The sequence below is a fragment of the Pseudorca crassidens genome, chromosome 2 (assembly GCF_039906515.1).
Source record: "Pseudorca crassidens isolate mPseCra1 chromosome 2, mPseCra1.hap1, whole genome shotgun sequence".
Classification (NCBI taxonomy): domain Eukaryota; kingdom Metazoa; phylum Chordata; class Mammalia; order Artiodactyla; family Delphinidae; genus Pseudorca; species Pseudorca crassidens.
In genome coordinates, this window is record NC_090297.1 from 107,606,255 (window position 1) to 107,839,602 (window position 233,348).

The 233,348-nt window shown below is 41.1% G+C and overlaps 8 protein-coding genes and 4 long non-coding RNA genes across 32 annotated transcripts; 6 read left to right on the forward strand and 6 right to left on the reverse strand.

The window, feature by feature from the left end:
* The first annotated feature begins 21,350 nt into the window (after nt 1–21,350).
* VPS45 (vacuolar protein sorting 45 homolog) lies at nt 21,351–88,790 on the forward strand. Of its 5 annotated transcripts, none has more exons than XM_067727613.1 (15): nt 21,351–22,146; nt 22,776–22,910; nt 31,100–31,160; nt 34,692–34,771; nt 35,841–35,909; nt 36,030–36,167; nt 36,607–36,714; nt 38,953–39,087; nt 39,529–39,642; nt 40,059–40,226; nt 49,084–49,242; nt 49,447–49,554; nt 50,356–50,477; nt 63,236–63,367; nt 65,224–73,349. In XM_067727613.1, the coding sequence occupies exons 1-15, from the start codon at nt 22,054–22,056 to the stop codon at nt 65,336–65,338; spliced, it is 1,737 nt and encodes a 578-aa protein (XP_067583714.1). In that variant the 5' UTR covers nt 21,351–22,053; the 3' UTR covers nt 65,339–73,349. The 5 variants fall into 5 exon arrangements, with proteins under 5 accessions (XP_067583714.1, XP_067583715.1, XP_067583713.1 ...); XM_067727614.1 differs by lacking the exon at nt 65,224–73,349 and adding an exon at nt 86,015–86,309 and having other exon boundaries at nt 21,354–22,146; nt 36,604–36,714; XM_067727612.1 differs by having other exon boundaries at nt 21,354–22,146; nt 36,604–36,714.
* LOC137219286 (uncharacterized) lies at nt 76,292–99,911 on the reverse strand. Its single transcript, XR_010941062.1, has 3 exons — nt 98,381–99,911; nt 95,461–95,524; nt 76,292–76,877 (listed from the first exon to the last, which is right to left on the reverse strand). It is a non-coding gene; the product is annotated as an uncharacterized lncRNA (long non-coding RNA).
* On the forward strand, nt 94,197–104,118 carry PLEKHO1 (pleckstrin homology domain containing O1). 2 transcript variants are annotated; one of them, XM_067727617.1, is made up of 6 exons: nt 94,197–94,535; nt 95,220–95,366; nt 99,907–100,089; nt 100,771–100,875; nt 101,258–101,359; nt 103,299–104,118. In XM_067727617.1, the coding sequence occupies exons 1-6, from the start codon at nt 94,506–94,508 to the stop codon at nt 104,001–104,003; spliced, it is 1,272 nt and encodes a 423-aa protein (XP_067583718.1). In that variant the 5' UTR covers nt 94,197–94,505; the 3' UTR covers nt 104,004–104,118. The 2 variants fall into 2 exon arrangements, with proteins under 2 accessions (XP_067583718.1, XP_067583720.1); XM_067727619.1 differs by having other exon boundaries at nt 94,202–94,535; nt 99,907–100,047.
* A 3,707-nt stretch (nt 104,119–107,825) lies between these two features.
* On the reverse strand, nt 107,826–149,139 carry LOC137219285 (uncharacterized). Of its 8 annotated transcripts, XR_010941056.1 has the most exons (7): nt 149,002–149,139; nt 148,438–148,474; nt 146,259–146,414; nt 139,390–139,452; nt 119,564–119,621; nt 113,997–115,204; nt 107,826–113,362 (listed from the first exon to the last, which is right to left on the reverse strand). It is a non-coding gene; the product is annotated as an uncharacterized lncRNA (long non-coding RNA). The 8 variants fall into 8 exon arrangements; XR_010941055.1 differs by lacking the exons at nt 119,564–119,621; nt 139,390–139,452 and having other exon boundaries at nt 113,997–114,100; nt 115,004–115,204; XR_010941057.1 differs by lacking the exon at nt 139,390–139,452.
* A 2,990-nt stretch (nt 149,140–152,129) lies between these two features.
* ANP32E (acidic nuclear phosphoprotein 32 family member E) lies at nt 152,130–166,916 on the reverse strand. 3 transcript variants are annotated; one of them, XM_067727620.1, is made up of 7 exons: nt 166,531–166,912; nt 163,540–163,689; nt 162,934–163,056; nt 161,652–161,817; nt 160,401–160,582; nt 155,219–155,273; nt 152,130–154,481 (listed from the first exon to the last, which is right to left on the reverse strand). In XM_067727620.1, exons 1-7 carry the CDS (start codon nt 166,582–166,584, stop codon nt 154,411–154,413), a joined length of 801 nt encoding a protein of 266 aa, XP_067583721.1. In that variant the 5' UTR covers nt 166,585–166,912; the 3' UTR covers nt 152,130–154,410. The 3 variants fall into 3 exon arrangements, with proteins under 3 accessions (XP_067583721.1, XP_067583722.1, XP_067583723.1); XM_067727621.1 differs by lacking the exon at nt 166,531–166,912 and adding an exon at nt 165,906–165,925; XM_067727622.1 differs by lacking the exon at nt 163,540–163,689 and having other exon boundaries at nt 166,531–166,916.
* Nucleotides 166,917–181,957: 15,041 nt separating this feature from the next.
* Nucleotides 181,958–188,932, forward strand: CA14 (carbonic anhydrase 14). Of its 2 annotated transcripts, none has more exons than XM_067727627.1 (12): nt 181,958–182,675; nt 182,836–182,939; nt 184,911–184,931; nt 185,896–186,075; nt 186,588–186,730; nt 186,957–187,052; nt 187,248–187,314; nt 187,512–187,669; nt 187,778–187,898; nt 188,118–188,138; nt 188,264–188,348; nt 188,471–188,932. In XM_067727627.1, the coding sequence occupies exons 2-12, from the start codon at nt 182,885–182,887 to the stop codon at nt 188,532–188,534; spliced, it is 1,011 nt and encodes a 336-aa protein (XP_067583728.1). In that variant the 5' UTR covers nt 181,958–182,675; nt 182,836–182,884; the 3' UTR covers nt 188,535–188,932. The 2 variants fall into 2 exon arrangements, with proteins under 2 accessions (XP_067583728.1, XP_067583729.1); XM_067727628.1 differs by having other exon boundaries at nt 182,878–182,939.
* A 333-nt stretch (nt 188,933–189,265) lies between these two features.
* Nucleotides 189,266–192,891, reverse strand: APH1A (aph-1 homolog A, gamma-secretase subunit). Of its 2 annotated transcripts, XM_067727625.1 has the most exons (7): nt 192,562–192,884; nt 191,832–192,002; nt 191,587–191,660; nt 191,228–191,350; nt 190,947–191,074; nt 190,402–190,525; nt 189,266–190,064 (listed from the first exon to the last, which is right to left on the reverse strand). In XM_067727625.1, the coding sequence occupies exons 1-7, from the start codon at nt 192,672–192,674 to the stop codon at nt 190,000–190,002; spliced, it is 798 nt and encodes a 265-aa protein (XP_067583726.1). In that variant the 5' UTR covers nt 192,675–192,884; the 3' UTR covers nt 189,266–189,999. The 2 variants fall into 2 exon arrangements, with proteins under 2 accessions (XP_067583726.1, XP_067583727.1); XM_067727626.1 differs by lacking the exon at nt 190,947–191,074 and having other exon boundaries at nt 192,562–192,891.
* Nucleotides 192,892–193,009: 118 nt separating this feature from the next.
* C2H1orf54 (chromosome 2 C1orf54 homolog) lies at nt 193,010–200,566 on the forward strand. Of its 3 annotated transcripts, XM_067727632.1 has the most exons (7): nt 193,010–193,119; nt 195,268–195,333; nt 196,526–196,609; nt 197,011–197,069; nt 197,487–197,597; nt 199,715–199,816; nt 200,488–200,566. In XM_067727632.1, the coding sequence occupies exons 2-6, from the start codon at nt 195,288–195,290 to the stop codon at nt 199,811–199,813; spliced, it is 399 nt and encodes a 132-aa protein (XP_067583733.1). In that variant the 5' UTR covers nt 193,010–193,119; nt 195,268–195,287; the 3' UTR covers nt 199,814–199,816; nt 200,488–200,566. The 3 variants fall into 3 exon arrangements, with proteins under 3 accessions (XP_067583733.1, XP_067583730.1, XP_067583731.1); XM_067727629.1 differs by lacking the exon at nt 193,010–193,119 and having other exon boundaries at nt 199,718–199,816; XM_067727630.1 differs by lacking the exons at nt 193,010–193,119; nt 199,715–199,816.
* A 10-nt stretch (nt 200,567–200,576) lies between these two features.
* CIART (circadian associated repressor of transcription) lies at nt 200,577–207,258 on the forward strand. Of its 2 annotated transcripts, none has more exons than XM_067727623.1 (6): nt 200,577–200,594; nt 203,295–203,711; nt 203,879–203,954; nt 204,182–204,260; nt 204,394–204,496; nt 206,599–207,258. In XM_067727623.1, the coding sequence occupies exons 1-6, from the start codon at nt 200,589–200,591 to the stop codon at nt 207,124–207,126; spliced, it is 1,209 nt and encodes a 402-aa protein (XP_067583724.1). In that variant the 5' UTR covers nt 200,577–200,588; the 3' UTR covers nt 207,127–207,258. The 2 variants fall into 2 exon arrangements, with proteins under 2 accessions (XP_067583724.1, XP_067583725.1); XM_067727624.1 differs by lacking the exon at nt 200,577–200,594 and adding an exon at nt 202,627–202,733.
* Nucleotides 201,015–202,433, reverse strand: LOC137219293 (uncharacterized). The gene is made up of 2 exons (XR_010941064.1): nt 202,068–202,433; nt 201,015–201,350 (listed from the first exon to the last, which is right to left on the reverse strand). It is a non-coding gene; the product is annotated as an uncharacterized lncRNA (long non-coding RNA).
* Nucleotides 207,259–210,725: 3,467 nt separating the features above from the next.
* On the reverse strand, nt 210,726–212,529 carry LOC137219295 (uncharacterized). Its single transcript, XR_010941065.1, has 2 exons — nt 212,403–212,529; nt 210,726–212,262 (listed from the first exon to the last, which is right to left on the reverse strand). It is a non-coding gene; the product is annotated as an uncharacterized lncRNA (long non-coding RNA).
* Nucleotides 212,530–212,599: 70 nt separating this feature from the next.
* On the forward strand, nt 212,600–225,530 carry MRPS21 (mitochondrial ribosomal protein S21). Of its 2 annotated transcripts, none has more exons than XM_067727633.1 (3): nt 212,600–212,725; nt 213,160–213,274; nt 224,950–225,530. In XM_067727633.1, exons 2-3 carry the CDS (start codon nt 213,192–213,194, stop codon nt 225,128–225,130), a joined length of 264 nt encoding a protein of 87 aa, XP_067583734.1. In that variant the 5' UTR covers nt 212,600–212,725; nt 213,160–213,191; the 3' UTR covers nt 225,131–225,530. The 2 variants fall into 2 exon arrangements, with proteins under 2 accessions (XP_067583734.1, XP_067583735.1); XM_067727634.1 differs by lacking the exon at nt 212,600–212,725 and adding an exon at nt 212,732–212,943.
* The last annotated feature ends 7,818 nt before the right edge of the window (nt 225,531–233,348 follow it).

A 233,348-nucleotide genomic window follows, 5' to 3' on the forward strand; every position in this document is an offset into this window, starting at 1 on the left:
CCAAAAGGAGCACACGCTTAGGCAATAAATGTGCACATTTAATAAAATATTGTGCTTTTTCTGATTATAAGATACATATTTTTTAACATCTTTATTGGAGTATAATTGCTTTACAATGGTGTGTTAGTTTCTGCTGTATAACAAAGTGAATCAGCTATACATATACATATATCCCCATATCTCTTCCCTCTTGCGTCTCCCTCCCACCCTCCCTACCCCACCCCTCTAGGTGGTCACAAATCACAGAGCTGATCTCCCTGTGCTATACGGCTGCTTCCCACTATCTATTTTACATTTGGTAGTGTATATATGTCCACGCCACTCTCTCACTTCGTCCCAGCTTACCCTTCCCCCTCCCCGTGTCCTCAAGTCCATTCTCTACGTCTACGTCTTTATTCCTGTCCTGCCCCTAGATTCATCAGAATCATTTTATTTTTTTTTAGATTCCATAAATATGTGTTAGCATACAGTATTTGTTTTTCTCTTCCTGACTTACTTCACTCTGTATGACAGTCTCTAGGTCCATCCACCTCACTACAAATAACTCAATTTCATTTCTTTTTATGGCTGAGTAATATTCCATTGTATATATGTGCCACATCTTCTTTATCCATTCATCTGTCGATGGACACTTAGGTTGCTTCCGTGTCCCAGCTATTGTAAATAGAGCTGCAATGAACATTGTGGTACATGACTCTTTTTGAATTATGGTTTTCTCAGTGTATATGCCCAGTAGTGGGATTGCTGGGTCATATGGTAGTTCTATTTTTAGTTTTTTAAGGAACCTCCATACTCTTCTCCATAGTGGCTGTGTCAATTTACATTCCCACCAACAGTGCAAGAGGGTTCCTTTTCTCCACACCTTCTCCAGCATTTATTGTTTGCAGATTTTTTGATGATGGCCATTCTGACTGGTGTGAGGTGATACCTCATAGTAGTTTGGATTTGCATTTCTCTAATGTAAAATACATATTTTTTATGGAAGACATTTTAACTACCAAAAAACGTAAAGAAAATAAAACCCACACAAAAAACCTCAGAGAAGAAATTATAACTTTTTTGTGTTAGTATAGCATAGTAGCTAAGAGCCCAGACTCTACTGCCTTAGCTTGAATCCCACCTCTACTACTTTCTAGCTGTGTGACCTTGAACAGGTTACTTAACCTCTCTGTGCTTCAGCTTTATCATCTATAAAATAGGGGTAGTGATAGAATCTATTTTTGCCCTGAGGATTAAATGAGTTAACATGTATAAGGTGCTCAAAACAATCCGAGGCAAATAGTAAGTTCTATGTAAGTGTTTGTTATTGTTGTTTTGGCAAATATTCTTCCAGATAGATAAGACCAACCAACAGACAGGAAAAGGGTAGGTCTATAAAAACATGTTTTTTAAAAAATATTGGAATCATCCTTTACTATACCACTTTTCTTATTTGCTTTTGTCACTTAAAAATATACCATGCATTGAAATAATGCCATTTGCAGCAACATGGATGAACCTAGAGATTATCATACTAAGTGAAGTAAGTCAGAAAGAGAAAGACAGGACTTCCCTGGAGGTCCAGTGGTTAAGACTCAGCGCTTCCACTACAGGGGGCGCGGGTTCAGTCCCTGGTCAGGGAACTAGGGTCCTGCAAGCCGCATGGTGCAGCCAAAAACAAAAAAGAAAGAGAGAGAAAGACAAATACCATATGATACCACTTTATGTGGAATCTAAAATATGGCACAAATGAACTTATCTAGGTAACAGAAACAGACTCACAGATGTAGAGAAGAGACTTGTGGTTGCCAAGGGAGAGGTGGGTTTGGGAGGGATGGATGGGGTATTTGGGATTAACAAATGCAAACTATTATATATAGAAGGGATAAACAGCAAGGTCCTACTGTATAGCACAGGGAATTATATTCAGTATCCTGTGATAAACCATGATAGAAAAGAATATGAAAAAGAATGTATGTTTATGTATAACTGAATCACTTTGCTGTACAGCAGAAATTAACATGACATTGTAAATCAACCATACTTCAATAAAGTAAAAAAATTTTTAAGTATGCCATGAATATTTTCCCACATTTTAATATTCTTCAACAGTAGGTGTCTCAAGCTGGTAAACCTATGGGCAGAATTCAGACTTCACCCTTTCTTGGCCAAAAAGTGTTGTTTTATAATTTGAATTTTAATGCCTTAGAGTGGTGCACGAACTCTCCAGTTTATCATTGTTCTCACCACTTGCTAGAGTCTCATACTCAGATGATTCACACATTTAGTTTACTGGCTAAGCTTTTTATACCCAATGTGATTTTTAGTAGTTACATATTCTTTCATTCTATGACTAGGCCATACTTTACATAGGCTGTTTCTATCGTTAAGCTTTTAACTTGTTTCCAACTCACTATTGTAAATAATGCTGTGAAGAACATCTATAAACACATATCTTTTTATACATCCTTGTCTCTTTTCCTTAAAAAAGTTTCCTAAAGAATAGAAATGCTGGGTTAAAGATCTTTAATACATATTGCTGAATTGCCTGACCAAAATATTGTATCGCTTTACCTTTCCACTGGCTCATTTCCTTGAACAGCTATTGATACTGCCCAGAAAAGGTCTACTAAACAATAATAAGCATCTTTTAAATATGGTCTTTTGAGGACAAAATATTTTTTCCTCCAGCTGGCCAACCCCATTCTTTTCCTTGCTGTCCAGACAACTAAGTGAAATGGTCAGAAGAAAATAAGAATCTTAGCTATGTCCTTAACTGATATCAACATTACCCAGATGTCTCTATGCCTCAAAGAACTTGCCAGTGGTAAATAATAGGAGTAAGATATGGAATATCTTCAGTCCCTCCTAACCTCTATCATTAAGGTATGAAATTACCATCAGTGTAATTATTATTGTAATCGTTAATAACAGCAGCTATCATCTACTGCACACTTTATTATGTTAAGGGGCTGTAATATAATTTCAGTAATCCTCACAGTAGCCCAGGAGATAAGTATTATAACAGATAAAACTGAGGGTCACACGGGTTAAAGAAACTCGTTTCAAGTTACATGATCATCGGTGGCAAAGCCAGAATTCAAGCCTTGCTAGTCTAACTCCAAAACCACTATACTAAAATGTCTCTAAGAATATTGTTATCAAAAATAAATCTCTTTCATTAAATGCTTTTAATTTCTCAAAAGGATTTCACATATATAATTTGGTGCTGATGATAATAAGTCTGTGGAACATAATGAAGAGACCACATGACCGGTTCACAGATTAGGTAACTGCACCCGTCTGTTGCAGGATAACAAGAAACACAACATCTCACATGGTCATTGCTCTCCATTAAGGTCATAACCAGTTCTATACTTGCGTTAGAACTTAAAAATTACTCACATCAGCACTCTGAGTTAGATGTAGATGACAGCCTTATAGATCTCCCACACAATTAGGTTTCTCCTAGCGGCAGCAGGAATGCCAATTACAGAATTATGACAGGAGTTCTAGCCTACTCCAAACCATCCTCATTCAGCAAGTTTGTTCTTTTTCTGTTCTCCAGCTGACAGAGCTACTTTAAAAAAAGAAATCATTTCTGCAAACATTTGAAGCAGCTCAGCCCTCTGGCTTTTAGCATAATAGGACTCTGTCAGAATAATATAGAAATCTGTTTTCCAATGCTTCTATAAAAGTTCCTAAGTTTTTTACTATAAATTTTTGGGGGCTGTTATGGCATTAGATTAGGCCAAAAATATAAATATATATGCAAGCTTTGACTTGTACAAACCCGCATATTTTATTTTTAAAATTTATTTAGGGGCCTTTAAAAAATGTCAATATGACTTAGAGTAATAACAAGGTTCATTGCATATAATTTTAGCAGCTTTCTTCATAAGATCAACACACAAAATGTCATATTAAACTTCTGTTTCAGTGCTCTCAATCTTTTTGGTCTCAGGAACACTATACGCTAAAAAATTATTGAGGACTTCAAAGAGTTTTTTTATTATGTGGGTTATAGCTACTGATATTTACCATATTAAAAATTAAAACTGAGATATTTCAAAACTACTTACTTTTTTACTTTTTAAAATCAATTAATTTATTTATGTATTTATTTTAACATCTTTATTGGAGTATAACTGCTTTTCAATGGTGTGTTAGTTTCTGCTGTATAACAAAGTGAATCAGCTACACATATACGTTTATCCCCATAACCCCTCCCTCTGGCGTCTCTCTCCCACCCTCCCTATCCTACCCCTCTAGGTGGTTACAAATCAATGAGCTGATCTCCCTGTGCTATGCAGCTGCTTTCCACTAACTATCAATTTTACATTTGATAGTGTATATATGTCCACGCCACTCTTTCACTTCATCCCAGCTTACCCTTCTCACTTCCCACGTCCTCAAGTCCATTCTCTACGTCTGCATCTTTATTCCTGTCCTGCCCCTAGGTTCATCAGAACTTTTTTTTTTTTTTAGATTCCATATATATGTGTTAGCATACGGTATTTGTTTTTCTCTTTCTAACTTACTTCACTCTGTATGACAGTCTCTAGGTCCATCCACCTCACTACAAATAACTCAATTTCATTTCTTTTTATGGCTGAGTAATATTCCATTGTATATATGTGTCACATCTTCTTTATCCATTCATCTGTCGATGGACACTTAGATTTTTTCCATGTCCTGACTATTATAAATAGAGCTGCAGTGAACATTGTGGTACATGTCTCTCTTTTTTTTTTTGCGATACATGGGCCTCTCACTGTTGTGGCCTCTCCTGTTGCGGAACACAGGCTCCGGACGCGCAGGCTCAGCAGTCATGGCTCACGGGCCCAGCCGCTCCGCTGCATGTGGGATCTTCCCGGACCGGGGCGCGAACCCGTGTCCCCTGCATCGGCAGGCGGACTCTCAACCACTGCGCCACCAGGGAAGTCCAGTCTGGTGGGTTTTTACCTTGCTCCTTCATCTGTTGTGTATTTCTCTGTCTTCTCATTTTGCTTAACTCCCTGTGTTTGGGGTCTCCTTTTCACAGGTTACAGGTTCATAGTCCCCGTTGTTTTTGGTGTCTGCCCCCAGCGGGTAAGGTTGGTTCAGTGGGTTGTGTAGGCTTCCTGGTGAAGGGGACTGGTGCCTCTGTTCTGGTGGATGAGGCTGGATCTTGTCTTTCTGGTGGGCAGGATCGCATCCGGTGGTGTGTTTTGGGGTGTCTGTGAATTTGTTATGATTTTAAGCAGCCTTTCTGCTAAAGGGTGGGCTTGTGTTCCTGTCTTGCGTTGTTTGGCATGGGGTGTCCAGCATTGTAGCTTGCTGGTCATTGAGTGGAGCTGGGTCTTAGCATTGAAATGGAGACCTCTGGGAGAGCTTTCTCTGTTTGATATTACCTGGGGCCGGGACGTCTCTGGTGGAGCAATGTCCTGAACTCGGCTTTCCCACCTCAGAGGCTCAGGCCTGATACCCGGCCGGAGCACCAAGACCCTGTCAACCACACAGTTGAAACACCATCTGTAGGCAGCCTCTTCTTCTCCAACTTGCAGGATGAGTGGCAGGAGAGATTCATGAGCTGAGATGCTTTGTTAACTGGAGGTCACACTGCCAGTACAAGTGGAAATTCTGTATCCGCCAAACCTTTAAAATAACTTGTAATAAGTTTTGAGCTCTATAAATGTTTGCCTATTTAGCAAATGCTGGAAAAAACATCAGAAACTTCGAGGATGAGGCCAACTCTCTGTGTTATTTCTGTTCCATGTGATCATAGATTTTAGCAACCTCAGTATACGATTTTTTTTTCTCTTCTTATTAAGTTGAGAACTTTCACTTTTCATTTAAAGGAAGCACTTTACAGCTTCTCTTTGGCATATCTGAATTGCCAGCATCGCTACTCTTGCAGTTTGGGGCCATTTTTAAGTCAAATAAGAGTTTCCTGAACACAGTGCTGCCATAGTGATACCTCAACAGTCCATCTGGTCAAAACTACTTATTAATTCATTTTAAAATAAACCCATTATATGTTAACATAGACAACGTTTTAAGAAAAATAACTATATTTTTCAAAATAAAAAAATAGAAGAGGATGGCATTGTTTTACATTTTTGCAAATCTCTTTAATATATGGTTTAATACAAGACATCTGGGTTCTCTCTCATATCTCTTTTCCATTCAATTTGTTGGGATATGTTTTGTTTTGTTTTGTTTTGTTTTTGCGGTACGCGGGCCTCTCACTGCTGTGGCCTCTCCCGTTGCGGAGCACAGGCTCCGGACGTGCAGGCTCAGCGGCCATGGCTCACGGGCCTAGCCGCTCCGTGGCATGTGGGATCTTCCCGGACTGGGGCACGAACCCGTGTCCCCTGCATCGGCAGGCGGACTCTCAACCACTGCGCCACCAGGGAAGCTCCGGGATATGTTATTTTAAAAGGTTAAAATAGTTGAAGAAGATCCAGCCTCACACAGATGTATAGTTATAAAAAGGAGGAATATTTCAAGGGTTTCTTCAAATAATTGTGGATATTTTTCTTTGATACTACACCAAAACTCAACAAGTAGTAGTCTCTAAAAGGCTAGTTGCAATATGAAATCTGAAAGCATATCAATGAATTTTTTTTTATTTTTTTATTTTTTGCAGTACGCGGGCCTCTCACTGCTGTGGCCTCTCCCGTTGCAGAGCACAGGCTCCAGATGCGCAGGCCCAGTGGCCATGGCTCACGGGCCCAGCCGCTCCGTGGCATGTGGGATCCTCCTGGACCGGGGCACGAACCCGTGTCCCCTGCATCAGCAGGTGGACTCCCGACCACTGTGCCACCAGGGAAGGCCCATATCAATGAATTTTTCACACTCTGTTACATTAAAACCCATTACTGTATCTTGCACTTATTTTGTACTGGTCATTTGAAAAATACTGAGCCACTGAATTATGCAGATCTTCCAAATGTTAACACACTTCATTGTATAATATCAATATATTACATTTATGAATATAATCTCATTAGAAAATCTTTAAGTGTGGGAAGCTGTCAAGTTTACAATGGCAGATACAACTTTCCCAAAATTCCTGTGTTTGTTTGAAAGCCCAGATTTTATCATTGGCAACAAATTTGGTCAGTTGTTTCCCTTGAAGTGATGGGCTCACTTTGCTCATTTTTGAGAAAATACCTGCCATATACCCATGTCTCAATATCCATAGACTGTCAGACATTCTTTCAAGTAAAATGGTGTTCCATGACCAAAAAGCTGGTTAGTTCAACTCACAATTCAAACAATTGCACAAATGCTTTTCCAAAAAACAACCTTCATACCATGGTATATAGCAGGAGTGCTTATGTTCACCTATTTCATCACCCAGCATATCAAAAACACATGTACTCAGTGGTCGAAGTTTAATAAAATAAAATTTCCTGCTTCATCAGCAGTCTTAAGTGAAACCGGCATTTCTTGCTTTCTCTTGCTTTCTCTCTTCCTTCTTTCCTCTTTCTTTTTTCTTCTTTCTTTCCTTCCTTCTTCTTCCTTCCTTCCTTCCTTTCTTCCTTTCTTTCTTTCCCACCCTCCCTTCCTTGCTCCTTCTCTCCTCTTCTCCCCTCGCCCCTCTTTATTTCTGCAATTGCCTGGCAGTGAAGAATATAATGACTACAAATAGTATAGTTTGGTACCATTGCTTAATTTGTGTTAAGGGACTCACAGTTTTATCCACAATTGCTTTTGCACCATCAATGTAATATCAACAGAGGGGGAAAAAGGTACATCATGTCTAAAAATTTTTTGAAAATAGTTTAACCTTGCAACTCCTATAGTCATCAATATACTATACTACTTACTATAGCAGTCACCAGCTACTATTGTCAGCGATACTCTTGCTAACTAGGGTCTACTGATTAGCAACCTTAATTCCATCTGCAACCTTAATGCCCCTTTGCCATCTAACATGACATATTCACAAGTTCCAAGTATCCTAATGCTAATAAGAAAATCTTTCAGGAGGAGGGCATTATTCAGCTTACTATAGTAAGCTCCACCCTTGAGTTACCATCCCAAAGAGAAGCAGGCGCCATAGCCCAATGCCACTATTACAAGACCTTCACGTGCTTTGTAATTTCCCAGTGTTTGCTCTTTGTGACTCCCCAAAGTGGTTTGTAATAAAAAATTTTTAGATGAAAAAGGCCTGGGAGGAATGATAAATACAGTCTTCCAATCCAGAGCTAAGCTTGGAAGAGATTGAGCCCAATGGTGTTGCATTGGGGAAGAAAAAGGCAGCCTGAGTCCCTGAGGCCAAAGTCTCAGAGAGAGGAACACAGGGTGCAGGTGTTTGTGGCATGGGTGCCCTCACTTACAAAATACAGTGACATTTAGAACATCTAATGTCCTCTTACACAGAACTGTCAACTGCCTGGGTTCCAGTTTCTAGAAAAGCAACATGCCAACTATATCCCTAGCACTGGGGTTACCACATTTGTATGTTTCTACTATCTCCCTTAGGTTTAAGTCTTTTTTATGGTTGCAATAGTAGTAGGTGCTCAAATAATGTTATCACTGTGTGGCAAGGGCAGTGCTAGGTAGGGGTTTAATTCTCATCTTCACAATAAACTTGCAGAGTAGCTAACAATATCCCATTGGATAGATGGGGACACAGGTCCAGGGAGCCAAGCACACAAGTTGTGAGGGAGTTAAGCTGAGACTGAGACCTTGGTTGCTTTGGGTTCAAAGTCAGTGTCTTTTCATGACATCACACTGCCTCCCGCATGAAATATCTTTGCCTGCCACTTGCTCACACATTGTTCTCTTGTGAGAATTTACCATGTAAGTGTGTTCTTCATCATAACTTTTATGACTGCTCAGTATTCCAAGGAGGACAGCCATCATTATGTAATCAATCATTTTTCCACTGCTGAAATTTTTATGATCATAAATAAAGCTATGGTGAATATAAGAAAAATCATTTCAATGGAATAATCCACAAGGGAATGAATCCAGAAAAATATTGTGAAATTAAAATATGCTTTAGGGTGATTTTCATATTGATTGAAATAACTCATCTTACTTAACAAATATTTGCCCCACAAGAATTTAACAATAGACATAAAACTGAATCATTTGAGCTCATGTATGTCTTTAATTCATTCCTAGAATTGAATTATTCATCAGGTAGATTTATACTAAAGCAACATAAATACTGTGTGGTCCAGGCCTTTAAAAAGTAATGGTAGCTTCCCTGGTCGCGCAGTGGTTGAGAGTCCGCCTGCCGATGCAGGGGACACGGGTTCGTGCCCCGGTCCGGGAAGATCCCACATGCCGCAGAGCGGCTGGGCCCGTGAACCATGGCCGCTGAGCCTGCGTGTCCGGAGCCTGTGCTCCGCAACGGGAGAGGCCACAACAGTGAGAGGCCCGCGTACCGCAAAAAAAAAAAGTAATGGTAAACTGCTTTTCCACTGCTCGTATTCATCCTATAGACACAAAATATAACAGTTAATTTTTACATTAGGTATTTTCTTTAGTTATGCATATTTTCAAGCATATATGAGAAAATAAGAGCTAGCAAAAATTAGGTCAGATATGGTCCAGTCAACTCAGAATTTTATCTAATGAAAGTGATACTGAAGATCCATTTCTAAGAACATATGCTAGCTGTCCTTGGTAGAATAGATCTCAAAATGTTCAACAAGTAGCACAAAATACTACCATCCCCCTTTTAAAATAAAATCTTTTTTATCTTATTGCTCGTTTTTTAATCTGAAGAAAAAGACTATAGACAGTGGATTCAAGTGTTTACCTTGTGTAAACCCCACTAAAATGGCAATAAAAACATAATGCGTTCTGGAACAAATAGAATGAGAGACAAGATGACAGCAACAAAATCTTGAAAGTTGGATAAGTATCTACTTTAACAGACTTCACATCTTATTTCACAGATTTCAGGCCTTATCATATATCTTCCTATTTTTAGTTTAAAAATTACATGAATATTTGCTAATTATAAAAAGTCAATACTCTGGGTGTAATCTGGACAGTATAGAGGTTTTTTTGTGTTTTTTCTAATTTATTTATTTTTGGCTGCATTGGGTCTTCGCTGCTGCACGCAGGCTTTTCTCTAGTTGCAGCGAGCAGGGCCCACTCTTCGTTAGGGTGCGCGGGCTTCTCTTGTTGGAGAATACCAGCTCTAGGTGCGCAGGCTTCAGTAGCTGTGGCACGCAGGCTCAGTAGTTGTGGCTCGCAGGCTCTAGAGTGCAGGCTGAGTAGTTGTGGCACCCGGGCTTAGTTGCTCCGCAGCATGTGGGATCTTCCTGGACCAGGGATCGAACCTGTGTCCCCTGACTTGGCAGGAGGATTCTTAACCACTGCGCCACCAGGGAAGCCCTCTAAGTGCATTTCTAAAGCTATGTATTTTCTTTTTAATACTACTTTCTGTATGCTATAGGTTTTGCTATGTAATGTTCTCAGTATTGTCTTCAACTTCAATTTTGCTTTTTTTCAACCCAAAAGTTATTTACAAGAGTTCATCTTACCTTACAAGCAGATAGTTATTTTTTAGCTACTTGTTGGCAGTATATATTTTTTTCCTCCCACCCCTCCCCTCCCATATATCTGCCCAGAGAACCAGCACCCATTTCAGGGAAGACTGCCCCCAAGACTGGCACCATCAATTTAGCTAAAGATCACCAAGTTTTGTCCAGCCTGTGGTCCCCAACGTTCATTTCACCCTGTTCTGCCTTCTAAGGGTCATTTTTACACATTCATCTTTCTCACCAGCTGAGGCCTTTTGGTAAGGAATTCAGAGATCTCTTAGTACTACATTTTGAAACAATATTTCTCAAAAGGAGGCCCAGAGACCTCACCCGTCAGAATCACCAGGCAGTACTAATTAAAAGCAGAGCTTCTACAGCCCCATCTCAGATCTATTAAGTCAGAATCTCTGGGGAATATGGTCCAGGAATCTACATTTTTTTAAAATAAATAAATTTATTTATTTTGGCTGCATTGGGTCTTCGTTGCTGTGTGCGGGCTTTCTCTAGTTGCAGCAAGCGGGGGCTACTCTTCCTTGGGGTGCATGGTCTTCTCATTGCGGTGGCCTCTCTTGTTGCGGAGCACCGGCCCTAGGTGCACGGGCTTCAGTAGTTGTGGCACACGGGCTCAGTAGTTGCAGCTTTCAGGCTCTAGAGCACAGGCTCAGTAGTTGTGGTGCACAGGCTTGTTGCTCCGCAGCATGTGGGATCTTCCCGGACCAGGGCTCGAACCTGTGTCCCCTGCATTAGCAGGCGGATTCTTAACCAATGCACCACCAGGGAAGGCCTGGAATCTACATTTTTAACAAGCACCCCATATGAGTCTATTTTAGCGCACTGAAATTTAACAACTATTGCTTTACATGAAACCCTGATAAGCTTCAGTAAGTTCAGAGCAAGTCAACCAGGTAGGAAGGTCTTAGGAACCATGTCACATAAAGAATTTTGAAGAAACCTAGGATGTTTAAAGCTAGAAAACAACTTGATAGGAAGAACAAAAGAGATGGCACTCATATGAAAGATACTTTAAATTTATGCTATATCATTTTTAGAGGGTAAGTCCAAAGGGCAAAAATTAGAGGTAGACAGATTTCTAACAATTTGAACTCTTCAAAAATGGAATAGCCTTCTTGTGAATTAGTGAGTTCACTTCTATTTGGACATATTCAAGCAGATCACAGATGATTTTGTGCCAGAGATGTTGAAGAGAGACTTTACCTCAGGCCAGATGATTTCTACATTCCCTTCCAACTCCTAGGATTCTTAAGATTCTCTAATTTTAGGTTCATGATCTCAGTAAGAGTTATAATCATTATAACACTTCCAGACGATACTGGAAGCCTATTTCTCCATAATCAAGCATTCAAATACATTTGGTGGTTTACTACAATGTATACAAAAACTGGTCTGAGTAAATAAAATCTCACACAATTATATTTTGTTCAAATTTAAGAGTTGTTAAAGGTTTAGTTTAGATCATATTTCTGCGTATATATATGTGATGGCTAATCCCAACCTAAGAGCTAAAAATACAAAACTCTTATCAAAATCAGGTGTGCAATGGACAAATAAACTCATTCACTGCTTACATGAAAGTCAAGGAAATATGGCAAAGAAAACTATATATAACAAGCCAATATTACAATCTACCTACACAATAACTCATCTACTCCTTGCATCTTTATAAGGTGAAAAATGAGTTTAAAATTTAAAGCAGAAACAAGATGTATTAATCTGTGAAAATGGTTCTTCAATTGTGCGCCTTTAATAGAAAAAAGAGACAGTATTAAAATAGATAAATTATATATCACTATGTTTATGTAGTAGTTGTAGCCAAGGTCCCTAAACAGAATATTGTCCAGCGGTGCCAAGGGAATCGTAATAGTATCAAGAAGTGTTAGATTCAGATTTCAAGTTTTAGTTGAAAAAAAGATAACATTTTATTTGTTTTTAAACTAAGCTAAGCTCTTAAACTAAGCTCTTAAAATCAGAAATATTCCTCAACAGTCATCCTCCAGAGTAGAGGGAAGTTTTTGGAAAAAGGAGACAAAAAAGCATTGAGAAAGATAACATTTTCTAGAGAACTCTGCTAATATCAGAATTAAATGTTTTAATTAGATAGTAATTTACTTGCTCTCTTGTACGTTATGCCATCTTCACTAGTTTGTGTTGTTACAGTTCTGCATGTGAAATAACAAAAACATATCATATAACATAACAAAAACTCATCATATTTTACATGATCAGTATGTTACAACATTAAGATCAGACTAATAATACAAATCCACTCCACTGCCAACTTTTAAACTCCCTGCAATATTACAGCAAGTCCTCAAGAATATTAAAATGTGAACAACAGGCTTTATATTTATCTTACAGAAGGTATAAACATCAATTATAAAGAAGAGATGCAAGCCTTTTTTAGTTAGAACATAATTAACATGATTATAAACCATCTCTAATAAACCAGAGGCAATAATTATATTGCTTGTAGTTCTATTCAGCGTTCATTGAACAATTAAAAACTTCAAAAACAAATACAAAGGCAAATCCTTATTAGATAAACAAAATAAATGCATTAGCTATTGACCCAGCATTTGCTTTTCCCCAATCTAAACAAACTAATCTTAATTCCTATGGCATACAGGGTGGATTGGAAAAGGAAGAAGCTAAAAATCTGTTGTTGCAGAGTTCCTGGTGTGTAGCATGTGAATGATGTAGTAACAGTGAAATTGAAGAGGGAAGGGCAGTCTTCCCTCACAAAACCTCTTTTCCTGCAGTCTTCGCCATCTCAGTTCACGGCAGCTTCATCCTGCTAGTTGTTCAGGCTAAAAAAAAAACCTATTATCTTGAGGGGACTCCTCTCTGTCTCACATATCCTTCATCCAAACCACCAGTTAATTCTGTCAGTCTCCAGAATCCATCCACTTCCTCACCATCTCCATCTCCCTGGTTCAGACCTACCTCTCACCTGGATTATTGTAAATGCTGCTAACTAGTCTCCCTGCTTGTTGCCTTTGCTCTGCAGTTTACTCTCAACGCAGCAGCTGGATTGATCCACTCCTTAAAGCTCTCCAGTGACTTCTCATCTCATTCAAAATAAAAGTCAACGCTCTCACAACAGGGTCCTACACAAACTGTTTCCCATTATCTATCTTTCCCCCTCCCGGCCTCAATTCCAGCTACACTGGCCACTTTGCTCTTTTATGAACAGGTGACTCTCACCTCAGGGGTTTTGCAATTGTTATTCCTTTTACCTGGAAGTTTCTTTTCTTTCTTTCTTTCTTTTCTTTTTTTTTAGAATTCTATACCCAGTGACAATATCTTAAAAAAATTTTTTTTATTGGAGTATGGTTGATTGATACCTGGAAGTTTCTTTATTTAGATAACACATGGCTTTACTCCTCTCACCTCCTTGAGGTTTTTGTTCAATGTCCACTTCTCAGTGAATGATTCCCTGACCACCCTATCTATAACTGCGAACTTTATAAAAAAGAGACACTTAGTATTAAAATAGATAAATTATAGATTTATCTATAATTTATAATTTATAGATTTATCTATAATTTATCTATAATCTATAAATACTCCATCTCCCTTCTTTAAACCTGGTTTGTTTTTCTCTATAGAATTTATTACCATCTAATTACCATAAATTTTACCTATTTTCTTTGTCTGAATGTCCTCACTAGATTGTAAACTCCATGAGATTAGGAATTTTTGTCTGTTTTGTTTAATGCTTATTTCTTTTTTGGCTGAGCCGCATGGCTTGCAGGATCTTAGTTCCCTGACCAGGGATTGAACCCCAGTCCACGGCAGTGAAAGTGCTGAGTCCTAACCACTGGACCACCAGGGAATTCCTGCAATGCTTATTTCCACAGCTAGCACATAGTAGGTATTAAATAAATGCTTTTTGAAAGAATGAATACACTCTACAAATCCTCTAGTAACCAGAGTTGAGAACTAGATGCTTATATAGGTGACCCAGACAATTTTCTCTAAGAACCACACAGAAAAATGACTTTGGGGAAGTTAAGTGTCGTTCAATTTAGATGTTTTAACTCAATTAAAAATAGCAGCATTAAAAAAAAAAAAAAAAAAAAGCAGCATTAAATAGTCACATAAAAATTAGACCACCATTCCCTTTACCTCTTTCCTATCTTAAGTCTGGATGCCATTACTTTACTTCCAGAAAGGAATAGTTCCTAAATATTCTGCAGGAGAAAGCAAAAGAATATTAATAGAGATACTCTGCCCTCACATTTACACAGTCTTTTCTCAAAAAGTTGATAAAATCCACACCTCCCTCCAGGAGTTTAAGAAGGGAGATACATCCTTCTTCTTCCCACACTTAAGGAAATGCTTTAACCAACATTTAAGAAAGCAAGAAAAAGCTATCCCCAGGAACCTATGCAAAGAAAGAAAATGACAGCATGTCCTAAGAAATGTCAAAGACAAATGACTGTATTTCCATGGCTAGTACATAGTAGGTGTTCAATGCTTGTTGATAGAATAAATACCCTCCACAAATCCTCTAGTAATCAGTGCTGAGAACTAGGTGCCTATGTAGAACTATTCTGGGGGCTCCACACCAGTGCTAAAGCAGGCATGACACTGTTAGATTTCTATTAATATACTGCTCCCAGAAATTGAAAACGATGTACAATATGAAGATATAAAACAATTTCCATATGCAAAATATAAAACTCAAAGATCTATGACCTGAGGTTTTCTAGTCCATTTCCTTCATTTGAAAGACAGAGGTCTAGTGAGCTTGAATCATCTCTGAAACTCATCTAAATATTAGTAGTGAAACATACTATAAATCAGATTACTTGGCTCCCAATTCATTACTCTTTTCATTCTATCATGGTACTCTCTAAACTTGAGTGTTCCTTGACCAGGAGTTCTATAGCACCTGAGTTTAAATTACTACATCACCAGGAAATTAAAAGCCTAACTTCCCAATATTATGCCTAAATTAAGTTGTGGTGAGCCTGGATGTTGCTGTAGTCTTTCAACAATAACTGGAAAAAAACCAATTTCACAATTAATTGCATATTTCCTGCCATGAACAGAGGAAACTGTCATTTGCAGTATAGTTTTCTGGTATAAACATGAATTCTGGTGTTCACACCTCCCAGGTTCATATCCCAGTTCTGTCACTTTTTAGCAGAAATCTTCTTAATCTCTCTAAGCTTCAATCTTCTCATTTTAAAAAAGAAGTTAATTGCCAGGAATTCCCTGGCAATCCAGTGGGTAGGACTCTGCACTTTCACTGCCGAGTCCCCAGGTTCAATCCCTGGCTGGGGAACTAAGATCCTGCAAGCCACGTGGCAAAAAAAAAAAAAAGGATCACATGCTGTATTTAGTTGCATGGAAAGTACTCAGCACATGGCCTAAAACATACATATTCATGTTGACAGATCTACTGTCAATTGCAGTCAGACATGAATAGAAGTTATAATCAGATTCCCAGCCTTCAAATTTTAGACTTCATATTTATTAAAATAATCTCCCAAACTGAATGCCTGTTGATTTGAACTTGGTAGCTATTAGTTTTATCTAGTTCCTCAAGAAATGAAAAAATTATAAAGCAGTCAATTCATGTAACAGTTCAATAAGATTTAAAACCAAAACAGATTAACCACAACATTAAAGCATTTTGTGATCTATTTTGGCCAAAAAATGCATTTTTCCCTCATTCGTGTAACCATTACCATTACTCGGTGAACCAGCACCCAATGTTACAAAGATCTTGTAAGTTTGTGTGTGTGTGTGTGTGTGTGTGAGATACTCAACACTTTATTATAAAATTGGCTTTGTGATCGATAATTTTGCCCCACTGTAGGCTAATGAAAGTGTTCTGAGTACATTTAAAGTAGGCTAGGCTAAGTTATGCAGTTTGGTAAGTTAGGTATAGTCAATGCATTTTCAACTTACGATATTTTCAACTTACAATGGGGTTTATTGCGATGTAACCCCATTGTAAGTGGAAGAAGAAAAGAGCCTGTAAATTATTGATACCTTCTTAGTGGTCCAAGGGCGCCCTCTGTCTGGGTGCAGAAAAAGTTCAATGCTAAATTACTTTTTTTAAAGCTGATGCTTTTCAAGTAAATTCTTAACAAGTCTATGAAATTAATCTTCTCTTTAATCACTGCTAACATATTGTCAGAAAAGACAATGTCATTGTTACAAGAGTACCAGAATGGTTTGGTCTTACATCCCTATAATTTATCTGGGAATTGGAAAGAAAACCCATGCTATTTTCCCCAGAATTTATTCCACATCATTCAATAAAATTGTTGGTATAGATCACCTAGATAAGTATATTGATCTCTTTGTTTGTTCTGTCCATGTAAAACTCTATACTTTATTTAACATGCCATTGTAGCCGTTTGCCCAGTAATGAGTATCACCAATGTTAAATATTTATTGGGCATCTCTGTGTACAGGACACTGTACTTGGTGAAAAGGATGGGGAAAAAATTCTCTATCCTCAAAGAAATGGCAATCTACTTTTTTAATAAGGATGTGAACAAAGAAATATAGGGTAAGATGTCCACTGAAAAAGATATGCTTCTCTCAGTGCTGCTTTCTGTTACCTCAGGAAAGTTATTCAACTTCTCTGAACCTCAGTTTATCTGTAATATGGAGATAATACTCACCTCAAAGGAAAGTTGCACAAATTAACTGAGATATTTGCAAGGACTCAGCATATAGTAAAAGCTCAGTAAAAGGTGGTTGTTTTTATTTATTAATATTAAGAGAAATCTTAAATAACAGCATCCTACATTCAATTTCACTTGCTTCAAATGGAAAGATGCGTAAACAAAATATTTTGTATCTCATTTTTTCAACATTATTCTTTCTAGCGAAGAAAAATAAGTGATCCTGATCAAATGCTTGATTAAATCAATAACTAGGTATTTCTAAAGGAATTATTTCAGTATAAAAAACATAGTTAAGACTCCTTTACCACTACCGAAATTTAGGATTCATAAGAACATGAATTTTCTGGTACTTATTTCATATGCCTTGCCTATTCTCTTGAAATATCTAAAATGTTGAAAATAATTTCATTGTGTTTCATGATCAGCTACATTTCTAACATAAAAGCAGCCCCAAAACAGAATCATGATCATAAAAGGGATCTTAGCAATTTCTAGTTCAATCTTTTTTTTTCTTTTTAGAAATAAGAATTTATGCATCTCCTTAACATTACAAAGCACTTTAAAATTTATTTTGTGAATTTTAATAATTTCTCAGGGGGGCAAGCACATAACAAAATATTTTTTATTCTGTTTGTAGGTGGGGAAACATAAATAGCAAAACTAAGCACAGTACAAAATATTCACTAAGAAAAAATAGTTAAAGCTAGGCTAAAGACTACATGTATTATCTCAATTCTCATGTTAACCTGATATAGGTGCTATTTTCTCCATTTACAAATGGGGAAACTGAGTCACTAATCGCTTATGTAACTTACCAATGTCCTGCAACTAGTACACAGCAGAATCAAATCCAGGCTGCCTGATTCCAGAGTCTGCACTCTCAACCTCTATCTATACCTTTCTATTATTTAAAAGTGACAATTTTCTTAAATATCCATGAGTCTGACATAAACGATTGTATAAATAAATGGGGGAAAAGGATCACTTTTTTACAGAAGAATTCCAAATAATAACTATAGAAGGAATGAGGAAAATAATTACCATTCAGTAAACACCAACTGTTGCAAGGAAGAACCATCAACGGATTCCAGTTAAAATTACCAGGTGTATGATGAGAATAGGATATTTGCAACTCACCAAGGCATCTCTCCATATGATATTTATTAATTATAAGGAGAAAAATAGTAAATTTACAGTGGAGAAACCCAGCAGACACAACCTAAATAAAGTGATCAAAGTTAACATCACCACCAGAAAGGTGGAATCACTGTAATTACTGAATGTACAGACAGAACCCTCCATGCAAATAATTTTTACTTAATGATTTAAAGCTCTTCAGCGTTTTTGCTACCATAAAGTTTGGTACTAAACTACCAACTGTGACAAAAACTTAACAAATTCTGTTTGAGTTGAGGCTGGGTAGGCACTAAGTCTCTGAAATCACTTGAAGCATTTTTCCTAAGTTTTGTCTTCGCGAAAACCGTATGCTTTAAAGAAATTATGATGGAGCAGGCCAAATATTCCCATTAATATTTCTATTATCATATAGTAATGCAAGATACAGTTATTATGGAAATTATATTTGGAAGATAGTTTACAAATTCTGAAATCCATTCTCTTTTTAAATATCACTGACAAAGGAAATGAATTATGCCATATGTAAAAAAATAAAAGTTATGGGTACCTTTTGATTTCAAATAATTAAAACTGATATTTATTGAGCCTTTACTATGTACCAGGCACATTTTTTTCTTGCACATTATTTCATTAAATTCTCACAATTTCATAAGGTAGATTATATTACCACCACTTCTCAGATGAGTAAATGGCTAGAAAGGTTAAAAACACTGCATAAGGATGGGTTGTCTGACACAAACAATGCTGTCATTCTTTTTCTAAATATTTTTCCAATTGCTAACAAGCAGAAAATCTAATTAATTTGAGTTTCATTGACTTTCATCTTCACTTCCCTCCTGTGTAGGGCTATGTTAACACATAGCAACAAGGAGAATGGTAAATAATTAATAATCTAAGATAATTAAGAGTTGGCCATATTGTTATTACAATTATACTAACCTTATTTACATATCCTTTGTTTTATATCAAACTTTGAGTTCTTATGGAGGAGAAACATGATTTTGATTAAATATAAAATGGACAGTTAAACTTCTAAATAGTACACACTTTGTAAGAAGCTGAAGCACATGTCATTATTCAGGTAATCATTCTTCATTACTTCATTTACACACATCTTTACAAGTCTAAACAAAATGTACAGATATAAACACCATAATTTTTAACTTCCTGTTTTTCACCCTTAAAGCACTGATTCCTTGAACCTAGTAAAAAAAATTTTCAAGTAACTGCATTAGGAAGTTTATAATTAATGTAATCATTTATATTTAAAGTATTTTTTAAATTTGAAGTTTCTATTATTAAAAATATTTCTTATTATTACAGTTTATTTACACCCTTGATTTTTAAAAAAATAAGCAATGTGCTTCATATTGGCTTCTGGATTTGCTGTCTTGCCTACAACAAAACAAGTCACTGGGTTTAAACTGGATGAGTCACAAAGCAAAAGTTTGGACTTGATCATTGGTTTCAGTCCTATTTTTAGAGGTATGGGAATACAAAAGAAGTTCTTAATCTGGAGACATTTAAAATGGCTTTTTTAGTTTTCTTCAGAAAGGAAATGGGCTGCCAAACTTCAGGACCATCATAGAATCCACTAAATATATAATAAATATTTTGTACAAAATGTTTACATTCTATTAAACATTGTATCTTACCTACGTGTAAAATAACACTGCCACTGACATCAGTGGAATTTCATGGGCAAAGGAATGAGTCAGTAAGTCTTGTCAAAATAGGCATTTTTCTTACTCCTCTAAAATGTTATAATTGTCCAAATATAAATACTTAAAAGGATGCAGTTTCCATGTATTACTTACAGATTGACAATTGTCTAAAAAAGCACAAAGTTCATAGACAAGCCTCTCTCTCCTTGTTCTTTCTAAAAAATGCATAAAATGGAAAACAACCTTATACTATACTGAAATCCAAATTATAGGTAAGAAAAAACAAAAACCAAATGACACAAGAGTGGAAATTAATTTTCAAATATTGGTAACTTACAGGATTTGCAGTTACTTTTTCATTAGCATTGGTTTGCTGTTTTCTATGTTTTAAATTGTAATATACTTTGAAGAAAATATTCAATGTATTTAAAATTTTTAAAAACATTTTAAATGAATAAGAACAGAATTTTCAGATAACATTAGATTTTTCTCATTTGTATCCATTTAAAGATTCATTTTCATATAACTGTTCTTGCAAAATGTATCTCAAAAATAGAAAAAAATGTCCAAAGGAAAGTTTTATTTATGTGGTAGAAAAATTGAAAAGGAAAGAAAATAAACACATCTTCACAATTTCAGAGGTAACAAAAACCTATGGTATTTCAAGTGGTTTCTGATCTCCCTTAAAGGATTTGAAAACTGTATACAAAGTTTTATAAAGTAATCTTAACAGCCAGATTCCTGTTGACGTGCTCTAGGTCTCGTTTTAACGGTAAACTTCATACAATGTAATGAAAGAAAATTGATTTGGTAATGCTGAACCTATTGATTAAACTGTGAACACAACAAACACTGGTCATTTTTTGGGTAGAAATATTTACAAGAAATTAAAGTCACTGATTTCTTGCAGTTGTTTCCTGTTGTCTTCCTGATTTTACAATTACCCAACGCAAAGGTGCAGAAAACTAACATTTACCATCCTTTTCGAGAAATGGCATAATGGAGAGAAGACCTGCGGGGTATAAACACAGATGTAGACATGTGGAAGTTGATGGCTTTAAGATTCATTTTGTTGCTAAGTTTTTGTCGTTTCTTAAATTAAAATTTTGACTTTTTCCTTAAAATCCCCGCGCTACTTTGCTTTAGCCCCACCGAATACATGTCCCCTACCCATTTTTGACCCTGTTAACTCTTCTCCTGCCGCTGTTTCAGCATCGCAAGTCCCCAGCAACCTGGGAGAGTTGAAACCCACGGAGTCCAAACGCCCAGGGAGCCGAAAACTGGGTGGTTCCGGGCTCCGCTGGACCCGCGGCCTGCGAGTTCCGGCGGCAGACCCCACCTCCAGGCCCTCCTGGGAGATCCGAGGCCTCTCCCAGAACATTCCTAAAGGGCGTTCCCTATTTATTCGTTCAATAAGTATTTGTTCAATTTCCGATACCCCTCAGTCTTCGGAAAAGCAATTAGGGCCTCACTTTGCCCGAACTGTGTCCTCGCCTTGTTAATGACACAAATAAGGCGGGGAAGACGAATCTCGGCCACTATTTAGCAAATACCGCGTGAGATTTACCAAATGCCGTCCCTCCGAGTCCCTAGCATCTGCCGGGAACACAAGGCCATCTCCCTTCCCTCCATCCTTCACTGCCACCCAAGAAAGCGTTAATGGCAAATAGCGACCACGGCCAAGCTCTGCTGTTCTTGCCTCCGAGCCAGCATTATGCCAAGTTCCTCCACACCGCGAGGCGCCACCCTCTCCCCAAGCCAGCAGGAGGGGCGTCAGGCCGCGGCCCGGACCCCGGGCCAAGGGCCGGGAGAGATCTGAGCGTCCGGGCCTCAAACACCTCCGGGCTAGAGGTGGGTCGAGAATCAAGTCCGGGCGTGGCATCCTAGGGTGTCTCAGCCGAATTCTTCCAAGTAGCCGGGAGGCTGGTTGTCCGAACCGCGTAGCGAAACTACAACTCCCAGGACCACAGCTGACCGGACTTCCGGAAGCCAAAGCCTGGCGGGGAGGAGGCTGCTGAGATCCGGATAAGAGGCCGGGGGTTAATTTAGCAAGAAAAACGGGGGGCGGGAAGAGCTATAGTGCTAACCTGTCAATTCGCCACCATGAACGTGGTTTTTGCTGTGAAGCAGTACATTTCCAAAATGATAGAGGACAGCGGACCGGGCATGAAAGTACTTCTTATGGATAAAGAGACGGTGAGTTTGCTTTTGCTCAGTGTTTGTGAGGGAACCCTCCTCCCTTGCAATAGCTGGTCCCATTCCACTGTAGGATATAGTATGTAATTAAAGATTTATAAGTGAGGGTCAGTTCAGTGTGGAACTGAAAGGTTGTGTATGTAAAGCTTGCCTAGAAGGTTTGCAGTCTGAATGGCTCTAACCACTGCCGGAGGTTCTTGTACCCAGAACAGTTTATTGAAATCAGAAATCGTTTTTTAAATGCCTCTGCCAAGAAATAATATATAAGACAGCGCACTCGGAGGACTTTGGGATGGTCCTGTTATTTCCACTCAGCGTTATGTTTTTAAAGGAAAGCTGTCAGGGCTCAAACTGAGGTGACAGGTTATTATTTATTGGTCACAAAATTTAAAAAAAGAACTCTTTAAGGTGATGGGAAATTTATGGGTTGTTCGTGTTCAGAGAGAACGTTTCATTTCGGTACATTACTTATTATTTTAGATGCTCAGTAAATGTTATTACATATGTTAGTATTTAAGTTATCCAACTAAGTAGTGTTAATGAAAAAAAAGATTTTAAGGCTTAGGTATGGCTGCTTGTTTTTATTATTCTGGACTAGCATAATATTAGTTAATTCTTTTTCTTTACAGACCGGCATAGTGAGTATGGTATACACACAATCGGAAATTCTCCAGAAGGAAGTGTACCTTTTTGAACGCATTGATTCTCAAAATCGAGAGATCATGAAACACCTGAAAGCAATTTGTTTTCTTCGACCTACAAAGGTACTACATAAACAGCTGCTGTCTGCTTAGGCAAATACAGCACACTATGATCTGGAAGTATTATTAAGGCAAAATAAATTTATATTATCATCATTTGTGGCATCATAATTATCCTGGTTTATCAGAGTTATAACCATGACTCTCCTCCTTTCCACATCTCAGTCACTGCTTACAGCCAGTTTTTCCTTCAAGGTGTCTTTAAGGTTCTCAGCTACTTCCAAAGCCACTAACTATCCCAGCAGAGACCCACATCACTTTATTCCTGGATTAACCTCCATACCTATCACACTGAACACCATTGCCATTTATTTATTTATTTATTTTTAAATTTTTGAATTTTATTTTTTTATACAGCAGGTTCTTATTAGTCATCAGTTTTATACACATCAGTGTATACATGTCAATCCCAATCGCCCAATTCATCACACCCCCACCCCCACCCCCCACGGCTTTCCCCCCTTGGTGTCCATACATTTGTTCTCTACATCTGTGTCTCTATTTTTGCCCTGCAAACTGGTTCATCTGTACCATTTTTCTAGGCTCCACATATATGCATTAATATACGCTATTTGTTTTTCTCTTTCTGACTTACTTCACCCTGCATGACAGTCTCTAGATCCATCCACATCTCTACAAATGACCCAATTTCATTCCTTTTCATGGCTGAGTAATATTCCATTGTATATATGTACCACATCTTCTTTATCCATTCGTCTGTCGATGGGCATTTAGATTGCTTCTGTGACCTGGCTATTGTAAATAGTGCTGCAATGAACATTGGGGTGCATGTGTCTCTTTGAATTATGGTTTTCTCTGGGTATATGCCCAGTAGTGGGATTGCTGGATCATATGGTAATTCTATTTTTAGTTTTTTAAGGAACCTCCATACTGTTCTCCATAGTGGCTGTATCAGTTTACATTCCCACCAACAGCGCAAGAGGGTTCCCTTTTCTCCACACCCTCTCCAGCATCTGTTGTTTGTAGATTTTCTGATGATGCCCATTCTAACTGGTGTGAGGTGATACCTCATTGTACTTTTGATTTGCATTTCTCTAATGATTAGTGATGTTGAGCAGCTTTTCATGTGCTTCTTGGCCATCTGTATGTCTTCTTTGGAGAAATGTCTATTTAGGTCTTTTGCCCCAGTTCCAATGTTGTCCCAGTTCCAATGTTCCTTGGATTGGGTTGTTTGTTTTTTTAATATTGAGCTGCATGAGCTGTTAATATATTTTGGATATTAATCCTTTGTCCATTGATTCGTTTGCAAATATTTTCTCCCATTCTGAAGGTTGTCTTTTCGTCTTCTTTATGGTTTCCTTTGCTGTGCAAAAGCTTTGAAGTTTCATTAGGTCCCATTTGTTTATTTTTGTTTTTATTTCCATTACTCTAGGAGGTGGATCAAAAAAGATCTTGCTGTGATTTATGTCAAAGAGTGTTCTTCCTGTGTTTTCCTCTAAGAGTTTTATAGTGTCCAGTCTTACATTTAGGTCTCTAATCCATTTTGAGTTTATTTTTGTGTATGGTGTTAGGGAGTGTTCTAATTTCATTCTTTTACATGTAGCTGTCCAGTTTTCCCAGTACCACTTATTGAAGAGACTGTCTTTTCTCCATTGTATATCCTTGCCTCCTTTGTCATAGATTTGTTGACCATATGTGCGTGGGTTTATCTCTGGGCTTTCTATCTTGTTCCATTGATATATGTTTCTGTTTTTGTGCCAGTACCATATTGTCTTGATTACTGTAGCTTTGTAGTATATTCTGAAGTCAGGGAGTCTGATTCCTCCAGCTCCGTTTTTTTCCCTCAAGACTGCTTTGGCTATTTGGGGTCTTTTGTGTCTCCATACAAATTTTAAGATTTTTTGTTCTAGTTCCATAAAAAATGCCATTGGTAATTTGATAGGGATTGAATCTGTAGATTGCTTTGGGTAGTATAGTAATTTTCACAGTACTTATTCTTCCAATCCAAGAACATGGTATATCTCTCCATCTGTTGGTATCATGTTTAATTTCTTTCATCAGTGTCTTATAGTTTTCTGCATACAGGTCTTTTGTCTCCCTAGGTAGGTTTATTCATAGGTATTTTATTCTTTTTGTTGCAGTGGTAAATGGGAGTGTTTCCTTAATTTCTCTTTCAGATTTTGCATCATCAGTGTATAGGAATGCAAGAGATTTCTGTGCATTAATTTTGTATCCTGCAACTTTACCAAATTCATTGATTAGCTCTACTAGTTTTCTGGTGGCATCTTTAGGATTCTCTATGTATAGTATCATGTCATCTGGAAACAGTGACAGTTTTACTTCTTCTTTTCCAATTTGTATTCCTTTTATTTCTTTTTCTTCTCTGATTGCCATGGCTAGGACTTCCAAAACTATGTTGAATGATAGTGGTGAGAGTGGACATCCTTGTCTTCTTCCTGATTTTAGAGGAAATGCTTTCAGTGTTTGACCATTGAGAATGATGTTTGCTGTGGGTTTATCATATATGGCCTTTATTATGTTGAGTTAGGTTCCCTCTATACCCACTTTCTGGAGAGTTTTTAACATAAATGGGTGTTGAATTTTGTCAAAAGCTTTTTCTGCCTCTATTGAGATGATCATATGGTTTTTATTCTTCAATTTGTTAATATGGTGTATCACATTGATTGATTTGCATATATTGAAGAATCCTTGCATCCCTGGGATAAATCCCACTTGATCATGGTATATGATCCTTTCAATGTGTTGTTGGACTCTGTTTGCTAGTATTTTGTTGAGGATTTTTGTATCTATATTCATCAGTGATATTGATCTGTAATTTTCTTTTTTTGTAGTATCTTTGTCTGGTTTTGGTATCAGGGTGATGGTGACCTCACAGAATGAGTTTGGGAGTGTTCCTTCCTCTGCAATTTTTTGGAAGAGTTTGAGAAGGATGGTTGTTAGCTCGTCTCTAAATGTTTGATAGAATTCACCTGTGAAGCCATCTGGTCCTGGACTTTTGTTTGTTGGAAGATTTTTAATCACAGTTTCAATTTCACTACTTGTGATTAATCTGTTCATATTTTCTATTTCTTCCTGGTTCAGTCTTGGAAGGTTATACCTTTCTAAGAATTTGTCCATTTTTTCCAGGTTGTCCATTTTATTGGCATAGAGTTGCTTGTAGTAGTCTCTTAGGATGCTTTGTATTTCTGTGGTGTCTGTTGTAACTTCTCCTTTTTCATTTCTAAGTTTATTGATTTGAGTCCTCTCCCTCTTTTTCTTGATGAGTCTGGCTAATGGTTTATCAATTTTGTTTATCTTCTCAAAGAACCAGCTTTTAGTTTTATTGATCTTTGCTATTGTTTTCTTTGTTTCTATTTCATTTATTTCTGCTCTGATCTTTATGATTTCTTTCCTTCTGCTAACTTTGGGTTTTGTTTGTTCTTCTTTCTCTAGTTCCTTTAGATGTAAGGTTAGATTGTTTATTTGAGATTTTTCCTGTTTCTTGAGGTAGGCTTGTATAGCTATAAACTTTCCTCTTAGAACTGCTTTTGCTGCATCGCATACATTTTGGATCATCGTGTTTTCATTGTCATTTGTCTCTAGGTATTTTTTGATTTCCTCTTTGATTTCTTCAGTGATCTCTTGGTTATTTAGTAACGTATTGTTTAACCTCCATGTGTTTGTGTTTTTTTACTTTTTTTTCCCTGTAATTCATTTCTAATCTCATAGCATTGGGGTCAGAAAAGATACTTGATATGATTTCAGTTTACTTAAGTTTACTGAGGCTTGATTTGTGACCCAAGATGTGATGTATCCTGGAGATGTTCTGTGCGCACTTGAGAAGAAAGTGTTATCTGCTGTTTTTGGATGGAATGTCCTATAAATATCAATTAAATCTATCTGGTCTATTGTGTCATTTAAAGCTTGTGTTTCCTTATTTATTTTCATTTTGGATGATCTGTCCATTGGTGTAAGTGAGGTGTTAAAGTCCCCCACTATTATTGTGTTACTGTTGATTTCCTCTTTTAGAGCTGTTAGCAGTTGCCTTATGTATTGAGGTGCTCCTATGTTGGGTGCATATATATTTATAATTGGTATATCTTGTTCTTGGATTGATCCCTTGATCATTATGTAGTGTCCTTTCTTGTCTCTTGTAACATTCTTTATTTTAAAGTCTATTTTATCTGGTATGAGTATTGCTACTCCAGCTTTCTTTTGATTTCCATTTGCATGGAATATCTTTTTTCATCCCCTCACTTTCAATCTGTATGTGTCCCTAGGTCTGAAGTGGGTCTATTGTAGACAGCATATATATGGGTCTTGTTTTTGTATCCATTCAGCAAGCCTGTGTCTTTTGGTTGGAGCGTTTAATCCATTCACTTTTAAGGTAATTATTGATATGTATGTTCCTATGACCATTTTCTTAATTGTTTTGGGTTTGTTTTCGTAGGTCCTTTTCTTCTCTTGTGTTTCCCACTTAGAGAATTTCCTTTTGCATATGTTGTAGAGCTGGTTTGGTGGTGCTGAATTCTCTTAGCTTTTGCTTGTCTGTAAAGCTTTTGATTTCTCCATCGAATCTGAATTAGATCCTTGCTGGGTAGAGTAATCTTGGTTGTAGGTTCTTCCCTTTCATCACTATAAGTATATAATGCCACTCCCTTCTGGCTTGTAGAGTTTCTGCTGAGAAATCAGCTGTTAACCTTATGGGAGTTTCCTTGTATGTTATTTGTAGTTTTTCCCTTGCTGCTTTCAATAATTTTTCTTTGTCTTTAATTTTTGCCAATTTGTTTACTATGTGTCTCGGCGTGTTTCTCCTTGGGTTTATCCTGTACGGGACTCGCTGCACTTCCTGGACTTGGGTGGTTATTTCCTTTCCCATGTTAGGGAAGTTTTCAACAATAATCTCTTCAAATATTTTCTTGGGCCCTTTCTCTCTCTCTTCTCCTTCTGGAACCCCTATAATGCGAATGTTGTTGTGTTTAATGTTGTCCCAGAGATCTCTTAGGCTGTCTTTATTTCTTTTCATTCTTTTTTCTTTATTCTGTTCTGTAGCAGTGAATTCCACCATTCTGTCTTCCAGGTCACTTACCCGTTCTTCTGCCTCAATTATTCTGGTATTGATTCCTTCTAGTATAGTTTTCATTTCAGTTATTGTATTGTTCATCTCTGTTTGTTTGTTCTTTAATTCTTCTAGGTCTTTTTTAAACATTTCTTGCATCTTCTTGATCTTTGCCTCCATTCTTTTCCGAGGTCCTGGATCATCTTCACAATCATTATTCTGAATTCTTTTTCTGGAAGGTTGCCTGTCTCCCCTTCATTTAGTTGTTTTTCTGGGCTTTTATCTTGTTCCTTCATTTGGTACATAGCCCTCTACCTTTTCATCTTGTCTTTCTTTCTGTGAATGTGGTTTTTGTTCCACAGGCTGCAGGACTGTAGTTCTTCTTGCTTCTGCTGTCTGCCCTCTGGTGGATGAGGCTGTCTAAGAGGCTTGTGCAAGTTTCCTGATGGGAGGGACTGGTGGTGGGTAGAGGTGACTGTTGCTCTGGTGGGCAGAGCTCAGTAAAACTTTAATCTGCTTGACTGCTGATGGGTGGGGCTGGGTTCCCTCCCTGTTGGTTGTTTGGCCTGAGACAACCCAACACTGGAGCCTACCTGGGCTCTTTGGTGGGGCTAATGACAGACTCTGGGAGGGCTCACGCTAAGGAGTACTTCCCAGAACTTCTGCTGCCAGTGTCCTTGCCCCCATGGTGAGCCACAGCCACCCTCTGCCTCTGCAGGAGACCCTCCCACACTAGCAGGTAGGTCTGATTCAGTCTCCCCTGGGGTCACTGCTCCTTCCCCTGGGTCCTGATGCTCACACTACTTTGTGTGTGCCCTCCAAGAGTGGAGTCTCTGTTTCCCCCAGTCCTGTCAAAGTCCTGCAATCAAATCCCACTAGGCTTCAAAGTCTGATTCTCTAGGAATTCCTCCTCCTGTTGCCAGACCCCCAGGTTGGGAAGCCTGATGTGGGGCTTAGAACCTTCATTCCAGTGGGTGGACATCTATGGTATAAGTGTTCTCCAGTCTGTGAGTCACCCACCCAGCAGTTATGGGATTTGATTTTACTGTGATTGTGCTCCTCCTACCATCTCATTGTGGCTTCTCCTTTGTCTTTACATGTGGGGTATCTTTTTTGGTGAGTTCCAGTGTCTTCCTGTCGATGATTGTCCAGCAGCTAGTTGTGATTTTGGTGTTCTCGCAAGAGGGAGTGAGAGCACGTCCTTCTACTCCACCATCTTGGTTCAGGGCCACCAATACATACTTATATCAGTGTTTTCAGTCTTTATCATTTTATTCACATCTATGCTCAGGAACCTTTAATGACTCAATTTTACTTCCATCATTAAGTTTATATTTAGTAGCCCTCAGAGCCCTCCTTTAGCTGGTCTGGTCTGCCCTTATGTATTCAACCTCCTATGTCCTACCTCTGCTCCTCCACTGCAGCCAGATTGGCCTTTTTATGATCCCTTTACATACTCATTCCTGTCCTCTGTTCTCTTCCCCTGATTAAAGATTCTTTAGCCTTCTGTCAGTTTTCAGCCATCATCTTCTAAATCTAACTTGAGTCCTCCTTTAAAATTCCTTTACTATTTCAATCTTATTTTGTATGTTCTCTTGTTTTATATTCATGTTCTTAACTCCAGTGCTTGTACATTATCTACTTTCCAATATACAAATCTGACCATGTCACCACGCTTGAAATCCTTGAACGTTTGCTCATTGCTTTTATGATAAAGACAAAACTCCATTAAGTGTGGCCTGCAAGGCCCTGTATGGTCTAGTTCCTACTATTTCTATAGCCTCATTTCAAACCATTCCCCTTTTGCTCTTAGCCACACTAACCTTTCAGTCCACTGTATTCCGTCATGCCGCAGGACCTTTGCACAGGTTCTTCTCTTTGCCTGGAATGTTTTCACTCCCTCAAGCAAATCTTTCCTGGCTTTGCTGACCAGTTCAAACTCCCCTCTCATAAACACTTATAGCACCATCTTCCTCTTCCTATTACTTGTCATGGTTGAAGTCTCGTATGGTTTGTGTGATTAATTAATATGTCTCACCTACCAGCAGTAAGCTCCAGGAGAGCATATTTTCACACTGTTCTGTCCCCATTGCCTGCCACATAATGGATACTCAATAAATAGTTCCTGAATTAATTAATACATCAATTAATTCTTTGATACAGTAGTTTCCAATTGTTTCATATTAGTCATGAAATTTTGGCTCTGGGAGGGATCTTAGAGATTATCAGTCTATCATTTCCTAACATTTTTTATTGGAGAAGCTCTTTCAGTGCCATATGTATGTTCCCTCAAACTCAAAATGTGTTGTCAAAAACAATTTTTCCTTAAGATTACATTATAAAGTTAATTTTTAATGTGTTTTTTAAATTTAAATTACAGTTTTTAAAGTCTTTTTCCCATTTAACAAGCAATATGTATTGCTTACATTACTTTTAATTCTATAAGGAAATGTATGGTTTTTTAACATTCAAAAATGATATTTTATATCATGTATAATTTGGGGATCAACTTTATACTGAAATTTAACCATATGTTATAGTATCAAAAGTAGATAAGATCTGCATTATGATCGTATGTAATTGGAATTATTATGTTTTGACCATTTGAAAATCAACTTTTAGTTCTAAATTTCATGTTTTATTTTTAAATAATGTAATTATACAAAAGGTCTTAGCCTACTGTTTGCAAATACTTCACAAATATTGCAGTTCTGCAGCCTCTGGTCCCAATTAGTTAAAAGTCCAAGTGAATATATTTAACTATATTTTCTCTTGAATGTTGGTTTTTAAAGGACTAGACACATTTTGATGTTCCACATAAGAATTTTGATCAGATGAATAAAATTTATAAACAAACAGCTTGAGGCAAATTTGCAGAATTATTATCTATTTTATGTTGTATTTCAACATCTATGTCCTTTATATTTTTTAATCTTAATTTGGCCAAGGCAATGCAGCTAGTTAATGTTACATGATTCCTGATCATTGTATTCAATGTGGCTCTTTTTTATCCCCAGCCCTCACCCCTCCCAACATACACACACTTAATCTAGACCTCAGCACACAGTAGGCACTCAGTAAATACTTAAATAAATCAGTGGATGATACGTATTTATTACTTTTTCACTTAAGCAGTTCTCGTATTTTATTTGTTTGTTCTTTTCTTTTCTAGGAGAATGTGGATTATCTGATTCAGGAGCTCCGAAGACCCAAATACAGTATATATTTTATTTGTAAGTATGTTATTTCACCTGTTCAATCATGTAACTAAATCCTAGCTAATATGTTCTATTGGGTACTTCATATCATCAGTAAGTTAATTGAATCCATCACTGAAAGAGTCTGGTGAGTTTTTTTGTCATTTCAAAGTATTAAAAGTGTTAAAAGTGTTGGACCAACATTCTGTTTCTGAGAGCTAAATGTGATTTCCACTCATCATAGACTGCTTAGGTTAAAAACAAATTTTTTGTTAAGTTTTACTTTGCCCTTCAAGTTTCTTTATAAGTCAAAAGTTGTAAGTAGTCAACTTTCACATTCTACCTTTGCCAAAAACGTATGTATATTTATTTCTATTTTACACTTTTATGAACGGAGGCATAGAAGCTGATTTATTTATTTGGAGGGAGGATATACTTGAGTTTGTTGGAAAAGCAGAGATTTACTTTACATACCAGATGAAAACAGTCTACTTCTCTTTGCAACTTTATGTAATACTTGAAAGTACAAGTCATCAGGTAGATATCTCCTATTTGCATAACTTTTGGGGAGGGGAAAGGGGGTGGAGGCCTGGAAATAAACTGGGTTTGTGGTTACTATACAATTTATATGGATTTTTTTAATGTAATACATTCTGCTTTGGAAGTTACATCTTTTCTCCTCTAGATGTCCTTATTGATCTTCATAGCATTTGTATTGTTTACTTGAAGGCTTTGGAGTTTTAGGGTTTAAACTATATTCTAAGATATATACTTTCTTCTGCATATACTACAATTTAATAATGGTACAAAAAATTAACATTTGTGATAAGACACTGTAGTTTATAAGAACTCTCTCATATTTTATTCAGCCCTTAAAACAACCCCAGGAGGTAAAAACAGGCAATTTTATTCTTTTCTGTCATCCTACTTTTGTTTTTGTTATTGTTTTATTTTTGGCTAATAATCACGGGTTTTCTTTTTCAATTAAGCTTTTTTTTCCTTTTTTTCTTTTCTTTTCTTTTTTTAAATTTATTTGATTTTATCTGTGGCTGCATTGGGTCTTTGTTGCTGCGCACGGGCTTTCTCTAGTTGCTGCAAGCAGGGGCTACTCTTCATTGCCGTGCTCAGGCTTCATTGCGGTGGCTTCTCTTGTTGCAGAGCATGGGCTCTAGGTGCGTGGGCTTAAGTAGTTGTGGCATGCAGGCTCAGTAGTTGTGGCTCACGGGCTCTACAGCACAGACTCAGTAGTTGTGGTGCACAGGCTTAGTTGCTCCGCGGCATGTGGGATCTTCCCGGACCAGGGCTCGAACCTGTGTCCCCTGCATTGGCAGTCAGATTCTTAACCACTGTGCCACCAGGGAAGTCCTCATTTTTATTTATTTATTTATTTATTTAATTACTGAGTAGTATTCCATGGTATGGACGTACCACAATTTGTTTAACTGTTCACCTGTTGAAGGACATCTCAGTTGTTTCTAGTTCGGGCTAATACAAATAAAGTTGTTATAAATATTTGTGTATAGGTTTTTGTGTGAACGTAAGTCTTTATTTCTCTGTAATAAATAATACCCAGGGAGCAATTGCTGGGTCATATCGTAGTTGCATGTTTAGTGTTTTAAGAAACTGCTAAATGTTTTCTGGCATGACTATGCCATTTTACATTTCCATTAGCAGTGTACAGGTGATCTAATTTCTTTGTATCCTCACAAGCATTTAGTGTTGTCCCTGTTTTTCATTTTAGCCATTCTGATAGGTGTGCAGTCATTCCAGTATTTTTTAAGTCAGATTACAAGCTAGGTACTGAGGATAGGAAAGTATAAAAACTTTTGTATTCAATGACACACATAGACACACATACACACACACATATATTTATATATAGAGAGAGACTGATTCCCCATACTGTCAAATTTATCTGGACATCTAACAGAATTACTGTTTTGCTGAGTCTCTTAGCTAAAAATTGAATAGATCATGAGATGAAAGACTCCCTTTTCCTCTGAAAAGTTATTTGATGCAGTGGTTGGGATTAATAACCAAAAATAAGTCTAATATTTACTCTTCTGGTTGTAAAGTTTGTTTGATTTGGGCTGTAAATCTATGAAGTCAAAAAAAATTATATATGTTAAAGTAGTTAGCACTAAAACCTAGGAAAAATGGACTGTTGAAATGTCTTGGGTGGAGCAATCAATTTCACAATTTTATTTGATTGAAATAAACTAAAATGAGTTTATATATAGTGATTTTATTCTTTACAGACTTTTAGCACAATTTATATTAATTAGCACAAAACTGGCCTTCTGCTCATGTCATTTTTTAATAATTTTATTTTTGTATATTCTTATGTCTACTAAACATCTTGTATAACAGGCTCCTCCCTTCCTTTATTTAAAAAAAAACTTTTTTATTATGGAAGTTTTCAAATATGTAAAAAGTAGACAGAATAGTCTAATAAATCCCAATGTACCCATCACCCAGTTTCTACAGTTATTGTACCATGGCCAATCTTGTTTTAGCTATACTGCTGTCTACTCCCCCATCAATATCATATTGAAGATAACCTAAGACATCACATGATTTCATCCATAAATATTTCCATGTACATCTCTAAATGATAAGGACTTGTTTTAAAGAGTACCATTATTATATCCAAATAATGAAGAAAATTCCTATTTATTCAAATATTCATTCAGTGTTCAAATTTCAAATTCTTTCATGCCTTTTTTTTTCACCACTGTTTGTTTGACTCAGGATCATAGTAAGGTCCACACATTGCTATTGGTTGATACGTTGTTTAAGTTTCTTTGATCTTCTATAAGTCCTCTCTCTACCCCAACCGCCATGCGGTCTATTTATTGAAGAAACTACATTGTTCTGTTAAAGTTTCCCACAGCCTGGATCTTGCTGATTGCGTCTGCATGGGGTACTTTAACATGTTCTTTGCAATTTAAAATGTTCCCTCTGTCCTCTAGTTCTTGTAAATTGGTACTTGGATACAGAGGCTTAATTAGATTCAGATTTGATTTCTTTTTGACGAGAATATTTCATAGATAGTGTTGTGTGCTTCCACTGATTGTCTCTTACTGTGATACTAGCAGAGGTTAATGCCCAATGCCTAGTTCCATCCATTGATTCATTTGGGGTTTGAAAAAAATGATGGTGTTTTAATTCTATCCTTATCATTCCTTTGCTTTTTAGCTGGAAAATTTCTTTAAAGAGGAGTTTCCCCTCATCTACCGTTTGGTTATCTGGTGGTACAGTTTGCATATAAAAGGATAAAAGCTTACTTCTTTCCCAGTATTTGCTATTTTCAATATAATGATTTGGTTCCCTAGCATCCTCCAATGCCTACAATGGTGGTTCCCTTTTTTTTTTTTTTAAGTATTATGAATTTACAGATTTAAACATATTTGTGCTGTTCATTCCAATGTGAAGGTGTTTGACATATACCACAATGTATACTAAATTTCACTTAGTCATTAGACTTTAACTGTCAGGCCCATTTATGTCTAATTGCAGCAGAGGTGATCTCCTCTGAGTCAACCACAACCTATATGTCTGTTTCAGATTTCAGTAATGTGATCAGCAAGAGTGATGTGAAGTCATTAGCTGAAGCTGATGAACAGGAAGTGGTGGCTGAGGTTCAGGTAAACATATTGGTCCTCTAATACATATCTTATATTGGCCCTTTCTAAAGATTTGAGTCTAAAAATATGGAAGGTGTTGTCTCATAAGAAAGGAAGCTATTGATCAGACACAATAAATGTGCATTGCACCAGACTATACTCATATTTAGAAAATTTGGAAGAGGTATCAAATTGAGTGGGAATAGAATTAAAGTAGGCAGTGGGAATGAGGAGATTGGAAAGGTACTGGATTGGTAGGGACGGTTTCACAGGGTTGGGGGCAGAGCCAGATATGTCTTATGCTAGTTTTATGAGCTATACTGTAAGAATATTCATCTACACAGTTATAGTTTATATCTGATTGGGAGACAATAGGAAGTAAAGGATGTGAATGAGGTTTATTAAAGTTCTGTTTGTGATTATCTTGCTTTGGGAAGTAGTAAGCAGATTTGTCATTAGGTTAAAACGTGCAACTCCTAAATGTTTATTCTGCATTCTATGTAATACTTCACATTAGAACATTTCATGTTACCTTTTCCTTCTTAAACCCTTTAGTGTTCTTGAATACATTATCACAGATGTTTGAATACATTTATCACCTAAGTGAAGAATATCGTCCTCAGGGAAGCAAATAAACAAGTTTTGGATTTTCAGGAGGATGCGCTAGGTGATAAATGAATGAAAAAAGAATGACCTATTTTAAATCATATTCTCCCTCATAAGAATACACTGGACAGCAAAGTTCTTATTCATCTAACTGAGTGTAACATTGTGTATCTTTAGCAGTGTTTTATTTTTACTAATTGATAAGTCTTCTTAAGTATGATATGTATATTTATACAACTTTGTTTTTTGGGTTTTTTTTGTTAAAGATTTATTATTATTGCTACTATTTTATGATTATCTTATTAATTCCCTCACATTGACTATTGTTACTCAATTGTTAATTGATCAATTTTTCTCTTTTATACCTGCATTTCCTCAAATTTGATTGTATCACATAGTATTATATCACATATGAAAAATATTATTGCATGATACAGTTAGTTGTTTATGGAATGACTGACTAATCTTGGTGCTTTGTTTGCAGGAATTTTATGGTGATTACATTGCTGTGAATCCACATTTGTTTTCCCTCAATATTCTGGGTTGCTGCCAGGTATGGAAAGAAAGGATTTTTTTTAAAGTTTATTTATCAGGTAGGAGTTAATTCAGTAAGTAATTGGACTTGTAAGATAAAATTCAAATATTTTCTCTGAATATATGTTTTAACAAAAAGGGTCGAAATTGGGATCCAGTCCAACTATCCAGAGCAACTCAAGGACTGACAGCTCTCCTTTTATCTCTGAAGAAATGTCCCATGATTCGTTACCAGCTTTCATCAGAGACAGCAAAGAGACTTGCAGAATGTGTTAAGGTATGGCATTCTCTATCTCCAGTTCCAAAACATCAAGACCATTCATTTCTTTTTCATATTTCAGAAATTAAAGGAATATTTTATCTAAAACTAAGGAGATGATGTGTTAGGTTTACTGGCAAAGAAGTAGGCATTTGTAATTCAAGACCAAAAGCAACAAATTAGAGCTAAGATTCTTAGGTTTAACCCAAGAAACATTTGCAAGCTACTTAACTTCTTTTGATCCTATTAAACCGCTTGTAAAATAGTTTCAAATCCTAACCCCTTAAACAGAATGCTACTAAACTTTGTCAAGCTTTTGAATCCTTTTATGGAAGGCATATGAAAGTGCAAGAAACTATTGTTAAATGTGGTTTTTGTGTATTAATTTTCTATTTATATCATCTCTATCTGCTACTAATTGGTTCACCAAACCGTCTTTCTCTCTTACCCACAGCAGGTGATAACTAAAGAATATGAACTGTTTGAATTCCGGCGGACTGAGGTTCCTCCATTGCTACTTATTTTAGATCGCTGCGATGATGCCATCACCCCATTGCTAAACCAGGTGCAGAGCCCTTTGTTAGCATAAAGAAAAGATGATTTCAAGTGGTATTCATCAAAATGCAGATGTGGAAATGAACAATGGTCCATTTATTTGCCTTCTTATTTTCAGCTATTCTTGTTTTTGCCTTGTGTTTCCTAGCATTCTGGTATCAGTGTTCTTCCAGCCACAGTCATCTTCAGATCTTTCTTCTGCCTCATCCTTCCTGTCCCTTTCTGCCACCATCCCTAATTAAGGCAACTTCTGGGTCTGTAGATTCTACTTTTCCAGTGTCTCCTCTTTTCCATTCATATTGCCATTATCTTGGTGTATCTAATCTCTTATAGGAATCCTCAAATAGTCATCTTCTTGATTCCCCACTTTTAATTTCTCTCCACTCTAATGTATCTCAAGGATACAATGTTGTTAAATTACTTTTACTAAAGTAAGTTCTGATCCTATTACTCCTGGCTTAAAAATCTTAATTGTTTCCCATTTGCCTACTGGATGAAATACAGACTCCTGAACTTGGCATCCATGAGCCTTCACAATGTAGGCTCAACGTTATAGAAAACCTGCAGCCCACTACTGTGTAGATATACCTCATGATTTCCTGCCATCATTTTATTCATGTTGTGACCTCTCTTTGAACTCTGGCATGTTTGGAATACATTCTCTTCCCATCTTCACCTCTCAAAATTCTTATCCTTTAAAACCACTTGAAACATCTTTTAAGTGTTTTTGAAACATCTTATGTCTCATGCTGCACTTTCTATGTTGTACCTTTGATTGTTTTCACAGTCTCCTAGGTTATACATTCCTCCAAGGCAGACTGTGTCTTACTAATGTTTGTTCTTCTGTGAATACAAGCACAGTGCCTTACACTTTGTAGATACTTTATTAATAGTGACTTTAAATTTATAGGAAGAGGCACAGTCTATATTTCAGTTCCATCCCAGCTTATAATAATAATGTTAATACTAGGGGAAATCTGTGCTGTGGAATGCAACTTCTCTATGATATGATAGATAGCTTATATTCCTAAAATTCAAAGTAATATAACTTTATATATTCTATATATTACATATTATGTGTTACATATTTTGTATACATTTTAATAATATAACTAAAGAAATTTTGAGGATATAAAAAAGTAGAAAGAAAAATAATTGCTTATAATTTAGTTTCCCAAAGAAAAGCAATCATTCATTCAACAGATTTCACTGAGGACCTATTATGTGCCAGGTACTGTATTAAGTACTAGAGATAAAAGGTTAAAAGATACAGTCTCTGCTCTCAAAGAATTCATGATCCAATGAGGAGAAAGTAAACATCATTTTAATTATGAAGTATGTGCTAATGGCGAAAGCATGCACAGGATGCTGTCTATGGAAGCATAAAGCATTTTGTTGTACTTATTTTAAATGCTGTAATGAAACTTGCTTTTTCAAGGACTCATTGGCAAATATTTTAGGAAATAAAGCACCTACTTTTATAACCTCTGAAGTTATTTTAACAAATCTAGTATTTAGACTCTAGATTTAGAGGGTAATTTGCTGGAAAATACTTAGTTTTCTCTAATGGGCCTGTGACTAAAAGTAACCTGTTCTCCATAAAAGGTGAGAAGGCAAATTTGGGGGTTTCTCCTTTCCAGTTTTACAAAATAAGTAAGACTGGAAACCGGTCCTTCTTCATAATGCATATTAAGTAAAAATATAAAGTAAAATGGATTCAGAGGCAAGCTTCTGAATATGTGTGTTTTGATCAACTCACAAGGTTTTTTTCTGGTAATATTAGTGTTCCCAGGATAAATATAGCACCACTCAGATCTGCAAGAACACACTTCTCATGCTGCAGAAAACCACAGAAGTGTACAGGAAATGGTACAGCTTGTAACTGCAGTACCAATATAGCCCTATCTATGAAGCCAAAAATATACTCTTAATTCACAGGCAAAAATTGGAGCTAATGATAGATCTAATTTGTTTTCTTTCTATCAGGAATATTAATCTGGCTGCCCTTCTTCCAAAAGTGTGAGATCTAAAAGCGTTTTGACTGTCGGATGTTTAACCAATTAAAATGACATTCTTAATGCTTAGTATAGCACACAGTATTAATAAAATTTGAGCTAATTAGAGAACCTCCATGTAAACAAGACTAGTTACTAAGAATATTATCAGTTTTTATTTGTTTTCCTGAACGTGTACTATTTCCATGTTTTGTCAGGTACCAATTTTTTTTTTCTCATAATTCTTTATTTAGTGGACATATCAGGCCATGGTCCATGAACTACTGGGCATAAACAACAATCGGATTGATCTTTCCAGAGTGCCAGGGATCAGTAAAGACTTGAGAGAGGTGGTCCTATCTGCCGAAAATGATGAATTCTATGCTAACGTAAGTGGTTTAAAATTCTTTTAAATTTTTTTAGTTGTTTTTATGTAAGAAGGTTAATATTGATTTGTTAGAATGAGAGCAGGTTGGGGATTTCATGTCGAAGGATGATAGAGGCATCCTGTAGATAAACTGCATCTCAAGGGAAGGCAGACTTTTTTCTGACCCTTTAACAATATTTTTTTTCACAGTAATCACATACTTAGTTTTGTACTTTTAAAATTAGAACCCAATTTATTTACTTCCCTCCTGTCCTTAGCCCTTTGTGAAAATGGTAATGGTATTCATCACCAGTGTCCTGGCCAATATCCAGATTTGGTAATGATAATGAAATTTTCTTGCCCTTCAGTTCTCACTGTATTCAGTGTTCTTTTTTACTTCTTTTAAATTGTCTGAAAGTCAGACTTGTTGATAGAACTGTGTTTCCAACTTCCTTTTTCACAGAATATGTACCTGAACTTTGCTGAGATTGGTAGCAACATAAAGAATCTCATGGAAGACTTTCAGAAGAAGAAACCAAAAGAACAGCAAAAACTAGAATCAATAGCAGACATGAAGGTAAATTGAACATGTACATGGATGATTAACATACAAGACTTTGGAACTATTCATGTAAGCAGCATTTCTGGAATATTCTGGGTCTGATTTCTGCCTTGATTCCTTTTGTTTGGTTTGAGATTATTTTCTGTAATACTTCTCTTTAGGAAAAAATATAGTGAAAACTTCATAATAAGCCATGTACTTCTTTCCATTCATCAGTCATATTTGGTCTATTTAAAGACTCAGTCTACTGACATATACTAGTTCTTCTCTTCTTAAGCATAACAAAATGCCATGTGATTGAAAGTATTAGATGCCTTAGTCTGGGCAGAAGAATAATCCCTTCCTTTTTTTTTTTTTTTTCTCCTTCTTCATATATGCCTATCCTCATCAAGAAATAACAGAACCCCTAATTGATGTTTTTCCCATGGCAGGCCTTTGTTGAGAATTACCCACAATTCAAGAAGATGTCTGGGACTGTATCAAAGCACGTGACAGTGGTTGGAGAGCTGTCTCGGTTGGTCAGTGAGCGGAATCTGCTGGAGGTTTCGGAGGTTGAGCAAGAACTGGCCTGTCAAAATGACCATTCTAGTGCTCTCCAGGTATCTATTCAATCCAATTTGATGAGCACCTACTATGTGTAAGGCACTGTGCCAGGCAGAGCAAGAGATACAAAGGCAAGTAATCCTTTTTAACCAACATGGAATTTACAGTGTAACAGGCAGTTGAGACAAGAACACAAATTAGTATTATTTAAGATAGATGTATGATAAGAGGGACAGTAGAAGAAAAATGTGCAATCTCAAAGGGTTCAGGCAATTAATTGAGTGTTTAGGAGGGCAGCCTAGTCAACTAGAAAGAATGCTAGACTAAAATCAGAAGATCTGAATTTCAGTGTTTGATTTGCCACTGCTGGCTTTGTGACCTGGAGCCGTTGGCTTAATCTGAGCCATTTTCCTCATTTGTTAAATAAGTATAATGATATTTATCTCACAGGTTGTTAGGAAGATTTTAAAGGTATAATATATTAAAATGCATTTTCTAGGTTTTTATTATTGAACATCTGCTGTTTATTCTACAAACATGTGAATGCCTGCTCCATGTTCATGGTGCTGTGAGGATCTAGCGGTACAAAAATGAATAAGATACCATCCTTTTCCTCAAAAAGTTCACATTTTAGTAGGGGAGAAAGAAATTTAAACCAGGAATTATAATATATGCAATAAGTGCTATACGAGAGGTATTACAAAGGGATATGGGAATACAAAGGAAGGACAACTGTTTTCCCTAAGGATGAATCTTCTTAGAGCTTCTTAGAGACAATGACATTAGGTCTGGTTCTGGACAAGTAATTAAGTAGAAGTGCACCAACCAGAGAAAAGGAAGGAAATTCTCAGCAGAGGGAATGCAGGCATGGAGATGCGAAAAAAAAATATTTTTTTTTTAAGGGAACAGAGACTAATTCAATGTAGCCAGTGCTGAATATAAGATGAGGAGTGGTCTTAGATAAGCCAGAAGGACAGATTGAGGCCTGGTTATGGCCATTGAAAGGAGGTTGGGCTTTAATCTTAAAATGATGAGAGCTATCAGAAGATTTTAGAAAAAAGTGACATAATCAAACCCTAGCCTCATGAAATTTACAGTATAAGTTGAAGAGACAAAACTAAAGCATGAGTAACAATTAGTCAGTGTTTCAAGTTAATATTTAATTAAGTCAAAATTGTGGTACTGACTATAATTAAAGATTTGAGGTTATTAGGGACAGTTTCTTAGAGAAGGTGATATTAAGATGGACCATAAATAATGAATAGAATCTGGAGGAGGATTTCAGCAAAGAAAAGATGCAGAACTATGCAGAAAATAATAAACAGCATGACCTGTTGAGAGTGGGTGTGCAAGAGACATAGGAGATAAAATTGAATTGGTAAACAGGAACTAGTTTATGAAAACACTTGTAAGGGGGATTTGTACTTGCTGAGATAGGCAAAGAGATCCAGTGTAGAGTCTTACTTAAAAGTTGATATGATGAAAGCAGTATTTAAGGAAATTTAATCTAGTAAGGATGCTTTGGAGATGAAAAAAATTCAAGTCAGAGAGGCTAGAAGACTCATAGTGGTAGTAGTAAAAATGTACAGAAGGGCAAATATGAAAGACATTTCAAAGGGAGAAAATAACTATTTAGTGACAGATTAGATATAAGGATAACAAGGCAGAACAAATCAGAGATAATTCCAAAATTCCTGAGAAGTGGCAAAACGTGGTATCACTGAGAGTAAGTAACTTGGGAATGAGAGTCCTTTGGGAAATAGCTGTTTCTAAGCCACTTATTATAAGAAGCACATTTCCTTATTAATAGGACCCTATATTCTAAAACTTAGTCTCTTTCTGTCCCTGCTGCAATTTTGCTTTATAAAATAAAGCCAGCATGATATAATGGAAACAACACAGACTATCCTGGCTTATGTCCTATCTCTATGTATCAAAGCTTCTCTGGGAAAATTACTTATTTTGCCCAAGCCTCAGGTATAATGATTTCAAACTTTTAGGTTGTTATCAGAATTTAATGAGATATAAAATGCTTCGCATATGGTAGGTACTTTGTAAAGGTTAGTTTCCTTCCTCTAAGTACAATTTTTTAAAGATACGGTACAATCAAAAGAAAGAAATTCACCCACCTGTGGTTGCTCTAGTTATACCAAAGTCTTCACTGTGATTTATGTTGATAGTTGTTGGGTTTTAATTTTTAAAAATGTTTATTGGGCTTCCCTGGTGGCGCAGTGGTTGAGAGTCTTCCTGCCGATGCAGGAGACACGGGTTCGTGCCCCGGTCCGGGAAGATCCCACATGCCGTGGAGCAGCTGGGCCCGTGAGCCATGGCCGCTGAGCCTGCGCGTCCGGAGTCTGTGCTCCGCAACGGGAGAGGCCATGACAGTGAGAGGCCCGCGTACCGCAAAAAAGAAAAAGAAAAATTAAAAAAAAAAAAGTTTATCAAGAGTTCCTCTGAAAACACCATCATTTTGAAAATCATAAAGATGCTATTGGCTTTATATTTATGAAATGTACTTCTGTCAACACTTAATTTTATCTCTGTGTTCTTAAATCTTCACAAAGAACTTTTAGGCTGACTTTATATTTTTAGTTGTATTAAATATGAATTTTTTTAATCTATTTTTTTATTGAAGTATAGTTGATTTACACTGTTGTATTAATTTCTGCTGTACAGCAAAGTGATTCAGTTATACATATATCAACATTGTTTTATATTCTTTATATCATTGTTATGATATACCATTATGGTTTATCATAAATTCTAATTCTTAAATAGACAATATAAGTACTTGATGAAAGAGATACATAGTAAAAACTGAGTCTGTTAGTTTCACTTGCATTCTTACAGTTATTCAGTGTGTGTGCAAGCCTCTATGAGTGTGTATATTTCCTTCTCTCTCTTTTTAAAATTCAGATGATACCATACTGTACACATAGCTCTGCATTTTGCTTTTTCACTTAACTGTGTATCTCAGAGATTGTTCCAGACCAGAACCTAAACACTCATTCTGTTAAATCACTAAATAGTATTCCTTTGTAAAGATACATCACAATCTACTTAACTTGGCCAACTTACTTTAAACAACACTATTAATAAGAGTTTATAGTTGGTTTGTGGGCCTAATAGAAGCATTCCTATGAAAACTTTTTATTTTTCTCAATAAAGTGATTTTTTCTCTCTTATTAAGTAAAAACAGAATTGTGTCCTGTAACTAAATTTAAATTTCCTTATGTTTCTTTATCATTTTATTTTTCCCTTTAAAACAATAGAACCAAACTTAATCACTAGCCAATTTTAGTATCTTTATTTGTATCTCACCATATGGAAAGCAGTTAGAAAAGGCTACTGTAATTCCTTGCCTGAAATCTTATTTTTTGTTCATTTTAAAAGAAAAACAGATACTTTAAAATATGAATTCCATTTGTGATCCACTTTATATTTTTAAAAATGATCTTTTGAAGGTTTTCTTGCCCAGGGTATTAGGGTTTTACAGTGAGCAGTTGATTTGGACTCCCCCATCATAAAGGATTTCTTTGACAACATGATAGAAATAGTCAATAAAGAGAACTTTTAATAATGAGTAGGTGCCATGGCCCTGACCCCTAGATGGGTTACAGCATTCCTTGGCTTGACCTTAGGTGATAATAAGCGATGAATTGACTTTTGAGTAAAGATGAGGTTTGCTTTATTGAATAGTAGCTGTATCATGGTGAGGCAAAAAAAGCTCATACATTGCTAAAATTTAACCTATAAATTGCTGCCACTTCTAACCAGTTACCCTACAGGGTAACAAAAAATTTGATTCAGAAGAATTTCACTAGAACCAAACTGCAGTGTACTATCATTGAGACATATGCATAGCCTTGGAAAAGACTCCTTTGATTAGTAAGGAAGATTTTTTTTCATACCATAAAGAGAAAAATCTTCAGAAAGTAAATAATTTCTCCCCCTTTTTTTGTCATATTACAGCTTTTCATTTGGAAGGAGGATCTAGTCTTTTTATATCCTTCTTTCCTGACCTTGAGTAAAAGATCTCAAATCATCCCATTAATAACACGTAGTAAGGACAACAAATATTCATTAGAGAAATGAAGATAAAGAGTTCTGTTTGAAGCAGTATAGAATAGTGGCTGATAGCTTGAATCTTTGATGGCTTGGGTTTGAAAATGATGCTTAACCACTCCAAGTCTTAGTCTCTTTGTCTGTAAAATAGGGGGAAATATCAGTACTTACTTCAAAGATTTTTGTGAGGGTGTAATGAGCTAATACATGTAAAACACTTAATACAGTACCTGCTACTTACAACATTCAATGAATATTAACTATCGCTATTTTCAGTATTATTGTTTGATGGTACATTCTCTTTTCTTTATGGCATCCGAGACATGTTTTTTAATTCACTCATGATCTTGGAACTCTCCCTGATTTTAGAAGGGTTTTTTTGCTTCTCGTTAAAATTGTAAGAAAATTGTTTTGGACACATTGAGCTGACAATTTTACTTTTACCAACTAAGAGTAAAAATGATCCTTTTCTCTCTCAAAACTATCATTTGACTAGTATTTCAGAAACAGTGGTGACCAGCAGAAGACCTACACTAAAGCTAAATTTGACCAGTCATTAAGTAAAAGAATACTGACTCATGTATTTACCAGTTAGTGGAATTGGGTCCTGCCTACTTTCTATCATTTTTCCTAGATAAGCTCTTTATAGTCCCATAACACTGTTCTCTCAAACGGTTAGATTAGACTCATTATTTAATCATATCAGCATGTGAAGACTTCTACCAATTTCATCTTACTGTTCTAATCTGTTGGCTTATAATGCTATTCATTGAGTGTTTTACTACATTACTGTGATAGTTGATAACAAGGTACAGATCCTGTTCTTTAGGTTAAATTAAAGCAAAAAAAATGGGGACTATCTTTAATTGCAGACTTCAACTGTAATTTGTACAATGGTTTAAAGTATAGGCATGTCATTACGAAAGTTTTTTCTTGTACTGCTATATCATAGTTTTGGTAGAAGAAAACAGAAAAGTATAAAAGTAGTCAGCCCAAAATAATGGAAGAATCTCTAAATATCAGAAGAGAAGAATGTTTTTTAATCAATGTCTTTTGAATGAACATTAGCTCCTTTTTGACACTTGACCTTCAAAGATAGTGTTTTTGCATTTCTTCTCTTATTCCTTCATTGGGCCTACACTAATGTTAGAATTCAGTGGAAGATTTTTGAATCCCATCTTCTTCTTCTTCTTTTTTTTTTTTTTTTTTTTGCAGTACGCGGGCCTCTCACTGTTGTGGCCTCTCCCACTGCGGAGCGCAGGCTCCGGACGTGCAGGTTCAGCGGCGATGGCTCACAGGCCCAGCCGCTTTGCGGCATGTGGGATCCTCCTGGACCGGGGCACAAACCCGCGTCCCCTGCATCGGCAGGTGGGCTGTCAACCACTGCGCCACCAGGGAAGCCCAAATCCCATCTTCTTAAGTGGACAATAGTTTTCTGTTTCACTCTTTATTCAGCCATTGTTATTATGTAGCAGTATACTTTTCTCCCTTGATTATCTCAAGGTTTATGGGAAATTTAATAAGAAAAGAGATACCAAAAAGTTCATTATATAATTCAGTCATATTTCCAACATATAAATACCACTGTGTAACACATACCTCCTATGTAATTAAAGTCTTTCAGATTCTTTTTCTCCTCTTCTCTGGTTAGTACCCTGGAATCTCAATATAATGTATGTCACTGTCAGTCAAGTTGATGAGTCAAGTAGCCATGAGGGAAATAGTTCAAAATTAAGTCAAAGGATAACATGGGATCCAGGCAGACAAAAAGGCCCTGCTTCTTCAAGGACTTATATAGCTGAAAAAGAAGAAAGAATTCAGCTTGTATCTACAGGTTTCTTTTCATGAGGGAATAGATAAGTCTAACTGGAACACTGACCTGAGCCATGGGTTGGGTCCTAAGGGCTCAAAAGTAAGCAAAGTACTCTACTCAGCGTAGTCTTTGGCCAGATCTGGGCTATTGGATCAGAAGGCCTCCCATTGAGGGAGAGCTAAGAGTCAAGCCGGGGACTCTAAATACCAGTACCAAATCTCAAGGATTAGAAGTGGATTTTTTAAATGGGAAATAGAGCCAAGAGTCAAGATTCAAGGAAAGGTAATTAGAAAGGAGCAAATAGGAAGGGTATAAACTGATTACTGCAAATAGTCTTTGACTGTCCCCATACCAGTTTTTGTGGGTTTACAGTTACTTGAGTATCTCAGATTTGCTTAGAAGTACAGGGACAGGTCAGTCAGAAATTGAGTAGATTTGAGGTAAAAAGAGAGTGACTACAAGGGCAGAAAATGAAATATTGTGCCTATAAGAAAAGCGACAACAGAGATCCCAGATGGATGTTTTAAACTTATGCCAGGTTGACTGAGATACATATGAAATTGTGTATTTTTACTTGATAATTAATTTGTATCCTGAACTTTCTCCATATTATAGTAGAAATTAGTGGAACATTTAAACAAATATTCTAAATAGTCTGTATTTAGTCACTGCTGTGTGGAAACGTTACCACAAAAGGCAAAAGAGGTAAGGAAAATTTTATGACTGCAGGGTTTAAATCTGTAGAAGAGAAATTTATTCCTTTTTGATCCTGTAAGGATGATGGTAATGAAATGTTCACCTAAAAAGCAACAATAAGAATCCTACCCAGAGAACTTTGTACTTGAAAACTACCTGGGAGGTTCCCCATTTCATCATAGTCCCTCTTTAGTGTGAAGAAAAGAGTTCTTAGTCATGAGACCTGGTTGTTGTGAAGTACTAAAAAGACAATGTATGTAAATGCATCTTGTAAGTTGCAGAGTACTATACAGATGTTAGTTGTTATGTCCTCAGAATCAAGTGCCTGAAGGCTCTTACTAGTCTGTCAGCCCAACTCATTTCTTTCTCTGATTTCCATATTCCTATTAATAGCATCTCTTTCAGTCTCTCAAACTAATTCCAAAATTTAGTTTTTAAGACCTTTTATAATTGATCCCTCAGTAACCAGATGAGCTTCTCTTCACTTTGTGTCCCCTGTCCCCCATTGCACTGATTTTCAGTTTTTGGTTTTTGCATGCATATGTTTCTGTTATAATACCACATATGTGTTCCTGAAAAAGCTTCACATTCTGCAAAATCATGCACTAAAAATAAACAAAGGTTATGGGAAAATAGGGTTATAAGCAGATCACTTAAAATTTATATAACTAAAAAAGAGAAAGAAAAATCTATATAACTTTGTAATCAGAGCCGTGATAAAATAATAATCCTAATTAAAATGCTAACACAGTTAAATTTCGCTGGCATTTGCCCCTAGAAATGCACTCAGACCATCCTTTGTGGTTACTCCTAGGGCTCATGTTTTATTCTTCGACATATAAGGTCTCAAAAATATTTGCTTCTCATAGAGACTTGTGTCATCAAAATTAAAAATACGATATGGGAATATCAGTCAGTTCGGGGTTGTTTTGTTTTGCTTTTTAACACAGAAATATCTTTGCATCCTTTTCATTTGCACTTGCCCTTTCCCCACATAGCTTAACATTGTGGAAAGCACAGCAGTTCTTAAAGCTACAAAATCAGTTACTTCTAAAAAAAACACTTCTGTAGGATTTTCATCTTTTTTCCTTAACATATTGGTAAAGCTTCCTCTTTAAAGAGGAAACTTGTGCCTGATCTTTTCTAAATATTAACTTGCTGAAAAATTTACATGTAAACCAATATGCCTTCTGTGTTATTCCCATAGTTACCAATCTCGTAGAGCTAAGTGCATTAAGAAACATACTTTATAGCAGAATGGAACATACTTGTTTTATCCCCCTTTACCCCATTGTCTATGAACTCACTGAGGACAGAAACTGTCTCCAACTCATCTCTTTGTCCCCTCCAGTGCCTGGCATAGTGCCTTTTGCTTATAGAGTGATCAAAATGTATTTGGGGCTTCCCTGGTGGCGCAGTGGTTGAGAGTCCGCCTGCCGATGCAGGGAACACGGTTCGTGCCCTGGTCCGGGAGGATCCCATGTGCCGCGGGGCGGCTGGGCCCGTGAGCCATGGCCGCTAAGCCTGCGCGTCCGGAGCCTGTGCTCCGCAACGGGAGAGGCCACAGCGGTGAGAGGCCCACGTACCGCAAAAAAAAAAAAAAAAGTATTTGTTGGCTCTAATTAATTTGTTCTGCATAATAAATATAAATCTATAGTATAGGGAAGTCCCTTAATGTGAGGACTGATACAACCTAAACATGATTTTGTCTAGCTTCCTTTGCTATCAGCACCTGCCCTCTTAAGATCTTACGTATTCAGTTTAGAGATTATATGCTGTTACATAGTCATATCTCTGTAAGCCATGTTGAGACATATTGTTATATATGATGCTTCTTGGAGATTAAGCCCAGTCCTCCTATGTAAAATTCTCCCAAATTGTCTCCGTTTCACTGGTCGGTCACTGACACTAAAAAAGGCAGTAGAGTTTTACAAGTCAACTGGTCAGTTCTCTTCTGTGCTGTATTGATTGAAGTGGTAGAAATAGTGGTGGAAATAGTATGTGTTCCTTATTTCAGTGAGGAAATTGCAAGCTTTCCTACATGAGACCCTGGACCATCTCAATCAAAGGAAAGAAAAGGGGAAATAACCATAGTTTGTCTTAAAGCAATTACAGTGAGAATTTATGTCCTTATTTAATTCTTATCTTAGGCAAAAGGCATTTAATTTTCTGTAGTTGAAACAGTTGCTAAACCTATGACTTGTACATTGCCATAGTAGTGATCTTAGTCACATGTATTTTAGTCAGATGTATCACTACCATTCCATAATTATTAGAACTAAGATATTATACATCACCCAAGTGAAGGGAGGATAAATATTAGTTCTCTCTTTTTTCAGAATGTAAAGAGGCTCCTGCAGAACCCCAAAGTGACGGAGTTTGATGCTGCGCGCCTGGTGATGCTTTATGCTCTACATTATGAGCGACACAGCAGCAATAGCCTACCAGGATTAATGATGGACCTTAGGAATAAAGGTGTTTCTGAGAAGTATCGCAAGGTAACCAGATTTATATTAATCCCATCAAACAGGAACCAAATTCTAGTATTATAGCCTTAACTCTGACAAATGATGTCATACTGTTTTTATTCACAGAAATGTATAATTCTGTCCTCTCATGTTTTCATTTCCTTAATAAAGTTATTTTCTTCCTGTTCCACAAGCAATAAGAGGTTGTTTCTCTTTTTTTTTTTTTAAAAAAAGCTTGTGTCTACAGTTGTTGAATATGGTGGTAAACGGATCAGAGGAAGTGACCTCTTCAGCCCCAAAGATGCTGTGGCTATTACCAAACAGTTCCTCAAAGGATTGAAGGTATGATATCTCTATGCTTTCCTAAATGAGAAACAGTTGAAGTCCCTGAAGCTGAGAGTGAATGAATATGATCTTCAAAGTAACTTCAGGATTGCTGCTGATCCAGTACTATGTCAGTTAAATGAAATTAAAGCAGACATCCTCTTGAAAGCTTTTTCTTTAAATACTTTCTGTATTGGAACGCATCATCATTGGCCCAAATAGCTGAGAAGGGAATAATGAGATATTTCCAGGAAATACCCAAGAGTAAAAAGGCAGACAGTTCTGTTAGTCATAGCTATTTTACTCCATTTGTTTAAGATTTGTTAGGTTGTTTTTCTCTGATGGAAATTAAAGATGAAGCAAACAATTGTAGATCTTTTAAAAATACTAACCTATTTTCTTAAAATGGTCAAAAATGAGTTTTAATCTGCTAGCCTTTCTTATGTTTCCTGAAATTTTTCCATTTTCCTGAGTGTTTCTAGTCTCCTTTGCTACATAGTCCTTTTATTTGCTCTACATATCATATAATATTTCCACAAAAGGAAGGGTGTCAGTGAAGAGATAATAAAGGATTTAAGCAACTGCATTTTAAAAATTCCTTTATAATAGCTAACCTTAAATTACAGAGTTTTTTCATAAGATTAGAACATTTCTAATTGATGAAAATAATTAACTATAAAATTCTCCTAAAATTCCTGCTTGACTCTTGTCCCGTGAAATCTCTATTGAGTACATGTCCTTTTCTGATATGAGTATCATTAACTGTCATATTGCAATTTCCAAAAAAAATGACATAAGAACCATTTCCCCCTGTCTTAGGGAGTAGAAAATGTATATACTCAGCATCAGCCTTTCTTACATGAGACCCTGGACCATCTCATCAAAGGAAAGCTCAAGGAAAACCTGTATCCTTATCTAGGCCCCAGCACACTCAGAGACAGGTAAGATAACAAAGATATTAATAGTAAAAACCAGAGACACTAAGAAAATAGGAAATTTAGGGTAATGTAAAAGACTACGACAAAGGTTATATCATTCTAATCTTCCTTCCCCAGTTGTTTCAGTTCTAAGATTCTTTTGGTTTTACGTGTGTCAAAGTTAGATTTCAATTCCCCTACTAAGCCTGAAACATTGTTTCTTTTAGAATAAAGAAACAGATGTTTTGGAGAGCCCCAAATACTGTGTCCTGTCCTTTAGTCTCAGACCAGTTTACCTGTGCCGTTTAAGGTTCAGTTCCATGGCATCTAGCATTTGGAGTTTCAAACATTAAGGCTGAAAATAGATTTGCTGCTTGATTACCATCCAGAGCAGGTTGTTACTATTTTTGGTGAGGACTGGACTTTGCCAAATGTGGCCAGTATATAAACTGAGACCTAAGTGACAAAGGCCTTTTGTCACACAGGAGAAAAGGATGGCTTTCTTTTTGGGTATTAACTGAAGGAAGCAATTAATTGTCATTTTAATCCAGTGGTTTGTTAGTTTTAATAAAAACAAAAGTTGTCCAGAACAACTTACATAGGCCAACGTGAAATTTTAAATATACACAAATTCTACCTAGTTATAAATTATATTCTTGTGTATTTTTTATTGGGACCACATATTATAAAGGGCCTAATATATGTAGCTGAACCCTATTGGATAGATTAATGTGAGAATTTTTACTGTTGGTATAATTCTTATATTATTTTAGCTAATCATAATCTAAGGCTTTGGAAGAATAGTGTTTTATAAATGTAATGAATTTCTGAAAGGAGAAAAATATTTTGAGGTACATAAATAACTCTTGTATGATAAAATATATTTTTTCACGTTTTTCCTTTAAAAAAAAAAAAAACTCTGTAATTTGGTAACAGAACAGAAAGAAAAAAAGAAAAGAAATCTTTTTAAAAATCCAAGGTTGAGAAGCAGAACATCTGGGGTTAAATTCAGAGAGTATACTCATTTGGCATCAAAATTTAGAAATGTCAGCTAAGTGGTAAGAATGAAAACCAGCCCAAAGCTATTCACCTATCTGAGAGGCTTTTTGAAAAACAGTATAACTCTCTTAAATAGCCTTCTAATTAACATGATAAAAGTAAAAATATTAATTTTCTTATGAATTTCATATAAGAATTATTGAATAAGAAATTAGCCACTTATTGCTAAAGGGACATAATAGACCACCAGAAGAATATTGTGGATGATTAGTTATGAGAGCAAACCTTTCTAATTTGGGGAATTCATTTCCAAACAAAGTTCAAAATGAGGCTCTTCCAACAAAACACATTCATCAGTTGTCAGCATCTGTGGGCATTTGTCACTATTACCTAAATATATATATAGTTAATTATTCAGTTACTTCATCCTTTTATATAACAAATATTTGAATGCCTTCAGTATGTCAAGAACTGCTGGGGAAATAGAAGTGACAGGAAAGACAAGGTACCTGCCTTCAAGGAACTTACATGAAGGAGACAGACAGTAAACTAGTAAAGAAATTTGAATATAATTTGAATGAGGTAAGTGCTATTGAGGAAATAAATAGGGTAATAACCTACAAAGTAACTTTGTAGAGGTGGGGAAGGCTACTTTAGATGGAGAGAACCTCTCTGAAGAAGTGATACTTAGGATGAGCTTTGAATTACAAGAAAGAACCAATCTCATAATGATTAGGAGGAAAAGCAACACAAATAGAGGGAACACCAGAACAAAGTCCTTGAAGAAAGAGAACTTGGCAAGTTCATGGAACAGAAAGAAGTCCAGTGTGGTTGGACCATAACAAGTAAGAAAATAAGAAGTTGAGAAGATAAGTAGGGCTGGATCACATAGGGTCTTACAGGCTCTGGTAAAGAGGTTTTTAACATTTTTAAATGTCATAGGAACCCACTGAAGAGCTTTAAGCATTCAAGTGACATAAACTGAATTATGTATTAAGAGATCACCTTGTGGGGAGAATGGATTATTGAAGACAAAGTTAGAAGCAGAAAGACTACTTAGGAGGTGGCTGCAATAGTCCAGGTAAGAAATGAAAGTGCTTTGGATAAGGAACCTAGGAGAGAAGGTAGAATCAATAGACTTATTTAATGGAGTAATGGGACAAGGGTAAGGGAGAAACCAGGAATAACTCTCAGGTTGTGGGGGGAAATCAAGGGTTTTGTTGTTAAATTGCAGATGCCTGGTAGATAATCAAATGGAAATGTTCGATGCTAAATTGGGAGTCAATAAGATTTTGGTGATTTAAAGCCATGGGACTAGACTAGATCACTTAGGGGAAAAGAAGAGGACGCAGGACTAAGCACTGAATAGAAAATTGGAGTCAGCAATGGAGACTGAAGAAGAGACAGAAAGATAGGAGGAAAACCAGAAAAACTTGGTGTCATAAATATCAAGGAGTGAGTGGTTACCTGAGACCAGTCTTCTGAGACATAAAAAAGGTGAGGACAGGGCTTCCCTGGTGGCGCAGTGGTTGAGAGTCCGCCTGCCGATGCAGGGGACACGGGTTCGTGCCCCGGTCCGGGAAGATCCCACATGCCGCGGGGCGGCTGGGCCCGTGAGCCATGGCCTCTGAGCCTGCGCGTCCGGAGCCCGCCTACCACAAAAAAAAAAAAAAAAAAAAAAGGTCAGGACAGTGAAAAATCCATCAGACTATTCCCCAGGTTCAGTGAGTTTGGAAGCCAAATTAGAGAGGGTTACAAGAGATAAGACAAAATGGAGATAACAAACAGTATGTAACACTTTTTAAGAAGTTTTGCTTGAAGGGGTTAGAGAATGGGATTGTAGCTAGAAGAGATTGTAGGCTCAGGGGGATGAGAGATTCTAAAGCATACTTATAACTTGATGAGAATTATCCTAAAGAAGGAGAAATAGGTAACGCAGAAGAGAAAGGGCAAGACTTGCAGAAGTGAAGTCTTTAGGAGATCTAGAACACAAGCAGAGAAGATTTTGATAGGAGCAGAGGTACTTCTTTCACTGTAACAGCTTTTTTTTCTTTTAATTAATTTATTTATTTTTGGCTGCATTGGGTCTTCACTACTGTGCGTGGGCTTTCTCTAGTTGCGGCGAGCAGGGGCTACTCTTTGTTGTGGTGCACAGGCTTCTCAATTGCGGTGGCTTCTCTTGTTGCAGAGCACAGGCTCTAGGCGCATGGGCTTCAGTAGTTGTGGCATATGGGCTCAGTAGTTGTAGCTCATGGGCTCTAGAGCACAGGCTTGGTAGTTGTGGCGCACGAGCTTAGTTGCTCCGCAGCATGTGAGATCTTCCTGGACCAGGGTTCGAACCCATGTCCCCTGCATTGGCAGGCGGATGCTTAACCACTGCGCCACCAGGGAAGTCCCCACTGTAACAGCTTTGATGTTGAGAACGTGGGGCCATCTTGTTTGATTACTTCTATTTTCTCAGTAAAATATGACGTCAAGTTATCAGGTAAAATACAGGATAAAAAGAGAAAACATTGTGAAATTGATATCTTGTAGGCTTGTAATCAGATTTACTAGGGAAATGTAGTAGGACTTCTAGGCACGACTGAGTGCCCACTGGAGTTCTGTGGTCATTAATTTAAAATACAGCCCATGAACCTAGTTGTGTGGTTTTCTCTAGCAGCTTTTAGCTGCACTAGATTAAATGAGGAGAAGGCTGATAGCTGGGTCCAACCAGGATTTTAGGAAACAAAAAAAGAAGGAGGGTATTGGATAGTGAAAAAAATATTGTTGAATGAATTGGAGGTATCGATGAGGTCAAAGAAATATTACAGTAGCAGCATTAGCATAAGTGAATTAAAAGTTGAGGGAGTGGTTATTAGAGAAAGAGGTCTTCAATTCAAGATTTCATATTGTGGATACTTGTAATGCAAAAGTTTATGTTATAATCATGGATATTGGTGGCTGTGAGGGATGAAAGAACGAATCAGTGTGGGTGAGGAGACCAGGATGTGAGATGAGTAATCCATGTTGGTGTTAAAGTCACTGAAAATCTTGAAAGGAGCAGGAACGAAAAGGAGGACAGTAAACCAGAGCTGAAGTCTTCAGGGAATAAGAAAGTGACCAGGAACGGAGGACAGGAGAAAACAGTGCAACTATATCATAAGCTTCTAAGATAGTGGAAATTTTGAAGAAGGCAGAGAAATGGTTATGAAACCATAGTAGGGGGCACAGGGGATACCTATGCCACCTCCTGGCCCTGTTTAACAGAAAGAAGAAAGAAATTGTTAATAATGGTTACCTCTGGATACTGAGACAGTGGTTAGTTGTATACATATCTATCCTTCCCACTAGGTATTGTATTAAGTATTGTAATCTTGAAGTAAGAACTATGTTTTATTAATATTTGGGTTTTTCACAATATTTAACACAGCGCTTTGCATATAGATGTTCAATAGATATTGTCAGGTTTCTTATGTAGGCATCTGTAGTAGTTGATACGACAAGATTTACAGTTGGGAAATGTAAACTAGAGAGTAAATTTGGTTGATGTTACCAGACAATTTCGACTTTCGCAGTTTGCCCGTACAGTATTTTGGCTCTGTATTCACTTAGACCCACCCTCAGCTCTAGGCACCGTCTTCACACTGGGTTATCACATTTAAAAGAGTCATTGATTTTAGTCATCTTTATGGCTAACTTAAGTCTCATCATGATAGAACTTCTTCGTTTTTTTGTTATTGTCATATTAGAAGATAGCAAAGGAGATCTGGCAAGAACACAACTTTGCAAAACCAGGAACAGTTGTAGGGATGTTTTAGCCCTTAGCTTTAAGTTAGTGGTTAACCTGTTTGGCAGTATAGCTATATCCACAAATTGGGTTTGCTCTTTCTCGGCAGATGGGACTCCCACATATCCTATTTATCAGGCTAGAGTTTTTTTTTTCTTGCTCCAGAATTGCTTCTTACCCCTGATAAAAACAAGCAACTTAAACATTTGGTGAGAAAAGGGAGCTATCTGGTCATGCATTCCAGAATTAGTCAATTCAAAAAGGAAGTACTCTTTCACATTTATACAAATTTAGTAGAATCTTGTTGTTTTTGTTTCTATGAAAGCAGCAGTCCTTTCTCATTGGCCTTTTTTCCTACAGTCAATGCTCATATGATCTTTACTACCTGTAAGTACTAGCTTCAAAAATTTGAATTTTAGCCATAAGTGTAACAGTCCACAAAGTAGATAAAATACTGCCTCTTAAAAGTTTGTTTTTCTGCTTAACTGAATGATTAACGATTAAAGTAATGATTTCCAGAAACACTGTGTGTGAAAATTTTTTTATTTTTCTAATACAATAGGATATAAATTGGTTGGGTTCTCAAGGTGTCCTTGTATGTATATGTGTGTGTGTGTGTGTGTATATATATATATATATATATATATACACATAACAGCATGAACAGACTGGTGTTTTCTAATGTTTGCTATCTGCATTAATTAATGCTTTTGGTTGCTATGGTGAATTACAGAGCACAGGAAGATGTGTACAAAGAATTGAACTTGTGTATTCCACTTAGCTTCAACCATCATATAAAAATGATTTACTGTATGTTTTACTGTTGGCCTCATCAGAACATCTACTTTTAAAATTCACCAGGGGAACGAATTAAAAGGAAAAATGTCAGGGATGTTTTTTTAATTTTTTTTTTCACCAGTGTTCCTCCTTAAGCCAGCCTGACTAAGTAGTAGGAGGCTCAGGAAAACATTTATTAATGTTTTCATAACCAAATGTGACATAGTCATCTTTGTTAGGTACACAACTGAGTCAAGCTCTAAGAGCCTATCCCTACATGTAAGTTTTGTCGTTACACTGATATAACCTACACCCACAGTTACCACCCGTGGCATCTTCTTCCCTCTCCATCAATATGAAAATACTCTGGCACCCTGAAATTATCAGACTAAAGAATAGTGTTCTCTGGCTATGTTAGAAACCTGCTTGAATTTATTCCTTCCCAGTTCTTGCCTTTCTTTTCCATAAGAAAGATATATACTCTAGAGACAGGTGATAGGCAGAGGGCAGCTATGGAAAAGCGACATCATTTTCCAGGGTGATCCTTATTACTCCACCCAGCTGCTTTTCTTTTTTTTTTAAGATTTATTTATTATTTATTTTATTTTATTTATTTTTGGCTGCGTTGGGTCTTAGTTGCGGCACGTGGGCTCTCTCGTTGAGGCGTGCAAGCTCAGTAGTTGTGGCGCATGGGCTTAGTTGCCCTGTGGCATGCGGGGTCTTAGTTCCCTGACCAGGGGTCAAACCCGCGTCCCCTGCATTGGAAGGCGGATTCTTTACCACTGGACCAGAGAGAAGTCCCTTAGCTGCTTTTTAAATTGACTTACCAGATCAAGAGCTCAAAACAAAAGTGTTACTGTCTAATTCTTCTCATCAGTCACTGTACCCCTGTAAGGGAGAAACCTGCTTCCCTTCTTCTTAATGGAGTATTCTGTGTAATTCATGAGTATTTACTCAAGATAAGCTGCATAAAGGGTCTCAAGCTAGATTTGTCCCTCAACATCAAGAGCACTGCTTATGGAACGTTACTGTAAAAAAATACTCATTTTCTGGCAAAAAAAAAACTCATTTCAGGTTTGAGGATTTTATTGTTTCTGAATACTGTAACAGCCTTTTTTTTTTCCTCCTGTTTTCCACCTAGGCTGACCCTAGATAGTTACAACACAGACCAAACTGTTGGTAGAGTCCTCAGTCTCCTTGATGGCACGTTCTTATAACACTGGAATTTTTTTTCCCAAAGAACTCATTCTTTAATGACTATTAAACCAGTTGGGACTGCACTTCAGAAGCCATTATTATCTCAGATCATTGGTACCTCTAGAACCAATATAGTGGGAAGATTTAAAAATATATATCCTTAGAAATTTAGTGTATATTCTTGAGGGTAATACTATGGTAAAAGTTACAGGAACTCATACCAGTTTTTAAAATTACAACCAATTGTAGTTTATTTGATCTCTTTCTTATGAAATATACCCCTAAAGATCCTGACAAGAGCTGAACTTGAGTTTTAGATGTTCATATTCCCCTTCCCCTTCTGTAGAAATATTAGTAAGAATTGAAACAACACATACCAGATGTAGAAAAAGACAAGAACCTGTATTTTGCCTGAATATTCAGTCCCCAAATAATTGAGAGTTTATCATACTTGGTAGAAAACTATTGCTATCACAATTATACAACTCGTCCTAAGCAAATGACCTTTTTCAGCAAGAAAAAGCTGGCCAGTAACTGGAGGCAAATACTTGAAGGAAAAAAACCTTGATAGTATAGAAAATTTTAGTCATTCGTGAACAGTGGTAATGCTTTCCTATAAGTTTATAAAGAACCTCTTTCCCTGCAGCCTAAAGCACCAGATTAATATTGGATTAATAATTTAGGCTTAAGGCTCATAACTCTTTTCTGTGCTATTAGAGGAAATCATACAAATTATAGATTAGGGCCACTACAAATTCACTGTTTCTCACTTCACTTGGGCCTTCAGGGATACTCAGTCAAACTTAGTAGTTCTCTCTTTGTCTCATTCACTACATCAGTTTAGAATGTTTTCCATAATGTCTAAGTCACCTGACCCACACCAGTGTTTCCTACTTCACAGTGGAAAAAATTGAGTCTGTCAGACATTAGCTCCCTCAGTGTCTAGCCCCCATGTTTATAAACTTAGTTACATATATCTACCTAATCTCCTTCCTTCATTCTAAAGGAAATACATCCTCTTTTCCAATTCAGAACTAACCTCTCTGCCAACACTCATTTTAGACTCCTACCATCATTGAAGGAAGCCTTTCTCTGTAATTACTTGCACTTTCTGTAATTATTTCCACTTTCTCTCCTCTCTCTCTTTCTCTCCCCCTTCTTCTCCCTCTCCCTCCTTCCTTCTTCTGTATTTTCAGCTTGTCTTCCTCTAATTACTTTTCCACAGACTACACGCATACTGAAGTTTCTCCTGTTAAGTAATGTATTTAAAGCCCTTGAGCCTGGATTCTCCTCTAACCTGTCTTCTCTTCAGTCAAGCTTCTTGGATAAAGTCGCTATCTTCACTCCTCACCTCTTCAATCCATGTACCCTGGCTTCTTGCTCCACTCTAATACACTGAAACTCTTCTTGCGAAATCACATTGCAGGAATGTGCACAGTGGTCTCTTCCAATCCTCACTTATTTACCTCACTACTGCATTTAACACTTAACCATCTGTTCTTCAAACTCACTTGTCCCTTGGCCTCTCCCTCTGGTTCTCCTCCTACCTTTCTGACAGTTTCCTTCTCAATTGCCTTTGCTAGCTACTGTTCTTGCTTATCCTGTAGATGTTAAAGAATCCTCCCAAACTCTGTCTTTTGGTTCTCTTCTCATTCTACATGATCCCCCTAGGTAGAACTCATCTATTCCCACGGCTTCAGCTGCCACCTGTATTCAGGGACATCATCAGGTCTCAATGTCCAGATGTCTGGTGGACATCTCCATTGGGATGTTCCACAGGTATCTCAAAAACAGCATGTTTTTGTCTTAATTCAGTCAGTCTTGCTTTCTTTGTTCTCAAACTTAAACCACTATACCTAGTCACCAAAACCAGAATACTTGAAGTTATCACAGATTCTTCCTTTATCCTCATCCTTCACATTTAATCATTGACCAACTACTGAATGAAGAGTCTACATTTTTTGTGTCTTCTATATCCAGTCCTTCCCCTCCACTTCTGGTATTTCTTTAGTTCCAACTTTTATCACATCTTCCCAAAAGTCTTACAGTAGACTTTTGTTCTCCAGGTTTTCCCACCAGCAGCTCCCAATTCATTCTCACATAGCTGCCAAAATTTTCCTTCAGAAAAGCAAGTTTGATCATGGTCACCTGTTAAAACCCTTCGGTGATCCCCCCATGGCCTGTAAGATTCAAGATTCTCCCTCTCTTCCTCTCGCTATATCTGCAGCCATAAAGGAGAAGTTAGGATGGCTCCAAAGTTTTGTCCTAAGCAAGTGAAAAGATAGGTTGGCCATCCACTAAGATGGGGAGAGCTATATGTGGAACAAGCCTGGGGGAGAGGATTAGGGATTTGGACATGCCGAATTCAGAAATAAACTAAACAGCCAAGTAGAAATGTCGATTAGACAGATGCTTAAGTCTAGCATTTAGAAGAGCAGTCTGGGCTGGAGATAGAGATTTATCAGCAGATAAATGTATTTAAAAACCACAAAACTGGTTGAGATCATCTAGGGAAGTGCAGTTCAATAGAACTTTCTACAATGATGGAAATGTACTATATCCATGCTATCTAATAAGGTAGCTACTAGCTACATGTGACTATTGAGCACTTAAAATATGGCTAGTTCCACTGAGGAACTGAATTTTTTATTTTATTTTAATTAATTTAAATTTAAATAGCCATATGTGGCTAGTAGCTACTACATTACACAGATATAGGGAGTAAGTGTAGATCAAGAAGAAAGGAGGACCGGTGAATGGGTTCTGGACACTCTACCATTAAGAGGTTCAGTGAGGGACTTCTCTGGTAGTCCAGTGGTAAAGAATCTGCCTTCCAATGCAGTGGACGTGGGTTTGATCCCTGGTCAGGGAACTAAGATCCCACACGCCCTGGGGCAACTAAGCCCACATGCCACAACTACTGAGCTCACGCGCCACAAACTACAGATCCCACGCTCTGGAGCCCTCGCACCACAACTAGGGAGAGAAAACCCGCATGCCACAACTAGAGAGAATCCCATGCGCTGCAACTAGAGAGAAGCCTGCACACCACAACAAAGGGCCAGCGTGCCACAACGAAAGATCCTGTGTGCCGCAACTAAGACCCCACACAGCCAAAAAAAAAAAAAGAAAAGAAATAAAGAGATCAGGGAGATGAGATGAGACCATGAAGAGACACTGAAAAATGTCAACTAATGAAGTAAGAAGAAAACCAAAAGAATGTGATGTCCTGGAAACCAAGTGAAGAAAGTATTGAGGAGGAGCAAGTGATCAACTTAGTTTAAAAGGACCAAAAGCCTTGATAATACACAGTACTGACAGGATGTGGAAAAATAGGCACTTTCCTGAATTGCTCATAGAATGACATCTGTAGAACACCTTGGAGATACCTACCAAAATTTAAAATGCACAGTATGTCCACACAACTATATATAAAATGCAGTTTATAGACTGTATATAAAATATATATTAAATATATACATACATATGCATGTATCTTATAATATGAATATGTAAATTTGTAAATATATGTATATACACATAGATAGTCTCTCTGAAAGGATATTCATAAGAGATGAGTAATAGTGTTTGCCTCTAGAGAGAAACTGGGGTGCAAGAGGACTGAGGTGAGAAGGAAACTTACTTTTTTTTACAATATGCCCTTTTTTTATATTCTACCATGTGCAAACATTTATCTAGTCAAAAACAGATATTTTACTTTATAATTTTTTTTTTTTTTTTTTTTTTTTTTTGGCCATGCCGCGTGGCTTTCAAGATCTTAGTTCTGTGACCAGGGATGGAACCAGGGCCCCCTGCAGTGGAGGCACAGAGTCCCACCCCCCAGACTGCCAGGGAATTCCCCAAAACAGTATATTTTAAAGTAACAAAAAATGATTGTAGAAAATATAACACTATGGAACACTTAAAGCGTCATGATGCTAAATACATTGTTTCAGGTGGGTAGATTCAAATGAAGCTTACCTTGTCTTAAAATGTAGCATTTCAAAGGCATGATTTTAAGTCCCAAGTTCACATAGAAATGTCATAATTGACTCTGCTAGATCAATTGCAAAATAATCACCCCTTCATTATTGGGAGCCTTTGTTGGGTATCTCTGCAATTCAGAGATTATCTGAACATTCTTACATTTATTTTTTTAAGTTTTTTTTTTGTTGAAGTATAGTTGATTTTCAATGTTGTGTTAATTTCTGCTGTACAGCAAAGTGATTCAGTTATACAAATATATACATTCTTTTCCATTATGGTTTATCACAGGATACTGAACATAGTTCCTTGTGCACCTGGTTGTTTATCCATTCTATATGTAATAGTTTGCATCTACTAATCCCAACTTCCCAGTCCATCCCTCCCCCATCCCCCATCCCCCCCTTGGCAACCACAAGTCTGTTCTCTGTGTCTGTGAGTCTGTTTCTATTTCATAGATAAGTTCATTTGTGTCGTATTTTAGATTCCACATATAAGTGATATCATATGGTATTTGTCTTTCTCTTTCTGACTTACTTCACTTAGTAAGTGATAATCTCTAGGTCCATCCATGTTGCTGCAAGTGGCATTAGTTCATTCATTTTTATGGCTGAATAGTATTCCATTGTATACATGTACCACATCTTCTTTATCCATTCATCTGTCAGTGGACATTTAGGTTGTTTCCATGTCTTGGCTATTGTGAATAATGCTGCCATGAACATAGGGGTGCATGTATCTTTTTGAATTATAGTTTTGTCTGGATATATGCCCAGGAGTGGGGTTGCTGTATCATATGGCAACTCTATTTTTAGTTTTTTGAGGAACCTCCATTCTGTTTTCCATAGTGGCTGCACCAGAACATTTTTAAATAGCCACAACATCTGATTCTGTTTTCATGAAGTCCCACAAGAACAAATACTCTCTCAGTTAGTGATTCCTTCAAGGTGTTTTAGAAGGAGACAGAGAGACAAGCAGAAAGGAAATGTAGGGTTGGTTGTTGGGTTTCTTTCCATGATTTATACATAAGCATGTACATCCTTTGACTAAAGATATTTTTATTTAGTTTTGTGCTATAACCTCCAAAATGGTTGCTTCTGCTTGATGTCATTTTAAATAATGGCCGGTAAGTGATTTAACAAAATTATTTGCCTACTAAGATTAAGTAATTTTATCTTCTCTTGGTGGCATGAGAAAAGAAAAACAAGGCAGACTTTAACAGTTTTGAAAATAATGTGATCTCCTTCTTGTTCATATCTTCAGAAGGATCTAATAGGAGGACCACTCACTTTTGTTATAAAGCTATTTTCATAAAGATTGAAGCACCGTAAAACTATGCAGTGCAACCTAAATGAGGCTAGTGACTGAGCTGATGCGTCAGCATGTCCAGTGTCAAAACTACACCCACTGGTTTTTTGTTTCCATGGTTTCTTTTTCTTGGTTTATCAAAGGATTGAGGAACAAAGATTTTAAGAAGAGGTGGATTTCTAGAAGCGCCATTAATTTATGTATCCCATTCTTTTTTTGCACTCAAAATACTAAATGTTTCTTGTTCCCGTGTTATGGGGACATCCAAATATACCAGTACTTTCCAAAATACTTTGAGGTCCTTGGACAGAAGCCATTGTAATGACACTGTACTAAGTATTTGACGAAGGGCTTATACGTGAAAGGAGATGTGTAGTACAAGCATAAATTACTGCTATATTGATACCATATCACAGTGAAGTACTCTTCAGCCTCTTGAATATAAAAGAATATTCCTACATTTGGTTCCAGCAAACACTATTGTGCTATTCTGAAATCCACAGCACAGAAATTATGACATCCGCTCATAAACAGAAAGCAAATCACTATTCAGCATTTCCTGCTCTGTTTCCTGCCAATTTCAGATAATTAAAACTTTTTTTAAACCTTTTATTCTATTCTGCTTTAATTCTGCTTCCTTTACCAAAAAAGAAAGATTCAGAAATTAAAACTGTGTATATGATAGTAACAGCAAATTTTGCCTTTTTTCCCCCTTATCCTATGATATTAACTTCCTTCATTATTGTAGACCTCAGGATATCATTGTGTTTATAATTGGAGGAGCCACCTATGAAGAGGCTCTAACAGTTTATAACCTGAACCGTACCACTCCTGGAGTGAGGATTGTCCTGGGGGGAACCACTGTGCATAACACGAAAAGGTAAGGGAGAACATTCAGTCCTATAACTCTTTCCCCTTTCCCAGAGAGGTAGGCTTAAATTCCCTTTATGTAGGAAAAGTAAGGTCAGTGCTGACCAAACTGCTGTAGACCAAAATGCATCAGTTCATAGAATAATTTAGAGTTTGTGTGAGATGAAGGATGTATACTCTATTAAGTTCATAAATCACTTAATTCAGTCAAAGACCTGGAGAGTAATGACCAATCTTCACTGTTAACAGTTTTGTTTCTTATGTTCAAGGAACAGACTGGCATATTAAAGATACCCAAACATAATGCTATTGAATTCTGTGAGTTTTTCTGTTTTGTTGATTAAGTACATTCATTCAGTAAATATTTAGTAAGAAGAATACAAAGATGAAGAAGATAAATATCCTGCCTCAAGTAAGTGATTGTCTATTAGGAAAGATAGAACATAAAAAATAAGAAAATAGGTGTCTGGAGAGAGACGTAAAAGAGCCATGATTCTCAGAGTGGCTAAGAGAAACTAGCAAATGTTTCATGGAGAAGATAGTGTATAACCTGAGCCTTGGATAAAAAATGGACATATGGAGGGAGAGTACATTCTAGGCAGATTTAACCACATGAACAAGTTACAGAAAACTATAGGCGACATACATAGAAAAAGAACAGCAAGTAGTCAATTAGCTGGAATGTGTGTAATAAGTGAAAAGGTTGATTGAATGCCATAATTGTAGAAGGTCTTGAATTCCATGCTGAGGAATTTTTTTCTACTTTCTTGTGTAGAAAATGAGGAATCATTGAAAGTTTTAAGCAATAAAATTACAAGAAGGTCATAGTATTTTAGGAAGATTAATTTGGAAACTAAGAGTAGGAAAGACAGATAATTGAATTTAACGATTGGGGACCCTGAGAGATCCACGCTGAGCCATGTATACATAGATACACAGGGAGGCATTAGAGGTGTTGTGTACTTTTTCACTTTGTATTATTATTTGCCTCATTGTACATTCTGTTTTATAACCTGCATTTTGTAGTCTATGAAAAAAACATAGTCTTAAATATATAATCATTCATTCATTAAACAAATATTAATTGAAAGGTAAGATTGGCTGGATTTCAATATTTCCCTCTTACTGTTTTTATGAATTTAGGCAGATTAGTTAACCTCTTGGTCAGTTTCCAGAGCTCACTGGCCATTTATATATTTCTGTTTGTGAATTGCCAGTTCATATTCTTTGCAAGAATTATATCTGTATAATTAAGGATATTGACCATTTTCTAATATATTTGCAAAATATATTTTCCTCTATTTGATATTTTTGTTTTATATTATTCACAGTGTTTTGTTGTATAAAACTTTTTTTTTTTTTTACTTAAAGTAGTCAAAGTTACCAGTGATTTCTGCCTTTGATGTCATGCTTAGAAAGTTCTTTCCCAGTCAAGATTATATAAATACTAACCTCTATTTTTTCCATTATTTTTAGGACTTGTATTTAAAGTTATATATTTATAATCTATCAAAATTTTATTTTGGTGTAAACTGTGCAGTAGTTTCCTTTTATAAACTTTACAGAAATATTACATGTACATACTTCATTACATACAGAAAAGTATACAAATGATAAGCAATGAAATAGCACAAAGTGATTACATCTATGTAACCACCACACAGATCAAATAATAGAATGTCACCAGTATCTCTAGAAGCCTCCCTTATTCCTCATGTCCCCTTCTTTGCACAACTCCACACAAAATAATAACTATTATGACTTCTGTTATTATATATTAGTTTTACCTGTCCATAAAAGATAATTGTTGAATGAATGAAGAAAGAGTGGTTAAAATTAATCTATTTCTGCCTTTCTCACAAACAGATCCTTAGAAGAATCTCTAATCACCTTACTCCCAACTTACAAGCTGTCATTGTCCAGCATATTGGTTCTACTTTGTTTTTATAATCCCCAAATGAATCATTATTATTTTCAATAGTCAATATTTGTTTAGATTTACCTACATATTTGCCTCTCCCCCCTCTTCATCCTGGCCCTTCTTTCTGATCCAGTATTCTTCTTACTAAAGAATCTCTTTTAGTACTTCTTTCAGGTTCTGGTCAACTTGACGTTTTTGTCTAAAAATATCTTAGTTTAGCTAAGTTTAGAATTTCAGGTTGATATTGATAGTTTTTTTCAGCACTTAGAAATCAGAAGACAGTGGAATACTGGTACTTCCCTGGCAGTCCAGTGGTTAAGACTCCATGCTTCCACTGCAAGGGGGCGTGGATTCGATCCCTGGGGAGCTAAGATCCCGAATGCCAGTACCGTGTGGCCCCGCCCCCCAGAAAAGAAGACAAGCAACTATTTTCAATTGTTGCTTCTTAGTAGACTTCTTAAGAAGTCTACTCTCGGTACAATTGTTTTTCATCTGTAGGCAATATTTTCTTCTCTGGCTCTTTTTATCTTTTTGTCTTTGGTATTCTTGTTTCAGTATTACGTATCTAAATATGGATTTATTTTTATTTATGTTACTTAGTATGAAAATACATGTTTGGCATAATTTCTGGAAATTTTCCAGTCGTTATTTCTTTGAATATTGCATTTTTTCCCCAATTATTCTGTTCTCTCCTTCTGGAACTCCTGGGAGCTATATGTTAGGCATTTATCTATTTTCATGTCTCTTAACCTCTTATTTATATTATCCACCTGTTATCTCTCTGTGCTGCCTTCTGTGTACTTTTTTTCACATTAGTATTTCAGTTCAGTAATTCTCTCTTCAGCTATGTATAATCTGTGTTTAATTTGTACATTCAGTTTTTAATTTCAAAGGTAATATTTGTATGCCTGTAATTTCTATTTGCTTCTTTTTCAAACTTGCCTGATTTTTCATTAATTTCTTCTTCTCATGTTTTCAAATCCTTTTCAAATTTTTCTTTAACCACATTAATTCTATAATCTGAAGTACTTGGAGGTCTAATTCTGCTGTTGTGTCTGCTGACATTAGCTCCTGATGGCTCATTTCTGCATGTAATTTTGTATTACGAGTTATCTTAAAGAAGACTCACAGGACTCATTCGGAGCCTAAGTTGAAGATATATCTCTTCTGTGTAGTTTGTCTTTCATTTAGGCCACGTACCCAAAGAGTATTATCAGTTCAGAACTTTTTTTAATGTTAATTTCTGTACTAAAGGGTTCCTGAACCATGCAGAGCTTTATACTGGTTTATTTTCAAGTTTCCTTGTGATCTTCCTGTGCAGATAGAAGATTTTTGTTTTTCTATTCTCTCTTTTCAGTGAGGGCCTCTACATTATGCGAGAGTCTTAATTCTAATTCCCTTTCTTACTGAGGCCTAAGCCCTGTCTCCTGACCCTCTGCAGCTGTTAAAATACAGTGCCCTTGTTTATGAACATTGGCATATTATGAACATTGGCATATATCTATTGGGTAGTTAAAAGCACTGGTTTATACTTATCAACCTAAATTTTGGTTCCCTTTTTGTGATGACTCTTGGAGATTTCCCTTAATTTCTTAAGAGGTTAAGCTATTCATTTAAAAGTATGTATGTCATTTTTTATCCAGCATTTCTATGTGTTTTATTTAATTTCGCCTTATCTAGTTGGCCTTGATTTCAGAAATCGAAGTGTAAGTGTGGTTATGATCTTGGAAAAGTTTAAAATGGTAGTGACATTATGCGAAGTTTACTCTAATTTGAAAACTCTTAGGTAGTATTTGGAAGCTTAACCGTGCATCCTAAAATGTCAGACTGAGGATTTTGTACCTAATTCAGTAGTCTGTGGGGGTACCAGTGAATAATTTTGAGCACAGAGTGACACAATACTATCGCTACTATTTTATGCAAGTTCCTCCCTTTGTTCCTGCTGCTGCTAATAAAAATAATCATAATAGGGCTTCCCTGGTGGCGCAGTGGTTGAGAGTCCGCCTGCCGATGCAGGGGACACGGGTTCGTGCCCCGGTCCAGGGAGATCCCACATGCCGCAGAGCGGCTGGGCCCATGAGCCATAGCCGCTGAGCCTGTGCGTCCGGAGCCTGTGCTCTGCAATGGGAGAGGCCACGACAGTGAGAGGCCCGCGTACCGCAAAAAAAATAAATAAATAATAATAAAAATAAATATTTATTGAGTATCTACTATGTGCTAGGAACTTTACTAAGTACTTTACATATATTAAGTCATTTAATCCTCATAAGGTATGTACTATTATCTCCACTCTGTATATGGAAACTGAGGCAGAGAGATTAAATAACTTGCCCAAGTAAACATGGCTAGAGCCAAGACTCAAAGCCAGAGTCCATGCTTTTAATCACTGTGCATTTCCTTCATAAGTATTACTTGAATGCCTGACACTGTATTGTTCTCTAAATAATATTTAATAATTTAGTGTTCAAAATGTTTTATTACTAGATAGCCATAATGGATTTTATTTTCTTAATCTAAATGAGTTCTCTCATGAATGTATATATAATTATCTGCTTTTAAATAGACTTTAATATCAGAATTCAGAAAGACTAATTGACTTTTAAATGATCTTTCTGAGAGTTAATATTTCCCATTGAGTATTTGTAGCCCCATGGCCCATACTTAAGAACTATAGCATTTTCTCTTTAACTTGAAACATTAGACGTTTAAAACTAAACATCTGTATCTCAATTTTGAAAATACTTTGGATTTAGATGGAAAGATAGATTGGCAAAGATTTTTATATATTTCTTTGTAATTTAGTCATATTACATAGAAATAAAAATGCATATATTTTCAGATGTGTTTGGCTAATTAATAGTACTGTGAATAAAACTGCATTTTATTATTAAAAATAGGGGAGGAACCTAAACATCTAGGTTTTTCCTTAAATTAGTGTCCCAGGTCCTGAGAAAATAATCTTTAATATAAAATTAAGAAAGGCAGGGGAAAAAAAAAGTAAGGCAGCTTTGTAAAAGCTTTATACTAGATTCTCCCAGCTAGCCAGCTCAGTATTTCTTTGTCTGACTTAACAATATGCTAAGCAGTACACTAAATTACATTTGAGCAGATATCCTTAAGCAATAGAAGGGTCAATAAAATCTTGAATGGGATTGTTCAGTGGTCCCCGATCAATGAAATTTTTAGGAAGAGGGTGTTGCTATGGTAATTAACAACCTGGAAAAAATTTAATGTTTGCAATACATAAATGTTCCAAAATCTGGTTTTTTTAATTTACTTTCATAAATATATAGCCTCCAGCAATAAGTAAATAGTGAAATTTTTCACTATCAGTAAGAAGATAGTGCAATTTGTATTTCAGAGTCCAGTTATTGTAAAGGCTTAAGTAATTGAAAGCAACAGTTTCAGCTTTTAGAGGAAAGGCTCAATTTTCATGATGAATGTGGATTACCTTGGGTATTACTAGACTGTTAAGTAATTAAGAGTTCACAACTCTTAATACATATTGAAATCCCAGACTCTCAGTAAATGGGAAGGTTAATATTTTTTAAAACTCAGTTTTATACCTGGATATGGTAGGGCTGCTGTGAGCAGCAATAAAATACGGGGGGAGAAGTTGAACAATTTGTTTCTGTGAATTGTTAGGGTTTAATTTTTGTGGGAGTCTGTGCAATTTCCTATGTAATACATGGATTATTTCTTAAAAGTCCAAAGGAATAAGTGACAAAGACACAGCCTTAACCTCAAAACTCTACCGTGCAGAAGTATTATTTTGAGAGACTATGGCAACCAGGAAACAGAGTATACTTTTAGATGTGCCATGATAAGTGCCCTCTTTTTAAGCTTTTCTTTTTTTTTTTAAATTTATTTTATTTATTTATGTTTGGCTGCGTTGGGTCTTCGCTGCTGTGCGCGGGCTTTCTCTAGTTGCAGCGAGTGGGGGCTACTCTTTGTTGCAGTGCGCAGGCTTCTCGTTGCGGTGTCTTCTCTTGTTGCAGAGCACAGTCTCTAGGCACGCGGGCTTCAGTAGTTGTGGCATGCAGGTTCAGTCGTTGTGGCTCATGGGCTTAGTTGCTCCATGTCATATGGGATCTTCCTGGACCAGGGCTCGAAGCTGTGTCCCCTGCATTGGCAGGTGGATTCTTAACCACTGCACCACTAGGGAAGCTCCGTGCCCTCTTTTTATACTTGGAATTATGTAAAATATGATATGCCCCACAAAGATCTGGATTGGTGAGCATTGTAATAAGCAGAAAAGAAATCATATCTTGGGAATTCCCTGGCGGTCCAGTGGTTAGGACTCCGCGCTTTCACTGCCATGGCCCGGATTCAGTCCCTGGTTGGGGAACTAAGATCCCACAAGCCCTGCGGTGCAACTGAAAAAAAAAAAAGAAAAAAGAAATCATATCTTGTAGCTCAGAGTGTTATATGCTGATATAGAAGCTACTATCCTTGCAGAGTGGGAAATGCCAATTGCAAGATATTTCTGTGATACAGGTCACTTGATTTCCCTGATGTATTAAATAAAATCTGAGATTATGACAGATTTATTTTGAAGTCAGATCCCAGCACTACCACTTACTAGTTTATGATTTGGAGCAAGATACTTAATGTAATAGGTAGATGGGTCAAAACTCGTCTCTTGCATCCTAGAAAATCACATGAACCTCACATGTAGCAATTTTAACAGCCTTCATCCTGGGATACCTTCTGTTTCTAAAATACATTGAGATTGCCTTCACTGTGAATTGAAACAAAATCTTAGTTTTAAACAAAACCAAAAAATAAAAAGCAATTCCTGGGCTTCCCTGGTGGCAGTGGTTGAGAGTCCGCCTGCCGATGCAGGGGACACGGGTTCTTGCCCCGGTCCGGGAAGATCCCACATGCCGCGAAGCGGCTGGGCCCGTGAGCCATGGCCGCTGAGCCTGCGGGACCGGAGCCTGTGCTCCGCAATGGGAGAGGCCACAACAGTGAGAGGCCCACGTATCGTAAAAAAAAAAAAAGCAATTCTTTCCTTCCCTCCCTGACATATTTCCAGAAATGAAAGTAACTTTTGGTGAGAGAATAGGGCCTGTGTATAAGTAAGCTAAGTTTTAAGCCAGAAGGTACCTGCAGATAAATGTCACTTAGAGGGGTTTTTTTGATTATAAAATATCTGCTTTATTTTTAAGAATAAAGGACTATTATTCCATGTTAAATGTGGTTGCCATTCTCTGTGAAAGCATTGAAAATTCTAACATTTTTTATTTCTTAAGTTTTTTGTTCTACTTAAAATGTCCCTTAGATTTTAAAAGGAAATAAATATACATTAGTTGAATCTGAAATTCAACTTGCCATTTAGAGTTCTAATTTCAGCTGCTCTCTCTTAAGTACCTTATTTCTTTAAAATAGTTCTTTTGTGACAATATTATTCAGTGCTTCAAGCACTGATGACAGTGAAACAGAGTTCTACAGGCCTTTTGTAGTTATATGAGTTGTTTCTATAGGACCTGCTCTGATGATGTGTAATTGTAATTATCTTTGTTTAGCTTTAAACACTATTTAAAATAGATGGTGTGTGTTTGCTGCTAAGACACCAAGGAACTTTGCAGAAACTAATTATCTCCTTAGCAACATTCTTAATAAAACTGCCTTCTGAATGAAGAGAGGTAGTCAATATTTTCTTCTCTCTCCGTAGCCATATGAAGTTTAATATGAATTTTGTATTGCTTTCCCTTCTCCTTTTATACATAATGAAATCAAAGAAATAGAAGATAGTAACTGATAACAGGGACCTCTATACAGGCATAATTTTCATGCCTTTTTCAAAGCAGAGAACCTGCCCTGAAAAAGGATCTAGGTAAATAGATTCAGCAGTGACCTGAACACATGCAAGTGCTTGCCTTAAGCAGTTAGTCTGTTATGTCTCTGGGGTCCATGCAAGTTTGCAGTGTGCAGACTGTCATCTCCTGTGTCAGTATTTGCACATCTTACGGATATACTTCCCCCTGGCCCTTACTACTTCCCTCTTCATTTGTCTCATTAGTCATACTGGCCTAATAGATCCTCAGTTAGCGGGGAATAAGTCAAATTTCAACTTCTGAGATTATATGACATGGGTTGTTCTACTCACCACATATATTTTCACCAAAGTCTTTGTGAAACAGTCAGAAGTAATATTGCCCTAGTTATGAGTTCTAGAATAGATAAACATTTATTGAACAAATGAGAAGAGCGTAGTCAATAGTTCATTCACTCTTTCAGCAAATATTTACTGAATATTGGAATACCTCTGTGAATAAAAGCAAAGATCCTAATCCTCAAGAAGCTTACATTTTAATGCAGAGAGAGACAGAGATAAACAATAACTTAATAAATAAGTATATTTTATAGTAAATCAGAAGATGATAAATTCTATGGGGGAAAAAAGCAGAGCAAGGTGAAGGGAAATCAGTAATGCATAGAGGCAGTAGGGTTCAGTCACACTGCTCAGTATGGTATCGGGAAAGGCCTCATTAAGAAGAGATTTGAGCAAAGACTTGGAGGAGCTGAGGGAATGAGCCAAAAACAGATGCGGGGAAGAGAATCTCAGGCACAGCAACGCTGTGTCCTAAGGCAGGATCATGCAGTGTATTCAAGGAGACTGAAGAGTCTGGGGTTGCAGTCAGGGAAGTATCAGGCACCTGATCGTGGACGGCCTTGTAGACTATTTTGAGGACTGGTTTTCACTATGAGTTAGAGAGCATTGTAGGACATTGGGGTTTTTTTTAACAGCTTTATTGAAGTAAAATTCATATACCATACAATTCACCCCTTTAAAGTATACAATTCATTGGTTTTTGGTATATTCACAGATATGTGCAACTACCGCCACAGTCAATTTTAGAACATTTTCATCACCTCAGAAAGAATCCCCCAGCCTTAAGGAACCACTAATCTACTTTCTGTCTCTATAGATTTCCCTGTTCTGGACATTTCATATAAATGGAATCATACAATATATAGTCTTTTGTGAGTGGCTTCTTTTACTTAGTATAATGTTTTCAAGGTTCATCCATGTCGTAGCCTAGATCAATACTTCGTTCCTTTCTACGGATGAATAATATTTCATTGTGTGAAATGAAATACCATATTTTGTTTATCCATATGTCAGTGATGGACATTTGAGTCATTTCCACCTTTTGGCTATTATGAATAATGCTGCTATATACATTTGTGTACAAGTTTTTGTGTGTATTGTAGAGTTTTGAGTAGAACCATGACATCTGACTTATATTTTAGCAGGATCACCCTGGCGATCAAGTTAATATGAATTGAGAAGTATTATTTATCTTAAAATATTCAGAATGAATATGGGTTATTATAAAAATGCAAGTTTCCTAGACATATATAAATGAACTACACCCATTATGCATTCATCTACTGAGTCATTATTCTTGTTGTGTTTCTGAAGCACATGATCGTACCTTGCAAATAAATGAGCACCTTGGTTTGGGTTTTGAGCTGGCTTTTGCCTTATCTCTTCACAAGTCAATCAGTGTTAAAGAGTTCTGGTCCTTGCTGGCAGCAGTTGACATGTTAGGTTAGCTGTGTGAGCTGAGAGGCCAAGAACCAGATCAGTACGGATGGAATTGTTCTCCCAATAGAAGAAATCCCTCTGTCTTCTCAGAAACAGGATAGAAGTGGAGTAGAAAAGGGAGGTGAGGTGAATGTATTAGTAGTGCTGCCAACATTACCTGAGCCCTGCCTGAACTGTGGATGAGGAGAGCTCTTTAGTCTTCCCCAGTGCTGTCAGTCAGATCAGTACTTTCTTAAGACTTTTGACAAGGAGGAAAAGTAAACCTAGATCAACAATCCTCTTACTGCCAGATTCCCTTTCAAACCAATAATAATGACTACACATAGTAGGTTCTCTATAACACTACTGGATTCAAATAAACCCTCATTAACAAGCCTGCACAATCATTAATGGTCTCATTTTTCAGTTATTTTCTCTCTAACTAGCAAAGACAGATGAAGAAAAATAGGCTTCCCCCACCCCCGCAAGTAATTCATGCTCATTGTAATAAAAAAATTAAATATAAAAGTCAAACTCATTCATACTACCACACAACTCAGAGCTAACCACTGTTAATATTTTGATATATTTTCTCCTAGTGTTTTTTTCTTTACCTGAAGGTTTTTGAGTTTTGTGTGTGTTATGTTTGTTTTTGATGTAATAAGGATCACATTACATTGTCTATAAAGTTTTGTACTTGCTTTGCCCACTTTTAATTATACTGAGAACATTTTACCATGTTATTAAAATTACTTAAAATGATCCTAATGGCTCTATAGTTTCAATTTTAAGGACATATCTCTGTTTAACCATTACCATTTGACATTTAGATTGTTTACAATTTTTTGCTTGATATAAATACTGCAGTAAACATCTTGTATATTGATAAACCCTTGTCCTATCTCTGAATATTTCCCCAAGGTAAATGTACAGTGAGGCAGTCTCAAATATTGCTAGTAGAAGTGTAAATCCATAACTTTTCTGGAAAGCAGTTTGACATTATATATTCAAGGGCATGGGGTTGACTTCATGGCTCTTGTTGTTATTGAAGGTTTTTTTTAGTTTCTTGATTTTTTAGAAGCCCTAACTCAGGTGTTGGAAGTGTTCTATATCTTGATCAAGAAGATGGTTACATGACTGTATACATTGGTTAGAATCATCAAATGATATCCTTAAAAGTGGAACATTTTATTGCCTATGAATTATATCTCAATTAAAAAATTAAAATTTTAAAAAACAAAGCACTGTAGTACCAAACTGACATTTTTTCCTTGATATGGTTAGAAAGATAGATGAAAAGAAATAGTTTTCTTACTATGTATTTCAGTGTTATTTAGTGACATGCCCTAGAACCACCAGATATTAGCTGGTGTTATGAGCACATGATTTGAAAAACACTGATCCATAGCAACTCCTAAGAGGGGATTATGATGACACTAAGAAGTAAAATTTATTTAGCATATACTATGTGTGAGACACTGTTTTAATACTTTATACCCGTGCTATCCAAAATGTAGCCACTAGCCTTTGTAACTATTGAACACTTGAGAGGTGGCTAGTCTAGTTTGAGGTGCGCCACAAGTATAAAATACATATTGGAGGGCTTCCCTGGTGGCGCAGTGGTTGAGAGTCCGCCTGCCGATGCAGGGGACACGGGTTCGTGCCCCGGTCCGGGAAGATCCCACATGCCGTGTAGTGGCTGGGTCCGTGAGCCATGGCCGCTGGGCCTGCGCGTCCGGAGCCTGTGCTCCGCAACGGGAGAGGCCACAACAGTGAGAGGTCCATCCCGCGTACCGCAAAAAAATAAAAATAAAAAAATACTGGATTTCAAAGACTTAGTACACAAAAAGTGTAAAATATCTCATTAATAATTTTTTAAGTTGATAATGTTTTAGATATATGGATTAAGTCAAATATGCTATTAAAATTGACGTTACTTATTTCTTTTTACCTTTTTAATGTGCTTACTAGAACATTTAAAATTACATAACCACTCACATTTGTGACTTGCTTTGCATTTCTATTGGATAGTGCTGCTTTATTCATTTAATTTTTATTTAATTCTCATAACAACCCAGTGAGGTAGGTGTTTTTATTATTATCATCAACCTTATTTTTCAGATGAGACTTAGAGTAGTTAAGTACTTTGTCCAAAGTCATAGAGCTAGTAAGTAAGTGGCAAAGCTGGAATTGAACTCAGTTTGTTTCCAATCTGGGCACTCAGTTGAAATAATATTTTAGGAAGATTTATCTAGCTATAATTTTTTTTTTGCGGTATGCGGGCCTCTCACTGTTGTGGCCTCTCCCGTTGCGGAGCACAGGTTCCGGACGCGCAGGCTCAGCGGCCATGGCTCACGGGCCCAGCCGCTTCGCGGCATGTGTGATCTTCCCAGACCGGGGCACGAACCCGCGTCCCCTGCATCGGGAGGTGGACTCTCAACCACTGCGCCACCAGGGAAGCCCTAGCTATAATTTTTTTAAATCCCTTGCTTATAAATGTCACAAGATAGCAAAATATGTTTTTATCAAATGGAAAATATGTGAAGCTTTCTGCCTACTAAAAAATATTGTAAACCAAAGCAGAGAAAAAACAGTATAAAAGTAAGGAATCATTTAGTTTTGTTTAAAGATTTCTGTCATCCAAAGATAATTAAGAATGAGATTTAAGACAGTGTTGCCCTTTGGATAAAAATGACTAACTTGATTAACTAATGGCAGCTGTTAGTTTCATTACTACCCGAGATGATGCCTGAGCTTTGGTAATAATATAATTCTGACAAAGTCAGGACATCGGTGTTTTTTTGTAGAGAGTACAGTTTAGAGCTTAGAAAACAGTTAGCATTTTGAATTTCTGTAGATAGATTTGAAGCTGGGAGGATGCCGATTCATATTATCAACAGGTTCTTTATAGATTTCTACCTAAACAAGTAACACTAGAGACTTGGACCTTCTCCTATAACCACGAGTTGGTTTGATCTCTGAATTATTTACTGAAAAATTAGGATCCTGTGACAGAATTTACATTTCAAAGGAAGAGGAATTCAGAGGACACTTCTTCACTTGTAGGTATTTCAGAATCAGTTTTGAAACTGTTGGAACCATCACCATCTACCATCTCTTGGTAGAGATTTTTGGGAGAGTTTACTTTTCTCCTGTAACCAAAGTGTTAAAACACCATTGCCAAGAGCTGTGATGGAGTGTATCACCTGTCACTGACAAGCATTTATTGAGCACTGTTATGTGTAAAGTACTGTGCAAGGTGTTAGAAAGATGAAGACATATTCTATGTCGTTGAAGATCTCAGTGTCTAATGGAAGAATAGGCATATAAATGAATAACTGTAACAAGATGCTCTTTTAAAAAACTAAATTTAACCCAAGATTGAAATCTGTGTCCCCTGATTCCAATTTATTTGTACATTGAAACATATTTTTTAATTAAAAATAGCGTTTTGTTACAAAATCAATACGTAATCCTTATAGGAAAAAAGTTTAATACAGTTAAGCAAAAATAAGATAATAAAAATATTCATACTACCACCATCACACCATTGGAAATATCAACCATCTTGATGTATGCCCTTTTAGGTTTTTTCCTATTAATGTATACACACGTATGTTTAAATAAAGTGGAATATACTATACGTGTACTTTCAATGAAAATACTTATATATGTCATTTTTAATAACTGAATAGCATTCTATTGTCCGATTATGCCACAAATTATTTAACCAATCCTCAGTTTTTTGTTCACTCAGCAAGTACTTACTGAGCACCTATGTATTCCAAGAGCTATCTTGAGACTAGATATATTGCAGTGAACAAAACAAATATTTTTTGATATTCATTGTTTATATTTTTTTTACTCTTATAAACAGTGCTATAACAAACATGATTTTATATACATCTTTACACACTTGTCCATTTGTTCACTTGGGATAATAGTAATTGGGCATGTACTATATGCCAGACAATCTTCTGACTTCATTTCATGTATTATCTCATTTAATCTTCATGATCCGAAAGGTAATATTCTTGTGGTTCCAATTTTCAAGTGAAGAAACTGAAACATTAAGAGAAGACAGTTAAGTAGTTTGCCTTAGGTCATATAGCAAGGAAGTGCAAAGCTAGAATTCAGGTTCAGATTTTTGGGATCCTAGATTCAATGCACTACTAGCAATGTTGAGATGAAATTACTGCATCAGAGAATATTAACATTTTTAAGATGCTTAAATACTAATTTGCCAGCCAGAAAAATTTTACGTTTATAGCTTCACACCATGCCCTTCCAACCCTGAAGTTAACTGCTCCTGATTCTTAAAAATAAACAAATTTTTAAAAATCATCAATTTGGGACTTCCCTGGTGGTGCAGCGGTTAAGAATCTGCCTGCCAATGCAGGGGACACGGGTTTGAGCCCTGGTCCAGGAAGATCCCACATGCCACAGAGCAACTAAGCCCGGAGCAACTAAGCCCGAGCGCCACAACCACTGAGCCTGTGCTCTAGAGCCTGTGAGCCACAACTACAGAAGCCCACGCACCTAGAGCCCGTGCTCTGCAATGAGAGAAGCCACCGCAATGAGAAGCCTGCGCACTGCAACGAAGAGTGGCCCCCAGTCGCCACAACTAGAGAAAGCCTGCACGCAACAACGAAGACCCAACGCAGCCAAAAAAATAAATAAAACTAATAATTTTTTTAAAATAGATTAAAGAAAAGAAAAAAAAATCATCAATTTGTATGGAGAAAATTAGTTAAAAATATTTTACTTCAACTCAAAAGAAAGAAGAAAGAAGCAGATGAATAATGCAAAGCTAAAAGAAGAGACCAATAAATGAAAAAGTCAGAAATAGAGACAGATTCAGAGAGGTATGTACTGTCTGGTTTCAAAGCAGCCTCCAGTTCCAGATTCCAGCCCCTTCTGAGGCACTGATCTTACACTGGTTCAGTGATAGACCCCCACCCACATGTCGTTGAGTACACTTTTTTTCTTTTGCTTAAGCTAGTTTGAATGGGTTTCTGTCCCTTGCAGCCAGAAGGTTGCAGTTTAGGAAAATGATATTATCTTTTACAAGTTTATAGGATGTGCCTTTTTGTGTGGTATGTAAGACCCTATCCAGTGTTTGCATATTTGTTTCAGGATTTGATGGGTTAGACAATAAAAAACTTTAAATGAAAGGAAAAGCTCAAAAATGCTAATCCTGTGTAGTGATACACGAGAGACTCGTTTACTTCTTTATTTCCTATGTTATCTACATTTTAATGTTTTTTAATGATGAGAAAGATGTTGTACAAATTTTTAAAGGTCAATTGATGTCCCTTGGGATTATTAAGTAGTAAAGTATGTAGTTGATTATCCTCTACACACTCCTGCAAAACTGTATTACCTTCCCCAATTGAATGATGCGTCCTTTAGGACGTAAGTTCTTTCACTAGGATTATCATTAGAACTTCTGGGCTTGAATGAGACCTGTTATTTATCAATCACCTTATTGTACTCTCTGGTCTAAGAGGCAGTGTAGCACAGCAATTAAGAGCAAGGCCTCTAGTGACAGACTGACTACCTTTTTTAAATCCTAGTTTTGCCATATGTCCACTTGTATGACCTTAGGCAAATTATTTAACTTTTTTGGGCCTCAGTTTTCTCAACTGTAAAATGGAGGTAATAATAGCTCCTTATGTCATTGTTATGATGATTGGGTGATATATATAAAATATTAGAGGAGAATCTGGCGCAGGGTAAGCACTTACTTAATATGTGTTGCTTGCTGCTGCTGTTGTTATTACTATTACATTTGGGGAAAATAAAGTAAAAAAGACTTTGGGGGCTTCCCTGGTGGCGCAGTGGTTGAGAGTCCACCTGCCGATGCAGGGGACACGGGTTTGTGCCTCGGTCCAGGAAGATCCCACATGCCGCGGAGCGGCTGGGCCCGTGAGCCATGGCCACTGAGCCAGCACGTCCGGAGCCTGTTGCTCCGCAGCGGGAGAGGCCACAACAGTGAGAGGCCCGTGTACCGCAAAAAACAAAAAAAGACTTTGGATACTCATTGTCACCACCTCTATTGTCACCCATACTTCCAAATCACTTGTTTTGAAAACTACTTTAACGTAATTCGAGAGCAGAATTATATTATCATGCCAGGTAGGAATATACTGGGGCAGTGGTAAAAATTTACTCTGACGGTAGTCCAATTGCCAGGTGACTTCTGTGGTCTTTGGAGAAAAAGCTTTAGTAACTTGGTTTCCATTTGTGCTCACACAAATTTCCCCTTTGAAGCCTCCAGACTCAGTACCTCTATAATTAATAGACTTGCACAGAGTCTTCAACATCCTGTTTGCTACAGATAGGTAATTTGGAGCTTTGTTTCCTGTTGGGTTTGGGGGGGTTGTTTGTTTCTTTGTTTTGGTATGGCGGTCACCATTCTACTCCTCTAGTTGTGGTTGCTCTGACAAATTGAAGTGGTCTTGAATGTTCCCAGTGGTGAGAAAGTACATCTGTAGCTCTCTTCATTCTCAGATGATAACCTCCTTTCGTATCTTTACGTAACTGATACGACAGGCAGTTCAGTCTTTGAGGAGTCCATCTCTTGCCCTGTGGACTATGAGGATAGTCCTTTCTCCTCGTGTGATACTCCAATGAATGACACAGGCACAGTGCTGGATACATGCAGAATCCCATTGGCTGCTTTTTTGTTCTGTATCTTCACAGGGGGAGAGGAAGTAGGACCAAGGGCTCCTATTTATTTGTTTTGCTTTGCTTTGCTTTTTGTTTTTTCATAAATCAGGTGTCCAGTACTAAGGTGGGAACTGGGAAGGAGTAGCTACAGTTTTTAATAGGCAGTTACACTGTTTGTAAGAAAGTATCATAGGGTAAAGTAACCTCAATGGAATTGGTTATAATCAAGGAAATATTTTATATCTTAATTCAGTGTTTCCCAAGGTCTGTTCTATAGAAAATTTGTTTGGGGAGATATCGATAGATATTGCATTTAAAAAGATTCTTAGCCAGCTAAGTTTGGAAAAATCACTGTATCCTCCTGGAAAGGAGAGAGATTCACATTAGCATGCTAAAGATTGTGAGAAACTTCAGAGTATAGAAACCCTATAGATATAACTTTTTTTCTTAATTCTATCTTAATATAATGTTTTTATTAAAGAGTATGTGTAAATATAAGTTAGAAAATATAATGAATACCCTGGGATCCTTCACCTAAGGACTAGAAAATTGCCAATAACATGGATCTATCTGTGTGATCTGCTGAAATTACATCCTTTATCTCCCTACAAGAAGTAAGCACTATCCTAAATTTTGTGTTTAATTCCCTTGCTTTGATGGGGAGAGTTGTATTTTTCTCACTAATTCTAAACAATGCATTGTTTAGTTTTACTTATTTTTGAGCTTAATAAAAAAATTGTATCATACTTTTTCACTCAGCATGCTTCTAAGATTCATCTGTATTGTTCCATGTAACCTTGTTCATTCCTTTGTCGGTGCTGTGTACCATTCCACTGTGTGAACATACCACAGCTTGCTTCTCCATTCACCTGTCCACAGATATTTGAGTTGTTGGTTTTTTGTTTTGTTTTGTTTACTATTGCTATTACTATTGCTTCAGTCAGAGAGCAGCAAGAAAAAAATGTGAGCCAAGGATATTGACAGAATGTTATGATTATACTGTTTGGGAGCAAGAGGGAAGATATTTATTAAGTAGCTGCTTTATATGAAGTACACTTCCAAAGCAGGGCCTAAAATACAAAGAAAGTAAGATGTCCCTATCTTTGATGATCTTATGTCCAGATAGGGGACTTAAACAAATCTGTATTTCTCAAATTAGGATATGATTAGTACCAGAGACACACAAAGGCACCAAATAAACATGACACATCTTTTGGAGCGTCTGTTTTCTTAGAATTGCCGGAGAGAGGGGATGTTCAGGGGTAGAATTAAATAATTTAACTGGAATTTAATTTAAATTCCTTGTCAAAAATATGTTTATGTTGAAATTTAAAAGGTCCTTTTATGAAAAATAACAAAATTGTTGTGTATTTTTAAAACAAAATACCAGACCTCAAAGAAAGATGTAAGCTGGTAAACCAATTTGGACTGTACCCTCAGGACTAATAGATTCATTGTCTTCTGTTGTTAGGGGTTCTTAGGAACAGAAATTTGAGAAGTGTTAATGTATGTAAGTTAAATAAAATGCATCCAAAATAGATATAATTAACTCTGGCAGAGTAATCAGGAAATGCTTCACAGTGGAGAGAGCATTTGTGCTAGACCTTAAAGAGTAAGTTGGATTTCCATAGGAAGAAAGAGCATTCAGGACTGAGAAAACAGCATAATTGAGGACAGGAGGTGGTGGGGAAAGGCACAGCCCATTTGAGAAATAATGAGTTCTTTCTGGGTAAAGTATATACATCCAGTGAGGAGCAAGATGATGTGTGTGTGTGAGATTCCTAATATTTTCCGACATAAATGTTGAAAGCCAGACTTTTTCCTTACTCCTGACAAAATTGCTGTTGAATATTTAGCAAAAGTATAGCATGGTAGGTGACATTTAAGCTGAGGTCTTAACTTCTTTAAAAAATATGAATCTGATTCATGTATTCCTTCAGCAAATACTTAATTCAACATCTACTTTGTACTAAGGATACACACATCAAGAAGATATTACTCGAGGTGTACATTAACTGGTAAGAGAAGTCATTAGAAGAGAACTTGCACAGCTCCCACTACTGCTGCTATCCCCTGCCTTCACATCACAGTGGAGAATGCTCCTGGCTAAGCCCAGCCTTCCTACTGGGGTGCCAGATTGCATCCCCTCACCTACCCCAGGGCATCACTCCAAACCTGCTCCTCTCTCAATCCTGACTGGGTTTTTCCCACTCTATTGGATCATTCACAGAAGCATAGAAACATGCTAGGATTTTTCCCCATCTTTAAAAACCTTCTGTTAACCTCCTATCTCTTTCCACATTCTATACTATTTCTCTGTTCTCTTGTATAGCAAAATTCTTCAAGAGTTGTTTTCACTCACTGCCTCTGATTCCTCTCCTTATATATTCTCTTAAACCTCCACCTTCTTTTAAACCTTACCTCTTCTTTTAAGCCACTCCATTCAGGCTTTCATGCCCATCAATCCCCACAATTGCTTCTGTTGTGGTTCCAGGGATCTCCACACGGCTAAAGTCAGAGTCACCTTTTAGTACTCATTTTACTTGCAGCAGCATTTGACACAGTTGATCAGTTCCTTCATTTTGAAAGACTTTTGTCACTTAGCTTCCCGAGACTGTACTCGCCTAGTCCTCCTCCCTCACTTGCCATTCCTTCGCTGTCTCTTTTGTTCATTTCTCCTGTTTTTGGAATCCCTGGAACTCTGTCCTTGGACTACCTCTCTTCTTGTCTGCACTTCACTCCCATGTAGTCTCGTGGCTTTAAATTTTATCCTCTAATGACTCCCAGATTTACATCTCTAGTCTAGAGTTTTTCAACTTCAGCACTGTTAGTATTTGAGGACAGACAGTTCTTTGTTGTGGGGAACTGTCCTGTGCATTATAGGATGGTCAGCAACATCCCTGGCCTCTACACACCAGATGCCAGTAGCACCCCAGCAGTTATGGCAACCAAAAATGTTTCCAGACATTGCCAGATGTCCTCTGGGCATAAAATCACACCCTTCCCCATTGAGAACCTCTATTTTTAGTCTGAGCTTCTCCCCCAGACTCCAGATTTATATATCTAACTATTTGACACTTCCACTTGAATGTCTAATAAACATCCATATTTAACAATGATCAAACCAAGCTTCTGATATTTCTTCTTAAATATAATACCCCTCAGACTTATCCATTCTTCTTATTTCTTAGGCCAAAAACCTTGTTGTCTTCATGACTCCCCTCTTTCTCTCACCTACATCCTGATTTACCAGTAAATCTTGTGATCCTTCCCTTCAAAGTGTGTCCAGAATCTGATGCCCCCTCACCACTACCAACCTGGTTCATGCCACCATCACTTCCCATCGGGATCATTACAACTGCCTTACCCTTAACCCCTATAGTCTGTTCTCAATACAGCAGTAGAGCGATCCTGAGGAAATATGTAATTCAGGGCATGTCACATCTCTGCACAAAACCCTCCAGATGTTTCCCATCTTACTTAAAGTAAAAATCAAAATCCTTACAATCCTTACCAGGCCTTACATGATCTCATCTTCACACTCCCCTCCATCCCCTTCCCTTAATCTCTCTAATCTCATCTCTTACTACCCAACTTCACTCCAGCCACACCAGCCTCCTTCCTGTTCCCTGAACATACCAGGCCTTGGACCCCTTGTGCTTGCTCCTCTCCCAGATATGTCTTCCATTGCCTTATTCAAGTCTTGGCTCAAATGTCAGTTTCTCAGTGAGGTCTTCCTTGACCACTAGATTTAAAATCTCACACCACCACTATCACCTCCAAGTCTCCTTCAAACCTGCTTTATTTTTCTCTATAGCATTTTCTTCATCTAACATACTAGAGAGAGTTCTCTTGAATAAGAGAACAAGATTGTCTGGGTTTGCATCCCAACCTGGTCGCTTTCAAGATATAAGACTTGATTCCTGTGCCTCGATTTCTTTGTAAAATAGGATAGTTTCTATCTCATTAGAATAGTACCTCGCATATAGTAAGTGATATGTTTTCACCATTATTATTATATTTTACTTATCAATTTTGCTTATCTTCCCTCCTCCCCCAGTGGAATATAAATTCCATGAGAGCAGAATTTTTTTTACTTCACTTACTGCTATATTCACAGCTTCTGGAACAGTGCCTGGCACATAGGTGCTTAATAAATGTCTGTTGATCAAATTGTTATCTCTAGAGAGACTAATGGGGAGAAGAAGAGTCATGGAAGACTTGAGCTTTATGTATACTATTTAAAACTTTTACAAAAGGAATGTATTCATGTATTACTTGTACCCTCAAAAAACTCATAGGCTTACATGGAAAATAGACATGTAAACAAATAAATTCCTAGAGGAATATTGTGAGAGCGAGTTGGGTTTTAAAAGATGCATCGTTCCACTAGATAAAATGCGAGAGGGATGAGACAGCTTTCTAGACAGAGGGAATAGTGTGTGCAAAAAGCAAAGAGGTATAAAACACAGCGGTAGCTCTGACAACTGTAATCAGTATTTTGAGGTATTAAAAGTTCCATCTTGGTGAATGGATAAAGAAGATGTGGCACATATATACAATGGAATATTACTCAGCCATAAAAAGAAACAAAATTGAGGTATTTGTAGTGAGGTGGATGGACCTAGAGTCTGTCATACAAAGTGAAGTCAGTCAGAAAGAGAAACACAAACACCATATGCTGACATATATATATGGAATCTAAAAAAAAAAAAAAAAAGCTTCCGATGAACATAGGGGCAGGACAGGAATAAAGACACAGATGTAAAGAATGGACTTGAGGACACGGGGAGGGGGAAGGGTAAGCTGGGACGAAGTGAGAGAGTAACACTGACATATATACACTACCAAATGTAAAATAGGTAGCTAGTGGGAAGATACTGCATAGCACAGGGAGATCAGCTCGGTGCTTTGTGACCACCTAGAGGGGTGGGATAGGGAGGGTGGGAGGGAGACGCAAGAGAGAGGGGATATGGGGATATATGTATACATACAGCTGATTGACTTTGTTATACAGCAGAAACTAACACAACATTGTAAAGCAATTATACTCCAATAAAGATGTTAAAAAAAGAAAAAGTTCCATCTTGGGACTTCCCTGGTGGTCCAGTAGTAAAGAATCTGCCTTACAATGCAGGGGACATGGGTTCCATCCCTGGTCGGGGAACCAAGATCCCACATGCTGCGGGGCAACTAAGCCCACGCACCACAACTACTGAGCTCGCATGCCCCAGCTAGAGCCTGCGTGCTCTGGAGCCTGTGGGCCACAACTAGAGAAGAGAAAACCCGCACGCCACAACTAGAGAGAAGCCTACGCACCGCAACAAAAGATCCCGTGTGCTGCAACAAGAGATCCCGTGTGCCGCAACTAAGACCCGACAAGGCCAAAAATAAAATAAATAATAATAAGTCTTAAAAAAAAAATAAAAGTTCCATCTTATCCCTCTCTCTCACTAATTCCTATGTTCCAGCTAAGTATTTGGCTATAATTAGAAGCTTATTACTCCATTAAGGCAAATATCTCGGGGTTTTTTCTCATTATTTTCCTGTAAGTCTTTTTCTATTTTCCTGCCCCCCAGAACGTCCATTCATTTTTTTCATCATACCACTCTTCAGATTTGATTCTAAATTCCCGCAATGTCTTTGTTATAATAAGAAACTCACATGTAATTTCTATCTGTGGAGTATAGTAAAAAAAAGAGGAGATAGATAGATAGAGTTTTGTTATAATATGTAGCTTTGTTTAGGAACACAGTTGTTCAGCTCAATTATTTTAGTAATTAAAATTTTAAATCCTATAAATGTTAGTGTCTAGTCCCTTATCAAAGACTTAAAAGTGAAGAAACTTGTTTTTCAATGTGTGATGCAAGACTTTTTGAGGTTGACTTTTTAAAATCAGGGATTTTTTCTGCCCACCTTCCTTCTCTACATAGAGCTGGGAAAGTACCCTTGATGACAGCACAAACCAAGGCAAGCAATAGTGCTAATCCACTAGATTAGCTCCTGGTACCATCACTGTGTATACCATCTCTCATGTTGCATTGTGATTGTGTATCTCTCTGAGAGCCCCTTAAAGTTAGGAGTCATAACAAGTGTTCATATGAACACCTAGTTCAGTGCCTACCGCATAATGGATGCTCAGTAAATACTGGTTAAATTTAATTGAACTGAGCTGAATTGAATTGGATTATAGTACCACAGGGGAAGGGGATTTCTGAGTTTGCTTTTTAAGTAAGACTGATTTAAAACAAATCTAGAAAAGAAAAATCATTCTTTTTTGTTGTTTTTAAAACATAGTCTAAAGTTTGGGGTACAGATACCAATATGTTCGTCACCTATAATTTTTAAAGCATTCTGCAATGACTCATCAGAGTCCCCAAATAGATACTTTTTAAAAAGCCACAATGGCCCTGGGGAACAAAATTAGGCCTGGCAAATATAAATAGTGTTTTCTCTTTGCAGTCAAGAATGTGGGGTCTTGGGCTTCCCTGGTGGCGCCGTGGTTAAGAATCCGCCTGCCATTGCAGGGGACACGGGTTCAAGCCCTGGTCCAGGAGGATCCCACATGCTGCGGAACAGCTAAGCCCGTGCGCCACAACTACTGAGCCTGCGCTCTAGAGCCCGCCAGCCACAACTACTGAAGCCTGCGCGCCTAGAGCCCGTGCTCCGCAACAAGGAAGCCACCCCAGTGAGAAGCCCACACACTGCAACAAAGAGTAGCCCTGCTGTCTGCAACTAGAGAAAGCCTGTGCACAGCAACAAAGACCCAACGCAGCCAAAAATAATAAATAAATAAATAAAATTAATTTTTTTAAAAAAGAATAGATACCTAAAATTAAAAAAAAAAAGAATGTGGGGTCTTGTTGATACACAGAGGAGGATCTTTAAGTATAATTTCAGGAAAGTTACTCCTTTCCTTTGCACATGTAGGAGTCTCATGTGAAGCAAAGATCACCTCATAAATTCCTATAGGGTTTCCCAGCATATTTGTTTCATTCTTACTAAAAGTCCCTAATCAATAACTTCTGTGTTATCTTTCAAAAAAGAAAGGCAATGCTGCCTCATTTCCTGACACTTGTTTTCTGGCCTCAAAGTGTCTCCTGTCCAACTGGCCAAAGAGCCAGGCTAGACAGAGGTGCCAGTATTAACAGAGGTGTTCAGTAGAGGAATAGATGAATTTAGCTTCTGCTCCTTTCCCTCTACTTTACTATTTTCTTCTTTTGCAAAGGAGTTTGGAATTTAAATTTTCTAAGCCTAGAATCTTCCAGGTCTAAGACTGCACAGCTGTGGTAATAATAAGGTACCTGGTCATTTCTCCAACCCTCAATCTGCTATAGATCTGTATCCTGAGAACGAGTCCGGCATACTTATAAGTAATACCCCCAAAACTCCTGTGTTATAGAGAAGGCTTTCTTGCCAATGGGTAGCTATTTTAATTACTTCATTTATTCCGTATACCTTTATTGGGTACCTACTAGGTGTCCGCCTCTGTGGTAAACCCTGGAGAGCCAAGATGAATAAGTGTTAGTCCCACCCTAAATAACTCACAGTCTATTTTGGCATCAATAATGTATAGAGTACCTAATTAATAATAATATGGTGCTAAAATAGCACTAGGACAAAGTGATAATAATGATGGGGGTGATTAGTTCAGCATGGAGGAGAGTTTGGGAAAGCTTCACAGAAAAGGTGGCTTTTAATCCTCAGCCTTAAAGGATAAAAGAGATTTCATCAGACAAATGTCCTCTATCATTTCAGACATAGGACATAATAAGAGCAAAAGCATAAAGGTATGGAAGCTCAGGACATGTTTAGGGAACAGTGAGTGGTTGGGCATGGAAGGCACGTAGGCTGCATGGTTGGTGGGAGATAGAACCAGACAAGTGAGCGTATTGTGTGGTACTGAAGGGCACAGATTCTAGAGCTGGGTTTGAATCCCAGCTAAGACACTAACTAGCTTTTGTGATCTTAGCAAGTCACTTACTTTCTCTATAGCTTGGTTTCTTCATTTTTTTAAATGAGGATAATAGCATATATACACATACTACGTTTATATGTATACACACACACAGCTCAAACCAGTTCTCAGAACAAAAGAAATACAAGTATTATTAGGAGGCCACATTATGAAGGGCCTTGAATTTTAATCTGTATTATTCTGTAAGCAAAAGAAAGGTTTTAAAGCAGAAGAGGGGAGAGTATGCAACAGGATATAATCTGTATCTTAGAAAGCTGGTGCCACTTTGGAGAGTAGACTGGATAAAGAAAAGACTAGAGGCACAATACAAGTTCTGAGGCAGTTTCAAGAGTTTAGATAAGAGGTGCTGATAGAACATGGTTCTGAGTTGATAGTAGCCTTGCCCTTAAAACTTCTGGGTTCCTGACTAGAAATTTCAAACTTGAAATATTAGTCTTAACAGATCTCACAAGTTTAACGCTAAAAGACACAGTGAGAACCCTGGGGAAGCGCACAAAGGGGTTCTCCTTCTAGTCTGGATGTTTTAGTGCTCAACTGATGCTTCTATTCTGCACCCAAATATCAGACCAGTGCTTCTTCCATTCATGATAACCTTTCATCTAGTTAAATGTCATGAGCAAGACATTCTGTTTTGGAGATGCTTTTTTTTTTTCCCCCTTGAGTAACCTCAAGTCTACTGGTCAGTTTCCTAGAGGAAGTTCTGGCTTCTGGACTGCACAGCCGAAGCAAGGACAGCTCTCAAGTTACATCAAGGTTAGCAAGCAGAAGATGAAATGGTGATGGAGAGGTGAGAAGAATGGCGCAACTTCCCCTCTTGCCTCGCTGCAGGCTTTCTCCACTGACCAGAGGGGTGTTGGAGAAGAGCCTTGGGTTTTGTGCTTCTTGTTATAACCCATCTCCAGGTAGCCTGCTGATTCCTGAACTGTTGGCACAGACACCAAGACTCCAGTGGTGAGTTGAGAATAAGTCTGAGCCCATTCCAGCACACTTCTCTCATGTTTTCTTTATCAAATAACTAAATGTATTCCTTGTATTTGATAGCACAATCACTTCAGTTTCTGGCAAATTTTGTTGGGATCTTACTTGAGAAAAGGGTTATCAGAGCTTAAAGGAGTTTTAAAAAGTAAAAATTAGATGCACATACTGTAGATGCTTCTCTTGACCCCTTTTATTTTTCATTAACCACATTCCTGAACAACTTATTTCTGAAAACCCATCATATTTCTGTAAGAACCATCCAAAAATTGTCCCTAAATTGCAATTTTCTGTGGTACTGAGAAACCATGTATGACTACAATAAAAATCCATTTTGTGAAAAGATATAAGTGATTTGTTTTTGTTTCTTTGGGGTTAATAACTATTTATGGGAATATATGTGATGAGGCATGAGCTGGCTTTACACAAAACTTAGAGAAGGCATTGCCTCTACCCAAAGGATATTTAAAGTCTGTCAAGACAAATAATAAATTCTGGTGTCAGTGGGACTTCCCTAGTGGCACAGTGGTTAAGAATCCACCTGCCGATGCAGGGGACTCGGGTTCAATCCCTGGGCTGGGAAGATCCCACATGCCACAGAGCAACTAAGCCTGTGCGCAACAACTACTGAGCCTGTGCTCTAGAGCCCACGTGCCACAACTACTGAAGCCCATGCATCTAGAGGCCATGCTCTGCAACAAGAGAAGCCACTGCAATGAGAAGCCCACACACTGCAACGAAGAGTCGCCCCCGCTCGCTGCAACTGGAGAAAGCCCCCGTGCAGCAACTAAGACCTAATGCAGCCATAAATAAATAAATTTATTTATTTGTTTGTTTGTTTTAAATGACTCATTTAAAAAGGAGTCATCATTTCTTTTTTCAATCTTTTGGCCGCACCACGCGGCATGTGGGATCTTAGTTCCCTGACCAGGGCCCCCTGCAGTGGAAGCGTGGACTCTTAACCACTGGTGTCAATTTCACTTCTCTTGAAAGCAGTGGAAACGGATAATGTCATTAATACCAGGAAATTATCGTGTGCTCAAATCATATCACAGTCCCTCTTTGGTGCTTTGTAATAAATTTTTTAGACCTTTTATGTTGATTAACATTCTCTAGCATCAGATAGCCTAGGCTCAAATCTGTGTCAAGTTATGTGGCTTTGGGAATGTTATTAAGTCTCTGTGGCTCAGGTTCCTCATCTATAAAAAGAGAGTAGGGCTTCCCTGGTGGCGCAGTGGTTGAGAGTCCGCCTGCCGATGCAGGGGACAGGGGTTCGTGCCCCGGTCCAGGAAGATCCCACATGCCGCGGAGCGGCTGGGCCCATGAGCCATGGCCACTGAGCCTGCGCGTCCAGATCCTGTGCTCCGCAACGGGAGAGGCCACAACAGTGAGAGGCCCACGTACCGCAAAAGAAAAAAAAAAAAAGGAGAGTAATAAAGTACCTCCTCATAGGAGCATAAGGACTAAATGAAATGAGAGAATACATTTAAAACACTTAGAACTTTGGTATATAGTAAACCACCGAAGGAAATTTGACTAATAATAGTAAATAAGATTGACTGCTGTCTCCAAGTTGGGGATACAAAATCACTACACAAAATGGTTGGATTCCTGTCATCCTCCCACTACATTAATCAGCAGTTCAAGAAGTAGAGGGAAGAGGTGAAGGGTCATCTGATCCATCTCCCTTTTCCCCATTCCTCTCAGCTCTCTACCATTGTTTCTTCACCTTACACTCATGCGAAGCCCTAAGCCTTTTGTCTATATTACAGCTAAGAGCTAAGATCTAATAAGTTCTGTTGTGTTTTGGTTGTTTTTCTTTTAATAATAAAAAAAGTAAGGCAGCCTTACTTTTAAGGCTAGGGGAGACAAGTTTTAAATGCAGCGTTTTACAAGTTACATAGTCTTTTCAAATAAACAGAAACCTCCTTCCTCCAAGCAGGATTACCTGTGCTTGCCTTTCTCTTGGCAAGATAGCTCTGGAATAAGAACAGAGATTTTTCTAATATCATTCTCCTCATTATTCACCTGCTTCCATTGTGCCTACTCAGCTAACAATATCAAGAAGTCTAGGGACTTGCCTGGCGGTCCAGTGGTTATGACTCCTTGCTTCCACTGCAGGGCGCCCTGGTCAGGGAACTAAGATCCCGCATGCCATGCAGTACAGCCAAAAAAAAAATTTTTTTAAGTCTAAGAAATGAGCCTTACCTTCAGGATGTTTTATGCCAGAAGTTGGCATTTCTTTATTAAGGATCAAAGATTCATATTTTTATTTAAGATTTACAGAGCTGATTACATTATTACCGGTCCTTTATTTTTTTCCTTTAAAAACATCATTTTTTTTTTCAATCTTTTGGCCACACCGCGCGGCATGTGGGATCTTAGTTCCCTGACCAGGGCCCCCCTCCCGTGGCAGCGTGGACTCTTAACCACTGGACCACTAGGGAAGTCCCTAAAAACGTCATTTTAATTAAGGTCTCATGCTTTTTTTAAATTTTTTTGCGGTACGCGGGCCTCTCACTGTTGTGGCCTCTCCCGTTGCGGAGCACAGGCTATGGACGCGCAGGCGGCATGTGGGATCTTCCCAGACCGGGACACAAACCCGTGTCCCCTGCATCGGCAGGCGGACTCTCAACCATGGCGCCACCAGGGAAGCCCTAATTAAGGTCTCATGCTTTTAATGACCTCTCTTCCAGAGATTGAAGTGCCTAGTCAAAACCTCTATGTCCCATTTACTCTACAAAAGCCAAGGTGCTTGTTTTTAGGTAAACAACTGTTTGGATAACAGTTTTTGCCCAGTAAATATACAGGCAGCAATTCAAAATCCTTATCTCTGATGGCTCACTTCTTCGTCGCTTAGGTGGAGTTACTTATAAAATAGTCAATTTAAGAATAAAGCTACTGACAGTTGTGTCTTATCCATGGTGATGCAGTTAGGGAGGTAACCCCACCATGAGTACCCCCAGTATCTTTTTTTTTTTGCGGTATGCGGGCCTCTCACTGTTGTGGCCTCTCCCGATGCGGAGCACAGGCTCTGCACACGCAGGCTCAGCGACCATGGCTCACGGACCCAGCCGCTCCGCGGCATGTGGGATCTTCCCGGACCGGGGCACGAACCCGTGTCCCCTAGCATCGGCAGGCGGTCTCTCAACCACTGCGCCACCAGGGAAGCTCCCCCCACCAGTATCTTATCTCCACCAAAGAAGGACATTGAGTTATCTGAGTTATTTTTGTGGTTTGTGTGTGCGGTAATGTCAAGCTCACTGAGGAGACAGTGCTGTGAAAATGAGAAATGGAACCCATAAGTTGTTACTCTGAGATTTCTCACTTTCGAGTTGGTCTTCAGAAATAGTCTCAGTTCATAGAACCCAAGTCAGGTGCCACAAGGTTCACCTGGTAGAGAGAAGTAAAGCTTGAAGAACAGGACAGGGGAGGAGTATGGCTTATGGGAAGAGGGATGAGTAGCAAGACAAAGGGAGACAAAGTAAGGGAAGGTAGGGGCAGGATGATAAGATGAGGCAGTGCAGCGGTGCAGGTTAATGAGAGAGAAAACCAGAGATTTATGTAACATCTCCAGGAGCAAATAGGCAGGGAAGGTTCTCCAGCCCACATGCATCTGTTCTGGAATCTGAAAATTACTTTGGAGGGTTTTGATTTTTTAGGAGTCCCTCTGCCTGATATTCCACGAAGCTCCAGCTCCTGCCTGATACAGCACATAGGACCCTAGTACCTTGCATACAGGACATACTCAAGTATTTGCTGACTAAAGGAAGATGGGGCAAGTCATGAATTACTTTTTTCCCCATAAACCAGAATCTATTTAAACTAAGAGTCCAAACCACTCCTATCTACCTGGCAAGCAAGCCCTCAAAAGATCAAACAGGGTAGTGTTCTTACCAGTATGATGGGACATTTTGCTTCCTTACTTATGAAGATACCCTGGATTTTCTCATTCTTTTTAAATCACTTTTTAAATAGAGAGGGTGGGAAATAGAGATGGTGGGAAGGGGAGTGTGTGTGTGTGTGTGTGTGTGTGTGTGTGTGTGTGTGTGTATGAAACCTAAACAGAGTGGAGTCAGAAAACCTGGATTCTAATCTAGTTAGCCAGTAACTTGCTGTGTAAACTTGGGCAAGTCCGTTGATTTGCCATGCCCTGTTTCCTCATTTTCCAAGTGGGAATAATATTTATTCTATTGATATATACCTCACAAGGTGGCACTAAAGAGTTAAAGAAATGATATATGAGAGCATTTTGAAAGGATACATTTCTATATGAGTCTAAAATACAGGAATTAATTAGTATGGTAAATGAAAAGAGGTTAAGAGGAATATTATTGGATTAGGGGAAACAGGGGCCTCAGAAAAGAGAAAAGCCCCCTCCTTTATTTGACAGATACCAGAAAAAGCCAAGACCACTCCACTCCTTAATTTGGCCAACATTTTCTTTTATCTTGAGACATCTCTGAAAAAAGGGGTTCTTTCCTTTTCCTGCTTCTCTGTGCCAGGGATTTGTATTCATTCTGAAGTTACTGTCTGCCCACCGTATGCCAGGCAATGTGTTCGTTAGCTCATTATTATTTAGTAAGTAGCCCTAGAGGGCAATACTGTGTTTTTAAAGGACTTTCATGGGTTATCTCATATATTGCCCTATCTTTCCTTGTTGATGGAATTGGCAGTCACTACTTCATATGTAGAGGAACTGAGGCCCAAAGAAATTCAGTGACTTGACCAAAGACCACGGGGCAGTGATGAAACTAGTACCCAAACCTAGGTTTCCTGACTTTCCTCTTCCTGTTAAATGGGTACTGGGAGAAAAATGAAGTTACCAAGATGCTGGTGTGTGGGCTCTGAGGCAGATCTGGCTTAGGGGTCATCAGCAGAGCCTTCCCCAGCTAGGGCATCCTCTGGGCATTGCGGTAGACAGGATGGAATTTTTACGTGTCAGTGCATCAGGGAGAGATACCAGGTAGTAGGAAGTTTAAGCCTCACCTGGAGCTTGTCTGTAAAGCCACTTGGTCTAACAGACCAGGGCTCTGGAGACAGACAGTTCTATTCCTGCCAGCACTTACAGTGTGTCTGCAAATCCCTCAGCCATTCTGAATCTCACTTTTCTCTCTGTGCAATGGAGATCATAATATGTACCTCGTACTTAGGGTTATTCTCCTGAGGCTCAAATAAGGCCTGAGGCTTTGTAAACTGGAAGAAATGTGTATTAATATTAACTTCTCTTCCACGGAGTCGCCCTTCACATCGGTACCCTCCATAAAACTTTTCCCCAACGGTTGACCTGCCCAGACCACTATCTGTACCACCTAGGGAGTGTGAATTCCAGTTGCCAGTCCTGGGTAACGCGCCCTTCCAGCTCACGTTCTTGTTTTTGTTTTGGCTTTGAGGGGGAGAGGATCCCGATCTAGGTTATCGCCGGTCTTCATAAACCTCCCTGTCTCTCTATCATCCGCTCCATCCGCCCCTGCCGTCTCTCTCGGCAGGTCGGCCCGGGCTGTCTTTTCTGGCTCCACCTCTCGCTCCGGCGGTCTGTGGGAGTCTCGGACTCCCTGCCCCTCCAGACGCCGTTCTCCGTAGGGGTTTAGGTCTGTCTTCTTCACCCTCAGTGAGTCAGAAACAAAGGAGGGGGGTGGAGGGAGCGTACTCTCTCCGGCTCGGCGATTCGCCCTTTATTCTGAACTCGCAACGTCAGCGGGCGGGTGGATGGAGCTGCGGGGCGCGGGCTGGGCCGCCCACAGCGCGCCGGGCCGGGGGAGCGGCCGGGCCGGGCCGGGCGGGCGGGCGGCGGGGGAGCTTTCGGGGGCCCGGGCCGCGTGGGCGCCGGGATGGAGGGCGCCGAGGGGCGGGGAGCGGGCGTGCGTGTGTGTGCGAGCGCGAGGGAGGCCGGCCTTTAGTGTAACCGGAGCTACAAAGAAGGGGAGAGGGAGGGAGGGAGGAGCGGCGGCGGCGGCGCCGGGGGCCTCTCCGCACCCTCCCCCTGGGCAGGAGCCCCCTCGAAGCGGCCTCGGCCCCCGACGCGGGGCCGCCCCTCGGCGCCCGCGTCCGCCCGCCCGCCCGGAATGATGAAGAAGAACAATTCCACCAAGCGGGTGAGTGCGCCCGCCCGCCCCGTGCCCGCCGCTGACTTTGTGCCCCGAGGACCCCAGCCCCGTCGGGGCCGCGGGCGGCCGGGTTGGGGGCCGGGGACGCCCCGCGCCAGCCCCCTCCTTCCGGCCCGTGGCCCGATCGCCGGTCCCCTTAGCCTCGGCCTCGGCGCGCTGGGCCCCACGACGAGGCACCGGCGGGGGCTTTTGTTTGTTTACTTGGGCTGGGGGTTAACTTGGCTGAGTTTCTACCCGACCCCCGGCCTCCCCTTCCTCGGGCGGCTGGCGGCCGCCGGCATCGCGCTCTGCAGCGGCGAGAAGACAATGAGAAATAAAATAAAATGCCGTTAATCCCGGCGCGGCGAGGAGGGAGGCTGGGGGAGGGGGCGGGGGGCTCGGCGGAGACCCGAAGGCCACCCCTCGGCTCCAGCCCGGCCCTCACCCCTTCCACTGGCAGTTCCAGTTGTTTATTTGGGAGAAGGGGGAGGGGAGCGATGGGGAAGCGAGTTCCTTGGAGTGAAAGGCTTTGAAGAAGTGGGGAGCGAACGCGGGTCTCCCAGACTCCAGCTGCGGCGGGGCGGACGCGGGAAGGAGGGGACCGGGGACTGAGGAGGGCGCTGGGGACGGAACGGGAGGAGGAAAAAGCTGTAATCACCTAATCGTGTGGTTCTCATCTGGCTCGGGGGCCAGGGGCCTCAGGATGGAAATCATCAGTCTGCACCGCCTGAGAAGGTCGGCTGGGTCCGGAAATTCTGCGGGAAAGGGATTTTCAGGGAGATTTGGAAAAACCGCTACGTGGTGCTGAAAGGGGACCAGCTCTACATCTCCGAAAAAGAGGTAGGTGCCCTTTGCCGCTAACTATCCCTGTTTTCTCATAGTCCCCACTTTGTCTCTCCGCAGGGGTCTTATCTACTTCTCATCTCCCCCTTACCTCATTCCTCATTTTGTTCCAAAAGCTAGTTCAGCAGTCTGGTTGGTCTCTACCCCCATCTTATCTGCAGAGAAAGGTCACCCTTTAATGAGGAGACTGGAGTTAGAATTAGAAGTTGAGTTTGCATCTTATTTAAAAATTTTTCTTTGAAAATACCTTTCTGACAACCATGATAACTCCCTCCCAAGAATGTCCCAAAAGTTTTAAGTGTCCCCTGCTGGCCCCCACCCTATCTTGGCCTCTAGCTGACCGTAGGATTATTTTTTCTTTGCTGTTGCTGCTGAAACACTGTTCAGCTTATTCTCCACTCCTTCCTGCCCTCCCCATCCCAACCCAGCTAGCCTCCCCTTTCCTGTCTCTCACAGGGACATATACAAGTCATATCAGTAGTGCAGCTGCCCTGAATCACAGAAAACACACATACAACCCAGGGTCAGTCTCACATGACCTCAGGTAGAGTATTTGTAAGTGGCAGTGGTTTCTGTTGAAGCCAGTGTCCCTAACCAACATGTTCTCTGTTCCCCATCCCCACTCCACTGAAAAACAAAGAAGCAGGGAACTCATTCTCCATTCCTTCCTGACCAGCTGCCCCCCACCAGTTATAGCAGAAGGGAGAATGGAGTTATGAATCCCTGTGTGTCTGTGTCTTTGGGGCTATAGTTAAAATGAAAACCACAGTCCACATTGGGTCAGAACCTGAGCCCACATATTGAATCCAGATTACTCTCTCTGTTATCTCTAATTCTTGGGATAAATGACACATAGTAATATTGAGAAACTGAAATTGCCCCTCTGTAGGTTAGAAGTCATTCCAGTCCCTACCTCTTTGACTGTGTCAGCATCGCCTAGGAGACTGTCCTGAGTTCCCCTAGTAGGATGACCCTCCACCCGCCCCCTCACCCAGGGCTAACTGCGAAGTCCTCCCTGAGTTCTAACCTCTTCTGCTTTCTGCATAGACTATATTTAGGTAAATAAATCCTTTTATGGTATTGAAATAGACACATGCGCAGTCCTAGAGAAAGTATTCATCTGAACAGGACATCTACTGAGGCAGCTAAGAAAGAACTAAGCTGTGCCAGGGCCAAAGAGATCCCTCATAAGCGTATTTAAACCTTGCTGTTTACACTGAGAACTTGGTGATGGAGTGAGGTGAGAAAACACTTTGACAGGAGAATTTATTTTTAAGGGTCACCTCTGCCCAACCCCAAATCCTACCCAGGGTTTTTCCACAATGTGTGGGCTTTCCAGGGGGTGGTTTTTGGCTTTTTTTTTTTCTTAGGCAAGTGTCAAAGTGTATCTCCTCTCTTCCCTGAACTCCATAATGGCAGGAAACTCTAGTAGCGATCAGGGAGAACTTCCCACACGTCAGTGGGGAAAACATGTGATCAGGGAAAGGGTAGAAGGAACAAGACATCTTTTTCTTGTTTGTATTTGTTCAAAGAACAGAGTCAGGGGGCAAAAGAGCGTAGTTGACCCTTGTTTGTGGAGGAAGGGGTACTGAGACAGGGGAAAGGATGGAATGACCGCAGCTTAGGATGTCTGGTATCCTGTGAGTCAGGAGCATCTGACCGATCATGGGGCCAACTGCCCACTGCTGAGAAAGGCATAGGAAAATAGGGAATAAGCCTATTGGTAGTACTCTTCTTTGGGGCCAGTTTCCACGCTACAAAGGCCTAGGTTAAAGGTGAAACTGATCAAGGACTATAGGCTTTATTCTGTCCACTTCCCAAAAGCTCCAGAGCCAACAGAGTCAAGGTTTTTTTTAATATAGTATGATGTTTGTAATTTACATGGGCTTTTTAAATTTTATTTATTTATTTATTTTGGCTGCACTGGGTCTTGGTTGCGGCACGCAGGATCTTTGTTGCGTCCTGTGGGATCTTTAGTTGTGGCATGCGGACTCTTAGTTGCAGCATGCACACGGGATCTAGTTCCCTGACCAGGGATTGAACCCCAGCGCCTGCATTGGGAAGCTAGGAGTCTTACCCTCTGGACCACCAGGGAGGTCCCAGTAATTTATATGTTAATGCAGGAAATCCCTAACCCTCTCCCCTAGAATTTGCGCCAGTATTTTTTTGCAACTGCCCCCACCAAAGAAATCCTTCTGTATTTGTTGTTAATAATCGTTTTCTTCATTCTTAGTCAAAGGGCACCTTATGATCATGGAGCTGATGTATAGGAACAGAAACTAGACCTTAGGGAGACCTCATGGTAGAGGAAATTGAGTTCAAGGCATCTTTTTTTGGCAAGCATGGGAAAAATTCCTTTCTGTGGGCTAAGGAGAAAGAATCAGGGGAAAGGGTTGACTTTTGTGGGTGGTAATTATAAATGAGACTGTGGGAATTAGATGGGCAAAAACAATACAGTGGAGAACTAGGGTCTTGGAGTTGTCCATCTTCCCTGGGCACTGGAGTATGCTTGTTTCACTGCTTTATCCCATCTCCTACCCCTGCCTTATGAGGGGCTAACCTCTGTCAATGTCTTCTGCTCCCCAGAGCTCCTTATCAGTCATGTCCAAGCCAGAATATCTCCCTTTCCCTTCCCTTCCCCTCTGTTCCCCTCCCCTTCCGTTCCCCTCTCCTCCCCTCCCCTAAGGAAAACAGAACAAGTAACTCTTTTCCCCTGGCTACATATACACACCCAGCACTTTCCTCTCCAAGATTTCTGGCCTCTGCTGATAGCCTCAGCTCTGAGGAAGGAGGGGAAGAGGAGTGATGCATCACCCAGCATCCCTGCTTCCATGTTTCTGGGAATTGTTCTGGGACACCCCTTGCCAGCATCTTGTCCACTTTCATCTACAGCCTTCAAGGCTTCTGGTCACTTCCTAGTCCAAAACTCGGGAGCCCAGGATAGGGGAGAGCCCTGGAGGAGCCAGGTCACGTGGAAACAAAGCAAGGTGGGTGTATGAGCAGCCATTCACCTGAATGAGTCTGTGTCAGCCCCCTGGGTCCAGTGCCAAGTCAGAAGGATAGGCAGATACAAGAGCAGAGATCGGCTGGGGGATGGAGGAGAGAACCAGGTGGATTAATGAAGTCACCTCCAGGCACACAATTCCTATTTCAGAGCTTGAGATGTGGGGACTCTTTTGTGAAATACTTCCAGTCAGAGAGGGTAGATGTCTTCCAAGGAACATATGAGGCTACTTTTGACTGTTTAATTTTAACAAGACAAGTGCTGGTGGTTTTCATCTCTCATCCCAGAAAAACCTGAACAGCTCATTCCACAGGGTCTTCCAGTCCCAGGCGCAAGTAGCAGAGGGTGAAAGGGTTTTCTAATCACAGGCTGCTCCGTCCAGGCCAGTGATGAAGACTTCTTTCCTCTTGCAAGCCAAATCACAGCTTCAGAGGATTAGGGCTATGGGAATACCTTAGGGGAGAGGAGAAAAAACCCTGAGAAGTTTAAAACGGACCTTGGCAGAAATGTTAGTAGAATTTGCTTTGTGGCGCTCATAAAAGGCTGGTTGGGGTTGGAAGATGTAGACGGAACTGTGGTCTCTGAGTAGACATTCAACAAGAGAGTTAAGAGCCAAATGATGGATAGAAATGCTGAGAGTGGAACCGGGTGCAAGATGGCACCTTCTACAAGCAGGAAGGGCTCAGTTTAGACACAAGGAAGAACTTCCTGGCAGTAAGGGCTCAAACTGGAATCATGGAAACAGGTAGCAGAACACTTTTTTCCAAGTAGTCCTCCAGGGAGAGTATAAATGCATCTTTGCCTAGAGAGCAGTGGATAATTAAGTGGCTTCTCAAGCCCACAGGAGCTAGGTTGGGTTGTCACGGTACCTTGGAAGGAAGAAGGAGGGGTAGGAACTACAGGTGTGTTTTTCACCCTGTCTGAACAAACTCAACAAACTGAACACAGGGGCTGCTGGTCCTATGGTGCTGAAGCTTCTGAAAAGAAGGAGATAGATCAGTCTCTTCATAATAGTATGTATTTAAGGAAGGAGCCAGGGGATAATGGGATGGATAAGAAGGCAACAGCATAAACATAGGACAGAGGAGGGCGGAGGCAGCCCTTCGTTCCCTCCAGACATCCCCTGATATTGACCCTGCCTTTACCTCCTCCCTCTGGACAATCAAGGGCCATCCAGGTCTTGCTTACTTCAGGATGATAGGATTAAACTGTTAGCCCTGTAACCATGTCCTCTGAAGGACAAAGTGGGAGTCACAGTGAAGAGAGACCTACTGGGGCTCTGGAAATGGTAGCTTGGCTGAGGGGAGTGGGGACAAAGGGTTTAAATGGAAACCCACCTGAGGAATCAGGACATGGGGGGCTGCCCCCCACTGTCAGGCCTCTGTGGGCCTTGGGTAGGACAGCCTTTCTGTAACCTGTCATCCCTCCCCTCTCAGGCTTCTTCTGGTTCCCAAGACTGGTCAGTAACTAACAATTTGGGAGAAGGGACTAAGTAATTTTATCCTCAGCACCTCACCTCCAACCCTCCCCTAGGTAAAAGATGAGAAAAATGTTCAAGAGGTGTTTGACCTGAGTGACTATGAGAAGTGTGAAGAGCTCCGGAAATCCAAGAGCAGGAGCAAGAAGAATCATAGCAAGTTCACTCTTGCCCACTCCAAACAGCCTGGGAACACGGTACGCTCCGCCTGCCGCCTGGGCCACCGGAACATCGACCAGGTCAGGGGTGTGGGGAGCAGAGGAGAGCACCTGCCCCTTCAGGATCTCTCTCTCAGCTCTCTTGGCTCAGAGGCCCTGAATTATTGCTCTCCTGCCAGCTTTTATTATTTAACCTGAGAATATCATGGCCATTTCCTTCCTTCCAGGCAAGCCAGCCTTTAAACTGTCCAGCCACAAAGATCATCTCTCTCTCCCTCTCTCTGTCTCTGTCTCTCTCTCTCTAACACACACACACACACACAAATACACAAACACACCCCTCTTGGGAGACAGCCACTTTTCCCTGTACTGTGATAGGCGGTTGAAATTCTGAATCTAATTTCTCTTGTCTGAGGAAACCCAGGGAAGCCATTCCTGTCAAATTCTATTTCTTCAAACATTTAAAGATCTTTATTTTAGTACCTGTCCTTCCCCAAACCTCCTCTAATTATCTCCAGTGCCGTATTAATATCTGGTACCCTTCTAAGCTCCTCATTGGTCGTTTCTAAAACAGCCTCCAAGCAGTGGCATTTTGCAGGAATAGAGGCTGATTTCCTTTAGTTACGGATGACTCCAGAAGTAGAATCTCTCTCCTTCCAAGAGCTGGGTCTAAGAGAATGAGATTATAATTTCTTACTTCTTCACTGTCAAGGTGAGGCCAAATGTAAAACCCTGACTGAAACAAGAATCTTCTCCTCACAGGCACCCAACTTGATCTTCCTGGCAGTGAGTCCGGAAGAGAAGGAATCGTGGATCAACGCCCTCAACTCCGCCATCACCCGCGCCAAGAACCGCATCTTGGATGAGGTCAGGAGGTTTATTGTGGGGAAGGGGACGCTGAGGCAGAGGGAGCAGAATGACTCACTGAAGAGGGAAGAGGATGGTGTGGGCCCCATTTACTAGCTCCCCACCAGCTCTGCTCTTTATTTCCCTTTTGAAACCCTATTCTCCTTCTGACTTCTAAGTCTTTTCTGCCAACTTCTCTTTCCCCACTTTCTGATGTATGGGCCAGCCCTGGGCCAGCTTAAGGAGCCCCTTCATGTCCAATACATCCCTTGCCCTTGGATTTGCTCAGAAATTGTTCATGAGGTGGGATTATTCCCAGTCCAGGCATGTTCAGGCCTCAGGGGAAGCTGGGTTGGGACAGAGTCTCCAAATAGCACCCATGACTCACAGTGCATCTCTTCAGGTCACCGTTGAGGAGGACAGCTATCTCGCACACCCAACTCGAGACAGGGCAAAAATCCAGCACTCCCGCCGCCCCCCAACTCGGGGACACCTAATGGCTGTGGTATGTAAGACTATAAGAAAGTAAAAATTGGACTTCCCTGGTGGCGCAGTGGTTGAGAGTCCACCTGCCGATGCAGGGGACACGGGTTCATGCCCTGGTCCGGGAAGATCCCACATGCCGCGGAGCGGCTGGGCCCGTGAGCCGTGGCCGCTGAGCCTGCGTGTCCGGAGCCTGTGCTCCGCAATGGGAGAGGCCACAACAGTGAGAGGCCCGTGTACCGCAAAAAAAAAAAAAAAGAAAGAAAGTAAAAATTGCTGAAGGGCCAACTCCACGTCAGTTCATCTCAGACAGGACTGTATCTCAGACAGCCCACCAGAGGCATTTGTGTACCAAGGTCAAAGGCTAGGGAAGTCCCTCCACCCTGTTCCCTTTCTTGATTCCTCCAAACCAAAAATATTTAGTCAGCACCTACTGTGAATTTGAAAGTCCTGCCCTCAATAAATGTATCATCCTTTGGGGAAAATGAGATATACCCACAAGGGAAGTGAAAAGTAGAAGAGATGAATACAGTACAAGGCAACATAAGCTACTGTCTGGTGGCTAGCTGTCCTGACGGATAACAGCATTATGTATCACAGGCACTTAGAGGAACAAGGATTTTCTTTCATTTGTCTGAGCGCTAAGTGTCTAGGGAAAGAGGCACTCGGGTATAGTAGAAAGAGCATGGGGGCCTCCCTGGTGGTGCAGTGGTTAAGAATCCGCCAGCCAATGCAGAAGACACGGGTCCGAGCCCTGGTCTGGGAAGATCCCACATGCCGCGGAGCAGCTAAGCCCATGCGCCACAACTACTGAGCCTGCACTCTAGAGCCCGCGAGCCACAACTACTGAGCCACATGCCACAACTACTGAAGCCCGTGCACCTAGAGCCCATGCTTCCAACAAAAGAAGCCACCACAGTAGAAACCTGTGCACCACAACGAAGAGTAGGCCCCGCTCGCCACAACTAGAGAAAGCCCGCACACAGCAACAAAGACCTAACACAGCCAAAACTAAAATAAATAAAATAAAATTAATTAATTTTTAAAAAAAAGAAAGAAAGAACATGGGCTTTGGAATCAGACAGAACTGGATTGGAACCTAGCTTTGCAGTGTACTCTGAAGCTGCCCGCCTCCAACTGTAAAGTGGGGCAGTAATCATGCCCACTTGAACGGTTGCTGTGAGGAGTGATTGAAACAACATATGTATCAATACATATAAGGTGCTGAATACCATTATCACTTTTTTTTTAATTACAGTATTCTGGAAATAGAACAAGTTTTATTTTAAGGCAAGAAGTTCTGAGGTCCAAATAGCAGAGGGGGTTGAGGTGTGTGGCTCAGAGAATACAGATGGAAAAGGACAGTTACCCTGCCATGCCAGGCATCCTGTATGTGTCAAACCCAACTGATGCTTAGAGTCCACAATACAGAGGAAAAAGACACTCTTCAGGAAGCTCGTAGTAAAGTGGAAAATATGGGAAACAAGCAGGAGAAATTATTTTTTTTAATAAATTGGTATTTTAAAAAAATATTTGTTTATTTGCTAACTTGGTTTGGCTGTGCCGCGTCTTAGTTACGGCACGCAGGGTCTTTAGTTGCGGCATGCTGCCTCTTAGTTGCGGCATGCATGCAGGATCTAGTTCCCTGACCAGGGATCGAACCCAGACCCCCTGCATTGGGAGCGCGGAATCTTACCCACTGGACCACCACGGAAGTCCCCCAGGAGAAATTACTTTAAGTCACAGAAAAATAAAAGAAAGAAAGAAGTTTAAGTCACTATCAAAGGAATAAGCAATAGGAAACAAAGTCAGAGGGCTGTGTCAGGAGTGGGGGCTTCTCATTCAGGGAAGGCACGTTGAGGAGGGAAATGACCACAGCTTGCTTCTCTTTCAGGCAGTCAGTCCTGAAATGCTCACTAACGACAATCTACCCCCTTCATTCCCTCCTTCTCCCTCTGCAGGCTTCAACCTCTACCTCGGATGGCATGCTGACCTTGGACCTGATCCAGGAGGAAGACCCTTCCCCTGAGGAACCAACCTCCTGTGCTGAGAGCTTTCGAGTCGACCTGGACAAGTCTGTGGCCCAGCTGGCAGGCAGCCGGCGGAGAGCAGACTCAGACCGCATCCAGCCCTCCTCGGACCGGGCAAGCGGCCTTCCCCGACTTTGGGAAAAGCCAGACAGAGGGGCCACCTACACCCCCCAGGCACCCAAGAAGTTGAGCCCCGCAGAAAAAGGCCGCTGTGCCTCCCTGGAGGAGATCCTGTCTCAGCGGGACACTGCCGCAGCCCGCACCCTCCAACTGCAGGCCCAGGACCCCCCGACCCCCATCCCACCCCACCCGGGGCAGCTGTCCCGGATCCAGGACCTGGTAGCAAGGAAACTGGAGAAGACTCAGGAGCTGCTGGCAGAGGTTCAGGGACTGGGAGACGGGAAGCGAAAGGCCAAGGACCCCCCTCGGTCTCCTCCCGATTCTGAGTCAGAACAGCTGCTGCTGGAGACAGAGCGGCTGCTGGGAGAGGCGTCATCAAATTGGAGCCAGGCGAAGAGGGTGCTCCAGGAAGTCAGGGAGCTGAGGGACCTGTACAGACAGATGGACCTGCAGACCCCCGACTCCCACCTCAGACAGCCCAGCCAGCATAGCCAGTACCGGAAGAGCCTGATGTAGAGGAAGGTGACAGAGTCTGGAACGTGTGGGGTGGACAGACTCTTATCTCCAAGTGTTGCAGGATACAGCTTTTTTATTTACCTCAGTCAAAAAAGAAAACAAAAACACGATCAAATTCGTTGCTCTTGCTGCTGCCCGACCCTCCTACAGCCCTTATTTCCCAAACTCCTTTCCCCCATCTATCTCTCTGAGACCTAAATTGCCTCAGATCTGGGGAGGAGGTGACCCCTACAGCAGTATTAAGAAGCTTTCACCTGTATGAAGAGAGAGAGGGTGACGGAGGCACAGTCTGACCGTATTACACGCACCACCCCTCTGAGGTGTGGTGAGGAATATCCTGCTGCTCCCAAAGATGTATCTGGGCTCCTAAGTTTAGAGGGGGAGGTGTGGGCCGTCTCTTGTGTCCCATTCCAAGTTTTCAATCTGAGGGTGAAATTTCAGCCACTCAGCCCTAGCTCAAGAGATGTGGGAGCCAGTGCCACCTGTCCACGCACACACAAGTGAAATTTATCCCAGTCCCGAGGAGGGTTTGTGCGATTAAAACACCCCCAGCCCCGCCGCCGGGCACTGGCTTCTCAAGGCTAGCAGCCTCTGATTGCGATCACGCTGCCTGGCTTTCTTGTATGAGGTGTTTCTTCCCTTCCTCTCTCACACCCTTCCCAACACTGATTCAGAGATACAGCCCTGGACGGATGGGATGGATTTGGTCATTTGGCTAGGGGCGCCTAGCACAGGGGAACCGGGGACGGTCAACCCCACGGAAGAACCAAACTAAAACGGAAACTGATTTGTGATGCAAGCTGGGTAGGATGAAGGGGAAAGCCAAATATATGCCCAGGTTCCTCTTTCGGCCAAGCTAGGGTTTCCTGTAGCCTCTCCCTCTCCTTCCTCGAACCTTACTTCCAACACTAATCAAGCCCCAGCTTTAGAAAAACATCTTTATGCTCACACCACCACCCTCCTGACCACCTCTGCAGCTGCCAGACTCCCCGACGTTCTTGTCTGTGGTAGAGAGTACACAGCTCATTTTGATTGCTTCTTCCCTCTGAAGTTTCTAAGATCAGGTTTAATAACAGTGATAGTGTCCAGAGAAGAAGAAGGCGACATATGAATGATTTTTGGAAAGAAGGGGACAGTCCCATGAATCAAGTAATGAAGGGTTAAAAAAAAACACTTTGAAGTACAGTTGACCCTTGAAAAGTGCGAGGGTTAATCCACCTGTAAATTAACAGCCCTCCATATCCATGGTTCCTCTGCACCTGAGGGCTCAACCAACCGCAGACTGTGTAGTACTGTAGGGTTTATTGGAAAATATCTGCATGTAAGTGGATCTGTGCAGTTCAAACTTACGTTGTTCAAGGGTCAACTGTAGACCCCCTGCTTCCTGATCCCCTTCCCTAGGTCCCCTCTCACCTCCAAGAGCCAAAACCTAGAGTTCACCTAAGGGTGAGAGGGGAGAAGAGGAGAAAATGGGGACAAACTGTGCGTACGTCCTGGCCACGAAGCTGCCCTCATGTGACATTCAGGAAGGTGGGGTAGGAGGGAAACAAGGAAAATCCTTTGGGCAAAACACAGACCCTCAATTGCCACTCTTCTGCTCTGACATTACTCCATAACCCCCGTAAGCAAGATGGGGGAATCTGTCCAAGTTGAACATCTGTAGGAAAGAGAGATTCTCATGCTCTTTCGGTCCCCACCACTCACAGTCATGAAGATTTCCCCTAGATTTATCCTGTAGATAACTAAATCACATGTATCCTTGAGTGAGGAGAGTACACCAGAGTGCCACCTACATGTCATTCCCAGAGTCTCCTGGGGTAGGAGGGGAGGGAGCCTGGGTCTCCAGACTTCCTATCCTCCAAACAAGTTTTGCTCACCTAAACTCTAAGCATGGTCAGCAGAGCTACCCGTTGTCACAAATATTGAAAGCCTAGGTTAAAATATTTACTTTCTATATGTAAGTCTGCATTTTTGTATTAATTTATTTTACCAGCATTTTCCTTCTTCTCTCTTTCTTTTCCTTGTCGCTCCCACATAATGAAGAAAAAGACAAAAGCAAGAATGACATGTATATCCCAACATGCCAATTATCTGTGGCTCCCAGGGGAGCTAGAGGATGGAGGGAGACACCGGAGAGGAGAAAGGTGAGGGGAAGCAGAAAAGAAAGATCAGGGACCCCGGGAGACTAAGGGTTGGGCGCTGGGCTCCTGCAGTCTTAAGGCACCAAAACCAGGCCACAAGGTGGTAAGATGAGGCCAGCTTTGGAACCAGACAGATCTGGGTTCAAATTCTGACTTTTTAGTTATGAGACCCTGGGCAAGGCACAAGCTTTCCAAGTGTCAGTTTTCTCATCTGCAAAGTGGAAGTGTAAAGACAATGTATGGAAAATGCCTGCCAGCTGGTAAGGGGCAGCTGCTGCTATTATTAGTTTGACTCAGTGGGCTATTAACAGTAGCTCAGGTGGTAGGAGTACAGTTAGAATGAGGCTTAGGGGATGGGGTTACTGTCACTGTGTTCTGGTACACGAGTTGATCCAGTCCACAGACTGTGCCCATAAGCCTTTCTTCAAGGAGAGAGAATACCAGGTACTGGGCTAAAGGCCAGAGATAGAAAGAAGGGAGAAAGCTTGATCTCCTGTCTTCAAGAATTTCAGAGCTTAGCACAAAGCCAGGCTCCCCGCTAGAAAAACAGCTTAAGAGCGTACGCTGGTGGTGGGCTGCTAGCGTGATCTCTGTTAAGGAAGCATGAGCACCGGCACTGTGGCTGGAGGATAATGATGCTGGAACTCTAGCTTTTCCCTCCTCCCAGATCCGTCTTCCCTCACTGCATCACTCCAGTTTCTTTACCTGAAATATTTCCCTTACTTCCTCCCAGTCACGTGTTCTGGGGCAAATGGGTGGATTGAGTAGGGGTGCGGGGCAACCTGCTTACTACATAGTTGCCGATAGACGTTTTTCAGGATGTGTATTTTTCTTCCTCCTTTCCTCTCTTCCAACATCTTTGCTATATTCTTTTCTTACACAAATGAACTGGAAAAGGGAGAATCTTTTGGGAGGCCCCAGGCAAGGGAGATGAGGAAATCCAGTACACACAGAGTTGAAATGGGGCGAGGGGTAGAGACAGGTAAAGAACTAAATGCCATTTCCTATTTCAATGACATTTTCCTCAACTTTTCCTGTTCTTCCCCCATTAACTTGTACAGGTTTGGGGAACAGAGTGCGGTACAGTCCTGACTGGCCTCCATTAGGAAGAATATCTGAGGTGTTGACCTGGAAAGCTGATGAATTAATTTGCATGCTATTTCCACAGCATAGCTGTAGGTTGTTTAGGGTGAAAAGAAAAGGAAAAAAAAAAACAACTTTTTCTAACTCCCGCTCCAGCCTTCACAAACCAATGCCGCGCCGACCCTAGGGAAATAGCTTTGCCTCCTTCCCTGCCCTCTCCCAGACCCTCTGCCAACAGTAAGCTCTACCTCATTACACACAAAAAGCAGCCCCGAAGAATCTCTCCCCTTTCTAAACCTTACAGGCAAGGGGACCCAGCCCCATTCTGCAACCCTCAAAGCTCAGCTACAGCCCCTCCCCTTGACACTCCCTCCCCTTGCTGGGTTCGTTCTTTTTTCTGCTGTCTTCCTACCTCCGAGTCTCCCAACAACAGCAGCCAATCCCCAGGCTGCTCTAGAGCCACACCATATATGGAGAGGTTGAAAAGAAACCCGAGTAAATGTGAGAGCGAACACCACACACACACACACACACACACACACACACACACACACACACACACACACACACACACACACACACACACACCCTAACACACACACACACACACACACCCTAACACACACACGCTAACAGTTTTTGAGCGCCTCTCTGCACGTGACCCTGTGTCTATTTGTCTGTGTGTTTGACACAAGTCCCACCTTTCCCTGCCCCTGGCTCACCCCACCCAAGAACGAGGAACCTGTTTGCTATTCCCGGCCTTTATTCATGCCCCCTGAGACCATCAATCCAACCAGTTGCCTCTGACCTAGATTCTCTGCACTAATTACAATCCTAACGAGATCTAATAAACATACAACTTAGCACAGCTGAGACCCTCGAGGTCAATTAGTACAGCCCAGCTCAGCTCAGGAAATAGGAGATGGAGCCAGAAACTCTTGTACTTGCCTCACCCCGGCTCCGGCCCCAACCCCAACCCCAGCCTGGGCTTGAAAGCAGCCTTGAGGAGAATGCAAAAATTAGCAAAACCAGCTTAAAAATAAGATCTTGGAGAGTTAACGAGTATGGAGAGAACTGCGTTAAGGTTGGGGAGAATTGGAGAATACAGATTCCCTGCTCTTCCTAAGTTATCAGGTGGGAGAGGCTGATGCAGCTACAGAAAGGAGGTACATAGGCAGTTTTCATTTTCGTAAAGACAATACGGAGAAGAGTAACTTAGAGAAGAGCAGGTAACATAGAACTGTTGATCTGCATCACAGCCTCCGACTTATTCCCTCCTCCTCTTTGCTTTCTCCTTTGGACAAGTTGGATTTATCTCCCCTGTCTTTCCTGCTGGTTTGGAATAGCTCTGAAATCACCTCTTTCTTTCAAAAATACTAGACTCAACCTCATTCTTGCTTTTCCTCTTCCATATAGTAAAACCATGACAGCAAACAGCCCCTTCCTCCTAAGAAACACAGAAAAATCTAAAATAAGGGTAATCAGTTTTGGGTTGACAAAGTGTTGTCGGACATTTGAGGATGATGCCTAAACTGTCTTCTAGATGAAGAATGAGAGGAAATGGCCACAAGTGGTAACAATGGGAATGTAGTTGCTTTTGCAAATTTGTCCTACCTGGCAGCAAATGCAGCGCAACAGAAAGAAGATTAAGCAGGGCAATGTGGCTCGTTCCCCGTTTTACTGGGTTCCTTTCTTTAGGTGGCAAAACAAGGCAGTGGAATGGTTGCCTGTCCTATATCCTCTGTGTGCAGACCAGTTGTCCTAACCTCATCCCTAACGCCTGTGGCTCTATCAAGGAGCGAGGTGGAAGGAGAGGGCTAGTGGAATCCTCTACACCCGAGTGGGGGAGTGGACTTGGAGCCGCCGCAACAGCAGAATGTCCTTCTTCCCCCAGCCTTTACCCAGCCTCGTTCAGAGCGCTGCACCCTGCTGGCACCCTGACTCCTCCACAGTCCACTGCCGCAGCAACCAGGAACCCGCAGGGCAGGATGATTCACATAGCATCATGTCTGTATGTTGATGATTCCCAATTTCCTTCCCTGGCCTAACCCCCGGCTCTGGGATCAAGGCACTTACAGCTAAGTACCTATTTGGCATCTTTACTTGGGTGTCTAACAGGCATCTTTTTTTTTTTTTCTTGTGATGAGAACTCTTAGGATGTATTAACTTCTTTTAATACAATTTTAAAGGTTATACTCCATTCACAGTCATAACAAAATATTGGCTATATTTCCCATGTTGTACAATACAACATCCTTGAGCCTATCTTACACCCAATAGTTTGTACCTCCCACTCCCCCACTCCTATATCCCCCTCCACTGGTAACCACTACTTTGTCCTCTGTATCTGTGAGTCTGCTGCTTATTTTGTTATATTCTCTAGTTTGTTATATTTTTTCAGATTCCACATATAAGTGATATCGTACAGTATTTGTCTTTCTCTGTCTGACTTATTTCACTTAGCGTAATGCCTTCCAAATCCATCCATGTTGCTGCAAATGGCAAAATTTTATTCTTTTTTATGGCTGAATAGTATTCCATTTTAACAGGCACCTTAAATTTAAGTGTGGTAGATCCTTAAATAATGGCCCTCAATGAATCAACCTCCATCCATGCTCTTGCATTGTGAGTTTACTTCTCCCACTCAAGAGGCATTGCTATTTCTCCAAGTGCTGTCTGAATCTGGGTTTGCCTTGTGACTTGCTTTGACCAGTAGAACGTGCAATTGTATAAGTTCCAGAGTTTAGGCCCTAAGAGGTCTCACAGTGTCCTCTCTGGCCCTCTTAAAATTTAGCTGCAAGTAAGAAACCTGGCCGAGCATCTTTGGGATATGAGACCATGTGGGGAAAGAGGCATTGAAACCGCGCGAAAACATCCCAAACATCTGAGCCTCTGGGCAAACGCAAGCTAAATGCAGCACAACATGCAAGACCAAAGACCAACCATCCAGTCAGCCCACAGTATTGTGAGAAATTAATAAATCATTGTTGTCTTAAGCCACTAAGTTTGAGAGTGGTTTGTTATTCAGCAGTAGAAACTGAAACACTAAAGTAGGAAACTGCAATACTTAAAACCCAAAACACAGGACACTGGCATTGGGACCAGGCAGTAAACAGAGGCTAGAAGGGCAGCCAAGAGACTATTAGTAGAGGCTGGATGATCAGGGAGGAAATTACCATTGGACGCTGGAGAAAGGGTTACCTTGTGTTAAATAGTGGTGGAATAATTTATGAAGCTGTCACCTATGGTACTTTGGAAGATAGAAAATGTACCTAATGAGCTTATTGGAGGTAGCTAAGGAGATTTCCAGGCAGAATGTTGAAAGTACCAGTAAGCTTTTCTTAGCTGTAAATGATAAGGTATTTTTGCAAGAGAAAGGAACCAAAGAAGGAACCATTCAGTTTGTAGGCAAAATTTATTGGAAAAATAATAGAGAGACAGGAACAGTCTCCAGCCAGAAAAACTTTCACCAGTGGTAATTCAGGAGAATGATCTGATGGAGGAGACCCTCCTGCCAGTGAAATGATTCAGGTATTTGAAAAGTATAGGGAAATGACTCATACAAGGACATGAAAATTGGCTGATTGTTACTAAACTGCTTTGGCATCTTATGGGGAGACAAGGAAAAGCAATTACCAACCAATTGAAATTAAGTGTGAAAGCCTGAGGCTTCTTTGGTAGCTTACAAGGAGGTCCTTCTCTCCTGCTGTTAAGAGAGCAGTAAAGAATGAAGACCCAACTCAGAAACTAGTAGATGCAGAACTTCAAAGACAAACTTTCACCTGAGGCAGGAAACTAGAACCTTCGGACAGGGTAGATCTGTTGTGCCAGGGCCAGGGCCCTAGTTGAGAAAACCTGTACTGGAACCCTGACACATGGAGTGGGGACATCCGGTATCCTCGGATGGTAGATGTCCCTGAAGATTTTGGTTTCCCATACAAAAGTGATCCACCCCTCCCCGTTAAGAGCTAGCATCACCTATCCCCAATAAAGGCCCCTCCCTAGAAGGTGGCAGAGGTCAGGATCTGACCCCATCTCCTTTTCTGGCTGCCAGGATGATAACTGGTGCTAAGTCACAGCACAATTCAGCTGAGAACATGTTGGACCTCAGAAGGAAGAAAAGGAACTAACACCCAGCATGTAACAGCAGGAGCAGGAGAGGATGCCATGGATTAGATTTTTTTTTTTTTTTTTTTTTTTTTGCGGTACGCGGGGCCCTCACCGCTGTGGCCTCTCCCATTGCGGAGCACAGGCTCCGGATGCACAGGCTCAACGGCCATGGCTCATGGGCCCAGCCGCTCCGCGGCATATGGGATCTTCCCAGACCGGGGCACGAACCCGTGTCCCCTGCATCGGCAGGCGGACTCTCAACCACTGCGCCACCAGGGAAGCCCCATGGATTAGATTTTGAGTGTGCTTGATCAAGGGTACCAGAATATAAAACTGGATAAGAAAGAGTTTATTAATTTAGGGGCACTCTCTTGGGATATAGGGTTTACATTTCAGCAAGGACACCAGAGTTGTTTCCAATGTGTTCTTAGAGTGCTCCTAGAAGCCTGGAAAAAGTGATGTCCCACACTGAGCAAAGTTGGAATGCTGGAATTGCCACATCAGACGGTGGAGGAAAGGATTAAAAAGCTTAGGGAGTGGACATAGTGGAATGGATCTATTATTTGAGGCCTGAAGACCCACCAAAGGATTATATTTCATGGAAGGTTCAGAAGACAAACCATTCACCACAGCCACTAGAGGGGCACCAGCATCACTGAGTTCAGTGGTGGCTCGTCTCTGCAGAGCAGGAGAGGCAATCACAGAGCTGGGATCATTGATAGCAATGGAGATAATCAAACCCCCCTCCCCATCTCCATCAGTTGAGGCCAAGTGGCAACAGTAGGAACCAGGGGGTCACAATTATCTTAATGAACAGCAAGATTGAAGGGCCAACCAAGGGGGCTTAACCCACAGAGATCTGAGTTGGTTAATGGAACACGATATCCCTAGGGACAAAATAGATGGGCATTGTTTAATATATAAAAAGAATGCAAGAGGGCTTCCCTGGTGGCGCAGTGGTTGGGGGTCCGCCTGCCGATGCAGGGGACGCGGGTTCGTGCCCCGGTCCGGGAAGATCCCACGTGCGCGGAGCGGCTGGGCCCGTGAGCCATGGCCGCTGGGCCTGCGCGTCCGGAGCCTGTGCTCCGCAGCGGGGGGAGGCCACAACAGTGAGAGGCCCGTGTACCGCAAAAAAAAAAAAAAAAAAAAAAAAGAATAGGTGAACAGGGAGCTGAACACTGTTGCCCCAATAAGAAAAAATCATGATCCCTTGATGTGGAGAAATTGGAACCCTTGTGCACTGTTGGTGGGAGTGTAAAATGGTGCAGCCACTATAGAAAACAATATGGTAGTTCCTCAAAAAAATAAAAATAGAATTACCATATGATCCAGCAATCCCACTCCTGGTATATATCCAAAAGAATGAAAGCAGGATCTTAAAGAGATATTTGCACATCCATGTTCATAGCAGCATTATTAACAGTGGGCCAGAGGTGGAAGTAACTCAAGTGTTCACCAAAGGATGAATGGATAAACAAAATGTAGTATATACATGCAATGGAATATTATTCAACCTTAAAAAAGGAAGGAAATCCTGTCCTATACTACACCATGGATGAACCTTGAGGACTGCTAAGAAAGCCAGTCACAAAAAGACAAATACTGTATGCTCCCGCTTATATGAAGTATCTAAAATAGTCAAAGTCATATAAACAGGAAGTAGAATGGTGGTTTCCAGGGGCTGCAGGGAGGGGGAAATGGGTTTTTTTTTAATGGATGCAGTTTCAATATTGCAAAATGAAAAATTTCTGGAGCTGGGTTGCACAACATTGTGAATATGCTTAACACTACTCAACTGTACAGTTAAAAATGGTTAAGATGATAAATTTTATGTTTTTTACCACAGCTAAATATATTTTTTTTAAAACACTTTATAGGGCTTCCCTGGTGGCGCAGTGGTTGAGAGTCCGCCTGCCGATGCAGGGGACGCGGGTTCGTGCCCCAGTCCGGGAGGATCCCACGTGCCGCGGAGCAGCTGGGCCTGTGAGCCGTGGCCGCTGGGCCTGCGCGTCCGGAGCCTGTGCTCTGCAACGGGAGAGGCCACGACAGTGAGAGGCCCGCGTACCACAAAAAAATAAAATAAAATAAACACTTTATAAAAAAGTCATAATCCCTTGTCCAGTTCAAAGACCTGAAACTGCTTTCAGACTTGAAATCTATTGAATGAAAAAGTGTCCAAGTCCCCAGGAGAAAGGAGCCTGCAATGTCACAGCAAGTATACACTGTAATAATTCTACCAGTCCTTCTTGCAAAGGGACTCACAGCCATTTTACTTGGGTGACTGTAAACTAGGAGGTTGGGGGGGAATATCCGGCAGGACACAGGCTCTTAAATGATACTGATATTCAGAGACCTAAAATGTCATTGTGGACCCCCATTAGAGTGATGGGACATGGGCCAGGTCAAAATGGAGTCCTGGCTGAAGTCAGCTTAAAGGGGGTCCACTGGGTCCATGGCCCCACCTAGTGGTCGTTGCCCCAGTCCCTGAACGTGTAGCTGGGATTGCTATATTTGGCAGTTGGCGAAGCCGCCACATTGGGTTATTGGTTTATGTGATAAGAGCTTTCACAGTGGAGAAGGACAAATGGAAACCTCCAAAACTGTGCACCTCTCCCCACTCCTCTGCTCCCCAGACAAGATGGTAAATAAAAAACAATACCCCATTTTGGACGGAAGATAGAAATCAGTGCCGCTCTTTAGGATCTTAAGGATGCAGGGATGGTGGTCGCTACCATACCTCTGTCTAATTCACCAGTCTGGGTCCTGCAGAAAACAGATAGATCCTGGAGAATGACTGTAGACTGTTGCCAGTTCAACTCCACCCCGATTGCAGCCACCACGCTGGACGTGGTCTCATTGCTAGAGCATATAAATATGACTTCAAGTACATGATATGTGGCCACTGATTTAGCAAATGCATTCCTCTTTATCCCAATCAGGAAAGAGGATCAGAAACAGCATTCATGTGGACTGAACAACATTCATTTAGTTTTTTCCCCAGGCTGTGGTAACTCTCCAAATCTATGTCGTGATATATTCAGAAAAGATCTAGACCATCTCGACATCCCGCAGAATATCACATTGATCCATTGCATCAATGACATTATGCTGTTTCAGGAGACTGAGCAAAAGGTGGCTAGCACCTTAAAGCCTTGGTAAGACACAAGCACTCAAGAGGGTGAGATATAAACTCTAGGAACATTCAGGGAACTGCCCCTTCAGTAAAGTCATTTGGGGTCCAGTGGTAGGGGTAAGCTAGGACACCCATCTAAAGAAAAGGCAAATTGCTGCATCTTGCATCCACAAAGAAGGAAACACAATCCCTGGTGGACCTCTTTGTTCTGGAGACAATACGCTCCACCCCCTAGGAATACTGTTGTAGCCCATATACTGGGAGACACACAAAGTTGCAGCTTTTTTTTTTTTTAGAAGAGCTTACACTTTTATTTATCCTAACCCTGATTCCAGTCTGACTCCAGAAAGTAACTATTCACTCATTGATCCAACTAATATTTTTTGAGGACCTCCTATGTGCCAGGCACTGTTCTAGAAGCTTGGAATATAAGTTACACAAAAGAGACAGCTCCGAGCCTTCCTGGAGTTTGTAGTCTAGCAAGAAGAAGTATTTCCATGGCCACCTCCTTGGCCCCAACCACCATCTCTCACCTGAACCACCACAGGAACCCCTGCGTCTCCCTGCTTCCACTCTCACTCCCTTTCCATCCAGGTTCCACACAACAGCCAGAGTGACATTTTAAAAATACGTTAGGGACTTCCCTGGTGGTCCAGTAGTTAAGACTCCACGCTTCTAAAGCAGGGGGCCCCGGTTCGATCCCTGGTCAGGGAATTAGATCCCGCATGCCGCAACTGAAAAAAAAAAAAAAAAAAGATCCTACATGCCGCAGCCAAAGATTCCACATGCCGCAACTAAGACCCGTCGCAGCCAGATAAATAAATAAATATTTTAAAATACATATACATACATATATAAGTTATATCATGCATGTCACTCCCAAGGCTGCAGCTTTGAGTGGGGCCTCAGGGATACTGAGCCTCATCAGCAAAAGGAGGTAGAACTGCTACTACATGGGACAGGAATATGTGTGGAACTCAGGTATCCATTTGGGCACCTCTTGGCACTCTGTGGCCTAACTGTGACATGAATGACAAGCACAGCCCAGCCTGTGAAGGGTGAGGGTATCAGGGCTCAGACCTCCTCAAGAATAAGGGTGTGGGTTACACCACCCAGTAAGCTATCAAGACCAGCAGAGGTGACGGTGGACTGATCTCCAGAAGAGAGGGAGAGTGGAATTTAGAGTAGATAATGGAGCAGGGAGACAATAAGTTACCAGCTGTAGCCCCAGGACCAACCACAGCAACAGCCAGTGGTTGTCCCACAGACCTCCCTTTTCGAAGTCCCTTAGGACCCTGGAGAGCTCCCCCTGCTTCTCCTCTTCCCCACTCAGCAGATGGAATCCTTAGAGCACTTCACGTTACTTGCCTACTTAAAACCATCGAAGGGACTTCCCTGGTGATCCAGTGGTTAAGACTCTGAGCTGCCAACGCAGGGGGTGTGGGTTCGATCCCTAGTCAGGGAACTTGATCCTGCATGCGGCAACTAAGATTCCGCATGCAGCAATGAAGATCCCATGGGATGCAACTAAGACCCAGCACAGCCAAATAAATAAAAAAACTTTACACACACACACACACACACACACACACACACATGCACACACACACATAAAGCCATCCAAGCTTCTCGTCACTCTCAAAATAAAAATCCAAACTTCTTCCCCTTCATCATCTGACCCATGCACGTCTCCCACTTTATGTTGCCCAGAAGCAGCCACACAGACTTCGTTTCTGTTCTTCAAACACACCAACCTCTTTCCTACCTCAAGACCTTTGCCCTTCCTAGTCCTTCTGCCTAAAAAAACACTAGTTCTCTTCCTTAAAATTTTTTTCAAATGTCAGTTCCTCTGAGAGCTCTTTACTGGCCACTCTGTCTCAAAAGCACCCCTTCCAATGGAACTGCTCCCTATCATGTCCCTCTATTTGCTTCTTTCACAACAATTAGCACAGTCTCATTATTTGTCTCATTTACTGTGTTATTATCTCTCTCCCTGAGTAGAATATAAGCCCCATAGGGGCAGGGCCTTGACTTGTTCACTGTTATCTCCCTAGCACTCTGCACACAATATAAATGCAAAAATCGTTTGCATAATGAATGACTGAATAAAATGGTGCCTAACCCATGCACACATCTGCCAAATTCATCGCAACCATTTAGTTCCATTGTAATAATATTAATATATTTTGATGACCCATTACAGTTTTTGTTTGTTTGTTTTGTTTTGTTTTGTTTTGCGGTACGCGGGCCTCTCACTGTTGTGGCCTCTCCCGTTGCGCAGCAGAGGCTCCGGACGCGCAGGCTCAGCGGCCATGGCTCACGGGCCCAGCCACTCCGCGGCACGTGGGATCTTCCCGGACCGGGGCACGAACCCGTGTCCCCTGCATCGGCAGGCGGACTCTCAACCACTGCGCCACCAGGGAAGCCCCCCATTAGTTTTTAAATAGCATATTCTTGTTTGCTATTAATAGCTTTTACATACATTACTTATTTTGATCTTAAGAATTAACCCTGTGAGGAAAGTAGGACAGAGATGACACCAAATTAAGGATTAAAAAAAAATTGAAGCTGAGAGAAGTAACCAAGCTAGAAAGTGCCAAAATCTAAATCTAAAATCAGGTATTGGGAAAACGCAGTGATGTCCAGCACCAACTATCAGGTTTAGGCCAAACTTCACAGGTTATGGGCCCAGTCCTCCACAAGGCTGCCCTCACTTCAGATACCAGTCACAAGAGCAGGAGTCCCACTACTCCGTCAAGTTTGAGAGTTCGCTAGAACTACTCACAGAACTCAGGAAAGCATCGTACTTACTATTAAAGTATTAGTACAAAAGGATACAAATCAGGATGAGCTGAAAGAAGAGACAGATGGGGTGAAATGTGGGTGAGACCCAAACATGAAGCTTCGGGTCATCTCTCATGGAGTCCTGGATAGCATTACCTCCTCCCGGTTACACCGTGTGCCAACATTCAAGAGTGTTGCCAAGCAGGGCTTCCCTGGTGGCGCAGTGGTTGAGAGTCCGCCTGCCGATGCAGGGGACACGGGTTCGTGCCCGGTCCGGGAAGATCCCACATGCCGTGGAGCGCCTGGGCCCGTGAGCCATGGCTGCTGAGCCTGCGCGTCCGGAGCCTGTGCTCCGCAGCGGGAGAGGCCATAACAGTGAGAGGCCCGCGTACCGCAAAAAAAAAAAAGTGTTGCCAAGCAGAGATGCTTACCCAAGTCTCTGGTGTCCAGAGTTTTTATTGAGGCTCAGCACACACTGCCCACACCTCTGACCTGTCGTCTCCTGTCCTCTGGAGGTCAGAACTGATACAGCATCTTTCAAAGCCACCATCATAAATCACATTGTTAGACTGGTCAGTGGCCAAACCCCCCAGGCAGACAAAGACACTCCTATCAGGTAGGACATTTTAGGGGCCTAGATATTACCTCCCAGTAGCTGAGGGCAAAGGCCAGGCCTCTCTTTGGGTAAAGTTAATTCTTCATTATACAAGGGAGATTTACTCTTTTTTTTTTTTTTAATTCTAAGTCTACTGCTCTAAACACACTGCTCTGTTTAATCTTGAATCTCTAAGTCTGACCTATCTTTCCTCTTTTAGAGTCTGCTTCAGGTCACATGTTGCCCTGGAGAACTGAGAAGGATGAGCAGACCTACAACCAATTATGGCCCCAAGAAAGCAAGAGGACAGAAGTAAGCAAAGTCTTTATTATCAAACAAGAAATATGCTGTTTATAAAGAAAATTATTACAAATTCTCTTTTTTTTTTACATGATGTTGCTGAAATAAGATCTAGCAAATGTAGCTGTTAGTAAGGAAAAGACTAAAACAATGCTGGGCAGTGACATCAAAGTAACATAATACTGTAATCTAGTTGACATTCTCTGATGATATACTACTACCCTGCAGCCTGTAATTCCCTACAGATTAACATGCCAAGAAAATGCCAGTTACTTATTGGAATGTAAAATTCAGATGATTTTCACTGATGTCAGGGAGTGGGGGCTCGTTATGGGTATGTGCATGTGTGGCTTCTTTCTCCCACTCTTTACAAAAGTCAATAGTGATCATTAACTTTTGAGGAAAAGGTGTCATCACGCTGTCATTAAAAACCATTTATCAAGTCTCCAAACTGCAAAGTATATTTTGTCTTTGATTGTAACCATTTGTTTATTTTCCGTTCTCCCAACTAGATGGTGAGCAGTTCACAAAGGTACTCAATAAATTTTTTTTAAGGGACTTCCCTGGTGGTGCGGTGGTTAAGAATCTGCCTGCTAATGCAGGAGACACGGGTTCGAGCCCTGGTCCGAGAAGACCCCATATGCCGCGGATCAACTAAGCCCGTGCGCCACAACTACTGAGCCTGCGCTCTAGAGCCCGCGAGCCAAAAGTACTGAGCCCGAGTGCCTAGAGCCCGTGCTCCGCAACAAGAGAAGCCACTGCAATGAGAAGCCCACACACCGCAATAAAGAGTAGCCCCTGGGGCTTCCCTGGTGGCGCAGTGGTTGAGAGTCCACCTGCCAATGCAGGGGACATGGGTTTGTGCCCCGGTCCAGGAAGATCCCACATGCCGCGGAGTGGCTGGGCCCGTGAGCCATGGCCGCTGAGCCTGCGCGTCCGGAGCCTGTGCTCTGCAACGGGAAAGGCCACAACAGTGAGAGGCCCGCGTACCGCAAAAACAAAAACAAAAAAGGAGTAGTCCCTGCTCGCCCAACTAGAGAAAGCCCACATGCCACAACGAAGACCCAATGTAGCCAAGAATAAAAATAAATTAAATAAATAATTTTTTTTTTTAAAGGCATTGAAATTGTGGCCAGAAGGCCAGGTTCCCATTCTGGCTCTTCTCCTTATTGATTGTTTGACCTTGGGCAGGTCTCAATTCCTAAATCTATTTCCGCATCTGCAAAATGGAATTACTCACATTTGCTCTACTTACTTCATAGGGTTATTGTAAGAATCAAATGCATACGTGGATTTTAAGGTATTTTGCAAACTGTGAAATGTCTTACTAATACAACATTTTTTTTCCAATTAGAAATTATTTTTAAAGTGACATGGGAGGACTTCCCTGCCGGTCCAGTGGTTAATACTTCACCTTCCAATGTAGGGGGTGCTGGTTCGATCCCTGGTTGGGGAGCTGAGATCCCACATGCCTGTGGCCAAAAAACCAAAACATAAAACAGAAGCAGTACTGTAACAAATTCAATAAAGACTTTAACAATGGTCCACATCAAAAAAATCTTTTTAAATAAATAAATAAATAAAGTGACATGGGGACTTCCCTGGTGGTCCAGTGGTTAAGACTTCACACTCCCAATGCAGGGGGCCTGGGTTCGATCTCTGGTGGGAGAACCAGATCCCACATGCTGCAACTAAGAGCCTGCATGCCGCAACTAAGATCCCAGCGCAGCCAAATAAATAAACAAATATTTACAGTGACATGTATTTTACTAGGATGTAAAATGTGATTGGGGAAACAGACTCAAGAATTCCAAGCCTAAGCAGATTGAGAGCAGGGAAGCTACCTCTCACCTCATCAGTCCTGTCGTAGTCTAGAGGGACCTCTTCCTGCTCTCTATCAATGTGTCTTCTGTGAGTCTCAGTTTCTTTATAACAATTTCTCTGAGCCTCAGTTACGCCATCTTTTACATGGGAATAAAACATGCCCTATTTACCCCAGATGGTTTGATGGGAGGCTCAAATTAGATCATTGTTGCTCAGGTCTCTTTGCCAGCCATAAAGTGCTATAGAAATGTAAAGAAATCTGTTAATATTTTCCTAAAGGCGATGAACTTTCAGGAATAGCTTCAATAAAGCATAAAAGCCGAGGGTATGGGAGGCTTACACTGGGAGGCACATCCCAGGAAAGAATAGAATATGCTTCACTGTCTTGGGTTGGATTACATATTGCTTTACAAACTCCATTCTGGCAAGGTCTTGGAAGAAAGTAAAATGAAACACAGGCCCTTTCACATCCATTGGCTTATTAAATCTTACCAACACTGTGCCAACCAGGAATTATTATACCCATTTTGCTGATGGGAGAACTGAAGTTTGGAGATATTGATACTTTCCCAAGATCATGCAACTGGTAAATGGTTGCATCTGAAACTAACTCTTCCAACATCAGTGGGAGAGGACAAAGTGTGCTTAAACCAAAGGGAAGAACAAGTGGGCGGTAGCCTTACAAAATGGCCCATTTCTCATTCCTCCCAAGCTATCAGACCTACTCTCTTTTACAAATACTTCCTGTTTCTCACGATGGCTAGGGGGCCCAGATAAACAACTGTGACAGCAGGTAGATTTAGGATACAATCCAGTGACTGACAGCCATGGGTGGACAAGAGGGCATTTCTACTGGAGGGGAATATGGTCAGTGTTCACAGCTGTGGCAGCCTCCTCCCCTGAAAGATCTTTAATTGGTGAAGAAGTGTCTATGCCAGCTTCAATCCATCCCTGTTAGACATGCCCAGTTCTTAAGTCACATAGACTCAAAGGTCTGCATAAACACTCACTACTCTCCCACCTCCACCCTCATAACTACATTCACCCTAAGGCTTAGGCAAGTCAAGAGCAGTTCCTCAGTCACAAAAATGCCAGGGGTCCCTGTTTATATATAAACCTTTTTTCATGACCTAAAATTTTTCCTTTATTAATTCATGTCTCTTCTCTTATGTAAAAATCTAATTCAAATACCAAAAATTGGAAATAGCCCCAATGTCCAGTCCATCAGTTTGGAGACCAATTTAAATAAATTATGATAACACATTCGTTCAGTGGACTATTTTTTTAAATGCATCATTCTTTTTTTTATAAATTTATTTTACTTTTTATTTACTTTTGGCTGCGTTGGGTCTTCGTTGCTGCGCGCGGGCTTTCTCTAGTTGTGGCGAGTGGGGGCTACTCTTTTTTGTGGCGCGCGACCTTCTCTTTGCGGTGGCTTCTCTTGTTGCAGAGCGCGGGCTCTAGGCTCACGGACTTCAGTAGTTGTGGCACGTGGGCTCAGTAGTTGTGGCACACAGGCTCAGTAGTTGTGGCTTGTGGGATCTAGAGCACAGGCTCAGTAGTTGTGGCACACGGGCTTTGTTGCTCCATGGCATGTGGAATCTTCCCAGACCAGGGCTCAAACCCATGTCCCCTGCACTGGCAGGTGGATTCTTAACCATTGCGCAACCAGGGAAGTCCCCATTCAATGGACTATTAAACAGTCATTAAAAAGAATGAAGCAGATGTGGCAAGACTGCCACAATATAATGTTAAGTGAATTAGTAAAGGGAAGATCAGGGTGTATGGTATGCTCCCATTTTTATAAAAAGAAAAATATTAAATGTTTTAATAAAAAGAAATATTTTTAATGAAAATACTAAAAATTTAAGCTTACAGTGGTACAGAAAACTTCTAGAAGAATACACAAGAACTAGTAACAGTGGTTGACTCTGGTTAAGGAGACATACTTTTCATTGTACAGCTTTAGTACGGTTTGAATTTTGCCGTGGCATGTATTACTCTTTCAATTAAAAAACAACTTTAAAAATGAACTCAGGGGCTTCCCTGGTGGCGCAGTGGTTGAGTAGTCCGCCTGCCGATGCAGGGAACACGAGTTCGTGCCCCAGTCCGGGAAGATCCCACATGCCACGGAGCGGCTGAGCCCGTGAGCCATGGCTGCTGGGCCTGCACGTCCAGAGCCTGTGCTCCACAACGGGAGAGGCCACAACAGTGAGAGGCCCGCGTACCGCAAAAAAAAAAAAAAAAAAAAATGAACTCAAAAATTTTTTCCCTCAAAAGATTTCCTTGTCCATCCGACTTCTCAACTATCTCTTAAATCTGATCACCTCCCTCCCTCCCCTTGCCTCTGCCCCAGACTAACTGCTAGGGATTGACGGTGCTTTTCCCTTGGAGACAAAAAAGCAGAGAGGGAAGTTTTTTTGTTTTGGGGTTTGTTTTTCTTTTACACAATTATTTTAAAAGAATAGCACCTGGTTATCCACAATATTTAGTTAAATTGAAAGCTATTGGAAGGCACATCACAGTCACATCCACTTACAAGCCATATCTTGAATTACAGAATTGTTTGAAGGTCAATTTTTAGCTGTTTGCCTTGAGTGCCAGAATTGCTTTTCATGGTTCTGTCCCTGCAGGTTCAGGCCACCAACCCTTCTCTCTTCAACTAATGCAACATTCTTCTAATTAGTCTCACTGATTCTACTGTTTCTCATTCTCCCTCTCCTATAATCCAACCCAATACAGCAATCAGTGATCTAAGATTTAAATCTCATAGTCATATCCCCATTGCCCTTGAGTTAAAGTCTACTTTCTTTAACACGGTTTACAAGGCCCTCCAGATCTGGATTCTTCAGCCCCAATCTCCCTCTCCCCACTCCCTTTGCTAGATGCCTCAGGGCCCCGCCCCCTGCTCTATACTCCAGCCGTATTGCATGTGCACTAAACTTTCTGTTTCCTGAACCATCAGTGCTCTCTCTGGCCTTAAACTCTTGTATCTGCTGCTTGCACTTTGGGGAGCACCCCACACACACACAACTGACTGCAGAGCAGCGACCAAAATATATGTGCTGCCACAGGCTTTCCTCTCTGAGGCATACACTTCTCCTGTTGGAACAAGTATCCTTTCGATTAAAAGTAATAAATCTCCTCTTGTTTAAGGAGCAGATGGTTAAGATTGTTGCTTTTGCTTTTAGCAATGCTCTTAAATGGGAAAGGAAACCTATAGGCATAGGCATAGAGTGAGAAGAGATCAAATATTAAGGCCAAGAACTAATTCCTAGCAGCCAGGCAGAAGTTCCAGGGGGGTCGCTCAAGTTCTTTACCTCAAGACCTCCACAAGAGCTCCACAAGGGCCCCTCTCGTCATAGACCCCAAGTTCTAGCAATGAACTCAAAGTTCATCCTCCAATGTGTGATGGCCAAGTTTACTCAGAAATCTGTGAATCACTTGGACTGCACTTCCCCTCCCACCTCCAACCTCCCAACCCTCACCCAGCTTCCATTTTGATGTTTAATAAGGGAACTTCCTGTGTGCACGTGCTCCAACAGAGATAACATTTAAAGGCTCATACTTGAACTGAACGATGTAAATATCCCCCAACAACACAGAACAGAGACCAGATTTTTCTGGTTCTTTTGTAATGTCCACACCATACCCATTCTTCAAAATCTGTCACACTTCCAGATAACACCAGGTAGCAATGAACTCTTCCCATGTGCACTTCAGCATATCTTGTCTTGAATTGTTCTCTGACAGCAATAGGCACTTTCAACAAGAGTCGAATGGAAAAATACCAAACTGGGAGTAAAATGATCTAGCTTCTAGTCAAAAATCTGCCACGAACTCCACGTAATCTCGAGCAAGTCAACTTTCCGGGCCTCAATGCTCCCTGCAGAATAAGGCTGAACCGCTTATCTCTAAGGATCTTCCACAGCCTATGGGTCAACGACTCTGAGCTCCTCAAAGTTCGGGAGCACAGGCCACATCCTTTCTCAGGGCTAGACACATAATAGGAGCTCTATTAATACTTGAATGAAAACCATTGATGAAAAGGTTGCCTGGCCTCAGCCCTTCTATACCAAACCGACATGCCACAGATGATTGTGTCTTCCTTGAAGCACTCTCTCAAAGTCTACAAGTGAGTCTACAACTTCACTGATACAAATCTAACAACTTTTAATATCTTGTTCTACTGGAAAGTTATTCCTTAGCATAAACTTAAATCTCTCCAGATCAACCTTCAAGACAGCTGAGAATCATCAGCTTCAAATTTGTCTTATTTCCCCCACCCAAGGACTCCTTTTTGCTGCAGCACTTAGATTCTAGTTCAGAAAGCAAATACTAAAGCTGGGCCACTAATTTGTTAGGTTCAACTATTTGGCCCTACTGCCCAGAGCCCCAGTGTTACCACTAAGCAAGCCAAGAGATTATGTGAATCACTGACTGACACTCAAAGGCAAAAGATAAACAAAAACAAACTCCTTTTCAGTAATTTCACTTAGAAAACCAAGTATAGTGGCAAAAAAAAAAAAACCCACCAAAAATAAAAAAGCCTAATATTTTAAGCTTTTGGGGATGCTGGGGGTGTAGAGTTCTGAAGAGCTGGTTTCCGAAGGGCACTGCATACCAGACAAAGTAGTACAAGAGCCTCCCGGCTGTTGTGTCAATGAAGCCTTTCAGGCCTTCCACACTACTTCACTTGTTCCCCTAAAGTAGCGGTTTCTGGAAGCTAAACTCTCAGCTGGCGAGAACAGTGAACCCTGTGCCATTTGTCTATCAACTTCTTTAAAAAGAAAAACCTCCTGTACAGCTGTCTTGTTTTGCATTTTCTATTCTGTACTTCAGTACACGTAATGACAAACAGAGGAGGCAAGGGGCTCTTTTAAAACTGTGAAGAAAGAAGAAATAAAACAGTGCCCAGAAGTCTCTGCTTCAGCTATTGGGAAAAGTTTGCAGCCCATAGAAACGAGCACTAATTTAAAATAACAAAAAAAATTCAGTCCTGAGCACTAGGAATTAACAATAAGGCATACTTCAGGTTTGGGGGTACATAAGAAGAGGTACACAGTCCATGCCTCCTTTCTAAATTAAACAATATAGTCTTCCAAAATCTGAAGGTAAAAATCTTTTCACATGTGAATTTTATCTCAAAAGATAAACTTTAATAAATAAATAAATAAATAAACTCAGAAAATCTTTTCACACACAATCTACTCTATTGGCACTACCGTAGGAAAATAGTGCAGATAATTCAAAGTAGTAAATATTCCCCAAAGCATTTTTTTCCCAAAAACATTTTTTACCACACTTTTGTATACCCAATGTATGTTTTACAGAAAATGTATCTTTGTAATTTTATTTTTCTTAAAGTAATTGCTTAGTATAAGTAGTTTACACCACTTGAGCCCACACCCATTGACAGCATAAGAAAGCAGTTCAAAGAGTGCCTAAAAAGAATGGAAACTAAATGTTTTCCCCAAATAATATATTTTTTAGAATCCCAAAACCCTACATGTTGAAAACTGGTGTTTAAAGGAATATTATTTTAAAAGAACTATCAACACTATCCATTAAAAAAAAAAAAAACTAGCAATGTCTTAACACATCAAGAACTGAAACAAACTGATAAAACCTGAGAAAATTACAAAGTATATAATAATATAAATAAATAAGAAATAACCGGGCTTCCCTGGTGGCGCAGTGGTTGAGAGTCCGCCTGCCGACGTGGGGGACACAGGTTCGTGCCCCCGTCCGGGAGGATCCCACATGCCGTGGAGCGGCTGGGCCCGTGAGCCATGGCCGCTGAGCCTGCGTGTGCGGAGCCTGTGCTCCGCAACGGGAGAGGCCACAACAGTGAGAGGCCCACGTACCGCAAAAAAACAAACAAACAAACAAACAAAACACAAAGAAATAACCATAAATATGAGGAATTGTTCGTACTTAATAGTAGTCATCAAAGAATTGATACTAAAACAATATAATAACATTTTTTGTCTCCCAACTTAGCAAATGAAAAACAAATGAGACTACTTCAGTGCTGTTGACTGCCATGAAATGGGCCTCACGCTGATGGGGACAATACTTCCAGTAAGCAATGTGTCAAAATATATCAGGAACCTTAAAAATGGTATACTCTTTAGCTTGGCAGCTCAACTTCCAGGAATTGGACCTAAGGAAAAAAACCTAAATACAAAAAAGAGTTGGTTCACAAAGATGGTCACTGAAGCATCAAATGGGCATGGCTGAACAAATGATGACACATCTCACTATCGTCAAGTAGGTATTTTAAATGAAATAGATGAACATTTTTAATGCTTGTGATATAATTTTAAGGAAAAAACCAAAATAAACAATTCTATTTCATGATCACAAGTCTTTTTAATGTTTTTAAAAGACTTAGAAGGAAATATACAGAAATAGTTGTCTTTAGAATTATGGATTCATGTTTTTCTTTTTTTATATTTTCAAAATTTTCAAAGGGTCCTTTTCATAATGGAACAAAACAAATTAAGCTTAACTTTAAAACATACTGTCTCTATAATGTGTAAATAATGCCAGTGTGACTGCTAGGATGAATATGAAGTTGTTTTTGAAATAACTAGTTATTTCATTTTAACTCAGAAGCCATGATGAACTCTCTCTCCTTCTGCATTTCTGGAACCATGAATTTAGTACTTTGGGAGTTTAGCACTTTAGGACTATAGTTTAAAATTTAACTAAATCTCTATACTAATATTACTTTCCCACTCGATTTCAAGCTTAATGAGAGCCAAGATCATATGGTTTTTACATAGTGAACCTACCACCCACTCCCCAGCTCTTCTGCATATAATCAGAACTTCATGATGATGACTGTTTCTCTAATTGGTAAAGAGCTAGTAAGTAGAGTTCAGCTAGCAAAATGATCAAATATAATTGAGACCAGTTACTATAATTGACAGGTAGTTACTAAAAATGCAGTATATTAATACTACTCTCGCCATATTAGGCAGACAAATAAGTGCCAGATGAACCTCAATTCAGAATGTGAACAAATAACCTCTTGGCCATTAAAACCAATCCATTTGAGACCTACTTAGTGGTTCTAGAGGACTTCACATTACCCCTGTATTTCTACAGGCCTGCCCTGGTCCTGGTCCATTTCTCAGAGTTTTAGAAACTCTCATTGGCCATCATCCCTGGCACTGCTCCCACAACCTCCAAAATCATAAAATTTTTACCTTTACCTGTGAGTCACCCAACGAATTGCATGACTTTGGACAACTTATGTGCTTTCAAGGTTTACATTCCCTCTTCTATAACTTAGAGCTACACTGTTCAGTTAAAGTAGCTATTAGCTACATGTGGCTATCAAGCACTTGAAATGTGCCTCCTGCAAACTCAGATATGCTGTAAGTGTAAAATACATATCACATTTTATAGACTTGGTATGAAAATATAATGTAAAATATCTTAACCATCTTTATATTGATTATATGTTTAAATGATAATATTTTGTTAATTAGGTTAAATAAAATATATTATTTAAATTAATTTCACCAATTTTTAAAAAACTTTTTAAACGTGGCTACTAGAAAATTTTAAAGTAAATAACGTGACTCAGGGGCTTCCCTGGTGGCACAGTGGTTAAGAATCCGTCCGCCAATGCAGGGGACACGGGTTCAAGCCCTGGTCTCAGAAGAACCCACATACCGCGGGGCAACTAAGCCTGTGCACCACAACTACTGAGCCTGTGCTCTAGAGCCTGCGAGCCACAACTACTGAGCCCGTGTGCTACAACTACTGAAGCCTGTGCGCTTAGAGCCCATGCCCTGCAACAAGAGAAGCCACTGCAATGAGAAATCCTTGCACCACAATGAAGAGTAGCACCCGCTCTCCTCAACTAGAGAAAGCCCGCACACAGCAATGAAGACCCAACGTAGCCAAAACTAAATTAATTAATTCATTTTTAAAAAATTGGCTCACGTTATATTCCTATTATATGGCTTACCCTGAGGGACTACAGGACTTCAAAGACCCCTCCTCCTGGATTTAAACAGTCTTCCAGGGAATTCCCTGGCGGTCCAGTGGTTAGGACTCCACGCTTTCACTGCGGAGGGCACAAGTTCAATCCTTGGTGGGGGAACTAAGATCCTCAAGCCACATGACTTGGCAAAAAATATATATATATATTCTTCCAAAATTTGTTTGGCTTCAAATCTCTGTTTTACCACTTAGTAGCTTTATAACCCTAGGCAGTTATTTAAACTCTCTGTGTTTAGTTTCCTCATTGGTAAAAATGGAGATGATGATAATGATAGTACCTAGCTCCTAGAGCTCTTATCAGTATATGGATTAAATGACTGTACACATGTAATGCACTTAGAACTGTGCCTAGCACTTACAGACTAGTGTTAGCTATTTTCATCATCATTATTATTCACCAAGGAGAGCAAAGTCACAAACTATGCCCTTACTGTTTAAAATACCTAGATGAAAACAGGAAATATCTTGTATAATTCCAAATATAGTGTTGCTTAATATTAAGGGATGTATTATAAATATCCAGGTAGTTCAATGAATTTCAAGCTTTAATTCAGATGGATTATGTTCTATATATCCATTCATTCAACTACTAAGTATTCCTTGGACATCTACTATGTGCTAGGCATTTTTACAAGTATAAACAAAACTAGACAAAAACTGCTGTCTTCATTGGGTTTACATTCTAGTAGAGGGCAGTAAAGCCAATGACCAATAAAGTCAATCTGAACTACTTGGGTTTTTTTAAGATCACATATTCTTGGATATTTAAAAGAGGCCTTAAGGGACTTCCCTGGTGGCGCAGTGGTTAAGAATCAGCCTGCCAATGCAGGGGACACGGGTTCGAGCCGTGGTCCGGGAAGGTCCCACGTGCCACGGAGAAACTAGGCCCGTGCACCACAACTACTGAGCCCGCAAGCCACAACTACTGAGGCTCGCTCGCCTAGAGCCCGTGCTCTGCAGCAGGAGAAGCCACCGCAGTGAGGAGCCCACACACTGCAGCGAGGAGTGGTCCCCACTTGCCGCAACTAGAGAAAGCCCGCCCGCAGCAATGAAGACCCATCGCAGACAAAAATAAATAAAATAAATAAATTTATTTTTTTTAAAAGGCCTTAAAAGTAAGCTCAAAAATTATAAAAATTTTCCTAGTTTTTTCCCCATTCCCAGCACCCTTTCAAAAGAATGATAAACCTAATTAGTATTCTGTACCACTGCACCAATTAGTACCTACCCAGAGCTAAGGGGAAAGAAGCTACAACAAAGATGTGTTTAAGCTCATTACTTAAACCAAATGAAAGCGTAAGATTCAGAGAATTCTTTTCATATCTGTTTCAGAGTTTGAGAAAATATACAATCTGATGCAACAGATTATAGGATTTTGCACTTTTAAACTTAGATTTAATTGATGAGAGCAAAATATAAATAGCTGCCACCTAGCAATTCCATCCTATGTGTATACACTAGAGCAGAAAGCAGCAACCTTTTTCTATAATGGGTCAGAAGGTAAATATTTCAGTCTTTGCAGGCCATCTAATCTCTGTTGCAACTACTCACTGGGCCTGAAAACAGCCATAGACAATATATAAACAAATGAGCATGGCTGTTCCAATAAAATTTTATTTATGGACACTGAAACTTGAATTTTCATGTGTCATAAAATATCAGTGTTTCTTTTTAAACTTTTAAAAGCCATTCAATAATGTAAAAACCATTCTTACCTTCTGGATCATACAAACACAGGTGGAAAGCCCTATGGACCAGGCCATAGTTTGCTGACTCCTGCCTTAGAGAACTCTCACACATGCACAAAAACAGCTACATATGAGAACATACATAACATCATTATGTGGATTAGCAAATAATTGGAAATAACCTAAATAACTATAATAGGAGGATGATAAATAATATTGGTATAACTGGAGATACTTGTATCAACATGGATAAATCTTATGAACATAACGTTGAAAGGGAAACACAAATTACAGTTTAGTTACATGCCATTTATAGAAAGTTTTTAAATATGCAAAAACTATATATTACTGTGCATATTTAGCATATATAATAAAACTATGAAGAAACAGATGGGATTGTTTAACATCAAAGTCATTTACCTGGGCACCTGAGCATGATGGCAGGGTGAGAGACAGGAAGAGAAGGATGCAATTGGAGAAGGGTGCACAGAAGGTTTCAATTGGACTGGTTCATAAATGTCCATTCTTTATACTGTGTTGTACACCTTGAATGTTTAATAATAAATAAAAAGGAATGTGTAGGTTTAATGTGAGTTTAGCAAATGGTTTGTCCTGTTTAGGGGAGGGAGGTTCAATTTTTATTAAAAGACCTAAAATCTTAGGCTTCAGCCTGGATGTCTCACACTGAAAAGAGAAAATATTGTTTCATTCTTAAAAAGTGGACTGATCCTTAGGAAAAAAACAGAAAATGGTATTGCATTCTTCCATAGTTAACTAATGTAAATAACTTCAAACAAACTGGTTATTATTTACCTGTTTTGAAGATTCAAAGAGCTGATTCAGACTCTACCTCATTTAATGGGTTCAATCAGCTCTGCCTTTCTGCTGTTAGTCCCCCTGTCCCAGACACATCCTCCACAGCATTACAATGATCCACATGCCCTAGGAATAGCGACTTTCCATCACCTTCTTTGACAGAGCAAATAGAAGTGTAGGTGGCAATGATAGTGTTTCTGTGTGTGAAAAACGTAGCGTGAATTTCCCCCTTTCTCTGGCAAAAGTTCACAGGGCATCATTTATAAAAAGAAGAAAAAAAATGCTTGCTCTGCTTTTACTGATTTCAGAAAGAGTAGTCATTAAAACTGCCTTTTGGCCTAGAATTACTTAAACAGTTCTTTAAGGGTCTCCTAAAGTCAGTTATCTTCAAGTAACCTAAATCACGAGCTCCTCTTTAACTTCAAAGAAAGACCCCCAAAGTAAAGTAATATCAGTCACAACTGTTGGGCAGGTACTGCCCTCTAGTGCTTACACTTTTAGAATAAAATTTTTAAATACTGACATATCAAAGTCTGTCAAAAATTAGATAGCGTCCTCTTGACCAAAGATTTTTCAACTTCATACTATTGACATTTGAGGCCAATAAGTCTTTGCTGTGGGGGCAGCCCTGTCCAATGTTGGATGTTGAACAGCATCCCCAGCCTCTCTACCCACTAGATGCAGTAGCACCCCTACCTCATTTGTGGCAAACAAAAATGTCTCCAGGCATTGTTAAATGTCCCTTGGGGAGCAAAATCGTCCCTGGTTGAGAACTGCTAAAGGCTGTCCAAAACATTCATATTAGTCCTGAAAGTTATAAACAAAAAAAGTCTCTCTAGATTCATTCATTTGAGTGAAATAAAAGAAACTTTCATTTCTGCATGAAAAACAAAAATATAGAGAATTAAGATTTTCAGTTCTTCTCCCCACCCCCAAAATCTTGGCTGGTGGGAAACTCTTTACTCCGTTATGTTCCAGCTTCACTTCTTAGATCTATTCACTTCCTTTCAAAGTGCTTAGAAAATAAAGCTTGCACTTCTAGCTGAATATAGGGAACATGATTGGGAAAGGGTGGGGGGAGGTATGAGTGTCTGTACTGTGTTCTAGAAAAATTTAGAGGGTCAGGCAACAGAGAATCTGTACTGGTCGTAAACATAATATGAAAATTCTTATAAAATACCAGAGGATGTTTCAAATCTGGACTTAGGAAGTTTAATTAGGAGGGTTTATTCAGATCTGCTATGAATGACTTTTTCCTCATGTAAGTGCTTTATGTGTGTAAGTCCTGATTCTATGAATTTTAAAGCCTACAAATGACTGAGGACTAGATATTTTAAAAATAAAACGTAGTTTGGACTGACATTGAATGAAACTTCCTCCCCTCATCAAATTTCTCACTGGCCCAATTGGTTTTACTGGAGAAATAAACAAGAAATAAGAATCAATAAACAATTTTAATTCACTTATATAATTAAAAACATATCATTTTTATTAACACATTCAGATCTAATATTTTATTTATTGCTTAGTGAAATTGAAAGCATTAAAGCTCTACAATTGTCAAGCTCTTATTAGCAGAACCTTGGAATGGAAATCTATTTTAGCTGCACAGAGCAGTTTGTGATCACTCCTGACCTCTTAGAGGCTGTTGCTTTGCTGAACGTTCATATTGGTTTCATTCTATCCTCTCTAATTAAATTCAGTTAGAAAGTCTTCTAGTCATATAATAAAGCCAGGGACAAAGAGGTTTTAGGCTCTGATCTTTTAAAGGACAACCAAATGATTCAGAATGCATATTGTTTAAATACAATGTACATAGAAAAGTTAAAAACAACAACATAGAAAAGCTACATGACATGGATCAAAATAAAAAGCTAAAGGAAGGGATTTCCCTGCTGGCACAGTGGTTAAGAATCTGCCTGCCAATGCAGGGGATATGGGTTCGAGCCCTGGTCCGGGAAGACCCCACATGCCGTGGAGCAACTAAGCCCGTGCACCAAACTACTGAGCCCGCGTGCCACAACTACTGAAGCCTGCATACCTAGAGCCGGTGCTCTGCAACAAGAGAAGCCACCGCAATTAGAAGCCTGTGGGCAGAATAATCGCCCCACCTCTCCTCCGAAGTCCATGTCCTAATCCCCAGAACCTGTGAATATGCGACCTTACATGGCAAAAGGGATTTTGCTGGTATGATTACATTAACAATTTTGAGATGGGAAGCATACCCTAGATTATCTGGCTGAGCCAAATGCAATCACAGGGTCCTTATAAGTGAAAGAGGGAGACAGGAAAGTCAGAGGAGATAGAATGATGGAAGTGGAGGTCTCAGTGATGCAATAGCTGGCTTTGAAGACGAAGAGGCTACGTGCTGAGGAATGTGGGCCATGTCTAGAAGCTGGAAAAGGCAAGGAATGACTTCCCCACTAGAGCCTCCAGAAGGAACACAGCTCTGCCGACACCTTGATTTTATTCCCATAATACCCATTTCAGGCTTCTGACCTCCAGAACTATACAAAAAGTAATTTGTATTATTTAAAGTGACTAAGTTTGTGGTAATTTGTTGTAGCAGCACTAAGAAACTAATACAGGAACATTTCATTTCTCTTTTAGTACTTTTAATATCCTGTTAATTCAGAATTTCAGCATTTGAGTAATTACCTCTCATATTATTACCATGTTCATAATTTTTAAAGGTACAGGGGCTCTCTTTCTCTGGTTGCTAATAACTATCACATTTTACTAAAACATACTTGCTATTCACCTTTAATAACATGAATCTCAAGATTAAAACCTGGAGGCTAGTACACATACAATGAGGAGAATCTGCTCTAGCACTGCAAGACAAATTTAGTGGACATGAAACACGCATTTAAATATGTGGCAATAGCTACCTATCGAATCTCAAGAGACAAAAAAAAGTCCAGTAGCCCAACTACACTGGCTGTTAAACAAGTTGAAATTTGATTCATAAAATAGAATCTGACTTCAAAAGACAAAAATGGCAAAGTTAACAATGCTACTTTGATGTGACCCTTTAGCAGAAAGCTGACCTTTGTAGCAGTTGTTATAAACAAGTTAAGTCATTGTAGGAGAGAACTGAGCTTGATATATTATGAAAAATAGGCCTATCCCTTTCATGTAGGTAGAGAGAACTGGCTGAAATTTTATTCTCATCTCATTTCACTAGTATTTTAACAGTGAAAGCTGTCACTGTGGAGGCTCATCACACAGCACCTGTGGTGCCTCATTTTGATATAGTAATTCCCAATAATCCTTTTGATGGCAAGCATCCACAAACTCTTCCTTTTCATGGAGAAGTATTATTCAGACACTCTTTAAGGAATTATAATTACAATCTTTAAGGGTTACAATACCTTCAAATAACTAAACAATGGCATATACTCCCACTTTGCCAACCCACTGACAAATTTGGAAAAGATACAATTCCAAACAACGTTCATTACTGCTTATGATTTTGACTCTTGAAACTTTATGAAGAAAACTCTGTATACAGATTATTTTCTCATCTTTTCCAAAGTACTTATGAAAAACAAGAATTTTTAATCCAGATGCTGTTTCCTAAATTGGCCAAAAGGTACATTCCTTGATTTGAAATGGAAGAAATTATTTTAGCTTAGCACTTGTTTAAGAAAGTAAGCTTCAGAAATTCTCTTGCTTCATCTCCTCCTGTCAGGTTTCAATATCATCTGGTGATTTAAACTTTTAAAATAGTGTCTACAGAGTAAATTAATTCATTACAGAACATCTTCTTTATTTTCACCTGGCATCACTTTGGGCATCAAGGTGTCCTTTGTACTAAGCAGTTTAATCTGAATTGGCAATATATGGATTACATATATATATAGTAATTTGGAGATTTTACTGTATTTCTCTTATGGAATGCTTTATACAATTTTTTTTTCTCCTTCTGTGATATGGTAAAATGCCTCTAGAGAACTTTATGGTTTATGTAACATAAAATTACATAAAAGTGCAACAAGTAAAGTATGAGTTTAAGGAAAAATATTTCAAGTAAACTCTAGCTATTTTTAACCTATACTTGAAATTTTTCCCTTCTTGCACTTCTGTAATGAGGCAACTGATAACTAAGGAATTCTAAAAATCTAAACAAGCATTATAAACAAGGCACTGCTGCAAAAGGTGGAAGATGCAAAGACAATTCCTGCCCTCCAGGAGTTTTCATTTTGGTGGGGACCAGAAGAATGATGATAAGAGACTAACAGCCACATCATGTGGGACCTCTAGACAAGCAATCCAAGGATATGTTAGAGAAAGACTGAATCCAGAGGGATCCATAAAAGAAACTGCCCTGACAATGGATAGGATCTTAGTGAATAGAGATGGGGGACATTCCAAGCAAAGGGGAAAGTGTGACCAAAACCAGAGAGATACGGTATACTGTTTTCCAAGGGGTGCTGTAACAAAGTACCACAAATTAAGCGGCTTGACATAACAAAAATCTATTCTCCCATAGTTCTGAACGATAAATATAAAAAATCAAGGTGTTATCAAGGCCATGCTCTCTCTAAAGGCTTTAGAGGAGAATTTTCCTTGCCTCTTCCTAGCGTCTCATGGTTGCCTGAAATCCTTGGTGCTCCCTGGCTTATAGACACATCAGTCCAATCTCTGCCTCCATCATCACATTCTCCTGTGTGTGTCTCTCTTCACATGACTGTCTTCCATGTGTGTCTGTGTCTCTTCTCCTATTCTTACAAGCATACCAATCATATGGGATTAGGGCCCACCCTAATCCAGGATGACCTCGTCTTAACTACATCTACAAAGATTACATCTACAGAGACTCTATTACCGAATAAGATCACATTCACAGGTACTGGGGGTTAGGACTTGGACATGTGTTTTGGGGGGACACAATTCAACCCACAACATATGGTAATGAGAAGTTCAATGTGGCTAGAAAGTAGACTACATCTTGGGGAAGAATGAAAATAACACAGGAAAGAGTTGTAGAAGACCTTGATGAATAAGCAATGGGTTGTGCCACAGAATTGTTTTTTCGTAAATTTATTTATTTTTTTTATTTTTTAGTTTTTTGGCCACGCCGTGCAGCTTGCAGGATCTTAGTTTGCCAACCAGGGATTGAACCCAGGCCCCGGCAATGAAAGCCCAGTATCTTAACCACTGGACCACCAGGGAATTCCCCCGCAGAATATTTTTAGGTAAAAGAGCATTACTAATGAAACTATCCATTTGGGAAAATTAAGTTGTCATTATTATGTAAAACTCATGTGAGAAAAAGACACAATAACATGCAGAGAGTTACTTTAGGAATAGAACATGTTTGTGATGCCTCAAATAAAATGGTCTCATAAGGTTTATAAAGAATAGGACATACAAGAGAGACTGGTTATAGGAGATAAGAAATGAGGTAAGACAGAATTTGAGGACTCGGAGAATAGTGGTACGATTATTATCATTAGTATGTTAGTTGTATTGCATTTTAACACCAGTTCTCTGACACTAACTGGGTGTCCTACAATTCGACTCTGACACTATCTACTGAGAGTTAGTGCAAACCCCACAAGTTAAGGGCAAAGTCCTTCACAAGATTGCCCCCATTTCAGACACCAGCCACCTGCACATCTGCTGACTACAAATTCTCAGGTTTCTTACAACCCCTCAGGTTTGATAATTTGCCAGAACAACTCACTGAATTCACTGAAAGCACTGTAGTTACAATTAAAAGTTTATTATAAAAAATACCATTCAGGAATAGCTAAATGGAAGAGAAACATAGGACAAGGTCTGGGGTGGGGGACGGAAGGAGGGGGACACATGCCTTCTCCTTATGCAATCCAGTGCATCACCATCCTGGCACATTAATGTGTCTATGAATCAGGAAGCTCCACGGAGCCTCAGATCCAGAATATTTATTGGGGTTTCACTGCATAGGTATGATTGACTAAATCACTGGCCACGTGACTGAATCCAATTTCCAGTCCCTCTCCCCTCCCAGGAGGTTGGGAGTGGGGGTTAGGGGAGTGGGGTTGAAAGTTCCAATCCTTTAATCATGTGCTAGGTCTTTCTGGTATGGCCAGTCCCTCACTTGAAACTATCTAAGGCCCCACCAAGAGTCATTTCATTAGCATAAATTCAGGTATGGTAGAAAGGGGCTTGTAATGAATAACAAAAGATACTCAGGAAATTCCAAGTTTTTGAAGCTTGTGCCAGGAACTGGCAACAAAGACTAGATATATTCTTTATTATATTACATGCATATTAATAACAAATATTTATTAAGGACTTGATCTGCAACAGGTACATTTAACTCTCACAAAGCCTTATTATTATCATCTCCATTTTACAAATGAGGAAATTAAGTCTCAGGGATCATATGAGCCCCAACTTCATAACACTAGTAAATGGTAAAGATTCGAAGTCAGTTCAGTTTACTCCAGAGCCCATGCTGGTAACCACAATGCATACTTCCTTACTGTGTACCCTTGGGCAAATCACTTTACCTCTCCAGACTATCTAGTAAAATGAAGAGGCTATGATTACCAATGCTCCTTTCAACTCCAGTGTTTCCCTTTTTCATTTAAATTATTTCAAAACACCATAATATCCTACTTATGAGTAAAGAATAATTTACTATTACTCTGTTGTTGGACATTTAGGCTGCTTCCAGTTTTTCCTTAATATAATTAACCCTGCAGTGAACAGCCCAGTGCACTCACTATCTGCTTTACAGATTATTTCCTTAGAATAAATTATTAGAAATAATCCTATCTAAATATATTTCAGTAATAAGGATTTTTTTTTAATTTTGTTAATCTAATGAGAATTTTAAATTATCATTTTAATATACCTGCTTTTAAAAAGCAATATTATGCTATAATAGGAATTTAGGGAAAAAATAACACATTTTTTTTTAACTTGATTTCTTTAAAAATTTTTATCACTAATTTTTTAATATCAGGTCTACGTCTTCTTATCTTCATAAAATTACATTTGTCAATGATAATAACAATTCATAAGAAGAGAAGATAACACATTATATTACACCTGATTACTTTTAAATTGTAACATCTTATTCACAGATGTATCCCTAGGGCTTAGAAAACCTCCATAAGGTTTTCTTTTCCCTAAAAAACCTCCATAAGGAATTTAAATGGGAATTGTATTGAATTTTTAAGTTGATTTAAGATGGTGTGAAATCTTCAAAATGTTTAGGGTTTCCATCCAAAACTTAGCATGCCTCTCCTTTCATTCAGTGGTGAAAAACTAAGGGTGTTTCTATTAAAGGGTGTTTCCAATATTTTTTCTCTCTGGTAATAATTTGATAGTTTGGATTATATAGGTCAAACACATTCCTCAATAAAAGCATGCCTATGAATTTTATTTGTTGATATAGTGAATGAGATATTTTTCATTACATTTTCTACCTAATTATTGCCAGAATAGTAGAGTGATTTTTTTTTCCTGAACTACTTTATTAATTCAAATGTTCAGTTTAACATAAAAATTCTATCATCTATTTCCCCCAAGGATTTAAACCACTTATTTATTTACTATCTTATTGCATGAGTCAGAAATTTCAAAACAATTTTAAATTATAGTGAGAGACTAAATATAAAAATGGATAATGGCCAGACCATATAGAAAATAGAAACCTGACCCACCAGCTGCACCCACCTGCCCAGGAAACCAACCCCTTATCTACAATAAACAACCCAGGAAGCCAGCCTGCTATGTCAGACTTGCAGGAAGCCAGGCTGCTATCTATAGTGACAATCCAAGTAGCTAAACAATAACTTCTCTAACAAATGGCTCAAAATGGCCAGGACTTCATTAATAACTGACAGCTTCCCTAATTTTGGTCCCCACTTCCAATGTGGAACCAACCATAGAAAGCCAAATATGCACCCCTAACCAATCACATAGGATGCCCCATTTCTAGTTAGCCTGCCTACAAGTTTCTCCACGCCAGCAGCCTCCAACCAGCGCACACCTGAAGCCTTCCCTTTTTCCACTATGAAGCTTTCCCATTTCTGCACCTGATTTTGAGTCATTGACAAAACTCAGGTAACAGAGGCTGATTCCTTTGCTATAGCAAGCTCAGAATAAATAGCCTTTGCTTTTCTCATTTGGTTGGTCTTCATTTATTTGCACAGGCAATAGCGGGCTTCCTTAATTTTGCTCCTCATCTTAATGGAAACATCCTTAATTTTTTTTGCCATTAAGAATAATACTGTTATTTTAAGAATGGATAAACAACCAGGCCCTATTGCATAGCACAGGGAAATATATTCAATTTCCTGTGATAAACCGTAATGGAAAAGAATATAAAAAAGAACGTATGTATATGTATAACTGAATCACTTCGCTCTACAGCAGAAATTAACACACCATTGTAAATCAACTATACTTCAATTAAAAAAAGAAAGAAAGAAAGAAGAAAACTGTTATTTTGAAAAATATTTTTATCATGTTGAGGTATCCTTCTATTCCATTCCTAATAAGTACTTAAAATAGAATGTTTACTTTTTATCAGATATCTTTTCAGCATCTGAAAAGATCTTGGATTTTTCATTTTCTATGTTTTAAGATTAGATTTCTTATTATTAAGCCATCCTCAAATTTCTGAGATAAGCATTTCTCAGTTGTGATTAATTATTCTTTCAATATATTTTAGTATTTATTTGCTTGTCTTTTTATTTAAGATTCGCAGTCTATATTTATAGGCAAGACTCATTTTTAGTATTCAGTACTAATCTTACTAGTTTTATTTTCCAATGGATAATTTTATTTTCAGACTGAGAGGGCATCTTTTAGGTACTTAAAAAAGATGAACCAGAATGTTAGCAGCCACCTATAATTATAAAGGAATAATAAACAAATGCCTCACCTTCAAAAGTATAACAACATGGGGCTTCCCTGGAAGTCCAGTGGTTAAGACTCCAGGCTTCCACTGCTCGGGGAGTGGTTTTGATGCCACAGGCCAAGCGGCACGGCCCAAAAAAAAAAAGAGTATAACAACAATTCAAATGTATTCAAAAGTGAGGTGAAAATAAACCTACTTGCAAATATCCGCTTTAATTAAATAGAAAACCATTATTTTAAGCATTGTCTTTATTGGAAAATTCTCTACTGTAGAGAACCATAGTACTCAAGCTAGAGAGAAAAGTCTATTGATATTACAGACAAAACTTAAGACTTCTCAGAAATAAGAATAGTAAATACATAAAATAATGCTTTCTTTTAACGTTAACCTGTTCCTGTATTAAATGAGAGTATATGTTTTGCATATCAAATTAATATATGTTTGGGCTCCCCTGGTGGCACAGTGGTTAAGAATCCGCCTGCCAATTCAGGGGACACGGGTGCAAGCCCTGGTCCCGGAAGATCCCACGTGCCGCAGAGCAGCTAAGCCTGTGCGCCACAACTACTGAGCCTGTACTCTGGACCCCGTGAGCCACAACTACTGAAGCCCGCGTGCCTAGAGCCCGTGCTCCGCAACAAGAGAAGCCACCGCAATGAGAAGCCCGTGCACCGCAACGAAGAGTAGCCCCCGCTCGCTACAACTAGAGAAAGCCCGTACACAGCAACGGGACCCAACACAGCCAAAAATAAATAAATAAAATAAATTAATTTTTTAAAAAATTAATATATGCTTAAAATCTGACTTCATGAAGTTTACTATCCTGCTGTTAATGATATTAATATTTTTAAATAATTAGACATAAGTAAAATATAACCATAAAAATTTAATATCTGCTAAAAAGGAGATATCAAAAATCACTGGCAAAGGGATAGATGATTCAATAATAAATAGTGCTGGAAAAACTAACAATTTGGGAGCATGGAGAGACAAAAAAGAGTGTCCAAAGAATGGGCCCAGGGGCTCCCCCAGGGTTGCCTGACAATGAGCTGGCTGGTATCTGGAGGTGCCTGATCTCACCTTCCTCCAAAGTCTCCAAGTGCTGGACAGCTAGTGTTTCCAGCAGCTCCCGAAAGAGCTGGCACCCAAGCTCAGGCTATTTGACACCCAAATTCAGCTCCACTCTCAGCCCACTCCCATGTTTGACCACAGCACACCTGGTGCACTCAAGCAAGTACACCACTCTCCTGGAGAGTGAGTGCATGGCCCCTTGCATCCTCCTGAACCTTCTATTTATGAATTCCTGCTTGAACCAAATAATACTTGGTGTTGATTGCCTGAGCCCTTTGCTTGAGGAAATGGGTTTAAACCCTGACCTCACATTATGCACCAAGACTAATTCTGTAAGGTAAACAAAATAAAGTCAGTAAAATAAAGTTAACAACAACAACAACAAAGGTTAATAAAAATAAATCAAGACAATGAAAAGCTAGAATAAAGTAGAATTAAATGATTTTCAAATCTCTGGAGGGTGAGACAAATTTCTAGGTTTCATAAGAAGAAGATAAATCACAAATAAAAACACTAATTGATTTACTACTTACTACATAAATATTTTAAACATTCATATAACAACAAAAAGACAAAGAGAAGAAATATTTCATCTAATATGACAAAAGGTTAAAATCCCTATTACATAAAAAATTAATACAATTGATTTTTTTAAATCAAATCATTGAAGCCTAATTGATAAAGGTTATAAACAATCTACAAAGGACCATGCAACCAGTAACCAAAAAAATGCAAATGAAAGCAACAACAAGGTACCATTTTAACCTACTTTTCCTCCTACTTTTCTGACAGCTCCTTCTTAGGCTCTTTTGCTCTTCATCTCCCCAACCTCTGTATGTTGAAGTGCTCTAGGAATTCAATAGTATTTAGACTCATTACCTAATGACCTCAACCAGTCTCATGGCTTTACATAGCACCTATTTATCACTGATTCCCAAAATTTATATCTCCAATTCAGACTGGAATATCCAGCTGCCTACTTGCCATCTCCACTTGAATTTTTAACAACAGACTCAAACTTAATGCAAATATATCTCATTCTGTACTACTGATAATGCCCCTCTCTCCCAAACCAGATTCTCCTGCAGTCTTCTCCTTCTCAGTTGATGGCAACTCCATTCTTCCTGTTGCTCAGGCCACAAATCTTGGTACCATCTTGACTCCTCTCTCTCATATGCCACATCTCAGCAGTCAGCAATTTCTGTCAGCTCCACCTCCAAAATACACCCAGAATTCAATTCACTTCCCCCACCCCCACCAGGATCCAAGCCACCATCATCTTTCACCTGGATTATTGCAATAACCTCTTAACTGGTGTGCTGGCTTCTGTCCTTGCCCCTCTTCCTCTGTTCTCAGGAGAGTAGCCATAGTGAACCTGTTAAAACCTAAGGCAGATGCTCTCACTCCTTTGCTCAACTCTCCAATAGTTGCCCATTCCCATTCAAAGTAAAATCCAAAGACTTTACAAGCCCTACATGATCTATTCCCTTCTTACCCTACCTCATCCCTTATCGCCATGACTCCATCTAATATTGCTATCCCTCTTGCTTACCTTCTTCTAGCCATGTGACTTTGGTGTCCCTCTAACCACACAAGCCATGCTCCTAGCACAGAGCCTTTGCATTTGCTATTCTTTATCTGGAGTGCTCTTACCAAGATATCAAATCGCTCACTTTCTAATTTCCTTTGGGTCTTTACTAAAAATTTGCCTTTATTTTCCTCCTCCCCTTTCCTTCATTTCCTGGCAATTCAGTCTTAAAGGTATTCAGTGGGGGCAGAACAAGGTACACTGGCCCATAGTGGTGTGTCAGAGCCAAGCAGGACCAACAGGGCACCCATGCAGAGGGGTGGCCTGGCATATGGGGTGTCAGACCTGAGCAGGGTGAAGACATGCTTACATGGAGTGGTGGAGCCCATATTGAGCCCATACTCAGTCAGAAGGGCATCGAGGCAGGGGAAAGGGTGGCAGCGGAAGAAGAGATTATTTATACAAAGAGGGTTTGATCAAATAAGTAAATACATTGAGGATAAAGACAGCTAATTTCCCACTAATACAGTATAGAGGTACAAAGATGGAAAGGGATAAAACTAGAATGAAAACTGAAGTGTTGGATTGAAATTGAAGTGAACTCATGGTTTTCAATACAGTTATAGTATAAATATAGTATAAATAATAAACATAGTATAAATAAATATATGTATATATTGTTTATATATATGTATATGTATACATACAAAAATATTCTCGGTCCACTGAAAGTACCTGGAAGGAGCAAAATGCCAATAGCAATGAGCATACCTAGCGCACAGAGTGTGGCTTCAAGATAGCATTCTCAAGGGCTCCTTGGAGAAATGCCTGATTCCAGGGTTGGGGCAGGAAAGTACAAGATAAGCCTGGAACATCTTGGTATGCCAGAAAGCAAGGACATGTTCAAAGAATGATCGGGACATGATGAAAAGACACAGAAGCTTAGCTTGAAATGTTCCAACGGGAAAATGTGAAAATAGTTTTACCACCAAAATAATGATACTAGCTCACTGATTAAAACAGGAAACTATGAGCTCATATAGACATAGACAAATAAACTGAAAATTTGATGAGAAATGTCATCAAGTATCTCCCCACAAAACACTTAATTACAAAGAGAAGACGACTAACTTTAAAGTGGCGAAGTTTGGAAGACACCATTTAAATCAAGTGATCAAAGTAAACAGTATCAGTAATGGGCCAAATAGAAATTATGTGCCATCTGATAAGATACAACAAGAATACAGCATTGCTTCTGTGATATTCCTGCCAAAAATGTATAACCTTAAGTCTAATCATAAGGAAACAGCAGACAACCTAAATTAAGGGCTATTCTACAAAATAAGTGGCCTGAAATTTTCAACAGTGTCAAAGTCATAAAAGTTGAAGAAACACTGAGAAACTGTTTCAAACTGAAGGAGACTAAAGAGACAAGATAACTAAATGTAACAAGTCATAACGGAGAACTGGATCTTTTTGCTATGAAGGGCATTATTGAGACAACTGACAAAATTTGATGGGGGGGTAGGGATGAGGATAAGACAGTAATAATGTATCAGGGTTAATATCCTTATTTTGATGGTTACATTTTGGTTAAGTAAAAAAACGTCTTGGGCTTCCCTGGTGACACAGTGGTTGAGAGTCCACCTGCCGATGCAGGGGACACGGGTTCGTGCCCCGGTCCGGGAAGATCCCATATGCTGCAGAGTGGCTGGGCCCGTGAGCCATGGCCACTGAGCCTACGCGTCCGGAAGCTGTGCTCTGCAATGGGAGAGGCCATAACAGGGAGAGGCCCGCGTACCGCAAAAAAAAAACAAAACAAAAAAAGTCTTTGTTTATAGGAAAGACACCCTGAAATATTTGGGGAAGGTGGAACATTATATAGGTAAGTCACTGACTTTCAAATGGTTCAGGAAAAAAAAGGTTTTGCTACTATGCTTGCAAGTTTTCTGTAGGTTTGTGATTTAAATTTAAAACATTTTTTAGAATTTTGTCACTTATTCAAATGAAACCTTTACTAGCCACTCTAAAATGCTCACCCCAATGACACTTCACGTTCTCCTTCCTGCTTTAGTTTTCCCCTTTAGCACACATATTTCATTTATTTATCTAGTTGACTGTTTCACCCAGGAGGATCTATGAGGGCAGGAATTTTTGTCTGTTTTATTCACTGCTGTGTCATGAGTGCTTAGAACATTGCTGGAACACAGCAAGTGCTCAATAAATAATGAAAAAATAAATGGATAAGCCTGTTAAATAAATGTTTGAAGAAAGATATAACCATTACAAGGATGGGTGAAATAAAACTGTTACTCTCATCATCAATGATAGTTTGTTAAAAATCCTTTTGGAATTGAAAGTCATAAAAATATTAATATCCTTTAACCTATAAATTCCACTTCTGGGAATTTATTCTAAGGAACTATCCTAAAATATGGGGAAGTAATCACAATGTCAAGGTGTTCACTAGAGTGAAAAACAATAATAAAGGAGAGAGAGAGATAAATATTCAAAAAGCATTGGATAAAGTATGCCATACCCACAGATTAAAATTCTATTTCAAATCCCGCCATCCTCTGAGCCACCTCTCGCAGTCAGCGCGTCCCAGCGCATTCCCTCCGTGCCCCTCCATCTGTACCCACATTTACACCTCCACACACACCCGAAGCCACAAAGTATACTCTGCGCGCTCCAACTGCACTCTGTTTTTACCTTCCTGGGAAACCCCACACTCCACCCACCTGGACCAGGCCCTGGCCCTCGCCCCAGCCTGCAGCCGTCCCCTATGCTGTTGAAAAGAGAACATTTCCGGATGGAGGGGCTTGGGTAAATGGGCCAGTTTCCCCATCGCAGGGTGCTGGCAGTTGGGCTGGGTCCGAGAGACCGGTGCCCTGAGTCTGTTCTTCAGGGGAGAGGCTCCAGGTACAGACAGCGATGGTCTCCTGAGATGAATTCTAGACACCTCACTACTGCTGGGAGGAACAACCGGCCCCAACGATGTGCGTTCGGGTTGCTTTGGCCTTGGACCTTGGGGCCCCATGGTTCCTGGCCAGGGGCTCACGTCACTGCCCCAGAAGAGACTTGCGCCCCTTGCGTGTTCAGTTCACTCCCCCGTTCTGGCCTCCGGCTGTCCTGCCCCTGCACAGCATCGGAGCCAGAGCCCTGTCCCGGACACCTGGCCACAGGCCCTGAGCCAAGGCGGCGCTGCACTGTGACTCTGAGTAGGAGGGAAGGCACTGAGGAGGACTGGGGTTTGCTTAATAGGTGGGATGAGCCACACTCCTCACGGAGGAGTCTGGGACAAGGGGCCTCCAACACTGGGGCACCCAGGTGTAAAAGAAAAAACAATTAATTAATATATTAATTTAAAATAAGGCTATAGGTATAAAGTTTCAATTATGCAAGATGAAAAAGTTCTACAGACCTGCTGTACAACATTGTGTTTATAGTTAACAATGTAGTTAAATTTTAGTTAAAATTTTGTTAAGAGGGTAGATCTCATGTTGGTTTTTTATCACAATAAGAAAAAGGCTATAAAATATATATAACTACATGTAAAGGATGTTTTAAAAAATCTATCATGCCAATCTGTGTATGAGTACAGATATGGAATTAATAAACACATTAAAAAATTCTATTTCATTTGAAATTCCATTTGTTTTGAAATTTCATTTCATTTGAAATTCTGAAAATGCGGGAAACTGCTTTTTTTAATGTATTATTACATGAAGGGAAAAAACAAACAGAATATAGATTTATAGTCTATTAGTCCAACTAAATAAAAATATGCACTTTAATAAGCAATTATTGTATTGGGGCAAATTTTGTTCTTCTCTATTTTCCAAATTGTTGGTAATATGGTTGTAATTTACATTCTTAAAATACATCTATAATAAATTTATATTTACTTTTAGAAAACACATCATGGATGAAATTAGCTAGATATAGAAAGTATTAACCCCATGAAAGAATAACTGTTTGGCTGAAGAGATTAGGAACATACAAACCAAATATTGACTAGTCTGCATTCAAATATGACTAAATATAAAAGAGGTAAAAAAAATTTAAACCTGTTTGAATAAAATGTTAATAGAAAAAAGTGATTTACATAAACTCAAAAGAAGAATTTGGCAGTATCAGTGTATTACTGCTGATGCAAGACATGTTAAATGCAACAAACTCTAAAACCACCAAAAAGGTACACTCTACTGGATCAGGGTAGGTTCATCATGCTTGTCAGGCCAATAAAGTATCCTTCAAGACTATCCAGCACCCCCCGTTCTGATTCCATGCTCACCAGAGAGTCTTCTGATTATTATCTTGGCCTCCCGGTTAACTTCTTCTAGGAAAGGCATATCCTAGACCTTCACATAGCCACATGAGTACTTGAAATAGGGCTAATCTGAATTGACATGTGCTGTAGGTATAAAATCCACCCCTGATTTTGAAGACTCTGTATGAAAAAACAAATAAATAAACTACCTCAGTAATAATTTTCTTGATTACCTGTTGAAATTATAACATTTTGGATAAGTTGGGTTAAATAAAATATGCTGTTAAAATTAATTTTACCTGTTTCTTTTTATTTTTTTAATATGGCTAAAAAGAAAATTTTAAATTACTTTTGGGGCTCACATTTGTGGATATTATTATATTCCTATTGAACAAGAACACTGAACAAGAATACTGCAGTTGGGACTTCCCTGGCAGTCCAGTGGTTAAGACGTCACCTTCCAATGCAGGGGGTGTGGATTCAATCCCTGGTTGGGGAGCTAAATCCCACATGCCTTGCGGCCAAAAAAACAAAACATAAAACAGAAGCAATACGGTAACAAATTCAATAAAGACTTTAAAAATGGTCCACATCAAAAAAATCTAAAAAAAAATAAAAGAACACCACAGTCAATGTAATTATACCATCTCCCTATAAAGCAATAAATTGACCCTCTGGTTTAGACATTAGCCTCTTGTGAGTTTTCATGGCACAAGCCTGTCCCTCACAGGCTGATCAACTTTGCGTTGACAAAATTAAGCCATGCTAAATGGAAGATGAGACCTTCACTGAAGTGAGCAAGTCAAGGTTCTGGCATCCTCTGAGCTTCCTGGGCACAAGCTGTCAGCTCAGTCATTTCTCTACCTTCCATCATTTTCTCTCTCAGTTCATAATCTTGTGTTTAGACTGTGTTTTTCAAAGGATAGGGTTGTGTATTATTTATCTTTGTTTTCCTAGCACTTAGGTGCTTTAAACAAAGATATTAAAAAGTTTGTTAAATGAACATTTTTCTACATCCTTTGCCTTTGATCATAGCTACAGGCCTCCTTGCCTTGAAATACTGTGCATAACCTCCTCACTTCTTCATCCGTTAACTGCCACTTATAAAGATTGAACACATAAAAACCTGAAAGTGAACTTATACAGTCACGTGAGCTAAAAACAATAATATCTAATGTGGAGTGAAAGCTTCATAAGCACCACAGCACACTATATTATCAAGGACAGAGCCTTAGAGACAGACTACAGAATTGATATTTCATCATTATGCAATGACCTACATTATATGACCTCTTATTTGTCCCTGAACTCCAACAGCAACCTGAGGCTAATATAAAACAGTGGTGGAAGGGAAAACAGATGACACAAAAAGAAAAGGAGGTTTATTATGGGATCAGTGTAATGATTTGGCTTCATAACATAGACCAGATGGCAATAGCCCCTTTCTCAGCAGGTGGCTTCTCAATGTCCTATGGGTTGTAAAAAACAAATTCACTATCAACCTCCTCTGCTAATAATTATTTCTGAGTACTGTGGCAGTATCAAAACCATGGTGAAAACACACACAATCCCTCAACACAAGGAGAACTAAATAAATAAACTTCTAAATATTTACTTCTGACAAAAGGAAAATCCTCTTCTGAGAAATGCTGTTACCTAACAGATCTTGGCTTCTAAAAAGCCAGGTATGTTCTCATCTTTTATTTTAAATGAAGAAGATGGCCTTTGTTTTACCCAATTTTTTGGCTGTTTTGCAAAAGCCATTGAAAATGCCTGAGAAAGGATTTGCATCAGTTTTACTGAGGTTTAATATTTATAGTTGCTAATTCTGTAAAATCATGAATGCTTTTTCTTTTTTTTTTCTTCACCACGCGGCTTGTGGGCTCCTAATTCCCCCACCTGGGATGGAACCCGTGCCCTCTGCAATGAAAGGGTGGTGTCCCAACCAGTGGACTGCCAGGGAATTCCCCATCCTTTAATATTTTTATAAAAATTGTGTATACAAGAATTCGTTTGCCTTCATTTTCCATACCTCCAAAGAAACCTTTCTGGTGTACAAGACAAACTGAATCAAATAGTCTCTGAAAGGTGACTTACCGATTCCAATAAAAAGTATAATTTGATGACAATTTCTCTTCAATAGTTTGAGACACTTCTAACAAACTACAATTCAGTTGCCTTAACTAAAAGCCTGCAAACTGACCTTTACAAAATTTTCCCAGTAGAAGCGTTCTTTCATTCTAGGAGAGAGAAAAGATCGTACGTATGTTACAGCTCTTTATCATTTTACATATGGGCTGAGCGTCATCTTTTAGTGACTTCCCTCCAGATAGTTGGTTGCTCTAATATTTTCCAGAATTGATTCGTCCTTAGGTACCGACTTGACTGAACTATTAAGGCTCACATCAATCCAGAAATTCTGGCTTTAAGATAGGGAAAATGGGAATAGGAACCGCAGAGCTGGCTAACTCCTAGGGACAAGAAGCAAAGTTCACCACCAAACGAAGGTCACTCAAGTGCAAACTTGAAGCAGAAAGGCACAAGGAGAGGGAGAAACAAAGTGGCCTCAGCTCGAATCGCATTTAGAGATCTAGAAAACAGACATAACACATCTCAGTTTATAGTCGTTAAATCGGATGATATTCGTGAATGTGGGACTAAGAATCATGCAATATTTGAAAAGTAGAAAGGAAACAGAAGCTCTGTAAACCGTTAAGCGAGGGCTGTAAAACGTGAGTAAAGAAAAGGAAGGTCGTAAGGACCCCACCTTCCGGGAGAGTTCCAGTCCGCGTTAGCTGGCGGACTCAGGAAGAGGAGGAAGAAGAGGAGGGAACACTTCAGCGGGACCTTTGGCGCCCAGGCTCCCGGCGCGACTTGGAGCAACTCGCTGACGCATGCGCAACTCCCTGACCTAAAGACGAGGGGGCGCCCCGGCCCTCGTTTATCTAGAGGCGGGGAGGGCGGGGCGAAAACACGTGACCGGGTTGCGGCATTTCTGGCCCAATCCGAGGCGTCTCGGAAAGCGCCCTTGCAGAGCAATTCGGGTGGCCCCTGTTCGTCCGTAATTTCCTGGCTATTTGACTCCGCTCTTGAATCTAAGAATTTAGTTTGTCAGAACTTTCTTCCGTGTGTTCCGTGAATGAAATTAGTGGCACACTCTAAAGTGACTGGCGCTTTTTATTTATTTTTCTCTATAACTAGAGTGTATTTCTGTAATTTCAAGTCCTGTTGCTCTCTCCCCAGCACGCTCAGGTCCTCTTCCTACTGCGTGAGACTCCAGAATCGCTGGAGGGCGCCTTTATGTAAAATCAATCCCCTAGGAAGAGAAAAACTGCTTTATATCTCAGTGGTAGAGGATTAGGGAAATTAAGGTAAAAATTTGAAGAGGCAAGTGTCCCACAGGACTACCACAGATAGCCTCAAAGACATACCCTAAAAGACTACTTTATTTCAATATAAGCATTTAAGTAAAATCTCCCGCTCTGTTTATTCCAGGCTGCTATCAAGAATCTGAAGCAATGATACTGGGATAAGATTACCTGCAAGATGTGGTTGGTTCGCCCCAGAGGAGTGTTACGAGAAACAGGTTTTAGAGAAACTCAGTCTTAAAGCTGGAGTCCTTGAAGTGAGAAGGGCATGGAGTAAAAGCAAGATGGATGGGGCTGATTTCTAGGGTTCTGATCCATCATGAACTGACTTTTACAGCCCAGGAACCTTGGCATTGGGAAATCAAGCAGTACTGCAAAAGGATAAGATGCCAAATATGTCGAAACAATAAAAAAAGGAAATTTCCCTCCACATATCGCAATATGGATAGCTTGGTAAAAATAAGACCCCTCACCTGGAATCCTGTTCAGGAAGAGTTCACTCATTTCCTACAAATAATAAATCCTCAACACTGCAGAAATGAGTCTGTTCATAACTCAGAATATTCTCAGAAAACGGGGACGGGGTGCACAGCTAAAAGCTCTGAACCTGCACTGGCTTTTCTGCTAGAGTTGCAGCGTGATGGTAATTGCTGCTTCCCTTGCAGACACTAGCTTCCTCTGTTGCTGCTGTCATTGGTTCTTAAGAAATATAGTTGCTCCAACTTCAGTTCCTTCCATGATACTTATAGATTCTTCTACCAACCCTAGTATTCCTCAGACACAGCTGTCTATATAAATGACATTGAGCTCCATTGAGTACACTGCTACTGGCCTCTTGGTGCCAAAAGAAGATGACTGTGGGAGAAAATGCCTTCCAGTGGAGAAACCCAATAGCCTCTGTGAGTTAATTCTGGAGCTGTGGAGCGAGTCTAACCAGGAAAAGTTACAACTAAAGTGGAGGGCACAGGTCATGGCCTTCATCTGCAAGATGGTGCCGTCTGAGTATTTAATAGGAGAATCAGAGAAAATAGGGAACTGTTTACAAAGTCACTTCTTGAACAGCTAGAATGAGTTGTTTTCACCAGTGTTGTGTGCCTGTTTGGTGGCGTCAGTATTGACAAGTAATGTGGATGTGTCCATTTTATAAGTAACCAGGTACAAATGATGCCTCAACAAAAATCTAAATTATTTGTAAATATTCATAACATTGAAAGTCATACTTGCTTCTGATTCCTACTCAAGCAGAACTGCTGTCATGGGATAACCCTGCTTCAGGGTCTTACCACCCAAAAAAGTGGCTAGATTTGTATAAAAGTATTTTACCAATATATAAAGCCTTTTTAAAGATTCTCCTGGAAATCATTTTGTAATTTCCATTTTGTGGTAGAATCTGTTCTCCTTCAAGTTAGGGCTCTTCATTAGACCAGTAGTAACACAAGTAGCTGCCTCAGGCCAAATTACCCAAGCCTGGTTCTCAAATCTTAGGCTGATTAGTACATGAAGAAGGAATACAGTAGTAGAATGCTATTATTAAGCAACAGCTGCAGAATATCATTGCATCCAGTACTAGGAACAACAGAGGGGAAATTTTCAGCAACAGGGAGAATAAATGTCACGTGTTCCAAAGCCTCTCTTTAAAATATAGAACAAGGAATAAACAATACTTAAAAGTATTTTTGAATCACAATCTGTCACAGAATTGCTTCTTTACCTTCACAATCTGTCACAGAATTGCTTCTTTGCCTAACACCTCCACCAAAAACTTTTAGTGTATTTCTACCATCTTCTTTAACCAAGAGGGGAAAGGCTTTGAATATTTTAAGCCATAAAACCAAAAAATACCATACTAATTTCAATAAATAATTCCTGCAGTTGAAATATACTTCAATATTTTCCATCTGTCAGGAAGCAGAATTCCATAATTAAAATACCTTTTCGATATTAAACTGTAAAGCAATCATGAAAACATTACTTAACATTACACTTATGCCTTGACTTTATAAAATAGATTCGAGTTGTCTACAAATGAAACATTTTAAAAATCACTTATCACAGGAAAGCCAAAATGAGAGCAGAAAAAAATGTTTGAATCAGGTTGGATTTACTCAAGGTTAACATGCAAGAATTATTTATACTTACATTACCTAAGGACTCTGAAGGTAAACATTATACAGTATTAATGGAGACTTTGCACTCATTTTAGAAAACTATTTGGTGTACAAGAGGTTTATAATCACTTTAGTTAACTATAGATATAGTTACTTCAACTGTAGGTAATAAGTTACTACTTCAAATCAAAATACAAAAAGTACTGGCTCAATCTGCAACTCAAAAAGGAAAATCAATTTTTTCTGCTCTTTGGAAAAAAAGTTAGTAAGCTGATGAGTTAAACTATTACATTGTAGTACCTCATATCACATCCAAGCGTTTGAATGTTAACTTTCAAGCTGATTCTGTTTCTAAAAAGACCTTCAAAGCCCCCAATGGTGGTGTTCAAAAAATGAATGTCATACAGTGAAACTAATCATTAACAACAAATCTTCAATTTATTTGAAGCAATTCGGTTTCAAAAACTTTAAGTTACAGCAGTCACAGAAAAAAAAACACGGAACAGTCAGAAATAATAAAAGAATAATGAGGAGTACTGCATTTTTTTGTTTTTAACACTGTCATGGCTTTATTCAAAACACAGTTGCACAAAAGTATTAACTTCAAAGTTTTTAAGGAGGGTTTCAAGGAATTCAACACACTATATACATACTGCCATACAAAGAGCATTAAAATAGGACCAAAAACTTCTACAAAATATAAAACCCACCCTTACTTATTTGCATGAAAATACCACCCACAAAGCTAAGTAAGTCTTAAAAAGTTTTTTGGAGGCTCTAAGTGTTGTTTTCAAACCAAAGAACTCTCATTTTGATTGCACAATAAGATGATTGATAAGAAAGTCAATATATAGATTTAACTTTTAAAATAAGTATTTTATAATCTGGCATACTATGCAATGAGAACCCTTAACGGACTAAAACAGGGCATTATAATTGTTAAAAAGGAGTAAAATGTTAGCCTTTTGGAGATTCCAATCCCCCCACTAAACTTATCCCAACAGTTTTATTTCAGTCAGTTATGCAAATTTTTTAGTTTATCCACAAATAACTTCATTTTTTACTTTAAATCCCCAAGTCATACATTTTAAACCAAAAAAGACGCAATACTATATTCAGTAATTTAAATGTGTCCCAGTACGAAAGTGTAACTTCAATTAATTTGCTGATACTAACTTTTTAAAAACTTACAAATATTCAAAACAAAGGGGAAAAAATTTTTAGATAGCCAAGATTAAGAAAGCAATTGCCTTGAACATGGAGCCTCCACAACAAAAAAAGGGGATGTACTTGCCTACTCATAATATTATATTTAGTAGCTGTATAAGGAAACACACACTCACAGTTATCCCAAATATTTTTCTATTTTTAATGGACATCCACCTGAAACCAAATCTTAATTTTAATATTGATTTAGTTTCAAATATTTTTCCAACTGTCCAGTATATTTCAATTAAATGCTATATCTGGTAATGCTTTAAAACTATAGAAAGAATAATTAAAGGTTCTACTCAGGAAAATTAGAAGTACTTTGCAGAGTGGTATCTAAATCACTTGGGAAGCTAATCTGATTTGAATGTCTCATTAATTATCAACAGGCAATTGTTCTGACTTTTGAGGAACACACATGCTGCTTCCAAGAGCCTCCTCTGCTTCTTTTCTTTCTTCATCCTCCTAATACAGTCTGTACATCTTGTCAAGAAAGAGATTTACAGTAAGCAGAGTCTGTTGCATAAAACTGTATTGATAATAATATTCCTATTTCAGAAAATACTCAATTTCTTTCACTTAGCTTGTTTAAAGCTAAGACAGGTCTGAAAAGGTGGTTGAGGTATAAGACAAAGTCATCTTGGGTGTCCATAAGTTTCCCAACTCTTTTTTGAGAAGAGGGGAGTGAAACAAGAAAGGAAGGTGATCATAAAAGAATCACTGAGAGGAAAACAAAGAATGCACACTTAAAACAAAACAAAATAACAACCGTTGGCAGGTCATGATCTTCGACTTGAAGAAAGGGCTCTCCTACATGTCTCTGAAATCAGTATAAGCAATTTTTCCTTGGAAACTAAAATCTTCTTAGTCACCTGGCTTAAAAGGTTTTAGAAGCCTTCACAAAAGCCATGAACTATATTGTTGAATAGAACCTTTACTATTCTGCTCCTACTTTCCAAGCTACTCATGTGACAAAAAAGCACCCAAATACCCTCAGCCAAAAAAAAAAAGTCACTGCCTTCAAACTAAAGATCTCTGGGTTGCCCCTAAAAAAATAACCAACTTATCATTCAAGAGACTATTTTCATTCCAGATTCCAGCCAACTGTGATTTCAGTTAATTTATAAATAACTTTAAAATCCTATGAATGAAATGCACCATATTACGCCTGTGTAAAAGCAATCATGTTTTAATTATACTAAAAATGACTAACACAGTGAACTTTAATTAGAAAAATTAAGATTCTAAATAAATTGCTAGGGAATTTCACAACGGGGTCAATGAAAATTTGTCTCTACATACAATATGATCATTAACAGACTAGTTAATCTTATTTGGAATGGTAAGGCAAAAATAGTAAAACCACACTTTTCCTATAAAAAGTTACACATTATCTTCTGTAGGGATAGCTATCGTACATGAAGAAACAAAGAAGATGTGATCACTCTATTGCACACCCAGGAACATTAGGGAATCTGGTCTTAGAATGATCTAGTCATCTTCTTCCTCTCCATCATCTTCAGCATCTCGTTTCCTCTTTTCCCCTCGAAGACCTTCTTCTTCTGAAAGAGTAAAAGGAAAACTGTAAAATACTTAATTTTAACAAATGAATATTTGTTAAGCTACAGAATTTTGAATCTTAGTGAAAAGTTAATGGCGTATGAAAATTATAGGTTAAGTTTCTCCTCTGCATTACTTTCAATTTCAGTATTGAAACAGCCTTAATAGACTTAGAAATCCATAAATAATGACAGCTTGCTATGCGCCTTAATAGACTTAGAAATCCATAAATAATGACAGCTTGCTATGCACCCTTGTGGCCAAATCATGAAGTACAGATCAAAAAACCAAGGGCTTGACATCATTGGAATTGTTAGTGAATTTTTAAATTTCTTGAAAGGCCTAGGTAAAGAGAAGCAGAGAGCAAATCTAAAACGGGCATTATCTGGAGTTCAACTGTTCTTCTCTTATAAATAAAGTTTCACCCCCTCCAAAATGAAAGGCCCTAAGAAAATAATAAATTGAGCTTATGGTTCCATTATCTCTTCATTCCTGTTTAGAAAATAAATGTTACAAGCTGTTTTTTTTCTTTTAAATGGAATTAATGAATACCCTGAGAAAACTCCTCTTTAAAAAAGGTTTTACACCAAAAAAAAAAAAAAGGTTTTACACCTTTCAAGGAATTCTATTATATGTTACCAACATCAAAGAGATCAGTGATAATTTGAATTATAGACTCATTCTTTAAAATCCATGAATAATAGCTTTTTAGGATTTTTGAATGGCTAATGTAACTCACCCTCTTCTTCTTCTTCTTCCCCTTCTTCAACATAGTCATCATCATCTTCTTCATCCTTGAGATTCAAATATTCAGTTTGAATATGATGCAAATGAACTTATTTTCGAAACAGAAATAGACTCACAGACATAGAAAACAAACTTACGGTTACCAAAGGGGAGAGGGGGTGGGGGAGGGATAAATTAGGAGTTTGGGATTAGCAGATACAAACTACTATATATAAAATAGATAAACAACAAGGTCTTACTGTATAGCACAGGGAACTATATTCAATATCCCACAATAAACCATAATGAAAAAGAATATGTATATGTATACATATATATGTATAACTGAATCACTTTGCTATATACCAGAAACTAACACAACACTGTAAATCAACTATACTTCAGTTAAAAGAAAAAAATTCAGTTTGAGAATAAATAAGCCATGACATGGGCTATTCACTGTTTGATAATAATACATTCCAATAGGAGCAAAAACTATGGTCATCCTGTGTTCTGACAACTTCTGCCTCACTTACAGAGGTCTTTTTTAAAAACCCAACTAAATCTAGTTTCTTCATGAAAACAAGTTATGTTTGAGACCAGCAACGTTCAAAAGAACTTTCTGCAACAATGGAAATGTTCTGTACCTGTGCTGTCCAATACAGCAACCACTAGCCACAGGTGGCTCCTGAGCATTTGAAATGTGACCAGTGCAAATGAGGAACTGAGTTTTAATTTTATTTTACTTTAACTAAATAAACAAATGTGCCCGGTGGCTAATGGACAGAGTAACTTTTGACTATTTCAAAGACACAGTCTTCTGTTTTATAGACTGAGGAAGGATCACCTGAATCTTAGCCTGAACACAGCTACACATGTTGAATAAGTCACTTAATCTCTCTGGACCTTAGTTTTCCAATCAATGAAAGAAAGTATTCATCTAGAAAGATCTCTAAGTTCCTTCTACATCTAAAAATCTACACATCAAAATAGCAAATGTCAATAAAAATCACAATAAAACTTGATCTACAACCCCTGTGGAATGAGTTGTTCTGGATAGCTAAGATTTAAACATAGCCTTGAAACATCATAACCATTTATTTTTTAATTTAGCCAACTGGGATAAAATCTCTAAAGTACATTGCACACTTCTACCATTTTATGCTAAACCTAACAAATCTTTTTCTTGAATTGTCATAGTCACCATTGTGACCATGAGCAGTACACTAATTAGTATATGCCAATTCTCTCAAAGCCTATTAATATATATAAGATGGTTTTCTCCTTTTTAAAATGACCCTGGCCTCTACTTTGAGTTGTATCTTTCCATAGTTTTTATGCCTTCTCTTTTGCAGTTAGTTACTATTTCAATTTTAATCTGCTATGGATTCAGAAAATAGATCAACAAGCTTACCAGAGAACTGAATATAAAAGAGAAAACAGGATTAGAATAATGGCTTGAATACTCTCCTACAAAGAAAATGTCTTTTGTTACGTATACCTTTCACAGTTACCGCCTTGTGCTTGGTTGTGTTCCAAATGGTTAAGTTCTAATATATGTTTGAAAAAATGGAATCAAGCTAGGGGTTGATTGGAGGGTCCCCCCTCCAACCCCAAAATAGTTTACCCCTCCTTAAAAATAGTTTAAATGGCAAATGTTAAAAACTGCTGGGTAGTTAGGAAAAACTTGGACAACCCACACTTTTCAAAGTATCCACAGCTCTATTTGTGTCTATAAATATTAAACAGAACCTATTTTTCCAGCATTTAGCTTAAAGCCCCTGAGAAACTAAACTGCATGACACTTATATCAGAAATCATTCTTATACAGTCAATTCAAACACGAAAACATTCCATACCAGAACACCCAAGCTGCCAGGAGCATAAGCAATAGATGGGGTAGCAAATAAACTAAGGAACTATAGTAAAAATCAGGAGAATGTGTGGGCTTACATTTAAAGAAGAAAAGAAAGGAAGAGAAGAGGGGTAGAGGAGAGAGGGGATGGAAGAGTGGGGAAAGAGAGAGGAAAAGAAGGAGAAAGAAAAGGACATTTTAAACATTTCAAATCTGCAAGGAATGATAAATGAGGGTATTTAAATATTTATAATTTTTTAAAAGCCACTTGAAATACTAATCACATTTATTCATGATAATTTAGAAAAGCCCAAGTCTAAAAAGCAAATCACTTCTCTGGATTTTGTTTTAAACAAAACATGATTAATCAATTCATGTTTTTATGCCTTTTAAAAAAATATATCATCTATTAGATTACCAGAGACTTGCTCTGTAAAGATTATGGTCTTAGTTCCTAACTAGTGGGTAATAAAATGTTTCCTCATTTGTACTATGAATAGTTCAAGAACACCATAATTCCCAATTCTTCTAAAGCCCCCATCTCCATTTTTAATGAAGTATACTACACATACATAAGTCCTTCTTTATACATATTAATTCCTTACCTCTGAAGAGCAGCTGAAATAGAAACAAGACTCAAACAAAACAGAGCTAATCAAATACCATTTCTATTTCCTTCTAATTTCTTTTTTAAGTCTTATAGTCTCTGAAGTTTCTCTGGCTCTTAGCTTCTAAAAACAAGACTTCGGGCTTCCCTGGTGGCGCAGTGGTTAAGAATCCGCCTGCTAATGCAGGGGACACGGGTTTGAGCCCTGGTCCAGAAAGATCCCACATGCCGCGGAGCAACTAAGCCCATGTGCCACAACTACTGAGACTGCACTCTAGAGCCTGTGCTCCACAATGAAGAGTAGCCCCTGCTCGCCGCAACTAGAGAAAGCCGGCATGCAGCAACAAAGACCCAATGCAGCCAGAATACATAAAAATAAAATAAATAAATTTATTTTTAAAAATAAAAACAAGACTTCATTTTAAAAAACATCCAAATTATCTCATCATGATTGAAAACTTCTGGTCCCAGCTACCACATTGACTTAATGTTGTATGTATTATCTTAGAGATGTTTGCTCTATACTCCACATCATTTTTAGTTAATATTTCCCAGTACTCAATGGAATGATAAACATAAACATTTGCAGTTAGCTGAAGGTCATTTTTAAATGACTTAATACTATTTAAAGAAGAATTACTGGCAGAGAAAATAAAAAGTCAATTGCAGGGAATTCCCTGGTGGTCCAGTGGTTAGGACTCCGTGCTTCCATTGCAGAGGGCATGGGTTTGATCCCCGGCCAGGGAACTAAGATCCCGCAAGCAGTACAGCACAGCCAAACAAACAAACAAACAAACAAAACAAACCAAAACAAAGTCAAACTGCAAAATAACAAGTCCATTATTTTACTAAGTAAATTAAAACTTAGGGGAAAAATATTCAAGTTGTATGCTGATATAAACTGAATAGGTTGCCTTTCTCCCTGAATACTTAAAATGCTTAAAAGTTCTGTTCTTCATTATTGTAAAGCTAACTCACGAAAGCCCCAAACAAGTTTAAGTCCCATTTTTTCTACACTAGTTTCATATTTAAAATGGTATCAGAGGGCTTCCCTGGTGGCGCAGTGGTTGAGAATCCGCCTGCCAATGCAGGGGACACGGGTTCAATCCCTGGTCTGGGAAGATCCCACATGCCGTGGAGCAACTAAGCCGGAGCGCCACAACTACTGAGCCTGTGCTCTAGAGCCCATGAGCCACAACTACTGAGCCCGCGTGCCACAACTACTGAAGCCCGTACGCCTAGAGCCCGTGCTCCACAAGGAGAGAAGCCACCGCAGTGAGAAGCCCGTGCACAGCAACGAAGAGCAGCCCCCGCTCACCGCAACTAGAGAAAGCCTGCCCGCAGCAAAGAAGACCCAACACTGCCAAAAATAAATAGATAAAATAAATGATAAAATTTTTAAAAAAATGGTATCTGAGAAACATCATCATTAATTAGTGATACTGTCTATCTAACTAATGTAAAAGTCATTAGGAGAACAAACAAAAATACAATTTCTAAATAAGAGATGTTATTTTTAATAAATATTACTTTAAATTATGAATTATGAAAACAAAACTCAATAATTTAACATTAGGAGAAAATAACTTATCTAAACTCCCAGGGACTAAAGATCATTTGTTCAAGTCAACTGATTTCCTGTGAACCTACTATGTCCCAGTCAATGTACTGGATGCTGAGATAGAAAAATGAACAGCCCTCCCCTGAAGGAGCTATCTAGTAGAAAGTGGCCAAATAAACAAGTTTTTACAGAAGTGTCTACAGGCAACAGACACCTAATCAAGGTTCAAAGGTAACAGAGGAAGGAGTGACTGTCTCTTAAAAATTACAGAAAGCTTCAATAATGAGGCAACGCCAGAGTTGACTGTTTAAAGATAAGAATCACGAGGCATGATTTGAGTGGTAGTTACACAAGTATGTACATATATAAAATTTCATGGAGTTGTACATAAAATCAGTCCACTTTACATGCTTTAGTATATTTATGTTTACCTGAGAAAAAAGAAAGTAAAGTTCATCAGAAGGCATGGGTAGAAAGTCATTTCAGATAGAGTAAACAATGTGTATACAGACAGAAAGGCATTAATAGCTTCGTGTGATGATTTAATTTGGTATTGAGGGAGATGAAGCTAGAGAAGGTAGCAGAGGCTAGATAATGAAGGGCCTTGTATGTCTTGGTGGCAACAGGGAAACATTAAAGGGTTTCAAGCAGGCCAGTGATATGATCACATTTGCATGCAGACTACACAGGCAAGCACTATGGAGGATACAACAAAGTGGTGACGCTGTTCTCAAAGAGACCATTTAGAAAACTACTAGAAAAGCATAAGCAAGAAATAATTAGGGGAAAGTTTTCATGAGTGCCTATAACGTGCCAGCAACTAGATACTTTACACATGTTAGTTTGTTAAATCCTTAACGACCCTATGAAGTTGGTATAATCTCAGTTTTATAAATGCAGAAACTGAGGCTCAGAAACATTTGTAAAATGTTTCCACTGTCCCATGCTGCTGAGAGAAGAACCGATTTGAAAGCTATCTAGGAGGTAAAATCATAGGGTTTATTATTATCTGGATATAATATGAACTGAGGGGCAGTGGGAAAAAAGATAGGCACACGCACACACACACAAGTTAGAAACAACTCTCAGATTTCTACACAGCTTACTTTTTATATTACTTAACCCTATGCCTAAACAGTTAATTTTCAGTGCACATAAGAAGGTCTATTCACCTGAATTTCTTCTTTCATTAAGTATGAGAGGCCCACCTCCTCTTCTCCCTCTCCCAGTTCTGAGCCTGCTTCATCTTCATCCTCATCCTCATCCTCGTCCTCCTCCTCTTCTTCCTCTTCCTCATATCCTTCAGGTGGACCAGCTTCATCTTCCTCTTCCTCTTCATCATCTTCATCTCCATCTTTAAAAATATTTTAAAAGATAAGCAAATGTCCAGGCAAATGTTTTTGCCTTGGCCCCTCAAACTCGTAAGCCAATGGGTAGAAAGTATATCAGGGTGATTTTTTTTTTTTTTAAGATTTCTCTTTTATAACAACCCATTTACTGTTTGAGAAATATGGTGTCTAAATATTGAAATTTTCCCAACGTATAGATTTTTCATCAAAACATTACATGGACTGAAGTTTATTTTACTTTGTGGACACTTCAAAATCTGCCTGTCCATCATTCCATCATTTTATAACACTGTTTATCTATCAAATTCTTCTTACATGTGAAAAACTTTTCAACCAGTAGTAACAGTGTCCCATTACTGACAACAGCTTTTCTGTCATCAGATCTATTAGTCACCCATTTATCCAAAAATGTATATTCAACTCTCTAGAGCATTTCCATCACCACCACCACCCCCCAAAAAAAAACATATCCATTAACAGTCACTCACCATCCTCCTCTCCTGCAGCCCTGACAACCGTTAATCTACTTTCTGTCTCTATGAATTTGCCTCTTCTGGGCATTTCATATAAATGGTGTCATACAATATGTGGCTTGAGTACGGCTTCTTTCACTTAGCAGAATGTTTTCAAGGTTCACACACTGTAGCATGTATCAGTACTTCAATCATTTTTGTGGCCGAATAATATTCCATTGTATGGATTTATCACATTTTGTTCATTCATCAGTTGATAGACACTTGGGTTGTTTCTACTTTGTGACTTGTATGGATAATTATGTGATGAATGGTTCTTTTTTTTTTTTTTAGTACTATTTTAAAAGTTACCACTTTTACTGGGTGGTGGTTAAGTTTACAGAAATATAAAATTTCATGGAGCTTAATATTATAACAATCATTAAATTCCCCAAAGCTATCAGAAATCTGAATGAATACAAGACTAGGGCTATGAGTTTTTAAATTTTTGTCTTACTAACGTCTTTTTTTCCCCACACCTAAATACCCAGGCCCAATCTAATCTGCCAGCTAGACTGGAGGCTATAACTGTGACACATTTATGAGTATTAAGAATGATTACCTTCATCATCCTCTTCTTCTGAGTCTGGTGCTTCATTATCCTCCTGGTCAAATCCATCTAAGTATGTGATTTGCTGTAGCAGTTCAAAAATACTTTCTCTATAATCTTCCAGGTTTGTGATCTCACAGTTAAACAAGTCAAGACTCTTCAAATTCTTAAGATTTTGCTGGAAAAGTAAAAAGTTAAAAATTACATTCAAGATTTAAAAACTCATGTTATTTATTTTTAATTCATGAACCAGAACATGTATAAAACTTTAAATCAAGAGAATGATTTTTGGATTTTTAGAATTTTATAATGAAGGGTTATTATATCAAGCACAGCTAATTCTCTTAATGAGGCCCTGGCACCTAAACTCCACGGGAGTAGGAACTTTGTTTTGGCAACTGCTGTATCTCTAGCACCTGGCTTAGTGGCTTACTCATAGTATGCACTCAGTATACTTTGTTCACTGAATCTGTGCCTAAATAGGCAACAACAATAACATGGTTAGTTTAAATCCACAGTCAAGCTTATTTTCAACAATTTCAACCTCCTCCCAAGCTTTTTTTAAAAAATCAGAGCAACAATTTTCAGAGTTTCACTTCATCCCCTTTTCCTTCCCTCATACCAGGAAACAAAGGAGCAAATAAAAATAATCAAGAAGAAAGAAAAAGGAATAGAATTTAAGAAAATACTGGAAATTTTAAAACCAGATATTCAGCTCCTGAAGTTGATGATAAAATAAATTTCTCACTGATTTAAAAATTTATCTGGGGCTTCCCTGGTGGCGCAGTGGTTAGGAATCCACCTGCCAATGCAGGTGACACAGGTTCGAGCCCTGGTCTGGGAAGATCCCACATGCCGCGGAGCAACTAAGCCCATGCGCCACAACTACTGAGCCTGCGCTCTGGAGCCCGCGACCCACAACTACTGAAACCCGCGCACCTAGAGTCCGTGCTCCGTAACAAGAGAAGCCACCGCAATATGAAGCCCGCGCACCACAACGAAGAGTAGCCCCCGCTCTCCGCAAGTAGAGAAAGCCCGCGCGCAGCAACAAAGACCCAACGCAGCCAAAAAACATAAAATAAAATCGTAAAGTAAATAAATTTATTTTTAAAAAATTTATCTGAATGTTTTACTCCAAAGGAAAATAAAGCAGTATCATCTAGATCACGACATATAAGAAATTCAGAAGTTTCAAATGAGTGACATAAATACAAGTCAGTAAGATAAAATTCAAGCAAATCTCAGAAAAATTCAACCAAAAAAAGCAAGTCCAGAGACAAACCTTTCCACTTACCAGAGCTTCTACTGTACTAAGATCTTTGATTTTGTTTCCACTCAAATTGAGGTAGGTAAGGTTTGGACATTTCTCTGCCAGGACTTCCAAGCCTCCCGAGATTATATTGTCACTAAGTTCCAACTATAAATTCAACATGGGGAGAAAACAAAGAATGGTGAAGGCTTAGGACACATCAAAGATTTCTCAAATGTATCAATTTAAAGAAGAAAACAATTGTCATTCTCTCTGGCTTCAAGGGACTGTCACAGTCTTTAATTTCCAAAATCCCACCTATGACTGCCAAATAAAATATTAGAATCTCTATATAACAGACTTCTAACTCAGTTTTGGTTCCAGTTGTATAATAGTTGGATTTTATGTTTCAAAGAAAAACATTTGGTAGATGTTAAATTCATGCCATAAAGCGATTTCATTAGTCAATTTAAATTTCCAAAAGTAATATGACAGCTGATTTCAAAATCCTACAAAACCCCATTTTCCTACCTCTAGAAACTTAGAACCTTCTAATTAAAATGCAGAATGGTTGTTTCATTTGGGAAAAAAATATACATAATAGCCCACGGCATCAAAATCATGATGCTTTCACGCCTAGTGCCAGCTTACCTTTCGAAGTTTATTTAAGCTGGGCAGCCGGGCCAGTGAACTTAGTTCCACATTAGCCATACTCAGAAACTCTAGTTTTTTAAAAGTATCATTCAGGCCCTCAATTTCCCCATTGACACAGAGGCAATTATCAAGGACCAACTCTGTCACCTATAAGAGAGAATATGAATGATTCTTTAGTTTGCAGTCTGTTTAGCAAAAGACCTGGGTCCTGACACTCTGGAAATGTGAATATTAAAACCATCAATTCCCTCATATAGATCCTTTTCATTCTCCCCCCAAATTGAAATACAGTCTTAAGTCATCATTATAAGTTAACTTTTTAAATTTAAACTTGGACTAAGAAGTTCAATGCCTGCTTCAAATCACTAATAAAAAAATTTTAATTGCATAAAAAATAAGACTTTGAAAAAGGTCCCATGTGAAAATTGTTTCTGACCCTCATGAAAAAGACCCTCAACATCAGGGCATATATTTATGCATGAGGGGATACCAAGGCTACTGAGAAAGGATTTAAGTGAGTCCTAAAACAGCAGGGAGAAGAAAGGAAATTGTTTTATTCACTTTTTCAGTTTAAACCCCCTTATTTTGGTTGATAAATGTCACCAAAACTCAAAAATACCTTGTTACCCTTCATGAAGAAATGTTAGAAAGCTCCTTCTGAGACAGCCCAGCGTTCATATGTTATTTGTTCTAATATCGAGGCGAAACAATATCACCCAGGACAACACATCCTTGACAAAATGCTATTTTTCCCTGCCACCCTGGTAGAATTTTTGTGACTTCTCCCCAGTCTTGGGAAGGGGTTGCTGGATCCTCTCTTAGGTCAGAGCTGTAACAAAACTTTCCGGTGTGGGCCTAAATGGACTTAATCTTAAGAGGGAGGCAGGAAACCCTGGCTCTCCATTCTCAATGCAAAAATATGTTTGAGGTATTTTGAGAAATAAAAATTAGCAACAAGGAATGCTACCTTCTCTATTTGAACATGACATAATTATTTCAGGAAGCAAAGAAGGCATCATAATCTGTTTAGAGAGGAGGAAGCCAAGGCCCAGAGGGTAAGCATGACTGCCTAGGGTCAGTCACAGTATGTGGCAGAGCTGTGCCTCCACTTTGTCTTCTGACTCCTAGTCTAGCTGAGTGGAGAGAGGGACACTAGGTTTGGTGTCAGAAAACCAGTTCTTCCACTTGAGTAAGTAACTTCACTGCCCTGAGACTCCTTTTGCTAATTTGGATTCTACAACAATACCATCCACCTTACAAGTCTGTCGGAAGGAGGAAACAACAAACACGAAAAGTGCTTTGTAAACTGTAAAGGGCTATACAAATAGAAGACCGTTATTACACCACAGGGGAAGGAGGAGAGGCTGCAAAAAGGCAACATCCGGCACTCCCCAAAACTGGCAAGGAAATTACTAGGGATAGGATAGGTGTAAGAATGGGGAAGGAGGGGCAAACCCACTTTTCCAACCCAAGACATAAAAGAGTATTCGAAATGTGTGCTTCTTTGAGACAGCATTTTAACTTTGATTTTGTTTGTTTTTTCCTTAAGCCCCTAAAGACTAGGCCCTAGGAAACTTCAAGTTATCTGTGGGATGATAGTAGTGACTGTTTCCTCCTCCCTGCTATCTACCAATTTCAGCAAAACAGAGACTTTTTAAAAAGTACATAAGGACCTTGGATTCCCACCCTTCACGCCGCCACAGCCCACCGAACAGACCCTACTCATCCTCCACGCTGGTATGCACAAGCACCACCTCCACCCCTGCTGGAAAAAAATTATATCCCTTATATTGCAATTCTGGGGTTTATTTCAGAGGCCGCAATCAGCAAGACCCTATAGACATTTTCCTCTGCGACCAGAAATGCGAGGTTCCTCGTTGGCCATGGGCCCCGCTCTCGCGACCTGCCGCTCCGACCGACGGGAAACCCCACAAGGGGCGGGGACTCCCCAAGGAAAAAGGGGGTCGCCTCCCAGCCCGCGTTCCCCTAGCGCCTCCGCCCCGGGCGGGGAGAGCTGGGTGAAGCCGAGGAGGCGCCCGCGAAAAGGAGGCGGAAACGCCTCCCGCCCGACCCCCGAAAAGTTGACCACGACCCCGCCTCACGTGGCCCCTCCCAACCCCGTCTCTTTAACTAAGGCGACAGCAGCGAGAGCGCATCATTTAGTTTCGCCGAGCCCATCTTGAAAACACGAAACTTCTACGACCCATTTGTTGAGTTTTGTGAAACCGTCTCCAGGGATCAAAATTGGAGTTGCAGCCACCACTACGACACGCCGAATTTCGTTACACCGCGGGGGGACGAAAGGGATAAAGCCTCGTGTCCTCTCCCCACCTTCGGCCACTGCGACGAGTCCCAAAACTTACCCGCGGCCGAAGAACGGGCCGCTGACCCAGATTCCGCCTGGCGGCGGGCGGCGCGCACCGCTTCCCGGGGGAGTGGGCGCCGCCAGCAGTGGGCCGTCCGCGGACTCCGCGAGCGACCCCAGCCCGCGCCCGGCGCGACGTCGTCCAACGCCCAGGGGACTCGAGGCCGGAGACGCCCCCCAGCCCAAAAAAAAGAGTTGGCAGCACTGCAGAAAAGTTGGACTAACTTCTCAGGCGACGATGGCTGCGGCAGAGGCGAGTGGGACTGGGGGGTCGCGCCCACGCCGCCGGCCCCAAGGAGCTGGAACGTGAGAAGCGAAGCGGCCGAGCGGCCCCCAACACTCCGCTTCCCGCCTCCACGAGGCCAGGACGTCTGACTCGAGGAGAGGCGAAGGGGCTTAGCCCCCAAGCACACACAAAAACGCCCCTAGAAACTTAAACCCTTCGCCATTTTAAGTAAAAGATTTTAATGATTTAAAAGTTAAAATTAAATATTTTCCCCCAGCCCTACCCCCAGATGGGGGTTAATTCATTACCCCGCCCCACACACCCTCCAGGACCCCCAGAAACCCGATCCTCCGAATACAGGTCTGGTGAGGAAGGGGAGGGGGCTGAGTCATCTCACCTCCTCCGGGGCTCTGTCCCTTAACTCCAGGTTAATCCTCTTCTTCATCTCCATGTCCTCCTCCTGCTCTTCTGCTACTACTCTCCTCCCTTACCTTTTCCTGCCTTTCCCACTACCCCCAACCCTAAAATTTTAAAAGATTTGGAAATGAATGAAAAGAAATGCAAATATAAACGCCCACCACCACCACCAGATAGGTGTGGGGGAGAAAGAAGGGAATAGCAAATGGAGTCCAAGGAGTTGGGACTCTAACTCAGCTGCCCCCACCTTCTTGTCCACACACTCGCGCGCGCACTCACACACACACACATACACACACCCGCAGTTCCTTCCCCTTCAATGGCTGCTCGGAGACTGAGCCTCCATGACACGGCACCGCCAACCCCCTGGCCTACACTCCACCCACCTCCCGAATGTATTGGTTGATTCTTCAGCATCTCACTACTCCATTGGGTTACATAAATGTCTATCAGTCTTTAGGGAGGACCTGAGCCAGAAACACTGTGCCTATTGGCTACGACCAAGCGCGCAGTTAACTCCGATAGGTCCAGGAAGGTGTTCGTCCCGGGGAAATGATTTTGAATCCCAGTAGCCCCCCTCCTTTTCTTTGTGTGATTGGCGCGCTTTCCCTAGGCGACCGGACGGTTTTGAAGCCTGTCGGGTTTCTTTTTGTTTTTGTTTTGCCTGATTTTAGTGTTAAAGGAAGGAAGAAAGCATCCTTCTGACGTGTGGAAGTTGCGAGACAGATAATTTAGCACACGGCACCCACCCCGCTCTTGGCGGTTTTAAAGCACAACTCCTGCTTTGCAGCCAAAGTGTACAGCAACGTGCACATCACATAAAAAGGACGCCTTCGTGGCACTGTCCTGCCGGAGATAGGCTTCTGGTGCAGAACCAGAGCAGGGATAAAGATGGTAGTTTAACTTCCAGCAGGAAGGACTGAACGATTTTGAAAGCAGTTGGGTGAGGTATAAGTTAGGCACCTTTAAATAAAACTATCCTGGAGGAATTGTTACTGAGGTAATTGTTGCTGTAATAAACACTAAGACCTTGGAGGGAAAACAGTGCTGGCCTAACGAAAATCAGACATCAACGCACATAGAAATGGTACTGCAATGCCTATCCTTTCTAAAATCCCTTTGGTTGGTTTCCATGGAAATCTGTAGTTTAAATGTGCTTTTAAAAGTCTGTCAATGTGGAATATAAAAGAGGTGTAAGAATGATTTTAAAAAATTTTGTCTTGAGAGTCTAGTTTTTCTTAGTTCTTGCTTAAATTCTGTCCTTTCCATTCCCTTATACCTTTCTCAGGATAAATACCCAAAGAAATTCCAGATGATTTGGGGAAGGAAGTGGGTGACTTAGTACAACCTCTCCCAGAGCTGAGTGTTTTATTTGCTATTTTTCCAGCTTCTCAAGTTAGAGACCTTAGGATACAGATTTCTAACCACTCCACACCACCTCTCCTCCCATACTGAGACACACAGCTCCTCAAACAGGCTTACATTTAAAATGTAAATATCTGGTATTTGGCATGTTAAGTACTTTAAAGGAAAACAAAATAGTGACGTCTTTTCCTTGCCAAGTGTTTCCTTTGAATTCCCTGAAAAGGAAATTTTATGAAGATGAAAACAAAGCGGGAGAGGGAGAGCTTTTGGTATAAAATGACATGGCAGGGCACAGGTATTTGGAGTGAGTTTAGTTAGTTAGTTTGTTTGTTTGTTTGAATACAGGCCAAAGGAAGCCAAGATGATATAAAACTGAACCAAAATGAACTGAGGAACAGTTCAAGGAAGAGTTTAAAAAACAAGAGAAGGAAAAAAGGGGCTACAAAGAAACCTGGAAGCACATTTTAGTACCAGCTTAGGAAGAAGTCCTGTGTTCTGATCCCCCTAGCCATTGCAGAGTCTGGAACTCTGGAATGGAATCTCAGAGAGAGTTCAGGGAAGGAGATTCAGATTTGGGAGTCATCCACATATGAGTGATAGTTGAGGGCATGAGAACAAAATAAGATGTCCACAGAGAATGTATATAAGAAGACTTATCAGGCAAAGGAGAGCAAAACATGGTTGAGGGGAAAGAGGAGAGAGAAGTTAAGTTGTCTACCATAGTTGTCAAAGAAATTGAGGAGCAGGTAGAAAAGAAGGAGGTGAATTTGTGGGGAAAAAATGTATGGAAGCCAAAGAATTTCAAGGGAGAGATGATTTTGGGGGTTAAATGGTAGGGCTTTTGTAACAGAACACAGTAGACAGAATGGGAGAGTGGGCTAGAAATACTGAATGTGAGGAAAGGCCATGAATTCATTTCCCCACTGGATAGTAGCTGCAGAAAGTACACCATAGTAAGCATAAACAGGGATCCACGAAAGTGGGCCTTACCCCCCATATCCATTGTCCCCACCCTCATATCATCTCTTATCTCCATTACCTCAATACCCCGAAACTTTCTAGTCTTAATCAAGAAACCAGGATAAAAAAGATGCAGGGGAATAAAAATTCCCCACAGGGCTAGTACACAGAAAGAAAGGTGCCCGGGAAGGGGTTGGATGAAGAAGAAGACTACCAGACTAGCAGACAGGTGTATGGAGCTAAATGAAGGATAAAAGAATGAAATACAGTCAGACATGGAAACAACCTAAATGTCCATTACAGATGAATGGATAAAGAAGATGTAGTGTGCATGTGTATGTGTGTGTGTGTGTGTGTGTGTGTGTGTGTGTGTGTGTGTATATATATATATATACCTTTAAAAAATGAAATAATGCCATTTGTAGCTACATGGATGGACCTAGAGATTATCATACTAAGTGAAGTAAGTCATAAAGAAAAAGACAAATACCATTTGATATCACTTATATGTGGATGCTAAAATATGACACAAATGAACTTATCTATGACACAGAAACAGACTCATAGGCATAGAGAACAGACTTGTGGTTGCCAAGAGGGAGGGATGGATTGGGAGTTTGGGACTAGCAGATGCAAACTATTGTATATAGAATGAATACACAACAAGGTCCTATTGTATAGCACAGGGAACTATATTCAATATCCTATAATAAACCATAATAGAAAATATGAAAAAGAATATATATATAGGGACTTCCCTGGTGGCTCAGTGGTTAAGACATCACACTCCCAATGCAGGGAGCTGGAGTTCGATGCCTGGTCAGGAAACTAGATCCTACAGGCATGCTGCAACTAAGAGTTCACATGCCACAAATAAAGAGCCTGTGAGCCGCAACTAAGGAGCCTGCCTGCCACAACTAAGACCTGGCGCAACCAAAAAAATAAATAAAAGAATATATACATATATATATAACTGAATCACTTTGCTGTACAGCGGAAACTAACACAACATTGTAAATCAACCATACTTTAATTTTTTTAATTTCTTTAAATTAAAAAAAAAAGAAATAGAATCAGGAAAAAAGCCAAACTTGTGAAGTAAAACATGTTTTAAGCTGAAGTAATGAGGCAGGGTTTAAATGGTAGAATAAAGAGTGAGGTTAAGGATTCAGGAGTAAAGGAGCAAGGAGTGGAATGAATGAGAGGACAGTTCAGAACCCTCCTTTAATGCACCAATAAGAAGCATGCATCAGGATATTATTAACTCAACATCTTTAACGTTCAAAAACTAAAGTCATTTCCGCTGCCGAATATCTTCTGTTGCCTCTCCAGATCCACTCTTCACCCTTCTCCACCCTGCTCTGCTACCCAAAACCCACGTGAACTGCATCCAGTCCTATGACTTCCTGCATTTGGTCCATGGGGGAGGGGCACTGACAGGAAATTGGAAGTCTGCAGGAGACTGAGTTTGGAGTATTTTTTCCCCAACTGCCTCTGTGTCAGGTGGGTACAAGAGGACCAACTCCTTCTACTGAAAGCCACAGATCTGTTTGGGGCTATAGCCAACACTGTGATGCACCACCCAGATTTTCCTTCAGGAACGAGGACTTATTCCATGGTACTGGGAGTACTGCCGGAAGATGACCTTCAGCTGTCAGTACTTGTAGGGGTTGCCTCAGCTGAAGAAAGTTGCCTTGCCCAAGGTTATACCTCCTTCTGGGGGCATCCTACATCCAGTGAGTGATCAACACGGGGGTATAAAGGCCCAGCCAGCCCTTTTTCCCTGACAAAACTCATTCATCCAGCTCTAGAGCACCCCCAGGGGTTGACTGAGAATTTTGTTGGACTGCATTGCCATTCAGTTTCTCCCACAGCTTAATCCTGCTTCCTTCTCCTCCCTTCCACAGGTATTGGTCCCAAGAGCATTCCCCTGAAAATATCAGTAAATATCCCGAATGCTATTTCCATCTCACAGTTGAGTTCCTAGGGAACCAAACATGTGACAGAGCCCCTCTCCACATAGCTACCCTCTGAGAAAGCCCAAACTGACCTATGGGAGAAACTACATGGAGAAGCCTCCAGCCTACATGGAGAGGTGAGAGGTACCCAGCCAGCCCTCAGTTTCTCCAGGCCCCACTGTTTCCAGCTCCAGCCACTGTCTGATTGCAACCACATAAGAAATCCAGAGCCAGACCACCCAGCTGAACCTGTCCCCAATTCCTGTCCCACAAAAACCATGAGAGAGAATAAAATGATCATTTAAACCTCTAAATTCGGAGTTGTTATACAGCAATTGTAACTTGAACAACCCCCTCGATCACATTTTTCTGATCAAGACTCACTAGTGCCCTTTTGCTCTGTACTGGTGATAGTCATTCTACTCTTTTTAGTTTTTAGTTTTGCTTATGCTGTTCTTCTACTTTAACCAAAATGATTTTTACCTCCTCTGAATCCTTAGGACTTATTAAACGTATTCAGCGTTTATCCTATGCTGCCTTGCAACGTCTCATAGGTGTTATCTAATTCAATTTGCCCAACCAGATTGGAATTTCCTAGAGAAAAACCAAGTCAGTAACTTGGTTTCCTCTGGCATCACTCACAGGCCTTAGCACAGTGCTGAGCACACAGTGGGTACTCAAGACGTGTTCAGTAATTGATTATGTCTCAAATAACTCTGAGATGGTAGTTTAAATTCATACTTCCATTAGGAAATACAGAGTTTGGTTGATGCCTTCTTGAGGAATAAGTAATAGGAGCTAAGGATAACTGCAAACTTCTCTTCCTCTTAACTTTTTACCTTTCCGTTTTCCAAACTAGTTAATTCGCAGTCTCAAGACAAAACTAAGCTGGTGCAACTAATGCCAGTGCATTTTCTCCAGAGTTCAGGCTGATTTAGAACCACGAGAAACTTTTCCTACCCATACCTCTGAGAAATCCCAGAAAACCATCCAACAGGGTCGCTACTGCCCCTCTTGGCACCAGGATAGATGATCAATACTCAAAGAATATGAACAATTCTACAGGCTCATTGTGCTAATATTCTGTGAAAAGCTTCCAGGTCAACACCCGTCAAGGCAAAGTAAGTTGTTATATTTGTATAGGATCTTAGAGTTAAGGGCTATATATCTCTATATCTATATCTATACCTATATCTATAACTATCTAAAATGAGCTACCTTTCCAAAGGAAAAAAAGGAAGTTTATTGTGGCTAAATGGTGGGGTAAATTGTCTCCAAAGATGGCCATGGATGATTTCTCCCACCCTGTGCATATATGGCACTCATCCCATCAAGAAGTGGAGTGTATTTCCCCTCCCGTTGAATCTGGGATAGCTTTGTGATTTGCTTTCACCAATAGAATGTAGTGGAAATAACACTGTGCAAGTTCTGGGCCTAGCCCTTAAGAGGCCTGGTATTTTCTGTTTTTGCTCTCTTAGGGATCAGTTCTCAAATAAAGAAGTTCAACTAGGCTGCTGGAGAGAGAGGCCATATTTAGAGAGAGGCCCTAGAGGATGAGAGACTATAAAGAGAAAGAGAGCCCAGACATCCCCCAAGCTGTCCCAGCCGCCCCCGTGGAGGTCCCAGCCATGTGAGTGAAGCCATCTTGGATCGTCCAGCCCTTGTCAAGCTGTCCCAGCCAACATCATGTGGAGTGGAGATGAGCCATTCTACCATGCCCTGCCCAAATTTCAGAATCTTAAGTAAATAAAGCATGGTTTTGGTTTTTTTTTTTCCCGGCCACACCGCACGGCCTGCAGGATCTTAGTTCCCTGACCAGGGACTGAACTTGGGCCTGGCAGTGAAAGCACCAAGTCCTAACCACTGGACCACCAGGGAGTTCCCAGCACAGTTGTTGTTGTGGGGTTTTTTTGGGTTTTTTTTTGTTTGTTTTTTTTGGTTGTGTTGGGTCTTCGCTGCTGCACGCAGGCTTTCTCCAGTTGCAGCGAGCAGAGGCTACTCTTCGTTGCCGTGCACGGGCTTCTCATTGCAGTGGCTTCTCGTTGCAGAGCACGGGCTGTAGGCATGTGGGCTTCAGTAGTCACGGCACGCGGGCTCAGTAGTTGTGGCTCGCGAGCTCAAGAGCACAGGCTCAGTGGTTGTGGCGCACGGGCTTAGTTGCTCCGCGGCATGTGGGATCTTCCTGGACCAGGGATTGAACCCATGTCCCCTGCATTGGCAGGTGGATTCTCAACCACTCAACCACTGCACCACCAGGGAAGCCCCACGGTTGTTATTTTAAACTACTCAGTTTTGAGGTGATTTGTTAGCAATGGATAACTAAACAATAGCAAAACTAGGGATACACTCAAGGTCCTACGATTAGTGCTTTGTGAGGATGAATCTGAAACCCGGTTCCTCTGATCAAAGTTCACATCTTTTTCCGAAGGTGACCATTATAATCCTGTTTAATTCATGTACACAAAATGTTCTGCTCCCTAAAATATTCTTACCCCATTAATGCCCAAAATGCCACACATAGATATTCAATCTTATGACCCCTGTTGAGATGTAAGAACTCCACTAAATTTTAATTTAGTTGAAGATATTTATCAGATTTTTTTTGAGAAAAGGGTTTGATTGGCACCATGAATACTATAAAATGATTGAACTGCCACACATTTTCCAGGTTTTTTCCAATCTCATTCTTTCTTTAATTTGGGAACCTTTTCTCTGTAGGGATTTTCAGTGAGTGGCGAAAAGGGAAGCATACCATTACAATAAACTCTTGAGTTTTGCTGTATGAATACCAAATTCTAGGAAATATCTGCAAAAGGATAAAATTCTAGGTTGATATTCCCCAGTTTGAGTCACCTCTTTATGAGGTGTACAAAGGGAGTACAAAACAGTTTTAACATTAGTCAAAGTAAAACAAAATTGGGAGAGTAAGTCTCCTAGAAATAAATCTATATTGCAATATCAAATAGAAATGATTTAGAGATTTTGCACTCTAAGAATTATTGCATCATTGCATTTCTCCAGTAGCACAGATAATAGTTACCTTAAAAAAAATGTGTAACCTTGATAACAAGGTAACTTTCAAAAAATAACTTGAAACTTCTAGTTAAACATGGAGAATTTAATATAGTACATACTTACCTCCATTCTTTCCCAAACCTACTAAAATGACTTTGAAGGAATAAACTTAAACCCAAAATGACAAAGAGACTGAACAAGTAGAAGACAGTTGATGAGAGAGCCCAACAAAATTATGGAATCTGTGAAGCTGATGAACCATGTAGTTCAGAAAGTCTTTCTCCTCACTTCTGATGTTTTCCTTCTTGAAAAAAAAGAGCTCAGTTAGTACAGCTGGGCCTCTCCCAGTCCTTTGTTCATCCACCCTAAGTGGAGTATTCCACTTCCTTCCATCCTCTGTGTTCCTGGGAGAGAGAGCCTGTTCATCAGAACACACATTCTGCTGTGTTCCTCCACACTGAGGTCTGCCCCAATCCAGGCTGCCTGATTCTGGGGTACAGTTAGCAGGCCCACTGACTGTCAAACTAAGCTGCATCCTCCAATCTGGCCTCCAACAGTAACAAAGGAGATATGTTGACCTCCATATTTACTTTTTGCTTTATTTCTCAACTTGTTCAGGATGCTTGCACAAAGAAGGAATGCTATTATTGGGACCCCCTCAGAGACCCCATTAGACTAGAGGTAATTGTCTTAGCAGAGAGGAGAAAGTTGAAACCTTACTGCCTGCAGGAGATTGAGAGACAAACTGATTTACACTGTAGAACCCCACAAAGATTTTGAATTTGGAAACACTAAGAATCCTTGAAGATGAGGGTGAGCATAGGGCTAAAACAGAAGAAACAGGGCTTCCCTGGTGGCGCAGTGGTTAAGAATCCGCCTGCCAATGCAGGGAACACGGGATTGAGCTCTGATTCGGGAAGATCCCACATGCCACGGAGCAACTAAGCCCATGTGCCACAGCTACTGAACCTGTGCTCTAAAGCCCGCGAGCCACAACTACTGAGCCCTCATGCCACAACTACTGAAGCCCACACACCTAGAGCCTGTGCTCCACAACAAGAGAATCCACCGCAATGAAAGGCCCGCACACCGCAACGAAGAGTAGTCCCCGCTCGCCGCAACTAGAGAAAGCCCATGCACAGCAACGAAGACCCAACGAAGCCAAAAATAAATAAATAGTACACACCCCAAATTAAACCCAAAATGAAATATCACTACACACCTATTAGATTGGCTACTTTTTTTTCAACTGACTGTATCAAGTGCTGGAGCAACCAGAGCTCTCAAACACTGCTGGTGGGAATAAAAAACACTATGAAGAACAGTTCGGCAGTTTTCACAAAGTTAAACATACACTTACCACACGACCCAGCACTAGGTATTTAGTTAAGAACAATAAAAACATACGTCCACTCAAAAACCTGTACTTGAATGTTTATAGTGGTTTTACTTGTGGTTCCTGAAAACTAAAAACAGCCCACATATTCTTCAACTAGTGAATGGATAAACCAACTGTGTACAACTGTATAACAGAAAAACTCAGCAGTAAAATGAAGCAAACTCCTGATACGCAACAACATGAATGAATGCTGAGTGAAAGAAACCTGACTCAAAAGGCTACATGCTGTATAATTTAATACATAAGACATTCTGGAAAAGGCAAACTTATAGGGTGAGAAACAGATCAGGAATTATGTCCGGGACAGGGTGATGTCCTGATTATGATGGTGGTTACACGGCTTTATGCATTTGTCAAAACTCACAGAACTCTACACTAAAAAGGGTGGGGCTTCCCTGGTGGTGCAGTGGTTGAGAGCCCGCCTGCCGATGCAAGGGACACGGGTTCGTGCCCTGGTCCGGGAAGATCCCACGTGCCACGGAGCAGCTGGGCCCATGAGCCATGGCCGCTGAGCCTGCGCGTCCGGAGCCTGTGCTCCGCAATGGGAGAGGCCACAACAGTGAGAGGCCCGCGTACCGCAAAAAAAAGAAGGGTGAATTTTACTCCATGTAAATTACACCTCCAGAAACCTGATTTTAACAAAAGGAATGAGTTTGAAATTTTTCATAATAAAGAGTTTTTTTGAAAAGTATACACCCTCTTTCAATTCTACTTCTAGGAAAGAGTTGGACAAATGTGTAAATATATATGAACAAGAATATTCTGATTGAAGTATTGTTTGTCATAGGTAAAAATTTTTTAAAAAATGAAAAACACCTACCAGTCCAAAGGCAGAGGATTAGTTAAACACATTGGGTTTCTACTATACAATACTATGCAGTTTAAATTGCTGACAGGGATATATATTTATTGACATAGAAGAATGTTCACAAAGTAGTGTCAAGAAAAAAGGTTATAGGCCCATTATGTATATAGCTTGGTCCTATTTTTGTAAAAAAAATAATATTTATACACACAAAATATATGCATTTAGATATAGCGTCATAGAAAAAAGATTGTAAGTAGAATGGTAACAGTGGTTATCTCTAATTAGGAGAATTTTGAGTGATGTTATTTTTCTTTTTTGCTTTTTGGAATCTTCTCTTTTCCTTAAAATAATCAGGTATTATTTGTATATTGTAAAATAATAATTAAGAGGAAAAGTGACAAGCCATTGCTAAGATCTGATATTCTCTACCATTCTGGAGCCAACTCCAACATTTCCTTTTTATTTTTTAAAAAAGGAACAAAAAGAAATTCTTGCCAATGTGCATGGATTTGTAACCAGCCAGTGATGGTGCTATTTAAATAAAATATATGTAATACATGAAACAATAAGCATGTTTGATGGTAGAAAAATGGGGAGAATGCAGGATCTATGAGCTCATAAATAACTGCATTTCACTTTTGCAGGTATTGCCTTACAAATGACTCGAACCTTTAAAAAAAAAAAAAAAGGTTTGTTGGTTTTGTATTTGTATTTCCTCCTCAAAGCAATGACTCCCCACCAGCTACAGGGAATTAACTGAGGCAGAAGCAGCCAGAGTCAAAAATGTCATCTGTTTCCTTTAAAGGTTTTTTTTGGTTTTGTTTTTAAAGTATCTTACATTTTGAGTGGTGGGTCTGTCAGAGCCTGCTGCTTTGTCCTAGTAATATTTCTACATGACCCCAGCCAAGCCACTTTACCTTTCAAGACTCAAGCTCTTTTTTTTTTTTTTTTGCGGTAGGCGGGGCTCTCGCTGTTGTGGCCTCTCCCGTTGCGGAGCACAGGCTCCGGACGCGCAGGCTCAGCGGCCATGGCTCATGGGGCCAGCCGCTCTGCGGCACGTGGGATCCTCCCGGACCGGAGCACGAACCCGTGTCCCCTGCATCGGCAGGCGGACTCTCAACCACCGTGCCACCAGGGAAGCCCTCATGCTCTTTTTAAAAAAAAAGAAGTATAGATATTTTGAAGCAAATAAAATGTCGATGAAAGCACAGCAAGCTCTTCTCCTTTAAGGTTTCAAAGAAAACCCAAATCATTTGTCACAATCTGATCTGAGAACAGACTTCTTATTTGGGGGATGATTAAACCAGTAATAAGCTACCATCGTCACAAGATTTTGCTATATTATCATCTGATTCCTATTCCTATAGCAATTCAGACATAACAATTCTTTAAAAAACAAAGAAAAATATCTTTAACTAGAATCTTCTCACTATTGAAGGGAAGTGGCATAAGTGTTACTGTCTTTTGCTTGGGTTGGAACACAACCTTCATTTGAGTTAGATGAATGGTAGAGAATAAAAAGAAAAGGGAGAAGTCAGGCAGAATAAGGAGGCCACCAGAGTAGATGGAACAAATTATTATAATTCCAGGGCACCATGATATCCTTCCTTGCAGAGGAAGCAGTTTATTAAATATAATAAGGAGAATCCTGCTTTGACATAACGTATCCTTTGGCGTCATCTCAGAGACAGTGAAGCATGGGTCTGCCTGCTGTGGAGTGCACTTTTTCTGTTCTCATATATAACTATAGGCCCTGGTTACGCACCCATCCTGTGGAAAGATTGTTGACATCAGCTAAAGAAAATCTCACTGCCAATTGTCCACCCCCCTTGGTTCACATAACACTTTGTTCTACCACTATTTAGAACTTCTCACTGTTGTATTCTAGTAATTGGGTAAGGGATCTGCATCCCCTAAAGAGATTGTGAAGTTCTTGAGGGCTGGGATTATGTCATTAATTTTTTCTTTCTAGGGCCTGCCATGTTGCCTAGCACCTAGAAGTACTCAATATATGTTTGTAAACTAGTGAAAGTATTGTCGCTAACCTTTGCAGAAGGGACTGCAAGAACAACTCCAGATGGCTGGAATCTCTACAAAGAATGGCAAACTCCTGGGAATTCCCTGGCAGTCCAGTGGTTAGGTCTTGGTGCTTTCACTTCCGTGGCCCAGGTTCAGTCCCTGGCTGGGGAACTAAGATCAAGCCAGGCCGTGCGGCAAAAAAAAGAAAGAAAAAGCAAACTCCTTACCACCTCTGCTCCTCCAATAGGTGTAGAGCACTGATTCTCAAGTGTGGGCCCTCAGACCAGTACCATCTAACAGGTCACCAGGGGACCTATTAGAAATGCAAGTCTCTGGGCCATTCTCACCTTCTGAGAAGGACCACATTCTGCCTATGGAATGTGTCTCTCTGCTTTCACTTTCAGGGATTCAAGAATCCCTCTTGAATTCTTTCCTGAGTGAAGCCAAGGACCCTCACTTGGCAGCCTGTCCCAGGAACTTGCCCAAGACCTGGGACATGACCATCCTCTTGTGCCCCATTTTCCTCCAACCTCTTTACAAAGCGTTATTAATAAATCTACTTTTTACCTATCAAAAAATGCAAATCTCTGGACATACTCCAAACCTACAGAATCAGAAACCTTCGGTCAGAGGCCCAGAAATCCGAATTTTAACAGGCTTTCCAGGTGATTCTGATGTACAATGACGTTTGAAAACCAAAAAGAGAAAGTTCAATGGCGCCTATGTCCTTTTTCTGGTTTAGCTTAGCAGCTCTATGACTAGCCATGGGAGAATCCATAAATCCTTCAAAACTCAGTCTTTATAGGGTATAACAAGAGAGTTGAAATGATGCCTGAGGACCCTCCTGGCCTAAAATTCTGGGAAAAGGCAGAAAGAAAGTAAATAAATATTCCAGTGACTAGACTCATTCATTCAATCAGCAAATATTTATGTACCAGGCAGTGTTCTGAGCATGGAATCAATGCATGACACAAAGTTACTCCTTTTTAATTAAAGTTGCAACATTTCAGACCACAAACTTTGACCTGTCTTCTGTCTACAAGATTCTCATACTGCATCTGTCATGCGATGTGAACTGGAAAACTGAGAAAATGATCCAGAGTTCTGACCAGCCCCTCCCCCAAATTACTTTGACTTTAATTCTTGAAAGCTTTTGTGTTTGCTTAAGGGCCTTCAGTACCAGTGTGTTAGAAGACAAGCGTGTGATAATAAATGTGATTATCCAAATAGACTATCTCTATGTTACTATGTTACTCTATGTTACTACTCTGTGTTACTATGTTACTCACGGCGCAAAGTTGCTTGCCCTTTTAGGAAACTGAATCCATCTAATTCTGTCTCCTCATAGATTCTCTCTTCTAGGCAATTAGTCACCACCTGTACTGTTTGAGCAAATTTCTGTGTTGACCATTCCTCTTTCCTTTTGATCTGCCTCCCTCCCTCGCTGAACTCTCATATTCCCCACCACACAAACTCAGAGCACTTAGTGGGTTACTGCAAGGTGTTTTAGACTATTTACCGTATTTAGTAAGTTTAAATATCCTTTTAAGAAAGGACCCTTTAAGGGACTTCCCTGGTGGAGCAGTGGTTAAGAATCAGCCTGCCAATGCAGGGAACATGGGTTCGAGCCCTGGTCCGGGATCCCACATACCGCGGGGCAACTAAGCCCGTGCACCACAATTACTGAGCCTGCACTCTAGAGCCCGTGAGCCACAACTACTGAAGCCCTCAAGACACAACAACTGAGGCTGCGTGCCACAACTACTAAAGCCCACGCGCCTAGAGCCCGTGCTCTGCAACAAGCCACCGCAATGAGAAGCCCATGCACCGTAACGAAGAGTAGCCCACGCTCGCCGCAGCTAGAGGAAGACCCAACGCAGCCAAAAATAAATAAATAAATAAATTTATTAAAAAGAAAAAAAAGGACCTCTTAAGAAAGAAACAAACCCTTGGGACTTACGTTGTGGTCCAGTGCTTAAAACTCCACGCTCCCAATGCAGAGGGGCCAAGCTCGATCCCTGGTCAGGGAACTAGATCTCACATGCATGCCACAACAAAGATCCCACGTGCCGCGACTAAGACCCGGCACAGCCGAGTAAATAAATAAATAAAACAAGGCAAGAAAAAACAAACCCAAAAGTCACCACACTTGGATACCTTTGACTCTCTGACTGGTTCATATTTCACTGCATTTGGAAGGACAGGAGATGGCGCCAGAAGGCAGCAGAACTTGGTTTTAGCAGGGTTTCAGCCAACCCCAGAGTGAGCAAAGGGCTAGAGGGAGAAGTAGGAATTAAAACAAAGGCGTCAGAGTTTGAGTAGCAACTGTGGGGGCGTTTTTTTATTTTAACATGTAGGGGTCCTCCTGACACTACTCCAAATCAGCCTGGTGACAACAGGAATATCCACAGTAAAGCCAAAGGTAAAAATAAAGGTAACTCCAATAAAAATTTTAAAAAATAAATAAATAAAGGCAAGTGCCTGGAGTTTGCCTCCTTTCCGCCTCTCTCCTAGATACCAGGGCCTTCGTCCTTTTGGGAAGCATGAGGGCCTGGAGGGACTGCTCACTCAGAAGTGGGAAGATGCTGATTTGGGGCTAAGACATCTTTGTGAAACATTATTCAGTTGTGTAGGCAAAATGCCAAAGCCCACCAGTAGTGAAACACTTCCCAGAAGGAATCACACACAAAACATTTTGAATTGAAACTTTAAAAATTAAAAAATTCATAGACAACCAGGAGGTGGCGCCTGGTAAGACACGTTACCTACCTTGGGAGGCTGCATCACAGCCCCAGACACTCCAGGGGAACTCTGTCCTGGCAGAGGTCATTCTGTCCGGGCCTCTTCTTTCCTACCTTGCAAAAGATGTCTCTGCTTTCTTTCTTTTTTCTGTTCCTCTGTGTTAACTGTCCTGATTCCCAGGAAGTATAATTTACACTTTAAGCCTTTTCTTCTTCTTAGATGGGATGAGTGGGGCTTTGGGGGAACATTGAAACATAAAACTTATCTGTAAGGGAAAAGTAATTCGGAGGGTGATGAAAGAATTAAAAAGGAAATGACATCTGCAAAATGGTTTTGCTTTGCAGATCAACCACAGTGGACAGAAAAGCATGGTAGGCTCCTGTCTCTGCAGGGGCTGATGATCTAGCAGATGCATTATTCTGTTCACTTGGCTTTTATCCTGCACCCTTATTTAGCTTCCGCTCCCTTTGTTTTGGCTATTTATTGCTACTTGGCAGAAGCAAGGAGGGCAGAAGGAGCTCAAACGGGTGCATCTTTCTGGCTGTGACTCCGGTGAAGGGTATCAGGAAAAAGAGATTTCAAAGTCTGGCCTGAAGTTATCTTTGGGTTTCACATTCTGTAGTGAGGGATTTAGGATGTACATTCCAATCGGGATTTCCAGTCCCGTGGGGGAACAAACACCAGCCCACATTCCTGAGACTCGGCAGCCTCTATGCTCCACTTGCCCAGTTCTCTGGTGGCAGGTTTCACTCAGTCCCAAAAGTCCTGCCTCAGCCCTTTGTTGGGCAGGAGGGAAGACCCTGGGCCCCTCTTCCACTCCAACAGGATCACATGGTCTCTCTCTGCTCCCTCCCCTCTCTTGCCCTGGAGTCCGCCTTTTTTCTGATGGTGGTAGTGATTGTTTCTAAGGTCACCCCGTCTCTCCTCCTGCCCTGGCCACCGTGCCAGGGGTCAGTGTCCTCTTTGGTGACAAAAGCCGCCCTAGATCTGGGCTCCCTGGGGAGGGAGATGGCTGGGCCTCACAGTTGGAGCCGCTGTCTCTCCAGGGTGTTGCTGCAGCCCCGCCCCCCGCTGGGCACACAAATGGGCTTTATTCAGCAAACAAAACCACCCCCCTCCCAGGCCACACAGGCACGTGGACCCAGCCTCACCGTGGGAAGCCGGTGGTGACAGGCGCAGGAGAAGGAGATCGCTCCAAACGAATTCCCTTTGCCTCACTTCTCTTCCTTATTTTCCACACCCCACGTTCTGGTCCTTGACTTCCTCCCCTCCACCCGCACCCTGAGTCTCCCAGCTCCTTCTCGTTTACCTCTCTCCTAACTCTGCACTCTTCCTATTCCAGGGCACTCACATTCTGCAGGGCGTGGGGAACGGGTCCTCCCACCATCTGCCCTACACCATCCAGGGAGTTGCTCCTCAGAGGAGAAGCCAGATGGGGAATAAGAAGCCCTGAGGGAGCTGGATGGGACCCCAGAGGATCGGACCCCCAAACCCTCCGTTCCTGCCCCCGCCCATTCCAGGGGACACCCTTCTCAACAGTGTCTGTGTGAATAGCAGAGGAAGGAAGAGCTCACCCCAGCTGCGCTCCTGAGCCAGGGCCAGGTCCCCTGCGAAACCCGCTGTGCTGCGCTCTGAGCGAGGCCATCCTGCATGCTTAATCGGCTATTTAAGGAGCTGTTCGCCAACAACCCAGACAGTCCCCACTCCCCACGTACACCCGTCCAGAGCCACCTTAAAAGAGGGAGGCAATTGTGAAGTAGCTGGCCAGCAAGTGGAGTGAAGACTGCAGAGGGAGATAAAAAAGAGAGGGCAGAAAGAGAGGCAGAGAGAGATTTATCCTGGGAACCCGGAAACTCACGGTACCCCACTGAAAACCAAATCCCCTGGAAGCCCGCAGAGGCACAAAGAAAGCAAGAGAAAAAGATAAATACACTCAACTCCAGGAAACTTCTCTTCTCTCTCCCCCACCCCTCCGCCTCTCTCTCTCCCCTCCTCTCTTCCCCCCTCTCCCTGCCCTAGTCCTCTAGTCCCCAAACTCCCAGTACCTTGTGTTTCTTCCAGGGATACCATGTTGTTCTTCACGCTCCTGCTAGAGGTGATTTGGACCCTGGCTGCCAACGGGGGTAGGTACATCTGGATGTCTGTGTGTGTGTCTGTGTGTGCTGATGTACACATGTTGCCATGCATGCTTAATGGAGGAGGAGGAGTGTAAGAGGAAGCCTAGGGCTGGAATAATAGGCTCAGGGATGCAGGGGAAAAGACAGGACTGGGGAGGAGACCACTTTCCTTCTTTTCCCTTTGCCATTCCAGCCTTGCTGTTCGTGGGGATGGGGGCAAACTAGCCTGGGTCAGGATGTGTACACACACTGCGGGAGTCACTTTGCAGGCTGCAAATTCTCTCCGGAGCTCCTTCCCCCACTGCCCTGGTCCCAGGCAACCCTCCTGGTCTTCTTTATCTACAAACTCATCCAATTAGGGAGCCAAAGAGGCCTGGAGTGAAAGGATAGAGGACTGATGGGGTGGGGGGAATACTCCTGCCTCCTGCCAAACTCACACCCTGATCCCTGACTATGAACCTCATGGCCAAAGTCCCCTCTCGGTTCCATGGGGCGACTAATTTCCCGTTTTTTCCTGAAAGCTGTAGCAATAACAGTCAACACTCTTGGGCCCTTTACAATTTACACAGGACTTTCAGGAACTCCCAGGAGAGGAGGATGGACTCTTGAGGGGGAACAGGCCGAGGTGCTCCAGGAATGTCCCCAGAACCCCTAGCCCTCATTTTTGTGATCCCTGTGCCTAGCACATAGCAGGTGTGTAATTAAAATTTGTTGGAAGAACAGGATGAGGGGGGTATCTAGAGGGCAGAAGGGGAACACAAAGAAGATGATGGTGAGGGGCACCCAGCCGAGGAGAGTTGTAAATTGCACCTGAGGAGAAAGGAACCAATTGGGGAAAAGGAGGAAGAGATGTAAAACTACTGTGCTGAGGATTTGGTGGGAGGGGAAGGGCAAGGCTCTCAGCCTGCCCAGAACCAGGGAATTCGAGTTGTTGAAGTGTCCCACTGAGCTGGTGAGTGAGAGGCTGCCTCCAGCCCTCCCTTGCCCTGCTTTTCAGAATTGTCTGAACGAAGGGATGGGCCAGGAGAAGAGCCCAACGATGAGATCAAGGATATCTTAGAAGTCTGAGGGGTTTGTTTAAGGGAATAAGAGAGAGAGAGAGAGAGACAGGGAGGAAGTTAGAATTTTTCTCCAAAGTTTCTAGCAGTTTGAATAATGCAGAGACAACCCACAGGAAGGCCTCCCTTTCCCCTTGAAGCAGTTTGGCCCTGGGTGAGAGCTGGACCAGCAGGCCCCCGACCTTTTAGCTGGAGACAGGACTGCACGAGAGCCTGGCATGTGACCCAGCTGGCAGTGCCCTTTTCCACACACAACGCTTCACTTTCATCCTTGTCCCTGCCAGCCTGGCGGCCTGTGCCCACCCACTACCCTCAACGTGGAGCGGACCCTGCCCGATTCCCACCTTCCCCAGCCATCTGGGAATCTAGGGAGCAGAGGTTCCTGGTGATGGGGAAAGTTTCCTTTAGAGTTCCTGGGACCAGAGGAGGAACTTAAATGTTAATTCACAGCTCAGTGCCTTCTTTCGTGCAATGCTTCCAAGCAAAGGAATAATGGCCCTCTCCCCTCAGCAGCACTGCCCGCCCACGCTGAACTCCTTGCCCCTCTCTTTGTTCCAGTCCCTTTCTTCCAAACCCTACACCGTCACCTCAGCCCCATCTTCTAAGAGTTAGATTGGCTTGGCAGAGGCTGTAGAAAAGTGAGGGTTGGGTATTTTGCACATTTGGATCCAGGTTAATTTTAGTCTCCTGGCTTTATCTCTTTTCATTTCTCCTCCCCCTTTACTCAGCGAGCACAAGCACAGCCTGGTTGGTGATTTTAAATAGGGCCCCCCCCACCCTCGACCTTTCCACCGAGGTGTCCAGTTTCAGGGCTTCCTTTGGGAAGTGGTAGAGCAGAGGGAGGAGAAAGGGGGGCGGGGTGGAGGAGGGCCCTGCCCCAGGCTGCGCTGGCTGTAACTCAAATTATTCTGCCTTGCAGGTCAACACTGGACATATGACGGTGAGAGCAGAACCCAAGGCCTACCGACACCCCTTTCCCACTGGGACCTCTTCACCTGGCGGGAAGACTTAGCCACGTGGGTTGGGAGGTTTCCTCCAGCTTCTCACCCTAGCTCCTTCCTTCCCCGACTCCCCATGCCCCAGCTTTCACATATATGATTCCTAGACGCTGTTCTAACAATCAAATCCCACACACCCTGATTCAGCAGAAAAACCAGTTATGTCCTCAGTCAATCTGTGCGGGAATTAGGGAGCTGGAGTGGAAAGGGAACTGGGTGGGGAAAGGCGCCATAAGCTTAGCTGCCAATTCTCCTCCTGGCTCGCTTTCTATCCTGATGGATCCTACCCCCACCTGAATCTGGAATTGGGACAGAGCTTGAGGTCAGGGGTGAGGAAGAGGTCGGCAGGACAGTTTGTGACCCTGGCAGAGGTGGAACCCGATTCCTTTGCGTTTCTGATTAATAACTTAAACCGAATTCCAGAGTCAATGCAAGGTCCAGTGCGAAAGCAAGAAGTGAATGATGGAAAGTCAGCAGATCTGAATCTTAAGGCCACCTGATAGGGGGGCCCCAAGGAGACCCTACCTCTCTAGGACCATTTCATTTCCCCAGTTTTCCTGCTCCTACTCAAATCCCACCTTTCTGGGTATGCGGGCTTTCTATCCATCCCCTCTTCCTCTCATTTAGCTTTCTTGTCTTCCAACAAGAAGACAAGTAAGTAAAAGCAACTGCTCCCCGTTCATCAGGAGAGCTGGGGAATCATCACTGCCTCTGCGTAGGTGAAGGGACTGCAGCAGCAAGTCCAGGAGGGGCTCCTTGCTCACCCAGCCCCGCACACCTGGGGGCTTCATCTGGGGTGGAGAGAAGTGCATTTCTGCCTCCACACGGGTAAAGCTGGGTGAAGGGTTGCTGAAGGGTGGTTAGGGGCTGGAGGACAGGACAGATGTCTGTGGTAACCCCCACCAGGTCCACATGGTCAAGACCACTGGCCAGCCTCTTACCCTGAGTGTGGAAGCAACGCCCAGTCCCCCATCAACATTCAGACAGGCAGTGTGACTTTTGACCCTGAGTTGCTACCTCTGCAGCCCCATGGATATGAAGAGCCTGGCACCGAGCCTTTGGACCTGCACAATAATGGCCACACAGGTAAAAAGACCAGGCCTCCAAGGAGATATAAGCTCCAGTTCCAATCTTAGGAGTCAGAAGTGAAGAAGCATTCTCCTAACTTCTAAATTCTCAGAAGGTTTCATCTGTAAATTTGGAGACATGAGAATGGGGATCAGGCTCCTGTAGCCAAAGGTGGGAACTGAATGTGTAAGATCAAGCTTTATGGGTGGGTTAGCATCATAGCATTGACTAGATCTTTACGAGAAAAGCAGTGGCTAGGACTTCCAGCCAGTGGTCCAGTGGTTAAAACTCCAAGCTCCCACTGCAAGGGGGCACGGGTTTGATCCCTGGTCGGGGAACTAAGATCCCACATGCCGCACGCAGGGTGCGGCCAAAAAGAAAAAAGAAAAGCAGTGGCCTATGGGAAGAAGTGGGTGATGTGCAGGGAGACAGAAAAGGCTGGCCAAATCTCCCCAAAGTGGTGGCAACCCAGGGGTGGGAACGTATCCACATTCGTCCACCAACCCTAACTCGCTCTCTTTCCCTCACAGTGCAACTTTCTCTGCCCCCAACCCTGTATCTGGAAGGACTTCCCCGAAAATACGTAGCTGCCCAGCTCCACCTGCACTGGGGTCAGAAAGGATCCCTGGGGGGGTCAGAGCACCAGATCAATGGCGAAGCCACAGCTGCAGAGGTACCAGGGAGCAAAGCCTGGATTAGGACACAGTGGTAGGCACTGTCGGTGCCAGGGGAAAGGAAGGATCTGGAAACTGGGGAAAGTCATACTTGGGGGAAAAGGGCAAGCTCTGTGGGACAGATTTAGGGCGTGCTAGAGGTGGTGGTGGTGGCTAGGATAAAAGCTTTTGGGAGGGGGTGGTGGAGAAACATTAAATGATTCAATTCCCTCTCCCCTCCCTCAGCTCCACATCGTACATTATGATTCTGATTCCTACGAAAGCTTAAGTGAGGCTGCTCAGAGGCCTCAGGGCCTGGCTGTCTTGGGCATCCTCATTGAGGTCAGTGGCCCCCAATCCCTCCTTGGTCTCTCTCCACTTCCTCTGCATCCCTCAGTCCTATTTTGCCCATGTGTGCTGCTGGTCGCCCTCCCAAGACAAGTCAGCAACCCATTCTGACTATTTATCCTATACACAAGTGTCTTACTCCAAACATGGACTCATCCCGAACTCTCTCACCCTTTCCTCCCCATACAGGTGGGTGAGACTAAGAATCCAGCTTATGAACACATTCTGAGTCACTTGCATGAAATCAGGCATAAAGGTGAGCCCTAAAAAGCTATCTTAAGACAAAGTAACATTAATTAGGCTTCAGGGAAATTTCTCAAAAAGGCCTGAGAGGCCTGGAACGAGGCAGTGAGTTGGGGCTGGAGGTAGGTAGGGTGTTCGCTTCTAGGAGCCCTGTCTAGGTAAGCGAGGGTGCAGTGAGAGGGAGATGAGTCCTAGTCTGTTCTTGCCCAGATCAGAAGACCTCAGTGCCTCCCTTCAACCTGAGAGAGTTGTTCCCCCCACTGCTGGCGCAGTACTTCCGTTACAATGGCTCGCTCACCACACCGCCCTGCTACCAGAGTGTGCTCTGGACGGTCTTCAGTCGAAGGGCCCAGATTTCAATAGAACAGGTGAGTGGTGGAGAGGTGAGACAGCAGACATAGCTGTAACCTCAAACCCTTTCCCACTCCCGAGAGCGAGTGCCACTTGTCCCTTAATCCCACTCTTCTACTTCTCAGCTGGAAAAGCTTCAAGAGACACTGTTCTCCACGGAAGAGGAGCCCTCTAAGCTCCTGGTACAGAACTACCGAGCCCCCCAGCCTCTCAATCAGCGAACGGTCTTTGCTTCTTTCATCCAAGGTAACTGTACAGGGCTCAGAAAAGGAGACGGGAAACTGGGGGACTCAATGGCAGGAACTAGGGAACCCCTGGGAAGGAAAAGAAGGCTAACAGGGGAAGGGATTTCCAGGACTTGCTTGGACTGGGAACCATGCCCCAACCCCGAGTACTGGCACAGTGTGCTACTCCCAACTGGGGTGGGGATCTAGTCTCACTGACCCAAGTTTTCTTCCCTTACAGTGGGATCCTTGTATACCACAGGTAAGACAGGCCTACCCATGTATCGAGGGGTGGAGTGCAGGGTAGGGTTCTCCTCAGTGAGTTAGGGAAAAGCTCAATATCTATGTTAGTCTTAGGCTGACACCTTCCACCTTTATCTCTCCCAGGTGAAATGCTGAGTCTGGGAGTGGGAATCCTGGTTGGCTGTCTCTGCCTTCTGCTGGCTGTTTATTTCATTGCTAGAAAGATTCGGTGAGTTCCTATTCTCCATTCCTCCAGTCTTTTCTTTGGCGTTGAAAAGCATTCGCCTACTCCACCTCAAATCTGTTTCGCCTAGGACATTAGCCATTTCCACGAACCATTCTCCCTTTCAGGAAGAAGAGACTGGGAAACCGGAAAAGTGTGGTCTTCACCTCAGCACGAGCCACCGAGGCATAGACTCCTTCCCGGTCACCACAGATGGCTTCCCCTCGCCTATCAGGGAGCTTCTAAAGTGGGGTGCAGGGACTGGCCAGAAAATACTGTAGAAGTAGGCTGACATCCCTCCTTCCTCCAGACAGCCCCTACACAGAGGTATGGACAGGCTCTCATTCAAGGAAGAACAGAACCTTCAGCCTCTCAAAACACGTAGATAAGGACAGCCCTATGTTGACAATGCAGAGGGTGAACTGTGTTTAGTTGTAGGGGAAGCTGGGGATGTGCCCCAAAGTCCCCCACCCCCTCATCTCTGTATCCCTGTCCCGAGATATAGTACAAGATCTCCCCTTAGGAAAAAGGGTTGCTGCTGCTATGTTTTTTTCCCTCAATATATTAGGAAATTAAATTTGCCGACCCCGCCTCTGGCCTTACTTTGGGGGCTCTTGAGAATGGGAGAATTCCTTAATGCCTCAGATGGCAGAGGTGGGCAAAGGGTATGGAAAAGGACGAATGGGTGAGTAACTCCTTTTACCCCAATCCTGGAGAAGGGGAGATCCACTGCTGGAAAATGCTTAACCCAGAGCTTCTGACATGTTAGACCCCCAGCCCAGATTTCTGCCCTTGTATCGAAGCTATGCTTGGAGGGAACGAGAGGTTGCCAGGTTAGGAGGGAGGTTGGAAAAGAGACATGAGAGGGCAGAAACCTCAATCAACATGTTATCCCCTCCTTTTAAAGCCAAGTTCCCCCACAATTATAAAGTCCTTTTTATTGGTCAAAATCACAATCACCTTGATTAAAAGGATGGGATACGCCATCCTCAGCAGAAAATGATACAGTTTATAGAAAACCTCCCCGCCCCCCCCACATCCCCCAATTAAAAACTAGAAAAAAATCTGCCCTCCTTCCCTGCGATGTCACGGTAGGCTGACTCCCCCAGTGGCACTGCAGCTCTGGAGTGGGCCAGCTCCCCGCAGCACCCTCCAGTTCACCTTGGGGAGAGGAGGGATGCTGGTGGTCAAGGAGGTTGAAACATTAGTTCCAGTAATACCAGTTCCCAAACATGCACTTCCTTCCTTTCCCCCAAAGCCTGGGACCAAGGGGAAAGCTGGATAGATATAAGCCCAGCCATAAGGAGCAATTTGAGGAGGGAAAATATAGTCCAAGGAGGTTAGGAGAAGAATTAACACATACTTCCTCCCTCCTCCCGCTTCAAAAGAAAAAGGCAATTTGGGGGTCTTTATCACACCAGAAATGGTTCCCCTCAGACCTGAGAAAAAGACTTAAGATATCCAGTCAGGGGAGGGGGTACTGGGAAACTCAGAGCTCGTCTACCCTTGAACCTCCAATTGACTTCATCTCCACAGCAATGGCTAAACTAGGTCCCTTTTCTTGGCAACCTGCACTGTCCAGAACAGGAGATGGAGAAATACAGGGCGAGGAGATCAGGAGGGCACCCCAGGCCCAGGGGTCCCCCCCAAGGTTCCCTCAGTCCTCGGGTGGGATGCGCAGGGCAGAATACACCATCACCTGACTGTCCTCCTGCCGTCGGCCTGCAGAGGGGAATGGGGGTGAGTCTCGGGCAGGGTGAGAGCAGAGCACTGACACATGGGGAGTCCTGGACAACAAGGGGGGGGTCCCCAGATGGTGGGGATAAGTGCAGATTCAAACCCACCAGTCACTGACTGGCTGAACCCAGACTGCTCCTGGTAAAGCCTAGAGACTAAAGGTCATGAGTGGACAAAGCAAAACCCTGAAGGTGGTGGAATAGACCGACGAGGAGACAGAGAATGGTGGGCAATGGACCCGGGCTAGGGCTGGGCTCAGTCACGGGCAGTGGGCAGGCAGGTGGGATCTGTCAGGCGATCAGTCCAGGTAGTCAGTCCTTACACGAGAGACTGCGCTGGATACTTCGGAAGGACCCTCCAGCTGTGATGAAGGCCCAGAGCCCCATGGAAACAGTGACTGCATAGATGGGCAGCAGGCTGGCCTCGTACCAGGGGTTCAGGAATGTCTGGGGATGGGGGAAAGAGTAGAAAAGAGGTTAGATTCTTCCTCTAATCCCCATATTCTCTTTGTGCCTTTGACCCAAATCTCCCCCAGATATCTCACTCGAATCTCCCAGTCCTTCAGAACACCGATATCATCACGGTTAAGGGCATTTGTGATTTTTCAGCCCCCTCAGAGGTTTCTGCCACTCCTGCTCACCTCAGGCCATCTGTATTAGTTTGACTAATCCATTCAAACTCCTCCCTAGAGCATCCCCAGAGCAGGTTATACAATTGATGCTGAGGTGAGAGACGTCTAAAGACTCACCTTTCTGCCTCCTCCCAAGGTAAGTTTTTAAATGTTAAGAAGTGAGAATATATTTCCCCTCCATCCCACTCACCATTAAGTTCTTTTCTCTCTAACTCAGGCCCCTGTCCCCAACTCACCAGTCCCGATGTCAGTAGGTGACTCCCAACCACCAGGCCCAAAGCCCAGTACCGTCTCCTCTCACAGGCATCAAAGAACACAACTCCCCAAAAGGTATGGAGCAGGATAATGGCTGCTGTCAGAAAGGCTGCAGGGAGGGAGATGGGGATGAGATACATCCCTCATCTTCTCCCAGCCTCCTGAGATGTTGAGCCAAAGAAGTCTCCCAGGGAAGGCCAATAAATCAAATCAGGGTCAGGGATGAATGGGGCATGGAGGCAAGAAAGAAAGTGGACCTTACCTGAAGTCAAGAAGTAATAGGGTGAGTCTCCATGGATCCCAACCACACCTGGCCCAAGTGCATCGGCCAAAATATTGATAACAGAGAAGACACCACTGATGATACCGAAGGAAAGACCAGAAACTGGGGGGGAGGGAGGGCTTCATCAATGTCAAAGATCACTATAGCCTTATTACCAGTGATCCCTCCCCATTCCCAGTCACAGTTCCCCCACACCTACTCTCCCTCCAGACCACCTCTCCTTGGAAGTCAGGTATGAAGAAAAACAAGAAGCCGCTTAGGACATGTGGATGTTTAGAGACTTCCCTGGGAGAGAGGAGTGTCCAACTCCCTCCTCCAGTCCCTCTCCCTTGGCTCACCATAGGCCATCTGGCGGATGGAGATGGGTGATCTTCCGTCCTCACTCAGCGATGCTAACCCCTCATCTGCCTTCCTGGGGTGGGGTGGGGTGGGTGGGATAGGGGAAACATGAGGGAGGGCAGGAATCGCCTTCCCCTCTAATATCTTCCCTTAGTACCTCCTCGTTCAAACCACCACCCAGGGCTGCCCCACTTATAGTTCAGTCTTCTGCCCTTCTCCCCTCCAGACCACCCCAACTCCTTACTTAAGCAGCTTGTAGTAGGCAAAGCGGAACACCTCCTGTAGAAGGACAGAGACTGCAGCACCAAAAATCAGAAGGCCATACTGGAGTCGGGCATCTGACCGGTCGGTCACATGGACCAAGATGAACCAGACCACAGAGGCCAAGAGCAGGGAGACCAGCCAGAAAAATGCCCTGAGGAAAGACAAAGGCAATCAGACAAGCAAGGGGAGGGGGCAACCAGGGAAATCAAAGAGGGGAACCAACCAAGGCTGCAGCATAAAAAGTGGAAGTTAGACTTCCGGATTGTCCAGGGAGACAGGGAGGAGATAGGATAGGTGTCTCCACCAAGGGAGTTTGTAGGGATCTGAACGCAGGGAAAGGGTAAGAAATCTGATTAAAGAGTCTTCAGAATGATGAGAGCCAGAGTGTAGGAGGACAGGAGGGCGAGGTATCCATTCCTGGATACTCCCTTAAGGCCGGCCGAGGTCAGCACAGCCCCCTTCCAAGTCTTCGCCTTGGGCCTCCTCGGACGTCGCAGGAGGAGTATAGGAGGAATCTGTGCGATCTCTGGAAGGCGGAAACCAACTGCGGGAAAGGGCGAATCACCCAGATCCCTGACTCGACCCTCTCCAATCTTCACCTCCGACACCTGTCTCCCCCTCTCAGGCTCCCAGCTCGCCCCAGTTCCTCCAGCCCCTTTTGGATCTCTCTCTTCGGCGTCCTCCCGCGTCTCCCCAACCCCTTAACTCACCCCGCGACCAAGATGATGACGCGAAGCGGGTCTCCTGCCACAGTGATCAAGAAAAGCGCAAAGGCCGGGCCGAAAGCGACGAAAGTGCATCCGAAAAACACTGCGGCCCCCATGGCTGGGCAGCTGGGGGCGAGGTGGGGGCCCGGCCAAGAGAGGCGAAGGGATGAAGCACGCCAGCCAGGGAGTCCGCGTGGGGTGGCGACGCGACCCCGTGAGGGGCGCGGTGCAATGTCACCCCGGACCCCCGGGAAGGCGGGGACACCGAAACCCCAGATACAGGTCGGCGCGACTTCCTCTACGGAAGCCGAGGAGGGGACAAACCCCTGCCGCGGCCCCATGGCCACCTCCCATCTAATCCCCACCCCCTGGAGGCCAATGGAGAACCCGCGGGGGCGGAGCTGCGGAGGCGGGGGCGTGGCTTCACGACGTGCTGGGAGTTGTAGTCCTGCCCTCCTCCTGGACCCCGGCCCTGGGAGTGGCTCCAAACGGTTAAACATGTGGGCTGGGCCCGAGCCCAGTTTCCTGGTTCGGTTCGACTTTGGTCGCTGTTCCCTTTCGGTATTTTATGGGGCAGGGTGGTAGCAATCCTACGCTTCTTGAAGAGCTGCAGAGGGGGGAAGATCCTGTTGGAACCTAAAGGACAAATACAAAGAAAGCACAGGATAGAGGGTGCAGGGAGATAGGGACGGGTATTGTTCTTACTTGAATGAGAGGAAATGAGCTAGAGCTACTGCCTAAGAGATGAAGGTTACACTTAAAAGTAGGAGCTCTTTGAACAGGCTAGTATAGGAAGCATGCAATACAGTGTATCGCTAATGAAGCCTTCATCCGTAATGACAAGAGAATCAGAGGGAAGTAAAAGGAGCCTGGAGAGCAATGTTAGGAAGGTTAGAGGGGATTTTGAGTTAAAATCGGGAGTTAAAGTTGTTTGTAAAAAGCAATTCGAGCTATGGAGTTGGAAAATGACACCCCACCACCACTAGCCCACCAAGTTACTCAGTTCCTTTTATGTCATACTTCCTCCATTTATTTTCTGAAAATGAACCTCAGTAGTGTCTTTTCCTCAGGCTGGGGGAAGAGAAGGTGCAGAGGATGCATATTAGAGCAAAAGAAAGTTAAAGTATGAGAAGAGGGTATTGTATCCTCATTTGGATGCAGGTGGGGTTAGTCCTTAGGGAGGATGTTTGGGAAAAAGAGTACCAGGATCGGAAAGTGAGGGAAACTGGAATATTGTTCTTGAGAGAGTAATCAAAGTACCCAAAAAATCTATAGAAATTCTTCAGAGAGAACCAGGCTTACTTTCCTTCCTGGAAATGATTTATGGCAATGCATAGATGTACATCCACATAAGAGTTTTCCATTTTTTTCTAGGAAATTCTGGAAAGGAGCTGAAGGAATAGATTATATAGATGTACGTGAGAAGTCACCATGCAAATCCTCCCCCAATAAGGTTAAGAGGGTGGGAACATCCTGGCCAGTGCTCAAGACTCTATTGTCTTGCTTCTGAGCATAGCAATCCAGAAGAGATAGGGATAAGACAACTCTTCTCATCTCTCCTTCGAGCTGTTACCACAGCATTTGCTGACTTAAGAACGGGAATCAAACCTATCTTGTTCATTGGTAGTTCCACAGAGACTTGCATAGTGTCTGACTCATAGTAGATGTTGAATGGATGTTTATTAACTCCCTTAAAAAAAAAATACCTGCATTCTTTTCTTATTCCCTTGCCTCTGAACCCTGAATTGCCTATCAGACTAGGCCTAGCACACTGTGCCTAGCACATACATTATGTTTGATGTTTCTAAATTGAATTGAATGAAAATGGGAAATATAAAAGCAGAGAGAAGGATAAGATGAACTCCACCCCTGTAGGCTAGAATGAAGGGAACATACCAAGTGACTGAACGTGGGAGAAGGGGTGTGGCATATACAGCAGGGAAAGAGACTACCTGCTTCCTCCCTTTTCCCATCCTGTGTGCAGAAAGTTGAGAAAGAAGTGAGGTGAGATCAGTACTTAGCAGAGAGGAAGTAACTAGTCTTGACTGAAAGTTGTTTTTTTTTTGAAATCAGAAGCAATGCAGCAGGTGCTTGGAGAGTCAGACAATGATGTTGATATTGTTCCCATACTTCATAGTCCGAGACACGCAGAGAAGGGAGACTATTTTCAGTCTAGAAAAAATGTTCATCCCTTCCTAAGAATATTTTGACTGTGAAGAAAGAGATTGTGATGAAGCCTCAGAGAGAAGGGCAGCTCTGGATAGTGATAGTAAGTTAGGGACAGTGAGAGGGAGGGTGAGCTTTTTGTGAGGACTGGGAACAAGGAAGGAAAGTAGGTGAGAGGGGAAACTCCTTGGTAGGCTGGGGTTTTTGTTGTTGTTTGGTTTGGGTTTTGGCGGGGGGTTTTGTGGGTTGGTTTGTTTGTTTTGTTTTTCTGGAAGTGGCAGGAGGAGGCCTGAATGGATCTAGTCTAGAGCCAGAGGGTCTCAATGAACATGTTTCCATCAAAGTTCACTTTGCCTCTCTTGATCTGGGCAGCTGTGGCTGAGGACCGCACTGGTAGTAACTGATGGCCCAGTCAGTAAGCAAGTGGGCGGGGAATTCCCCCCCTGGGAGAAGATTGCTGCAGCTCCTTCCCTGCTTTGGAGGAGGGCAGAAGGCGGGGTAAGTTTGGTGGGAAACGCTGTAATTTCCTTTTTTACTTTCAAGACACTAGTGCAGAATCCAGAATGGATGTCCTCTTTGTAGCCATCCTTGCTGTGCCACTCATCCTGGGTAAGTACACGTCTCTCTCTGAGCTTTTGAGCCAGGTCTTCTACCATAAATGGGGTGGGAGAAAAGAAAATGAGGAGAGGGCGGGAGGTGCAGTTCAATAAGGAGTGATAACACTTTCTCAACTGTGTTAGATGTCAGGGGCAGAGGGGGAACCTGGAAATTAGGGCCAGGAAAAGGGGAGGAGAGCATAGTCCTGTCAAAGAAGAGACAGCTGATGGGGATGGAGCCCCAGCCATGGGGAGGTCCTAACAAGAGTGAATTCAGCTCACCATAACCACAGAGTTGAACAAGATGAGAAGGACTAAAGTGAGAGTGGAGAGAGGTGGACTCTTTGAAGGTGGGGCAGTCTGAAACTAGCAAGGGAAGCCAGGGTATCTTCTTTCCCAGCGAGTTGGAGAAAAACTTTGTATTAGTAAAGACACAGAAGGGGTGGCTTTTCGATAGTGAGTACTGTCTGCCTTCAGGGACAAGGTCCCAAAAGTAGCTTGGCTCCTTCCCTCCTTTGTTCCCAGTCTGCCAGGTGCTCTCATTGTTTCCTTTTCCTCCAGACTCTGTGTCATTGCTTGGGGTTAAGAGAGAGCATTCAAGGAGCTTAGGGAAATATTTAGCAGGAGGCCTAGAATTCCTGACCCAGTCAAGTCCAAGACACATATTTTTAATCCTGGAAAGGAAGAAAAACTAATGCAGATGGATCATTTAGTCCAGCTGACTCATTTTAAGAAAGCAGATGTTAACTGGCTTGTTCAGAGATATTCTACTAGTTAGCATTGAAACTGGAACTAAAGCCCAAGTCCAAGAGGCTGTGTGTGTGTGTTAGTTGTGGGAGACACTGATAAGAGAACATCTCTCACAAATACAGTAAGTCTAGAGCATACTGAGGAGTGGATTTGGAGGTCTTAATTTCTGGTGTCTCTCTGCTTCCTACCTTTTTAAGGCTTAGTTTGGGTTACAGTGTGTGAAGGGACCCGTTTTCTCTTCTGGGAGTTCCCGGATTGAAAGGGCACAGTGTAACAGGTCTCATCAGAGTTATGGAGCCCAGAAGACTGAGAAAGGTTTAGAGGTACAGAGGCAGGGAGATAGTAGAGTGGAGGCAGAAGGAAAGGAAACTGATAGAGCTGAGGTCAACGTCACATGTCCTTCTATTGCTAAGGAGTTCCAGATGCCCCCTGACCTCTAGTCCTTGTCCCCCTAGGACAAGAATATGAGGATGAAGAAGGACTGGAAGAGGATGACTATTATCAGGTGGTCTATTATTACACAGTCACCCCCAACTATGGTGAGTATGTATAAGGTTCTGACCCTTCGCAGGATGGAGAGAGGTTTGGGAGATGCTCAGTTCTGACACTTTGACGTTTCCTTTACAATGGTATAACTAGGTCAGAAAGAAATGTGGCTATGAGCAAAGACTATCAAGCTCATGATGTTATGTCTCAAACTAGTGATTTTCAAGCCTTTAGAAATTAGAAATTTTTCAAATTTGTACATGATTTTAGACACCAGATTGAAAATATAAATGCATACACATTCACAAACATTTTAACATCAAAAGTTCATTAGAATTATACCAGTAAATTTTACAACTTGAGCAAATTGAAGTATTCTGAACAGTTTCTTCCTCTTCTCATTTCCAGATCTAGTGCTACCTTTGTTACTACTAATTTTTTTTCTCCTCCCCAGATGACTTTGGTGCAAACTTCACTGTTGATTACTCTATGTTTGAGTCAGAGAACAGGCTGGTGAGTGATATCTACATGACCCTCTAGGAGGATCAGGATAGGTAACAGTTAAAAAGAAACTGGTCATTGTTGAAATGTAAGTGATGAACAGGAATAAAAATTAGTTAGGTGAAGTGAAACTAGGTAGTGAGCCCAAAACAAATTTGTTAACCAAAGCTGGGGATGAAGCCAGAATGCAGTAGGTTTGCTAAGACACTGAAAGGGAGGAGCAATCCTTGAGTCAAGGGAAATGGTGAATGGGATGGGTACATAATCCATGCAAACATGAAGTAGGGAAGATCCCTGAGTTTAAGTCTTGGGGGATGGGAAGGGGGGAGAAGAGGTGGTGAAGGAGAAAAGAACTCTAAATAGAAAATCTGTGAGGATGTTGGATGGAGGCAGTGATAACTCTGTGTTTCCTAATCCTACTGAGGGCAGAACAAGTGGGATAAGGAGGTAATGGAAGCAGTAGAGACTACCATTAGTCGTGAAACAGACCCTGCAGACCATCAGAAGCCTGTAACAGAGAAACCAGTGACAATGGAACCAGTGAGTGGATTGGGGATAAGGGGGCGGGGGTGGGGGGAGACAGACAACCCTTACCCTGGATAGATCCCAGAGCTGGTGACGTGCAGCAGAGGGAGGCTTTGGTGGATGGGGGAGCCAAACAACTAGTACTACAATGCAGGTGTTCATCTCAGCTTGGCCATCATTTCTTTCACTGAGATTTAATACTAACCCGTATACAGAACACTGGGAAGATTTGGTGCAGTTAAATTTCAGTTGAATAGTATTTAATGTGTAAGTAACCTATGCCTAGAGCTGCTGCTGCTGCTGATGATGATGAAAAAGAAATCTGTGGTGTTGTTATTGTCCTCAAAGTATTCATAAAACTCAAGTTTACACTTATGAAACATTTAAAACAAAATGAAAAGATTTGTAACAATGTTAAATTGCATACACATTTGACAGCATATGACATCAAGTGCTTTAGGCTGTGGAAGGAGAGAGACTAGCACAGGCTGAAGTTGTCTGGAAGACTTTTAGGAGGTAATTATGCTTGAAATACACTTTGAAGAATAGGTGAGCTTTTGGTTGGCAGGAAGTTATGAAAGGATGAAAGCAATTAGGGGGAAGAATAGTTATTCCAAGAGTGAAAGAGCTGCAGAGACAAGGGGGATAGAACAAGCAGGGTATGTTTAGTGGATGGAGTATGACTGAAGGAGAGGGTATATGGAAAGGAACAGTGGGAAATTAAGAAATAACATTTACAATGCTCCAAATATTTGCTTGATAATCTCACATATGGGAAGATAGGGCCAAATTACATAGTCTAAAGTATCAGGGAAGGTTCAGACTTACAAGCAATAGGGAGCCTAGTAAGTTCTTCAGTGTGGTAAACACACAATGAAAGTGGTATTTTTGAAAAATGATTTATCTGGTTGTATGAAGGATGCAGTGGAGTGGAGAGAGACTCATGAGATTTGCATCATTCCAGAAACAATCCATTAAAGGTCTGGACTAGGGAAGTGGCATTTTGAATGGAGAGGAGAAAAATAAGAAACATTTTGGAGAAAATGCCTTGCTCCAGTGATAATTTCATATGGGCAATAAATGAGGAGAGAGTTAAAATAACTTAAAAGTTTTAAACATGGATATCTGGGAAAACGGTTGACCAAAATGGGAATTGTGGGAGATTAGAATGATTTAGGAGTGAAGTTATAAATTTGGTATTGGCCAAGCTGAATTTATAATGATAGCCCTATGAGGGTGTCGTAAAGGTAGCTGAATTAAGTCAGTGCTACAGTTCTAAGTGCCAAGTCACAGTCACAAAAGTAGAGCTCATTAGAGCCAGTACACACAGAAGACCAAATGGCCAATGACTGTGCCGGTAGTTAGTAGAAGAGGAATCAACAAAGGAAATGGAGACGAGCTGATTGGAGAGGTAGGCAGATAGCCAAATTTGTATTTTAAAGTCTAGAAGAGAAAGCTTAATACAATCAATCAAAAGCTACCAAGAGGCCAAGGAGAAGGAGGTGATTGATAATCACAGAGAAAGTAGTTTTAATTGAGTGGATGTAGCAAAAGCTAGATTTTGTGGTGTTAGAGCGGGAATACATTGTGAGGAAGTGGAGGGAGAGGAGAGACCAACCATCTGAGAAATCTGGTAATGCAAAAAGAGAAGCAACAGCTAGAAAGGGCAACAGGATCAAAGTGCAGTCTGAATATAGTTGAACACAGATGGGAAGATTTAGTAGAAATGGAAAGCTGATGCTTGACAAGGACAGATAAATATTTTAAAGTGTATAGTAGGCTCTCTTTAGATTGTAAACTCTGTGAGGACAGAACCACTGTCTTAATTATATTTATGTCCCCCCTATGGCACCTAGCACAGTGACTAGTATAGTGTCATGCACATAGCTTAAAAAACAAAACAAAAAACATCTCATCGAATTGAGTCAGGTCTCCCTGGTATGGTCAGGAATGGCTGAAAGGCACAGAGGAAAGGACTTCTTATAGTGATGGGGAGGAGGGCTGGATCTTTCTCTAAGCTCAGAGGAAAGAAGACAGAGATTGGTGTAAAGAGATGGTTATCCTTCCAGAGTGGGAGGTGGGCAGTAGGAAGGGTGACACTAGCCTACTATGAGGGGATGTCTGTATTTTAGCAGAGTCCAGATCTGAACAATGCTGTATCCAGTCTGCAGAGTCCTGGTGCACTCCTCCTGTCCTGGGCCCTCGTTCAGGGGGGGATGTATTTCATGTAGAAGGTGAGAGTGCAGCCATTGGCCTTGGGGGAGTCTGTGAAGCAATTTTACCAGTATCTCTGGCTAGTGTTTCCAGCCTGGTCAATTCTGTCTGAGCTGCTTAAAGAGGGATCACATATAGAAAAATCTTATCTAACTTTAAGGAGGTTTAGGAGATGTTGAGGCAAAGGCCTTTGTCATAAGAGTCATTACTCTTTCTGAACTGGGAGGATTTCAGGACCTCCTAGAGCAGAAGCAGGTGGAATGGAGAAGAAACTTCTCCAGGTTTCCAGTCTGCCTCGAGGAATCAAAGCTGGCCTGGTTTAAGGCTCTTCAGGTGCTAGAGGGCAAAATGGGAGGGGCCCTACAACCTGGCAGAGTCAAGAGGCAGAAGTGGGGGTGGTTCCCTAATGTAGGGGAGAGATGGTGGAAAGGGGGAAGGAAGAGAAACCTGTATTATAGGGAAGGAATTTAAGTTGGTAATCTAAATAACTATGGGCATGAAGGGTTTAGCAGAAGGAAGAAGTAAAGAGGGGAGGGGGACACATGTAGTGGATGTCATGGGGAAATCTAGCTCAAAATAAGAAATCTGGGGGGTTTCCATAGAGGTGGGAGGGGCTTCCTGAGTCCCCTGACCCTGTTTTTTTGTTTTTCCCTTTCTTCGTTGTTTTTTTTTTGTTTGTTTTTGTTTTTAGGAGAGGGAACGCTGCTACGACTCATTGGATGGGGATTTGGGAAGAGGAGAGTGGAAGATTAAATAAATAAATGAAGTAATCTGGTTACTCTCTACTCCTTTATGAGGGTCAGTTCTAAAGCTGCAACACTGAAGAGAGCACCAGGATATAGGTGTGTGAAGGGTAGATTAGAAAGGGAGTTAGGCGACAGTAGAGTTAGAGGGAATTATTAGGGCTGTGAAAAAATAAACCCTGAAATTTTGGGAAGAATGGAGAAAAACACCCACAAACAACAGGTTTATTCACAGCCTATAATTCCCTCTAATTCTACTGTTTTGCTTTATCATATATGGTGTTGAGACAGTATATCTGGAGAAAGAAAGTTGAACCCTTTTTATAAAATAAGCACATTGTTAAACATACGTAAAATATCAAAAACTACTTAGAATAAATTTTTAAAATTCACACCCTCCTCCCCTTATCTCCCCCCTCCAGCCCCTAACTATGTACCTTTTCAGTTAGTAATTAAGGCATTCGAGGACAAACTGTTTTTTTCTTTTTATAAATTTATTTATTTATTTTTGGCTGCTTTGGGTCTTTGTTGCTGCAGGCTTTCTCTAGTTGCGGCGAGCGGGTGCTATTCTTGGTTGCGGTGCGCGGGCTTCTCATAGCGGTGGCTTCTCTTGCTGTGGTGCACGGGCTCTAGAGTGGGCTTCAGTAGTTGTGGCTTGCGGGCTCTAGAGTGCAGGCTCAATAGTTGTGGTACATGGGCTTAGTTGCTCCGCAGCACGTGGGATCTTCCTCGACCAGGGCTCGAACCTGTGTCCCCTGCATCGGCAGTTGGATTCTTAACCACTGCGTCACCAGGGAAGCCCAGGGACAAACTTTAAAAAGAAAAAAAATTTTTTCCTTTTATCCTTCGACCCTAAAAAGAACTGGGCTGCCCCCTTGCGGCCTCTTCGATGTTATAGCTTCAATCAGCCCACAATCCCTGGGTCCTGTCCCCTTCTCTCCACTGTGCTCTCAATACTGCAAGGGGGAGTTCCCCGGTGGCTTAATGGTTAGCACTCCGGGCTTTCGCTGCGGTCACCCGGATTCACTTCCTCGTTGGGGAACTAAGATCCCGCAAGCCTCCTGGCACAGCAAAAGAAAGCAAACAAACAAAACAAAACAAAGCACTGCAAGGGCCAGTGAATAGTAAACTCCGGACTTGCCACCCTCCGTCCTTCAAATCTTCTCCAGAGGACAAATGAAGAAACTGAATCTGGACAAGTACATAATCTAGGAGATCAGAGACCTACCCACTCTCCTTTTCTTGTGCTAAGAAACACAGAACTAAGGGCGCAGGGCCCGGGGAACCGGGGTAGAAAAGTCAGGAGCAACCCGGCGGGGCTTTGACCTCTGGAGTCGTGGCGGGCTGGCATCTGAGCTGGTGACGTGCGTGGCGGGTTACATAAGGAAAGGGCTGGTGGAGCCGCCCCAGCGGGAGCCGGGGAAAGGACGCGGTGTTCTCGGCAGCAATCCCCACCCTCCTCACCCAGCAGGGCAGGAGGCACCCAACTTGTAGGAGAAGGAGGAGGAGGGGAGGGTGAAACAGAGACCGGGAAGTCACGAGAGCTGGGCCGCCGAGAGGGGGAGAGTATACATAGTGGCACACATCCATTGTCTCACACACGTTGCAGACGCAAGTCGCTGATCGCTTCCACGTGCTGCACTCGTGAGCGGAGGCGCTGAAAGAGGGGGCAGAGGGGTCGGTTCTCAAGGAAGAGCCAAGAGTCCCACATCTCAAGGCGCACTCCTTAGGTCACACAACCAGTCTGCACACTCCAGCTGCGCGGCTCCGGCACACCACCATCCTATTTAAAGCCACAGGCTCCGCCCTTTTCCTCCCCTCCCTTCTTTTCCACTTTTTTTCCATCCTCCTCCTTCTCTCATCACCGGGTCCTCCTCGCTAGCCGCATGTAGGGGCGGAGCACGGAATGCTTACCTTCCAACCAATCGTCACCTGACTGCCTCTTTATTGGCCGAGCCCCTGTACGCTGTAGCAAATGGAATGTGAACTTCAGTAACGAGAGTCACGTGCCACCGGCTAGACAACCAATGAGGGTGCGAGGTCTGTGTACGCCGGGGGAAGGCACGTGCGGAGCTGCACGTGTCTGGGAGGGGGAAGGGGCGGGACCCAGTGGGAGGGAGGCGGAGGTGGGTAGCCCTGACCCGACAGTCGGAGTAGGAGCTGGAGACAGCCTGGGCTGAGCCGACCGACACAGGTGAGGAGACTCAGGTCAGGGAGCGATCCGCGCAGCAGGATCAGACTCGGTGGGAGTGGGCTTAGGGACTCAACGCGGATATTGGTATTGAGAGGGATCGCATCACGTGGCAGGCGCGACTGGAGATGGTCCGGCGGAGGGATCCTGATCAGAAAGATTGGCAAGAGGAGGGAGGTTGCTGCGGGTCCCTAGGTGGGTTCGGGTGCCGCAGATTTCCAGCTTGCCGGTGGCGTGATCTCAGGTAGAGAGGCTCACTACGGGGTCAGGATGAGACCAGAAGAGGCGAACCGGGGAAAGGTGTCAAATCATTATATTTACTCTGAACTAAGGGAAAAGAGTCTGTGTCAGGCTAAGAGCTGCTCTGCGGAGGCCAGAGAGGCAATCCAGGTTCTTAATGGAGGAGGGGAGGTGGGGAAGATGACTTTTTAAATTGTCCCTGAGACAGGTAATATTGGGGAGGGAGGGAGGAGATATTGTGATCGCAGACAGTACACCCTAGTCTCCCAGTCCATTTCCTAATACTCAGATTCTGGTTTCAAACTCCCTCTCTTTGCTCTTCAGTTGCAGGTCCCGATGTTTGGGTACTCCGGGAGCTGCTCTCCAGCCCCTGCTTCTGAACCCATGGATTCTCCATCTAGCGTTTCTTCCTACTCTCTTTATTCCTCTTTTTCCATCTCCCCAGTGAACAGTGACTCTGGCTTCCCCACCGATAGTGAGAGGGACGACAAGTGGGCCCATGGCCCCAGGCCAGACACTGTTGGTCAGAGGGGAGGTTCTCGGCCCAGCCCTGGTCCTATCCGCTGCAGGCAACGACCCAAGGTTTCCAGTAAGCAACCTACAGCATCTCACTCGGAACAGCGGGGCTTGGCTTCTTCTATGTCAGGATCTGGGGTCAAAAGATCAAGAGGTGGTGAATTGGAGACCAGTCTAAACATCCAGGGTTGTACCACAGAAGGAGACCTGCTCTTTGCTCAGAAGGTAAGAGAAAGCTGGGGAAAGGAGATACGACCAAGTGGCTTAGCACCCAGTTGGTTGGTAAGGACCCCATGAGGATAGTATTGGCTCTCAGATTGGGAGATGGAAGAATAAGTACTGGTGTGGGCAGTTCTTGGTCTTCTCATACCCTTTGTCCTGTTTTTCTACAGTGTAAAGAGCTCCGAGGATTCATACCCCCTCTCACAGACCTACTGAATGGACTGAAGATGGGTCGATTTGAGAGAGGTAGTTATCTGATTACTTGTATTCATTTGAGCTACATTCATCTCTCTGTCTCTCAAAATATGTTTTGAATGTGTATTTCTCTTAAGTCTTTGTTTGGGGCCTGGATGATTAGCTTTTTCTCCTGTGACAATTTCTTTAGGTGAATCCATTTTAACTCCTTCTGTCTTTCCTTTACCTGATTAAATTCTTGAATCTCAATCCTTGATCTTTCTCTTTCCTGACCCCAGGATTGAGCAGTTTCCAGCAGAGCGTGGCAATGGACAGGATCCAGCGTATAGTAGGTGTTTTGCAGAAGCCACAGATGGGGTAAGTCCCCTTGATTCTTTCCTCAGTACTTCATAAAAGAGCTCTTTCCTCAGTACTTCATAAAAAAGGAGCTATCTCCAGTCCTGTCCTGTTGCTTTTTTCACACCTAATGGCTTTTTTTTTCTCCTCACAGAGAGCGTTATCTTGGAACCCTGCTACAGGTAGAAGGAATGTTAAAGACTTGGTTTCCTCATATAGCTGCCCAGAAGTCATCATTGCATAGTCAGCTGACCAAGGTGAGCACTTATAAACCTGAGGAAAAGGTGGGGAAATAACCAAAGAAATGAAGTGTACATGCAGAAATGGGCTCCCTCTTGCATTTTCTTTTGGATCTTTTCAACAAGTTTTCTTTTCAGGGAAGGGAATGCCTAAACTTCCTTCATTGTCTTGATTCCTAGGTGTTTGGGGGTTCTATTTTGTTTGGATCATCTCAAGGAACTCCATGGATTTAGCCCTGTTCCTCATGTTGTAGCTTATCTGCTTTCTGCATAGATACAGAATGCTTTTTACCTGGCCAAATGAATCATGCAGGAAGATTCCTCAGCTTCTCTCTGCAAATCTTTTCTCTTCTGCTGCCCCTAAACCCCTTTCCCTCTCCCTCTTTTTACTCCTTCCCAAGTACCCTTGTATCCTTCTGGAAGCATGGGTTTTGAGGACTGGTCACAAGAAGTACATCACTGGGAGGGGTGAAGGCACCCATGGGGCACCCATAAGGAGAGTGTTGCAAAGATTCTTTTATTTTTTATTTATTTTTGGCTGCGTTGGGTCTTCGTTGCTGCACGCGGGCTTTCTTTAGTTGCAGTGAGCGGATGCCAGTCTTCGTTGTGGTGCGTGGGCTTCTCATTGTGGTGGCTTCTCTTGTTGTGGAGCACGGGCTCTAGGCGCACAGGCTTCAGTTGTTGTGGTACGCGGACTCAGTAGTTGTGGTGCACGGGCTTAGTTGCTCCGCTGCATGTGGGATCTTCCCAGCCCCATGTCCCCTGCCTTGGAAGGTGTAATCTTAACCACTGCACCACCAGGGAAGTCCCTGAAAAGATTCTTAGATCTAGTGTGGAATGACCTATTTTCTGTGCCTTCAAATAATAGAGTATGTAGGGGGCACTCAAATGATAGGGAGAGGAATGTTTCCTGTAGCTAATGGACAGTCCTTGTTTTCAACTGCTGTGGGAATAATTGAGTTGTAAATAAGCAGGAGGGGACTTCCCTGGTGGCACAGTGGTTAAGAATCTGCCTGCTAACCCAGGGGACACGGGTTCGAGCTGTGGTCTGGGAAGATCCCACATGCCACGGAGCAACTAAGCCCGTGCGCCACAGCTACTGAGCCTGCGCTCTAGAGCCCACGAGCCACAACTACTGAGCCCACGTGCCACAACTACTGAAGCCCACGTGCCTGGAGCCTGTGCTCCTCAACAAGAGAAGCCACCGCAATGAGAAGCCCACGCGCCACAACGAAGAGTAGCCCCCACTCGCCACAACTAGAGAAAGCCCACGCAGCAACGAAGACCCAACGCAGCCAAAAATAAACAAATAAATAAATTAAAAAAACAAAAAAAGCAGGAGGGGGACTTCCCTGGTCGTGCAGTGGTTAAGAATCTGCCTGCCAATGCAGGGGCACAGGTTCGAGCCCTGGTCCAGGAAGATCCCACATGCCGCTGAGCCACTAAGCCCGTGTGCCACAACTACTTACTGAGCCTAAGTGCCACAACTACTGAAGCCCGCACGCCTAGAGCCCGTGCTCCGCAACAAGAGAAGCCACCACAATGAGTAGCCTGTGCACCACAACAAAGAGAAGCCCCCGCTCGCTGCAACTAGAGAAAGCCCATGCATGCGCAGCAACGAAGACCCAAGGCAGCCAAAAAAATAAATTAAATAAATTTATTTTAAAAATTAAAAAATAAATACATAAACATAAGCAGGAGGATCTTGCCTGCATATTAATCTATACTTCTTAAGGAACTCAACATAGGAAATTAGAACTTAAAATACAGAAATTGGGAAATGATGATTCCAGTTAAAAATAGACTTTTTAGAAAGAAGTTCTAAAATAAATTAGTTTATAAATAGTGAGAATCTAAGGGACTGTTTGTTTTATTTTGTATACGTGTGAATAGCCAGCGCCTATATAGTGTGTGGTACAAGAATTTGTTAAGTAAATGAAAGTACAGTTTGGTTACTAAAACTTTTACTTAATCATGGCCTGACAGGAAATTATCTATTGCATAAAACAAGGTATGTTAGCATTACAGAGTTCCCAAGGAAAGCAGATGTTTAAGCAACCGGGTGGAGTTAATCTGAAAGCTTTCTCATATAATTTTTTCTCTTTTCTCCCTGTCCCTAGCATTCTCCAGGCCACCACAGTTATCCAGCTGCTTCCTCTCCTGCACTTTCTGTGGAAAAGATGGACCAGACACAGCTAGGACAGCTAATATTGAAACCAAAGCAGCCTTGGCACCTCACTGAATGGCCAGCTATGAACCTCACTTGGATCCACACTACTCCAATTTGCAATCCCCCTCTCAGTTCCCCAGGTACCATCTCCTTTAGCCATGGTCCTTTAGGCACTGGAACCAGCATCGGTGTCATCCTTTTCCTCCAGCATGGAGTACAGCCCTTCACCCACTCAGCCCCAACCTCTCCAGTTCCATCTACTACTACAGCATCTCCTGTCATCCCTGGTGATCCTAAGAAACTATCTGGAGAGGGGCCTTGTTGCCACAATTTGCCAGTAACTCTGCCATCAGACTGGAGCTGTACCCCATCCCCTCCTGGTCTACCCACCATGACCAGAGAGATGACCATGGGAGACCTACAACAGATGAGAAGCCACCCTTCTGTTGCTCCTGATGTCCATCCTCTCAATCCCTAATGCAGGACTTGAGACTGTAGTTTCTAATTTGTGTAAATATATGTCTCTCTATATACTTTTTAAACTGTTAATGTGTGAATTTGTGTTGAGGGAAGAGAAATCCTTTCTGATTAAATAAATTTTATACCTAAACAGTTTGCTGACAGGGGGAAATTGAAACCTTCTGCCTCGAATACCAATATTTATCCTCTGAGCTGCAGGAAAGAAAGGGGATGGGAATGTTTGTGAACCCGAGCTCCACCAAATTAGAAGTCTGGATGGGACAATATACGTCCTGTGGGAGAGGAAAAGGGACTCTCTGCTGCTATCTTCCTAGGGAACACCCTTGGGACAGTTACAGGGTTCAGAGTTGGGTTGTTTTTTCATTCAGGCCCAGAGACTAGTATCTTTCTGTTTGTGTCTCTCACTCTTGTAACCTTCCAGCTGGCCCAGACTAGCAGGTTCTACTGCTCTGGGGTAGCTCTTTGCTTTATTGGGAGCTGTTGATGCTTGTGGCTAAATGCATATGTAATCTACTGCTGCCAGAGGAGGGACACAAAAGCCCAGAACAGCCACTGTGGTTGCCAGTTTTGAAGAGGAAGCGGTGCCCCAGAACTGTCAGAATGGGAAGTCCCCTCAGATGCTGGGCCTCCTTCTTCAAAAACCTGCAGCTGCTAAATGTATGCTACCCAGTGTCATCAAAGGGCAAAACTGAAGTCTGTGAATTTACCTACGTCTACCCTTCTCCATGCATTACTCTTTCTGATTTGTCACAGTTTCCATCAAAACCATGTCCTCTCCCAGCCTTGGCAATGTTTCAGACTACTTAGTCATTTTAGTTATTGCACATTGGCTACTTAGCATATTTCTCATAGCTGGTTATACATCTTTCACCTGTTTCCCAAGTTCTCTGTTCTCAGTGAATTATTGTCTCATTTTATTTCAGACAACATGCCCTCCCCTTAGGGCAAACTTCTCCAGTTGTGCTTTTGATTACCTTGCACCTCTGGAACTTTTGCTGAGTCACTTACGCCCTCTTTACCTTGTAACTTCCATTTGTTATTGAATTATTTATTCTTTCTTTCTCCTACAAGTAATAATTATTCCTCGCGCAAGTATGATTAGGTACCCCTTCTTGAAAATATCTCTCGAGAGACTTCCCTGGTGGCACAGTGGTTAAGAATCCCCCTGCCAATACAGGGGACGTGGGTTCGATCCCTGGTCCAGGAAGATCCCATATGCCATGGAGCAACTAAACCCATGCGCCACAACTACTGAGCCTGTGCTCTAGAGTCCGTGAGCCACAACTACTGAAGCCCACACTCCTAGAGCCCGTGCTCTGCAATAAGAAAAGCCACCGCAATGAGAAGCCTGCGCACCAAAACAAAGAGTAGCCCCCACTCGCCACAACTAGAGAAAGCCTGCGTGCAGCAATGAAGACCCAACGTAGCCAAAAATAAGTAAGTAAATAAATAAATTTTAAAATAATTTTAAAAAAAAGAAAATATCTCTTGAGCCCAACTGCCCTCTTTCTCATCTTTTCTCTATAATTCTTGACAGAGTAGGGACTTCCCTGGCAGTCAGTGGTTATGACTGTGTGCTTCCACTGTAGTGGGCATGGGTTTGATACCTGGTCGGGGAACTAAGATCCCCCATGCCGTACAGTGCAGCCAAAAAATTAAAAAACAAAAATGAACAAACAACCCCCCCAAAAAAAGAAGAGTAGTCTAATCATACTCTTTCTGACTCCTTTCCACCACTCAGTCCTTAAATTCTTGCAGCCTAGCGTCCACTGCTATCACTCTACTGCACCTTCTTAAGTCACTAAGAAGATCTTACAGAATTAGAGTATTATAATGTAGCTTCCATCCAGTCAATAGCTAGATCCAGGGGCTTTTACAAAGCCTAGGTACTCCATGCTCTCAGTATCATTTGACACTCTTGGTAATGCCTACTGAAATTCTCCTCCCTTGGATCCCATGTCAGCACGCTATCCTAATTCTCCTCTTACCTATCTGGCAACAACTTCTATATCTCTTAATAGCCTCACTTCTGCCCACTCCAGAGTATGCATGTTCCCTTAGACTCAGCCCTTGGCTCTTTTCTCTAACTACATTCCTTCACTTCAAGGTTTCATCTCCTTTCATGGTTCTAATTATTGCCTCAACTTAGAAGACTTCTGAAGCTTCATCTTCAGTCCCAGTCTTTCCTGAGATGACATACTGAATGTCTACATTTCTGCTGGAGAGTTCCATTTACATATTACTAACACTTAAAACATTGAAAATTTCAGCATTTTAGAGCCAAGAGGGTACCATCTGTATCTAATTCAACCCCTTCATTTTATAGATGAGAAAATTTAGGTAGCTTGTGTAAGACAACACAATGCGTCATACGGAACTCATTTTCCAGTCTGGTACCTTTTCTAGTGCTCACCAATCAAACTATTATCCTGCTTTTAGAGATGTCCCGTTCTGCCTTTTTACAACCTCTTTTTCTTCTGTTAATGATGGTACCATCATTTTTCTTTTAATTCTTTAAAATATTTATTTATTACTTATTTATTGAGGCCGCGTCAGGTCTTAGTTGTGGCACACGGGATCTTCATTGCCGCGTGCGGGCTCTTTAGCTGTGGCGTGTGGACTCTTAATTGCGGCATGCGAACTCTCAGTTGTGGCATGCGGGATCTAGTTCTCCAACCAGGAATTGAATCTGGGCCCCCTGCATTGGGAGCACAGAGTCTTACCCACTGGACCACCAGTGAAGCCCCGGTACCATCATTTTTCTATATAACTAGGCTTAAAACGTGGTGTATTTAATCACCAAATCCCTTTTATTCTGTATTTGGAATGTCTCTTGAAATCTGTTTCTTCCTATCCATTCCATTGCCACCTCTCTGGTCTAAACCTTAACTATAGCAATAGCCTCTCTTACCTCTAAACCCTTCTCACTGATAACAAGATTAGTCTTCCTGGAACAATGCTTTGCATGTCATTACCTATTCAATGGCTCCCTGGTATTTTGAGAAGAAAGTCTAGAGCCTTTAGTCAAGGTCTCTGTTTCTCCCTCTGCTCCCCTGTATGATCCCTCTGTTCCAGGTTTTTGTTGTTTTTCTTGTTTGCCCTGAACACTGTAAGCCTTTTTGCCTCTAAACTCCTGTTCATGCCATTCACCTTGCCCAGCCTTTCCTTCTTCTGTTAACTAAGCCCTACACTTCTTTCCATGACTAACTCAAGTCCTTCTCCCAATTATTCGCTCCATTAAAGATATATATGCTTAGTCTTTGGCCCTTTACTCCTTCAAATGAAGTCAGGTATATAAACTGCTTAGTACAAGGTTTGGTATATTGTAGGTTCTCAAAAATGCTACTTTTCCTCTTCTTATCTTTCAAAGTATTTTTATATTTTATCCCATTTGATTCCCATGACAAATTTTGTGTGATTGACAGCAGATATTAGTTCCATTTTACAAATAAGGAAATAGACTGAGCATTTAAGTCAGGGCTTAGCAAGAGCCAGATAGATATATGCTTTGTGGGCCATACATCTCTGCTGCAACTACCCAACTCTGCCATTGTAGCCCAAAGCAGCTATACCTAATATATAAACAAACAGCACAGCTGTGTTCCAATAAAGTTTTATTTACAAAAGCAAGAGTGGAGCTGGATTTGACCGGTAGGCAGTACTTTGTAGACTACTGGTTTAAGTGACTTGTTCAAGGTCATATGCCTCAGTATCAGAATTTGCGTAGAATCCAGATCTCCTGACTTCCAATCCTTGCTTTACACTATATTATGTTGCCTATGTAATTTATTTTGCATTCAATATATGCTACCTTGTTTTACTATTTATATTTTATGGCTACTTACTGTCTTTTGGTAGTCCAAGAGTCAGCGGCATGACACAAAGTAGGCATTCAATAAAAGTTTGTTGATAAGCATAATCATGTTCCAGTCTAGCTCTATTTTGGTACTTTGAACCTGGCTTACTCTAAAGCAGGCTTCAGGGTTTTTTCTGTTTTTAGATTTTTTTTTAAATAAATTTATTTTTATTTATTTATTGGGTCTTAGTTGCTGTGTGCAGGCTTTCTCTAGTTGCGGGGGCTACTCTTCCTTACGGTGTGCAGGCTTCTCATTGTGGTGGCTTCTCTTGTTGCAGAGCTTGGGCCCTAGCCCCAGTGGTTGTGGCTCGCACGCTCTAGAGTGCAGGCTCAGTAGTGGTGCACAGGCTTAGTTGCTCCGCGGTGTGTGGGATCTTCCCAGATCAAGGCTCGAACCCGTGTCCCCTGCATTGGCAGGTGGATTCTCAACCACTGCACCACCAGGGAAGTCCAAGGCTTCAGTTTTTGTGTGAGGTCTATTAGCATAATTGATGACGATACATCTGTGTGTGTGTATGTGCCTCTGTGTTTTAGGGGAGGTAACCAAAGAACCTTATTACACAAGTACCTGGTTAGGACCTACTTCTGCGCCTTTCCCTACTGTATTCCAGTAGATCTGAACATATGTGAATAACCATAAAATGATATATATGTAGAAGTAACATACGAATAAAATAAAAGGAAAGCTGTTTCCACAATGAGGAAGAAATAAAAAAGGAGTTATTTATACTGTCACTAGGAGACAAATGAGATAGAAGCTGACATAAAAGAGTCTTTGATTCTAAATCCTGCAGGTGTTTCCCAATTCTTGTTTTTTTTTTATTTATATTTTTGTCTGCGTTGGATCTTCGCTGCTGCTCACAGGCTTTCGCTAGTTGAGGCGAGTGGGGACTACTCTTTGATGTGGTGCACGGGCTTCTCATAGTGGTGGCTTCTCTTGTTGCAGAGCACCGGCTCTAGGCGCGGGCTTCGTTGCTCCGCGGCATGTGGGATCTTCCCAGACCAGGGCTCAAACCCGTGTACCCTGCATTAGCAGGCGGATTCTTAACCACTGCGCCACCAGGGAAGCCCTGTATTGATTCTTTCTTCAGTGATTTCACTGTATTTAGTGAAATGTCTGAGAAGGTGATGTTATAGGAATCTGATAGTATGTTCATTTCATTTTTTTTTTCCTTAGTTTTCAGGCAGATGAGGGGGTAAAACTCTTTTCCATCCGGAGAGCAGATCTCAAGGAATCTGTCCTTGGCGAAAACAGGAAGCATGCTCAGGAAGCTTCGCCTATTCTCTTATTTTCCTTCCAGAAAAAGAAATGGATTATCTATTTAAGGTTTAATAGGATTACAGCAGAGATTGGCACCACATTTTAAATCAACTATACTTCAATTTAAAAAAAAAGATTTAATAGGATTAAGGGGTACGGAATCGGGCTGACCTCTGATGCCGAAGGACGGCGACTCCACGAGAAAGCGAGGAATCCGTTTAGGGCGGAATTTAAGGCAACAAGTATTTGGCTTTGTCAGGTGTTGAGTCCAGGCCCGGGGGTTGGCGGTGGTGGGGGAGGATTAGAGAAACAGCCAACCCCGGCCAGAAGGACGGTTGCCATGGTTTCCACGTAGCTGCATTTCCCTTTCAGCCTCATTGTCTTCGCGCGGCGCTGGAGATCACGCAACTTCCGCTTCCGGTCGGGGCGGGCTTCCAGTCGGCTGGGCGCCGAGCGTTGAGGACCTTGTGCGGGGGAAGGGTAAGGTGAGGCGGGTGTGGCGGGAGGGCGCGGTTCTCGCGATTCCCCCCTTCCAAGCACGGAGAGCCCCTGTTCCCGGCTCCCACCCCAAACCGTCCTGGGACGAGGAGCGGTAATTGGGAGGGAGAGGGGACGCCTGCGGCGCGTCCCGGTCTCCCATGACCGGCCAGATAAATCTACGTGGGGACGCCCTGCTACCGTCTGTCTTCTTCCCTATGGTAGGGTTTGTATTGGCAAAGAGATCGGGCGAATCTTGATAACAAGTCGCGTATACTTTCTAGGATATGAGGACTTGCAGGTGCCCCAGTCGCGCATGTTCCAGAGCCCGTTGCATTTCCGGGCCCTGAATAAGCTACGTCGTTGTGTATTCTGTTGTGTTTCTCTTTATTAGCTGGTCTCTATACTTTACTACCCCTTTCTCCGTCATACTTTAGGTCCTGTAGACTGAAGACTTAAATCCAAGGTCATGGCAAAACATCTGAAGTTCATTGCCAGAACTGTGATGGTACAGGAAGGGAATGTGGAAGGTGCATACAGGACCCTAAACAGGTAACTGGTTAGGGACCAGAATCATGCCTAGACCAACTCTTGAGAAGTGCGGTGGTTATTCTCTCACTTCCCCTGTTGTAGGTTGTCTCAAACCAGTGCCAGACCAGGTGTTCACAGCCTTGAAACTTCTCAGACCCTCAGTTTACTATATTAAAAATGAAATTCTTTCCCAAACCTAACCGTGAGGCTTACTTATCAGCCGTCATTCCTTTGATAATGAACCTGAATTCTATCCAAGACTTTAAAAAGAGCCCAAAGGGAAAATCAAGTTATAAAATTGCTAGTAAGCGAAAACATAGTACATGATGTATAGAAAGCTGAGTGAGGGATTGGTGTGGGACAAGGCTAATGGAAAAGATGAACTCAGATTTGGGATCTTAGAGAAGCAAGCAAGAGATAGAAAAGTGTTACAGGTTCAGAGAAAGGTTAACAACACAAGCAAAAACAAGATGGAAATGAACTGGCTGGAGTGGAGGAGCTGTATTGAAAAGTTTTGAATGCTAGGGTAAGAGATGTAGAATGACTCTAATAAAAAACGCCTCACAGTTGTGGTTTCTCAAGAAAATAGTTCCTTAAGCTTCCCTTATCACTAGTTGTAAGGATTTTGAGTTTCACTTATCTTTCTCCCCAGTGAAGCAGAGTTTGGAGAAACAAATGCTTGTTGAGTTGAATTATCAAATAATTATATGAAAGAGATGTTAATATATGAGCTGGTCCTCTGCCTTAAGGCCACTAAGGTGGTAGCTTTATGTCAGAAGTAAGAGAAGCCTAGGGAGATTGAGTTATATTCCTTGGGTTACAATTGTTGAATGATGGAAAGAAGCATAAATCACAATTTTCTAGTGCAATGTTCTTTGCTCTGTTACTACATTATTGACTAGTTTCTCTGGAAATGGAGAGACCTATGGCAGTCACTCTGCAGTTAAGAATCCTTATTTGATTGGGTTTAAAGATAGGTGGGGTTCTTGGGGACTAAGAAGGTAAATGAAAGAGAACCAATTCTTATCGAAGCAAAGAGTTCTAGGTGTGGAGGGCTGGATGGCAGAGGACCATAGTAAATGAGGACAAAGGTGCTGTCAGAAGCTGTGTAATTGAGAAGCAGTTGCAGGCTGAGGATGATTTGTATGTCTTTTAAAAGGATCTGGTCTTGCGTCAGCCTCTTCTTTCAGTGACTGTGCATGCCAGTCATATCCTTGGGCAGAAGCTGTTCCCTCTGCATTTTCATTTGCGTCGAAAGTAATCAGTTAAGTACAGGGCAGTAAGATAATCCTATTTCATGTTTTTGTATTGCTGCTCATTCCCTACTCTCCTATTTTAGACCTTTAAGTGGCATGTCTATGGGAGGGTTGAGATGTCTAATGATCTTTCTCTGCCCCTATACTGGAAGCACCAAGTGAATGTCTTTACAGATTCTGAAGTGAATTAGCTAGTGAGATGAAATGCTGAATTTGGGGAAAGGAAGTCTTGTAGATTACCTCACCCTTCTGACCTCTTCCTGTAAGTTTTTTGTTTGTTTTTTGGTTGTGCAGTGCAGCTTGCAGGATCTTAGTTCCCCAGGAGGGATCGAACCTGGGCCCCCTGCAGTGCAAGCACAGAGTCCTAACCACTGGACCGCCAAGGAATCCCAAGTTTTTTTCTGTATGATTTATTTTGGTGGATTTAGATGGGTCTTCTAACTAGGGTGACTGTGATGTTTGTATTGTTAAGGGATGTCAAAGGGCAGCTGTTAACCTGATGGTAAAACAAATTTCCAGAGGCTCAGCTTTAGCTCCCCTCACCTCTTTTATTCTTAAAGAACAAATAACACAAAAGCAAGAATTTTGTTTTTAGGTAATTAACTACTCTGATGAAGAACCAAAAAATAATTTGTGCAGCATTATTTATTGAACCATTTCTTACAGTTGTATCAAGAAAGTAGCTACAGGGAATTCCCTGGCAGTCCAGTGGTTAGGACTCTGCCCTTCCACTGTAGGGGGCACGATTGGGGGTGGGGAGGTGGGGGCGTGAACTAAGATCCCACATGCTGTGCAGCATGGCCACAAGGCCAACCAAAAAAAGAAAGAAAGAAAGAAAGTAGCTGCAACTTCAATACTTTTGACCAAAGCCAGGCCTAATAATAGTTTTCTCACATAAATGAGGCAGCATAACTTAGTGGTTTAGAGCACAGAGCCAACTGACTGGTTCAGATCCCTGCTGTGCCATTTATTGGCCTCATAATCTGTGATTAGCTACTTAATATCTCTGCCTCAGTTTCTTCAGTAAAATGGAACTAATAATAGTGCCCACCTCATAGGGTTGATGTGAGGATTAAGTTAGTAATATAAATAAATTGCTTAGGACAGTGCTTGGCACATAGTAGGCATTATGTGTTAGCTATTATCATAATTTGGAAGTAACTGTAAGGGAGTTTTTACCCTTTTGGTTTTACTTCGTGGGTGATTTGTTTATTCATTTGTTTTGAGAGATTGACAGTTTGCTTTAACTGTTTTTTCTCTTATGCTCCTTGATTATCAAGTTATGCTCAAGGTGGCCTGGAGGTGAAAAAATGAGAAAATAATTTAGCTTTATTTTGTCCTGAGGCTCTAGTTGGCTGCTGGTATATTGGAATGACTTTTCCTATACATGCTGGTACTTTCCAACCAAGGCTTCTTCTCTATATGCTAATGCTAATCTCATTTTGAAATAACAGCATTTATTCCCTCTGTATGCACTGCTCCCTCATCCCCCATTTCCACTTACAAAAATTTAAAACCTGAAAAACAAAATGTTTCTAACTTCCTGCCTAAAGGAGTTGATCATCTCTCTATTGATGCCAAGTCTGCAGAAAGCATAAGGCCAATTCACCTTCTGAGAGAAGACTCTTCTTCTATTTTTTTGCCTGGGATTGTTCTAATTAACCTGGAAACAAATCTCTGTATCTCCGCCTCTTATGAAATCCTAATTTAGCAAATACCTTTTTATTTAAGCAACATGAGGGTTTTGCTTTTCCTGTTTTTTCTTTTCTTTTTTTTTTTTTTAATTTTATCTGAAAATCTTTCCTGATCCCAGGTGTGGAGTGGGTGTAGGTGAGAAAAAAAGAAATAAATGACAGAAGGTGAGGTGTGTTTGGATACCTTCTGTCATCTGGCCTGGCCTAGTACTATCTTATACCTTCTTGTTCCTAAGAATCTGTTTTCAAATATCTCTAAATTGATTTCTTCCTTCTTTCCTTTCTTCTTCCCTCCTTCCTCCTTTTTGTTAAACAAGAGCCCCATACTTTTAAGATTCTCTTTTTATAGGTGAATTGCAGTTTATGCATACTTTTTTCCTGGGTAGAAATGCTCATTTTAGTCAGAAACAGCAGGAAACTGGTCAGTGTAACGCTATGTGGTTTTTGACCCTGCTGCCAATCACCTGGGGGAATCTTTATTTAAAACAAAAAACAAAAACCCTCGTGATGTCAGGGCCCAACCTGAGACTAAATCAATCTCTCGATGGTGGCGTCTGACCAGCAGCATTTTTTACAATGTCTCATGAGATTTTAATATTCAGCTAGGATTTTAATAGTCTTAAGGATAGAGATCTATGCTTTTTCATTTGTATATTCCTTGCATTTACCAAAGTGTCAGGTGCATAGAAAGCTCTCAATAAATGTCTACTTAATGAATATAAATGTTCCTTTATCTTCTGTCACTCCCTAAGTTTAGTGTTTGTCAAACCTTTCCACTGAAGTATACTTAACAGGAGAGGAGAGTGAAGGAACTATAAGGGGTTCTTCCACCACAAGCAAACAAGGAATTTCTTTTTTTAATCTCTCGTTTTTTAATTAAAATTTTAGGTGATTTTTATTTGTTGTCTTTACGTTTGTTTTAGGGCTAGCACCCCCACTTCCACTCTAGTTAGAGTTGGTCCTCCAGGCAGATGCATTGAATTTATCTAGAGATTTTTGTCTTTGGATAGTACCCTTGGCATTCTATCAAGTATCCTAGGTAAGAAATGTGGTATTACTTTTTCCTCACTCCAGGGATTAAAACACCAACATAGGAATAGATCTGGGCGGGGGGAAACAATTTACATTGCTGAAAAAGAAAAGAATTTGATCAGAAAGGAGAGGCATGGTTAGGCAGGAAAAAAAAAATGAAGAAATTCTGGTCCCAGACACTCAGGGCCTGAGGTGTGATGATCTCGTTTTAGGCTTCCTTATGAATTTGGAAAATTTGAACTTTGTGACTAAGGTTATCTAGGAAAACAGTGCAAGAAGTGCACGGTTGGAAGAAGCCAGCTTGGAGCAAGTATTATGGCAGTGATTTTTATAATCTTTGGGGAGGATATGTATTTTGTCAATGTAGATTTATTCTTTAGGAAGCTGCATTTATGTTCCTTTTTATCTTGGAGTGTTAGATACATATCCTTAAATTGTATTTTAGCCTCAGGAGAAAAAAGTGAACAAATATTTTGTTCTTAAAATAGGCAAGGACTTTTAAGCATCCAAATGTGAGCAGGTTGGTTCTGGAGTGTCCCAGCCTTCCTATCTGTCACTCTGTCAAACACAGTAAACACAGTATTTTCTTTCTTTCCTTTTTTTAATAAATTTATTTATTTTATTTATTTTTGGCTGCCTTGGGTCTTCGTTGCTGCGTGTGGGCTTTCTCTAGTTGCGGGGAGCGGGGGCTACTCTTCATTGTGGTGCACGGGCTTCTCATTGCGGTGGCTTCTCTTGTTGCGGAGCATGGGCTCTAGGTGCGCAGGCTTCAGTAGTTGTGGCTCACTGGCTCTAGAGCGCAGGCTCTGTAGTTGTGGCGCACGGGCTTAGTTGCTCCACGGCGTGTGGGATCTTCCCGGACCAGGGCTCGAACCCATGTGCCCTGCATTGGCAGGCAGATTCTTAACCACTGAGCCACCAGAGAAGCCCTTTTTTTTCTTGTATTGAAGTACAGTTACTGTATAATATTACATAAGTTACAGGTGTACAATATAGTGATTCACAATTTTTTAAAGGTTATACTTCATTTATAGTTATTGTAAAATATTGGCTATATTCCCCATGTTGTACAATATATTCTTGTAGCTTATTTATTTATTTATTTATTTGGCTGCGCCATGCAGCTTTGGGGACCTTAGTTTCCTGACCAGGGATCAAACCCAGGCCCTGGCATTGAAAGTGGTGAGTCCTAACAACTGGACCGCCAGGGAATTCCTCTTGTAACTTATTTTATACCTAATAGTTTGTACTTCTTAATCCTCTACCCCTATATTGCCCCTCCCCTACCCTCTCCCCACTGGTAACCACTAGTTTGTTCTCTATATCTGTGGGTCTGCTTCTTTTTGTTACTTTCACTAGTTTATTGTATTTTTTAGATGCCGCATATAAGTGAGATTATACAGTATTTGTCTTTCTCTATATGACTTATTTCACTTAAGCATAATGCCTTCCAAGTCCATCCAAACACAGTATTTTCTGACACTTTACTTCTTTTCCTCTGGTTTTCCGTAATGTCCTCTGGCTGCCTTTGCTGTATATCTCTCTTAAATCCCGGGCTTCTCCTCGTTTCTCTCAGCTTTCTGATAGTTGGTAGTTTAAAAATAAGTTGCATGTTCTGCGGTCTAATTACAACAATAGGTATGAGAGCAAATGAGAGGAGAGGGAGGTGGTTAAAGCTTTAGCATGTTTGGAGCACAGATGTAGTCTTCCAAAGGAAACAGCCTATGTGTCTGCACAGTGAGACCACCACAAAATGCTTGTTATATAACCAAGGGCCCTCATTGGTGCCCTGGGATGAAGAGATGGAGAGTGGGGGGTCATTAGAAAGCCCTGCGTGATTAGCTGGTGCCCAAGTAAAGAAAGGCAAGGACACTGGAAGCATGCCCAGTTGAACCCTTTTATTCCTGGTAGGTGAGCTTCTGGGCCCATTGAGTCCTTCTGTGTACATGTTGATCCTGATGTAGGCTGGCTACACTGACATGTGAGTCTGCCACCCCCAAATTCCCCAGCCCAGGCAGCTCAGCTCCTTTTACATAGTCTGTTGAACTGGCAGCTGAGTTCTCCTTAAATGTTAGGTTGCCAGGCGCCCAAACTCCGGGTTGATCTGTTTACTCTAAACCCCTTGGTTGACTAGTCCTTGAACTACCTGTGAAAGCAGAAGCATCATTAGTAACACCCTCTCTATTTACTTCATGAGTTCTACAAAACTCTTCCTACATCCTTTATTAGAAATGAGTTGAGGAGATGCCTCTACTTTAGGGATTCTGGAACATTTGAAGATAATCTGTGCTTTTTCAGGATACCTAGAAAGTGCAAGGTAAGGAAGGAAATCCTCACCTTGCACCTTGGAATTTATTTGGTTTGTGTTTTGGAACTAGAACCATCCAAGGAACACCATTTAGCAACCCCATCATTATGTTGGGGGCCACCGATCTTTTCACTTTTTTCACCTCCTCTAACATTCCTTTGGTACTTTTTTCTTGTCTTTCTTTTCTGCCTGACCACACAGGCATTTACTTGGTAAGATGATCACTTCTGTTTCAGAACCCTTTTGAAACTCCAGTAGGATACCTGAGTGTGTTTCTAAACTCCTCCTCCTTTTGCTGTTTTCTTTCATACTACTTTAAACTGTCTTTGTCATTCCAGTAGGCTCTTCTTCCTAGGTGAAGTCATATCTAGGGTCTCTGTTCTTTTCATAGTCTCTCCTCAAATCCAGTCTCCTTGCCCTTTTTATATTTCCAGTCTTTCCCTTTCAGGAACTTTCTTTGTTGTTGTTTTTTCTGTTTTTTCTCTAATATACTAGTCTCTAGTCCAAAAAGTGGCCTTCATTAAATAGCAGTAAACAGGGTCTAGACAGAAATAAATACTTAATTGTTTGGATCAGTTCCTTTCCCTTTGTGTGCCATGTCGTCTTGGCTTGCATCTTTTTACTCTAATTAAGGAGCCTGGCCCAGCTCTTTCCTCCCTCATTTTTCGCTTTGCCCATGGGCACCACAATAATTTGTCTTTCAAACCTCAGTGGTTTTTGTTTGAGAAGCAGAGTGCTAGGATAGGATATTGAGAGTATAGGATATTGAGAAGCAGAGTGCTATTTTGTTTGAGAAGCAGAGTGCACTAAAGACCTGAATTCTACTGCTAGCTGCATTTTGTGATCTTGGGCAGGTCCGCGTCTCTAAACTTCAGTTTTCTAATCTGTAAAGAGATGACGGGAACGCCCCTGGTGGTCCAGTGGTAAGATCCTGCATGCCACGTGGTGCGGCCAAAAAAAAAAAAAGATGACATTACCAGCTTAATCAGTTTCATAGGATAATGATTAGGGTCATGGATATGAAAATGCTATCTAAAGTCTAATGTGCCATTTTAGTAAAGGTAATATTGAGGCCTTCTGAGCTAATATTCCCAAGAACTGTGTCTGTTAGAAAGTAACTTAATCCCTTGAGCTGTGGACATTTGTCAGTCACCAAGAGGATTCATTTTTGTCATACATTTACTGATATTTGCTCTTTTGCCAAGTAGTATATTAAATGCAAAAATGAAAGACTTAATCTCTAACCTTAGAAAGCACACAACCCTGTAAGGGAGAATTTAAAAACTAAAAAACCAAACATGGCTAAATATAATACTGTCTGATCAGTGCTTTAAAAGTGTACTGTGGCATTGGTTCTCCCTGGACCATTAGCAGCAAAATCATTTGGGAACTTGTTAGAAATGCAGATTCGTGGGCCCCACCCTAGACCTGTGGAATCAGAAACGAGGTGGCACAGCAGTCAGTGTTTTAACAAGTTTTCCAGGTGACTGTTGCATGAGTCTCAAAGTTTGAGAACCACTGTGCGTTGGGAACAGAGAGAAGGAGTGATTAATTTCTCCTGGACCAGTTTACAAATATCATTACCCGTTGATCTGGGCCTTTGAAGAATAAATAGCCTTTCATAAAACAGAAAAAGAAAGGAATCATATTCTCAGAGAACATCATGAACAAATGTAAAAAATACATGTGTAGTGTGTTTGGAAAACACCTAGTTCAATATGACTAGACATAGGCTTTTTAGGGCAAGTTATTAAAGATAAAGCTAGAGAGAGAGAGGGTGAAGCTCAATTGTTTAGGACTTTGAGCTTAGACTAGTGGTTCCCAAATTTATCTGCACATTGCAATTACCTAGGGAACTTAACAAACCCTGCCCGTGTACCTCCCCTCTTGTGACTTAATTGGAATGTTTTAAAGATCCCCAAGTATTCTAATGTGCAAACAAGTTTGGGAACCACTGGCTTAGACTGTTTTGTTTATTGGGAAAGATTTTTTAACATCAGAGTACACAATCTGATTTATTTTTTATAAATTTATTTATTTATTTATTTTTGGCTGTATTGGGTCTTCGTTGCTGCGTGCAGGCTTTCTCTAGTTGGGGCGAGCGGGGCCTGCTCTTCGTTGCGGTGTGCAGGCTTCTTATTGTAGTGGCTTCTCTTGTTGCGGAGCACAGGCTCTAGGAGCACAGGCTTCAGTAATTGCAGCACGCGGGCTCAGTAGTTGTGGCTCATGGGCTCTAGAGGGCAGGCTCAGTAGTTGTGGTGCACAGGCTTAGTTGCTCCGTGGCATGTGGGATCTTCCCAGACCAGGGCTCGAACCTGTGTCCCCTGTATTGGCAGGCGGATTCTTAACCATTGCGCCACCAGGGAAGTCCCACAATCTGATTTATGTTTTAGGACAATAATTGGTGTAGGGAAGGAGAATGGAAGTAGGGCAGCCTGTTTACCCTTCACAATTCAAATAAGGTATCCGTTAGAAAGCTTTCATAACCACCTTCTTATCAAGTCCAGATTATATACCTCTCCTGTGTGCTTCCCTTATCTTTGCATCTATCACATTCTATTGTAATTCTTACATAATTGTCTTCTCTACTAGACTGCAAGGGTAGGGAACTATGCCTAAGTTTGTTTTATATCCTCAGCATTTAACACAGTGTCTGGTACAGAGTTGGGATTCCATAAATACTTATTGATTAAATGACCAGTTAGATGATTATTTCAGTACAGGTATAAGGACCATAATAAGAGCTGTAGCCATAGGGAAAGGAGAGAAGGAAAAGATCTAAGAACTATTTCAGGTTATAGAATGTATAGGATATTGTAAATGTGAGTGTAGGAAGTAAAGGAGAAGGCCTACTCCAGGAACATGGTGAGATTTTTAGCTTGACTAACTGGTGATGCCATTAGCAGAGAGAGTACAGAGGAGGAAGAATGAATTTTAGGAGGAGATAATAAAATTGGTTTTTGTGGGGTTTAAGGCAATTGGAAACATCAGTCTAGTTCTAAGATAAGATTGGGGCTAGAGATAATGATTTAAGAGTCAACCAGTGTCTGGGTCCGTTCTCAAGTGTGGCTCTACATTAGAATTACCTGAGGGGTGTTTTAAAATATACCCAGTGTATAACCCCACTGGAGACCAATTAAATCAGAATCTCTGAGGAACGGGACCAAGGCATGAATGCTTTTTAAAGGCTCTTCAGGAAATGATTGCATTGTGCACAGGGTTGAAGCCCGTGGTAAAGTTTAAGGGAATCATGTAGAACCAAAAAGGAGGTGGTTTACAGTCAGAATCTGGAGGGATACCAACAGTTAAGGGTAAATTAGGAAGAAAGCCAGCAATGGAGACCCTTTTGTGCGCCAAGATACTGAGTCTTTGGTGCCCTACTTTTTTTTGGCTATGTTGGGTCTTCGTTGCTGCGCGCAGGCTTTCTCTAGTTGCGGCGAGTGGGGGCTACTCTTTATTGCAGTGTGTGGGCTTCTCATTGCGGTGGCTTCTCGTGGTGGTGGCTTCTCGTTGTGGAGCACGGGCTCTAGGCGCGTGGGTTTCAGTAGTTGCAGCATGTGGGCTCAGTAGTTGTGGCACGTGGGTCCTACAGAGCACAGGCTTCAGTAGTTGTGGCACACGGGGCTTAGTTGCTCTGTGGTATGTGGGATCTTCCTGGACCAAAGATTGAACCTGTGTCCCCTGCACTGGCAGATAGATTCTTAACCACTGTGCCACCAGGGAAGTCCCCTGGTGCTGTGCTTTTCTATTGTACAACTCTAGTGTTGGATCCACATGACTTCTGGGCATGACTGTGTTTTCAACAGAACCTGAATTATCTACTCCTCCCACTTCTGGGAGTTGGCAACAATTCCCTTGCCTCCCATCTCCCTGCCACTAAAACCTAGACAAACTGATCTTACAAATCAGCAGGAGCCTAGGAGAGGATCCCAAAGGATAGTGGTTCCCATGTCTATTCACATTTGTAATGTACCCAAAGCTCAAATCTTTTCAAGTACATGTTCAATCTATTATTGTTATCTTGGACTTTTGGTATAACATACCAGCAATAAATAGGGTTTCCCACTGAGCGAAAGTAGCTGGTAGTTTCTTATTTTTATTTCCTTCTGCTTTCCCCCTTCCAGTTATAATAGCCATGTCTCAACTTCTCTACCTCCAATTGTGTTTTTGACTTACTTTTTACATGTAATGAAAGGAAAGGGTAGGCAGGAATGGGGTCATGTAAACAGTGCCAGGATGGAGGGCAGTAGCAGCAGGTGCCTCCAGACCTCCTCAGGACCAACTGATGATGAGTTGAGAGGGAGAGACAAGTTTCAGATTGGAGCCAGAGCTCTCAGGAGCCCAGGGATAAGGTAGGTTATAGAATAAACCCCCGTGTCCTCTTGGCTCACTGAGAACAAAGGGGCTGGTTTGAGTTAAGCGTGTTATGAATCCAAGAGAAACTGTGTTGTAAGGAATTAGGTGGGCAGGAAAAAACAAATTGAACTAAATTAAGATTAATAAAATACGGTTTCTGTCTTCAGGGATTATTAGTCTAGTGAGGGAGACATTTGTATAAATAACTAACAGAATGGCAAAATGAAATAATCTCTAAATAGGTATACAACAAAATTATTTTCTCTAAGAAGATGAGAAAGCTTTTGTGGAGAGATGGCATCTGGATTTAGCATCAAAAAGATGTGGAAAATCTCAGAAGGTTGGCAGCTAGGGGTTGGGGATGGCATTCTAGGCTGAGGAAGCAGTGTGAGTAAAGACTTGGTATTAATGTGTGTTCAGAGAGTAGTCAGTAAATTAGTGTGGTTGGAGCATGTGGTACATGGAAAAATCATGGTTGAGGCTGTTATTTTAATGCTCCCATTTGTATCACTGTTGTGATAAGGGCCTCTTCTTTCCCTGTATTAAGTGGGCCCAGATATTTCTCAGACTTACAGACTTCAGCTGCATCAGCTCTTAAACACAGTAGGGGTGGAACTACATTCTCCACTAAGGACCACATAGGAATCACCCCTAGTTATTTTTTCCTATTGCAAATGACTTACCCATTTGAAAATTCTGAAATGGCCCCTTGGTTGAGACTCACTGCCATAGGGAGCCACTGTTCTTTTGGGTCTGTGCCATATCCCTCAGGTGTGTTGTGGTAGAAAAAAAAAAAAAAAGGTTGAGAACATGACCATGACTATAAACTCCCCAAGAACAGGACTATATAATTAATTGCCTTTTTATTTCCCCACATATTACTGTTTGGTGCCTGGCCTCTGTATGTTGGCAGTTAATGCTGTATTGTCACTATTTCACACCATTTTTACAGACACCAGTTATTTGGTCAGTTGACTTCTGATCATTGTGAAACTGGAAAAGAACAATAAGGAGCCTAAGCCTCTAACTTCATTGCCTGTCTTTATACAGAATCCTTACCATGGATGGGCTCATTGAGGACATAAAGCGACGGCGATACTACGAGAAGCCTTGCCGCCGGCGACAGAGGGAAAGCTATGAAACCTGCCGGCGAATCTACAACATGGAAATGGCTCGCAAGATCAACTTCTTGATGCGAAAGAATCGGGCGGATCCGTGGCAGGGCTGCTGAGGCCTGTGGATAGGAGGCCCCATGTGAAAATCCTTATCCAGCTGTCTCCACCTCTTTTCTTTCTCCCACCCCATTTTCTCTTACCTTTCTTACAATAAACTCACATATATGCAAGAAGGCCTGCATATATAGAAGCAGTCCCACTAGTCAGCAATAGACACTTTCTTGTATTAAGTCAAAGAGAAACCGAGTCCAAAAGTAGTCTGGGAGTAGAATGGTGGTTGCCAAGGGCTGGTGTTGGGAGGAGGGGAATGGGAAATTATTGTTTAATGAGAGCAGAGTTTCAGTTTGGGAAGATGAAAAAGTTCTGGAGGTGGATAGTGGTGATACTTGCACAACAACGTGAATGTACTTAATGCCACTGAACTGTACACTTAAATGATTAAAATGTTAAATTTTATGTTTTGTATATTTTACTGTAATTTTTAAAATTTATTTATTTGGCTGCGCCAGGTCTTAGCTGCAGCACACAGGATCTTCGTTGCCGCCTGCGTGATCTTTAATTGTGGCATGAGGGATCTAGTTCCCTGACCAGGGATCGAATCTGGGCCCCCTACATTGGGAGCATGGAGCCTTAGCTGCTGGACCACCAGGGAAGTCCCTATATTTTACTGTAATTTTTTAAAATGTAGTCTGAAGTGGGAAATTTTTTAAAATGTAGTGGAGTATATCTACCATGTCTAATTTTTATGAAACCCAAAGCAAGATCTTATTATTGGAAAACGATCTATTCCTCTTTACTGAACTGCCTTCCAACTATTAGGTAAAAGGAAGAGGAAACATGTATATATTTGGAATAAATTCTACTTCTGAAACACCCATCAACCAGGGTAGAGAGCTGGAACCCTTCCCCAAAGGAATCCTTAAGACAGTCTAACATTCACCCCTGTTTTGTCTTTCCTGTGGTTTTCCTAAAGGAGGCTAGTGGAGGGTTGGTAGAAAAGAAAGCCGTAGATGGATGGTAGGAAAGAGAATGGGGGAGTGTTAAGAGAAAGAAGGGCACAAAGCCAGAAATACCTACAGCAGTGGTTCTCAAAGTGTGATCTTCAGATCAGTAGCATCACCTGAGAAATTGCTAGAAATGGAAAATTTGGGACCCTACTTTAGACCTTCCAAATTGGAAATTGAGGTTGAAGCCCGGCAATCTATTTTAACAAGCCCTGCAGGTGATTCTGATGCAGGCTAAAATTGGAGAACCATTGCCCTATAGTACTCAAAAGAGATTCCAGGTGGAGGTCCCAACTACCACCCCTGCCCTCCTCAACAGGCACTCCTGGGCATGGGACTCTTGACAGCTGGGGCATCTGACCACTGTGGGAAGACCAGCTACTCTGCTTCCTCTCCTGCTGTGTTTCCTCTGATCTTGGTCCCCTAACAGCCATGCCTGCTAGTATAAGGAGAGTTGGTGCCAACCCCTGTAGGAGAATGCAGAGGGTAGGTGGAAGTGGCTAGCCCATCTCTCCTCACCCTGAGTGGATCCCACTCAGCATAGTGTTAAAAAAGGAAGTAAACAATGTATAACTGATTCACTTTGTTATAAAGCAGAAACTAACATACCATTGTAAAGCAATTATACTCCAATAAAGATGTTAAAAAAAGGTAAACAGAGCCAACTGCCAAGCCTCCTATCTCTCCAGATTACTAGTGTTCAAATATTGCCCCCTTGTGGTACAGTAGCGTGGCTTCAGATTTCTTCTGGTCTTAATTCTGTCTTCAGTGTCTTTTTCTCTCTTTCATGATAACCATACTTACTGATTAAACAGCACATATGATGGAACCAGTGTTCCTTGTGTCTCAGGGCTTGATTGTCTTTCTTCCACTCATCAGGAATAAGGCCCATGGTGAATAAAGCATATTATTGGGCACTACATAGAAACAGCTTATAAATAGAAGATCTGGTCCTTGCCCTCTAGAGACTTACATTGCGGCTTGAGAAATTCTATATACAGACTGTCTTCAACTCTGTTACTTTTGTACAACCTCATTTTAATAAGTTAACAAATTAGACACTGATACTTCTGAATCACCTTTCAATCTCTGAATTTGGTCTTCAGTACATTACTTTTGAATGATTTTGAGCCACAGCATGTTATCACCTGTTGCCGATTGCTGTTGCTAAAGAATAAAGACCTGGCTCCTGCCAAAATGGCAGGGTATGTTTGTGATAGCAGTACTAGGTCTGTTACTTGGCAGCACTTCTCCCTGTTAAGTGGCAGCTTTTCTCTGAGGCTAAAGTTGCTTCTGTCGTCTCTCCTAAATACTAAGGGGTGGCTAAGCTCTGGAATTCGTCTCGGAAATTATCCCCTGCTTGTCCTAATTTCCAGTCCTGACCACTGTCCATGTACCCTGGAGCAGTGAACAATGATGGGTTGTAGCAGGTAGCCAGTAGAAAAGGCCTCGTGTGTGAGAAGCGGGTAGCCGACTTGGTGAGGTCCCAATCAGCTTGTGCTGTCATGGAAGAAAGACCTTCCACTCTCTGCTCTGGGAAGCTAGAGGATACCTCATGGTCATTTAATGAGTGGGGATTGCCCTAATCTTTTTATTCCTGTATCACCTTCGGGAGAGGGGTGCTTTAGTATTTACACAGTTACAGGGCGATAGATACAATACCTCCTACCTTGATCTTTGGCACCTATGACATCTCTTAGATGTCCACTGGATTACCTCTGTCAGGCATGTTTAGTACTCTGGAAACAGGTACCCCTTTAAAATTGGACTCTGTTGAGTAACTTTGACATTGTACTTTTAAAGTTTTCAGAAGTGCACTAAGTACAAAATAAGTTTGCCTATATGTTAACTGAAAATACTAAGGAATAACTACTCACTGTATACAGTAAGTCCTCTACATACAAACCTTCAAGTTGCGAACTTTCAAAGATGTGAATGTGCGTGCCAGCCCCTGCATGCCAGCTGTTGTACTGTACTACTGTACTTTTCAAGGTACTATACTGTAAGATTAAAAATGTTTTATTTTTTGTGTTTATGTACATATTATTTGTGTGAAAAGTATTATAAACCTATCACAGTACAGTACTATATAGCTGATTGTGTTAGTTGGGTACCTAGGCTAACTTTGTTGGACTTACGAACAAACTGGACTTAACGAACGTGCTCTTGGAACAGAACTCGTTCATACGTAGGCGACTATTCAGACTGTATTAAGTGTAGGTAGTTGAAGGAAAAGGAAAAGATTGGAGCTTCTAGTATGTGCCAGCTACCTTATATGCATAGTTTTTTACATAGTCAAAAAGATCTAGATTCAGGGGCTTCCCTGGTGGTCCAATCGTTAAGACTCCTCACTCGGGCTTCCCTGGTGGCACAGTGGTTAAGAATCTGCCTGCCAATGCAGGGGACATGGGTTCGAGCCCTTGTCTGGGAAGATCCCACATGCCACGGAGCAACTAAGCCCGTGTGCTACAACTACTGAGCCTGCGCTCTAGAGCCCACGAGCCACAGCTACTGAGCCTGCGTGCCACAACTACTGAAGCCCGAGCTCCGCAACGAGAGGCCACGCAATGAGAAGCCTGTGCACCGCAACGAAACAGTAGCCCCTATTTGCCACAAATGGAGAAGGCCCTCGACAGCAACGAAGATCCAACGCAGCCAAAAATAAATAAATAAATTTATTAAAACAAACAAAAACTCCTCACTCCCAGTGCAGGGGGCCCGGGTTCGCTCCCTGGTCAGGGAACTTGATCCTGCCTGCCGCAAGTAAAGATCCTGCATGCTTCAGCCAAGATCCCACATGCCACAACGAAGATCCTGCACACGGCAATGAAGATCCCATGTGCCGCAACTAAGACCCAGCGCAGCCAAATGCATAAATAAATATTTTTAAAATATATATATAACATGAAGTTTACCATTTTAACCATTTTTAAATGTACAATTGAGTGTTATGTAACTATTACCACTATCTATTTCCAAAACATTTTCATCACCTGAAATAAACTAATCATTAAGCAATAATTTCCCACCCTCCACCCCCTGCCTCCCCATAGCCCCTGGTATTTGTCTATTCTATTTGTCTATTCTAGGTACTTCATATAAGTGGAATCATACAATATTTTCCCTTCTGTGTCTGGCTTATTTCATTTAGCATATTTTCAAGGTTTATCTATGTTGTACTATGTATCCGAAATTCATTCCTTTTTATGGAGGAAAAATATTCCATTGTGTTTATATATATGTATACATGTGTGTGTGTGTGTATATATATATGTGTATATATATACGCCACATTTTGTTTATTCATTCATCTGTCTTTAAACACTTGGGTTGCTTCCACCTTTTCACTAATGTGAATAATGCTGCTATGAACGTGGATGTACAAGTATCTCTTTGAGACCCTACTTTTAGTTCTTAGGTTATATACGCAGAAGGAGAATTGCTGGATTATAGAGTAATCCTGTTTTTTGAGAAACCACCATGCATTTTTCCATAGTGGTTGCACCATCTTACATTCCCACTAACAGTGTGCAGGGTTCCGATTTCTCCATATCCTTGTCAACCCTTGTTATTTTCTGGGTTTTTTGATAGTAACCAACCTAATGGATGTGAGGTGGTATCTCCTTGTGGTTTAGATTTTTATTTCCCTAATGACTAATGATGTTGAGCATCTTTTCATGTGCTTTTTGGCCACCTGTATATCTTCTTTGGAGAAATGTGTAGTTAAGTCCTTTGCCCATTTTTTAATTGGGTTGTTTTTTGTTGAGTTATAGGAGTTCTCTATATATTCTATATATTAATCCCTTATTATATATATGACTTGCAAATATTTTCTCCCATTCTGTGGATTACCTTATCTCTCTCTTGATGGTGTCCTTTGATGCACAGAAGTTTTTAATTTTGAAGTCCAATTTATTTTTTCTTTTGTTGCTGTGTTTTTGGTGTTATATCCAAGAAAATTATTGCCAAATTCAATGTCATGAAGATTTTCCCGTTTTCTTCTAAGACTTTTTATGGTTTTCGCTCTTAAATTTAGGTCTTTGATCCACTTTGGGTTAATTTTTGTATATGGAATGAGGAAGGTCTCATTCTTTTGCATGTGGATGTCCAGTTTTCCCTCCACCATCTGATGAAAGACTGTCCTTTTTCCATTGCATGGTCTTGACACCCTTTAAAAAATACAACTGACCGTGGACTTCCCTGGTGGCGCATTGGTTAAGAATCTGCCTGCCAATGCAGGGTACACGGGCTCGAGCCCTGGTCCGGGAAGATCCCACATGCCACGGAGCAGCTAAGCCCATGTGCCACAACTACTGAGCCTGCGATCTAGAGCCCGCAAGCCACAACTACTGAAGCCCGCGCGCCTAGAGCCCGTGCTCCACAACAAGAGAAGCCGCTGCAATGAGAAGCCTGCGCACCGCAACAAAGAGCAGCCCCTACTCGCCGCAACTAGAGAAAGCCCACGTGCAGCAACAAGGACCCAATGCAGTCAAAAAAACCAAACCAAAACAACAACTGACAGTATGTGTGAGGTTTACTTCTGGGCTGTCTAATCTATTCTGTTGATCTATATGTCCATCCTTATGCCAGTGTCACACTAAATATGTTTTATTTGTTTTCTGTTGTTTTTTTAAATCTATTTTATTTTTGGCTGCGCTGGGTCTTCGTTGCTGCACATGGGCTTTCTCTAGTTGTGGCGAGCGGGGGCTACTTTTCGATGCGGTGCGCGGGCTTCTCATTGCAGTGGCTTCTCTTGTTGCGGAGCACGGGCTCTAGGCGCGCGGGCTTAGTAGTTGTGGCGCACGGGCTTAGTTGCTCCACGGCATGTGGGATCTTCCCAGACCAGGGCTCGAACCTGTGTCCACTGCATTGGTAGGCGGATTCTTAATCACTGCGCCACCAGGGAAGTCCCTAAATATGTTTTATAAGTTACATTTAATCCTCACAATATTCTTTTAAAGTAGAGACTTATTCTCATTTTATAATTGGGGAAACAACCTCAGAAAAATGTATTACCTGAAGGAATCACAGACTCACAGCTAGTAACTGCGAGACTAAGATTTAAACCCGTCTGATTCCAAATATTGGAAATAAAATCAGTTCCTATAAAAAAAAGAAAATCCCTATGGGGAATTGAATCCTGGTAGTTAAAAGCACTGAAAATAAATTTACAACTCTGCAGAGTTAGAACTCATTAACCCATTCAACAGACTTTTTGGAGTGACTACTTAATGTGAGACATTGGTTTTAGGTGCTGTAGATACAATGAGGAAACTGAGGCATGAATTAGTTGAGCAAGAAGTACCCTCAGTTTGCTACTCAAAGCCAGGATTTATTCATTGTTTCATCCTGCACCATCAGGGAAGGTAGATTTTGGTACATACTTCTCAAGCTTATTAAAAACCAGACTTTAAATACAAAAATCTGGTGCTCCCTGGGAAATTCTAATAACCTCCCTAGAGAATAACTGCATTTTCCAGTGAACCTACTATCTAAGAAAACATCTTAGGGTTTTCATTTCTGTCATTTGTAATCTGGAAATAATACTTTTTTTTAAATTTTGCATTTATAAAATTTTGTCAATTTGGGGGCATGCTTTTTCCAAACTATACTTCACCCACACACAATGCTTTTCAGAAACACTGGTTAAAAGGGTATTTAAAGTAGGTTTAAAGCCTCATTTTGAAGAAAGGGAAAAATACAGGCTTATTGGTAAAATGAGAAAAACATTGAGCCCTTACTATGCCTGGCACTATCCTAGGTCCTGGAGATACAATGTAACACAATTCCTGTCTGTAAGGAATTTCCATTCTTTTTTTTTTTTTTTTTTGCAATCACCTTATTATTGTTTCAGGCAAGATCATCAATGAATGCTAAAATTAGAAGGTGAAAATTTGATGAGAAACATGACATTTATGTAGTCACCAAGCATCTCCCCCATATTCTTTTTTTTTTTTTTTTTTTTTTTTGGCCGCATCTTGTGGCATGCAGGATCTCAGTTCCCTGGTCTCAGTTCCTGGACCAGGGATCGAAACTGCGCCCCATGCAATGGAAGCATGGAGTCTTAACCATGGACTGCCAGGGAATTCCCAGGAATTTCCATTCTTTAGGACACCAGACTTCAGCAGGTTCTGAGGCCTGTAAGATCCACTGCTAAAAAAGATCTGTTCTTTTTTTTTTTTTTTTTTTTTTTTTGCTGTACTTGGGCCTCTCACTGTTGTGGCCTCTCCCGTTCCGGAGCACAAGCTCCAGACGCGCAGGCTCAGCGGCCATGGCTCACAGGCCCAGCCGCTCCACGGCACGTGGGATCTTCCCGGACCAGGGCACGAACCCATGTCCCCTGCATCGGCAGGCGGACTCTCAACCACTGCACCACCAGGGAAGCCCCAGATCTGTTCTTTAATTCAACAAATATTTAATTGTGCCAGGTGGTATTGCAGGCATTTAAGATATATCAATGAACAATGATTACTGCCTTTATGGAGCTGACATTCTAGCAGAGGGAGTCAGATGATAAGCAATAAATATAATAAGAAAATTACCTAGTACTAGTAGCATAAGTGGTGATAAGTACTATGGAAAAAGGAAAAAGGAAACAAAAAATGGGATAGTTAACTGTGCCAAGCAGACTTCAGAATTAAATAGGGTGGCTGGGGAAGACTTCTCTGAGGTTAATTTTGAATAAAAATCGGAAGAAGTTAGGGAGCAAACCATGCACATATCTGGATGAAGAGCAATTCAGGCAGAAAGCAACAAGTGCAAAGGCCTTGAGGTGAAATTATGCTTGGCATGTTCAAGGAACAACAAGGGGTAAGATCCTGGAGGTGAATGAGTGAAGAAAAGAGTAGTAGGTGAGATCACAGAGATAATGGAGTGGGGCAGATCTTGTAGGGCATTTTGCTCTGAGTGCTATGTAAAGCCAGTGGATAGTTTTGAGCAGGGAAGTGATACAACATTTCTGATGTGTTAACATGATCATGATGGCAACTGTGATGAAACTAGACTAAGTGAGGGCAAGGTGGAAGCAAGAGAAAGCAGTAAGACTACTAAAATAATCCAAGCATAAAGGTGATAGTAGTGTAGGGTAGTGAGAAGCAGATGGTTTCTGTATATATTCTGAAAGTAGGGCCAATGGAACTTGCTGATTGGCTGGAGAAAAACAGAGGGGTTGAGGATGACTGAGATTATTGGCCTGCATAGCTGTCAACTGAAAGAAAAATGTACAACATGAGAGTTGTGAGTTTAGTTTTGTACAGGGTCTTACTGAGGG

Bases quoted from the DNA above. Each gene is read 5' to 3' on its own strand.
- VPS45 (XM_067727612.1), top strand. From the start codon at position 22,054: ATGAACGTGGTTTTTGCTGTGAAGCAGTACATTTCCAAAATGATAGAG. The intron at 22,147-22,775 runs GTGAGTTTGCTT...TTTTCTTTACAG, and splicing joins TTCTTATGGATAAAGAGACG to ACCGGCATAGTGAGTATGGT. The intron at 36,168-36,603 runs GTATGGCATTCT...TCTTACCCACAG, and splicing joins GACTTGCAGAATGTGTTAAG to CAGGTGATAACTAAAGAATA.
- PLEKHO1 (XM_067727617.1), top strand. From the start codon at position 94,506: ATGATGAAGAAGAACAATTCCACCAAGCGG. The intron at 95,367-99,906 runs GTAGGTGCCCTT...ACCCTCCCCTAG, and splicing joins TCTACATCTCCGAAAAAGAG to GTAAAAGATGAGAAAAATGT. The intron at 100,090-100,770 runs GTCAGGGGTGTG...TTCTCCTCACAG, and splicing joins GCCACCGGAACATCGACCAG to GCACCCAACTTGATCTTCCT.
- ANP32E (XM_067727620.1), bottom strand. From the start codon at position 166,584: ATGGAGATGAAGAAGAGGATTAACCTGGAGTTAAGGGACAGAGCCCCG. The intron at 163,690-166,530 runs GTGAGATGACTC...TCTCTCTTATAG, and splicing joins GGGACAGAGCCCCGGAGGAG to GTGACAGAGTTGGTCCTTGA. The intron at 161,818-162,933 runs GTAAGTGGAAAG...TTACTTTTCCAG, and splicing joins TTAGTACAGTAGAAGCTCTG to CAAAATCTTAAGAATTTGAA.
- CA14 (XM_067727627.1), top strand. From the start codon at position 182,885: ATGTTGTTCTTCACGCTCCTGCTAGAGGTGATTTGGACCCTGGCTGCC. The intron at 184,932-185,895 runs GTGAGAGCAGAA...AACCCCCACCAG, and splicing joins TCAACACTGGACATATGACG to GTCCACATGGTCAAGACCAC. The intron at 187,053-187,247 runs GTCAGTGGCCCC...CTCCCCATACAG, and splicing joins TCTTGGGCATCCTCATTGAG to GTGGGTGAGACTAAGAATCC.
- APH1A (XM_067727625.1), bottom strand. From the start codon at position 192,674: ATGGGGGCCGCAGTGTTTTTCGGATGCACTTTCGTCGCTTTCGGCCCG. The intron at 191,661-191,831 runs GTAAGGAGTTGG...ACCCCACCCCAG, and splicing joins GCCTACTACAAGCTGCTTAA to GAAGGCAGATGAGGGGTTAG. The intron at 190,065-190,401 runs GTAAGGACTGAC...TCCCCTCTGCAG, and splicing joins TATCCAGCGCAGTCTCTCGT to GCCGACGGCAGGAGGACAGT.
- C2H1orf54 (XM_067727632.1), top strand. From the start codon at position 195,288: ATGGATGTCCTCTTTGTAGCCATCCTTGCTGTGCCACTCATCCTGG. The intron at 195,334-196,525 runs GTAAGTACACGT...TTGTCCCCCTAG, and splicing joins TGCTGTGCCACTCATCCTGG to GACAAGAATATGAGGATGAA. The intron at 196,610-197,010 runs GTGAGTATGTAT...TCTCCTCCCCAG, and splicing joins CACAGTCACCCCCAACTATG to ATGACTTTGGTGCAAACTTC.
- CIART (XM_067727623.1), top strand. The intron at 203,955-204,181 runs GTAGTTATCTGA...TCCTGACCCCAG, and splicing joins GATGGGTCGATTTGAGAGAG to GATTGAGCAGTTTCCAGCAG. The intron at 204,497-206,598 runs GTGAGCACTTAT...CCCTGTCCCTAG, and splicing joins TGCATAGTCAGCTGACCAAG to CATTCTCCAGGCCACCACAG.
- MRPS21 (XM_067727633.1), top strand. From the start codon at position 213,192: ATGGCAAAACATCTGAAGTTCATTGCCAGAACTGTGATGGTACAGGAA. The intron at 213,275-224,949 runs GTAACTGGTTAG...GTCTTTATACAG, and splicing joins GCATACAGGACCCTAAACAG to AATCCTTACCATGGATGGGC.